General features: G+C 44.4%; 6 protein-coding genes, 3 non-coding genes and 1 pseudogene across 31 annotated transcripts; 6 read left to right on the forward strand and 4 right to left on the reverse strand.

The window, feature by feature from the left end:
* The first annotated feature begins 1,877 nt into the window (after nt 1-1,877).
* Nucleotides 1,878-28,395, forward strand: Dynlrb1 (dynein light chain roadblock-type 1). 3 transcript variants are annotated; one of them, XM_039104174.2, is made up of 4 exons: nt 3,157-6,627; nt 7,209-7,285; nt 23,836-24,003; nt 28,037-28,395. In XM_039104174.2, the coding sequence occupies exons 1-4, from the start codon at nt 6,614-6,616 to the stop codon at nt 28,078-28,080; spliced, it is 303 nt and encodes a 100-aa protein (XP_038960102.1). In that variant the 5' UTR covers nt 3,157-6,613; the 3' UTR covers nt 28,081-28,395. The 3 variants fall into 3 exon arrangements, with proteins under 3 accessions (XP_063139100.1, XP_038960102.1, NP_571985.1); NM_131910.5 differs by lacking the exon at nt 3,157-6,627 and adding an exon at nt 17,199-17,274 and having other exon boundaries at nt 7,225-7,285; XM_063283030.1 differs by having other exon boundaries at nt 1,878-7,285.
* Nucleotides 28,396-46,139: 17,744 nt separating this feature from the next.
* Nucleotides 46,140-46,316, forward strand: LOC120102109 (U2 spliceosomal RNA; annotated as a pseudogene).
* An 873-nt stretch (nt 46,317-47,189) lies between these two features.
* On the forward strand, nt 47,190-48,836 carry Map1lc3a (microtubule-associated protein 1 light chain 3 alpha). Its single transcript, NM_199500.2, has 4 exons — nt 47,190-47,404; nt 47,714-47,769; nt 47,853-47,959; nt 48,246-48,836. The coding sequence occupies exons 1-4, from the start codon at nt 47,365-47,367 to the stop codon at nt 48,406-48,408; spliced, it is 366 nt and encodes a 121-aa protein (NP_955794.1). The 5' UTR covers nt 47,190-47,364; the 3' UTR covers nt 48,409-48,836.
* Nucleotides 48,837-48,996: 160 nt separating this feature from the next.
* On the reverse strand, nt 48,997-145,430 carry Pigu (phosphatidylinositol glycan anchor biosynthesis, class U). Of its 5 annotated transcripts, XM_039105330.2 has the most exons (13): nt 121,250-121,389; nt 117,289-117,410; nt 111,197-111,261; nt 101,067-101,126; nt 99,643-99,705; nt 95,928-96,037; nt 92,821-92,921; nt 78,944-79,041; nt 68,793-68,947; nt 66,532-66,675; nt 64,549-64,673; nt 60,509-60,651; nt 48,999-49,404 (listed from the first exon to the last, which is right to left on the reverse strand). In XM_039105330.2, exons 4-13 carry the CDS (start codon nt 101,067-101,069, stop codon nt 49,291-49,293), a joined length of 1,056 nt encoding a protein of 351 aa, XP_038961258.1. In that variant the 5' UTR covers nt 101,070-101,126; nt 111,197-111,261; nt 117,289-117,410; nt 121,250-121,389; the 3' UTR covers nt 48,999-49,290. The 5 variants fall into 5 exon arrangements, with proteins under 5 accessions (NP_853668.1, XP_038961258.1, XP_038961257.1 ...); NM_181637.2 differs by lacking the exon at nt 117,289-117,410 and having other exon boundaries at nt 48,997-49,404; nt 121,250-121,379; XM_039105329.2 differs by lacking the exons at nt 117,289-117,410; nt 121,250-121,389 and adding an exon at nt 144,912-145,430.
* Nucleotides 73,995-74,098, forward strand: Rnu6-524 (RNA, U6 small nuclear 524). The gene has a single exon (XR_005503018.1). It is a non-coding gene; the product is annotated as a U6 spliceosomal RNA (small nuclear RNA).
* LOC120101922 (40S ribosomal protein S12-like) lies at nt 82,158-82,840 on the forward strand. The gene has a single exon (XM_063285102.1). It carries the CDS (start codon nt 82,296-82,298, stop codon nt 82,695-82,697), a length of 402 nt encoding a protein of 133 aa, XP_063141172.1. The 5' UTR covers nt 82,158-82,295; the 3' UTR covers nt 82,698-82,840.
* A 173-nt stretch (nt 145,431-145,603) lies between the features above and the next one.
* On the forward strand, nt 145,604-154,256 carry Tp53inp2 (tumor protein p53 inducible nuclear protein 2). Of its 7 annotated transcripts, none has more exons than XM_063284177.1 (5): nt 146,364-146,660; nt 147,191-147,428; nt 149,578-149,752; nt 150,183-150,471; nt 150,883-154,256. In XM_063284177.1, the coding sequence occupies exons 3-5, from the start codon at nt 149,629-149,631 to the stop codon at nt 151,133-151,135; spliced, it is 666 nt and encodes a 221-aa protein (XP_063140247.1). In that variant the 5' UTR covers nt 146,364-146,660; nt 147,191-147,428; nt 149,578-149,628; the 3' UTR covers nt 151,136-154,256. The 7 variants fall into 7 exon arrangements, with proteins under 7 accessions (XP_038961418.1, NP_001257876.1, XP_063140247.1 ...); XM_063284178.1 differs by having other exon boundaries at nt 147,191-147,234; XM_039105490.2 differs by lacking the exons at nt 146,364-146,660; nt 147,191-147,428 and adding an exon at nt 145,604-146,319 and having other exon boundaries at nt 150,303-150,471.
* Nucleotides 147,311-147,409, reverse strand: Mir6334 (microRNA 6334). The gene has a single exon (NR_106708.1). It is a non-coding gene; the product is annotated as a microRNA 6334 (primary transcript).
* Nucleotides 154,257-155,047: 791 nt separating the features above from the next.
* Nucleotides 155,048-226,065, reverse strand: Ncoa6 (nuclear receptor coactivator 6). 11 transcript variants are annotated; one of them, XM_008762295.4, is made up of 16 exons: nt 225,926-226,062; nt 206,620-206,688; nt 198,373-198,474; nt 195,527-195,806; nt 191,814-191,969; nt 187,784-187,906; nt 186,062-186,190; nt 184,263-185,135; nt 182,224-182,370; nt 177,437-178,553; nt 174,863-174,984; nt 168,904-171,879; nt 166,065-166,133; nt 162,997-163,033; nt 159,330-159,478; nt 155,048-155,608 (listed from the first exon to the last, which is right to left on the reverse strand). In XM_008762295.4, the coding sequence occupies exons 4-16, from the start codon at nt 195,759-195,761 to the stop codon at nt 155,565-155,567; spliced, it is 6,177 nt and encodes a 2,058-aa protein (XP_008760517.1). In that variant the 5' UTR covers nt 195,762-195,806; nt 198,373-198,474; nt 206,620-206,688; nt 225,926-226,062; the 3' UTR covers nt 155,048-155,564. The 11 variants fall into 11 exon arrangements, 10 of the variants coding, with proteins under 10 accessions (XP_008760517.1, XP_038960033.1, XP_038960032.1 ...); XM_039104105.2 differs by lacking the exon at nt 206,620-206,688 and having other exon boundaries at nt 182,224-182,334; nt 225,926-226,065; XM_039104104.2 differs by lacking the exon at nt 206,620-206,688 and having other exon boundaries at nt 182,224-182,337; nt 225,926-226,065.
* A 749-nt stretch (nt 226,066-226,814) lies between these two features.
* Nucleotides 226,815-226,979, reverse strand: LOC120102001 (U1 spliceosomal RNA). Its single transcript, XR_005503046.1, has one exon. It is a non-coding gene; the product is annotated as a U1 spliceosomal RNA (small nuclear RNA).
* Between the last annotated feature and the right edge of the window lie 10,399 nt (nt 226,980-237,378).

Raw genomic sequence — 237,378 nt, forward strand, 5'->3', positions numbered from 1 at the left:
TGCACCTTGTAATATCAAAGCAGTGACCCTCATTCCTGTAGCTCCTGTGATACTGATGCCTAGGAGGGTTGGCAAACGATAGCTGTAAGGGGCTCCCTCTTAAACCTGCTCTGAGGACTCGGACTGAGGTGGCTGAGAACTACGTCTCAGGAGTAGTAAGTTACCTATGGACCAGCTGGACCAGGACACAAGTCAGAGGCATTAAGAGCCTCCGTGTGAGTGCATGGGGTTAGACCAGCTGAACAGGCCCACCCACCAGGCATCTGGCAGGGCTAAAACAGTAACCATTGCAGTCGTCCCAAGAACAGTTTGGACACAAAGGCCAGAGTACCATTTGGGTACTCGGTGACCTATGCATAGCCCTTGTCCCTTAATTGATTGTAAAATAATGCAACCAGGCCCGATCTGTAGCTCAGGACATCCATCTACAGTTACTGACTTCAGCGGATTTGGTAACTGAGGCATTATAAGCAATTCTATCATGGAGGTGGGGGGGGGAGTACTTAGCACTTAGGCATAGCCAGCAATCAGAAGTTAGTTCGCTATGGGTAATGTTTAAAAACTCATAAATAGCTTCCAGCAAATTGAAGAGGTTTGGATCCTCATTGGTCTGATTACCTGATGTTTGGGTATTGGGACTGGGACCTGGTGTAAGATAATGTGCAGGTTTTGGTGGAGCCAATAGCGGACTGGGTCCCAGACCAAATGAAGTGGACTGGAACACTTATTTATTTAATTTTAAAGTAAAAAGAACACCCACATCACCCAGGAACATGCGAACCTTGGTGTAAGTCCTTAGTCCCCAAGTATTCCATGCCTCCCAGTCTACACCCTTTCTCCTTTCTTCCATAAAGTGGACAAGTATCGGGTACATACAGGATCTGTACCACACTCCATTATGAAAATGTATTTTATCACAAGGAAGTCCCCCAGGTTTTCAACCTACCATTATGAAGGCCATCTTGAATTGGGGCCATCCACCAAAGGTGTCCTGTGCTTACACAGCCCCAAGACTTGCAAAAATATCCCTCAGCACCCCCATACTTGTCTAAGTTTTTATCTTGTTCTTACGGCCTGGACAAACATAAAAATGGAGTTTGTGGATAAAGCTGTCTACCCTGCCATTCTTTTCTTTCTTTCTTTCTTTCTTTCTTTCTTTCTTTCTTGCTTGCTTGCTTGCTTGCTTGCTTGCTTGCTTGCTTGCTTTTCTTTCCTTCCTTCCTTCCTTCCTTCCTTCCTTCCTTCCTTCCTTCCTTTCTTCCTTCCTTCCTTCCTTTCGGAGCTGAGGACCGAGCCCAGGGCCTTGCGCTTTCTAGGCAAGCGCTCTACCACTGAGCTAAATCCCCAACCCCTACCCTGCCATTCTTAATTGATGATTTGACATCAAAGGTAAGGTGGGAGAACCAAGTCCCAAGGGGAGCTATCCTACTTGACTGGGTGAGGATGTCCCAGGGGATGCATGACTTAGGACTCAAGTCAAATTCCAAGGCCGATGTGAGTTGGTATCTGGAAGAATCTAGAACAAGAAATAAACCTAGGAAACCAAAGCCTGAGTTTTAGAAGGCTGTTCTTGTCCTTGTACACTTGCCACTTGGGTGTGACACACACACACACCCAGATCTGGGTGAGGGTTGGCCAGTGTAGGTGTGATGAATCCAAATAGCAATCCTGTCAACTTTGAGAGCAGTGGGAGTCATGAGCACAACTATATAGCCCTTTCCAACGGAATGATGTTCCAGGGATTGTCTCTGATGTCACTTGGTGAACACCCAACCGCCAGTCTGGTAGTGTGCAGGGTACGTGGGGGAGCAGCCTCCTCATAGATTGCCTTTAGCCGGGGCCACAGCTCCTTCTGCATGTAAGAGTCTCAAGGAAAGCAAGAATATGTTTATTAGCAAACTCAGTTAATACTTCTGATTTCAGATTAGGATATATGGGAGGGAGCCTCCCATACATGATCTCTAAGGGGGTCAGGTCCAAGTTGTAAGGAAAGGGAGAAGAGCTATCCAGTCCCCACCAGTCTCCATGGTCAATTGGTAAGGGTCTCTTTTAGAGTTCTATCCAACCTGTCCTGAGCTTCGGGGCCTAGAAACACAATGTAATTCCCAACCCACCATGATGGCCTTCACCATTCCCTGGACCTGAGCAGTGAAGGTAGGTCCATTATCAGAGTTCAGCATGACAGGAGTTACATCCCTGGGAAGGCTTGATCAATGAGCAGTTTCATGTTGAGTAGGGAAGCCTCAGTCCATCCTGAAAAAGTATCTTCAAGTTCTAATAAACATCTGTATCCATATTTGCCCGGTTTTACCTTAGCGAAGTCCATTTCCCTATAGGTATCCGGTTTGGCGCCTCTCTGTTGGGAGCCCTTTGGGCTGTTTGTCCATGTTGGTAAGTTTGCAGGTAAGGCACTTGGAGGTAATTTGTTCTACCAAAGATTGTAGGTGAATAATTTTTAAGTTCGCCTGAGTTCTGTTTTCCTTGTACCCAGGGGATGAACATGCTGGAGCAGGTCCCCAGCAAGGTGTCAGGCAGGGTCATCCACCAGTCTGGGCCTGTGAGGCACAGGTAACTTACTTCCGATATACGCACTGTCCTCCTTACAGTATACACTTTACCTTGCAGAGTAGGCAGCCCAGGATCTGGCAAACAAAAGGCCAGAGTTGGCAAAGGATTACGGATGGCAGCCTTTGCTGCTGCATCTGCCCTCTCATTGCCTTTTGATGGCCGGGCAGTGTACAGGTGCCAACTTCCTGGGTAGCCAGAAGGCTTGCACTAAGCCTGTGAGAACCGAATGTTGGGTTCCTGTATATACTAAGAATTTGATGGGTTTTCCCCCCACTTTAATGGTTACTCTAGGTTCAGGGAGAGGGACTGAACCCTATCTCCCCTAGTCACTTAGTTCCTCTATTTCCATCACTTTTGCTTGACCCTCCTCTGTTTTTGGAGGGGAGAGGGATGTGTCCTGGTCCTTGATCTAATGTCCCATCTCTTTACAGTATGCACAATAATTCTTTTGGAGCCGGGGCTTGTCCCCAGGGGTAAGGGCAAGCTTCTTTCTTTCATCTCTTGCCAGAGTTGAAGTTGTTGCTGTTTCTCCCCTTAGGACTTGGCCTTTGCTGCAAGTAGAATTTTAGCCAAATCTTGAGTCTGCTGGGCCCTTTGTAACTTATGATTTGTGTCTGGCACGACTTGGTTGATGAAAGCCATCATCACTGTGGCCAACCTATTCTCTGATGTTTCTGGTTTTAGGCCAACCCATTCTCTGGTGCTTCCAGATTTAACAGGGTATAAGTCCAGAATGCTGTCATGCTCTTTCTCGAAAGGCTGCAGGGGACTCCCTGTCTTCCTGTCTAATATCTCTTATTTTAGTCAAAATTGGTTGGGCTGTGAGAAGCTGCCAGAACAGCCTTTAGAGTCTGGCAGTAGACAGAGACGCTCCTTCCCTTCAGCCCTCCCTCTCTTCTGTGGTAAAGAAAACCTGCAGTAGTTGTTGGCAGTCATCCCAAGTTTGCTGATGGGTGAAAATCGATCAATCTAGAAGGTTCGTGAGAGCCTCTTGCCTTTCTGAAAAAGAGGGGTTTGCATCTTCCAGTTGTATAAGTCACTAGTGGAAAAAGGCTGGTATTGCATAGGATGGTTCCCCTGGTCATCTGGAGGCACCATGGTCCTAAGGGAGAGGGTCACAGTGGTATCTGCTGTCTCCCATTTGGTCTGCTCCCTGGCTGCTCTTCCCCTAGTGCGTGGTAGTCTAACTAAGGGAGCCTCTCCTTAGGTCAGTCTGCTTGCAAGATTGGCCACTCTGACCTGCAGGAGGTCATTAGTCTGTCCTTTCTAACTTCTGTCCCTAAATCTCTAGCCCTACTTTTAAAGTCTCTAAATTTGTCTAGGAAAACATTCAGGAGGGTCATCCGAGACTGTCCCAGTGTTCTAAGTTCAAACACAAGAAGATGGTAAGCCAGACATGACATAAACGACAGCCAAAAATATACAGTAACACTAATGCTGACGGTACAAACCTGGGTCCGATGGGGGGGGGGGGCACGACCCACAGTGTCTCCAGAGGAACTAGGCGCATCCAATCCCCTACTGATGGGTCAGGAAAGAAGACAAGGATTGGATGGTTGTGGTTTCCTTTAAAACTGACCCAGCATAAGGAAACTTCAGGAAGTGAGTTTTTAATATGCTGGCCTGACAGCAACTGGTAGGCAGAAACTGCAGGCCCCTCCTAGGTCTCAGTCCCATTAGTCCTGTTCAGCAAAGAGTGGCTTTAGGCAGGAGGGCTTCCTTAGAACTTCAGGGAAATACCTAGACTATTTGCAGTCATATCTGTAGGTCACTTAGCAACCATGCTTTTATTCTTCCTCATTAAGTCAGACCTGTTCTATCTGTCTTCCCTCGCACAGCACAGCACATCCACAGTCATGGTATCCCAGGGCTAGCAATAGCTGTGTCAGACACTGGTGACTACCCTATATTCTCTTTCTGGCTATTTCCAGAGAGGCATGGTTACCTAAAGAAAAATAGCTCAAAATATGTTAATGCCATCTATAGAATTAAAGAGTCCAAATTAGAATTCAGTATTGTTTTTTACTCCCAAACCCTTTTACACTACATTGCTTTTTTTTTTAAATATTTATTTTCTTTACATATATGAGTACACTGTAGCTGTCTTCAGACGCATCAGAAGAGGATTCCATTACAGATGGTTGTGAGCCACCATGTGGTTGCTGGGAATTGAACTCAGGACCTCTGGAAGAGCAGTTGGTGCTCTTAACCGCTGAGCCATCTCTCCAGCCCCTACATTGCTTTTATAAACTGAAGCCGTTCCCCTAGGCAACTCAGTCTTACTTTCTAATCAGACTTCAAGTCCTATCGAATAATTCTCCATAACTGGTAACTGAATCCTCGCCAGAGCTGCTCCATCCTGCATCCTTGTCTGACTCGTATGAAGGATGGGGGTGAAGGTCCTTGCTCTAATTCATTGGACGTTTAGGACTCCATTCTCACTACCACTCCTACCCTTACCTGGAATGAAGACCTGGAGGTGAGGGACACTATACGTTATTCCCAGCGTTCAGTAACCATTTCTTCATTTACTACATGTATATATTTTGAAGTGGTTTTCCTGAGTAGCCCTGGCTGTCCTGGAACTTGCTCTGTAGATGAAGCTGGCCTCCACATCAGAGATCCGCTCGCTTCTGCCTCCGTAAAGTTGTGCATTGTGCACCATTACACCCAACCTCCAGTCTTTGTGAACATCACACTCAACATACAACCTTTTTTTTAATGAGTGGTTTGCCTCTGTGTGTGTGTGTACACCGCGTGTGCCTGGTGCTGAGATCATCACTGGGAAAGTGATAGACGACTGTGAACTGCCATGTGTGTGCTGGAAACTGAACCCAGTTGTCCTCAGCAAGAAGACCGAGTGCTCTTAACCAGTGAGTCCCCTCCCTGCCTGAGACAGTCTTTGTAATCCAGGCTGTCCTGGAACTATGGAAATTAGACTGCCATCAAACTTCGAGAAATCCTGAGTGCTGGTGTTAAAGGCATGTACTAATGGCCCTTTTAAAAAGCTATCTTGAGGAAATTTCAGGGTTGTTTGCACTTTTTAAATCTAGCTTTGTCCAGTGTTACCCCGGCTGACCTGGTACAGTTATTGAAACTAACAAATTAATATGATAGCACCTTACCTACATTCCCTACTCAAAGTCCACCTATCTCTACCAATATTCTAATTTGTGACAGTTCCTTATCTTTCAGGACCTGGAGATTTTTGTTTTGTTGGGGGTTGGTTATGTTTTTGCTTTGGAGACATGCATCCATCTTGAAGCCCAGGCTGCCCTAGAACCTGTTGTTATCCTGCTTCAGCCACCCAAGCGCTGAGATGACAGCTGTATGCCAACCAGACCTGATTGACTCTGAGATCCCCCTCAAAGAGATGCCCTTTTGGAGAGAAAGCTGTTTGATCCAAAAAGCAGTGGATTTTGTCCCCTTTGGGGTCACATATCAGATATCCTGAATATCAGATGTTTACATTACAACTCATAAGTAACAAAATTAGCTATGAATTAGCTATGAAATAATTGTATGTTTGGGGGTAACAACTTGAGGAACTGAGTTAAAAAGTCAGAGTATTAGGAAAGTTGAAGACTGTCCTCAGAGAATATCCCTCAATATGGGTTTCATTTTCTTAAGATTGGATTTTTGTGGCAAATACCCGGGAGGTCATACTCCCTTAGTCTATCATACTAGGTGCACAGGACATCAATGCAGATACCATTATCCTTGATCTGATTGAGTGATGCCTGCTGCATTCTTTTTTTATTTTATTTTTATTTTTTTTATTTTTTTATTTTTTGGTTCTTTTTTTTTTTCGGAGCTGGGGACCGAACCCAGGGCCTTGCGCTTCCTAGGCAAGCGCTCTACCACTGAGCTAAATCCCCAACCCCGCCTGCTGCATTCTTGATGCAAACCCTACGCGCTGAACTCTTCCCCCACTGAAGAAAAGGCACCTGTCATGAAATTCTGGAGGTAGATCATCAGGCTTGGTTTCAGCAAGTCCCATTGCAGGAAGAAACGTTCGTGAAGAAAGTGGTGATGCCAATCGCATATGAGGCTATTGAGGTATAAGCTATAGACTTTCATGTGACAAAAGGATCCTTGCATGCCAGTGTTTTAAGCTAGGTGTTCTGCTAGAAACCCGGATTGTTTTTCATAACCTGCAAGAGTAAAAAATAAGCAGAGGACAAAGACAGGTCTCTGGAAAATGGGTCCTCCAAAGAGGTGAGAAAATGGAAGGGCAGAAAAGTAAATAAGTGTCTCCCAAGAAACACAGGCGTGCAGAGGAGTTCGCGATCCCAGATCTTACACACCGAGGGCAGTCTTGACTAATTCATCCCAGAGCTTGCTCCAGAGATGCCCAACCTCGGGGCTGCCCATGTCCTCTGATCATTGAAGTTAATTGTTTCTGCCTCAATCTGGGCCAAAGGGAGTCCAGCAACAGCTGGCCTCAGCCCAGGGACCTCGATTGAATACTGAAAACGCCAAGACTTGACACCTCGAACTCACAGCCGGAGAGGAAATTCTCCATTAGAAGAGCTTCAGTCTTTCCCAGTGGGGAGAGTCCATGCGTCGATGACTCACGTCAGCCAGCCCCATCACTACTGTCTACTGATTGGTTGTTCTATCTGTCTGTCTTCACGAAGGACTGTGCGCAGGCTCAGAAGGGCGGGGAACTCGGCTGAGTGTTGGCGATTCGGAGCTGCTGTGTCTGTCCGAGATGGTGAGTGTCCACCCAAGGCGGCGGCAGTGGGCTCCGGCTGCCCGGCATGGCCATCCCCCGGCAGGGGTTTTAGTCGTTGGGTGTCGCACCGCGGGACCCGGGGATGCGGGCCTTTAATCCCAGCCGAGGCAGAGCTACCGGAAGCTGGTGTGTGAGGGGCCGCCCCGGAGGCCCGCCCTCCGGCTCGATTACAGTTTAGCACTTTGGTCAGTGTTGAGAGACCCCAGCCAGGCTGCAACGTTTCCTGAAGTCTGGCAAATATCAGGCACCGTAGGCGTAGGCGCTTTACGTGCGTTGCCTTTCCTCCTCCGCTCTGTGAAGTAGATACGGCCATTAGCGCCGTCTTCACTCTTGGAATCCAAAGACTGTCGTCCCTGGGATTCGAACTCTGCGGGCTTGACTGCCGCCCGTGGGCTGCTCGGTTTGGCGTTGGGGTCAGGAACCGGCGGGGTCCACCCTAGGGATCCCCAAATCTCTGCCTACCTTAATAGGGTGGTGCTTTCAACCCTCACAAGTGTACAGAATTTAAAAGGCCTTTTCCGTCGTTAAGGCAAACCTCAGAATCTTATTTACAACGGGTGCACTCTTGAAAAACCCAGCACTGGGAAGGCTAGAGCAAAAGGATTTGCAGTTGGAGGGCAGCTTGGGATATAAAACGCACGAGCCTTTTTTGTTTTGTTTGTTTTGTTTTGGTCAGTGTCGCAAAAACAAAAACTTAAGAGAAATTTTAGTTGCTAAATATTTTGTGTATATAAGTAGTGTTTTGCTTGTTTGTATTGTAAGTGTTTCTGCTGCAATAGAAGGGTATCCTGGGCATTCCTCAGAATCCCAGGAAGTACACAGCTCTGAGGGGAGAAGGTATCCCAATGGAAGGGCATCCTGAGACACAGGGTTAGGAAGCACACAGCTCTGAGAGGATGTCTCCTCAGCAGAGGTGCTGCAGTTCTTGGGAGGGTATTCCCAGCTGAGCTGAGGACTCAGGAGCCTCATTGCAGGGACAAATCCAGGGTGTGGAGGGACGAATCCTGGGGTGGCCGTCTCCGCTCTGGGGAGCCGGCAGCAGGAAACTGAACAAAGAACAGGGCTTATATAGGATTTCTTTTCTCCTCCTCCTCCTCCTCCTCCTCCTCCTCCTCCTCCTCCTCCTCCTCCTCCTCCTCCTCCTCCTCCTCCTCCTCCTCCTTCCTCCTCCTCCTTCCTTCCTTCCTTCCTTCTTCCTTCTTCCTTCTTCCTTCTTCCTTTTTTTTTTTTTTTTTTTCAGAGCTGGGGACCGAACCCAGGGCCTTGCGCTTGCTAGGCAAGCGCTCTACCACTGAGCTAAATCCCCAACCCCTTATATAGGATTTCTTAGGGGACAGAGCTCCTCAGGGCAGAGATTTCCGGAGTGAGAATTGGTTGGGATTTTTAAGCCCTGAGCTTGGGGAGCTTTGGGATTGGTCCCCCCCCCCGCACCCCCCCCCCCGCCCGTTTCCCTTCGATAGGACCGTGAGCTAGGATGGGAAGTGCTCCCTAACTGCAGGCAGCGTTGGCTGAGGTGGCATCACTGCTGAGCTGTTTGGGGAGGCCAGAGAGGAGGTGCCAACACTATGGACAACTCCTTCAGTGGTAGGTACCTCATGATAGCTGAGGTGAGAAAGGAGTTTCTACCACCGAGGACAGCTCCTGTGAGGACTACAGGCTGAGGCAGAAAAGGAGGTGTAGCCATTCTGACAGCTTCAGTTTGCTGCTCAGGGACTACATGTATATGTATAACGTGCCTGATGAGGGATCAGATTAGAACTGGATTTACTGATGGCTGAAAACTATAAATAAAAAAGCAACTGAGAAGGAAACAGAATGGCACCAGCTAGATAGACAATGGTTATCGACCTGTGGGGTCTCAGCCCTCACAAGGATCACGTATCAGATATTTACAGTTATGAAGTGACAATGAAGTAGTTTTGTGGCTATTAGGGTCGCAGCATCAGGAAGGTTAGAACCACCGAGCTAGAGACAGCTATGTAGGTACATTGCAGATGGTGTTCTTATTCTGTTTTTGTTGTGGCCAGCATCGACTGTTCAATTGGGGCTCTGTGTTTTTCACGATGTCACAAAGAATGTCTCTACATCATCAGATCAGTATTGCCTCAGATCTATGCAGTGCTATTTTTCACAACACTAACCTGTAAAAACATGTTAATAGGAAACTGGAGAGATGGTCTCAGCCATTGAGAGTATTTGTTGCACTTACAAAAGCCTCAGGTTCAAGTCCCAACACCTACATACAACTGGTTGTAACTTCACTTCTAGATCTGATACCTTCTTCTGATTTCTGCAGGCTCCTGCATACACACGTGCATATATAAAGTAAATACATCAATATATTTTTAAAATTTCTAACAGCTTATTCAGAGTTTTAAGAAATACAAAAGGATCTAAGTGAAAAATATCTCTCCCATCTATCCCCAATCCCAGCTTCAGTCTCCTTCAGGAACAACCAGGTGTGTGTGTGTGTGTGTGTGTGTGTGTCTATTTGTCTGTCTATGTGTGTGTGTCTATGTGTGAAACTCCCTCTGTAGACCAGGGAATTTTTTCTATACCGGAATGTGCATATATATCTGAAAGTTCTTCTGTAGGCCACGCTGGCCTAGAACTCACAAAGATCTGCCTGCCTCTGCCTCCCAAGTGCTGGGATTAAAAGTGTGTGCCACCAGCACGTCCCAGAGTAATTTACATAAGTGTGAATGTGCTCTGATTTTTCATACATGGTAGATTTCTATAATCAGTACTATAGTGTTTGCATCCGTAAAATTGCTACATATTTAGATTCCAAATAAACTCATGAAGCACTGTAGTATAGTCTGTAGGAAGTGCGTGTGGTCATTTCTTACCCTACCCCCAAGCTAACCACTGCTGACAGCGGGGTATGCTTCCTTTTTGATATGTTTGGTGCACAGGACTATTTTTTCTTTGTGCTTTATGTAACGCACAACTTGCCATTTAGCCAAGGGTGACCTTGAACTTCCAGTCCTCCTGCCTCTACCGTCTAAGTGCTGGGATTTGGGCAATGTGCCACCATGCTCATTGATACTAGTGTAATTTTGGCATAAGGTTTACTTTATGATACATGATACTATAAAGATGTTTACTCTCATCTGGAGCAAGGGCTTAGTGGCTAAGAGCACACCCTACCATTGCAGAGGAGCAGGGTTAGGTTCTCAGTGCCCATATTAGACAGGCCACAGCTGCCCGTAACTCCAGCCCCAGGGACCTGGCCCCCTGGGTCACTACACTCATGTGCACAAACCTACAGACATGATTATAAAGTAATTTTATATACGACACACATAATATATGTGTGTGTGAATGTGTATGTATATTCATTGATTCATTCCTCCATTCACTTAAAAATATCTACTGTTGGGCTGGAGAGATGGCTCAGCGGTTAAGAGCACTGACTGCTCTTCCAGAGGTCCTGAGTTCAAATCCCAGCAACCACATGGTGGCTCACAACCATCTGTAATGAGATCTGATGTCCTCTTCTGGAGTGTCTGAAGACAGCTACAGTGTATTTATATATAATAAATAAACAAACAAACAGTATCCTATGCCCATACATTTAGTTTAGTTTCCTCTACAGACAGTGCTGGTAGTAATTGCCCTTATCTTTGACACTCCTGCCATATAGAACTATTCTATAGTTCATGTTGGTGGAAACTGCTCATTACAACTATTAAATAAAACATCCACACATTTTATCCAGTTTTACTCCATCACGTAGCTGGTTTCCTCTTTTCCTGTCTTTCCTTAACATGTATATCTTCAAGATGTCCATGTTTGGTATTTGCTGTCTAAAAGCATTTAACCAAACCATGCTGTGACATCACTATATGAATTTTGGGTTTCCTTGTGTAGCCTTTGCTGTCCTGGACCTGACTCTGTAAACCAGGCTGGCCTCACGCACAGAGATCCGTCCCCTCTCCCCCCAAGTGCTAGGATTAAAGGTGTGCACCATCACCCAGCTATGATAGGTCGTTTCTGTTTACTATGTAATAGTTGACAAAGTGTGTGTGTGTGTGTGTGTGTGTGTGTGTGTGTGTGTGTAGTATGTATGTATGTATGTATGTATGTACGTACGTATGTATGTGTGTGTGTGTGTTTGTATGTATGTATGTGTATATATATAGAGTGCTAGCTATCCAGGAACTTGCTATAGAGGCCAGACGAGCCTCGAACTCAGAAATCTACTGGCTCTGCTTCCAGAGTGCTGGGATTACATGTGTGTACCACCACACCTAGCCATGATTCCAGCAGAATTTGGCAAACCATTTCCCTGGTGTACAATCTAAATTGTTTGCAGTTCTTAACTCAGTCGTAATGCTGTGGTCTGTAATTTTTGGTTGTTTCTTTTAAATGAAATAGATTATTTATGATGGGTTTCAAGCAAAGCATTTCTGAGGCCAAAGGAACAGCACTTGTGCTTTGTACGCTGTGTTGTGTGGTTTTCCCCGGTGGGGCGGGGAGGGGGTGTTAGGTATCAATCTTGCGAGCTGTGCCTTAATGAAGCCAGCATTAAAATGGTCCTGCATTGTTGTTTTCATTCCTTGTAAAGGAATGAAAATCTTCAGGTGTTTGTAATTTATCTTAGATGTGTTTTCTGTTTTCTGTCTCCTGTTGGACACATGCTATGTTTCTTAATCATTTTGCTTGGTTTGTTTTGTTTTGTTTTTGAGTCAGAGTTTCTCTGTGTAGCTCTGGTTGTTCTGGGACTTAGTATGTATACCAGGCTGGTGTTGAACTCAAAGATCCACCTGCTTCTGCCTCCCATGTGCCAGGATTAAAGGTGTGAGCCACCTTGCCCAGCTTTTATGTAATGTTTCTAAAGGCTTTTTTTTTTTTCTGTTAGATTTCGCTATATTAGGGATAGAACTCAAGGTCTCATGCCTACTGGACTACAACTGCACTACATCATCTACCATTGTTGTTGGTTTGTTTGGTTTTGGGTTTTGGTTATTCTTTTGTTTTGTTTTGTTTTCGAGACACATGCACCCTATATAGCTCAGGCTAGCCTGGAATCTTTCTAAATGCTGTGAGGTACTGGTTGTGGTGGCACCAGACCCCACAGTCCTGGAGCTTTACTGATGCAAACACACATCTAGTTAGAGAATGCAGGGACACTGTCTTCTCTCCTCTATTGCCTGCAGTACATTGCTTTCATATGATTTAGCTTAATCGGGGGTGATGGAGAGATGGCCCAGTGGTTAAAGGTACTTGCTGCCCAATCATGGGGATTAAGCTTTGGATATCAGCACCTGTGTGGGGCGGTTTTCAAATGTCTTTAACTCCAGATAGCTTTGAGAGGCCTGATGGCATTTTGGGCATCTGCAGGCACCTGTGGACACATATGCACTATATTGAGACACTAGTAACAAGGCTACAGAATTAGGCCGTTTCCACAAACCAAATAACAAATTTAGGCAGAAAGAATGCCACAAGTTGGAGGCCTGCCTGGGCTATAAAGTGAAAATCTTGTCTCAAAAACCAAATAGACTGTCTTAGTTATTGTCTTAGTTGGGGTTTTACTGCTGTGAACGGACACCATGACCAAGGCAAGTCTTACAGAAGACAACATTTAATTGAGGCTGGCTTACAGATTCAGAAGTTCAGTCCATTATCATCAAGGCAGAAACATGGCAGCATCCAGGCAGGCATGGTGCAGGAGGAGCTGAGAGTTCTACATCTCCATCTGAAGGCTGCTAGTGGAAGACTGATTTCCAGGCAGTGAGGGTGAGGGTCTTATAGCTCACACCCACAGTGACACACCCACTCCAGCAGGGCCACACCTCCAAATGTGCCACTCCCTTGGCCGAGCATATACATCACATTCCACTCTGGAGTCAGGGACCACACCATATGCCAGTAAGAGGACCCTTCCATTTCACCGGGGCATAAATATGCCAAGTTGTAGGGTGCTAGACACTCATCAGCGAAGAGTCCCATGGCATCCAAGATCAAAACATACAACAACTCCTTTTTAAATTTTTTAACTGTTTTTTTTTTTTAGAGCTCCTTGAAATTGTTCTATAATTTCCTGTCCTTGAGGACATGTGAAATTATGTGTATTATATAAATTATAACTTATATAGATTTAACTCATTTAATTCATATTTTAACATATTATTTATAGTTAATATATATAATTTAAAAGTACATAATTTTTAATGCATATGATTTATGGTTACTGTATGTAATATATTAACACATAGAAGTCATATAAACTATATAATTTATATTTAACTCGTAACTTATATTTAATGCATAATTTATCTATATGGGTAATTTATATATATATTTGCATATGTGAACATGCTAATGTATATAATTTCTACCTTGTATGATATGTTAGTTTATATAATTTATATTTAACTCATATAACTTATATTTGATGCATAATTTATGTGGGTAATTTATATATATTTGCATATGTGAACATGCATGTGGTTATTATATACATGTTTTAATATATATAATTTCTGCCTTGTATAATATACGTTAGTTTATATAATTTATAGTTAGGGTCACCTGCTGGGTTGGATCAAAACAATCCAACAGGTACTTATCTGGGGTGCATTTTATTTGTCACAGGCGAGTCCAAGTCTTAGGGCTCTTGATTCCCCAAAGTTTATGTGAACTTTAGTTTACAAAAGGATATGCCAATGTATTGAAATCCATATTTTAGAAAAATAGTTAAGAGGTGCCCGTTAGACAACTGTAGACTCGTGCTTTGAGACCTAGTAAAAGTTAGAGGCTTAGAGCTTTAGATGTGCAGATAGAACAGATGTTTTTAGCATGATAAGAAGCACCTTTAAGTTTATATTCAGAGGACAACCAAAGGGAAATTAAAATCTAGAGCTTATGGCAGAATTGTTAACTGCCAGTGTTCCATGAGCTTATCAGAGCTCCATTGATCAATGTTAAAATTCTGAATGTTGAAATAACAGTAGCATGCAGGGGGGAATATAAAACATTTGCCTTTTTTATACCTTAAATCATTTCTTATCTCTATAATTTACATTCATATACATTAGAACATCTTCTTAGACCCAGACATTTTTCATCTGAAGTATTTTTTATTTCAATTATTTCAGTTATTGTTTATTTCTAAAATTATAATTATCCAAGTTATTTTTGCACCCTCTAACATTCATCACTTGCATTTATCAATCTCAAACATTTTCCATAAACAGTTTTTCTTAGACCTTAACCTGCTGGGTTGGATCAGAACTCACCCATGCCTCGTGCTCTGAGTTGCTGTCTCCCTATGCACTACTTCCCCCTGACCCTCTGGGAGGTCAGTGGGTGCTCCAGTGTCTTCTAGAGGGTGGGGAGTGGGGCTGGAGTGGGACTGCTTCTCCAGCTGTCACCATGGTGACCTGCTCTTGGGCTGCTAGCATCCTGGACGCTGCTTCTCTTTCATGTCTAGAATCTAATCTATCCTTAATTAGGTCAAATACTAAAGGTATCCACAGGCACTTTACCTGGTCCATGCACATCATAATAATCTTGAAGTCTTTCTCTTCTAGGTTGCTAAATTTATTGTACCTTCCTCAAGAAACCAAGGACAAACTTAATCTACAAAACCTAAAAAATTGCATAATTGCTGTTGCCCTACTTTAGCAAAGCATATTCTTAAGCATTTGTACAAAAAGCATACAATTGTTTCCATTTTGCATCTTTTTTCCTTTTTTCTCTATGTCTTTTATTTTTTCCGAGCCCCTTATCTGTGTTTTCCTGTGTCTGTTACAAGAAATTCTCACCCACTGAGCTCCTTTTCCTCTTTCGAGCACTCACTTTTTCCCACATTTCCTTCACTTGATCCCTAACTCTCAGAGCCCCACTAACCCTCGCACTGTATGAGTCAGACAGCCCCTGCGGGGGCGGGGGGGGGGTGAGGATGAAGATGAGGATAGGAAAGGCAGGAAAAAGATGCAAGACACAGATACGGGAGGGCTGCAGGTCAACACCCCGTCAGCCTTTTCTTTTCCTTAGCCCTTTTGTGTCTCACAGTGTGATGGGAAGCAAAGCTACAAGCTGACAGAAACAACTGCTGAAATATACACATTACACATAAGACATCAGTGTTTAATCCCAAAGCCTCCCTGTTCCTCCCGCCAGGTCAATAGAATCTTCAGCCCCTCACCTTGAGCCTCAAGTGCACCTCCTCTTTTTGTTCCATGACTCAGCAGGCCAGGAACTGCCAACAGACCCTGACCTGCCTTGACTCTTCCTGGCAGGCAGACTTTTCTTTATATTACCCCCCCACGCCCCCCACCCCCGCCTCTCTCTCTCTCTTCTTCACAGAAGCAGGCAAGTGGCTCCTGACACAACCCTGCCCTTTTACCCAGGTTCTAGATTTTAGAGGCATCAAGTTGCTCGCCCCTTTGTAGGAAAAGCCCTCCACCTATCCCTGTAGCATCTGGTACAGTTCTTACAGGAAGTAGGTTGTTAGTGCCCAGATTGTTGGCCGGAGCCTTTCATAAAAGTAATCCATTGTGCTATCTTCAGTTTGGACCCGGGGGATGGAGAACCGTTCTTTCTGTGAATAGTACCCCTGTTTACAAAGACCCTTTTCCCTCCCCCTCTTTGGAGATATAGTCTCTACAAAACCATGGCTGACCAGACTGGCCTTGAACTAACAGAGAACTGAATGCCATCCTGACTCTGCCTTTGAGGGGCTTATGACTAGATAAGCCCCTGGAGCGGGCACCCTGAGACTAAACACACTTCAAAACCAGGCTCCAGCCCTAGTGAAAGGAAGGTCAGCTAGGCTTCTCTTTATGGGCACCTGCTCTGCTGACCTCTCTAAGAGACTGAATAGCTAGACACAGTATCTGACATTTGTCTCACAGAGTCACAGACTAGGTCTAGAAGAGATGATCTAGATGTCTCAGATGATCTAGAAAACTGTTGGTTTCAGAAAGGAAGCTTTGTAAGTTTGTTTTTTAAGGGGGGAAGGACCAGGTGTGATAATGCACATCTTTAATCCAAGTGCTAAGGCAGAGGCAGGCTCTCTTAGTTTGAATCCAGCCTGGGCTACAGAATGAGTTCAGGAAAGCCAGGGCTATATAGAAGCATTCATGCATGGGAGCTGGAGAGATGGCTCAGTGGTTAAGGGCACTGACTGCTCTTCCAGAGGTCCTGAGTTCAAATCCCAGCAACCACGTGGTGGCTCACAACCATCTGTAATGGGATCTGATGCCCTCTTCTGGTGTGCATGAAGACAGCTACAGTGTACTTATATAAAATAAATAAATCTTACACAAAAAAGCATGTATGTCAGAGGCAGGCTCCATCATCTCCTTACCTGCTCAGTTGACAGGGCTCTGTGCTAGGACATCCCACCTTGAGCAGTTTCTGCATAATCAGAACTCTTCCTGAGACATATTTCCTGTTCTATATGCCAAGTGTCACTCTACATAGAGTGACAGCTTTTTAAGTCACTCAATTTATCCTTATGGGGTCATTTTGCTCCCTTTGAAATATTTTCATTTTTGATATTTAACCCACAAAGAATAAAGTGCCTCCTTCCTGTTAAAAACTACTTAGGTTTTTGTTTTGTTTTTTTCTAGTTCATCAGAATACTGTGCCCTGTGTGTGAGTCATGGGTCATGGGTGTGTCTGTACTCCTGTGAATGGTGTTTATATTCTGCTCTCAAACAGTTGATGGGGAGAGAGGGATGGCTGCCCCATGTGAGGGGCCAGAAGCAGTGCTCCTCATGCCGTGCTAAACCTCAGGGTGCCAGTGGTGGCCCAAGGAGCCCTGCCAAATGCCTGGTGTTCCGTGCCTTTAGATGACCATCATCGTGGGCTGGGATCTGAAGAAGTTAATCCAGCCTGCCTGTTGACTCCTAATCTTGGTCTCCTTTTCTGACAGGCAGAGGTGGAGGAAACACTCAAGAGGCTTCAGAGCCAGAAAGGAGTGCAGGGCATCATCGTGGTGAACACAGAAGGTAGGCCCTTAGTCCATCCTGCACCCAGGCAGGTCTCCAGAACACAGACCAACCACATGCATTGTCCCTCCTCAATCCCAGTGAGCCCAGATTCATTCTAAGTTGCTTTCTTTAAAACATTTCCCAAGTGCTGATACTATTCTTGGTTTTTTGTTTGTTTGTTTGGTTGGTTGGTTGGTTTTTTGGTTTTTTGGTTTTGGTTTTTGGTTTTTTTTTTTGTTTTTTGTTTTTTTTTTTGAGATGAGGACGGAACCCAGGGCCTTCTGCCCAACCGCTCTCCCACTGAGCTAAACCCCCAACCCTGATGCTATTCTTAAGATTCTTTTTTTCTTCCCTCTTTGAGGCAGGGTCTTGCTGTGTGGCCTGAGCTATCCTGGAAATTACAGTCCTCCTGCTTTCCCCTCCATGTGCTGGAGCTAAAGGCTTACACCACCTTAGAAATCTTAATAAATATGAATGTTTTTTCTCAGTTCCACTACCCTGACAGATCACAGCTGTCAGTAATCTCTGTTTTTCAGTCCTTGTGATCATCCAACTTCTTTCTCATGTGATAATCAGAGTTGTTAAGATTTATATTTTTGAGTTAAAGTCTCATTATGTAGATCAGGCTGTCCTCAAACTCAAGAGATCTTTGCCTTCTGGGTGGTGGGATTAAAGTATGCACCATCAAATCCTTTAAAGCCAGCCTGAATGCCTTTAATGCCAGCACTTGAGAGGCACAGGCAGGTGGATTTCTTTTGAGTTTGCGGCCAGTCTGGTCTGTATACTCCCGGTACAAGCAGGGATCTGTAGAAAGGCCCTGCTTCAGAAAAAACAAGAACAGGAAAATGGTGTTTTCAATCACACCTGACTATTGTTATTCACTTTTAAATGTCTTCCTTGCAGGTTTTGTTTTGTAGATTTTACATAAGCAAAACCTTTTTTAAGTGCTGAGAATTGAACGCAGGCCTCACGTGCACAAAGCATTTTTTCAGTGAACTGTTTCCTTCAGCCCTTTTAAAGTAAAAATTTAAAGTGTCAGTACAATTATTTTTTAAGTATTTTTGAGGGCTGGAGAGATGGCTCAGTGGTTAAGAGCCCTGACTGCTCTTCCAGAGGTCCTGAGTTCAAATCCCAGCAACCACATGGTGGCTCACGACCATCTGTAATGAGATCCGATGCCCTCTTCTGGTGTGTCTGAAGATAGCTACAGTATACTCATATATAATAAATAAAGAAATCTTTAGAAAAAAAAAAGTTTTGAGACTGTGTCTCACTATTTAGCCCATGTTAGACTGGGACTCAGCGTATAGCCCAGGTGACCTAGCATTCACGGCATTCCTTCTACCTGCCTTGGCTAGGTTACGAACTTGAGTCACTGTGCCCAGCCAAGCACAATGCTGATTGATCTATTTATGTTGCTCCTGCTCTGTGCTCCCCAGGTGGATGCTGTGCATCCACTTGTGGTGGTTCTGCTATTGACTGATTGATTGATTGATTGTGGCTAATTCTCCAGGTGATTTCTGTGTGCCCAGAGCTCGTTTCTGTCTTCTGGGGTATGAGCTTACGTGAGTGACCAGTAAGAGGCAGATGTTGGCGTTCCTACACCGGAGGTGCAGAGAAGGGAACTAGCCCGGTACATCCCCTGGTGCTCATTCTGAGCACGGGCGCTTTACTCCTTCAGACAGCCCTGGTACCTGCATTTATTGAGAAAACGTGAGTTTAGAGATGTAACTGATAGGCCAGGCAGTGGGGCTGCACACCTACAATCCCAGGCTCAGGCAGATGCAGGCAGATCTCTGAGTTTGAGGCCAGCCATGTCTACAGAGGGAGTTCCAGGACAGCCAGGACTTCACAGAGACAGGAAGAAATCTAATTGATGGTTGCCTCTCATTACAAAGCCGAAGCCAAAAGCTTTTCTAAGATTTACTTTTGTTTTTATTTTCTGCATGTGGTGTTTTTGCCTGCGTATTAAGTGTCCACCATATGCATGTGCATGAGGAGCCAGAACAGACTGTCAGTCCCCAGAACTGGAGTCACAGGAGGTTACAAGCTGCCATGTGGGTGCTGGGATTTGAACTCAGGACCTCTGGAAGAGCAGTCAGTGCTTTTAAGCCCCGAGCCATCTCTCCAGCCCAGTTTTTATTTTTTTTATTTTTATTTTTTAACCACAATCCATTTTACCACAAGGAAATTGAAATTCAGAGAAACAGGTAGGTACCTTGCATGGTGGCACTAGCCTGTAATCCAGCACTTGAGAGATAGAGGCCCAAGAACTGAGCTTAAAAACCCGTCCTGAGCCACACAGTAAGTCTAAGGAGAACATGCATGAGGTCTGGGCTCCGAAAGCCAAGGGGTGGGGGGCAGCATCTTTGTCAACAAGGAACCTGGCTCTCCTTTGCTTCCAGCCCGCTGGGGTCAGTGTAGGGTGTGTGCTTGGTAGCAGTACTGGGACATTTCCCTTTTCAGTGCTGGGCAAACGCTCTACCCAGGAGGCCCGTTGAAGGGCTTGGGTAGATTTCTTGTTCTGAGAGCACTTGACTGCACCATGCCTCAAAATTGTGCTACCCTGGTAACTACTTAATTCTACAAGCTACACAGTATCTGTGAAGAAAAGGGCTTGAACTAGGTTAGGCTGCCCAATAATAGCAGGCCTCTGTGAGGCCCCACCCCTGTCATCCTTCTTTATTTCGTCCTTGTTTGAAGTTCTTCCAAGGTTTTGGTTCCTGTTCCTTTACCTCCTCTTTTTTAGAGTGAGCCGCTGCATGGTTAAAATTGCTGGCGCCTTAACATTTGCCTACTTGATATATAACCAAGCTCGTTCTGCTGTCTGAAGGTAGACTCCAGTAATAACTCAAATACCAGAATCAGTAGGTGCTTCCCACGTAACTGGAGATGCTACTGAGCAAATGAGATTAGGTCCTGCCCCTAGGGAACTTACAGTCCAGTGGGAGATGAGTGTCTACTTTCCTAATAGAGTGTGCTCGGCTCTTACTCTAAAGAAAAACTGCACGGTGCTGGGATGTCAGACTCGAGGGTCCTTCCTTAAGGACCATCCCATTGTGGATAGATTATAACAGGCACCAGTCACACTGCCACCCTTAGAAAAGTACAGCTGTAGAGAGGCCTCACGGGGCTCAGGGCTGCATGTTTTTGCCAGCTAGGACCCAATAGCAGTGTTGAGGCCCTAGCATCAGTCCCTTAAAGACAAATGACCACTGCAGTTCATTCCCGTGCCTTCACCCTCCTGCTCAGCTGCCTCACGTGTTCCTGGTGCCTAATAAAATATGGTTGGGAGGCTGCCTTTGGCTAATCTCCAAGCTGTTTGTTCACTGTTGGCCAGATTCACAGGGCCCGTGTCTAGGCACTTAGATGTGAAGCGTCACCTGTAACACATTCTTCACGGGGCTGGAGCGATGGCTCAGCGGTTAAGAGCACTGACTGCTCTTACAGAGGTCCTGAGTTCAATTCCCAGCAACCACATGGTGGCTCACAACCATCTGTAATGGGATCTGATGCCCTCTTCTGGTGTGTCTGAAGACAGTACAGTGTACTCATATGCATAAAATAAATAAATGATTCTTTTAAAAAAAAGAAACCCACATTCTTCACAAGTGTTCTGACTTCTCTTGGATGGAGCATTCTGACAGGTCATAGCCAATTCTCAGGCACCTGATAACAGAATGTGGCTGAAGCCTCGTCCCTCACCATCATGACCGCAGGCACCAGTGATAACAATAGGACACCCAGTATTCATTTCATTGTTCAATTTTCAAAAGGAGAGACTTAATACACAATGATAGTCATTGGCTGTTAATTATACCAGGAAAAGCCTAGCCTAAGAATCCAGCAACAGGGATGCTGGGTGTATGGACTCCTACTTCATGGGCTCTTTTTGTGATTTGTTGGTGTCTAGTGAGGGTTTTACTGCTGTGAACAGCCACCATGACCAAAGCAACTCATAGACAACATTTAAGTGGGGCTGGCTTACAGGTTCAGAGGTTCAGTCCATTATCATCAAGGCAGGAGCCTGGTAGCATCCAAGCAGGCATGGTGCAGGAGGAGCTGAGAGTTCTACATCTTCATCTGAAGGCTGCTATGAAAAGACTGGCTCCCAGGCAGTGAGCTTCTTAAAGCCCACACCCACAGTGACACACCTACTCCAACAAGGCCACACTACCTCATGTTGCCAAACATCTACCAACCATCACATTCCACTCCCTCGTGTTCAAACAAGTCTATGGGGGCCATACCTAAACATAGCATAATGCAAAATACATCTGATCCAACTCCAGAAGTCCAAATAGCAGTCTCAACAATATTAAAATCCAAAGTTCAAAGCCTCTTCTGAGATTCAAGCAATTTCTTAACTGTAATCCTGTATAAAGTCAAAATTACTGGACCAAAGCAAGGCAGAAAATCAGCTGTTCAAATTCCAGACTCTGTGTCTTCCTGTCAGATGTCAAGGCAGTCTTCAGATCTGACTCCTTTCATCCTTGCTGACTGCTGTTGGCAGCTCTGGCATTCAGCAGGAACAAGCTTCATTCTCTGGGCTGCTTCCACTCTGTTAGCAGCTGTCCTCGGCAGGTATCTCATGGCCCTGGTATTATAACGTCTTGGGGTATCCAAGGCAACTTCAACTTTACAGCCTATTCCAGTGTCTGGGGTCTACACATGATCACCCGGGCTCCTCCAAAGGGCTTGTGTCACTTCTCCAGCTCTGCCTTTGGTGGCACTCTGAGATCAGGTTGACGCCACTCCACTGCTGCTGCTGTTCTTGATAATCATCCAGCTTTCTGTTTTCGATGAATTACTCTCTGCCTAAGCTTGGTTATCCTGGAATTTTCTCTGTAAACTGACTTTGAACTCAGAGATCTGCATGCCTGTCTCCTAAATGCTGAGATTAAAGGTGTGGTCCACCATGCCTAGATTTAATCTTTTTTCTATTTGGAACCTTCTCTGTACCTGGCTGGCCTTAAAACTGGAGCTCTGTTTGCCTTTGTCTCCTGCAATTAAATGTGTGCACCATCATGCCTGGACTTAGGCTGGGGGATCTTGCTCCAAAGCCCTCTCTCTTAAGCTGCTCTCTCCTAGAACACAGGATTGAGCTCCATTCTACTTCCTGGTGCCCCTTAAATATGTGAAACATTTAATTGTACTTTTCCTTTTTTAGCTTGCTCCTTTTCATTAAAATGTTCTTCATAAGACTAAACCATAAGGGCTGGAGAGGTAGCTCAATAGTTAAGAGCACTGACTGCTCTTCAAGAGGTCCTGAGTTCAATTCCCAGCAACCACAACTATCTGTAATGAGATCCAATGCCCTCTTCTGGTATGTCTGAAGACAGCGACAGTAAATAATAAAATAAATAAAATAAATCTTTAAAAAAAAAAAAAAAGACTAAACCAGAGAACAAAGTCTCTGTTAAGATTTTTTGAGACTTCCTTTGTCAATGCAATTGGTATAAATATTTTACCTTAGGCAGTCTCTTCAGACAAGGACAAAGCAGCCACATTCTTCACCAAAATACCACAAAAACAGTCTCTAGGCCACATACTGAAATTCTTCACTGAAACCCTTGGGCCAGGTCTGCACAGTTCAAATCACTCTCAGCAACACAGTCTTCCATATTCCTACTAAGATGGCCCATTAAGCCCCACTTGAAGCATTCCACTGCTTTGCAAATCCAGAGTCCCAAAATCCAACAAACAAAGCACAGTCAGGCCTATCACAGCAATACCCCACTCCTGGTACAACTTCTGTCCTAGTTAGGGTTTTACTGCTATGAGCAGACACCATGACCAAGACTACTCCTATAAGGACAACATTTAACTGGGTCTGGCTCACAGGTTCAGTCCATTATTATGAAGGCAGGAACATGACTGCACCTAGGCAGGCATGATGCAGGCAGAGTGGAAAGATCTACATCTTCATCTGAAGGCTGCTATGAAAAGACTGGCTTCCAGGCAGCAAAGGTCTTAAAGCCATGCCCACAGTGACACACCTATTCCAACAAGGCCACACCTCCTAGTAGTGGTCTTAAAGCCATGCCCACAGTGACACACCTATTCCAACAAGGCCACACCTCCTAGTAGTGCCACGCCCTGGTCCAAGCTTATACAAACCATCACAGTTGTGTTGTGCTAGGTACTGGGTCCAAGTCTTAGAAAGGTCTTAGACAGGCTACACAAACTCCCTTTACCACTAAAGCTATACCTCCAGCCTCTTACTGGGCTCTTTTAAAGACAGCAATGCACTTACATAGAGACACACTGAGGTAAGAAAGCATCTTCATACGTGTACATACTTAGAGTTCAGCCAGCCTTACCTAGAACAGTAATGGGTTACGTCTGGTATGTCTCAGCAGAAGCTGACCTCTATTTTTATAAACGGATGTTTTCCTATACACCAGCATGACAGAGAGTACCCTCAGATCCCTTTATAGATGGCTGTGAGCTACCTTGTAGTTGCAGGGAATTGAACTCATGACCTCAGGAACAACAACAAATGCTCTTAACCCAATCGAGCCATCTCTCCAGTGTCCAACCTCTTTTCTGCCTGTTTTTCATTTGTCCTCCCTACAGGCATTCCCATCAAGAGCACAATGGACAATCCCACCACGACACAGTACGCCAACCTCATGCACAACTTCATCTTAAAGGCTCGGAGCACTGTGCGTGAGATTGACCCCCAGAATGACCTAACCTTCCTTCGAATTCGCTCCAAGAAAAATGAAATTATGGTGGCACCAGGTAAGAGTTCTTGCAGCGGGGTTGGGGATTTAGCTCAGTGGTAGAGCCCTGGGTTCGGTCCCCAGCTCTGAAAAAAAAAAGAAAAAAAAAAAAAAGAGTTCTTGCACCTTCACATTTAGTTCCTGAACCTGTAACAGGTTCTCTGTGGCTTAGCAGGAAAGTGTGGCACATTAGTGTCTCCCCAGATTCAAGGTAGGCCTCGTGGGAATTAAAGAGTCGACTTGCTTTACTGCCTAGTCACTCTCGGTGGCATCCACCAGCAATCTTTAGCAAGCCTCATAGAGGAATTGTGGTTTCATGAGGGAGAAAGACACAAATATTAATGATGGTCATTCTCAACTTGGTAAGAATCCCATAAGAATTTGGGACATGGATGGGTTGATCAGTTCTGCCTGGGCAATCAACAAAGATTTCTCAGAAAAAGGGGCTGAATCTTAAGAGCCAGGAAACTATGAGTCAGAAGGGTGGAAAAGCTATTTCCATATGAAAAAGAATTTATAGTCCTGTCTCCAACCCATAGAGCCAGCTCCCCACCACCACTGGATTGGAGCAGATTGCTATTTTGAGTCATCAGGGAAAGCTTGGCTGGGTAGTCTAAGCCTGCCATGAGAGGCTCACAGTGGGAGGAGCCCACAGGATGGAACTCAGGGAGGCATGGGGCTGCCTCCTGCTCTGCCTCCTCTAACTCACACTCAGACTAGAGTGGCAGACAGATTCTACAGGACTTCTGCACAACACAACTGTGATGGTTTGTATAAGCTTGGACCAGGGCGTGGCACCGTTAGGAGGTGTGGCCTTGTTGGAATAGGTGTGTCACTGTGGGCGTGGCTTTAAGACCCTTGCTGCCTGGAAGCCAGCATTCTGCTAGCAGCCTTCAGATGAGGATGTAGAACTCTCAGCTCTGCTCGCACCATGCCTGCCTAGATGTTGCCATGCTTCTGCCTTGATGGTAATGGACTGAACCTGTGAGCCAGCCCCAATTAAATGTCCTTCTGCCAAGCCATGGCTGGACGTGTGTGAGTTCGTACATAATCGTGCCTCAGTTTGCAGAACATGTTAATTAATTAAGGAGGGGATAAGAAGTGGATCCAGACTCAGTGTATGGATTTGATCCTGTAAGCTAAGGTGCTGGGCATGGCGGCACGTGCTTTTAACCCCAGGACCCAGGAGGCAGAGGCAGGTAGATCTCTTGAGTTTGAGGCTAGCCTGGTGTAGAGTGATTTCCAGGACAACTAGGGCTACACAAACCCTGTTTGGAGGGTGGGGTCAAGTGCCAGTCCTAGCAGCAGACCAGTGTGGCTTCTGTTCCCAGGCCTCTTCTTGCTCCAGCCCAGTCTGCCTGGCTAGAAAGATGACAGAGAAAACCTGAGTCGCTCACAGAAGAGCTGTCAGTGCCTTTACTCTAAAGTGCTGTGGAACAGTTCTTGCCACCTGATGCTCCCACAACCACGTCTCTAAAACATGAGGTGGAGGTCTGTGCTGTGTGGTCCTCTGGGATATACACCACTGGGGGAATGTGTTACGATCACAGAGCTAGGTACACCCCTAGCCCAACCCCAACGTCCTGCTTGGGACTGTAAAGGACAGATCTCTGTTTCCATAAAACTGGGATTGGGATCATCTTTCCACTTAGTGGTGATATCTGTGCAGACTTGAGGTGCTCAGTGGCAGACTGAGAAACTCAGCATGAAGGACAGGTGACATGACAGGTACCACAGAGACAAACAATTAGTCATGTCTCTCCACCTAAACTCCAGCTCAGCGCAAGAGCACCTCCAGTTGGTCCTTGAAGACCACGGGCATTCAGTCTCTGAGGATTGTTGGTGCTTGAGTTCTCATTGGGGTTCACAGGCTAAGCGGCTCCAGTCTCAGTGGAGTTGAGTGGCCAGACCCTCACATGGACAGTACATGGAAAGGTCTGCAGGGAGTGTACGTGCTGGCGGGCGGTGTCTCTCATTCATACTCTAGATATTTCTAGATATACTCTGGATGTGTTAAGGTGGCCATAAACAGTGCTGTTTCTTGGGCCCACCACACTGCTACTCCCCCTCCTGTGCCTTCTCACATACCACCACCACCACCACCACCACCACCACCACCACCATCATCACCATCACCACCCCAACATGCCTCTGATCCTCGTGGCCTTGTCCAGGTACCTAGTATTTAACAAATGCATTCAACAGATGGCTTTTGTTGTTTTGAGATGAGGTTCTCTACATAGCCTCAGGTGTTCTGGAATTTACTATGTAGACCAAGTCGGCCTTGAACTCAGATACTACCTCTCAGGTACTGGGATCAAAGGTCCATGCCACCATGTCTAGTCCCCACATGGCTTTAATTTGCTCCTTTTGGAGAGACTTCCCCTATTGTGGATTAGGGTGGGTTCAGTAGAGGGTTAGGGTTAAGGATGTCTGCCTGGGAATGAGTTTGTCCATTGAGTATCAGTGGAGGTCAGAAGAGGACCCAGATCCCCCGGAAGCTGGAGTAAGGGAACATTGTGGGCTGCCACCTGAGTGCTGGGAACTAACCGCAGGGTCTGCAGGAGCAGCCACTGCCCAGCTGTCTCTCCAGCCCCCGGGGCATTTCTGGGGTGTTTCAGATGAAAATCGTAGTACATCCTTTTATATACCCAGTTTTATGTGGTCAATACAGAATTTCTGAGTTTGAGACCAGAACTTCTTTGAGTCTGGCTAGACTGCCTGAGGGTTACCGCAGGGCAGCCCCAGCATGGTCCCACCCTGCAGGGTGGGCAGACTGGAGTGGCCCTACCTGGAAGGAAGAGGTTCAGTCTCTTCTCACAGAAATGGACTGTGTGGCTTCTCAGGAGCTTAGCACTTCATATTTTAACAGACTAAGGTGTGTAAGATAGTTTGGTGCCTGCCTGCTTCAGCCCATGAGCACGGAAAGAGCACACTTTTAAATGTGATTATAAAACACTGCCTCCTACAGGCCCGTGTTGTGTACTGAAGGACTTATAACTTGTTGGTTGTGTTTATTCTTGCTTGTGACTTACGTGTACATTGCTTAGCTGTGAGACTGTGGTCACGTGTAGTAGTCGTTATGCTTTATTAGTAAAACAGTAGCCCACCAGCACCCGTCTACAGTGATCTGGGGGTTCGTTGGAATGCCACTTGAGAAACCTGAAAGGTGCCATGACAAAGCTAGTCCTGCCATAGATGCAGTCGATGCCCAGAATTGAAGGGCAGTTTCTGTAAACCTGCAGACCGCATCCTTCTCATCAAGGTGAGAGCACTGGTGCACAAGCCCCCATGTCTGAACTGTGCTGCAAGGCTTCAGTTGACATCTCGGTGACCAGAGCACCTGCACCTAAAGCCCATACATGAATGTGGGATTGAGGGTCTACCTCAGTGTACATTTACAAGTACACTGAGGGCATTTACAAGCCCCAGTGCCACAATAAAATGACCCAAATCGGTGAGGTTTGCCCCGACAGAGAGCACTTTGCCCTGTTTTCTTGATAAATGAGGCCTGTCCACCTCTGTGGAGAGCCTGATTCGTGAGACTAATTCGCTTGGAAGCAGCAGTTAACTTCCTTCGACCTTTCAATGGTTGGGTGGGGGTGCCGATTGAGGAAGGTGGAGATTAGAGCAGGCCAGGTCCATCAGCAGGCTTCATAGGACGGACTGAGGTGTCTGTCTCACATTAGTGTGTGTCTGCGCCTGCACACATGCACACTCAACAGCAGAGGTTAGAATACAGCCCTTAGGAACTGGCTGTTTCCCTCCACCATGTGAGCCCTGGGGGTTGAACTCAGATTATCTTAGCAGCCTCCAAATCTTATCTTGTTTAATAATAAACAGGGGAGTGTGGCAGAGGCCGCTCACTTCCTATCAGCCACTTGGCAGGCCACGGTAAGGAACCTGTAGCTTATTTCCTGTCCCCAGCTGGGGAGAGTCTGCGGGGATGCTCTTCTGAAAGCTCTCCCTCCTGCATTGTATGGTTACTGGTTACTGTTAGCGTCTCTTGGTTTACATTTAGTAACTTGTTTTTACGTTTTTCTCTTTTTCAGATAAAGACTATTTCCTGATTGTGATTCAGAATCCAACTGAATAAGGCACTGTCTTGGCTTCCTGTGTCATTCCTTAATTTAATGTCCCCCGAGAATAATAGCGTTAATCATGTCAGTGGGCACATGTGGCTGCCTGGAGCCATGCAGACCTTGGCATTGGTGAAGGGTAGCTCTGCCCACCCCACCAAGGAGTGCCTCTGATGATCCGGTCAGTCCCCAGAAGAGCTCAGTTCTCTCTCCAGGCTTTGGAATGAGAGCTCTTGATAAGCCCACAGCCAGCTTCCTTCTAACCTTCATTTCACTTTGTCCCCCTTGGAAGCTGTTTTTGTTTTTTTAAACTAAAAATAACTTCAACCCCCTGCTGGCTGTTGTGTCTTCACTAAATTGGAAAGGCCTGTTCCTATGTTAGCACGTGGTCAACTGAACATACCCTCAACTTCTAGCCACAGGCAGGTTTTCATGGTCCCCGGCCTGCTCCTTCTAGCACCTGTGGCACACTTCCTGAACAAGGCTTGTGCCCTGGTTCCTGGGCCTTTTATTTTAGACACCTCTTTCTATTGCATTGCCCTAAGCAAAGGAAGAGAGTGGCGTCTACTGAGTACCCACAATGCACCTGGTATACCTCAGGAGCTCACATCATTGGGTTAAAACTACTTGAGAGCTGGGGACTTGGGAGAAACACGGGTGGGAAGGAACATGTAGTTCCCAGAGTCTCATGGCTGGGAACATGGGTCCGTGGGTGGCCAGCTCTTTCCACTGTGACTCAGTAACTCTGACCCCTGCCTTTCCCAGTGAGCTCATTCCTGGTGGCCGTCCTTCTGCATTGTTGTGTGCAAGGGGGTCCTTACCAGAGCTTTCCCAAGGCCCTAGGCACCCGCTCTGCTGCTCCTCACCAGCCTCCAAGCCGCCTGTACTTGCCATTACATTTCTGTCTTTTGTTCCGTGTTGTGCAGAAAGAGACTGGTGTGCTTTCTAATTCTGGTTGATCAGACACTGAATTAGAATACTCCGTTTAAGAGAAAAGGGTGTTCAGGAGTTGGAGTGGTTGCTTTGCAGCTAAGAGTATATATTATTCCTGCAAAGGACCCGATTTAAGTTGCCAGCATGTATGTCGGGCAGCTGACGACCACCCGTAAGGGGATCCCATACCCTCTTCTGGCCTCCAGGGACGTCACCTAGCTTAGGATCTTAAGAGAGCACACAGCCTGGCATGTGCAAGGCCCTGGGATCAAGCCCCAGAGTCCCATAAACTGGGCATGTATCTAGTTAGGGGCCAGCATGAGATACATGAAACTGTGCCTTAAAAAAAAAACAGATTCAAAATTAATGAAAAGAGATTGAATTAGAAACAGCATGGAGTGTTGTTAGGAGGAGGAAAGGGAAGGGGGAAGCAGTGTATATTATAACCTCCAATACATTTAAAACACCATCGAGATGGCGCAGCAGTTCAGAGCCCAGAGCACCCAAGTTCAGTTTCCAGCACCCAACGGGTGTGTGTGTGTGTGTGTGTGTGTGTGTGTGTGTAACAAATGTCTGTGGCACGTGTACATGAACACACACACACACACACACACACACACACACACACGCTTAGGCTGGAATGGTGGCTTTAATTAGTAATACCAGTGCTCAGGAGGTAAAGGCAAAAAGTTCGAAAGTCTAGAGCCTAGCCCAGGAGGGCTGGGGGCGGAGCAAGTAGCTGAGTTGATAAAAGCATTTGTCACCGAGCCTGACGGCCTGAGTTCAATTTCTAGAATCTGTATTTGAAGAGAAACCAACTCTTAACTGACCTCATAGCTGCTATGGCACTGCCGCCCCCCATCCCCAAAAAAAACCAAATAGTTTTATTTTTCTGTGTACATTATGTAGGTCAGCGAACAGCTTATGGTAGTCAGTTTTCTCCCTCTGCTGTGTGAGTCTCTAGTATTGAACTTTTTAAAGTTCAGGCCAGGGCTTCAGCATCTCCTCTTTGTGGACAGGCCACACTCTTGGGTAGCACTCATCCCGTTTGGCTCTGCCTGCCTACCTGGCTGAAGTCTGCTAACTGAAGGAACAAACTTAACACAGCCCTGACCCCCTCAGTTGGTGCCATGCTGAGGGATCTGGATGTTGCACAGGTCCATCTTATAACTGACAAATTCTGAATATCCTTTAAGATAAAGTTTGCCTTGCCCCTGATTTTTTTTTAAAGAAAAAGATTTATTATATATAAGTACACTGTAGCTGTCTTTAGACACACCAGAAGATCCCATTACATCAGATCCCATTACAGATGGTTGTGAGCCACCATGTGGTTGCTGGGAATTGAACTCAAGACCAGAAGAGAAGTCTGTGCTCTGAACTGCTGAGCCATCTCCCCAGCCCCCGCCCCTGATCTTTCAATTAAGAGTAGTGGCAGTTTGCCAGCATCTTGAGATGGAAAGGATAGTTACGGATCTAAATTCCTTAAAATCTGCCAGAGATCTGATTCATGATTGGCTCATTATAAGACTACACCCAGCTAGAGGCTGGGTTCTCCACAGCCTCTTCTATAGTGCCACAAATCTGTCCTGTGTACTCAAGCAGTAAAGTTACTACGTGAAAAAAGAAAATAGGGCCAATAGCAGGAAGACTTACTTGCAGGACAAACCTGGTGAGAACGAGCTCCACAAACTTGTCCTTAGACACTATAGCATGCCCACCCCCGTGTGTGTGTCTGTCTGTCTGTCTGTCTCTCTCTCTCTATCTATCTCTCTCTCTCTCTTACAGACACACACACACACACACACACACACACACACACACACACACACACACACACACACACAGAGAGAGAGAGTTTATTCCTACATGGGCAATTCTTTCAAACTGCTAGTTCTGTTTTGACTAAGCAAGCCCAGGTACATCAAAACAGCTTGATTTTGTTCCCCACTGTCTGTCCCACCAGTGTTCTTCCCATGCACACAGGGCAAACATTACCTGTGACCTGCTCATGGAGATAAGCACTGTGACCCTAGCCTCCACTGAGACAGCCAGTGTCTGGCCTTAGCCTTCCTGCCCGACTCAAGGCCATCACTTCCCCAGTGTTGCTAAGAGGCTGTTGAGCTGGGAGAGGAGAGCTCAACGTGCACTGACTGACTTCTGGCTGGCCTAACCATATATCTGTACCCCCTTTTCTGCTCCCCCAAACTGAAGCCAGATCGCCCCCACCTGCTGACTATGGGCTCCCAGCATGAAGCCTTCTAGAACCCTCTTGTTTTCCACCTCTCTCCTCCCACAGCCACAGCCTGGGCAAGAGTAAGAAACAACACGGGCCCCTTGGCTGTGGTTCTGTCCCCAGCCTGCTCCCCTTGCATGTGGCCAATGAACGAGGTGTGTGGTTCTGGGCAGAAAACAAGGTGACACTAAGTTTAACTTAACATTCAAATGCACAGCAAATGGCAAGATAAATTAGGGGATTGATAGTGTTTTGAAGTTTCTGGGGTTCTAAATACCTTTTGATATGCATTTGATTTTAATATCCTATTAGGAAAGCAAAATAGTATGTGTGCCTCCTTTTTTATCATCCTTTGTGAGACATGCTCCATTTGATTATTCCGCTATTACTCGGTAACTGCCTCCTGTGTGCCAGACCCAGACGCAGAAGACACGGCGCTGAGAGTCATCCACGGTACGAGGGAGACAGCCCACTAAAGACAACCCCAACTGTGCTCCGGCTTTACCCAGATCCTCCTCAGGGAGCCCGCAGACGCTGTGACAAATAAATAGATGAGTACATTTTAATAAAAACTATTTGGCATCCCTACAGCATTATCAGAAACTGGAAGAATTTTTGTCTCCAAAGTTCTGAGAAAAAAACTAGTGGGGGTTGAGATCAGCCCGGATAGGGAGACATTAGTAAAAGAAAAAGAAAATTACTGGCCCTGTGCCAAAACCAAAAATAGGAAGGTGGGTGTGACGGTGCCTTTAATACCAGCCCTCGGGAGGCAGAAGCAGGTAGATCTCTGCAAATTCAAAGCCACTCAGGGGTATACAATAAGACCCTATCTCAAAATAAATACAAACAATCATTCAGTCAAAAACTATCAAATAAAAAATGTAAGGACACATATGCCGGAATATGGGATACTATAAAACAGATTTTAAAATATTATGACTCCTACGCCTGCTCTAGAGAGACCACTGAGGTCTTAAAAGCAGACTAAACACACCCAAGAAGGCTCAAGGAGCAAATAAACAGGAAAACAAAATCAGAAGAAGTCTAACAAGGCAATAAATAAATGGGCTTAGTATACACTGTTCGATAATGATAACACAGTCTCCACTTCTCAGTGGAGAGACATAGACTAACAGTAGGGTTTCCACCGCTGTGATAAAACAGCTTAAAGCAGCTCAGGGAGGAGAGGGTTATTTCCTCTTACAGCTTCTGGTCCATCATCCAGGGAAGTCAGGACAAGAAATCAAGGCAGGAACCTGGAGGCAGGACCTGAAGCAGAAGCCGTGGAGGAGCACTGTTCAGTAGCTTGATCCTTACAGCATGTTCAACCCGTCTGTTTGTTTGTTTTTGTTCTATGTGCATTGGTCTTTTGCCTGCATGTATGTTTGTGTGAGGGTGTCAGATTTTGGAGTTACAGACAGCTGTGAGCTAGCATGTGGGTGCTGGGAATTGAACCTGGGTCCTCTGGAAGAGCAGTCAAATGTTCTTAACCACCGAGCTACCTCTCCAGCCCTCCCTCCACCTGGTTTCTTATAGCACACAGGGGTGGCATCACCAACAGCAAACTGGGCCCTCTGACATCAATAAATAAATCAAGGAAATGCCCAATAGGAGCTGGAGAGCGGGTGCAGTAACTGGGAACACCAGCTGCTCTTCCACAGGACCTAGGGTGGATCTCCAGCACCCACATGGCAGCTCACAACCATCTTAGGATCCAATGCCCCCTTCTGGCCACCATGAGCACCAGGCACACATGTGACACAGACATACACATAAAGTAAATAAATACTTTTTTAAAATATACTGTACCAATCTAAAAAAGAATCTTGATATGTGTGTGTGTGCGTACACACACACACACACACACACACACACACACACACACAAATCTAAGTTAAGATGAAGAAAATATGTTAGGTGGATCTGTAACACCAACTGGGACAGAAACAGTAATTAAAAATCTCCCATGTTGTCTGGTTTTCACACAGCCAGTCATTTTGGAAGAGGGAACTCAGCTGAGAAAATGCCCCCAACAACAAATTGGCCTGTGGATAAGTCTGGGGTGCATTTTCTTGATTGATGATTAATGTGGGAGGTCCCTCCCAACACGCTATAGGCAGTAGCACCCATGGGCTGGTGGTCTTGGGTGCTATAAGAAAGCAGGCTGGGCAAACCATTGGGAGCAAGCCAGTACACAGCACTCTTCCATGGTCTCTGTCAGTTCCTGCGCTGGCTTCCTTTGGTGTAGAAGTTTAAGCAAAATAAACTTGTCCCTTGAGTTGCTTGTGTCCATGGTGTTAACCATAGCCATAGAAACACTCAATAGGACATCTCCCAACCAAAACAGCTCAGAGCCAGATGGATTAAGTGCAGACCTGCAGAGAAGGACTAAAAAGACACTCTTCGTCACCTGGAGCGATGGCTCAGCGGTTAAGAGCACCAACTGCTCTTCCAGAGGTCCTGAGTTCAATTCCCAGCAACCACATGATGGCTCACAACCATCTGTAATGGGATCTGATGCCCTCTTCTGGTGTGTCTGAAGACAGTTACAGTGTACTCATATACATAAAAGAAATAAAATCTAAAATCTAAAAACGGGGGGGGGGGGGGGGGTTGAGGTAAAAGGTGTGCGACCATGCCTGGAAATTCTGCTGTTTTAAAAAAAACAAACAACACTCTTCAAACCATTCTGCAAAATTCCCTCTACAAACCCAGTATTGCCATGATACTAAAACCAACCAAAAAAAGAAAAGAAAAAAATTACAGGCCACTATCTCTGATTAATAGATACAAAATTTCTCAACAAGATACTTACAAACTGAATTCAGGAACATGTCAAAAAGATTATCTACCATGATCAAGTTGGCTGGTTCAACATCTAATCCCAACTCACCACATAATGGACATCTCACTAGCAGCAGAAGAGGCCTTTGACAAAACCCAACGTCCATTCACTAAGACAGCAGGGTGCAGGGGACATGTCTCAACACAACGAGGCAATGCACAGCCTACATCATCTTAAATTCAAAAAGCATTTCCACTAGGATCAGGAACAAGACAAGAATTCCAGGGTTCCCACCCCAATTCCCAGTTCAGCACAGTACTTGAAGCAATAACACAAAGCAAGGAGACAAAGGAAATACAGATAGAAAAGGAAGAAGTCAACTCCATTTGTAGATCATAAATTCTGTAATTAAAGACCCTAGAGAGTCCGCTAAAAACAAACAAACAAACAAACAAACAAAAACAAAAAACAAAAAAAAACAAAAAACAACTCCTACATTCAATAAATGCATTCAACAAAGTAGCAAGGCCTTAGCACACGCACACTCAGTCGTGTTCACATACAGACAAATGACAAGGAAACAGGACTATTCACAACTGCCTCAAAAGTAGCTTGAAACAAATCTAACCAATGGGGAAAACCTGTACAATGAAAACTTTGACACACACACACACACACACACACACACACACACACACACACACACACACACACACAAATAAATATTAAAAGGAAAATTGAAGAAGATACCAGAAGGAGAAAAAGCCTCCTGTGCTCATAGATTGGCAGGATTACTATTGTGAAAACGGCCATCCTGTTTCCTTCAGAAATTGAAAAACATCTGAAATTTCCTATGGAAATACATAAAAACAAAACAAAAACAGGATTGCCAAAACAATTCCAAACAACAAAAAATCTGCTGGAGGAATCTCTTTTTTCTGTTGCTGTGATAAAACCATGAACAAAGTGTTTGATCTGACTTACCGTTCCAGAGTCAGAGCCGTGATGGCAAAATGAAGGAACCGCTGAGAGCTCACATTTTGACCCACAACTGCTAGGCAGAGCACACTGGGAATCATGGCAGTATTTTGAAACATTTAAGCCTGCCCACAGTGATACACATCCTCCAACAAGGCCACACCTCCTCCATCTTCCCAAACAGTTCCAGGAACTAGGGACCAATATGAACCTAGTGGGGCTTCTTTAAAACAGCAAAGGAGACAGCACCTTCCTGGATTTCAAGTCATACTACACAGCTACAGGAGTGGAAACAGAACAGCATGGCACTGGCAGAACATTCACTCATCAATGGATGACAACGGAACTCAGTCTTGGAGTCATCTGAGTTTTAATAAAGAAGTTGACAATAAACAGTGAAGAGACAGCATTTTTTTAAACAATTTACTTATTTATTATATGTAAGTACACTGTAGCTGTCTTCAGACACACCAAAGGAAGGCATCAGATCCCATTACAGATGGTTGTGAGCCACCATGTGGTTGCCGGGAACTGAACTCAGGACCTCTGGAAGAGCAGTCAGTGCTCTTAACCGCTGAGCCACCTCTCCAGCCCGAGACAGCATCTTTAAAACTGGATTTTAGGGGTTGGGGATTTAGCTCAGTGGTAGAGTGCTTGCCTAGGAAGCGCAAGGCCCTGGGTTCGGTCCCCAGCTCCGAAAAAAAGAACCAAAAAAAAAAAAAAAACAAAAAAAAAACTGGATTTTAGAAACCGGAGGCTGGGACAGCGTCTCTCTATGTGGTCTTGGAACTACACAGACCAGGCTGGCCTTAAACTCAGAGATCCTCCTCCCTCTGCCTTCAAAGCACCCGAGCGTGAGTGCTGAGATTACAGACATGTGCCACCGTGCATCTTTGATGAATGGTGCTGGTCAAACTGGATAAAGATGAAATTCATCTGTATCTCTCACTCTGCACAAACCAACTCCAAATAGATGAAAGACCTCAACGTCTGACCTGATACCCCGATTCTGATGGAGGAAAAGGGAGAGGAAATGCTTGAACTAACTGGCACAGGAAAGGCATGTTTGTTTGTTTGTTTGTTTGTTTGTTTGTTTGTTTGTTGAGACAGGGTTTCTCTGTGTAGCCCTGGCTGTCCTGGAACTCGATCTGTAGACCAGGCCGGCCTTGAACTCACAGAGATCTGCCTGCCTCTGCCTCCCAAGTGCTGGGATTAAAGGCTTGCACCACCACTGCCCAGCTGAGAAACACTTTTTTAGAATGTTCAACATCCTTAGCCATTAAGGGCTAAGACTTGTCTGAGATTTCACCTTACTCCAAAGAGAATGGCTAACATAAAACAAACATAAACTAGCCCGACCTGGTGGCTCTAGGCAGGGTGGCCCTGGCCTCTGAGCCCAACACTCCAAAAGGAGCAGGTAGATCATTCTGAGTTCAAGGACAGCTTGATCTGCAGTTTCAGGGCAGCCAGGGCCACACAGTGAGACCCTCCTGTCGAGACAACTAAACACAAATGACAAACAAACGCTGCTGTGCATGTGTGGAGACGGAACACTTAGTCCCTGCTGGTCAGCGTGGAGGGTCCTCAGAAATCCAGAAAGAGACCTAAGCCAGCTCTACCACGCTGGTTATACACTCAAAGGATCGCGCTGCCCTACCCTACTGTAGAGTACCTGCTCACTGATGTTTACTGCTGCTCTAGTCACGATGGCCAAGAAACGGAACTAAATAGATGTCCACCAACTGAGGAATGGATGCAAATATGGCAGATTCACACAACAGATTATTACTTCTCTATCAAGAAAATGGAATTATAAAATCCACAGGTAAATGGGCAGAGCTGGAAATGATCCTTCTGAGTAAGGTAACTCAGAACCAGGAAGTCAGATGCCCCGTTTTCTCTCATCTGTGGATGTTAGCCTTAAGTCTTCAGATGCATGCGTTTCATTTGCGATACTCATGAAGGTTAGGCGAGTAGGAAGGGGCCATGTTCAAGGGAAAGGAGAAGATCTGCACTGCTATGAAGAGATCATGGAATAGAAAGGGTTAAACTAGGGCAGGGGAAGTGGAGGGTAAGGTAGGGGACATAATAGAGCAAGGGATAAATAACATTGATGACCTTTTGAAAAAAGACTTCTAGAAAGTGACTACTGCAGAGACTCCCCTAAATCTATCTCTCCCCCACAGACACACAACCTTATATGCACACAAGTTAAAATCGAGTCACCATGTTAACAGGACAATAATACCCTTCCTAGACATCAGAGGTTGACAAAAAATCCAGTGCCACGAATGAGCTGCTCCTATTGACGTGGCTGGCCACTGAGGTCCCAAATGTTATGGCGACTCTTGGTTATCCTCCAGATGGTATCGCTGAAGAGTATATGTTTCAAGGTGCTTATGCCTGAATCACAGAACACGGCAAAAAATCAAGCTGGTACAAACCCGGAAGCTTTATCCCTAGTGATTAGTTAGCATGCATAGTCCAGAAAGGTGCTGTGCAAGTTACTGGAGGAGAAAAGTTGTCAGTCATATGAGCTATGAGCCCTTCAAGCTACAAAAATGACTAGCCTGGACATGCAGGCTCACTGGATTAATAGCGGCACAACCATCACGAGAAGAAACAATTACCTTTTGATTCCATCTAAATCGCTCTCTATAGGACAGAACACATACCTGGCAACATTACTTGGCTAAGAGCCTATGGCTTAAATAGGTCACAAGCCCTAGGGGAGAATCTATACTTTTACGCTGCCCGATGGACATAGTGCTGAACTGACTCTCACTGACTTGCGTTCTATCCATCCATCAATGCCCTTCATTGTCTGAGAAACTTCTAATTGCAGAGACTCACAACTGGCCAAACTGCAGAAAACAGGAGACTACAGATGCTCAGACCTACTAAGCACATTTATAAGGAAACATATATAATGCACCCCCATCTCCCCAGGCTAAGGGGCCATTGCAGAAGAGGTGGAAGAAAGTGTGTAAGAGCGTGCGACAGTGGGCAACTACAAGAAAGCATGCCTTGGACACAGCAGGGCAGCTGCCCACGTGAACTCCTAAGAGTAGCAACAGCATGTACAAAAGCCGCTCAATGCCGAGGCACACCGAATCCTAGCAAGGAGGGAGAAATACAGAATCCCATCCCAGGCCATGAACCTGCTATCGATTGTTAGCCGCTGGGAGAGGAAGAGGTGATTTTCTCTAAGAGTGCACCCCCGATAATGGTTCCCCCTTGACCATGCTCCAGTACAAGGCCACACATCCAAGAATATTAGATACCATAAAATTGGCCTTGGAGGATTTTAAAAAAATGCCACAAACCTGGGTGGGCAGAGAAGGGGAGGTAAATTAGGAATGAACAGGAAAAAAAATCTATGAAATGCTCAGGGAGGCTGAAGAAATGGCGTAACTGCTGTTAGGATTACTTGCTTTCACAGAGGACCCAAACTCGAATCGGCACTAACATCAGATGGTTCCCAACTGCTTCTAACCCTAGTTCCAAGGACACAGTACTGTCTTCCGGGCTCTGTGGCCACTAGGCATACACATGGTATACACATGGTATACACATGGACATATATACATTAAATAAACTCTCAAAGAGCAAAAGTTACTTAATAGTGTGTGTGTGTGCACATGTGTGTGGTAGGGGTATTGATGGAGCACACATGTGGAGGTTGGGGGACAATCTGTGAGCGTTGGTTCCTTTACTACGTAGGGCCTGGTGCTCAGATCATTAGCCTTGGCAGCAAGTGCCTTTACCGACTATGGGTGCTGGTAACTTCTAAATTATTTCCTGTCATTTACCCTAGCCCATTGATCCCATCTACTTAGGAGGCTGAGGCCAGAGGATCTTGCCCAGGCTTCAGAGAAAATTCAAAGGTCAGCTTGACTAATTCAATAAGGTACTGTCACACAAGGAAAAAAAAAAACGTCAGGAGGCAGAGGCAGGAGGATCTCTGTGAGTTCAAGGTTAGCCTGGTGTACAGAGCGAATTCCAGGACAGCCAGGGATTCATAAAGAAAACCCTGTCTTGGGGGGAAGGCTGGGAATGTAGCTTAGTAAGATTGAGGCTCGGATGGGCAACATGAGACCCGGTCTCAAAATTAATAAATAAAGAAAGAAGGGAGGGAGGGACGGAGGGAGGGAGGGAGGAAGGAAGGAAGGAAGGAAGGAAGGAAGGAAGGAAGGAAGGAAGGGAGGAAGGAAGGAAGGAAAAAGAAAAGAGCTAGGCCTAGGGCTGAGATCAACAGTGTCAGCTGCTAAGGAAAACTCAGGTTCTAGCACCCAAGGGCAAAGAGCTCCAAGCTTAGCTTTGTGGTGTACACCCTCAGTCCCAGCACTCAGGAGGCAGAGGCAGGCAGATCTCTGAGTTCAAGGCCAGCCTGGTCTAGAGTGAGTTCTAGGAGAGCCAGGGCTACACAGAAAATCCCTGTGTCAGAAACAAAGAGCTTCAGAGAAACTCACCAGAGCGAGAGGAGGTAGAGAATGTGAGAGAAAGGAGAGGCCCCACCTGTTCTGGGGAGCAAAGGACAGAGGTCGAGGGGTCACCCGAACCGTTTGAATTAGGACAGGGTTCAGCTGCAGAAGAGCAAAATAGTGGCTTACACATGGCAAAACCCTGGTGCTAGCAAGATGAGTCAGCAGGTCAAGGTGCTTGCCACAGAGTGTGATGACCAGAGCTCAGTCCTCAGGACCCACACGACGGAGAGACCTCCTGCAAGTTATTACTAAACATACACACAGATGTAATTCAAAACTTATTTTTAGTTGATCTGGTTAGCGTCCAGAACTCAGGTTCCTTCTTTCTTTCAATTCCACTGTCTGCAGGGGTAGTAATTCTTGACTTCACTCACCTGAGACAGACAGGGCTGAAGTGTTACTCTGTTGGTGGCTTTCGTGAAACCCAGGGTTCAAGCTCCAGCGCTGAAAGTCTGGATGTGAGGGCACACGCCGTAATCCCAGCACATGGGAAGTAGAGACAAAGGCCAGTCTGAGCTCAGGGAACCCCATCTAAACTTTAAAAGATGGTTGTGGGATCCTTCAAACATGGAACTCATAGTCCACGCCGCTGGGGAAGAACGGGTACAAAAGGCTCACCAAGGTCTCCGAGACTCCATACAGCACTTTCTACCAATGGCCTGGTCACTCAAATCCAATCACCTTGCTCTCCTGAGCCGCAGCGCCGGGAAGCAGTCCTCAGCTATGAGCATGGCTTCTAGGGTAAACTGAGGGTTCTGCTGGACCGCTGGCTGTGCAGAGGCAGAGATGCAGGTAGCTGCAGGGATCTCGCTTGGGTGATTGTAAAAGTAACTTATTTTCCTGTTGGTTGCCTCCAAGGCTTCCTGCTTCCATCTCCTAAGGTGGGCCTAGCCCTGGAAGCTTCTAGCCTCTTTTCCATCTGGTCTAGGCCTAGAATGTTTCCAGCCTGAGACCTACCGCTGAGTAAGCTCACTCTTTCTAGTCCTTTCTGAGCTCTGGCTGGCTGGTTCAACTCAGCCGTTCTGACAGACTCCTCCCCACGCTGGCTCAATCTGCCCCCTCTCTCTCTTGACCGCTCCTGATTTGTTCAGGTTGGCTGAACTAACTGTCTGTCTGTCTGTCTGTTCTAATCTCCTGGCTCCTCATTCTTTGGCTCAGTCTGTCTTCACCCATGTCTAGCTTGTTCTCTCTGCATCCTGTCTTTGTACAACTGTCCCAGTAAAGCAGCCTCCTTCTTCTCTACCCTTCTCTCTGTTCTTTAAGTAGCTTCCCTTTCCTCTCTTGAGATCTGGGCATGTCCTATTCTGCCAAATCTTTCTCTGATTGGTCACTTTGTCTGCCACTCAATTAGCCATCACTTTTTTTTAAAGATTTATTTATTTACTACATATAAGTACACTGTAGCTGTCTTCAGACACACCAGAAGAGGGCACCAGATCCCATAACAGATGGCTGCGAACTACCATGTGGTTGCTGGGACCTGAACTCAGGACCTCCAGAACACCCAAGTCAGTGTTCTTAACCACTGAGCCATCTCTCCAGTCTTAAAAGTCACTTTCAAACATGGGTACCTCATTCTACAAATGAACTTTACTCTTTGGGTCTGAGACTGAAGGTGCATACTAAGGGTGTGTCTGTCTGTATGCCAGAGGCGGAGGGAGGAGGGAAGGAGGGAGAGGGAGGCAGACAGACAGACAGGCAGACGGACAGACAGACGGACAGAGAGTCAGAGAGACAGAGAGAGGGAGAGGTCTAAGGTCTGAACCATACCACAACTAGAAACAGGTTTTTCCAGTAAACAACACAGTCTCAGGATTCAGTGTGATCAAACATCCTGCGACAGGTAATTCTTTAAGGCACCCACCAGAAAGCCCTGGATGTGGCGTTAAAAGATGGCACAGTGGTGGAATATAGCCTACAAAGAGGAAAAGGGGTTCCCTAGAGCCCACTGCCTTGTCTCATCCTACAAGAATAATGGTGGACAGGTGAAAGGCTTAAAGGCAACCTAGGTTAGAAGACTCAAGAGTCTGGGGCAGGGCACAATCCCACTGAGATTAGGGTCAGGCTGAGGTACAAGAGAGAAGACAGGTTTAATTAAAGGAGTTAAGAACTCCCCTGACTTGTCGATTTTGAGGCGCCACAGGCTCGGGGGACCTTGTTCATGAGACAGGGCCCGAATCTGTGAAACAGGGAAAGGCTAGAGTCAGAGATGCTGGGTGGGACCAAAGGGCCCAGGAGGTCTCCAGGAGCTAAGAACACTGTGCACCGTGCAGGGTGGAGAAGCCCAGGAAGAGAGCCTGGAAGGCCAGTGTCGGTGACGGCGTGAACATGAGGACAGCACACTGTCCCTGCGGGTCACAGACCTGCTGAGTGCCCCCCGGCTGGAGGGAAGAAGGAATTTGGAACAAATCCAGCTGAAGAAGCGAAAGATCAGGACTAACGCCTTTTGTAGACAGGGAGGTTGGCAGTCATGGTCTCTATTTCCTTAGTGATGCTGGAGGGCTTGGGGGTGTGTGTGAGGCAGTCTGTGTCTGAGGTTTGGGGACTCCGACTCCTGAATTGGTCTCCGTTTCCTCAAATCTTGGGAGAAAACTATATGGAGTTTATAAGCAGGAAGTAACTTCCTCAGAAGTAGTGACCCTGATCCAGGCCCTGTCGTCCTGGGCCTGCAGGTCGGAAAGCCAGTCTAATGGTACATTGAATGAGACTCCAGTGTCACTGTGTTAAAACTGGACCAGATAATTCCAGCCCTCTCACCACTGTGCTGTCTTCCTGGGCGGCACTCTCAGAAGTAGGTTTTCATACTCTACTTGGCACAGTGGTTCTCAACCTTCTTAACGCTGTAACCCTTTAATGCAGTTCTCCATCTTGTGATGAACCCTAGTCATAAAATTATTTCGATGCTCCTTCGTAACTGTTATGAGCCAGACCGTAATAATCTAATATTTGGGATATGTGACATGCGACCCCCCAAAGGGGTGTCTAGGTCGAGAAGCGCTGACAGCAGATGACGAAATTGAGACAGTGTGCTTAAGTCATTCAGTGAGCTACAAAACTCCTCTGGATCCAGCTCTGTCTATGGCCGGCCTGCGGTGAAGCTCTCAGACAGAAATGGAACCCACCCAAGACGGCGTAAGACCAGTGCCCCGGGACAGGGCTGTTGCACCTTCGCTTGGCAGGGCCCAGAAAAGCCGCACTGCTCTCCTTCTCAGGCTCACAGATCTAGGTCAGGAGCTCTGGACTGGTAGGAAGGAATGGTAGGTAAGAGGACACGAGGACCATGGTGAGACTCCACCCCAGCTTCTGACTTCTCCCAGCAACTGTGCTCGCTGCAAACTCGGTTCTCACACAAAATCTAGGGGCTGGAAGGAGACAGATAGTCACGACAAGGAGAGATGACACGGTAGACACCAAGGAGGAGGTCACCCATTCAAAGTCTATTTATTTAGCACCAACCTATGTGCTGGAATAGAGCAGGAACCAAACAGGAGAAAACCCTTGGGAACGGAGTCTGTAGCAAAAGGAAGACTCTGGGTTCAATCCTGAGCAACGCAGTGACAGGGAGAATAAACGACCTTGCCACGACAGGGTTTGCATTTTAGTTGAAAAGAATGGAAAAATAAAAATTAAAACACAATAGCACACTAAATTAAGTCTTTGGAGGTTTTTTTTTTTTTTTTAGTTAGCTCAGGCTAACATCAAATTTGTTACATATAAAATAATAACTTTGAACTCCTGACCCTCCTTCCCTAGATCTCTCAATAGGGAGAAAGACACGCACACGAGCCACTAGCATGCACACCTAAAATCCTGGTGATGTCTTATCGAAGCGATGCACTCCCTGCCCCACATCCAGCATCCATCCAGCATCCACTCAGTACCTGCCTGTACCCCTCAGGAGATGGCAATAAAGTCACGAGCCGTCAGCACATGAATAAATTAAAAATATAGACAGTATCTGAGCCTGCTGTGGCAGCTCAACGGGCAGACGAACCACAAAACTTCTTGAGTTTAAGAAGCAGAGCACAGGCTGGCACGGTAACACACGCCTTGAAAGCTGGGAGGCAGAGGTGGGCCTCTCTGAGAGGTGGTGTCTCTAGCTCAGGAGGTGGAGATGAAGTCACCTCTGTCACATTACAGAAACATCTCCAGAGTCTGAGCAGCAGGTCTGAGGCTGTGCCACAGGGGCAGACTGACCGAGGTTTGGAGTACATTTTGGGATATACTGAGTTTGTTCTGGGCAAGTCAAATTTAAGGCATCCATAAGACGTTTCACTTGGAAAACTTGAGGAGGCCGAGCTATTGAATTCTGGGTAGACTGGGTGGCCCAGGGACCAAGGGTTTAAAGGGAGGCAGCGCACTGATGTCAGGTAGATGAGTGTGGCGTGTGACCGCTTCCCCCAAGGCCACCGCCGACCCAGTTCTTCCAGCTCCCTTACTGACACGGGAACACTCAATCTCTGTGACACTGAGGTTTGCACACTCGGAGACACGGCTCTGTACCAAGGTAAACTGGGGCCCTCAGGTCAAGTACGTCAACAATCAAGCAACGCTGTGGTGTGTTGCGCCATTCAGGCTGACGCTGCCCTCACAGTGCTGCACAACCGGGTAGCAGCGCCCAGGCCACACCGGTGACTACGCCTTTAGTCCTTGTCACTTTCATGAAGTTTGCTGATGTCTGCTCCCTGCTGGCTGCAAGAGTCTCATAAGTGAATCCTATGTATTTGGTTTGTAGCCCGGTTTAGCCTTGAAGTCACCTGATCCTCTGATTTTAGCCTCCAAAATTCCGGGATTACAGGCGTCTCACCAGGCCCAGCCCAGCAAAGGCATTTTTCTTCTGAGATAAGGTCTCACATCAACCAGACTGACCTTGAACTGGGACCCTCCTCTTGCCTCCACCTCCCAAATGCTAGAACTCCAGTCACCACAACAGCCGGTTCAGTCTTTCATAAACTCAGAATGGAGCTCAAAATTATCTCCTCCTAGAGAATAACTCCATCGTTTAGAAGGGACTCTTTCAGTCCTTTAATACTGAGTGACCTTTGCCTTACAGTGTGTGAATTTTCTATCATTTCTTCCTTTGGTTTTCTCTGTACATACCTGGCATTTGTTTTGTTTTGTTTTGCGCTGAGGACTGAACCCAGGGCCCTGAGCTAAATCCCCAACCCCTTGTTTGGTCAGAGGTCAATTTGCAGAAACTGGCTCCGTTCACCACAAGGGTTTGGGGGACTGAACTCACATGACTGGATTTGGCAGGAAGCACCTTCACCCAGAGTCATCTCACTGGCTCCAACTTTAAGTTTTTATTATGAACTTTTTACTTACCACACAATGATATTTCACACATACATGGCACATTGCTCCTCTGCAGTCCTCTTGTAAACACTATGGCCTTCCTTCTTTTCTTGGCCAATCCTAAAATTGGGGATGACAGGCACATGCCACCATATCCAATCTAAGTGACGCTGGAATCAAACCTAGGTTGTCCTGCCCAGGGGCCATGCACTCTAACCACTGACCTGCACCGCCAGCCCTTGGTGTTGTTTCAGGTTAGCATAAGATTCCTCCAGCTCTGCGTCCATGCTCTTTACATCCTGTCTACGTTCCTGTATCATCTGCTTCTGGCTCCCAGGGTTCAGTATTTAAAACTATATTTTATATTTCTATTCTCTTAATACCACCTCCTGTTGTGTCTGACTTTTTATTTTCCATTTATCTACTTGCTGTATGTGTGCGGAAGTTGGCATTTGTCTTGCCATCACGGACAGAACATATTTTAATATTTAAAATATTAAAAATTCTTTCTGGGTTCAGTAGAGAGATGTCTGGAGACAGATTTAGGAACCCTGTCACTTGCCACAAGGGAAGTTGAACACCGCAGAGGTCTAGCAGGAACCCTCAGAACCTTTGCACTAACAGACTTTCTCCGAGGGGAAGGGGTCTAAGATTAGTGGAGGCACTAAATAGGATTTAAGGTCATAATTTAGGAAACCAATCCTACTGTCCCACCCTAATTTGGGGCTGTCACCTACTAGGAGTTTAGCTGCTTGGAGAATTACTAGATGGGGTACAAGGCCTGGATGAATGCCTTTGTAGGGGCAGCCTCTAGGATCTAACATACCCCAAGATTGAACTAATGTCCCCATGCTGGCAGGCAAGCTCCACACCAGACCAAGCAGACAATAATCAGGATCTTCCCAATCAGAACCAGCTCCCTAGGGCATTTAAAAGGCAAAACCAAAACCCAAAACCCAACACCCAAGGTCTCACTATCTAGACCTGGCTGGCCTTGGAACTCCAGAGATCATCCTGTCTCTGCCTAAGGAGTGCTGGGATTAAGGAGTGCGCCACCACCCAGCCTCTTTAAGGCAATTTTAGCTGAATTCTTTTTTTTTAAAAGATTTATTTATTTATTATATATGAGTACACTGTAGCTGTCTGCAGACACACCAGAGGAGGGCATCAGATCCCATTACAGATGGTTGTGAGCCACCATGTGGTTGCTGGGATTTGAACTCAGGACCTCTGGAAGAGCAGTCAGTGCTCTTAACCGCTGAGCCACCTCTCCAGCCCTTAGCTGAATTCTTGTGACCTGAGCAACTCGTCTTTGTACCCCACAATCACTACTATTTATGTCCACATTAAGTAGTGGTTGGGATCGCTTCTCGGCCTTTTGGCTAAGATCAAGTGTAGTATCTGTTCTTATCAGTAGTGGTTGGGAAACATTTACACATGCATCTGTTAATTTGGTTACCAGTTTCCATCAAATTTCTTCCCTGTGAGTTGTATGTTGTTTCTGAAGTACAAACTAACTTTTTTCAAGCAATGGCCCTTTGTAAATTCATTTGTTTTATCTTTTTCCTTCCTTCCTTCAATTCTAGCCCATCCTCCTGCCTCAAACTCGTAGTATAGAGCTAGGATTACAAGTAAAAGCCAGCTACATCTGGCATTAATCCTGGCCTTGAATCAATCTACCCTGACCCTGAGTAACATTCCCAGACCATAGTTTTCTATTCTACCCAGGGGCTCTACCTGTAAATTCGGACTTAGTGTGTTGTCAATTCCGAATGTTCTCCATCTCATACTAAAACGCTTCTGATATAGCCTCCCATTCAGTGACTCTCTCCTGCTTTGTCTAAACCGCTTATTAACCTCACTCTGGAAGTCTATGCTTTCCATAGCTGTTTCAGAATTCTTTGAAAGCCTGGGTGGGGGTACGGAGAGATGGCTCGGCAATTATTGCTCGCCAAGTTTTGCTATATTACAGAGGACCTTAGCTTGATTCCCAGCACCGCTAGTAATTCCAGCCTAAGGCAATCCGATGCTGTGTTCTGCCTCCGCGGGCATACACTTAGAAACACATAAAACTTTAAAAAGTTTATGGATCCTGGGTGTTCCATTCCCTCCCCGCCCCACCTCGTTACCACCTTCGTTCTCTAATGCTAAGCTTGGTGAAGGCGCTGTGAATTACTCGGCAGCGTAGAGACTAGAAGAAGGCGACAACCGCCTGGCTTCACAGTCCTGAGGAGCCAAAGACAAGCTTGCCGATCGTGACGTCACAAAACTGTGACGCGCCCTGTAGCTCCGCCCCCTTACGACCTGCGCCGGGAATCCGGGCTGTCTGCGCCGTGGCGTCACAGGTTCAGGCAGGCGGGTTTTCCGTCGGCCCAATGGGAGCGGCGCGCCGGCCTCCCCTTTAAGGAATGTTGTGACCTGACGTCACCCAGGCGAGTTACCTCCCGCAGCCGCCACCGCCGGGCTCAGCGCGAGCCCCGCAGCCCTTGAGCTCGAGCCCCGGAGCCCCCGGCGCGCCGAACCGCAGCCGCATCCCTGAGCCGCGCGCCCCGGAGCCCCCGGCTGCGCGCCCCGCCGGGCCCGCGCGATGCCCTCCGACCGGCCTTTCAAGCAGCGGCGCAGCTTCGGTGAGGCCCTGGGGGTGAACTGCCATCCGGGACCGAGGGATGGGGATGCCAGTCGACCCCGATTGCCGCAGGTGACGTCAGCCCCATGACGTCAGGGACCGGGTGGCCGGACCCCGGGTGGAGAGGCCGCAAGGCCTGGCAGGGTCGCCGGCCTCCCTACCGCGTCCCCGGGTGGAGGGCTGCGGGGCCGACGGCCCCGGGGGCGGGCGCTGGGGCGGGGCGGGCCGGGAGCCGCCCCTCGGGGATCGGCGAGGCGGAGTCGCGGGAGGCCTCAGCACCGCTGGGCCTCACACAGAGCTCTGTCCGCAGCCGACCGCTGTAAGGAGGTGCAGCAGATCCGTGACCAGCACCCCAGCAAGATCCCGGTGAGTCTCTAGCCCCCCGGCCACGCCCTGTCCCACCAGGTCCCGCCCCTGGCTTACGAGTCCCCCGCCCACTCCACTCCTAGGTGATCATCGAGCGCTACAAGGGTGAGAAGCAGCTGCCTGTCCTGGATAAGACCAAGTTTCTGGTCCCAGACCATGTTAACATGAGCGAGTTGGTCAAGATCATCCGGTGCGTGGGCAGCCTCCTACAGGCCTTGGGTGGGGCGGGGCCGGGCCAGGTTCTACTAGAAGGGATGGAGTGGGGCAAGGGGGCATCATTTGGGACACCAGGCAGGACCCTGTTCTAGGAGGCTGGAGAAGGTCAAGGACGGGTTGGGGTGAGCTTCAGTAAAGAGGTGAGAGCCTCTGGCTCTGGCTGTGATGGATGGAAAGTGAAGATTCAAAATAATTCTGGGAGGGTCGCCCAGGCCTCCAGCAGGCGGCCTCTCACCTACCATGCCCTCCTGCCTCCACAGGCGCCGCCTGCAACTCAACCCCACGCAGGCCTTCTTCCTGCTGGTGAACCAGCACAGCATGGTGAGTGTATCCACACCCATCGCTGACATCTATGAACAGGAGAAGGATGAAGACGGATTCCTCTACATGGTCTATGCCTCCCAAGAAACCTTCGGCTTCTGAGTCAAGAGGAGGGGTGGGGGGTGGCTGGGAGTTCTGGTCAGGTTCTCCCCAGGGAGGTCCTGCCTCCTAAACTAAGCTATTTCGGCCCCGGGTGGATTAGGCAGAGATGTGACACCCCCTCCCCCCAGGTAGGGGCCACCAGCCAGCATACCAAGTCCTGGGTAGGTCCTGGGCCAGTCTTGTTAGGCTTGCTCTTTTGGGTGCTGGCTGGGTTGGGAGTGGGTGGGGAGCAGCATCCCTGCCCCGTGGGGTTTGTCTTTTTTTTAGGCCCTTGCCTGTCTACCCATCTTGCCCCTCATCCACCTGAGGCTTTGCCCCCTGACAGGACCTGCCCCACCCCTGAAAGGCTGGCTCCCCTTGTCCTGACATGGTATGTGGATCTGTGGTCATTTCCTCTGCAGAATAAAGATTGCTCAGGCCTGCCTGGCCCTTTGCCTCCGGCTGCTTGTTTGGGAGTAGGGAGGGCTGCTAGGTGACTGTCCACATAGTCAGGGACACACAGACTTGTGTTCTGTGGACTCTTAGTATAGACCATGTAGTACTGGGGGCCAAGCTCACTCCCCTCCAGGAATATGATCAGGACAACAATGAAAAAGAAGACCCACACATTTATTAAGTAGTCACAACCTATAAAGCCCTGCTCACTGGCTGCTCCCCTTCCTTTCTATGCACAGTCACAAAGTGGGGGTCCAAGTGGGGTGCTCCTAGCTTCTCCCCATGGGCCTTGTTGCCAGCTACGAGTCCCCTTTGGTGCCAGAGGTTTGGAGCCCTGGACTTGAACGTCTTCTGCCTGAGGACTCGCCTGCTGGCAACTCCGGATGAGGGACCTGGCCCAGCTCTGGCCCTTCCCCCTCTTGTCCATGCAGCTCTGTGCCAGCAGGGCTACTTGAGCACAAGCATGGCCTCAGTGCCGTCCTTGGCAGTCAAGTAGAGACCATGCGTGAGGTAATACTCCCGTCGCAGGAAGGCGTAGAAGTAGTCAGAGATGAGCAGGATCTGGCAAGGAAAGAGAGAGTGAAAAGCCACGGGCACCTTACTGAATACTACCCTTTGCCGGGTTAGATAGACAGGCAGGTTAGTGCCTGCCTGGCATCTCCCCAATCTAGAAGCCTGCCCTCCGTCCCTCTTGGCGCGTACTTGACCATTCCCAGCCCTGAAATACCTTACCAGTCATGGGCAGCTGTATGTATTCTACCTTCCGCCCCCTTCTCCTGGTTCACACCACCGTCCCATGTTCTCACAGTGGGGCTTTGCTGACAGGTACTCCCCACCCAGCCTAGTCAAACCCTTCCAGGAACTTAGGACACAGAACTGCCTACTATTTCCCTATACCATGCAGCCCAGGAATTCTACCTTGAAAACACGATTTGACAGTCGGTGGTGGTAGTACATACCTTTAATCCCAGCACTTGGAAGGCAGGAGCAGGCAGATCTCAGTCTCAGATCTGACTGCCTTTGTCTCCTGAGCGCTGGGATTGGAGGCATGCACCACCACTATCAAGCTGTTTCCAGATGTGACTGGTATGATTTCCTTCCCTTTGACCTAGCCAGCTCACCGAGGTGATGAGTTTGTATGCTTCTTCACCTGCCCTGACACAGGGTCTGGGTGAGAACCTCAGGGCTGAAGGTCAATGTCTACTGCCTCAACCATGCTGACCAGCAGCTGCCTGGTTGCTTGCTGATATGATCTGTCCTTTTGTGGATGGACTTTTGCCTCATCACACATTTAAGGGTCCAAGTCTCCAGGTATGGCTTTGCCTCCAGCCTCAATTTCCCCGTTTGTAAAGTAGACCATTAGCCCTCCAATGAGAATGGCAGGAGTGTGTCCAGAGGTCTTCTTAGCTGCTCTTCTATCAGAAAAGTATATAGCTGCCCACAACAGGGCTCGGAAGACCTAGCTCCTTGGTTTAGGTCAACCTCTGTCTGATCTGTCTCCCTCTCGCTAAGTACCTGCCATGTTCTGGCCTTCGTTTACCTGTGTGAACTAAGAGGTGGTTAGTGCTAATACTCTTGGGGCCTCTAAACTTTTGAGAACTATGGTATCTCCAGTACTGTGCCTGCCCTCCTTTGCTGAGGCAGGACACTTCCCTGCCAGCTCCAGTTACACAAGTCTTAGGCATGTTGGGGTAGACTTTGGGGTCATGTGTGCAAATGAGACAAATCCTATCCCTCTCTGGGCCTCTACTTAGGGGGACAGCGAACTAAGATTGTTGGCTCCTTTTGATTTTCTAGTCAGACTGAGTTGGGGCAGGGAAATGCCACAGAAGCACTCAGGATCCATCCTGAGCAGAAACGACCTTCCCACAAAGCGCCATGCAGTTGAATGTGAAGCTGCAATTACAATGAATTTGTGTCAGCAGAGAGGTCAAGGGGTCAGGACCTAATCTGGGGAAGGTGAGCCTACTACAGTTGGAGAGACAGGTATTGGCTGGATGAAAATGTTTCATCCTGTGGTGAGAGAGGCAGTCCAGGGAAATGACGAAATGGATGGCAGAACCAGGTGCAGGGTCATGGAGCTCATAAGGGTGAAGCACGAGAAGCTTTTGGGAGAACTCAGGCCAAGTAGTAACATGATCAGATTTGTGGTTTGAAAAGCTCCCTCTGGCTGCCTGGCACAGGAGAGGGTTTGAAAGCAGGGGACCCTGGGAAATGTCTGAAGTGGTAGTTACAGGGATGGGTAACACTTGGAATAGCACAAGTATTCTGGACTGCTAAGCCATTTCTCTAGAACCCCGGGGATTCTTGAAAAACAAAAAGCACAAGTGTCAATCTTAGGACAAATACCAGACTAAACTTACTGAGTGAGGGGACCTGCCTAGTGCTCCACACGCCTGCCAAAGTTATGGGGAATAAAGACGACACAGCAGAGGACGCTAGGAGACAACCAAGTATAACGTGGTCCCCTAGGTTAGTCCTGGAAGGGACCATGACTGGAAAAGTCATGTCCCAGTGAAGCCTCCCATTCAGTTCACGGTAATTTCCCAGGTGGGTTCTGTGCAACTTAAGATGTTGACCAGGAAAGAAAACAAGAGTGGACTGCACGGCACGCCTCTACCCTCTGCAGCCTTCTGTGACACGAAGACAAGGTGCAAGGGCTATCCAGAGAACAAAACTGACCAACAACACAACTGTGATCTCACTGTTCATGGGTTGTTTGTCTGTGTTTGGGTTTTGTTTGTTTTGAGACAGAATCTCTTGAAACCCATGATGGCCTTTAACTTTGTATTAGAGAATCTCCTCAAACTTCTGAACCCCCTTCTACTTCCCAAATACTGGGGTTGCGAGTATGTACCACAAATCTGTTTTTATGTGGCACTGGAGACCGAATCCACGGCTTTCTGCATGCCAAGGAGGCACTCTCACAGTGTTTAAGAGAATATTCTCAGTCTGGTTGGTTGTTCCGTGAGACTGTCTCAATATCTAGTCCAAGGTCCCTGTGTAGCCAGGGAGAAGGTGGAGACTGGTGGATCACTCAATTCATGGTCATTCTTGGTTACAAAGTGCACTGAGACCAATCTGGTCCACATGAAATAATGTATGTGAGAACACAAGGAACTCAAAAGCATTCTGGTAGGTAAGACATGGTGAAGAATGCCTTTAATTCCAGCATTAAGGAAGCAGAGGAGAAAGGATCCTTGTAAGCTCGAGGCCAGTCTAGTCTACAAAAAAAAAAAAAAAAAGTAAAATGTGGCTGTGGCTTCGGCAATACATGCATAAGACCTGCATTTGCAACTCTAGTTCTGTGTAAATGAAGTGTAAGTAAATATTTAGCTCTACTTACTCAATGATGTAAAATCTGACATTTAGCAGGAAAAGTAATGTCTACATTTCAATTAGAAATAGTTTAAAAAAAATAATCCAGGATGAGGTGGAGAGAAGGCTCAGAGGGTTAAGGTACCTGCAGCCGAGCCTGACGACCTGGGTTTACCCCAGAAGCCATGCGGTGGGAGGAGAGAACTGATCCCTAGAAGCGGTACTCCATCTACACGCGTGCTGCAACATGTGCATGCCCCACTGCACACAAGAAAGGATGAGCACCTGGGAGGAACCTTGTCTGCACGAAACTCAAAAAAACCAATAGTAAGGTAAAAACCCAGAGTAACAGTAAAATAAAGATGTCTTAAGGGATAGCTTTTGTAACCAAGAAAGTCCTGCACTGTTCTGCCAGGCTGTCTGTAGTGGGCACATGGGTGTTCAGTGTTTCAGGATTTGTGAGGACAGAGTGTAGAAAAGGGCCTTACGCATGTGGACTTACAGTCTTGAGCGTTGTAGTTCTAGGTGGGTGCTGTGACCACAGGGAGAGGACAGAAGGCTAGGCTGGCACTTGGCTCCTCAGAGGAAAGCCTGGGTCTGGGACTTTCCATTAAGACAGCAAAGAGAGCCAGGCCTTAGCAGCGCACACCTTCGATCTCAGCACTCAGGAGGCAGAGGCAAGCGGATCTCTGTGAGTTCAGGGCCAGTCTGGACTACAGAATGAGTAGACAGGACAGCCAGGGCTACACAGAGAAATCCTGTATCGAAAAACAAACAAGACTGCAAGGAGGAAGGCCTTCTTCTCAGAGATGCCAGGATTCACCTTGCTCTCCAGCTGCAAACCCACAGCCCTTTGCCTGCTCTGAGCAGGAGCGAGTTGGGGAGGGAATAGCAAAGCCTGCGTAATTAGTAGGTAGTAACTGATGTCCTCTTCCTTAAGTTTAACTTTCTCTGTGTATGAAGTGGAAGCATAAACGCTCTAGCTCATTACCCACCACAGTGTTCTTCCCTACCTGACCTAGGGTTTAGGGGAAAAGAATATGTTCGTCCCTCTGCCTTCCGAGACCTGAGCCTGTTTTTGGAGGTGGCCCTGCTTGTTGTGGCCGATCACCCAGCCTCTCCCTTATGTTCTGTCTCCATATGCCCAGACTTTCTATAGGGCTCATCTTAACTGTAACATAACACCTCTCTCTCTCTCTCTCTCTCTCTCTCTCTCTCTCTCTCTCTCTCTCTCTCTCTCTCTCTCTCCTCTCTCTCTCGGACAGGATCTCACTCTATAGCCTTGCCTTAAAACTTGCTAGGTCATTTCCCCTGACCTCAGAGATCCACCTGTCTTCGTCTCCTGTGTGCTAGGATCAAAGGAGTCCACCACCACATCTGGTACCAACACAGGAACCTATTGGCAGGGATGCAGGATGGAGGGTCTCCCTGATTTAACTTCTTGGGCCTGAAGGACCTTTTTATAGTGTTTGTTTTATTGCTTTTAAGACAAAGTCTCATTCTGTGGCCCAGGCTGGCTTGAACTCACTGCGAGCTACCTGTTTCAGCCCCTGGGATGCTCAGATAGAGGCATAACACTGTTCCCAAGGTGTCTTCTGGGCTACGCATGCCTGCATACACTGACAGGAGTCCCTGCAGCTTCGCTCTGCCCCCACAACATCCCATGCTCGGCTACATGGCCACAGTGGGTAGCATCACTCTAGCTCTGAAGCCGGAAGCCTGGCACAGGGCTCGCACTCGGGGTGCGGGCACTGGTTCTTAGGCTTTTGGCATCACCCTTCAGGCATGGCTTGGTGAGACTTCACTCATCTCCTTGGCAATCAGAAAGGCCCAGGGCTGTTCTCTGGCCTATGGCAGAGACTTTATGAGATAGCCAGGGCCATGGTGGATCTAATCAAAACTTAAAAGAGACTCAGAACATGCTGCAGCACAGATGTGACAGAAGAGAGCCAGAAATAAACATTTTCTAAGTATCTGTCCCTGGCAGGTCCTGTGGCTGGGGCCCATTTATAACCCAGGGTCACAAAGTATGAGTGAAAAGTCAGGCTATGTCATCAGTCCTGCCTGTCTAAGCCCAACAGGCTGAGTTCTTTCCCTCATCTTACATCTCCTAGGCTTGCTTAGCACCAGCCAAGGCTGGCGACACTCCGTGCCCTAACAAACACTCTGTGGGGCTGTCCCCAGGCTTATAGCTCTGCTGCTCTACTGGGTTCTTTGTGAAGAAAGAAAATAAGCTTGAGGCTTCAGAACCGGTTGGTTTATCCACCTTGACCACGGGCATCTGGAAACGTGATCACCTCGGTACGTCTTGACTCCCTAGGCCTCTTCTGTTGGAGACACAGACACTCTTGGGGACTTCGACTGGTTGCCATAGTTGGCAAACAGCTGCTTGCTTGGCCACCTGCCTGGAGTCCTCAAGCAGAAGCCAGAGGAGGGTGGCGGCTGATATGCAGCCTAAGCTTTGGGCTACCCACTCTCACACCGACTGCTAAGGATGGGGCAGTAAACAGAGCTTCGCCTTCCGACTCTGATGATGCAAAACAACAGGGGACAGGGTGTGGCCTCACAGGCCCTCACCTGAGGTGGAGGAGGAGGATCAGAAAGTCAAGGTCATTCTCAGCCACTTAGTATGTTTGAGGCCAGCTGGGCTATGAGAGAGTGAATCTGTCTCAAAAACAAAACACCAGGGAAATCACTGAGCCTCAAGTCAATGTTGCAAGGTAGGACAGCAGTCTCAAAAACACTCTTGTCCAACACCATACAGTCTTTACAGCCACCTTCCAAGTGAAGAAACCACAGTGTAGACTCTCGACAGACTGCAGCAGCTTCCTCCACACCAGGATTCCAGGCTGAAGCCTCTTCCTCCCGGCAGGATACAGTTTGGAGAGTCTGGATCCAGTCATTTATCCGTGGTTGAAAACTAAGGGCTCAGCCTGAACCTCAGCAGAAAGAGGTCCCCAGGGGCCGAGTGGCTCTGACCACTGCAACCCTGGAATGTTTCCAATCTGTCAGAAAGCGCAGCCAGTGCTACACAACCTCCAGCAGCACAAAGCATTACTCTCTTCCTCTGGTTTCCCCTTCTCTTTCTCCCCCTTCCTCCTAGAGCCCCCCTGGAGTCTACATGCTCCCCACAACTGTATTTAGGAAGCACTTCCTTCCCTGAGACGCACTCCCAGCTTGGCTCCAGGCTTCCAGCCCCACGCTGACCCCATCACACTACTTTGCCCTGCTTGTTTATTTTCCTTCTCTCCACTGAACACTTCCATACAAGGAGGGCTGTGAGTCCCTCACCTACAGGGCTGTAGAGAGCAGGGGTTCTGTGTATGAAGCACGATGAACTCTCTCCTGCAGGTCTTAAACAAATAGGGGGCTCTCTCATATACAGCAGAGGAAGCTTACCAAAGGGGTTCTCTTAAGAGAAACTAGAAGATACTTTCATCATAATGAACACACACATACACATACGTAAACTTTCCATGAGTACATGACACTTGTAAACACATGGAGGACGACTCAGAAGGGCAAGCAAATGCATGGTCCAGATTAAAGAGACCACACGGGGCCAGCTTGCTGTAAACCCTCTTTAAGCATGAGCCAGTATCAATTATAATTTTAAAGTCATGAGTTCTCTGTTCTTAAATTTATTTAGGGTGATTGGGACATTAGCTTTTTGTTTTAGAAAAGCCCAAGGTCTTTGTGTGCCTGTGTGTGTGGGTGTACATAAATCACTGATCAATTTGTTATACACATAATCCCAGCATTTGGGAGGCAGAGGAAGATGAGGAGTTTAAGGCCAGCTCCAGCAAGCCAGAGGTAAGGCTGGGTACAGGAGGCCCTGTCCAAACACTTTAATAGGAAAGAAAACAGAGACTGTGTGGCCTGAGTACTGACTGCCCCAGGAGTCTGCTGCATGTACCTGAAGAGCCCACTCTTCATGCTTCACATGCCAGCAGGTGATTGACAGCAACAATAGGACTCACAGGTTATAGCAAACCCACACAACACTATATGATGTGGAGATTGTCACCCTGGAATCTGAGAAGTTAAGTCACCTGCTGAGAGTCACCAGTGAGGGAACTGTATGAGTCCTCAAGCATTCTTCTTCTCTCTCACACTCAAGCACACACACAAGCACACAGCCTCATTAGATGGTTTGCTATGGTCATTTCCTGTTACTGACTCTGAGGCAGTGGTAATTACCAGACGATGTGTACCCCATGATGAACAATCCTTAATGGGCCCGAGAGAGAAGAGAGCCTTAGTCACTGGAATACTAATACTCAACACACATCCATGCTGCAACAGGACATGACATTTTTCAAAACGAACAGAACAAGACTTTAACAAAACTCAACGAGTTCTGCACATTCTATAGAAATCAAGCTGATCTGCCACTGATGGTCTGGGCTCTGAGCACCTACTGGAGTCTGCAGCCTTCTGTCACACTGACCAGCTCTTATCTTCCCGTACCAGGGAGGAAGAAGGAGGCCAGATGAACGTGGCTTTCCTGGCTACGAAGGTACTCGCAAGAACAGGCTGTTGTATGTGCGAATGCCCCGAATGCCTGACAGCTCTGTAGAGCTGCCAACACAGAAGCAGGACTGGGCCTGGGTGGAGGCCATGGAGAGGCCAGGTTTGGAGAGGTGAGAGGGTGGAGATGGCTGCAAACTAACTCTGGCTCCTCCACCTTCCCTCTTGACCCTCTCGCCCCTTCTTCCCCCATCACTTTTCCCCTCCCTGAGGCTATGTCTTGGTATGCACAGCCTCGCTTGGCTTCCCCCATGAAGCTTGAGCTACTTTGAAGCTGAGGACCGTCCAGTCTCTGCCTCCCAAGTGCTGGGACTGTAAGTATCAGCCGCCACACCCAGCCTCCCTTCTCAGTCGCTACTCTTAGTCCCTCTGGCCTCTCAACAGAAAAGCCACTTGTTCCTACCAGATTCTTCAGCCAACTATGCACATCTTTGACCTCCACACGCCCGTCATGGCACATGCGTCACACATGCCACACACATGCAGTAATACATAAATGACGGTAAATAGACAACAAGGCAGGGGAACTTAATGAGAGACCTAAAGTGGTACCAAACTAATAAGAAAAGTCTAAATGTCCCTTATCTCCTCCCAGTGGATCCACAGGACCAAGGACAGGGCAGTACCCTCTTCCTGGAGAGGCTCTCTTTTCTTTAGTCAACACTCCAGATTAAAACAGTAATCTTTCTTTTATTTTACTTTAGTTTTTCCACATTGACTAGGCTGGGCTTGAACTAAGTAATTCTCATACCTCAGCCTCCAAAATATCAGAATACAGCTTTGTGCCACCGAACCCAGCTCAGGACAATAAACGATGTTTAGAGTGACAACCTAGTAAACCACTGCTGCTTCCTGACAGCCTTTTACTGCTCTGGTAGTGGTGGCAGCGGCGGTGGCAGCAGCAGCAACAGCAGTGGCGAAACTCAAGGTAAACAGCCTCCAAAAACATTTCCCCCAAGGAGCTCGGTATGGTCAGAGCTCAGACCTACCAAGGCCAATGACAGGTATGCAGGTTGCCCAACAGTCCACCAGCCTAAGGGGTTATCTGGACCTCTGCTGGCAGGCACAATCTGAATAGCAACTTGCTAAGATCTTCCAAAAATAGAACATTCACATGCCTTCTGATTCTGCAAATGCTACCACTTAAAATCTACCCTGAAAGCATTGCTATACACATATGAGCTATGTGGGAGAATACAGAAGCCTCTTCCATTTCAAGAAGCAAAATAACCAGAAGCAACATCGAATCCTAACAGCAAAGGGTCACCTGATCAAGTAAATCACAGTGTCACTTATCCAAAGAACATGGTAGGGTCACTACAAACACTCATCTCAAAAGGCTGATGATTCGGCAGTTGGTAGTGCTTGTTTAGCATGCATCAGACCTGTGTTCAGTCCTCAGTGTGACATAAGACTAGGCATGGCAGCACACGCCTGTATTCTCAGTCTTCAGGAGGCATAGTAAGAAGGGTCAAGTTCAAGGTCGTCTTCAGCTACACAGCAGGTGTGAGGCCAGTCTTGGCTATTTCATTTTTTTAAGTATGATTATTTTATGTACACAAGTATTTCGCCTACATGTATATCTATGCACCGTGTGTATGCTAGTGTCTGCATAAGCCAGAGAAGGACATCAGATCCCCCAGAGTAGTGAGTCACCATGTGGGTGATGAGAGTTGAACCCCAGTCTCATCTCTCTCGTTCTTTTGTTTGTTTGTTTGTTTGTTCTTTTGTTTGTTTTGAGACAAGGTCTTACTTTGTAGCTCTGGCTGGCCTGGAACTCTCAATTAGACCAGGCTGGTTTCAAACTCACAGACATCTATCTGTGTGTGCTTCCCAAATGTTAGGATTAAAGGTGTGTGCTACCGTACCCAGCAAGACTCAGTTTGAAAAATTTTTTTTAATTTTGTTTTTCAAATCTCAAGATGAGTGATTTATGTGAAAACACTAAATCTAGGAGGAGTTTGCAATTAGATGTTTTTGACTCACACAAACCAAAGGCCCTTCTTGTATACAAATGTTCTCACAGCTGTCTGTAAATGTATAAAGCCTAAAAGACACAAACCACACTGAATGCATGATCAAATGACCACTTTCTATTCTGGGGGGAAAGGATGAGACAGGTCTGTCTTCTTTTCTTTGCTTTTCTACCTTTCTTTCCTACCTCCTGCACCTTGGTCGTGCTAGATCTCAGACTCAGGGTCTTTTTTTTTTTTTTTTGGTTCTTTTTTTTTCGGAGCTGGGGATCGAACCCAGGGCCTTGCGCTTCCTAGGTAAGCGCTCTACCACTGAGCTAAATCCCCAGCCCCCAGACTCAGGGTCTTAAGAATGCTAAATAAAAATAAGTGTGGGGCTGGGGAGATGGCTCAGCAGTTAAGAACTGTCTACTCTTCTGGTCTTGAGTTCAATTCCCAGAAACCACATGGTGGCTCACAGCCATCTGTAATGCAATCTGATATCCTCTTCTGGTGTGTCTGAAGATAGTTACAGTGTACTCATATAAACAAACAAACAAATAAATAGAATACAAATAGGTGTGGTGGCATACACCTATAATTCCAGCACTTGGGAGGCTAAGGCAGGAGGATCTCCAAGAGACAGAGGCTAGCACAGGCTATACAGTAGTGCAGGCCAGCCTGAGAAGGAAACAGTGTCTCCAAAAAGGGGAACAGGGAGGCTGGGAGCTAGCTCGCTTGATAAAGCACAAGCATGAGTTCACTCCCCAGTAACTAGGTTAGTACTGTAACATGGGTAGGTTAGTGGGTTACACATGTAGTAATATACACTAATCATAGTAATCATAGTACTGGGGAAGCTCGCTGGCTAGCCCATCTAGCTGACTTGGCAAGCACCAGGTTCAGGGAGAAATGCTGTCTCACAAAACAAGGTGAAGGGTGACTAAAGAAGACGTCTACCCAGCGTCAACCTGTGGTCTCCCCACCCACAAACACACATGTGCTTGTGCACACTTCCCCAGCACAGAGATTGCTAGGCAAATACTGTATATTGAGTACATTCCCAAATCCCAGCAAAGACTGTCTGTCTGTCTGTTTGTTTGTTTTGAGACAGTGTTACTAGTAGTCCATGGAAGCCTCGAACTTCTTTCACGGGAAAGGGTGGCACTGGATCCCTGATCTAAGCCGAGGTCCACCCTGTCAGATCTGCACACTGGGGGTCTAACCTTGGGCTTTGAGCATGCTACTTAATAAGCATGTCGCCGCTCAGACCTGGCCTTGGGACTTAGTTCCATTTCACATTTTTTGTTTGACTTCTTTCCCGTAACAACAATAAATGTATTACTTATGTGATTAAAAATGCATTCAAAATGTTTTTAAAAGGTAAGAAATGGGGGCTGGAAAGAGAGCTCTTTGGTTAAAAGCACTGGCTGCTCTTCCAGAGGACTCAGGTTCAACCCAGCACCCCTGTGGCGGCTCGCGTCTCCAACTCCAGTTACAGGGAAGCCTGTGCCCTCTCTGGCCTCCAGGGGCACCAGGCACACATACACACAGAAAGGCAAAGCACTCACACACATGAAATGAAAACAAACACACGAGCAAATAAAAGCAAAACAATGGTGCTCAAACAGCACTTCACGTGCACGCAGGGAAGCGTGGGCACAGCACAGTACCTAACACATGTACGACCGACTCAACTTCATGCTGTTCACTTCTCTGTCCCTTCTACCCAAGAGAGCTCGATGACAGAGGAACTGCACCCACACCCCTGCATGTTCAAAGCTACAGGATGGGAACCCAGGGCCTCAGCCGAGAGCCTGAGACTCAAAAAGACACCCTGACCCCGTGCTCCCCTCAACTCTTACCTGCCCAACATTGAAGGTCAGTGTGATGGCATAAAAGAAGTTAGAGTTGGCACTTCCTGCGTAAATCCATAGGTGCCACAGGACAGGGAAGAGAAGAGAGCAGACAATGATGATGCAGGTGAGGACGAAGATGTTCCGTAGGACTGCAAAGACAGGTGGTCAGTTAGCCCGGCACTGGGTCTCTGACCCTGTTTGCTGTGATAGTCACAGGACAGGGAGCTCAGACAGCTCAAAGGCAGATCACTCCAAGAGACACTGTGTGCTAGGAGCAAACCTCAGACCCAGGTTAATGGCTCCCATGCCCGTAACTGCTGGGAATCTGTATTTGAAGACTTTCCTCCCAACTCAGGCTTATCTGCCTGAAAACCAACCATAATCAGCAATTCTGTGAATGCTTCTAAGAATAACAGTGAGGCCATTTCATGAAGACACCTGTCTTCTACTCTTCAACCTTCCCTCTTGGGTACAACATGGCCGGAGACAAAGACTTCAGATGGGTGACAGGAAAAGGACCTAAGTACAGAAATGAACGAGGTCATGAGTGCAGCCTCTGGGCGGCAAAGAGACATTTCAATGTGCTTGGAAGACCTTCGCTGGCACCCAGCTGGATTTAGGCCAATGGTGACCTTTGCAGGAACAGGGAGCTGCTACTCACTCTCGCTGGCTGGAAGGCTGAAAGATTAGAGCTTTATGCCAGAGCAGATGGAACTGGGGACCTGCGGCACAGGACAGCTTGTTCTAGGCACCAGGAGGCGTCAGAGATGACCAGGGCCTACACCCTTCATCCGACCTGCTAGGTCAGATAGAGTCAAGTTCCCCAGACACTCACTGGGTGGCTTATCCAATCTGCCACACCACCCTGAAGAACAGGGTTTTTTGACAAGGTCCTTTCCCTCTTGAGCCTCAAGCATTCAGAAGTGAAATGTCATCTAAAGTATCTGGTCTCATCAGAAGGGTCATAGAATAGAGGGAATTAGGGGGCTTCAAAGGTCAAAGAGATGTTTCTTTTCTTAAATTACATGCTAGATACATAGAAACTTCCAGCATAATCATTATAATGTATTTGTATTTTAATCAACATTCTTTTACTCTTACACAATAGTTAATTTAAAAAATACAACACATGCTCAACTCCAGCTCTGGACACTGCAGGCTGGAGCCGCCCTGCCAGCAGGCTGTCCTCTAACACCACAAGTATGCATTTGTCTTGTCTCGCTCATCTTGACTCAGGCTGCAGAAGCTGATGACTGCAACATATTTCTTTATTTGTTTTTGTTTTCAAAGACAGGCTTCTCTGTGTAGCCCTGGCTCTCCTGGGACTCACTCAGTAAACCAGGCTGGCCTTGAACGCAGAGATCCACCTGCCTCAGCCTCCCCAGTGCTGGGATTAAAGGCGTGTCTAGGGCGGGGTCTATTCTTCCTTTCTCCCCCACTGGCCACGACAAGAAAACAGGTGAGGTGGGAGCAGGGAGATCAATGCTGTCAGCTAGTATTTCAATGGAACATCCTACAGTGTTAACTATATTCAACTAGAACAGAAGACTTCACAAAATGTCTACTCAGGGGTCCCAAGGCCAGAGCTAAAGTCACTTAGTGAGCATAACAAGTCATATATGACAAGTCCCAAACAGGTGCTCCAAACAGTAGTCCCTGCACAGTTCATACAGTACAAAGCATGCTGCCTACTAATCTCTGCGGGAACTTAAGATATGCTGTGTCTACAAATTTCTCACCCGACCAGTTGATAACTATCTCTACTTCATAGAGCCTATAAAATCATCCAGGTTTCTGGAAATTTCCTCCTCCTCTGCCCTATCATCTCTGTGGACATAAAATAATTTATTTCAAGTTTAAAAAAATATGTTTCAATGTCTCTGGCTGCTAGGCCAGCAGCTCTGATGGGGGAAATAAATATGCAGGGATGCCCATGTTCATTATTACTGGTGATAACTGGGGTGCTAGTAACATATTTTCTTTTTCAAACTTAAAAAAAAAAATCCATGAAAAATGCTTTTTTTTTTTTTTTTTTTGAGACAGGTCTCCTCCTGTGGCCTGGAATTCCCTTGTGTAGCCCTGGCTAACCTCAGACTTGCTCTCCTCCTGTTTACAGATCCATACCAGGAGCCTCGGCTGACTCCTATCTCATGGGTGGAAAAGGGAAATTCAGAGGCTCAGAAAGGCTAAAACGGCTGCCTGGGAAAGGCAGGATGTAGACTCAAGCTGTAGTCAGTCTGTCTACAAACTGAATTCAGCAGCCTGAGATTGCTACATACCAACCGCCTCTGAGAAAGGGCAATGCCCTCTTTAGGACAGACAGCTAAAGAAAACACCGTGGTTTGGACAGGGAAAGACCAGTGCCTGAAGCTCTACCCTCCCACAGACCAAGGCAGGTCTATGTATTCTGATTGCCTTGTGATTCACCATCGGGTGATTCCTCTCTGTGAATGAGGATGTCATAAGCAGAAGATGATGCTAACTCCTCTCAGTCAGCTCAGATCGGTCACGGTCCCAACCAGGCCCAAGAGACACACCTGGCCTGGGCCTGCCTGCCCGCTTCACTGTTTACCTTCCCACCAGGGCCTGCACTTAGGAAGGTTTCCTGCTTGCAGCCAGTCAGTTTCACTTCCTGGTTGACACCCAGACGAACTCAAAACAACAAGAACTAACTTCTTGGGAAGATTGCTCTAGGAGTTCACTTCCGACGTTTGGCTGAGTATTACGGCTCCCAAATAAAGAACCAGGAGGGTAACTGGGCTCTGCTTCCTTCACGGGGAGGCTTCGATAGCCTCCTACATACATTTGCAGATTCTTTTTTTTAATTCCTTTTTTGATTGTTGTTGTCTTTCAGACAGGGTTTCTCTGTGTAGTCTTGGCTGTCCTCAAATTCAAGAGATCCACCTGCCTCTGCCTCCCAAATCCTGGGATTAAAGTCATGTGCCACCACTGCCCAGTTGTTTGCTGATTCGTTTGTGTTAGGAACCATGTTGGGTGTTGGTAACAGAGGCAAAGGACATCTACCCCACGGCAGCCTCAAGAGACATGGGCAGAATGAGAAGGGTCTTTATAGGAAGCAGGGAATCTGATGTTCATAGCCAAAGGCTACAGTTCCACTTGTTCAGTAGGAAGCTTGGCCACTGTCCAACAAGAAGCTTGGTCACATGTGGCTTCCTATATTTGACTTTAAATGAGAATTTCAGTTTCTACTGACACCATAGCTCGTCTTTGGAATCTCAGTATTTAGGAAGTTAAGATAGGATAACGTCTAATTTTAGGACAGCCTAAGTTACATAGTGAGTTTCAGGATAGCCTTGGCTACAATCTAGGCTCTGTCTCAAACAAACAAACAAACAAACCAATGAAAAGAATCTGTGCATGACAGTACACACCAGTAACTGGATCTGAGAGATGAGGGCAGAAGGATCAGTTCAGGGGATGTTCAGCTAGACAGTGGACTTAGGCCAGTGGACAATAGACAGTGGACTTAGGCCAGAGGACAATATGAAACTCTATTTCAAAAAGCTGGGAGTAGGGGAGAAAAGAAGGAAAAAACTTAGTCTCTGTATAATATTAGTAGCCAGTCTACTGGAATATAGGATAGACATGGTCCGGTCATCGTTACAAACACCGAAGCTGGACTGCACTGGGCAAGGCCCACAGGGCTGGGATCCAATCCTAGTCTTTCTATGCAGCAGTCACATAACCTTGACCAAGAGGCTCTATCTTTCCGTACCTCAGTCTCTCATCTGTATGAAGGAGACACTTACTCCGAAGCGGATGCAAAGACAAAATGAGCAGCAGCTGTTAGGACACAGTCACACACTCTAAGTGACACTCTAAGTGACAGTCCTGTGACTTTCCACCGCTGGTCACAGCACTAGGGGCACAGTGGCACACGCATGCCTCGGATTGCCTCCTCTTTCTAGGGACTGCTAACCCAACAGGTGCCCAGGAAATACGTATCACTTCCCTTCTCCCAGAGTGTGACCCAGCAGTGAGCTGAGCTTGAACCTGTCCGCTGTGAGGAAAGGCAGGATACTCACATCTGTAGAGATGGCTCCACACAGGGAAGAAAGCCATGTAGAGGGCCACATCGCCCACGGTTGGATAGGACTTGAAGATAGAGATGATGGCAATCTGAATGAACATGAAGAAGATGGGGTGCTCCCTGGAGCAGGGTAGGAAAGACAAACAGGCAGAGGGATTAGCCAGGGACTAGGCCCACTCTAGAGTCCCCTGATCCTACCACACGAACCAAAAGTACTCCCTAGGGATACTTCAGGCAGAGGCTGCCTTACTACTCACAAGGCATGGATGGGCCAGGCCCCAATAGCAGGGCAGAAAACTGCAGATATCAAATGCCCAGAGGTGGCAAAGAAGACCAGACAAACACCAGTAAAACAGTTTACAGGGACACTGCCCATCAGTAGCTTCCTCCTATCTGTACTAGCTTTGGGCTGCCCCCCCCCCCCCCAAACAAAGCAAGAAAGCATATTAAGTTAGAATTCCTTATCTAGGTGGTGGTGGTACACACCTTTAATCCCAGGACTTAGGAGGCAGAGGCAGGCAGAGTGAGTTCCAGGGCAGTCAAGGGTACACAGAGAAACCATGTCTTGGGAAAAAAAAACAATTAGCATTCCTTATTAGTAGCCTAAATGACTGCTTGTCAAGAGAAATCAGCAAAGGTCATTGTCAACAGGTCCCAAGACAGGAAAAGCCTGTTGGCTCATGGCTTGCTTACTGGCAATACAGTCAGAGAAATAAGAACACTGAGAGTTACACTCAGTGCTTTTAGCTCTTCAGGGGCCAGAATTTCTTTTTTTGATATGGGGTCTCATGTAGCACCGGCTGGCCTCCAACTTACTACCATAGATGAGTCTAGCCTTGAACTCATGGTCCTCTTGCCTCTACTTCGTAGGTTCTGGGATTATAGACAGCTACCGTGTCTGTCTCCAAAATGGAATTTTGCAGACCTTCAACTAGTAACAGCTAAAACTGGCTTAAACTAATAAATTGCCTGGCTCCTCTCTCCTGAGCCCTTGGTCTATGCTGAGTTCTGAGCAAAGTTTCTCCTGTGTCATCTCACAGGATCTTCACAGCACCATGGCCAGCCCTCTAGACAGACATTCTTGTCCCCTGTCCTTCCCAGAGAAGTGAAGTCAGCGCCGGAGCTGTCTGTCTACAGAGCTCCTAATCCTCTATGCCCCTCTCCTGTCATGTCTCCCGCAAAGGTGAGGAGAGCATGGGGGGCACAGTTCATCCCACAGTGGCCCTCTGAGAGCAGACCAAGAGCTACATGGAAGTGAGTAGGACAGAGGGCTGACTTCTGCACAAGAGCTAGATGCCTGCTTATGAAGGTCTTTGTCAGCTGCTCTGAAGCCAGAGTAATGGAACCACTTCTGGAACCACTGCAGTGTTCTCCTTAGGAGCTTGGCATGGCCCGGAAGGATGAATACAGATTCCGGAGTCAGACAAACTATGCCTGAATTCCAGCTCCACTGCTCGCAAACTGTGTAACTCTCAGAGCAAGTCCTGGACTATAAAATGGAATGATGGCCTCCAAGGTCCTGAGTTTGTTGTCAACCTATTTCACAGAGCTACAAAGGTATATGACAGCTGGCTTGTAGAAATGAACTACACAGTCAGCCCCATTTCAAGAAAATTGACCAGAAGATTAAAAAAGGGTTGTGCATGCCCAGCCTTCCAAATAACCTAACTAGATAGAGTCCCTTGGGATAAATCACAACTGTTGATCAAGAACATACAACCAGACCCACTTTAAAGCCATCCTCAGGGTAACCTCTGCTCTTGCCCGAAATGGTGACGGAAATGAGTAGTAATGTGGCCTCAGGCAAATTCAGGGGAGCCCAGTGCCCCAGAGCATTCTCCTTGCAGCTTGCACTTGGGTGTGACCTGATCAGCGAAGACAGAAGCCTGATGGCGCGCGCTTCTGCCTCAGGTACCCCCAAGGTGCCACCGGCCACGGTGGGGACAGTGAACAAATAGGCAACAGGCTTCACACTTACTTTAACTTGATGGCTAAGGGAACTGTGTAGAAGAAGACGTTGATCTGAAACACGCAGACAAAAAAGAGGCTGAAGTGCTCAAACATCTCTGCAAAGAAGTACCAGAAAAGACCGATGTTTGGAGTGAGATCTGGAACAGAAAGTCTGAAATTAAGAAAACACAGGGAGAGAAAAGAGCAGAGTTACAAATGGTTGGCTTTGCCCTGCTTTTTCCTAAAGGCTTAGGGCCAGTACTAGGTGACCAAGGATGGCACCATCCCTTTAAGTCATAAAGAGATCTCTAGATAACCCCAGATGGATAATTTACAAAATGTAGGACTGAAGATCCAGAGAGTAGAAGCTATGATATATACCAGCTAAGGACTGGGATACAGCTCAGTTGTTGAGTGCTTGCCTAGAATGTACAATTCCCTGGGTTCGCATTCCAGAACTACATTAAGCCCAAATGTAAAAGCAGGAGGATCAAAAGCTTAAAGTCACCCTTGGTATATACTGAATGCAAGGTTAGAATGGGCCACATAAGGGAAAACCAAGCAAACAAAACCCAGCTAAAAGAATCTGAAATGAGAAAGGGATCCAGCCTAGCAACAAAGAGAACAGCCCCTCTTTCCCACACTAGGCAGTTTACAATCAGGAGCTACCCAGTATTGCAAGAGGAAGGAGACTTAAATAAACAAAGTCTATTTTGGGCATCTGAAAGACCTGCCCAGAGTAGCGAGCTCTGTAAGCTTGCTCCTCCCAATTCCGTTCCACATCCCCAGAATAAGAGTCAGAAAACTGCGTGCCTGAGCCTGCGGCCGAGTTCTCCGAGGGCTTCAGGAGCTGTCAGCAGGTTGTGCAAAATCCCCAAGGCCACAAAACTCATTTGAAAATTTTAAGTTTATCTGGAAGACTTTTATCTGTTTAAATCATAAAAGAATTGGCTACAATTCTCTGGCTCTTCCAAAAGTCTATGCTACTTAAATGTGTACACACATACACACACACACACACACACACACACACACACACACACACACGCAAACATTTGTGGGTCTCTTTTTTCCAATGCTGGGGATGGAATTCAGGACTTCTAGGATACTAAAGGCATTCTACCACTGGGCTACATCCTGAACTCTCTAAGCATGCAAGTGTGTGTGTGTGTGTGTGTGTGTGTGTGTGTGTGTGTGTGTGTTTCAAAGAAAGAAGGCAGCAAGGGGCACTAGGCTGGGCAGTGACAAGAGTACTGTCTGCTGCCTCTACCATATTTTATACACACACACATACACACACACACACACACACACACACACACACACACACACACACACACAGATCCCTGTTTATAGTTTTATTATTTTTATTTTATTGGGTTTGTTTGTTAGTTTCATTTTTGTTTCTTTGGTTGTGTGTATGTGTGTGTGTGTGTGTGTGTGTGTGTGTGTGTGTGTGTGTGTGTGTGTGTGTGTTTGAGACAGGTTTTGAGTGACCTGAAACTCACTATGTAGACCAGGTTGGACTTGAACTCATAGATGCTGCCTTCACTTCCAAAGCGCTGGGATTGGAGGCATACACTACCATGCTCAGCTTTAATTCATACTTTTAAAAAGGCAATGAATGAGGAAAAGGACAAGAGAGACACAGTGTTCCCTAACCCAGATAGGCAGACAGGTAATAGGTAGGGATGTGTGTGAAAAGTGGGTGGGGAGGAGCATTGAAACAAGGTCCACGCAATACTGCCCAGGCTGCAAATGAATTTAATATATAGCCAACAATGTTTTTGACCCCGATCCTCCTGCCTTCAGCTCCCACCTGCTAGGATTACAGGTACATGCCACCATGCTTGCCTAGTTTAAGTCTATGTCTTATAACAATGACATTCCTTTTCTGAGTAACAAGAAAAAGAATAGAATTTTTGGCTCAGTAGAAAGCCAGAAAAAACTATTACAGATAGTTATTACAGATGACTATCCAAGGCAAAACACAAAAAACACAGTTATTACGCTTTGAATCTACACAGGGAAACAGCCCAGAGTCCTAGACAAGAGTTCTCCCACCCGAGAGTCCATCCCCACTGTGATATGTATATGTTACCTACTGCGCTCTCACACCTACTTAATCAGAACCCCGGGACAGGCCAGCAGTCTGGATGCTAGAAGCTCTCTTTAAAGCATGAGAACCCTTGTTGTAAACACTGCCTGCAGAGTTCTCTCCTCTGATTCCACCATGAGCTATGAAAATAAAACCAGCTTCCAACAATTTCTGCAGCGGGCTGTACTCACATGAAACCGTAGACTGCAGGGATGAAATCCCAGGAGCTGAGAAGGAAGAAGGAGAGGCAAACTATTACCACTAGGCTTCCTGTGTACATCATGGCATACTCCCAAGAGAAGATCCAGAAGGCTTTGCTCTTCACTTTAACAGGGATGTACTGCCGCTAGGAGAGAGGCCAGAGCAGGACATTTAGGGACACCAAGGACAAAACAACAGCTTTCAGCTTATAAATGAAGATCCCTCCGATAAATCAAAGCCTTGACACATAGCTTTCTAATTTTTCTGTTTCCTTTCTGTTTTGTTTTTGCGAAACAGGGTTTCCTGTGTAACTCTAGCAATCTTGGAACTCTCTTTGTAGGACAGGCTGGCCTTGAACTCAGAGACCTTCCTGCCTCAGCCTCCTGAGTCCTTGGATTAAAGGTTTCACCACTGCGGCCTAGCAATGATTCTTTTCTTAAACCAGAAAAAAAAATACATAAGTGTTTTGAAAAAGGTATTAAGAATACATCCTGGGGGCTGGAGAGATGGCTCAGCAGTTAAGTGCACTGACTCCTCTCCCAGAGGTCCTGAGTTCAAATCCCAGCAACCACATGGTGGCTCACAACCATCTATAATGAGATCTGATGCCCTCTTCTAGTGTGTCTGAAGACAGCTACAGTGTCATATAATAAATGAATCTTTTTAGACTTTGTCAAAAAAAAATGAATCTTTAAGAAAAGAAAGAAAGGGGGTTGAGGATTTAGCTCATTGGTAGAGTGCTTGCCTAGCAAGCGCAAGGCCCTGAGTTCGGTCCTCAGCTCCAGGGGAAAAAAAAAAAAAAAAAAAAAGAAAGAAAGAACGAACACATCCTGGGCTGGGCAGTTGTGGTGTATACACTTTTAATCCCAGCATTCAGGAAGCAGAGCCAAGTGGATTTCTGTGTTTGAGGCCAGCCTGGTCTACTAGTTCTAGGACAACCAGGAACTCAACAAACAAACAAACAAACAAACAAACAAATGCATCCTCTGCCTCAGACGCATCCTGGACACGTGCACAGAACACCACTGAGAAGATGCTGCTCCAGGAGGGAAGCTCTGAGCAATGGGACAGTCGCACACCAGTGATGACACGCAAACCACACGTACATGTGTCAACATAGCTAAATCTCAAACATGTAAGGGTAGAGCAGGAAACTACCAAACGGTCAATAGAATGAAAATACTTACGCTTCTTTGAGATTACATGCAACAATATTATGTGTTACTTATATATGTGGAAATTTAAGTTTAAAAGTTTTATGAAACGTATTAGGATCTACACAGCCCAGCAAGATGACTTGATGGCTAAAGCACTTACCACCAAGCCTGGCTCAAGCCTAGTCCCTGAGAGCCACATGGTGGAACAAAGAACTTGGTCCTGCAAGTTTCCCACTGACCTCCTCACATGCACTGTGGCATCTGTGTGCCATCACCACAAAAAACAAATTTTCAAATGAAATTTTTAAAAAAATGAAAGAAAGTGAGCCGCTGTGCACACCTTCATCCCAGCACTCAGGAGGCAGAGGCAGGAGGGTCTCTGTGAGTCCAAGGCCAGGCTGATCTACAGAGTGAGTTCCAGAGAAACCCCATCTCAAAAACAGGATGGATAGATAAGTAAAAAGAAAAAAACAGGACTTTATAAATTACATCCTGTTTATTTTGTATGTGCGGCTGTTTATTTTGTATGTGCGGCGGTGGACTGGACACATGCCAGGGTGCGCGTGCCTGTGGAAGTCAGAGGACAACTAGAGTTAGTTCTGGCTTGTCACTATGTGGGCCCAGAGAGCAAAAATGGGTTCCTGGAATGATGTCACACGACCTTAATCCCAATACTCAGGAGGCAGAGGCAGGCAGAGTCTGTGAGTTTAAGGCCAGCCTTATCTACATATTAAGTTCCAGACCAGCCAGAGTTACATGAGACTTATCTCCATCTGAGCTTATCTGAGCTTACCTCTGACCAGCTCTACTCTGCCCACACGTATCTTTCTTCCCTACAATGTGCTGTCACTAAGCCTCCTGTCACTATCTGAATTAATGAAAAATACAAATAAAAACTCAATTCCTTAGTTCCAGTTCTGGCTGTCCTAGAACTCTGTAGACCAGGCTGGCCTCAAACTCACTGCCTGCTTCTGCTCCCAAATGCTGCCATTAGAGATGTCCAGCACCACTGCCTGGCCTCACTAGCATTTTGCAAGTGTTCAATAGCCAGATGTGGCTTATGACTATTGTACTTTGGGACTGTTGCATTTTGTGATTACCGTGTACTGTGTGGCTACTGTATCTGTGTGCATGTGACTATTTACTGTACTGACCAGGTAAGTACAGAACATTTTCCATCATCACAAGAAGATCCGTCAGGAGCTAAGGAGATGGTTCAGGGGATAAGAGCATTGGCTGTTCTTCCAAGGGATCTGGGTTTGATTTCCAGAACCTGCATGGTGACTGCTGTTTAGAACTCTAGTTCCAGAGGGTCTGATACCCTTTTATGGCCTCCATGAGTAAGTTTCTGTTTGGACCTTGTTCTTGGTGACTTATTTTCCGCCTCCACCTTCCAAGAGGGAGGGTTATGGTCAGTTGCTCCTGTGTCTACTTTAAGAAACTCCATCCTTTTCAAAAAATATTATTTAAGATTCTTGTTAAGATTTATTCTTATTTTACATGCATGGTGGCTTGCCTCCATGTGTATCCCGGCACCACATGCCTGCAGTGCTCATGACGTAGTGCTGGGTACTTCCTTGCTTGTGTATGTGTAAGACACAGGTGGACATTAGAGGACAACTATCAGGAGTTGGTTCTCTCCGCCCACCTGGGGGGCACCCAAGTACCAATTTAGGCATCGGGCTTCTCCTTTACCTGCTGAGCCATCTTCATGGCCCTTGTATTGTTTGTTTTCTGAGACAAGGTCTCATGTAACCCAGGTTGGCCTCAAACTCACTGTGCAGCCAAGAATGACCAGGAGCTTCAGCTCCTCTTGCCCCACCTCCCTAGTCATGCGACTCCATCAGACCAGATTGCACTGTGGGGCATTGGGAATGAAACCCAGGCCAAGTACTCTACCAACTGTGCTCCGCTCTCAGTCCCATAGCCCCAGTCATTTTATACTATGGAGTCCATCTTCGGTCAGTGGGAGACTCTGTCAGATTGGATCTTGAGTCCTTTTGGGATGACTTCAGTAGTGCCTGGTGGCTTGTTATCTGGTTATCTTGTTCTTCTATGACCACCCTGTACTGGAATCACCATTTCTCTAAGAAACATTTCTTTTAGTGGGTACATAGTATCTCTAGATCACGGCATCAGCACTCAGGATGTTCACTGGATCAGGCATTGATTCTATACCTTTTAGTGAGCACTTGATACATAGACACAAACAAAAACAAGTATCAAATACCTGCAGGCAGCACAGGTAACAAGCATGACAGAGATGAGGCATGGGGACTAGGGTAAGGGAAGAGGGGACGCTCTATGTGAAGAAGACGGAGCTTGGAATTCTTCAAAAGAAGCCAGGAAGTCTGGTGGGATAGTTTATATCAGTAAAAGGATTGCTGTGCAAAAACAAGGACCTGAGTTTAATTCCTAAAGCTTATGCCAATCACTACTGGCTGTGGTGGTGCGTGCTTGTAAGTCCAGCACTGGGGAGGTGGACACGGGGATTTCATGGGTTCACTGGCTAAACAGGCTAGCCTATTTTCTGAGTTCTAAGCCAGTGACAGACCCTGTCTCAAAACAAAAACAAACAAAATAAATGGGACCCTATTTGAAGGTTCATGGATACGTATACCCAATATCCCAGGAGGCATACTGTTACTAAACTATGTAAACATTTAGGGACAATGATTCTCAAATTATTTGTTGAGGGCTTCTTGTGATAGAATCCAAACCTTGTTACAGAAGAGAGAGGTTTTTTTGGGGGGCTAGACACTGACCCTAGAGCCTTGTATATGCTAGGCTAGTGTCCCATCACTTATTTAACTAAAGTCCCCCTTCTCAATGCTCTAAAGCATTTCCATAGAAACCATTTTCTTTCAAGATATGAAAAGGGGGAAAAGCCAGTTATTAGACTCAAGCTGCCAAATTGGGCAATTATGGGTTCAAGTGAGATACCCTGCACCAATATATATGGTGGAGAATGAACAATGAAATCAGCCAACATCATCCCCTGGCGTCTACAGGCAGATACATACATGTTCATGTGCATCTGCACACACACTTGCCTCACACACATGTAAACATGAACATATCTTCATGAAGGTTGTGTTTTTAAAAATTCATCTGAAATTCACACTTTCCGTTACTTGAGTGTATATATGTGTGCCTTTGTGACTGTACACATATATGTGCACACAGGTGTTGTTGCCCCTTAGGTACTGCTCACCCTTCCTTCTTTTGTAGAGACAGGGTCTCTCCCTAGCCTGGAATATAACAAAGGGCTAGAGTAGCTAACTAGTGAGGCAGAGAGACGAGAAGTTCATGGTTTCCTCAGAACTGTGAATTATAAACACATGATCAAGATTTGCCCTGTATTCTGCCTGTTTATAACAAGGATAAAGCTAAGCTAACACATCTGCCACCTCAGCCCTGGAGCCACCCTGGAAGCAAAACTAACAGAAAATGTTGGGGAAATGGAGCAGGACATAGAAATTCTGAATAAGGGCTGCTCCTGAAGAAGGCCAGGGAAAGACGCAATGCAAATTGTCAAGGAAAACATGATAGAACTGACTCCCTTGTGAGGTGTTATGAATGACCTCAGACACAGAAAAGTACGGAAATCATAGGTTATAAGTTCTTCTATTCAAAGACAAGAGGTCAGGTTGTATTAACAAAAAGAATTAAAAGAGTGCCTACAAAAGAGCTGGTGTCTGTTGTTGTCACTGACAGAGAACTGGGCCTCAAAGCACTCATGGGGGTCAAGGCTTTAAGAATTCCAAGTGGAGCTGGAGAAATGGCTCACTGACTGCTCTTCCAGAGGTCCTGAGTTCAAGTCCCAGCAACCACATGGTGGCTCACAAGCCACCTGTAATGGGATCTGATGCCCTCTTCTGGTGTGTCTACACCAGTGTACACACCAGAGCTACAGTGTACTCATATATATATATATATATATATATATATATATATATATATATATATATATATATATATATATATATTGAATAAATCATTTTTAAAAAATATCAGAAAGAATTCCGAGCAAAATGCTCACTTGGGCAGCACATATATTAAACTGGAAGGATATAGACAAGGTGAGTGTGGCCCCTACACAGGATGACATACAAATTCATGAAGTGTTTCATATTTTTTAAGTCTCTGAAGTCCAAAAGGGCATGTGGGAAGTCTTTTTCTAATGACTTGTTTATTTTTATTTCCTGTGCTCTGGTGTTTGGCTGGCATGTATGTCTGTGTGAGGGTGTTGGATCAGACAGTTGCAAGCTGCCATGTGGGTGTTGGGAAGGGAGCATGGGTCCTCTGAAAGAATAGCCAGGGCTCCTAACCATTGAGCCATCTCTCCAGCCCCTAGGAGATTTCAACAGGGGGTGGGGGTGGGGGGGGCAGACAATGAACACTCCAAGCAAAATGGAGGAGGGAAGAAAAACCTTCCTGGACTGTTCCAGGAGCTCCTTTAGCCTGACTCCTAGTCTCCCTCATCAACCTCACAGCCTCAGGCCTTTTCTCCCCTCCCCCACTTCTTTATATTTGTTTTGTTTTGATTGCTATGTTCCCCATGCTAGCCTGGACCCCTTTATGTAATTAGGCTGGTCCCAAACTTATGCCAATCCCCCTGCTTCAGTCACCTGAGTGTTGGAGTTACAAACATGTATCACTATGAGGAGCTCCACTCAGCTTTTCAGTCTTGTGCACTAAGCTTGTTTTTCACTGTGGATTCCAGTGCCGGGCATATCAGGACTCTCTGTTTTATTCTGCGTGCTATCAGATCATACACTGTAAGCGTCTCTCTAATTTGGAAACTAGGCTCCAAGCCAAGGTCAAAGGAAGAGCAGAGTTGGGGGAGGGGACCAGATGGGCTCAAACTATCATTTTCATGAGTGACTCACCAGGGAGCCAGATGCAGCATCCCTGCTTCTGACCCTGTGTCTCCTGAGAGAACAGAAAAACAGGCTCTGCCTCTGGCTCTGATGAGACACTAGCTTAGCCACTATCTACATTTTGCAGTCTCTAGAAACTACCAGCAAAATGAAGGCAGATTTATGTTGTCAAAAGAGGAAGTACACTCACTTTAGAGTTCCTTTGATTCTAGAAGAGAAGTCCTTTTCTTCACCTCCCCTCCTCCATTGCTCCTCATATTTAGAAGCTGCTAACTGTGTCTTTCCATGACCACATTGTTGCCAGGTGCATACCAAGTAACTGCACTGCCAAGTTCCCACCACACTGCATTCAAGTGCACAGCATGCATCAACTGCTTCAATAGGTGCTCTTATCACATTTTACATTTTAATTTATTATTACTGTTTCTACTGTGTGTGTATTTGTATATGTGTCTGTTTATGTGCGTGACACATAATCATGAAGCTCGTGCCGTGGTGTGAGTGTGGGAGTCAGAGGACTTTGGCAAGTGAGGTATCTTCTTCCATTGTGGGGTCAGAGGGTCTGACTCAGGTTGTCAGACTTGTGCAGCAACTGCTTTATGCGTTGACCCATCTTACTGGCCCATTATCCTAGTTTATGATTGAGGAAACTAAAGACAAAAGCTAAACCAAGGGTGTCCAAACCAAGATGCCAGAAACTGTCTCCTAGTCCCTCTTGTCTTGTTCTGAGAAATTTCAAGTATGGAAAAAAAGGTTGAGATGATAGAATCATCAAACACTCATCACCTATTATCTATATAGTATCTATTATCTATCATCTATTTAATTTTATTTTTATTCTATACCTAATTTAAAATGTAAGCCCCGCTGTATTCAGGCTCCATTACATGTGTTTATAATATCTGTATGTATGTATTTGTACATACATGTGCTGCACCTGTAGAAGTCAGAGGACAACTGTAGGAATGGTTCTCTTTCTCCATTAGGACTCTGGGGTATAACTCTGGTCATTAGACTTGGAGGTAGCACCTTTACCAGATGAGCCATCTTGCTAGTCTCAGGTCAGATTTCCTAAAGGATATGCATATAATGATGAGGGAAAATCCAGCTGTGGTGGCACACATGTGTAGTCCCAGCATGTGGGAGGCTGAAGCAAAAGGGGGAAGGAAAGGAGGAAGAAAGGAAGGAAGAAGGGAAGAGGGAAATAGACTGGCTAGGGAGTTAGCTTAGTGAGTAAAGTGCTTGTTGTTTTAGGATCCCCCAGCATCCCTAAAATGTCTAGCATGGATATTTGTAATCACAGCTCTGAGGAGGGAGAGATGGGTGGCTCTTGGGGGCTTGCTAGCCAGCCAGTCTAGCTCAATCAGTGAGCGTCACTGAAGTTCAGTGAAAGAGTGAAAGGCACTCTAAAAAATTAAGTGGAGACGTACCATATGGTGGTATACACCTTTAATCCTAGCACTAGAGAGGCAAAGGCAAACAAATTTCTTGAATTTGAGGCCAGCCTGGTCTACATAGTGACCCAGAATACCACACAGTAGGACTCTGTCTCAAAAAAAAAAAAATGTGGAGAGCACTAGAGAATACCTCATTTGGACTTCTGGCCGACACACACCACACACAGACACACACACACACAGACACACACACACACACACACACACATACACACACACGACAAATACCTATTGTTATATGAAAAGTGCTTGGATTCAACAAAAACAAAACAAACAAAATAATTTCACCACATAATGATCCATCTATTAAACTGGCAACTATAAATCTAACTTGAAAAGCCAGTGCTGGTAGCCAGGGAAGCAGTTCACTCTCTGTGGGCACTGCTGGTGACACCAGAGTCTGGCTCAAGCTTTCTGTTCTGATGAACAATCTGGATTTGCATATAATAACTATAAAACTTTTCACAGACTTAGATCCAATTAGAAAATAAGGAAACGCTTTTCATTGGCTAGGAAGAAAGCTCAGAAAGCAGAGAGCACTTATATCTCTGTGAAAGCACGAGGGCTCAAGTTCAAATCCCACACTCACACAAAAGCCAGGCATGGCTGCAAACACCAGGCAACCCTCGTATACTGGGGGCTTTGTGTCTACCAGCCTAACTCCAACTTCAGTGGAGGGGAACAAGGGCGAGAACACTAGAACAGGATAGATATCTCCTTTGGCCTCTGGACGTTCACATGGATGCACACAAACTAACCATGACACATGTATGTGCATGTATATACAAAAAAGATTCGTAAAGGGACAGAAGGAAGGTACACAGGAAAAAAGGGGAGGAAGGAAGCAAGCAAAAGGGAGGAAAGAAGGGGGGAGGGAGGGAGGTGGGGGAAGCCAAGGAAGGGAGGAAGGAAGGAGGGAGGGAAGGAGGAAAGGAAGAAAGGAAGGGGAAAAAAAGCAAAGGACTTGATGATACCCGGTGCTCTTCTTCCCGACTCTACCATGGGGGAAAAAAAAAAGCAAAAAGAAAGGAAGGAAGGAAGAGAGGGAAGGAGGATTGATTTACTTCAAGCTCAGACTGGTAATACAAGCTTGCAATCCCAGTTACTGAGAATGCCTGCCTTACAACTGAGTACAAAGACAGTTTGGGCTTTAGTAGACTTATTAGACAGTATTTGTTTAGTAGATAGTATTTTAATTTAAAAAAAAAAAAGGGCTGAGGCTTAGTGACTAGCATGAGTGTGGCCCTACAGTCAATTCTCAGTACAAAAAGAAGAAAAGGAAAACAAATTTCTACTACATATATATCACTAATAAAGAAGAACAAATTAATCGTTTACCACTGTGTACATCAATATGATTCTGTATCACCAATAAGTTATAATGGTAAGACAAGGCCTGTTTTAATGAGTGAGCTGTACAGTCTAACTTGGCCTGTAAACCACTCTCCTGGACTTGAATCCCGATGCTGGGACTACTCACTTTCAGCAAACATCTCTCTTGTAAGGACGGGCTGGGATCCATTTGGATCCGGCATGGAGCTCCCAGCTCTTGCCTTGTGCTCTTGTGTATGGGTAGGGAAGCAGTTAGGTAGCAAACCCAGGGCCTCATGAAAGCTGACCACTGTGCTCTACTGCCAGGCTACACCCCAGGGGTGTACATTCCTCATGAGCTGGGAAGAGAGATGGTTGAAAGCACACTCCTGAGTCGGGCTGCCTGAGCACAGAGCTCAGTGTTGTCATTCGATGGCCTAGGTGAGTGACTGAACCGCCCAAAATCCCTGTGTTAATTCACGTGTCTAAGTGAAATCTATTTCCTCACCACATGGCTAAAAATATAACCTACCCCATGACGTGTTTAAGATTAAGGTGAGATGATGTCTGAAAGGGCTTAGCATAAGTGCTTCACATGCGGGGTATTCTCCTCAAGCGTCAGCCCTCGGTATCCTTTGATTACCGTGCTCTGTAGTGGCCACTTACTGTGTTCTTGTCATTGCAAAGAGGCCTGGGTTCCACAGTAGTGCAGAGGTCAGCCAGGGGTAAGGGTGTAAGGCCGGTTAGTGTGTTGCATTTTTAAAAAAGGATAATACCCACCATTGCTTTCATTAGTGTGGTGTTAACTGCTTGTTGAAGCAGACACAGTTTAAAATCCCCCATTTTGTTTAATCGCTGTAAGTCCCTCACAAGGCAAGTGCTCTTGGTAAGAATAAAAACTTTAAATGAACTCAAAGAGGTCTATGGATATTAGGTGAAACACAATACAGTGTTTAGTGGATCCCCACCACAAACATCTCAGTGAACTGTCCCTGCACACTTGCAATGACAGACACAGTTAGACTTGGTGGCTCTGAAGTCGCCTTTGCTTCATATTAGTCTTTGTCTTTTCAGGTAGAAGTAGGATGCCTTCAGTTCAAGGCCCAATTCCAGAAACATTTTAAACAATGTTTTGTTTTGTTTCTGTGATATTAGGGGTTGGACCAGAGCCTCGTGTGCTGTGCAAGCACCCAAGCACTGAGGTTCATCCCTTGCTCCGATGCTGTCATTGGCCTAAGTCCTTCCTGCCACTGCTCACCCCCACCCCAACCCCCAGGAAGGGACCAGGCCATATAGTGAGTATCACTGGGCAGTGGCACCAGCAAGTGCTTACCTGGAGGAGATAGAGAAGTCCTGGGGCAAACAAGGTGATTGGGTACAGAGACTGGTATGTTGCTAAGGCAAGAAAAATAGCACTGAGGAAAACGCTGCCTGTGAAAAGAAACAAAGGTGTGGAATAACCCAGCCTCATCAATCAGGACTTCAGTCACCACGTCCACATCACCACGAAACTCCTAAATGCTCAGTCACCCGCCAAGTGCTTCCCGTCATGCAGGATGCTCTGCAAACTCAGGCAGAAGGGAACTACGTGGCTCAGTTCCCACGAAAGGAAACCATGGAAGTCAAAACCACTGCCTTCACCAGCCTGTGATGCCACGGACATGCTTCTTAAGAATTTTTCAGAGCCGAAAAGTTTTAATAAAACCTCGGTCCAAAGATTTACAAACAGATAACATCTATCAAGCTCCGTGTCTGATGCACCAAGTTACTGGACCTGTGATTACTGCTCACGATGTTCGGGGGTAGAAACCAAGCCCTCTGTGTCTCACCATAGCTCACACTCTGTAACACAGCTACCTTGAAGCTGCGTGCTTCTTTTTTTTTTTCTAAATGAAGACACATTATTGGTTTATTTTTTGGTTTCGCTCTGTAGCCTAAGCTGGCGCCAAACTTGCAGCAGTTCTTCTGTGTAAGTTCTCCATCACATCGAGCTAAGAGTAAAATTTTTATTAATAATGAGTCTATTCTCTACACAACATGCACTGCTATGTAATCACTATGCATGTACTAAAAGAACCTACGATGATGTGAAAAGATACTGAGAAACCGTGTTAGATGAAATCTGAAGAGATAACGCTTACACCGTCAGGATCCGCTTGCTGGTTTTCTTTTTAAAACTTTCAAAAAATGTACCTTTAAACTAAGACTAGGGGTTTCAATACAGGCTTTGAAGTGACCTAGAAATCGGTCGAATAGAATGGTTCAAAGTGCACGTCCCTTGATGGTTACAGTGGATAAAACAGCACTCATTGTTCCTCTGTTGGGTATGGGATCAACTCTTTACTAAAAATAACAGAAATTTTCACAGTGGTGTTTCACAAGAAGAGACCCCTCCCTCACTCTACTCAATCCAAGGAACTTTACACCTTTCCCAGGGACACGGACAGAGATGATCAGTGAGCTCTTTCACCACTAAACTATGTCTACTGACTTGAGCAAGTGCTTTCCTGTGTCACCCTCAAGCAGTCTACAGACCTTAAACATGTCAGAGTCACCACCGGAGGGGAAAACGCTGGAGCGCGTGCGATGGAGTCAGAGGAGGATTATGACAGGAAGAGAAAAGAGCTTAAGGAGGGTGGGAAACGCGGTAATGGAGTGCATGTGGTTTTAAAATGACACTAACTGGGGGAGACAGAGGATGTGGGGATAGGATATGGGGAAATGGAATGAAAGAGAGTAAAGTATAATGTCACGTATGTATGAAAGGCCATGAGGAAACCATCATTTTGTATGTTAATCTTAAAAACAGAAATGAGAAAAAGATGAGGAAGTGGAATGAACATTTATTCTTCAAAGCAGGAAAGTACAAACTAAGGATAATTGTGGTGGACAAAATAGCCAGTAGCACGGTGGCAGGGACAGGAGGAAGTGGCTGTTCCACTGTACTGATGAGCAGCAGACAGACGCTCAGACGTCTGTCTTGTTAAAACAGCTGAGCAGACTCTAAACAGGCCGAGCCAGGTCCTGACACCAAGGGAGGCCTCCCCCTACCTACTGAGTTATGGACTCTGGAACCAGAACCAAGTCACCCTGAGACAGGGAGGTGGCACCCATGAGAAAGGCAAAAGTAGGCTCAGGAGTCCACGACCTTGCCAAAAGTTTGAATAACAAGTTGTGGGAAATTGGCTAACAGTGGGGAAATGCTAGAGAGTTTAAAAAAACCAACCAAAACTTGACACAGCATGTGGGCTGAACATTCCAGGCTTTCGGTTTTTTGTTTTGTTTTTTGTTTGTTTGTTTATTTGTTTAAGATTTATTTATATGGGGTTGGGGATTTAGCTCAGTGGTAGGGCGCTTGCCTAGCAAGCACAAGGCCCTGGGTTCGGTCCCCAGCTCCGAAAAAAAGAAAAGAAAAAAAAAAGATTTATGTATATGAGTACATAGCTGTCTTCAGACACACCAGAAGAGGGCATCAGATCCCATTACAGATGGTTGTGAGCCACCATGTGGTTGCTGGGAATTGAACTCAGGACCTCTGGAAGAGCAGTCAGTGCTCTTAGCCACTGAGCCATCCCTCCAGCCCTAGAGAGAGTTTTTTATTTCACGTTTTGTACGCATTTGGTAGACCCATACATGTATGTGCTGTCAGAGTTGGGAGGCTATTGTTCCAGTTCATTCATTCTTATAAATAATGTTAAAATGCACGACCATCACCTCAACTTGTGCTCCAGGAGGCACCAGAGACTGAGATAAACACAGTTACCTCCTGCCCTAATTGCCTAAAATCAGTAATTGCCTGTCTGGAACAGCTGTCTGTAAGGCCCAAGGGAGAAAAAAGGGTAAGAAAGGAACAGGGTGAACTTAGAAATGTCTTAGAAAATGTGCTCTGGAGTTCAGGAAAACGCAATCTGTCTTATTTGTTTGTTTATGCACGAGGTCTCTCTATGTGGCCCTGGCTGTCCTGGAACTCACTATGTAGACCAAATTAGCCTGGATGTCACAGTAATCTGCCTTCCTCTGACTCCTGAGTTCTAGGATTCAAGGTATCTGCTACCACACCCAGCCCTAGGATGATTATCTTAAATAACAATTTTATAATAATAATTAAATAATTTAATAATTAGATAACAACAATTAAATCATTTTAGTTGTTTTATTAGTATTAGGGAGTGCAATCCATGACTTTGCTGGGCAAGTGCTCTACCACTGAGCTACATTCGAAATGCCTGAATGGAAATCTTGGCCAGAAGACTCTTCTGCCTGCTTCCTGTGAATAAGTGGCATCGCAGCCCAGCGGGATACCTCAGCTCGACATTCCTTCCTACACCAGTCCCCAGACCCAAGGTGCACTTCTGAAGTCAGTGCTTGCTCTCACCTGCCACCAGTGTTCAGCCATCTCTTTCTAGCTGGTCCCTTCCCTCATCGAAACATCAAATGACTCTTCTAAAACAGGCAGTGACTAATCTACACTGACTAAGTCGGGCACCGCAGTGCACACCTGTAATGTCAGCACTCCCAAAGGCAGGCAGGAGCACCAGGAACTCAACACCACCTTCGGCCTAGCTGAAACAATCCTGGGCTACCTGAGACCCGGTCTCAAAAACCAAAATACAGTTTGTTCCTGTCACTGCCACGTCACGTGTCAGCAGAGGTTCAAGGTCAGACTTCACCTATAAGTCACTGCCATGGGCAAGCAAGGCATGGCTGCTGGAATTGCTCATCCTGCTTTACAACAACAAATCTTGGAAAACACTCTCATCTACTACGGCCTACCATGTGGCTCTGCCAAAGCTGCCAAAGACTCAGACAAGGGCCAGGCCCATCATTGTGTGCTTGCGTCCAGCTGTGAAAAGCCAGTGTATGTCAAGCGGGGGGAGGCCCTTTGTGCTCAGCACCGAATCACACTAATTAAACTTGATGACAGCAAGAGACTAGGGGAATGGGTGTGCCTCTGTAGAATTGATCAAGGGGGGACATACTGTAATGTGGTTGACTGTAGCTGTATAGTAGTTAAGGACTATGGCAAAGCATCTCAAGCCAAGAATATCATTGAAGAGTTCCCAGAACTCAGAACCCAGCGGTGGTGACGCATACCTTTAATCCCAGCACCTGGGAGGCAGAGGCAAATGGATCTTTGTGAGTTCGAGGTCAGCCTGATCTACAAAGCTAGTTCCAGGGCTATATAAGAAACCCTGTATTAGAAAACAAAAAGCAAAATAACACAAAAACAAAGCTGGGCAGTGGTGGTGCTAGTGATGCTGGTGGCACACGCCTTTAGTTCCAGCATTTGGGACGCAGAAGCAGGCAAATCTCTGTGAGTTCAAGGCCTGCCTATAAAAATACATAGATATCTAGATAAATAGATAGATATCTAGATAGATATCTAGATAGATAGGTATCTAGATAGATAGATAGATAGATAGATAGATAGATAGATAGATAGACAGATAAGACAGACAGACAGACAGACTCCACCAGACAGACTTCTGAAGTCCCATCTCATCGATTGGATTAAGTTCAAACTCCAAGAGCAAGCACGACCTCATATCTGTGCTCTGTCTGCCCCACCTCTCAGCAGTTGCCCACACACCTGCCCTCCGCTCACACCACCACTGAAGAGGTGCTGAAACAGCACGCCCATCTAGCCATGTATCTGCGCTCAGGCTCTTCTGACTGACTGAGCCCTTCCTGTCATCCCTCAGTGGCCCCAGAACCCATGCAGAGTTAACAAAAGTAGTTCCAGCTAACGTTTGCTGCTCCCTTTCTAGGTGGCATGCATTGTGTAATGTCTACCTCAGGAAGGTGCCAGACTCAAGGAGGCCTTCAGGGAAACATCACAACAGCTCGCGAAAGAACTTTCAGCTCACTTTCTTGAGACACATTTTTTGTGATAAAAGCACATATTCTACTAATTTCGCACAGGTAGAAACCAAGGCATAGAAGTAAGGTTAAATACAGAACCTAGAGCTGCCCACCACCCCAGTCCATCCTTTCAACTCTTGTTAAGGAGGCTCTAGGAATGCCAGTTTGCCCTTTCTTCCCTGTCTGTCTTGGGAACTTCTCAAGGGCAGTACGTCTTTCTTAATTCTGAGTCTCTTCCTTTTGCAGCACAATGAATGTGTAACTGACTGGATGAATGAACACCAATCAGTAACAGATAGGAGAGCCTTTTAAAAAGCAAGCACACAGCTGAAGGTGCTGGCTCGGGCTTTAATCCCAGCACTCGGGAGGCAGAGGCAGGTGGACCTCTGAGTTCAAGGCCAGACAGCATGGTCTATAGATTGAATTCCAGGACAGCCAGGACTACACAGAGAAACCCTATGTCAAGAGAGAGAGAGAGAGAGAGAGAGAGAGAGAGAGAGAGAGAGAACGCAAACCAATCTCCTTGTCCTTGAGGAAGAAGCCACAAGCATTAACAGAGGGTAGTGCATCCTGAGAAGTGTAACACAAATCTACTTTAGAATGGATCAGATCCCACAGATGAGCAATTAAGGACTCAGAATGCAGGGGCCTAGCATGGGGATGCTTTCTAGAACAGCGACTGGAGGGCTGAGCATGGGGATGCTTTCTAGAACAGCGACTGGAGGGCCTAGCATGGGGATGCTTTCTAGAACAGTGACTGGAGGGCCTAGCATGGGGATGCTTTCTAGAACAGCGACTGGAGGGCTGAGACCTGAATTCTGGGGTAGAAGCATGGTGTTCCTACACCAATGGCCTGGTGTCTGGGTATGAGACAGTAAGGCAGGCATGGAGGTTCACAAAGACTTGGAAAGGGCTGGTAGGTTTTGAGGAAATCTAAAAAGGGTAGGAAGAATGAAGAAGCCATCAAGTTAAGATGATATGTGGTTGGCAAAGGGACAAGGAAGATGAGAAGTAGTAAAAGTGACCAAATATTTCAGACAAACTGTGATAAGCAAACACCAGAGTCTGTTCTGTGTCAAACACAGGCTGGATGTCAGGGAGTCAGGTGACTCAGGTATGTCCTCATGGAGCTCCCAGTAAACAATACAAAATACAGGAACATAGTACGTCTGAGGAGGCCACGCCCACAGGGGATGCTGACACCTGAGCTTTGAACAGTGAGTAATGGAGACCCAGCATCTGAGGAAACAGCACAAGCGGATGGGAGGATTCCAGGCAACAGTGCTAATAGGTGGGATGCTAATTAACAGATGGTGGGGCAGGGACTCTGGACAAGGACCACACGGAAAGCCTGCTGTACTACCAGGAAAGGAGTTCAAAGTCACTCTCTGCTATATAGTGAGTTCAAGGTCAGTCTAGAATAGTTGAGATCCTGTCTCAAGACAAAACAAACAAAAACAAAAAAGAAAGACATAGGAACTATTAGCATAAACTACTATGAAATACTGAGTCTTGGTACCCAGAATAAGAGGCAGGATACTACCAGCATCCACAAGAGAAAACACACACACACACACACACACACACTTTCTTTTTTTTTTTTTTTTGAGGCATGGTCTTCTATCACTCAGACTGGACTTGCAACGTAGTTGAGAGACCTTGAACTTCCGGTCTTCCTGTCTCTGCTTTCCAAATGCTGGGTCCTCAGGCAGAGACACCACCTCTAGTCTATCAAGTGCTAGTTATCATCACAACAGGCACTCTGCCAACTGTGCTACATCCCCAGCCCAGTTTTATATTTTGTGTTACACCTGATATACTTAAATGTTGCAATCTACCATATAAAGTCACAACGGGCAGGGAGAAATCAGAGCATGAAGGGCTTAGTTCCAAAAATAATCCGAAACAAATATATACACATCTACAAGTGAAATAATGTCTAACCAGGAAGACCTGTGACAAGAGGGATATGAGTTTTACCCCTACTGATACAAATTACTAGTATTTGCAAGTACAGCCCATATAAGCTCTAGGTTTCATGAGCAAAATGTCACCTTTGGCCTGATCACAGGCAAAAAAACATTAGGATAAGTCAGCTAAGTAGATGCAGGGCCAGCTGCTGTATCGGGGAATGGCATTTCCCAATCTAACTCTGAATAAGTTTTCCAGCTCTGTATCAGGGTGGGGGCCACAACAAGCCTCGGCAAGAAGGTGCCTCTAGGGACAGCACCTTCCTGAGGGCCTGAGTAAGTGACACAACAGCAGGCCAGAGCAGGAGACAGACAGAAGTTGGAATGAGACAAGAAGCCAGTGGCCTGGCTCAGGATATAGATGTAGGAAGGGATATGTAGTCAGAGACTGGGTTGTAGACAGTGACCTATCCCAGGGCGGGCAGGCAGTGGGGCAGACCAGAATACTGGCCAAAAGGGCTGAGGTCCCAGAGGACTATCAGAAAAGGAAATTGCACCAGCATGTGAGGCAACAGGAGGCAGAGGAACGGCTCGGGGCAGGCCCAGCGCACTCACATCTCTTGCCAACTGGGCTCTTTTAACAGGAAAGGCTGTCTCAAAGCAGTCTAAGCAGACTAGTGGGGAAACTTCAAGCACTACTTTGTTCCAAACAGAACTGTGAGCAGGCCACATGTCATAAACTGCAGGTTTTCTTTTCTCTTTTTTTAAAGATTTACTTATTCATTTATTAAATGTAAGTACACTGTAGCTATCTTCAGACACAGCAGAAGAGGGCATCGGATCCCATTACAGATGGTTGTGAGCCACGATGTGGTTGCTGTGAATTGAACTCAGGACCTCTGAAGAGCAGTCAGTGCTCTTAACTGCTGAGCCATCTCTCCAGCCCCCAACTGCAGGCTTTTCAATCACTATTACATCCCCATCTTACAGATCAGGAAGTGGAGATACAAGAGGACAGAAGCCTAAACAATCCCCTTCCAGACTCCCCTGTCTCTCTGCACCACCATGCTGAGTTCAGCTATGATAAACAGTGTGAGACTTGTCTCAGAAAGCCAATAAAGTCAGTGAAAGTAAATTATATTAGCTTTAATTTTTACTGTTTATATAATGCGACAGAAACAGGGCTTAAGTATGTACAACTAATCCAGTTTTACTGAATAAATTATTACTAGGCATTACTTGAAGAATCAAAGTGGTTCAGAGAGAATTCGGCTAAGAGAGAATTCTTCGAATACTTTAATAGATTAGGAACACTGTGATAGTCTCTATTTATAGCAGACAACAGGGGAAACAAATGTCCAGCAACATGGAAGAGCCCGGCTTCAAAACAAATGTCCATGAGACATGGAGATAAGGTAGGGTGGAGAAAGACTTGCTTTTTGTTTGGTATAAATTTATTTTATTCTTACCAAGTGCTTGAACTATTTCTAATCTTTAAAATTAAAATGAAATTTACAAAGAAAATGACAAGTGTGTGCTTTATGTCTGTATTACTTTAGAAAGAACCCCAGCACACAAAATTTATGCAGTGCTGGGAATTGAACTTATGGCTTCGTGCATGACAGGCAAGTGCTCTGCTGAGTGAGAGCTACACACCCAACCCTTTGTATTGCTCTAGGACTGGCTCTCAAAAGAACAAATAACCAGGCATGGTGGCCCATGCCTTTAATCACAGCACTCAGGAAGCAGAGGCAGGCAGATCCCCGCGATACACAGTGAGTTCCAGATGGCCAGAGCTACACAAAGAGGCGCTGTCTCAAAAACAAAAGGCAGAATAAATTTAAAAATACAAACATTTTAAGATTACTGATAAATAGCCTCCCAGGAGGGTCACACAAATTTGTTAAGCCAACTTGCAATGTTCATAAAATATTAAACAAAATTGTGTGTATAACACTTTAAAATGACTGTGAATTTATTCAACAGAAATCAAGGCATACAGTAAAAACCCTCTCTGTGGTACCAAACTATAGCTCTGAGATTTTCTTAGAGCCATTTTCCCCACGAGTTTAAAGAACAATTATCTGTGTCTGTCCACAGGAGTGTGAGAGCCATTGGAGAACTTGTGAGAGTTGTATCTGTCTCTCCTTCCATCGTGCAGCTCCTGGGAATCAAATTCAGACGGTCACACTTGGTGGCAGGCTCCTTCGCCTGCTAAGCCGACATGTCAGCTCTTCCTAAGCAGGAACAGGTTCCTCGCAGCCCAGGCCGGCTTCAGACTCCTCACTGTATTGCTGAGGATGACCTTGAAATCCTGACTCTCACACATCTACCTCCCCAAACCTGAGATTACCGCATGTGCTACTACGACTGGCATTTCTTTTAAAATTTTGAATTAGGGTCTAAGTTGGTTGGCTGCCTCTCTGGTGCACTATGTAAGCAAAGGCGGGTCTTGAACTTAGGACCCTACTGCCTTCAACTTCTAAGTAGCTCTTTAAAGGGACATATCAATACTAATAACAAGAATAACAGTCATAATAATAATAATAAACAAAAGTGACATTTTTAGTACTGGTCAAGGTGACACACATCTGTATTCCAGCTACGTAGGGGGCTGAGCAAGAAGGATCCCTAGAACCCAAAGCTTAAAGCTAACCTAGGCAACCCCACAAGAGCTCTAACGAGGTTAAAACAAAACAAAACGATTAGAAAGGTGACATTTCCCAAGGCAAGTTCTTCTGGTTGATGTAACATATATCCTTTATTTTGGTGGACACTAGGTATCTTTATAAGGGACAGCCTACCTGAGCTTAACATCTAGAGACAGATACAGAGGCAGGGAATACAGACAGAAAAACTCTTTATTGTTAAGATCTGTCTCTTGCAAAATGACCACAACCTTCATAATAACATCAGAATTTCTTCACTGGAGATTGAAGCTAGGGGCTTTACGCATGCTATACAAGTACTCTACCACTGAGCCATATCCCAGACTGTAATTATTATACATAACCCAATAAATAAAACTGAAAGCCCTAAAGAAAGAACATCAGAAGCAGCCCAGAAGAAACAATGTCTTAGGAAGAGCTAAGCCATTTTTATGAGCTACCCTGCAAAGGTTAGTACACTGTACATAAACGGTTCCATGGCATCTGATGTTACATGCTGAGTATTTATAGACCTTACAAATGATTTAGCAACAGTATTTGAAAATAAGAATTCCTATGATATTCAAAATATATATATTTTTTTGGAGCTGAGGACCGAACCCAGGGCCTTGCGCTTGCTAAGCAAGTGCTCTACCACTGAGCTAAACCTCCAACTCCCATGAATATATGATAAGAATACAAATTTAAAAACAAATTTAAAATATCATGAGTTGGTAGGTTCTATTTCTAGAGCTGATTATTAAGAAAATACCTGGTTGTGAATGCAAAAAATTAACACACATGACAAAGCTAATTGTAGTGTTATTTAAGTAGCTAAATATCAGAAAACCACCCAAATACTGAACAGTAGAAATTGATTAAAGAATTTCTAAGCTGAGCATGGACGCTGAAACACACCTGTAACACTGCACTCAGGAAGCTGAGGCATTCGGATCAAGCTTGGGCTACAGCGTGAATTTAAAGTCTATCTGGGTTAAATATGAAAACCTCTTCTCAAAAACAAACAAACAGATAAACAAACAAATAAACAAATAGGTGTTAAAGGGAGTGGGGGGTCCTGAAGAAATGGCTCAGTGATTAGGAGACCAAAGTTCAATTCCCAGCACTCACAGCCATTGTTAACTCCAGCTCCAAGGATCCGCCACTCTCTTCTGAGTGCACAGCCCTCACACACACGTGCACATGATTAAAACTTAAACTTAAGAAGCTCCACATATTCGTTCACACACTGGACTAGCACTCAGTAATAACAGACTCAGCGGTGAAAGAGGCACATGTCCTTAATCCTAGCACTAGAGAGGCCACCCTGGTCTACACGGCAGGTTTGAGGTCAGGGCTATACAGCGAGACTCTGCCTTAAAGAAAAAATAAATTCAGACAGGGTTCTTGAGGCAGCTCAACAGGTTTAGCACACTAGCCTGACTGCATGAGTTCAATGCTCAGAGTCCACAGGGAAGGTGAAAACCAAATCCCAAAAGTTGTTTTCTTACCTCAAGCGTGCTGTGGCATGCACACGTGCTCACACATACAATACAATTTATAAAAAAAAAAACTATGGATATGATCACTGTGAATCCCAGCACTCAGAAGACTAGAGAGAAGACCGTAGGAGGTTCAAGGCCAGCCTGGATACAGTTTGGGAAGGATTACGAGGTGTGGCTTTGTTAGGGTGGGTGTGTCTCTAGGGTCTTTGAGGTTTCTAAAGACTCATGCCATTCCCAGAGTGCTCTCTGCTTCTGTCTGTGGGTCTGGATGTGAGCTCTCAGCAGCCGGTCCATGCCTGTTATCTGCTGCCATGTTCCTGCCATGTTCCTGCCATGACGGTGAAGGGCTCATAACTCTAGAACTGCAGGCTCAAATAAACATTCACTTCCATAAGTTGCCTTGGTTATGGTATTTTGTCACAGCAATAGAAAAGTGACGAATACAAAACAAACCAACAGACAAAATGCTCGCTGGTATCTATATTGGACCATTTTTCTAGCTTCAGTTCTCCCTCCCTCCCTCCCTATGCACAGACTTTCTGTCAACTTTACAATGCCTTCCCATGGCAGACAAAGAAGACACTTCCTATGTTTTTGTTGTTGTTTTGTTTTTCTGTTTGTTTTGTTTTGTTTTTTAGTTAGGGTCTCACTGAACCTCAAACTGGCCTAGGACTCACTATTAACAGACAAGACTATCCTTTAATTTCTATCAATATTCCTGCCTCTGACTTCTGGGAACTAAAATTACAGACACATGTCACCATAACTGGCCCACGTGTTATATTTTGATTAATGGGATATTAATATATATATGATGCTACCAAAAACTTTAAAAAGTCATGCCTGATTGGACTTGATGTCTACTATGCGTCTCCCATTCCTAGAAGAACAAGAGGCTTAAGTTAGTCCCCTCATGCAAAAGGATGACAGACATAGAGTGGGGCCCTACCTACATTAGCAAACTCCAGCCAGCTGCTGATGTACAAATGACCCACGGTGAGACTGATGGCAAGTCACATCCATATACGCCAGCTGATCTACACGTCAGCTGTGACAAACCACGAACAAGGCAACTGAAAGCACAGGCTAAGGTTTTGTGGCTGCTTCAGTTGAGTTTGGAGTGGTCTGTTAAATAACCTTTTATTTGGGGCTGGCGGGCAGAACGGCAGGAAGGATCTCACTATAGAGCTCTGGCTATCCTGAACTGAGTATGTATATCAGCCTGGCCTTGAACTCACAAAACTCCACCTGCCTCTACTTCTCAAGTATGGGGATTAAAGACATGTGCCACCACACTTGGCAAAATAATATTTTCTGTGGCACTATTTTTGCCATAGAAATACCTAAAAGTCTGAAAGAAAAGTGGGAGAAAACTAGAACTATATAACTCCTATGTAGATGGAAAAGACTTTCAGTTAAAATGGCAGACCAATCATATGTATTATACTTTATCTCATTAAAATGACAGTATATAAGTATTAGTAAAACTAGCATTAAACCACCAAGAATAGATTCTAAAAAATAGTCTTTATAAGGTGTTAACCTTTATTTTTATGTTATATGTATGGGTCCTCTGCCTGTGCCTGTATATGTCTGTATACCACGTGTATACAGTGCCCGTAAGGCTCAGGAGAGAACACTGGATCCATTAGGGCTGGAGTTACAGATGGTTGTGAAGACACCATGTAGGTGCTGGGAATCCAGCTCAGGTTCTCTGAAAGAGCAGCCAATGCTCTTAATTGCTGAGCCATCTTTCCAGGCTCCGTGCCCCAATTTTTAAAAACTGGGTATAGTGACAAACAGCTATAACTCCAGCACTGGGTAGATAAAAAGGCACTGTAAGGGCAGTATGGGCTACAAATTGAGTTCCAGACCAACCTAGGCTGCAAAGTGAGACCCTGTCTCAAAGAAACAAAAATGTACATTTAGGGGCTAGAGAGATGGCTCAACAATCAATGGTGACACATACCTACAATCCCAGCACTTGAGAGGTAGAGGCAGGCGGATCTCTGAGAGTTCAAGGCCAGCCTAGTCTACATACTGAGTTCTGGGCCAGCCAGGCCTGCATCGTGAGACACTGTCTCAAAACAACAAGCAAGCAAGCAAGACGCCTCAATGGGGAAAGGCGTCTGTGAAAAACTGATGACCTAAATTCCACCCCAGAATCCACAAAAAAGTAGAAGGAGAGAACTAACCAAAGTTAGAGTCCTCTACCATACACACATGAGCCATGGCATGTGTGTCCCTACAAACATATCATACATACACATAGTATAACAGATAAGAGTAAAAGCAAAACAAGAACTATTCCAGGAAAAATAAGACACGGCATAAGACTAGAGCAATCACATAGAAAAAAGCAAAAGTAGTAATAGAAAATAAAAGTGATAATGGTTGCTACCTTGCCCAGCAGTGAGTAACATACAGTGCCGTGAAATGTGAGTTCTGACCACAGATTTGTTTACTTATTGGTGCTAGAGTGTAAAGCAAGAGCTTATCCACACATGCTAAATGCATACTAACACCAAGTCACACTCTCAGCCCGACTACTGATTTCATCAAGACTGAGATAGAAGAAAATCAAACAAAGAGGAGGCAGAAATATTGCTACAAAAGTCCTACGAGAAATCTCCACTTCTCATCATGGAGCGTGATTAACAATGCCTGAAACGTTATCATTCATCGTAAGGTAACTACATGGTTCAGAAACACAGAAGTAAGAATAGTAAAGTATTCCTCCAAAGGACTAGGCGGAGGCGAGGGCTCAAGCCTGTGACACCGGTACTTGGGAGGTGGAGGCAGGAGGATCAGTAGTTCAAAGTCATCCTCCCTTAGCCTGACTCACAACAGCAAAGACCGGCCTTCACATCTTACAGTCAGGATTGATTTTTCCTTCTTCCTGACCCGCATGTACAGAATGAGAGTCAACAGAAACGAAGCTGGACTGCAGTTACAGAAGACTGACATTCTCGTAGAACTTGTTTGGAACTCTTGAAAAATTATGTCAACAGTGATTCTCTGAGTGGTAGATTTTTAGAACTTTACCTTTTTTCTCTTTGTTTATCTAAATTTTCTATAATAATCTTATGTTATTTGTACATAATTTTTAAATGTATTTTTTTTCTTTTTGAGACAAGTTTTTGCTATATAGTAAAGGCTGGCCTTGAATTCCAGATCCTTCTGTCTCAGCCTCCCAGATGTGATAATAAGTATGTGCTATCGTGTCAGCTTGTGCATGCGTGTAATAAAACCCTGCATCTCTTATATTCTTCTGAAATGCCTTACCTTTTATTGTGGTCAAAATGAAGAAAGCAATGAGGGTGTTGTTGATGGCGCAGGTAGACTTGGCAACACAAGACAAGATCGTGTAGGGATTCAGGAGATAGCTAGGGAAAACACATAGATCTGTCATTAGCAAATCTCATCAGTGGGCCAGGGCCCTGGCTACCACAACCTTGAAGTTCAACTCACTTCTTTTTTTTTTTTTTTTTTTTGGTTCTTTTTTTCGGAGCTGGGGACCGAACCCAGGGCCTTGCGCTTCCTAGGTAAGCGCTCTACCACTGAGCTAAATCCCCAGACCCTCAACTCACTTCTTAGCCAAGCATCCCAAACAGAAGAGGATAAATAAAGAGGATAAATAAAGGCACTTAGCAAAATCATATATAATATATGCAAAGCTGTCATGTTTCTATTAAAGATCCTATAAACAGCAAAAATTTTCTAGCTTTTATTCTGTTTTTAGTGTTTTCTTTTACACCGTTGTGTGGTTTTTTGGTCTCATGTGGCACAAGCCAGCCTTGAACTAGTGATGACCCTGCATTCCCACCTTCTGGCTTCCACCTTGTCAGTGCTGGGATCTCAAGTGTGTACCACCCGGCCAGCAACATTATCCTGCTTTTGTAGATGAGGAAACTGAGACTCACTGATTAAATAACTAGTCCAAGCTTTTAAAGCTATTAAATATACTCAAAAAATCAAGTCTTCCTGGTTCTAAAGCCAGCATTCTTTTAATAAGCCCTCCTGATAGTCAAGCAGTACTGACTCCTGAGCCAGACCCACAAACAAAGTATCCTCCTAATTCTACAAGTTAGTTGGCACAGAACTTCACAGGACATCTTGACCTCCCATTATGAAAGAGTTAAACTGGAGTCTTTCCCTGCTAAGGTGGGAAGGAATGGAATCAGAAAATAAATCTAAAGTGTTGGAAAGTCTTACACAGTCAAAATGGATTCTCTTTATTTCTGTCCTGCTTCTACAAAAAAATCTGCACCACCTAAAATGAAAATAAATAACAAAAATAATAGTAAAGTAAAACCAGCCGTAATCAAGACCAGGGGAAATATATAAGAAGAAAATAGAACACAAAGCTAAGAAAACCAAAGAGCTACAGCTGGACAATAACAGCCTCAGACAAGTCTACAGCTGTACAGTAACCAACCTCAGACAGGCCTACAGTTGTACAGTAACAACCTCAGACAGGCCTACAGCTGGACAGTAATAACCTTGGACAGGCCTACAGCTGGACAGTAACCAACCTCAGACAGGCCTACAGCTGGACAATAACAACCTCAGACAGGTCTACAGCTGGACAATAACAACTCAGACAGGCCTACAGCTGGACAGTAACAACCTCAGACAGGCCTACAGCTGGACAGTAACAACCTCAGACAGGTCTACAGCTGGACAGTAACAACTTCAGACAGGTCTACAGCTGGACAGTAACAACCTCAGACAGGTCTACAGCTGGACAATAACAACCTCAGACAGGTCTACAGCTGGACAATAACAACCTCAGACAGGTCTACAGCTGGACAATAACAGCCTCAGACAGGCCTACAGCTAGACAATAACAGCTTCAGACAGGTCTACAGCTGGACAATAACAGCCTCAGACAGGTCTACAGCTGGACAATAACAGCTTCAGATAGGCCTACAGCTGGACAGTAACAACCTCAGACCTGACTGAGTTTCCCACCAGACAAAGGAAGAAAGGCTAGTTACATAATTCTGATTATCTTAGAAAAAGATTATAATAATTATTCCCAAGTAAAGACCTTAAGTCTAATACTACTTCCTATGAATGTAAGATTAGTAGTTCTAAAACCAAACGCCTAAAAACTCTTGGGGGTTTGGTGGGTTTTTGTTTTTTGTTTTTCCAAGCAATCAGACTTGTTACACAACCTTTAAAGAAATGGCTGCTGCTATTATGAAACTACCCTCAGGGGATACAAGAGTCTATAAGGATTCATTATGTTGCTAAACTTTTGGTCCTATTAAAGTATTTCCCATCAAATTTCTGAAATATGGAGTTGGGAACAGATATGCCAAAATTATCTCATAGGAGAAAAAACACAAAACCTTTTCTAAGTAGGGGGTGACACTAAAGAAGCAGCTGTCTAGACATCTACCTGGAATACTGAATAGGAAATTCATACACAGAGCAAAGGCTCCTAAGATGTACCCCACACCATCCCGCAGAATACCTAAGTGGTCACCAAGGCTGACCTTGAACCTCTGATCTTCCTGCCCTTTTCCCAAGTGGTAGGGTTACAGACAAGCACCACCATGCCCAGTTTATTTGGTGCGGAGGATCAAACCTTGTAAGCTATGCAAGCATGCCTCTAACCAGGCTCCCTCCACAGAATACTGCTACATAGCACAGATTAGCCTCAAACTCTGTCTTCCCTCCATTAGGTCCTGTGGCTGAGATCACAAGCATGTGACACCGTATCCAGCTTCTAATTCTAAAAAATTCTAAGGGCATGTTTTACCATGAGGAAATGTATGTTTTGTTTAGTATGTGTTCCTAGAAACTAGCATGTTATTATATCTGGTGACTACTGGCTGATTAAATAGTTCATCTTGCCTATCTCAGAAACACAGATGAGAATGATCTGAAAGGATCATACTCACTGGGCATTAATTACTCCCAGAGAATTCGTTCTTAAAGTGTCAGCCACTGCCACTCTTCCAAGCTGGTCACCTAGCCCGGTGTTCTAAATTATAAACAGGGAACTTAATTATACATAAAATACAGAAACTATGTGAGACAGCAGCACACAAAGACCAAAATCTTTTTCAAGACACCACTAATAAAGGACTACCATGTTTTAGAAGCACTAGTTCTAATCAGGCTGGAGTCCAGGCCAGCACTGAGTCAGAAGGCCTTTGTGAAGGGTTTGGCTGTGCGTGCCCCTGTGTGAGTCTTTGTCTCAACAGAGACAGAATGGCTCTGTCGCTCTTGCTGGCCAAAACCCCAGTTGTGCAAGAGAAGTACAGCAAACACTGGATGACTAAGACTGCAAATCTCTACAACTACAACATGGGCAGAGGCTCATCAGGATTTCCCTTCGTTTCTTGGCACTGAGTCCTGATTTGTGGGGGAGTACTCACAACAGGGCCACTTTCAGAGGGATGTAGCGCATTTCCATAGGTGTCCGGATGAGTTCGGCCACATCTGGGGCATACTGGTCCAGCTCTAGGAGAAGTTTCTGCTTTTTAAACTAGAGGTGGGAGAGGACGCACAAGACACACAAAACAGATGATTTGCCACTGCTTTCAGGATGAAGACAAAAATCTTTGCCCTGGTCCACACCACAGTCCGTCCTGCTCTGCTTCTTCAGGCTCCTCACTCTCAGTCCCCCACCTAACCCCAAGTCCCAGTGCATGAACAGGCAATGCTCCTCGTGACCCCAGAGCTCTTCCCCAGCTGACTCCCACACAGCCGTGAGACTTCAGCTCCGCCTTCCCTTCCCAGGAAGGGGTGCACTCCTTTAGTGTGGATACACATTTTACCACAAACACTCTCAGCACTTCTGACCGCTGCCTGGGTCCTCCCTAGAGTGTAAGTTCCACAAGGGTTCGGGTTATTTAACTTGCTCTCTGTGTATGCCTAACACTTAGCACAGGGGGCAAATGAATGGACTAACGTATGGCAAAAGCCACTTAGTCACTCTGGGAGGTACCATCAGTGGTGGCAGGGCTTAAAAGCTCCATCAGCAAAACATGTCTAAGCAGTTTCAGGGATCCGGACGCAGTGTCTCAGGTTCCCTTCCTCATTCCTCTGTCAAAGGTTTGTTTGTTTGATCTTTTATACTGGCAAGGAGGAGTGTAAAGGAATTATGATGAAGGCAGGGACTGGAATGGCTGGGGAGCTAGAGAGCTAGGATGCAGTCACACAGGGGTGGAAAGCTCTTTGTTCCCCCTTGTATCCCAACAGAGTCTCGGATGTGGGCTCCGAAAAAGAAACATCATTGCAGAAAAGGACAGATTAGACTAATGTTACTTTTGCCAAAATCAACTGGCTACTGTCGGTCAGCATTCATGTCCCTCAGGCTGATGGGAAAGGAGGGCTGGTTGTGGAGTCCCCTCAGAACCAGTGTTCCAGGATGCTATGCAAGACTACAGGGACAAAAATCTCAAATCCTACCAAGACAAATGTTCTCAGACTATAAAGATCCTTTTAACAAAGAGAGACTTTTTAAATGTAATCTTTATTTATCCTTTGATATGTCAGACATGTACACAGTATTTTAACCACAGCCAGCCCCCAGGGCTCTCTTAACGACCGCTCACTCCTGCTGTACTCTCCAACCCAACATGTCCCTCTCTACTTTATTTTATGTATATGGGTGTCTTGCTGGCACATGTCTGTGAACATGCATGCCTGAAGCCCCTAAAGATCAAAAGAGGGCTTTGGATCCCCTGAACTGGAATTCTGAACAGTTGTGAGCTGCCATGTAGATGCTGGGAATTGAACCTGAGTTCTCTAGAAGAGCAATTAGTGCTCTTAATCACTGATTTCTAGAACCTCTCTCTCTCTCTCTCTCTCTCTCTCTCTCTCTGTGTGTGTGTGTGTGTGTGTGTGTGTGAGAGAGAGAGAGAGAGAGAGAGAGAGAGAGAGAGCGCAGTTGAATTTAATTAGCGTGATTTGCATGAGACCAGTGGGAGGCACTACTTACTAGAGCATAAACAACTTACCAGTGGTGATAATACTGAAGGAACGACTCCTCCTCCTTTACAAAGTGGGGCCTTTCGGGAATACATGCATTAACATTCTACCTAAACCTGTAATAGTGCACACACCTGTCCTCCCAGCACTCAGGAGATAGCCCTATTAGGGCTATGCCACTAGTTCAAGGCCAGTATAAACTACATACAGAGGCTCTGTTTAAAAAAACAAACAGGGCCAGCAAAGAGCTGGGAAAGTGAAGGAACTTGCCATCAAGTCCAACAGTAGCTTGAGCTCAGCCCCTGAGACCAACATGGTGGAGGAAGAGAGCCAATCCCTGCAAGTGGTACTTTGCACGTGTGCCGTCACAAGTGCACACATGAAATAAAGCAGGCACAGAGTACCGCTCAGTAGAAGACTGCCTCACATACACAGGACCCTGGGTCTTACGTACTCACTGAAAAGAGAGAAACAGAGCAGTGTATGTACAATCGTCCTGTGGACTGCTACTTTCAGCGTTCATATGAAGGTGATCACAAATTCTAGGTCCACTTGAGCTCTGTACCAAGACCCTGCCTCAAAACATAGCAACAGAAAGGCTGGGGAGATGGCTCACTGGCCGTGGGGTTGATCCCCAGCACTACACAAACAAAACAAAAGAGCTGGCATTCAAAATGAGGTCATTTGTGACAGAATGTAGATCAACCTCACTCTAACCAAGAGATCCAATGTTATAATAATCTGAACTCTGGAAATAGGGAAACAAAAACACTTCGAATTTTAATTCAGTTGTGGGGCCACATGGTGACACTCAATTGTCTGTATCTCCAGGTCCAGGGTATCCAACACCCTCTCCAGACCTCTGCAGGTACAAGGCACACATGTGTCCTCTCAGAAGCCTGGACAAGGAGAATGGTCCCAAGATGTAAGTCTCCTTGGCTATTACATAATTAGGGGTAAACTTTATATCAATACTTTTTTCCCCTATTTATTTGTACACAGGAGCTCACACGTAGCACAGCGTGCTTATGGAGCTCATAAGTCACTTGCTGGAGTCAGTTCTCTTCTTCTGTCGTGTGGGTTCCAGGGACTGAGCTCAGGCTGCCAAGACTGGCAGCAGGCATGTTTACTGACTAGGCAATCTTGCCAGCCCAATCTGCCAAATTCTCTAATTGAGATTATTCTGTTAGGGCTGGGGAGTGCGGCTCGGTGGGATGGATGGTGCTTACCTAGCATTTTCCAGGGCCCTGCTTTCAATCTCCAACCCCCAAATTACCGTCTGAAGGAAAACAGATTTATCAACAATGGGAATCCAATTTTACTTCAAGAGGCCTAATACAGTGAGTTAAAGGCTACATTCATTTTTTTCCTTTGAAAAAGGAAAGACTTTTCCATGTTTATTTTAGGGGCTGGAGAGACAGTGCAGTGATTAAGAGCACTTGTTCATGCACAAGACCCGGGTTTAATTCCCAGCACCCATATGGTGCCTCACAACCTTCTATCCCTTCAGTTCCAGGGGATCCAACATCTTCTGGTCTCCAGGACACTGCACGTGTGGTACACAACCATACTTGCTCACAAAATACCCCCACAAAAATAATAAAATTAAAATAAAAATAAATAAAATAAAATTTAATTTAGATAGTATGTCATTAAGCCCAGGCTAGCCACAAACTGGTATAGAGCAGAGAATGACCCTACTCTTCTCATACAGCCTTTGCCTCCCAAGTGCCAGGACTGCAGGTGTGAGCTAATACAAACACGCCACTTCTCTCTCTCTCTCTCTCTCTCTCTCTCTCTCTCTCCTTCTTTCCTTTCTTCTTTCTTTCCTTCCTCCTTTCCTCTCTCCTTCCCTCCCTCCCTTCCTTCCTTCCTTCCTTTCTTGAAGTGTGTGTGCCTACATGTGTCTGTGTGTGTAGTAGTGTACGTGTCACTGCACATAAGTAGAGATCAGAGGATGACTTCCAGTAATCATTTCTCTCCTTCCCTGGAGACAGAACTTACCTGAGGCTTGCTAGCAAAGGCCTTAATCCAATGAGCCATCTTAATTTCTTAACATTTTTACATAGTTGGATCTTAAAGTACATGTCTTTTGATTCTTTGCCATAAGTGAGTTACCAAATACCACCAGCTTTGTCCTACCCGCTAATGACTTACCACAACTTTATTGAAGTCCTGAATTGCAAAATACAGGGCAATAGCAGTGAGGGCATCTGTTATCTGTCAAGAGAAAGAGGAGTAATAGGAAACAGAACCAGGATACTGAAGAACTCCGGGATGGTACTGCACTGACTACCCAGTACCTAACTCAGTGAGGCCAGGCTTACTTAGGGAGATAGGACAACAGATGCCCTGGACTACTATCCAGTCAGTCTGGTGGCCCACATCTCTAGAAAAGCAAATTAAATGCAAACAAGCCAGGCACTGCAGTTAATCCATCTGATCCCGGAAGGCTGGGGCTCTCATGAGGTCAAGATCAGCCTAGGTGACCCAGTGATACTCTGTCTCAGACAAAGCAAAGCAAAGCAAAGACGATGTGTTTGCTGTATGAAGGGAAGCGGGAGTAATGCCCACTGATCTGTAAGCTGCAGGCACCTCACACATCCCACGTCCCAATACACAGCAGCCATTAAAAATAAGGAAGACTTCGGGGTTTCTTTTTTCTTTTCTTTCTTTTGAGGGGCGGGGGGGTTGTGTTTAAGACAAGGCTTCTCTGTATAGCCCTGGCTATTCTGAAACTCTCTCTGTAGACTAGGCTGGCCCCAAACCTAGAGAGTCACATGCCTCTGCCTGAGTGCTGGAATTAAAGGTGTGCGCCACCACCGCCCGCTGACATCAGTGTCCCTTGTATCCTGACCCAGATTTTCAACTCCAGACTAATGTTTCAAGCTGCTCTGCTCTCAAAACTCACCCTGTGGGGCTGGGGATTTAGCTCAGTGGTAGAGTGCTTACCTAGGAAGCACAAGGCCCTGGGTTCGGTCCCCAGCTCCGAAAAAAAAAGAACCAAAAAAAAAAAAAAAAAAAAAAAACTCACCCTGTCATCTCAGTCTTCAATTCTTGTCCTTGAAAGCCTCTTCAGCCCCCTCAGAATATCTTGGCAGAATACTTAGGAAACTCAAGATGCCCTCCAACTTGGCACAGTTAAAGCCAACCATAGAATTTGGGGGCTACAAATTTGAAGACTACGTGACCCAGAAACCAAAGAGCACGGAAGTAGAACTGAAGTAGGACTGGTCAGAGTCCCCACCTATTCCTCATACTCCATACCACCACCCCAAAGCCAGGGTACACACTAAAGATATTAAGGCATGGCTCTTGCTTTCTGAGAAACTCCACTTCCTATTTTACCTTTCAATTTTTTTTTTCTTTATAGACCAATGTCTCATGGTACAACCCTGGCTGGTCTGGAATCTGCTATGACTAGGCTGGTCTCAAATTCACAAAGATTCAAATGCCTCTGCCTCCCAAGTGCTACAATCGAAGGCCTGTGCCAGCACACCCAGCTCTTCATTTTCTTAAAAACAAACTGTAAATACAAATCTGTATATATAGATATTGATTTTCTCTGGGAAGATACTTACCATAAATACCAATTCTGCATAGTCAATTAGGAAATGAAAGAGGTATATTATTAATGGAGTCTGTAGGAGAAAAACAAAGATGAAAAAAGTTAAGTTAAACCTTAATGTAATTTATCCATTTCCAAACTGGGGATGGGGAAAAATTTATTCAGCTAAAAAATCTGGTTCTTCCTGCAACAGTATCCTGTACTAACTGAAAAACTTAGCATCACACGGTATCACTGAAACTGTCAATAGAACAGAGTAGAGGAGATAACAAAACTTGATGTTAGTTAGAAATTTGCCTGCCATGCTTGGCTTGGTGGTTCACTCCTGCAGTAGATACTCGGGTAGTTGAGGTGAGAAGACAGATTGAACCTAGGAGAAGTTCAAGGCCAGCCTGAGCACTTCAGTTTACCCTATCTGACAAAGTAAATAGGGGCTAGGGATGTAACTCAGTCTGTAAGATGTTTGCTTAGGATACATGAAGCCCCAGGGCTGGTCTCCAGCACTGCAAAAACCCAGTACACTGGTGAGTGCTTAAAATCCCAGGACTCAGGTGCAGGGGCCAGGAGGGCAGGGGAATCAGAAGCTCCAGTCGCCTTGGCTATATTGCAAGTTCTATGCTAATCTGGGCTACACGAGGTCCTGTAGGATGTCATACAGGGGAAGGCAGGTACAAGATAGAATGAGGCCTGTCATTGGACAGACATTCGCCTGTCATTGCAGGACAACCAGGGCTACATAGAGAAATCCTGTATCAAAACCAAACAACAACGAATGTTACTTCTTCCTGGGAGACTTAGGGAGAAACCCACATGTGAAGCTTGCTGTAATCCCAGCACTTAGGTTGAAGTAGGGTGAAAAATTCAAGACCAACCTGGGCTACACTACAGAATTCTGTCTCAAGAGGAAAAGGTCTTGAGAAAAAGTCACTCACTAATCTTGGCCCACTGCTTTTCCTTTATTTTTAGATGGTTTTTAAGACAAGATCTCATGTAGGCCAAGCTGGCCTTGAACATACTATGTGTCCAATGATGCTCTGAGCTCTTTCCCAATGCTCTTGCTTTGGCCTGCCAAGGACGGGGGTTACGTGTACCCCCAGGACTGGCTTCACAAGGTTCTGTTCTGTTTTGTTTTGTTTGAGAGACTTAAATTGTGGATTCAATTTCTCTCATATAGTAAACATTCTGACCTGCTTTATTAATCTAGGTAAGTAATATTTTCTAGACATTTATGTACCTTTTCATCTAAATTTCCATCTCATTAAGTTTTGTGGGGTTTTTTTTTGGGGGGGGTTGGGGATTTAGCTCAGTGGCAGGGCACTTGCCAAGCAAGCTCAAGGCCCTGGGTTCAGTCCTCAGCTCCAAAAAAAAAAAAGTTGTTTTTTTTTAATAATACTTTCTTTTTTGTTTGAGGCAATGCATTTTCCTCTCAATACAGCTTTAGCAGTAACACAAAAGTTTTGGTATATTGCTTTTTTCCCACTATCGTTCAATTAAAAATATATTTTAGGGGCTGGAGAGAAGGGTAAGAGCGGTTAGGAGTGCTTGCTATTCCTGCAGAGACCTGGAGTTTGGTCCCAGCACCCACACTAGGCGGCTCACAACTGCCTGTAGTTACAGTTCCGGAGGACCTGATGCTTCAGCCTCCTGCACTCATAACTCTCACATATACACACAACTAAAATTAAATCTTTTTAGAAGAAAATATACCCTAATTTCCAGGACATTTCTTCTCTGGCCCAGGGGTGCTGAGTTCATTATGTGAGTCCTAGGCTCAATCCTTAGTACAAATAAAAAAAACTTGGCTTAATTCCAAATATTTGTTGGTTGTTTGTTTTTTGGGACAAGGGTTCTCTGTGTAGCCTTGGCTATCCTGGAACTCAGAGCTCTGCCTGCCTCTGCTTCCTGAGTGCTGGGATTAAAGGCATGGGGCCACCACCACCCAGCTTGTCATTTATTTTTAAAATACTAGAAATGAAACCATGGGCTTTACATATGCTAAACATTCTATCACTGACCCGGGCTCTTCTTTTTATATTACTATAACTTATTTGTACCTCAACTCTAATATCATCATTAAAAGTGCCATAAATGATTTTGTTCTGACTTACTTTATGGTTTATCATTTGGTCAGTTTTGGCAAATGATCCACATACATTTGAAAAAACGTAATTTATGGGCACAGTATTCTATACTTTAGGTAGAATATTTATATATAATATATAGAATGTATATATTTATATAGTATATAAATAAATTCTATATAAAATTTGAATTACATTTGTATGGCATATAATTTGCATGGTATAATTTGTATCATATACATACTATAATTTGTATGGTAATGATTTTTAAAATTTCTATATCCTTATTGATTTTTTAATCTCTTTGTTCTATCACTGATGGAAAAAGATAGGTTAAAAACATCCCACTATTGTGACTGGAGAGGTGGCTCAGCAGTTAAGAGCATTTGTTGCTCTTGCAAAGGACCTGGGTCTGGCTCTCAGCACTCATAGGCTGGGTCACAACCATCTTTAATTCCAATCCCGTGGAGCCCGATATCCTTTTCTGGCTTCCTCTAATACCAAGCATATATGTGGTACACATATGTGCAGTTAGGCAGAACATTCACACCCATGAAAAAAATGAATACATTTTAAGTGTATGTCCCAAACCACCAGGCAAGGTAGTGCATACCTTTAATCTTAGCACTAAGGAGGCAGAGGCAGCAGAGAGATGTGAGTTTCAGGCCAGCCAGGGCTACATGGTAAGACCCTGTCATATACAGAAAGTTCCGACTAAAGGCATATTGATTTCTCCTTTTGCTTTGTGTTTTTGTTTGTCTGTAAGATAGGGTCTTATATAGCCCAGGTTAGCCTCGAACTCATTATGTGCTGAAGATGAGCCTGAACTTCTGACATTCCTCCAAAATGCTAGGATTGCAAGTGGGTGCCACCACTCCCAGTTTTATTCAACGCTATGCACTGAACCCAAGGATTCATGCATGCTAGACAAGCACTCTACCACGTGAGCTACATTCCCACCACTGCTTTGCATAGTCTGAAGCTGTGACTCTGATGCAGTTCTGTGTAGAATAACTATACCCTGGGTAGAGCAACTTTTATATTATTATAAGATAATCCTCTTCATGTCTAGTAAAGTGGTTTTTTGTTTGTTTGTTATATTTTTAGATTTAAAAATCATCTGAGGGCTGGAGAGATGGCTCAGTGGTTAAGAGCTCTGTCTGCTCTTCCAGAAGTCCTGAGTACAATTCCCAGCACCCACATGGTGGCTCACAGCCATCTGTAACGGGATCTGATGCCCTCTTCTGGTGTGTCTGAAGACAGAGTATTCATATACATAAAGTAAATTTAAAAAAATCATCTGACGGGCTGGAGAGATGGCTCAGTGGTTAAGAGCTCTGTCTGCTCTTCCAGAAGTCCTGAGTACAATTCCCAGCACCCACATGGTGGCTCACAGCCATCTGTAACGGGATCTGATGCCCTCTTCTGGTGTGTCTGAAGACAGCTACAGTGTACTTATATACAATAAGTGAATAAATCTTTAGAAAAAAAAAATCATCTGACAGTAATAAACTACAATAACTCGTCAAGCTATTGCTTGCATGACACAGTCCCTCCTTCCTTTTGCTTTTTGAGTTTAAGAGACAGGCTCTCATATAGTACAAACTACCCTCAAACTTACACTAGGTAGCCGAAGACCATGTCCGGCTCCTGATCCTCCTTCCTATGCTGGGATTGTAGATGTGTGCCCTCAGGCCTGGATTTGTGAGTGCCAGGGATTAAACCTAGGGATGTGGGCTTTGTACCCACAGGAATGTATTCTACTGACTGAGCTACGGCCCATGACCAAGCTTTTTCAATCTCTTTACTTTTCTGTGTCCTTTTATTTGAGATGCGCCTTCTTTTATGGTGATTTTGGTGATCGGTAGATAAGTGACTGTTTTGGTTTTTCGTGGTGCTAAGGAGGAAACGTGGTAGGAACGCACTCTACCACTAAGACGCATCCTAGATTCCCCTAGCTCTGAGGTGCATTTCTTTTTTTTTTTTTTTTTTTTTTTTGATTCTTTTTTTCGGAGCTGGGGACCAAACCCAGGGCCTTGCGCTTCCTAGGCAAGCGCTCTACCACTGAGCTAAATCCCCAACCCCTGAGGTGCATTTCTTTAAAAAGAACGTAAAAATTATTTTTCTGTGGGTTGCTTGTGGCTTGGCTCTGAACCTTCGTGATAGAGTCTAATACAGCAAAGGCTGGCCTCAGCTCCACTACTGAATTTCTGACCACGATGCCACCATCTTCCTAATGTTATGATTACAGGCTCTGGTCCTACGTTTCTGCTTTGCCACACTGACAGCCAAGGATGACCTCTGATCTCTGGTGATCTCACCACCACCTCCTGAGTTATATACAGGCAGTACCACACCAGGTGTATGAGATTTTTGGGACTGAGGCCAGAGTTTCACGTATCCTAGGCAAGTACTCTACCAACTACATCACCAGCTCTAGTCACACTATTTTTTTATTTAATGTTATTATGTATGTGTAGTGTGTGCACGTACACGTGTGTACTGTACATGTCTTTGTCTGTGTGTCTATACTTGCATGCTGGTGCCAGAGAAGGCCAGATGAGGGTGTCATGTCCCCTGTAGCTGAGTTTACAAGCAGTTGTGAGCTCCTTCACGGGAGTGCTAACATTCCAATTAGGTAAGAACACCAACGCTCTAAACCACTAAGCCATCCTTCCACCCTTGAGCCTCACTGTGTGAACTCTGCTCAGTTTGGATGACCTTGGTGTTTCCAGGCCTTTACACAAACAGTCTGGCATTTCTTCTTCTTTCTTATCCTTGCCAGCTAAGCTGGCCCGCTACTATAAGCTAGCTCACCAGACCATCAGAACCAGAAAGGAAATGCACAGTTGGGTTTTAGTGTGGTGACTCAGAAGCATCTATTCCTGCCACCTCCTGACTGCACGGAAAAATGTGCTTCATAACAGTGCAGAGCGGGTTAAGGATGTAGAAAGGTAGAAAAAAGCTACAGATATATCTGAGTCAGGAATAGTGACTCACATCTATAACACCGATAGCATTTGAGAAGCTGAGACCAGCCCAGGCTACAGGGGGAGGTCGAGCACAGCCTGAGCTATGAACAAGGCCCTATCTCACGGGAAGGGGAGGGCACAACACTGTGGTGATCACTGATGGACATTTCAGTAAATGAGAACAAGGTGAAAGAAGGGAGCTTTAGAGTTGGATCTGGATTTAAACCCATAGCTTTTGTAACAAGTTGGACCTGTGTGGTTCGCCAATTGTTTTCCTTTGATACAAACTGGGGAAATGATCTATTTCAGAAGATGGAGAGATGGCTCAGCAGTTAAGAATACTGGCTGGGGCTGGAGAGATGGCTCAGTGGTTAAGAGCACTGACTGCTCTTCCAGAGGTCCTGAGTTCAATTCCCAGCAACCACATGGTGGCTCACAACCATCTGTAAAGAGATCCGATGTCCTCTTCTGGTGTGTCTGAAAACAGCTATAGTGTACTTATATATAATAAATAAATAAATCTTAAAAAAAAAAAAAAAAAAAAAAAGAATACTGGCTGCTCTTCCAGAGGACAGAGATTCAGCTTCCAGGACTCATAGAGCTGCTAAAAATTATCTGTAATTCAGCAGGTACTTAAAGGAAATTTTATGGTCACTCAAATTGATATAGAACATAAAGACAGATTGCATTCAATATGTGCTTTTTTATTCTGGTTTGGCGTGTAATTAAACTGACACACACGTGCTAGCTAACTGTGGAAGCCGGCCATTCTGCTGACAGGCTTTTTGAGAACATCAAACTGGAATAAAGAAGCACATATTGAATGTGATCTGATTTTATATTGTATATCAATTTGAGTGACCATAGATTTTTCCCCTAAGTCCTACTTTGTGACATTCTACATATATCACAACTAAGGTTTTCTCTTTCATTAACTTCAAAGATACGAATTTCCCTTCTGATTTCTTCTTTTTTTTTTTTTCTTTTTTCCCTTTTCTTTTTTTCGGAGCTGGGGACCGAACCCAGGGCCTTGCGCTTGCTAGGCAAGTGCTCTACCGCTGAGCTAAATCCCCAACCCCCCTGATTTCTTCTTTGATTCATGAGTTATTTAGTGTCCAAAGATTTGGGGGATTTTCCACATATCTTCCTAATGTTAATTCTTTAATTCTTCTGCAGTCAGCAAAAGTGAATCTCTAAGTGACAAATACACTGAACGTTCTTTTATGGACAGAACATAGTCTCTGGGGCAAATGTTCTCCATACACTTAAGATGCACTGAGATGTTACTAAATGGCGTTCTAGTTCAACCTGCTGACACCATTATTCAGAATTTCTATATTCTTGAGGCCAGAGACATGGCTCAGTGGTTTTGAGCACCAGCTTCGGCAGGGAACCTAGGTTCAACTCAAAGCACCTATACGGTGGTTCCTAACAATCCACAAATCCAATCCACAAATCCAAGGGGTCCAATGTCATCTTCTGACCTCTGAGGAGACCAGGTACACACATGATACACATACATACATGCAGGCCAAACACTCATGCACAGAAATTAAGAACAGACACATCTTTAAAAACCAACCACCTTTCCAATATTCTTGCTAGTTTTCCACCTGTTCTCTCAGCTGTAACAGGAGTACTGAAATCTCCAACTCTAATTAGGGACTTATTTATTTATATGAGTCTTTTTTCTTTTGAGTGTGGGGGTGGGGAGGTGCACACCATAGCACACAATGGGAGATCACAGGAAAACATTTGGGAATCAGCTGTCCTCTCCCACCTTATTGAGGCGGGGGTCCCTTTTTGTTTATACTGCTATGTCACGTACTCCACGTCAGCTGACCCATTAGGTTCCAGGTGAGTCTCCTGTCTCTGTGCCTTTTTTTTTTTTAAAGATTTATTTATTTTATTTATAGATGGTTGCAAGCCACCATGTGGTTGCTGGGATTTGAACTCAGGACCTTTGGAAGAGCAGTCAGTGCTCTTAACCACTGAGCCATCTCTCCAGCCCCTGTCTCTGTGCCTTATCTAGCTGTGGAAGTGCTGGGATTAAAGATACGTGTATCCCATCTGGCTTTTTATGTGGTTTCCAGAGCTCAGAGTCAAATCCTAAGGCTTGCAGTGCTAGCATCTGTACTAACCAAACTGTCTCCCCTGCCTGGTCTATCAGTCTTCACCTACTATGGTTTAAAGCTGTAATTAGTACATAGAGAGCTGCAACTACTCTTCCTGAAAAACCCATCCTGCCACTCTGAAATCTCAGAATGAACTCTGTCATTTCTGATAATATTCTTTTCTCTGAGTCTGTTGTTTATTTAAGAACTATAGGCAATAAGCACGTGGACTGCAGAGATGACTGAGTCGTTACAGACATTGACTTCCAAAGGGTTCAATTTCCATCACCTACACTATAGCTAACAACTGTCTCTAAATCCTGTTCCAGAGGATCCAATGCCCTCTTCTGGCCTCTGTGGAAGCTGTACATAGGTGGTACATAAGACACACATGCAGACAAGACACCCATAAACCTAAAATAAGTACATCTCAAAAAGTCAAGTGCCTATAAACCCAGCAGCGGGGAGGCAGCAGTGAGATGACCAGGAATTCAAAAGCACCTCCACCTATAGAGGCCGACCTGAGCTTTGTGAGATCCTGTCTCGAAAGAAAAGGGGTGTAAAGGGGACAGGGAGAAAGGGAAAGCAGACAGACAGAGTAACTGACAGGCAAGTATTATAAAGCAGTGTCTGTCTGTGTCTTACTTTGCATCCTTGAAACCTAGGAAAAACTGGCCTTTGGTAAGTACAAGCGTCTCTAAAGGCAGAAGAGAAGAAGCAGGGACAGGCGTGAGAATGCAGACACTGAGGGAGGCGCCAGGAGTCAGTGATGAACAGGTGTACCAGTTTTGAGGAGACAAAAATAAGTATAAAGGTAATTTTGGCTTCTTTTTTAGACAAGGTTTCAATATGTAGCCCTGGATGACCTACAGCTCCCTACGTAGAACAGAGATCTACTTGCTTCTGCCTCCCGAGTGCTTGGAGGAAAGGCATGTGCCACCACACCTGGCATATTAGAGGTGACTTTAAGAATGGGATATGGGCTAGCAGTGGTGGGTGACGTACACCTTTAATCTCAGCACTCAGGAGGCAAAGCAAGGTGGACCTCTTGAGTTCTAGGTCAGCCTGGTCAACCGAATGAGTTCCAGGACATCCAAGGCTACACAGAAAAACCCTGCCTTCAAAATAAGAGTGGGCTATGCGCCATGGAAGGGACAAGCTTCCTTGGGTGATAAAGTAGGAGCATTTAACTGAGTCTAAAGTGAGGCTGGATGCTTTTCTGGAGGAGGTAGAATCTAAGTTTGTGTCACATAAATAGGCCAAGCACACACAGGAAAGGGGAAAGAATGGCTCTCCAGGAGACAGTGGACGAGCACGGAGGATCAGACAAGAGGACTTCAGTACAGTAGCACTGAAAGCTTGTCATGCCTTAAACACGCCTGAAGCCCACAGCACACTGGTCCTTGCGGCTAGCGGGCTACTATGTGGATGTCAAGCATATACACCCAATAACTGACTGCCTGCTTAAGAGAAGGAAGGGAGGAAAGAAGAAAGGAAAGAAAAAAGGGATGAGGAAGGAACTCGGTGAGAGCTTTCAATGCTCCTCTAAGTATCTGGATTTTAAGCTGGAGATTAGTGGCAAGTACAGGTGCCAAGCCTAACAGTGACAAATTCAGATTCATGTTTTAGAAAAATGTGCCCAACTGCAGAGTAAGGAGTAAATGAGCAAGACTGAAGCAGGAAAAACTGAACAAGAAAGGTGTGTCTGGCAGAAATCCAAGAGACAGGGATGATTACTCAACAAAGAGCAGTTTTATAGTTTTGCTCTTTTGCCATTTTGAGATAAGAGTCTCATATAGCCCAGGCCTGGGAAGGCCCCAAATTCACGCCAGTCCCCCTGCCGTGGCCCCTGGAAAGCTGGGATTACAGTGGGAGCCTCTGAGCCTAGCTTGTTTTTATTAGTTAGTTTTATGAGGTGGGCAGTGGTGGTTCACACCTTTAATCCTAGAAATTGGGAGGCAGAAGCAGGCAGATCTCTTGAGTTTGAGGTCAGCTTAGTTTACAGAAGGGAATTCCAGGACAGCCAGGGCTACACAGAAAAATCCTGTTTCAAAATACAAAAACAAACAACAACAACAACAACAACAACAAAAGTAACTAATTTTATGGCTTGAACAACCTTTAGTGGGCTTTTTAAGAAACCAAAGTCACAGCTTTCATGGGCAAGAATTTCAAAAAACCAATCACATGTCAATTCACGGACTGAGAGCTACTTAAAATTTGCAATTAAAAGAAATAATTTCTATAGACGTCTCCATTTGGTCTCCAGAACCTACAGAAAGCTGGTTGCATCTGGGATCTCAGCACTTCTGACAGGACCCTTACTCAGAAGCTTCACTGTCAGCTAGACTGGCATGTGGATGGAGACCATACCTCAAAAACTTGAGACCACTGACTCCTACAAGCTATACACACACAAGCATGCACGCACGCACACATACACATGCACGCACACACATAGTCTCCTTGTCTCTGTCTCTCTCTGTCTCTCTCTCAAGTTTTTAAAATCCTAACCTGGATCATTTTCCCTGTAATTCTTTTACAAAAGGCTATTCCTCTCCAAAAGATCTTTTTAAATATCTCTATCAAACAGAGTTCAGGCTTTGGTATCTGTGGTGGTGTGCATATGCCTGGCCCAGGAAGTAGCACTGTTAGAAGGCGTGGCCTTGGTGGAGGAGGTGTGTCACTGTGGAGACCCTCCTCCTAGCTGCCTGAGGATGCTCAGTCTGTTCCTGGCTTCCTTCAGATGAACATGTGGAACTCAGCTCCTCCTGCACCGTGCCTGTCTGGATGCTGCCATGCTCCTGCCTTGATGAGAATGAACTGAACCTCTGAACCTGTAAGTCAGCCCCAATTAAATGTTGTCCTTTATAGAACTTGTACTGATCATGGTGTCAGTTCACAGCAATAAAATCCTACGACAGTATCCATGACTATGAACGACTCTCAGTGCCAGGAAAGAAAGCACATACTTACTTCATGAAATACTGCTCCAGAATACGGAGATACTCCCAGATCCAACAGTGCAAGGCCTTCAACCACTGAAAGGGAAGAAAGACAAGTTCACCCCGACTTTAAAGACATCAGCAAATGGTCATAAAGTGTTAGATATTCCTAGGACCAAGAAATGCCTGAATTTTTCTAATCCCTTTAATCCCTCGGGTCAAGTGAATGGCTGAGGGTCTTGATTTGAGAAAATTTTCAAGACTGTACACATATATGAAATTCTCAAAGAATATCACTCACTGTACACATATATAAAATTCTCAAAGAATATCTCACACACACACACACACACACACACACACACACACACACACACTTACTTTTCAACAATGAACAATTCTTCCATACAAAGCAGTCCTTTCCACCATGGGCAATTCTCGTTATGAGAAAGTTTTATACAGAACTGTAAACCTCTGAGTTTGGAGGAATAACTTGAAAATTAAGAGTGCATACTACTCTTGCTCCTCAGTTCAATTTCCAGCACCCACGCTGGGCAGCTCACAACTAAAGGCCCACTCTGGTCTCTGCATTTGACATGCACACATTCGCATACAGAAATACATACATACATATAAAATATTAAGTTAAATAAATTCTCTTAAAAAAAATACACTTCTGGGCCGGAGAGATGGCTCAGCGGCTAAGAGCACTGACTGCTCTTCCAGAGGTCCTGAGTTCAATTCCCGGCAACCACATAGTGGCTCACAACCATCTATGATGAGGTCTGATGCCCTCTTCTGGTGTGTCTGAAGACAGCTACAGTGTACTTATATATAATAAATAAATAAATCTTTAAAAAAAAATACACTTCTACCTTCTTATAATCTCCATCGACTCTAAAGCATATTGTTTACGTATATTCTGCCCTATTATAAAATCAGCAGTTGGCTTTAAAAAGCATGTTGTCCAGGCTAGTGAAGTAGGCAGTCACTCTCTCGTGCCACCTGCAAATAATGTTGCAAATAAATAAATAGGTGGAAGAAAAAGAAATGTTCTCTGTGACAGTTTGTCTATGCTCAGCCCAGGGAGTGGTACCATTAGGAGGTGTGGCCTTGTTGAAGTAGGTGTGTCACTGTGGGTGTGGGCTTTAATACCCTCATCCTAGCTGCCTTGAGGCCAGCCTTCTGCTAGGTGCCTTTGGAGCAAGAGGTGGAACTGCCCAGCCCACATCTGACTGGACGCTACCAAGCTCCAGCCTTGATTATGGACCGACCCTCTGAACCTGGAAGCCAGCCCCAATTAAATGTCTTTATGAGAGTTGCCTTGGTCATGGTGTCTGTCACAGCAGTAAAACCCTGACTAAGACACTGTCCTCTACGGACTGCTCAGAGGCAAGTGTAGGAAGGCCACGTGTGGTGCAGCAGCAGGGCAACGAGCAAAGCGAGTGAGGGATCTGAGCTCAACATGGGACAAAAAGGGTAAAGCATGAAGAATGGGGCAGGAAGCCATCACTTGGCTGACCCATAGAACGGTTTACAAAGGAAACCATGTGGTTGCTCAAGTCAGTGGGCAAAAGTATAAAAAACAAAGTATTTGCAAGGGAAAAGTAATAATTTCATCTAGACCTTACAGTACCTGCTTAATCAGGTGATCCATAAAAGAACATCAATATGCTAGCTGTATTAATTATCAAGTGGCTCATGATTCACTGATGTGGTGACAAGAACATTTCTGTAGTTCTCATGCAGTACAATGAGGAAAACAAGCAAAACCATACCCTCCGCCTAACCATCGGAAACATCAGACAACCCAGACTGAAGGCAAAACAACTGCCCAGGAAATCTTTAAAGATTAAAGGACATGTCCCAAATCGGTAGTCACTAAGGAGACATAACAGCAAATGCAAAACGAGGTCATGGACTGAACTTAAGGCCAGAAACTGGACAACAACAAGGAAGCAGTACAATTCCTTTACTTGTTTTGTTTTCTGTTTTTCAAGGTTTCTCTGTGTAGCCCTGACTGGAACTCACGCTAGACCAGGCTTGCCTCAACCTTAGAGATCCACCCACTTCTGCCTCCTGAATGCTGGGACTAAAGGCATGCACCACCACTGCCACCACTGCGCTACGACCAGCTCCCCCCACCGCCCAACATATACTAAAAAGGCTTTATTTGCAGGGGGTGGGGGGGGGCAGGAATTTAATCAAACAAGCCAAATCCCATGTTGTCATCCAACACCTCAGATTCCTCCTTCTTCTCCTCTGTTGCAGTGGGGGCAGAAGCAGCAGCAGGAGCTGCAGAGCCAAGGGCAGCAGAAACAGACACAGCCCCATCAGCAGGCACACTGGCCAGCTTGCCAACACCCTGAGCGATGGCATCCTCGATGTTTTTCCACTCGGCTCACTGACGACCTTGTTAAGCTGGTCACCGCCCACCTTGATGCCCATGCTGTCTAGTATTTTCTTGATGTCTTTGGCACTAGGAGAGGAGTTGCCCCTGAGGGCTGCCAGCAGATAAGAGGCAGCTAACGTAGGGCATGTCAGCTGCAGTGGACAGACCTCATGAGAGTGACCTTGGTGACGTCAGGCAGTGAAAACTGGCTCAACTTTTATAAGATATACCCACTAACAATACTGACTGATGGAACCCACTACATTACAGTAATACTGGGTAAAGTATAAACAGAAACTTTACCTATTTTTGCAACTCTGTGTGTGTGTGTGTGTGTGTGTGTGTGTGTGTGTGTGTGTGTGTGTAAATATCTGTGGAAGTCAGAAGAGGTTGTCAGATCTCTCCAAGCTAGAGTTACTGGTGTTTGTGAACAACCTAATATAGGTGCTGGGATCCAAATCCCAGTACTCAGACAGACCAATAAAGACCCTGAACTGATGAGCCATCTCTCCAGCACCTTTGTACCTCTTTTAAGGGTTGGCAAAATGGCTCTAGTGATTAGGTGATTGCTGCCAAAATTAATGACCTGGGTTCAATCATTATCAGATCCTAAAGTAGAGAGATCCCATGGAACAGGAATTACAGACAGTTGTGAGCTGTCATGTGGATGCCGGGAATTGAACTTGGGTCTACTGGAAGAGCAGCCAGAGCTCTCAACCTACGAGCCATCTATCCTGCCCGTGCAAGACAATTTTAACCAGGGCTAGCTAGACACCTCATCAGGTAAAGGCTCTTGTTGCTACGCCAGATGACCTGGATTTAATTCTAGGAATCCACATGGTGGAAGAAGAGGGCCAACTCCCACCCAGTTATCTTTACAAGTGCATGTATGTGCACATGCACATCCACACACAGACACAGTGAATTAATATATAAATGTTTACAGAGACAATTGTAACTGGTCCTTTATTCTAGTACCGGAAAGAAAACTCCTTTAAGGAGCGATGTAGGGGCTGCTCTGTAAGACAGCTATTAAACTCTCACTAGCAGCTTTACTGGAGACCCAAGGAGAGGCCACTTCACAAGACTTCCTCAGCCTAAGCCAAAGGCATTTCACCACAGCAAGTAAAACCAATCCTTTGGTGATTTTTGCTTTGCTTGATGCTGTGCATCAGGAAACTTGTGTGAGTATTGTGGTGGTCTGAATGAGCTTGGCCCCACAGGAGCTGGCACTATTAGGGGGTGTGACCTTGTTAGAGAAAGTGTGTCACTGTGGGGGTGGGCTTTGAGGTCTCTATGCTCAAGCTCTGCCTAGTGTGGAAAGAGACCTTCCGCCTGGCTGCCTTCAGATGAAGATGTAGAACTCTTGACTTTTCCACCACCATGTTTGCCTGCACATTGCCATGCTTCCTGCCATGATGATAATAGACTAAACCTCTGAAACTGTAGGCCATCTCAAATTAAAGGATATCCTTTAGAAGAGTTGGTAACATGCATGAAAACTTCCTCAGGGTCTACAGTGTGTATTTCCCATCCCAGGTAGAAGACTGTCAGAATTCACTTCAGACTCTATTAATGATTCATTCGATGTTTAAAAGAATAATCAGGCTGAGCGTGGTGGCTCGCACCTGTAATCCTAGCACACGGGAGGCAGAGGCAAGATTATTAAAGGTTCTAGGCTGCCTGGTCTGTTTATGGAATTCCAGGCCAGGTTGGGGTATAGTGAGACCTGGATCCAAAACTAAATTAAACTAAACTAAACTAAACTAAACTAAACTAAACTAAACTAAACTAAAACCAAAAAATGATTGGTGCACTTGTGAAGCAGAGGCAGGTGGATCTCTATGAGTCTAAGGTCATCCTGGTCTACACAATGAGTTCCAGAACACCCAGAGTTACATAGTGAGACCCTATATATAGTTATATAGTGAGTCTCAAAAACAAGCAAACAAACAAACAACAACAACAACAACAAAAATCAGAGGCATAGCCAGACGACCTGTAACCCTAACACTTAGGAGGCAGAGGCATTGGGATCTCTGAGTTCAAGGTTAGCAGGAGGAAGAAATACTCTTATGAACACTCAGTTTCCACTTTTTCTTTTTAAAATGTTCTTTTATTATATTTACTTACTCTGTATGTCTTTCTCCCTGCCCACCGACCTCCACCTCTCCCCCTTGCCCCCATGTCTGTGCATATGTATGTATGTGTGTGTGTGTGTCTGTCTGTCTGTCTGTCTGTCTGTGCATCTAAGTCTGTCAGTTCTTTCCTTCCATCTTTACCCACTGAGACATTCTGAGGCCCCCACTGATTCTTTCAAAGGAACTTTCCTTTCCATTACTGCCACCTTGCCGAGGAAGAGCCTGAAACTTCATAGCCACGTGAGCCACAGCCATGGATGGCCACATCCAGCCACAGAGCATCAGCAAGTACAGAAGGATGCAGGGTCAACCTCGACAAACATCAACCAGATGAACTGGCAGAGCTAGTGTGAGGCACTGCCACTTAGAGAAGAGCCAGGGCTTCTGTCCAACTGCCCACCTCATTAAGCTCTGAGCAGCCGTGAGTGCTGCCATCGGTGACACTGCACGGCTGGGCTTCTGCAAAGTTCTAAGGTCAGGAAGGGAAGCTTGCAGTCCTGTAGGCCAGATGCTCCAGAGGAGCTGAAAAGAATTAAGGCTTTTCCTTGGACGAGCCTGTGCCCTGGTGGCTTGAAGTCACACAGGAACTTCTTTAGGTACTAACAATTTTTAAAAGTAGAAGGTGGTAAAACAAGAATATAAAATGAAGCAAGGATTTGTAAAGAAGGACATTATGAGACTCAAAAATATCAAATTTTTATATTTTATATTTATAATGGACAACTGTCCTTGTTTGAAGCAACAACCAAAGAATTGATCAAGCTGCCAGATTCTAACAATAGATAACAATGCACCAATACTAAAAGGCTAGAACATTTTTAGTTTTTTTTTATTCTTTTGGAGGTGGTGGTGCTGAGACAGTGTCTCAGGTAGCCTCAGCTGGGTAAAACCAGTTTAACAAAAGACTGAGAGAAAAAAGCAAAACCTCAGAATTAGAGATATAGTTCAGTGGTACAGCCTTTTTTTTTTTTTTTTTTTTGGTTCTTTTTTTCGGAGCTGGGGACCGAACCCAGGGCCTTGCGCTTCCTAGGTAAGCGCTCTACCACTGAGCTAAATCCCCAGCCCCGGTGGTAGAGCCTTTGATTAAGATGGGCAATTACCTAGGTTTGACCTCCAGCAACACACACACACACACACACACACACACACACACACACACACACACACACACACACGTGTACATCCTGGCTGTGAGTAACATATTCTTGTAATCCTAGAGGCAAGAAAGTCAGGAGTTCAAGGTTATTTTGGCCTGATAACGAGTTGGAGGCCAGCTTAGGCTACAAAGACTTAGTTTTAGTCAACAACAACAATTAAATATTTTAAAAGACAAAAGTAAATAAAAAAAAAAACCCAAAGAACTCATAAGTTTTAAGCTTTTCTTTTTCATGTATTTTTTTAAAAAATAAAATTCATAAAGTACACCAGAGGAGTGGTACTGAATACACTTCTCTTTCTTTCTTTTCTTAGATCTTGTTTCAGAGACCAGGAAAATCTTAAACTTGCAACTCTTTGTCTAGGCCTCCACAAGTGGAAATCACAGATATGTACTAACTGTAATATTCCTTCCTTCCCCCAGGAGATTATTACCTAATTAATATTTTGGAATAGGGTGGAGTTTGGTTGGTGGCTGGTTTTTTGCTGTGTTGGCGTAGAACTCAGGACTTCATAATCATAGTGCCTTTAATCTACCACCGACAATATATCCAGATCTAGAAGAAGAGAGAATCTCAGTTGAAAAACTGCCTCCACCAGACTGATTTGTGGGTATTCTGTGGGGGTATTTTCCTAATTGCTAATTGACGGTGGATGACCTAGACTACTGCAGGCCTGAGCTGGACAGGAAAGGAAAGCCAGGAGAGGCAGGTTAGTAAGCAGCTTTCTTCCAAGGTCTCATGTGAGTTTCTGCTTCAAGTTCCTACCTCAGCTTTCCCTGATGATGTAACCTGCAAACCAAGAAACTCTTTCCTCCTCATGCTAGTTTTGGTCGGTATTTTATCACACCACCAAAAAGCATCCTTTCTCACACATTGTGTGCACACACAGAACACACACAATGTCTAAATAAGTAAATAAGCCCATACCACAGCCAATCAAAGACTATGAGGATACAAGGCCTTTATCCAAAGAGCTGGGGACTCAAAAATCTCAAAATGTCATGTACCTACTTGAGTGTTTTTCAATGTCAAGCATTAAGTTTTTAATGCAACCACCTGCCTGTTGGTTCAGTTTTGAGACAAGGTCTTACTCTGTAACCTATCTTGGTCTGAATTCACTATGTAGCCTATCTTTTCTCTATCACTTAATGCATCTCCTTCCTCAGCCTCTAAATGCTATAATTACAACTTTGAGACACAGCAGGCAATGGTGGTGCACACCTTTAATCCTAGCACATGGGAAGCAGAGGCTGGTGGATCTTTTAGTTCCAAGCCAGCATGGTCTACTGAGTGAGTTCCATTACAGCCAAGACTACACAGAGAATCCCTGTCTTGAACGAACACACACACACACACACACACACACACACACACACACACACACACACACACACACACACACAGAGAGAGAGAAAGAAAGGAAAAAACAACTACAAGACACCATGTCTAGCACAATTGCCTGCTATCTCAGTTAAAGAATTGTAAATGCAAGTGGCAGATATCATATCCTCTCTTTAAAATGAAACTAGTAACTACACTTTGTAAACAAGTTCCACATGCTTTATGACTACCAGTTCTCTGCAGGCTTGATGATGACCCTAAGTACAGCAATCCAAACACTTACTGCCCTGTCCTCTCTGGATCACCTAGTCAGCTCAGCCACCATCACACTGTTCTAGTTCTCAAACTCAGGGCTTTGGAACTGGTATTTTGGTTTATTGTGGTTTGACAGGGACTTTCTCAGGCAGTGTCCTGTCTGGCAGATGAGAAGTCACAGAGAATGTAAACAGCAGAGCCAGCGAAGGCTCAGATCCTTCCTACTACTCGAGAAATCACACACAGCATTGCCTCATCTTTAAGTTCCTCTCCCAATCCACTCTGTAAATAGCAGTTTATCCTTTCCATATTCCCTCCATGTTGTTCAACAGTAACTAAGTACACACCAAGGAATTTAGGAATAAATGACATGGTCCTTCAAGAAACTTGTAATACTAAAGACCAGAGATAAACAAATTTTTATATAAGGTGAGAAATAACTAGGTTTTGTTGTGTTGTTTGTTTGTTTGTTTAAGATATATTTAGTTTTATTTTGTGGGCATCTGTGTTTTACCTGCATGTACATCTGTGTGAGGATATCAGATCCCCTAGAGCTGGCATTACAGACAGCTCTGAGCTGCCATGTGGTTGCTGGGAATTGAACCTGGATCCTTTGGAAAAGCAGTCAGTGCTCTTAACTGCTAAGCCATCTCTCCAGTTCCCTTGGTTTTTGTTTTTAAGAGAGTCTCACTCTGCTGGCCTTGAATTCTATAGGAAGCTTAGGTTGGTTTTAAACTCATGGTCTTACCACCTCAGTCTCCCAGATGCTGAGACTACAGACCCATGCCACCATGCTCGGTTCTGAGAAAGTCTTACTACAGGTATGTCTGAGGTTCTAAGAGTATAGAGGAAGAAGGACCTGGTGGTGCCTTGAGTGTTCTGGTATCCAGAAAAGAGAAGGTAAGTAAGTAGCTTTAGTTCATTTCAATGACAAATTCTATACAAAGACACCAAGTCCAAGTTCTACCACATGAGAATCACCACTACTACTCACCAACACTGAACTTGGACAATTCTTCTCATAGCCCCATTTTTATTGCCTGTAAAATGGGGGGCACACTACCACCTACCACAAAGAATCATCGTGAGGGTTAGGTGAGGGGAAACACATTTTAAAAGCTTACTATACTCCTGGTCATACACTAAGAAACTTAAGAAACTTTACTTGAGTGAAGCCACAGCGTAAGACAACCAACTCCCACAGGTGCTCTCCCGCCTCCACACAAGCACATGTGTCTGCACATGCATACGCTCACAAAAATAAATGTTAAAAGATTAGTTGATGACAGCAAGTGATATCAAAACATAGGCATTCAAGTTTGAGGATAAAGTTAGATGTGGGGGCTCACACCTACAATCCCAACACTTGAAAGGCTGATCACCATGGATCTGATTACATGCTGGGCTAAAGAAGAGATCCTGTTTCAAAATCAAATAATAAGCAAAGTGTAAGGCTACATAAAGCAGACTTCTAGGCTGTTGATGTTTTTGAGCTAGGTGTTGGCTGCCCATGTGTATATACACGATTCATAAAAATTCACCAAGCCCTCTGTCTACGCTTACATGTGCCTCATATGTAGAATGTACTTTAGGTTCTTGTTTTATTTAATGCTTAAACTTGATCTGGACAGGTGGTTCAGTGGGTAAGAGCACTCATAATGCAAACAGGAAGATCTGAATCCAAATGCCCAGCACCCGTCAAAAAGCAAAACCACAACAGTCATAGCCAGAGATGCCTGTGACTCTAGATTTGGAGGACTGAAGGGGTAGAGACCGACAGAAACCCTGGGGCTCTCGGCCAAACAGCCCAATTAAAATAGCTTCAAGTTCAAGCAGATCCTGTCTCAGGGAATAAACGGTAGAGTAATACAGAAGGGCACCAGACATCCTCCTTTGGCTTCTGAACACACATAAGCACATACACAAGCACAAACACACAGACACACAGACACACACACAGACACACACACAGACACACACACACACACACGCAAATAATAATGACTAAAAAAAATTAAACAAACTGTAGCTCCAACCTAACCCACACCTTTTTCTGTTCTGGATAGTTCACAACCTCAGGTATTTCTTGAGCCTTTGCAACCTGAAACTCCTCTTTTTTCTAATCTTTTCCCAACCCTAGTCCTCATTCGTTCATTCTAGAAAAGGGAAGGCAGTTTACTCAGAGTCAGACACCAAGGAAAATGACTACAGAAACCTGTTCGTCTCCTCTACTGACCTGTGGCTCCTTTAGCCCAATCTCTGTGTCTTGGTGAGGTGAAAGTACGCAATAGGGTTCCATGAAGATCATATACACGCATACATATACATACATATATTTAAAAGGCAAACTAAGAAAAACTTCACAACGAGTCCTAGATTGAGCAGAGGTGACTTTAAGTACACAGCTACCTTTCTCACAAAGGCACTGGTTCCCTCGGTCGCTCCTCTATCTGCTACTCTGTGGAACACTCCCTGTAATATTACTGCCAAAAGCTAATACTTCACAAAGCCCAATGCACACAGCACCCTCCGAAATCCATCGTTCCGCGGATCCCGCCGTCCGACTCTGGACACTGGGACACGCCCCCTCGGATACCCATCCCTAGGGTAATGGGGCTCACACACTCCACATCTCCTCCACACCCCATCCACCATACCAAAGCTCCGCCTTCAGCTCGTGAAGAACCCCAGACGCGGGTCAGTCTCTACAGAATCGCGCGCTTGTGTCCACCTCCTCCACCTCCAATTCACTGAGGCAGGCAGAGCGCGGACCGCCCTACTGTAGTCAATGGCCTCACCTCTCTTCCAAGAGCTCAATGGAGACACCACCTCCACCCTCTCGGAAATGAACTCGGCCAAACTGGAACGAAACAAGGCCGCCCTCACAGTCACGGCCACCACAAGCACCAGGGCCAAGGGAGCCGCCATGATAACTGAGGCGGGCGCGCAGGCAATGCGGAAGAGCCTCAAGACTTGCGTGCCACACTGTAGTACCTCTGACGAGCGAGCACCGTAGCTGCTGCTGGAGCCCGCAGACCTTGAGACTACTACTCCCAGAAAGCTCTGCGGCGGGACGACGGAAAGCGAGATGTATCAAACTTCTAACAACGATTTGGGCTACGCCTCTGATCAAGCAAAAAAAGTAAAGAAATATTGTACTTAATTCTACTGAGATCGTGAGCAAACTTTAAAGAAATAATTTCACTCGTGCGAATATTTTTTATGTTAAAATGTTTACCTTTATATTTTTAAAGAGTGCGGTGTGGGTATTTATTGAACGCCAACCATCCTCAAGGCACTATATTGTGTGCTGAGGAAACACTTCGGAGTGGTTAATTATTAGCTTTGCGACCTTCAGCAAGTTATTTAACCGAGGAAAGTCAGAGCAGGAATTCAAGGCAGAAGCTTGAAGCTAAAACCACGGAAGAACCCTGCTTTTACAGACTTTCTCTTCTGCTAATGCTCAACCAGCTTTCTTGCACAACACCAGCACATGTGCCCAGGGACGATGCCTTCTACAGTGAACTGGGCCCTCTCACGTCAATCAATTTCAAATCAAGACCATTTCTCACAGATCAGTCTGTTTGAGGCAACTCTTCAACTGAGGTTTCCTCTTCCCAAATGACCCTAGGTTGTGTGAAGATGACGATAATAACCAGGACAAGTACTATGGCAAACACTGCGTAAGGATGCGTTTCTGCTTTTCTCCTTTTTTCTTTTTTTTCGGAGCTGGCGACCGACTGCTTTTCTCAATAAATGTTGATAGCTTGTTATCCCTCCAGGTGGGAGTGTGTACAGCTTAGAAATAAGCAAACACAACAAGTCAGGGGTTTGGAAAGCCCATTGATAAAAATTAACAACATACCACACTTCGGTCATTTATGTAGGAAAAGTGCTAAGTGAGTGTTTAAAAATCAGTTATGGAGGGGCTGGGGTAATAGCTCAGTGGTAGAGCGCTTGCCTAGGAAGCGCAAGGCCCTGGGTTCGGTCCCCAGCTCCGAAAAAAAGAACCAAAAAAAAAAAAAAAAATCAGTTATGGAGATGATGGCTCAGCGGTTAAGAACACTGGCTGTTCTTCCAGAGGACCTGAGTTCAATTCCCAGCAACCACATGGTGGCTCACAACCATCTGTAATGAGATCTGATACTGAAGACATCAGCAGTGTACAAAAATACATAAAATAAATAAATCTTTTTTAAAAAATCAGCTATGGGGTTAGGGATTTAGCTCAGTGGTAGAGCGCTTGCCTAGCAAGCGCAAGGCCCTGGGTTCAGTCCCCAGCTCCGAAAAAAAAAGAAAGAAAGAAAGAAAAAAAATCAGCTATAATAATTAACTATACAAGGAATTTCTATACCCATGAAGAAAATGGAACATTTTAACCATGGTTAACAAAAAGTATTGGATACTTCAAAACAGGCAATAGAGGCTTTTGACTTTTCCTAGCACAGGTAATGTCTGAAGTCCTATGTCAGTTAGCTGTGATTACTATATTTGTATACCGTGTTGGGTTATCATACTGTACCCCATAAATAGGTAAGCTGTTTCAGTTAAAGGGGAAACACTGTATTTTTAAAAAAGCAAATGCGTGATTGCGAATACCCATGGGGGAAGGAAGGGACACTGGTGACGTGACAAGCTGTCATCTTAGATGAGAACCGAGGATGGGTTCTCATGGCTTCCAAGCAGAGGTGACAGACTGGGAGCCAGGAAACAATAAATATAAATGATCAGAAAAGACGGCTGGAGAGAGGGCTCAGCACTCAAAGGCTGGGCTCACAACCAAAAGGACAAGAGGATCAGCAGAGAAACACGTAAGAGGTGAGCAGGGGCAAGCAGCTGTAGTTAACAATTTGGGGATTATTCAAAGTACAAACTATGTCGCTGAAAAGTTTCATTTGTATTTTGAGTTATTTTGGTTTTCAGATACTGGGGCTTTATATACCCTGGCCAAGCCTTGAATTCACTGTGTATCTGAAGTTGTCCTTGAAAGCCTGATCCTCCCATCTCTGCCTTCTCAATACCAAGGTTGCAGGCTTGTGCCACCACACCTGGCCTTTTCTGTTCATATTTTTATGTTTTGAGATGGGGGTCTTGCCATGTACCCCTGGCTGACCTAGCAATCTTTATGTGATTTACAGTACCTTCAAATAGGTGGCAATCTTTAAAGATTTACTTTTTTATTTTATGTACATGAGTGCTCTGTCTTCGTTTACACTGAAAGAGGGTATCAGATCCCGTTACAGATGGTTGTGAGCCACCATGTGGTTGCTGGGACTTGATCTCAGGACCTCTGGAAAAGCAGCCAGTGCTCTTAACCACTGAGCCATCTCTCCAGCCCTAGTGCTCCATTTTCATACACACCAGAAGAGGGCATCAGATTCTATTACAGATGTCTGTGAGCCCCATGTGGTTGCTGGTACTTGAACCCAGGACCTCAGGAAGAGCAACCACAGCCCCAGCAGTCTTTTTTTTTTTTTTTTTTTTTTTAAGATATTTTTATTTTTGGCGGTAGAGGGAGGATATGGAGGACTGAGGAAGTCCTTTAAGTTCTGGGACCAGAAGCATGCCCCACTACACCCAGCTTCCATTAGAGAGTTTTAAACAGTGGTATCAGATGTTTTCACTTTGTGGAGATTTTAAGATAGAGGTATTTCATTTGATGCTAGGGACGAAACTCAAGGCCCTGGTGCACACACTAAACACATGCACGGCATTACCTAACTCATTATTCAGGTGCACATTTCTAAGGGATCACTATGTTCCCAAGCTCATTTGGGTGTTAGAGAACAAGTCATAAGCAATGACAGCAGGGGGATCAAGATGTTCAGAGAATGTAAAACTGGGCTCCAGGGGCCATATCTAAGAAGCATCGGGTAACGAGATCATAGAAGAATAGAAAAGGACACACACCTTTGGATCCAAGCATCGTGACATACTCATAACATGAGCTTCTTTGATCTGTACATTTTTCTTCCTAAAACTATAAGGAACATGCATATTGCCTTTATGAAAAGTGGAAGTTTAAGTAGCATCCACTCTGTATAAAGTCTGAAAAGACTGGACAGAGGGAAATGCTTACCACATATCCAGTGCCTGACACACATCAGACACCTCTTGTGTTAGTTACACCCTCTTTGTAAAAAAAAAAAATTTTTTTTCTTAATGTCATTATTTTACACATATGGGTGTTCTGCCTGCATGTGTGTATGTGCGCCACACGCATGAAATGCCCACAGAGACCAGACCATGATCTTTGATCCCCTGGAAATGGAGTTCCACACCATTGTGAGTCACCATGGGGATGCTGGGAATCAAACCTGGAAGAGCAGCCAGTGTTCTTTTTTTCTTTTTTCTTTTTTCTTTTTTTTTCTTCTTTTTGGAGCTGGGGACTGAACCCAGGGCCTTGTGCTTGCTAGGCAAGCGCTCTACCATTGAGCTAAATCCCCAACCCCCGCAGCCAGTGTTCTTAACTGCCAAGGCAGCTCTATGGGTCCTTCCTGCATCATGTTAATAGATAACTTAAAAGTTCTTATAATGAGGACTGTCTCCAGGGAAAAATACGACCAGCCATTTTGAATGGAAGTGAGATCAAAACTAACAGTTCCAAATCGTGTATCTCTCACTATCCTTTTTAAAAGGCTCATGAGAACTAAAAATCAGAAGCAAGCAAGAGTAAAATCTTCTTGATGAATGGTAAAACATCTGTTTCTTTTCTATAGCATCAAAGACCCGGGCAACAAAAGGAGAAATAAGTCGGACTCCTGCATTAACTTTCCCTGGGAAGATAAGAACAGATGTCTGTTTACCCATGAGACAGCACCTATAACAAAGCAAAGAAACAGTTCTACCCAAGTCTAGCTTGATGAACCAATGGATTTATAGGGCTTACTTAGAGGCGCATGCCTGATCCCAAACAACTACGTCACCATAAAGCTCCACCCAGTCTGGGTAGCAACCTCCAAAAGTTGCAGAGATGGAATGCCCCCTTTGGTTCATCTCCCACCCTCTGTATAGGTTAGCACCTCTTGAAATGAATGTGCACGCAACTGGGAGGGTGGAGGAGGGACCGGAATCTCAGGTGAGAGTCCTTTTATGAGGGACTGCCTAGAAGCCCGACCTTGAGGGCCTGAATGACGCAGCTGCTCAGATTAATAGCTGTTTTATGCCCTGTGGCTAGCTAGTGTTCCACTGCAAACTTCCTCAAAATTGAAAACTTTCGTGCCCTAGTAGATACCACCAAAAAACAAAGACAGTCCACAGGAAAAAAAAAAAAACATGTACCAGAATTTATCCAAAATACGTTAAAAAATTGTTTTTATACCTAATTTATGTGCATCTGTGTAAATGTAGCGACAGTGAGTGCAGAAAGAAGGTGGCTGGGTCCCCTAGAACTAGAGCTACAAGCAGTCCTGAGCTGTATGACATGGGTACTAGAAACCAAACTTAGGTCCTTTGGAAGAGCAGCGAGAGTTCTAAAATGCTGAACCATCTCTCCAATCCCATAATTAATTTTTTTTACGTTTATTTAATTTGGGGGAAAGGGTCAGTCATATACCATGGCATTCATGGTGTGTTCAAAGGACTTGTGGGAGTCAGTGTTTCTCTTCTATCATGTGAATTCCAGGATTGAATTCAGGAGCTTTCCAGTGTAGCAGCAGATGGCTTTACCTGCTGCTCCATCTCACCAGCCTGAGGGGGAAAAATATATATATACATATATATATATTATTCCTACAACCCAATTATGAAAAGACATAAGAAAAGGCAAATTCTTAAATGAGCCAAGGATTTCAACATAGCTGCAAAGAAGATACATAGATTGCCAATGAGTCAAGTCCCTGATAAAATACTCGTCCTCACTGGTTACTGGGAGAAGGCAAATCAAAGTCACCAATGACCTATCAGCTTCACTCTCACTGGGATGGCTGAAGAAAAGACAAACGAAATAATACGTTCTGCCAAAACAAATGCCTGAGTGCATTGCAACTGGAAACATAAAATGTAGCCACTTTGGAAAACAGTTCAGCGGTTCCACAAAATGTTAAACTTGAGATGGGCGTGTAGCTCTGTGGCGGTGCTCTGGCTATGTATCTGAGAGAAGTGGCAACTTGTGGCGACAACTTAGTCATAAAGCCAAAGCAGATACACTCATAACCTGGTAAACAAAAGAGAGCCGTGTATCTATGCAATGCAACATAACTAGGCAATAGGATATAATGAAGTGCTGATATATATACCACAACACTCAAGAGCCATGAAAATGTTTGCTAAATGAAAGAAACCAAACCACAAACCCACTTATTATATAGTTCCATTTATATGACATATTCAGAATAGGCAAGTGTACAGAAAAAAGGTTAGGGCCTGGGGTGGCTAAAAGGATAGGAAAGAGTACAATTTCTTCTGCTTCTCTTCCTTCTTGTGGTACTGAGATTAAAACCTATAGCCTTGGGGTTGGGGATTTAGTTCAGTGGTAGAGCGCTTGCCTAGCGAGCTCAAGGCCCTGGGTTCGGTCCCCAGCTCCGAAAAAAAGAAAAAAAGAAAGAAAAAAAAAAGCCCTATAGCCTTTCTCATGCTGAGCAAGCACTCTACCACTGAGCTTATGCCAGCATTGTTTTTTTTTTTTTTTTTTTTGGTTCTTTTTTTCAGAGCTGGGGACCGAACCCAGGGCCTTGCGCTTCCTAGGTAAGCGCTCTACCACTGAGCTAAATCTCCAGCCCCGCCAGCATTGTTTTTCTTCCTTCTTCCCTCTTCTTCCTCTTCCTCCAGTTCTTCCCCTTCCTCCTCTTCTCCCTCCTTCTTGTCCTCCTCCCTCTCTTCCCCTACCCCTTCTCTTCCTCCTTCTCCCTCTCCTTTTAGGCCTCAGAGAGTAGTCAGCCAAAAGTGGCTTGAACTCTCAATCCTTCTGCCTAGGTCACCTAAGTGTTGGAAGGTAAAGGTGTGAGCTACCACACCCAATTTACAGTGTGCTGAGGTCAAAGCCAGGCCTTCCTGCATGCTAAGTACCGTCTATCAACTGATCCATATTTATAATCCCCTTGACTTCCTTTACAGTGTGTGTCAGTGTGTGTCTGTGTGTGTCTGTGTGTTTCTGTGTGTGTCTGTGTGTGTGTCTCTGTGTTTGCGTCTGTGTATGTGTGTCTGTGTATGTGTCTGTCTGTGTGTCTGTGTGTGCGTATCTCTGTGTGTCTCTGTGTGTCTGTGTGTGTGTCTCTGTGTTTGTGTTTGTATATATGTGTCTGTGTATGTATTTCTGTGTGTGCCTGTCTGTGTGTGCCTGTCTGTGTGTGTCTGTGTGTCCCTGTGTGTGTGTGTGTATCTCTGTGTGTGTGTCTGTGTAAGTGTCTGTGTGTCTGTGTGTCTGTGTGTGTTTTAGAAGGAGCATCTTGCTATGCACCCCTGATGACTGGATACTCACGATGTAACCCGGACTAGCCTAGAACTTGCAGCAATCTTCCTGCTTCAGCCTTCCAAGAGTGAGATTCCAGCCATGTGCCACCATGGCAGCTACCTTTTTATTTTGAGACAAGTCTCCCAGGCAGGCCTTAACCTCTCAGTCCTCCTGTCCTTGTCTTCCCAGAAGCTGGGATTATGGACCTGTGCCATCAGGTAAGGTAATACGACTTCTTTGTGAAGTAATCAAAATGTTCTAAAACTAGATTTTAGTGGTGGTTACACTGGTCTGTGGAGATATTGAAAACCACTGAACTGAATCAGCTCATTCCTCTGTTGTGTGGATTCTGGGGATTGAACTCAGAGAGTCAAGCTCGGCATCAGGCCTATATCTGCTGAGCCATCCCACTGGCTCAAGAATGTACTTTTTAATTTAGGGTAAACTCCTCCAGTCTGCCCTAAAAACTGAGAACAGTAAGCTGCATTCCTTCTTTCTCCAGGAAATTCTGACATTTCAGACTGGGAACCCATACCTCGAAAGGCATCCACCTGCAGTAGTCTATGTAACAAAAGGATGGGAAGAGGAGTAAGTTAATAAATAGTGCTTATTACGTATGAGCCATGTTCTCTAGGGATACACACTCCTACAGACACTTTTGGGTCCCCGCCACCATTAAGTAAACCGAGGCACAAAGAGACTTGGTGATTTGCCCAAAGTCACATGGCAGGTGGCACAACCAGGATGCTTATGTAAGCTCTAAATATTGTGGCCAGCTGCTGTGCCTGAGAAAATGAGAACAATTTGGGTTGGGTTGGGTTGAGGTGGGCTGGGTTATTTTGTAGTCATAGCCGAGAAGGAAGGGTATTTAGTAGAAAGGAAGTCATAAGCAAGGTGATTCCTCTATTGAGAAACCAAACATCCCAGTTGATAGGTGACTTACCTGGAGAGCAAGAGACTGAGGCTCTGAAATGCCCAGTAAATAGCATTCAGTCACATGCCTGGGTTGATTTTTAGTTACCATTTACTGAGCGCCTGTCACCCACTAGACGCTGTGCCAAGCACGACGGAGATGGGATCCACCCAATACAGTTTGTGGATTCTGAATAGCAAACCCATTCTGTTCCTCTTCCACATAAAAGAAATAATTAGAGCGCTGTTTGGGAGCACGCGGTGTTAAAGAGTGGACTGGGGAGCGCAGGCGCAGAAAAGGCAGGATTCAGGTAGTCCACATTGCTGGCCCTGGTTAGCAGAACTATCTGGATGGTCAACCTTTCCATCACTAGAATAAGGAAGTTTGAATCAGAGTTAATGACCTCGTACCCATCGCTCGGGAAGCATTGTGCTCAGAAAGAGGATGATGATGGCATTGACTATGATTAGGTTCCATTCCTGCCTCCTGGGTGTGTACATAGCAGCAAGAGAAAGGAATCTGTGAGGACTTTACCATCTCTGTCCTAGACTATTGCACTCTGAAAGCATTTGGGCGGAGTCAGTTCATCGATGCTTTATGCTCCACTGGGGTCGGGCAAACACTAATGATGGTGGTGTGAGAGACTCAATCCTCCCTATATTGGAGTCTTCCAGGGAATCATACTAAATTAATGTAAGCAGACAAAATGATTAGGGTTAGGGATTAGACTTTGCTGGTCAGAGACAGGGACAGGGATAATGAAGGAGCCGTTGTATAGACAGACTGGCTGGGCAAGGCAGAGATGACTCGTCTGAGGGCTACAGGGTGAGGAGTCACTGGTGTGAAGAGTTTGCCGTGGTGTCCACAGGCAAGAGAGGACTGAAGTCACTGAATTTGCAACCAGAGAAGCCAAAGTGGTTGGGGTGATGGGAGCCAGAAGAGAAACGGGAGAAGCGGTAAGGGTCAGATGTCCTTTGAAGACCAAGATTCTAAGTTGAATTCTTATCCCACAAAGAACAGGAAATTCACAAACATCTTCAAATACATTTAGAGCACCATCACAAATTAGATTTTCTTTTCCAGACGAGGTCTGATGGAGTCTTAGCTGCTCCACACTCAGATACCGTGGAACTGCAGCTACAGAGGTTTGCGAGCTGCTATGTGGACGGTAGGGATGGAAGCTGGGGCCGCTGGAGTAACAGCCGTGGCTCTTGACTGTCTCCAGCCACTATATAAAAACATTTAAACACAACTAGAAGTATCTTTCCAACTGCCTGACAGGCAGCCACCATTGTGAACCATGAACCAGGAGGGGGTGGGTGTTCATGACATTCTTACCACTGACGACTTTACTAGGAAAATAAGACCAAGACACAAATGAGATCTAAAACCCACATTTAACAGCCACACATGTACCCTACCCTTCAGAAGCAGTAAGGCCTCGCCAGAAGTTTCAGAAGCTAAATCAAAATTTACAAGAACACATCAGATTTGAAGACTACTCTGCTAACAAAAGAAGCTTTGATAAATTAACAACTAATCCCTGCCAGCATGGTGGCTCACGTCTGTGATCCCATCCTTTGGGATGTGAAGGCAGGAGCGTCACGATTTTAAAGCCATCCCTGACTACTCATATAGACCCTGTCTCAAAACAAAAAATTTACAACTCCTTGAATAATGCAGAGAAATCAACCCAAACATAGGCTTTCCAGATACACCAAGTGGGATGGAAAGAGCTTGAGAAATTGTCAAAAGAAACGTTAATAACAAGCCCTTGTCCCAGGTGCTCTGGAGGCCGAGGCAGGAGAATTGCTACATAAGGTTGGGTAACATAGGGTCAAGCATATCCTGGCAGAAGTAAGGGTGCTGTGAAGGAAATCTTAGTTTGATCGATAGTGAGCATGATTTTTCCACCGGGAATCAATGAACTTTAAATAGTACAAACAGCCACTGTGGGGGAGGGGAGGGGACAGTAGCACCACAAAGGGATCCTGGAGATTGAAGAAAGATGAAGGACCTGACCTAGCCTTGTGTATGGACTGGGAAACTGGAGGCCAGAGAGGGGCAATGCCAGGTTCAGGAACCAACAGCAGATCAGTGGTGGCATTTGGCCTAGACACTGGGGTTCCCTCATAAGTCTCTTATAGAAGCAGCCTGTTTTCTGATCCAGGGTCTCTGATGAGGCCCACTAGAAAGTTCACAACTAGTTCCTTCCTCAACCCCTCACCCAATTATTGTAAGCCCCCATCCTCCCATGCCCCCAAAAGAAAAAGAAATGAAGATCTGGACTTACAGGCTTATGCAATTCCTTATGACAGATTTCAGAAACCGGTGTGTCCACCGCTCTACAAATTCCTTCCTACTCTGAACCCACACATGCCGGCAATTACCAAAGTCATCCTGTTACTTAGTATTGAAAACAGTACTAAGATATCACTATGCCTAAAGCCCAAAGCTGGAGCTCCTCTTCCTCAAGCCTCCTCTGTTGAATCCTCTTTCCCTTCCCAGGAGCCACACCCTTCGTGGCTAAGAACCCAGGCTCTGTGTGTCCTTGTTCCAAATATGCAAGAAAGAGGAGGTACGTATTCACAGACTTGGTTGTTGTTCCCTAGTATCCGTCCCCCCTTATCCACCCCATCCCCTGCTTTTTCTTCCTAGCAAAACCTTAAATTCCTCAGCCCTCATTCCAGGAATAGGACCTAAATGATTTAAACTAACAAATACACACTAAGACCCCACAATTGTGACTGGTTGGGGATGCGCACGTGACCCACAGGACATCCAAATCTCAATTCCAAGGTTTTGGATGAGCCGTTTGGGGAAATGAATTTCACCTTTTCCTTTGGGTTTTGAGTTTAGAAGGCGTCCAACCCCAAGAGCAGCTGGTAACCTCCTGTCAGGCTGATGCCTGAATGTAAGGCAAGGCCAAAGTCTGAATGGCAAGCCACCTGTAGCTTTAAACAGTGTGATGTGCACGGACAGCAAGAACAAGGTGGCTCCTTATACTCTGTCCTACACACCCAAAGGATGACGCTGAGGCATGAAGAGTTAAACAGTTCCACCGAGTTACTGTGGTGCCCTGTTACCTAGGAACCAACTCTTAAGAGGCAACAGAGTTACATATTCTCAACTACATCCTAGTAGGATGGGCAGAAAACCCTGTGCCTGGGACTGGAGAGATGACTCCGCTGTTAAGAGCAGTTCCCACTCTTCCAGAGGACCACCAGACTCTGGTTCCCAGTACCTGTCAGGAAGCTCACAATTGCCTGTAACTCCAGCCGCACACACATACACACACACACACACACACACTCAAACACACACACACACACTCAAACACATACACACATATACACACATATACACATACACACTCAAACACATACACACTCACATACACACACACTCAAACACATACACACATATACACACATATACACATACACACTCAAACACATACACACTCACATACACACACACTCAAACACATACACACATATACACACATATACACATACACACTCAAACACATACACACTCACATACACACACACAGACACAGAGACATACACACATACACACACACTCAAACACACACACACACTCAAACACATACACACATACACACATATACACACATACACACATACACACTCAAACACATACACACACATTCACATACACACACACACTCAAACACATACACACATATACACACATATACATATACACACTCAAACACACACACACACTCACATACACACACACACAGACACAGAGAGAGACATACACACATACACACACATACACACATATACACATACACACACATACACACACTCATACACATATACAAACATACACACATACTTAAAAATAAAATCTAAAATAAAAAACAAAATATTACACCTCATTAGATCCTGAGAAACCACAGAATCATCTCTTGCCAGCCTCCCAGGGGACATGGGAGGCCCTGGGGAGAAGGCTTTCCTGTCTGACAAGCCACCTTGTGTTTTGATGCAGCTACAGGGCATTCTGCCAAGAGCCAGATGAACTGGTCAAGTTCATCTTGGGCCTTCAAAATTCCCAGATGTATCTGGGGCTTTAGTTCCGACTCCTAACAGTTCTTAAGTCCAAATGTCTGTTAAAAGCCCGAGTTGTTAGTCAAGGGGTCAGTTGTGTGTTCCACAGAATGCTTTGTTTTTCTTTCTGCATTTCCGTGTGCTACGTAGCAAGGCGTTCCAGATATTGTCAGAAAAGGAAGTCCAGCTCAGTGCTGAGTGAACTGTCTATCGTTAACTGTCTGTTTACTTTTTCTCTGGGAGTATCAAGCTCTGGGAGGGCAGGGACTCAGCTGACTCATCTCTGGGGACACCAGCCCAGGACCTGGGACAGTAAATATTGATTCTGAGCTTCCACTTGGCTAGCTCTAGTGATGGGAGCTTATGGTCAATGAGGGCCTGCCTAACCCTCATTCATGTACATCTTTGCCTACTCAGGTCTCCATTCAGATTCTACAGAAGGGAAATCATCAAGGAACGGCTGAGCTTTGACTCAGAAGGAAGCACACCGGCCAGGTCTGGGTGTAAACCTAACATACTGAATGCATCACTGACAGAAGTTTAAACTGGCACAGTTACATTCAAAATGGATGTGCCAATCAATTTCATATGTCTGAAGAGACACCTCTCATTCTATGTTTGTTTGAGACAGCTTTTCTTGTAGCTCATCCTGAGTTCGAACTAGTTATGCAGCTAAAGGTGACTTTGAACTTCTGATTCTTCTGCCTCCAGATCCCGAGAGCTGGGATCACAGGAATTTGTCACCAAGTCTAATTTTGCCTTTTTTTTTCTTTCCTGGAGCTGAGGACTGAACCCAAGGCCCTGCGCTTGCCAGGCAAGTGCTCTACCACTGAGGTAAATCCCCAACCCCCACCATATCCATTTTTACGAAGTGCTGGAGGTTGAACCCAGGGTTTAGTTAGTGCATGGGAGTACTCTGCCTTCTTCAGCCTGTTCTCTGACTCTATTCTAAACAGAGACAGTCCCTGTAGCATTGTTTGTGGAAACAGGGAAAACCCAAATGTTCAACAAGTGACTAAGGGAACGGTTTTCCATTATGAAACAGAGTTCATTTTTACCTTTTTTTTTTTTTCTTTTCTTTTTTTCGGAGCTGGGGACCAAACCCAGGGCCTTGCGCTTGCTAGGCAAATGCTCTACCACTGAGCTAAATCCCCAACCCCCATTTTTACCTTTTTTTGAGGGGGGAGGTCTTCTTTAATGAGGTAGAGTTTGCGTATCAACATGGTAACTTCACCTTCCTCCAGGCAGTCTAAGCAATATTAATCAGTACATCATGGAAGCTGTGTAGTTATATCTTTAATATTTTCATTTTAATGTTTATCTCTTTAGTGTACATTTATTGTGTGTATCTAGTAGTATGAACGCCACTCAGATACCTCTAGTGATGGGAGCTCAGGCGGAAGTCAGAGGACAGCTTGGAGTGCTAGTGATCTCTCTCTCCTTCCACCAGGGAATCCTCAGTCTCCCAATCCTTCCTGAGGACTGAATTCAGGTTGTCAGGTACAGCAGCAGCTACTTTTCACCTGCTGGGCCATCTCACTGGCCCTAATTTTGATTCGAGGCAAGGTCTTCATGTAGCCTAGCTTCAAACCTTGAATACTTACTGGTTGTCCTGCTGCCACTTCTCACGTGCAATGACTGCAAGCCTGAGCCACCACACCTGGATAGCCTCCATTTTTAAATGCCAATAACATTTTAAAATTGCTTCCGGGTTGGGGATTTAGCTCAGTGGTAGAGCGCTTGCCTAGCAAACGCAAGGCCCTGGGTTCGGTCCCCAGCTCCGGAAAAAAAAGAAAAAAGAAAAAAAAATTGCTCCCACTGCTTAGACATGATCGAAGATACTTACCTTAAAATAAGTATGCACGGTTGGAATGGCAACACACGGCTTTAATCTCAGCTCTTGGGAAGCAGAGGCAGGTGGATCTCTGTGAGTTTGAGGCCAGCCTCGTCTTTATCAGGAGACATTTTCTTAAAGTCAAACTATGTGGATAAATATGAATTTATGTTTAAACGGTTGGAAGTAACCTTTCTTTCCATTGGCTATCACCCTTATATGAAATAAAGCCATGCTGCTTTGCATGTTGATAATGAACAGGCTTCAAGATATAGTGTAAAATAAACTATTTAGAGAAATGTTTCTATTTGTACAAAAAAAAAAATGCCTGGGGGCCAGGCAGTGGTGATGCATGCCTCTAATCCCAGCACTTTCTAGGCAGAGGTGGGTCTACAGAACAGGACGGCCAGGTCTCCACAGGGGGAATAAAAACTGCCCTGAAAACGCAAGCCAAAGCAAAACAAAACAGCAAACAAACAAACAACACAAGTGGGGACCTGGAGATATGGCTCAGTTGGTAAAGTGCTTGCCTAGAATGCACAGAACCTCGGGTTGGATCCTCGGTACTGAAAAAAAAAAAGTGTGTGAGGTCACAGGCATCTGACCCCAGCACTCAAGAAGGGGAAACAAGATGAGAAGTTTTCTTGTTTTTTTTTTTTTTTTTAAGATTTATTTTATTTATTCCATGTATGTAAGTACACTGTTGCTGTCTTCAGACACACCTGAAGGGGACATCGGATCCCATTATGGATGGTTGTGAGCCACCATGTGGTTGCTGGAATTTGAACTCAGGACCTCTGGAAGAGCAGTCAGTGCTCTTAACCGCTGAGCCATCTCTCCAGCCCAAGATCAGAAGTTTAAGTTGTCTGTGGCTGCGTGGCTCAAGATCGGGGGCTGGAAAGATGATGCAGTAATTAAGAGTATTTATTGCCCTTGAGGAGGACCCATGTCTGGTTCTCAGCACCTACATCTGACAGCCCACAACTACCCCTAACTTCAGCTACAAGAGAATCCAATGTCCCCTGCTCACCTTGTGTGCACAGATACACACATACACAAATAAAAATCTTTAAAAAGAAAAAGAGTGACCTTGACTCTATCTTGGTTGGAATTTTCGCTTATGCTTTTTAAATTATACAATATTTTACACGATGCACGAGTGAGCTGTTGCACCATTTAAAATCTATCTTAATCAATAATATAGGATTCAGGTGGCAATGAAATGAAGCCAACTCTCCTTTAGGAAAGATTCACGCTGTCTTTGTTCCACCGGCCTTCCCAGGGGCACGGGGCTTACAGACAGGCACCTGGGTTATAATGGACATCACTCCAAGCAGTGTCTCCTATCACCTCTCACCCACTTGGCTTCCTGTTACCAGTGTTCTGGGCTGAGGACCAGAGCCAACTGATTATAGGGGTCGTATTTCCAAAGGTCCAGGAGGCTGGGGAGAGCCAGGCCAGGAAAAAAATGGGACATTTGGTCTGGCTCCTTTGTTTTCTGGTCACTTTGCCCCCTGCCCCACCTCCAGGGTATTTATCACTCTTGAGGAGGCTCTGTCTGAGGTCGTGCAGTGGAGTCACCTGAAAACCCCACTGAACTAGATGTAAAGGGAGGCAGCATGCCAGTCCTGTAACTAGTATTGTAGGAGGCTTCTACCTGGGGTGATGGTTTACTAAGGAAGATGCAACACTGGACTTTCTGCTACCAGAGAAGGAGGTATGTAGAAGCCAACAAGATTTTACTATTATTAAGTCAGACTGATAGGCAACAAGACATAGCACCTAAGATGGTGAACCCTGGAGCTAGATGGGTACAGTCACAGCCCAGGCTTGCCACTCAGCAGCTGCCAAACCTTAGATAAACCTCCTGCCTCAGTTTCCCAATCTGCTTCTACAAAGGGTTATTGCGGTGCTATGATGGGATAATTACAAGTGTTTGGGTATGTGTGGGTGTAGGTATATGAATGGCTCTGTGTGTGTGTGTGTGTGTGTGTGTGTGTGTGTGTGTGTGTGTACACATGCACACATGTGGACCTATGTATACAGGCATCGCTATGAGTGGTCCTCACTCCCTATGTAGTCACCCTTATGCTGACCTTTGGACAATATGGATCTGCTGTCTGTCCATGTATATAACTTGTCTGCTCTAGAATTTCATATAAATGCAGTTGTACAATATGTCATTTTTGTGTCTGGCTTCTACTCAGCATGTTTTGGTTTTTTTTTACTTTTTTTTTTTTTTTTTTTTTTTTTTTTGGTTTTTTTTTTCGGAGCTGGGGACCGAACCCAGGGCCTTGCGATTCCTAGGTAAGCGCTCTACCACTGAGCTAAATCCCCAGCCCCTGGTTTTTTTTTTAAACGCATCCAGATTTGTGGCGAACGTTAGAAGGGCCTTCCTTTTCCTTGCTGGGTAGGGGTCTGTTGTGCAGATACACTTCCGTTCTTTAAGCTTTATGGGCTGGATATTGAGGGCATAAAGGTTGACTGAGTTTGAACTCTGGGAGGAGATGGTTGGAAGGCACAAATTGAAGGTTGAAACCCTGTTTCCCCTCGTCCACACTTCACACTCTTCACCTGCAAACATAGGGAATCAGAGGATTTCTAAATAACTTCCTCGTGCACGTTCAGGCTTTCAGGCTTTTTTTTTTCCAAATAAAGGTTCACAGGATGGAGCCAGAGAGATGGCTCAACAATTAAGAGGGCTTTTTGCTCTTACAGAGAACCCCAGGTCCTGTCACCAATATCAGCATGGAGTTCACAACATTTATGTAAATCTTGTGAATTCCACAGGCACCAGGAGCACACACGATGCACAGATATTCAAGCAAAAACACTCACGGGCTTAAGGAAAAATTAATAAAGTCTCACAGGATAAAGGCAGCCTCTATGAATTTAAAATAGACTTAGTTCCTCTAGTGGGAAGGGGTGACACAATTCAGAGAACCAGACAAGCTGGCAGACAATAAGCAAGGTCCAGGATCGACCAGTCAATATTTGCACAGTATTCAGAACCTGCCTCCCTGGCTTTTCTCCCCGAGGCTCCCGTTGGTAGCCTCTTAGATGGAATCAAGAGAATCAGACCAGGAGGGTTCTATGGGGTAGGAGGGGTTCTGAGAGCCTCAGAAAGCAGACTGTGGGAAAAGGCTCAAGTTGGGCTCAGTAGAAACTGACGCCAAACAAGGGGAGGGGATATGGTGAGACGGACCTAGAAAACAGAATCAAGCCTCTCAAAGATAACGCTGAACACTCCCTCAACGCAAACGTTATGACTCATACCTGTAATGCCAGCACTCAGAATGCTTAGGCAGGAGGATTGCCATGAGTTCAAGGCCAGCCTCAAATGAGAACAAGCTAACAGGGACAGAGGTGATGCACACCTTTAATGCCTGCAGAGGCTAAGGCAGAGGTAGGTGGATCTCTGTGAGTTCAAGGCCAGCCTGGTCTACTTAGCAAGTTCCAGTACAACCAAGGGCTACATAGTAGAGCCTATCTTAGAAAGAAGGCCAAATAAGTAAGTATCCCAGGGTTCCACACACATCAGGCCCAGTACCTTCGATGCCACATTCAAGACTAGCTGTTTGCAGAGCAAAGTACTGAGAACAAACTAAATGTTTACCTGCAGGGGCAGAGGGAAAGGCATTAATTTACCAACACTATGCCACAGTGAAATACCACGAAGCTGTTAAAGAAGGAGGTGTTCTTTATGTAGCCCTCTATTTATAATTAGGGACTGATCTCCAAGTTACATTATTAAACTTATTTACTTTTATTATGTGCGTATGGGTGTTTTACCTGCACACTTGTCTGTGTACCACATGTGTACCTGGTGCCCACAAAGGCCAGAAGAGGGAGTTGGGTTTCCTGAAACTGGAGTTACAGCCACTATGTAGGTGTTAGGAATTGAACCCAAGTCCTCAAGAAAAGGATCCAGTGCTCTTAACCTCTTCAGCCCCAGTATTACTGAGTTTAAAGAAAAGGAAAAAGAAAAAGAAGACAAGCGAAGAAGAGAAAAGAAGGAAAGAAAAAAAAAGAAAGAAAATTCAAGGCAGACTTGGTGTGATGACACTGGATTGTAAGCCTAGCTACTTTGGAAACTGAAGAGTCTTGAAAGTCCAAGAGCAGCCAAGACGACTTACAAATCTTGTCTTTAAAAACAAAACAAAACAGAACAACAACCAAAAACTTCATGGGGCTGGAGAGATGGTTCAGTGGCCAAGAGCCCATTCTGTTCTTCCAGAGGTCCTGAGTTCAGTTCTCACCATCCACAACAGGTGGTTTACAACGGCCTATAGTCTAGCTCCAAGGGATCCAACAGGCCTCCGTGGACACTAGGCATGCATGTGGCATAAATAGACAGACACACTTACAAATACAAATAAACCTTAAACAGAAGCATCAAAATGTATGGGCAGTACATTAACACGTGTTTCTTTTTTGTTTTTGTTTGTTTGTTTTGGGTTTTTTGTTTGTTTGTTTTTTGAGAAAGGGTTTCTTTATGTAGTTCTGGCTGTCCTGGAACTCCCTCTGTAGACCAGGCTAGCCTCAAACTCAAGAGATCCACCAGCCTATGCCTTCAAGTGCTGGGATTAAAGGTGTGCATGTTTGCTGATGCAGAGGACAGTCTGCCAGGTCACACAAAAGGCTGGCAAAGGCAGTCTCCTCAGACAAGGGGGGGTACACTGTAAAGTTCTGGTGGCAGGGGTGAGAAAGAATCCTGCCCCTTTTGTTCTTTGAGAGTTTGAATCACGGGGTAGCCTATTTATTTATTTAGAGGCAGGCGTCTCATAAAGCAAAGTCTGTGCTCAAATACACCATGTGGGTGGCCGAGGATGACCTTAAATTACTGGTCCTTCTGCCAGATCCCTCTCCCAAATGCTGGAAATACAGGTGTGCGTGCCACCACAGGGGCCTCAAAACCCTTTCCTGTTCAACTTAGATATGTCTAAATGTAAAGATCACACACACACGCACACACACACACACACACACACACACACACACACACACACACACCACACACACACACCTTGTTGCCTGACACTCAATTTTTCCTGCCTTCTAAGTATTGGCTTTTAGGGGTTGGGAGACAGGTTCTTGTGTAACCCAGAATGCAAACATTCTACTACTGTGCTACATTCCAAACCCAGTGTGGCAATGGAGAAGCCAGCCTAGGCTAGAGAGAGAGAGAGAGAGACCCTGTCCTAAAGGAAAAAACGAGGGTGCCTGGTGGTAGGGGTGGCAGAGGCCTTTAATCTCAGTTCTTGGGAGGCTGAGGCAGGCAAATCTCTTGAGTTGGAGGACAGTCTGGTCTACAGAGTGAGTTTGAGGATGGCCAGGGCCACACAGGAAAACCTTATTCCTAAAAACCAAGAAATGAAAAAGGGGGAGGGGCTATAAAGATGGCTCAGTGGGTGTGGTGGTTTGACTGAGCATAGGCCCTGTAGGCTCATATATTTGAATACTTGGTCCCCAGTCGGTAGAACTGTTTGGGAGGGATTAGGGGGTGTGGCCTTGTCAGAGTACTGGGAATGGGCTTTAACGCCAGTGCTACTGCTCTCACTTAGCTCTTTCTGCTTGGTGCTGAGGTGTGAGCTCTCAGCTTCGGCTCCAGCACCATGCCTGCCTTCCTGCTGCCATGCTCCCGCCATGGTGGTCAAGGACCCCAATTCTCTGAAAGCCTTCCATCTGTAAGTTGTCTTGGTCATGGTGCTTTATCACAGCAATAGACAAAAAGGTGGTTTTCATACTCAGATCTGGCAACCCTGAGTTCAATCCCTGAAACCCATTTAAAAGTGGAAGGACATGGGACTGGACGGATGGCTCAGTGGTTAAGAGCACCAACTGCTCTTCCAGAGGTCCTGAGTTCAAATCCCAGCAACCACATGATGGCTCACAACCATCTGTAATGAAATCTGATGCCCTTTTCTGGTGTGTCTGAAGACAGTGTACTTATATAATAAATAAATAACTCTTAAACAAAAAAGTGGAAGGAGAGAACACCACAACCCTGTCTCTGAGCCTCCATTATTGTGGCACAGATGCCCCTCATAAATAAATATAAACACATTAATGTTCTAGGTCTCTTCCTAAAGGAGAAGCAGTTACTGCTCAGAGCTGACACGAATAAGGGCCTGAGTGACTGTGTTTAGAAATATATTTTCTCCCTTTCAGTCTTAGTTTCTTCAACAGTAAAATAGAATATATTTGCCAGGTTCATGGAGTAGGCCTGTAATCTCAGCAGCCTGATAAGTTGAGGCAGGAGGATTGTACCCTGAGGGCATGCCTAGGCTAGAGAGTGAGTCCGAGGCCCACCTGGGCAACTGTGGAAGACACTGAAAAAGATAAAAGGAGGGGTTGGGGATTTAGCTCAGCGGTAGAGCGCTTGCCTAACGAGCGCAAGGCCCTGGGTTCAGTCCCCAGCTCCGAAAAAAAAGAAAAAAGAAAAAAAAAAGATAAAAGGAAAAGAGAGGACATGGCTCACTGATAAAGTGTCTGCCTAGCATGCAGGAGGCCCTGGGTTCAATTCCCCATTTTGCCAAAAAGTAAATTAAAAAGAATCTACATGTGAGTGTTTCTTTGTTTTGTCTCAGTGACTATCTTAAAGCAAGGATTAGGGGTAAAGAGAGGTAGGGAGTGTCCACCATGCTCTCATCACAGACGGGCTCAGACCTGCTGTGCACATCTAAGGTCCCATGAGGGGCACACCCAGGTTGACCCTTTAGAGGCCCCAATCCAGTTCAGAGTCCTCAGGGCATGGTAAGTGCAAACTTAAGGCCTATACACGAACAAGGGTGGCCTCTTGACCTCCAATCCTAGTGCCCATAAAGTTGGGCCGGTGCTCCTACTCAGGAATGAGTACGGATGAGTTAGACGGGCATGGGCAGCTGCTAGTCAAGGGTGTGTACTCATCTACACATTCGCGTATATGTGTTCACAGATATCTTCACATACATCCATGTATGTTCAAGTACATCTATGTATTGACTGATTGGATATGAAATTTCCTGGAAGGATCCTAGCATGATGAAAATTTCTTTTGAGATCTATTTTACAAGTACAGGTGTTTTGTCTGCACATATGCCTGCATGCATGTCTGATGCCAATGGAGGTCAGGACGGGACATCGTATACCCCGAAGCTGGAGTTACAAATGTTTGAGTCATTGAGTGGGTGATGAGAGTCCTTGAAAGAGGACTTGGGTCATCTGAAAGAGGAACAAGTGCTTTCAACCAATGAGCCATCTCTTTAGATTTTTTTTTTAAAAGATTTATTATAAGTGCACCATAGTTGTCTCCAGACACACTGGAAGAGGGCATCAGATCCCATTACAGATGGTTGTGAGTCACCATATGGTTGCTGGGATTTGAACTCAGGACCTCTGGAAGAGCAGTCAGTGCTCTTAACAGCTGAGCCATCTCTCCACCCCCCATTTTTTTTTCTTTTTTTCGGAGCTGGGGACCGAACCCAGGGCCTTGTGCTTGCTAGGCAAGCGCTCTACCACTGAGCTAAATCCCCAGCCCCCAGCCCCCATTTTTTGGTTGTGAGCCTAGCCTTTAACGGCTGAGCCATCTCTCCAGCCCCCAGCCCCCATTTTTTAAAGAACTATTTATTTTATATATGTGAGAACACTGTCGCTATCTTCAGACACACCAGAAGAGGGCATTGGATCCCATTGAAGATGTTGTGAGCTACATGGGTGGTTGGGAATTGAACTCAGGACCTCTGGAAAAGCAGTCAGTGTACTCTTAACCACTGAGCCATTTCTCCACTCCCATTTTCAGCTCCCTTTGATTTGCATGTTTATTTTGGCAGTACTGGGGGTTAAAGCTAGGGCATCATGCATTGTGGCTTCCGTTCTACCATTAAAGCCCGAGCCCCAGCCCCCTTTCGATAGTTGCCAGACCCAGGCTAGAGTCCCAAGTAGACTGGAATTTGGCTTAACAATTTGAACACTGGGTACAGCCAATATTGGGAACAGAATCCAGATCAATTAGGGTACCAGAGGGTATGCCAAGAGCCCATTTCTCTAGATTTTGGGAACCAGAACTTTGTGCTCCTACCAAGATAGAGGGTCCATGGGGAGACTCCTATGCCAGATACTTTCTGTGGGCTTCAGACTACAATAACTAAGCCTTTGATTAAAATCCCCTATATCAAATATGACATACAGCATGATTGGCGTATCAGTCATTCACTTGCTCAGACACACATGCACATGGGAACCAATACTTGTTATCTTTAAAAATATTTTAAGATTTTTATGTAGATGTATGTTTTATCTGCATGTATGCTGTATGTTTTACCTGCATGCATGTTGTATGTTTTACCTGCATGCATATTGTATGCTTATCTCATTGACAATGCTCAAGGAGGCCCAAAAGGGCGTTAAATCCCCTAGACCTTGAGTTATATACTTGTTAGCTGCTATGTAGGTGCTGGGAATCAAGCCCTGGTCCTCTGGAAGAGCATCCAATGCTCTTAGCTACCGAGTCATCTCTCTAGCCCTATTTCCTATTAATAGGGCTGGCTGGAGAGGTTGCTCAGTGGTTAAGAGTGCTTTCAGATTTTTTCAAAAAATGTTTTAAATGAGGTGTATAAAGTATTTTTAGTTATTTTTATGTGTATTGATGTTTTGCTTGCATGTATGCATGGATGTGCACTACATGCCTGCCTGGTATCCAGAGAGGTCAGAAAAAAAGTCATCAGATCTTGGAACTCGAGTTAAATGGTTGTAGGCTGCCACATGGACGCTGGGAGACGAACCTGGGTCACCTGGAAGACTAGTCGGTGCGCTTAACTGCTGAGCCAGCTCTCCGATTTTTAAAAATTTATTGAATGTGTCTGGGTGATTTGTCTGCATGTCTGTCTGCATACTAGTTGAGGGCATTGGATCCCATTTTAGACAGTTATGAGGCACCATGTGGTTGCTGGGAATTGAACTCAGGGCCCCTGGAAGAACAGTCGGTGCTCTTAGCCACTGAGCTCTTTCTCCAGTCCATCCAGTCAGACTTTTTTTTCCTTTTTTCTTTTTTTTTTCTTTTTTTCGGAGCTGGGGACCGAACCCAGGGCCTTGCGCTTGCTAGGCAAGCGCTCTACCACTGAGCTAAATCCCCAACCCCCCAGTCAGACTTTTTTAACTGGGTCTGAGTGTGCTAGCACGCCTTTAATCCCAATGCCTGGGAGGCAGAGGCAAGTGATTATCTGTGAGACCAGGTTAGTCTGATGTACATAGCAAGTTCCAGGCTAGGCAGAGTTATGTAGTGAAACTCTGACTCAATGTCAATGTGTGTCTGACACACACACACACACACACACACACACACACACTCTCTCTCTCTCTCTCTCTCATAGACCATGTGTGCTCTAACTCGAAATGTAGCCCAGGCTATCCCAGACACTGGGTAGATAGGACTACGAGTGTAAGCAACACACTCAGACACTTCCATTTGTTGAAAAAACAATTGAGACCGTCCATCAAAGTCATCACTGTCTAGTCGAATTTTGAAGACAGGGAGGAATGTTAGGAAGGCTCAGAGAAGGCAATCTAGACAGAGGAGAGAGTTTTGAAAAGACAAAGATTTACTAGCACAGGGTACACAGAGAAGAAAGGAGGAGCTGCTGTTGAGAACCGGGTCTGGGTTGTGAAGAACCATCGGTGTTGTTGGGGTTGTGGGGCTTTGTGAGAATGTAAGGTTTTAGAGGAAACAGGCGGTATGACAGGAGGGACACATTAGTGATTAGTTTGTCAGCAAGGAGGTCAAGGGAGGGTATGAGATTAGCAGGAAGTGGCTGTGCTAGGCAGAGGCTCGGGCTTGCACAAATGAGGACACACTGGAAACCCTAGTGTGAGGAACACAGTGCTAATCGTCTCCCCCCAAGCCTCTGGGTATTATTTCCTGGCTGTCTCCTCTGCCTGGCAGGCTTCAGTCCTCCCTTATAGCTTTCTGACCAGGCTGGGGCAGGGTTCTTGAAATCACCAGAGCATGGAGCTCTGAACTAGCTCCTGTTGGCCAGATGGGCAACTCTCAGAGCTTCATCTCCCAACTCTGTTCTAAAGACCCAGATGCTCTAGCAGTGGAAATCCCCTAAGGATTTCACGGGCCATTGCAAGAGCTCAAGCCTGGAGCATGAACTTGGCAGAGTCTTGAGGATGAAGGGTCTGGAAAACCCTGTCAGCTCTAAGTTTGGACACCTATGGCAGCATGTCAGGTAAACTAAGGCCCAGAATAGTAAGGACTTACTTGAAATCACATCGTTGAGACACAGGACTGGAAGCCAGGTTTCCCTGCAGACATTAGAATCCTGGAATTCAGTCCCTCTGGTGCAGGTAGTGATCAGTCAAGGCTAGTTGGTGCCTGTAAGTTAACTCCTGTTAAAACTCCTGGCTCTGCTGTTGACTATTGCTTAATTACCTCGGGAAGTTACTTAGAACCTCCTAGTCTGTTTCTTTAACTATAAAAGGAGGATAATGCCCACCTTTTGGGTTTATTGTGAAGATTAAAAAGCAGCACAGTGCTTGGCATATGTTAAGTATTCAAAGTCAGCTGGCAGTCTGGAAGAAGCAATAGTAATTGCCCCTTCTTTCCCTCCCCTCTCTTGGGGTTCCCTGTTGCTCAAGCTGCCTTTCAACTCTTGAACCTATTTCTACCTACCAAGTGCTGAAATTAAAGGCAGGTACATGTAATCTCAGTTTTTCCACATGTAAATCAGGACTTAACAATCCCTGTCCTGTCTGTCACTCCTCCCTCTGTCCTGTTCCGGTAGCAAATAAGGACTAAATAAGGTATGTAAACGTTCTAGGCTGAGCTGTCTCCAGGTCAATGTTTATTCAGCTTAGAGCAATTTCTTTCCAAGTCCCACGCTGGCCAGATTTCCCGTCAGCCCTACCAGTTCCCTAACTCGCAGGTGCTTCTTTGTAACCGCGGAACCGGCAAGGTCTGCTCAAACCCACCGGGGGAAAAAAAAAAAAAAAAAAAGGAGAGCGTGGGGGAAAACAAAACGTGTAGGGGTAAGACAGAGGAGGGAGAGCAGACAAGGACGACAGTGTGGAGAAGTGGGGTAAAGAACAAGGGGGACGGGGGCGGGGGGGAAGGGACTTACAGATGGAGCGCGGCGGGGGTGAGTGGGGTGGGTGTCCTGTACCTAAGATGAAGGCTAAGGATGTGCGGAGCGCTGGGACAAGTGAGGGAGCAGGGATATGTGCGGAAAAAGCGGCGAGGTGGGATTCTTGAGGAAGAATTGGGGGGTCGCTTTCAGTGTGAGGTCTGTGAGTGACTGGGGGCAGGGAATTCGGGCCGTCACCTCCACTCAGACAGAGGCTGGGAGCGCAGCTCCCGGGATGCAGCCACCCGCTGGCAAGCCGCGGAGGGGCGGGGAAAGAGCATTCGACGCCTGCGATTGGCCGCCGCTCCGACGGCCGCTGACGCGAGCGGGCGGGCCCCTTTGTGACGTCACAATCAGCTGTTGAAGCGTTCGGATTTGTGCCCTGAGCCCCGGCTGCAGCGGCCGCAGCAGCTCCGGGCGTCCGTTCGCGAGCCCCGCCGTCTCTCGGCCTGTCCCCGGTATGCAGCTCCGGTTGTGAGCACCGGCGACCCGGGGACGCCCGGCCGCACAACTACCTCAGCGCAGCGGTTGCTGCAGCGGCCCCAGGTGAGTCCCGACCTCGGGGTTGGGGGCTCCGGGCACCCCCAGGACACGCCCTGCGCCCCCCTCTCCCGTTCTTTGTCTGTCTCCGCCGGCGGCAGCCGGAGCTGCGTTCTTGGCTCCCTATTGGTTGCCCTAAGCCGGTAGGCCATGACGTCGCGTTATTTGCATATGACATTGAGACGTCACCAAGGCCAGCCCCGCCTTCCAGGCTTGCTTGGGTGCTTGTCCTCTGGTGACCCGGTGGGCGCTATGTTGTGCCCGGCCGGTCGAGGGTTGAGAGACGCTGAAAGGCAAGCGAGACCCGAGGGCACTCGGCGGTTCCCCGAGCTAATCTAGGGACTGAGGTCAGGCATCTCATCTGCTTTTTCCTTGCGACCTGAAGAAGGGTCAGATGGCAAAACTCGATTTAAGTCGAGAGGGTGGAAGGTAGATGAAGGAAGCTTCAGACTCCAGGTCCTGGAGACAGCACCAGATGGTAGCGGATCCCCTCAGTCTTCAGGCTCCGCCCCCTAACATAATAACATTCTTCTAATCCCTGGCATGTGTGCAGAGACTTAGTTGATGTCATTTTCAGCCTACAAATATTGAGGGTCTTAACGCCCACTTCACGGAGGGGGAAACAGACTCAGAGAGACGTAGTTTATTAGAGATCTCAGCCAATTACAATCACACCCAATAAGCGACAGATCCCTTAGCTGAAGTACAAGGTACAAGCTATATATCCATCTACTGAGGACCCTATCTTGGGTTCAGCACCAACCCAATTTGATGGGTGTTTCAGTCTTCTTCCTGATCGTGGTCATTTTCCCAGGGGGTCTCTGAAAATTGGGTCCCTTACAAGGCCCCGACCTCCTCTGCCTTCTTTCTACCTCAGAACCCAGTTAATTGCTGTCTCCCAGCTGTTTTGACCACAGAAAGGTGAGTCACTAGTTGCCTGCCTCCAGGTGTCTCCAGGGCAGATGTTGTTGAGAGCGAGTTGGGAGTTCCCTCTATTGGCTTCCCATCAGATCCCAAGCCGGCAGCTGGGAGAGCCTGGCACTAGTGATTACAGTGCTTAGGCTGTTTCCCGAGTCTGCTTCCAGGGTGACAGAAGGATGTTTCTTACTTTCCAAGTAAGTAGATCTGGAGTCCTTCCCAGGTTGGGGGTCGCTCAAGAATGGCCTGGGCTGGGATTGGCTTTGGCCTCAAGTGCTATTCTGGGCACAGCTGCTGTAGGATTAAGGGAATGGTTCTTCCTGGAGCAGAGCCAGGAATCTGAGAACCAGGAAGCCAGGAGGCTCTCCTAGTGGTCAGAGGAGGAGGGGGCAGTTGTAGCTGGCTGACTGGCTGTCACTAACTTTTGTATGATCTCCACCAGGCAGCTTCTCACTCAACATTTTCAACAGTTGAAAAGGCTCCTGTCAGGGTCTGGCACGCAGTGTGAACCATGGGAAATGCGTGCTAAAGTTTGATGCCAGGATTTCTACGTTGTTCAGTGGATAGGCACAAGGGTGCTGGCTGGACCAGGGCATGTGTCTGCTCTCCCTGTTTGCATCATTCTTGGATATTATCTGTTGAGGTTTTTCTGATTATATGCATTCTGCATTGTCACACCACCATTAAGCTATAGCTTTATTGGGTAGATGAATGTTCCTAGAACAGGAAATTTCTTGTCTTAGTCCAGGGAAGGATTGGGTCTTGGTCCAACACTTGAGTTTATCCTCAAGGGCTCCTCGCATCTGACAGCTTCCTTCTTCCACTATCTCTCTCTGGCATGTTGTCTCACTAGCCAATATTCTGTCTCTTGGCCAGGGATGCTGACTTTGAACAAGAATCTAGGAAAAGGGGGGTGGGGTTAGAGTTGTGGGGAGGACCTGTGGGCATAGGTCCCCCTCATCTGAGGGTTGCCCAATCTCATTGGGAGATTGTAGCAAGAACTGTGAGGTTTCTGTTAGGGAGCACCTTTCAAACCCCACTAATTATTCTTGGTCTATGAAAGGCTGCTGCTTAGAAAACCTTGCTGAAGTCCAAGATTTTTTTTTCCTAGAAAAATTACACGTAGCCACAGGCCTATTTATTAAGTTAAAAAAGCCTATTCTAGGGGTTGGGGATTTAGCTCAGTGGTAGAGCGCTTGCCTAGCAAGCGCAAGGCCCTGGGTTTGGTCTCCAGCTCAAAAAAAAAAAAAAAAAAAAAAAAAAAAAAAGAAAAGAAAAAAGAAAAAAAGAAAAAAAAGGCCTAATCTAGACAGTAGTGGACTGTAGTGAGTATGGGTGCCACTAACTATGTAGATTGAAATACTACCTGTGCACTTTACTAGCTGTGAGACTAGGTAGTGAACTTAACCTCTCTGGGCCTTGTTTTATTTTTCTCTTTACCAGAAAAAATATTCTCTCTCCCTCCCGCTCCTTTTCAGTCCCTTTGACGGATCTCATGTAGCCAGAGGCTGTTTAGTGTTTTAGGTAGGGTCCCATGTAGTTCAGACTGGCCTTAAAGTCACTAGGTAGCCTAACCAGGACTTGGACTCCTGATCCCCCTGCCTCCACCTTCTAAGGGCTAGGATGACAGACGTGGGGTCATCATGTCTTTGAACTCTTGTCCTCTTGCCTCTACCTCCCAAGTACTGAGATTCCAGGTTTGTCCCTTCATCCACTGTGAGGACAAATAGATGAAGTTAGTGTAGTGTATGTTACTGACACAGGAATGTTAGTAAGGATGATGATGATAGTAAGGATATGTTTTTCCCTTAGTGGAAAATTCCTATTTACTCTTCAAAGCCCAGGTTGGCTGTGTCTTCCTCTAGAGACCTACCCTGGCAAAGCCTGGTCATATATATCACTTCTTCCATATCCCCAAAGCACCCTGCCATAACACCAAGTTTATTAGCTTATTGAATGTTTACTGTGTGCTCAAGGCACTGCTCTAAACATGTCATTAAGTGTTTGGCTCATTTAACTCTTTTTTTTTTTTGGTTCTTTTTTTCGGAGCTGGGGACCGAACCCAGGGCCTTGCGCTTCCTAGGTAAGCGCTCTACCACTGAGCTAAATCCCCAGCCCCCATTTAACTCTTATTAGGGTATTACTGTTGTCATTTGACAGATGAGAAGGAAAGACCCAACACTTTCCTAAATGCAAACAGGAACACCTACTGGGTGCAGAAAAGCACACACCATAAGCTTCTCTATTGTCACTGCTGTGGTAGCTAGGGGCTTAGCCCTGTCTTCAGCTACCAAGTGAAGGGCTGACTTTAGTTTGTGGTCCTTAACGTCTTTCTATGCTTCCTAGGTCTTTGAACTGCCATAGGGCGCCCCCTTGAGGTTGCTTCACCCGCTGACCATGTTCCAGCGCTTCACCAGCCTTTTCTTTAGCACCCCCGCACCTCCTGAAGACTCCAACTGTCCGGGGGCCTTTGTCTCTGAGGAGGATGAAGTGGACGGCTGGCTCATCATTGACCTACAGGGTGAGGCTCGAGTCAGGAGCCAGCATTCTGATTTCCTAGTCCATGAAACATAATGAGGACAGGAGGCTTTGCAATATGGAAGGGGAAGGGGACTATTTGGAAGTTGGACTCCCCCTAGGCCTGCTGGGCAAAGTAAAGTTGAAGCACTGAGCCCAGAGGTGAGGTAACGTAGACCCTTCTCTTGAAAGCCCTGTCCCCTGGCATTTGTTGGGTCATACACACCTGGGATCCCTAGGGCAGCGGGCTAAGGATCCTGGCCCTTCAGGTGCTCTCGGGGCACGATGGATAGAGCTGCAGGTCTGACTAACGATGCCCTTTCTCTCCCCATCCCCTGTGTCCGGTGTGTGTGTGTGTGTGTGTGTCCACCCCCCGCCCCCGCCCCCTGCTGCTCCTTGCCCTTCGCATGGCTTCCCATTCCCAAACCCTATAGACAGCTATACAGCTCCACCCGACCCCAGGGCCTCTCCTGCTCCTGCAGGCCGCCCCCCACCCGCGCCCTCCTTGATGGACGAGAGCTGGTTTGTTACCCCTCCCGCCTGTTTTACTGCAGAGGGGCCCGGCCTTGGGCCTGCCCGCCTCCAGAGCAATCCCCTGGAGGACCTCCTCATTGAGCATCCCAGCATGTCCGTTTATGTCACCGGCAGCACCATAGTGCTGGAGTCTGGGCCACCTTCCCCTCACCCTGAAGCTGCCTTGCCTGATCAGGACCTCAGCGATGGGTGAGTGGGTTGAGGATGGAGACTAGAGGCTAGGAGTCTTGCCTCCAGGGGGCGTGTCCTTGGGATGAAGGGCGTGTCAGGTGGGTTGCTACCAAGGCTCACAGATGAAATGAGGCGTGGTCTTGTGGCTAAAGGTGGGGATTGGGAGAGTCCTGGCTCAGAGGATTGGGAGGGACCAGCCTGAATTGCCAACCGAATCAGAGTAGGGCTTGTGTTGATTGGGGCTCAGAGCCTTTTCCCTATTCTGTCTAATTGCCTACTCCAGGTACTTAATCAAGCCTCTAACCGTGATTAAGGGAAGAGTTTGTACCCCTCAGTTAGGACATCATGTGACCTGACCCGCAGAGACTGTGTGGGATGGCCAACCCCTACCTCTCCCCCCTCTGATAGAGTTGTACTCTGTCCCCGCAGAGAGCTGGCGCCTGCCCGCCGGGAGCCTAGGGCCCTGCACCACGCAGCTGCCCCTATGCCGGCTCGAGCTGTGCTGCTGGAGAAGGCTGGCCAGGTGCGGAGGCTGCAGAGAGCCCGACAGCGCGCCGAGCGCCACACACTGAGTGCTAAAGTGTTGCAACGGCAGAATCGCGCCCGGGAGAGCCGTTCGCGCCGGCCCAAGCACCAGGGCAGCTTCATTTACCAGCCGTGCCAGCGCCAGTTCAACTACTGAGCGCCCCCGCTGCACCGCGAATCCCTCGTCGTCTCTTGGTCCCTTCTGCCTCCTCTGTAGCAGCCAGTGTGCTGCTCAAGGGGTATTCAGGGTCCGCCCGCCTCCATCCGGATACCACAACCTCCCTCCTTCCTAAGTTTTGAGGTGGGATGATGGCCCTCTACTTCCCTGTTTCTGATCTAACTCACCTATTAACCTCTCTCATCCTCGTCCTCCCTCCCCAAGTGTCTGACTCACACTCCCCACGCCTCGTCTCCCATGCTTCCTTTTCAGACCCCTATTTCTGTCTCTCGCTCCTTCACTTTTTCCCTCTTAGCCCACCGGATTTCTAAGAGCCTCTCACACCCTGACCTGGCGCATTCTCCACTTTCAGCTCCTACTTTCCAAGACTTACTCTTCTCTGTTTGGGATCGCTCCCACTCCTGTTCCTTTTTTTTTTTTCATTCCTGGCAATTCCCTCCCAATCCTGCAGGTACAGCCTGCCAGGCCTGGGCCATTGTCCTTACCCTGCAGTCAGGGATCAGGCACGGTTTTGATTTCAGCTTTCCCCTTTTCTCTGCCCTGGGGGCTGGGCTCCTTCTTGCTGCTTAGGCCTAGAAAGTTTAAGTATGTGGAAGAGGACGGTGAGTTGTAAGTTAGATAAGGTGAAGGGAATGGAGGGAAAAAAGCAGCCTATTGGGAGACTCAGGCAGGGGCAGATGGGTTGAGAAGCAGAAGGGAGCAGGGCATCTTGAGAGCTGGCATTGTGCTTGGTCAGAGGAGCTAAGCCCTGGTCTTAGGCCTGAGCCTGGAGTCTGCCCCCATTTCCTTTTCCTATAATCCTGCCTTCCAGGTTTTTTTCCTGAAGTCTGTCCCTCTTCAGGAGTAACCCCTACCCATCCCCACCCCTGTGAGTCTGGAGTCCGAAGGGCTTGTACCTTGTCACCTTACCTTGACATGCCACCCCAGGAGTAGAAGCTGGGTAAGGCCCCAATATCCTGGCCATCTCTGTTCATATGCCCAAGGTGCTAGAATTAGCTTAGGAGAGATGCAGGCCAGAGGGTTTGCAGGCAGGGAGAAGGACACCTTACCCCAAGGCAAGAATGCAGAGAGGCATGATGCTAAGGAGGAATTAATGATGCTAAGGAGGGATTATGGGGTAAAGCCGTCCCCAGACTGACAGTCCCCTGCCTTCATCTTGCCTCTGGCCTTATATTTCATACTCTGTTCAATATGGCTGGGGAATAAACACTCCTGGGTAGAGGAGGTCAGGAGCCTCAGTGTCCAGATTCCCAAATTTTTCTTACAGAGATTCAGGGCCTTCAAGAGTCTTCTTAATGTTCTCCCACAGGGCTCTTTCTTTGAGTGCCCTATGATCCCTCTTCCCTTTCTAGTTAAATATCAGGAGTAAGGAATTTCTTGGTTAGGACACAGGGATGGGGTAGCCAGCTTCTCCCTTCTTGTGGTGGGGCTCAGACACCAGCAACAGCCTCTTGGGATGCCCCAAGTTGTCTCCAGTTCTTTCTAGCTGTCCTTTTTTAAGTGTGTGCTCTTCCTTCCTTAAAACCCCTAGATTTCCTGTTACATACTAACACAGGTCTTCCCTTTCACTCCAACCCCAGGTTTCAGGCCTCAGAGCCATGCTGGGGTTGGAGAAAACTGCATTCCTATGAGGGTAAAAAGTAGCTGCCCTCTCTGACCCTTTCTTGCTAGGCTTCATGCGGGATGGGAGAGGGTATCCCCAGGATGGGGACAGAGGAAGCCTGGCTAGGGCCTTCTAGCCCAATAAGCCAAACAGGAACTATAAGCAGATCAAAATCCTACACTAGCTTATTAGGGCCCTGTTAGTTGAAAACCTTGTTGCTGTCCCAAGTTCTTCAGTTACAACCGAGTACACTTACTCTTCCAACTGTCCTAAGGGTCACTACCCAGCCAGCTTTGGATCTTCAGCACTTTTAAAAGCTGAAACTCCCTCTTGCCCTTCTTGTCTATTCCTCACTGCCAGTTGGGGCCTAGGCTCAGTCCTGGGCAAATGCCCATGATCCTGCTGCTGTGGGAAGTTTGATAGGGCATTTGGCTCAAATTTCAAAAGGCCTCGCTCCTGACCTGATTTCTCGAAGCTCCAGTAGTTCTAGACCCCTCCAATCTCTCATCTGACTGGTTGCAAGGCTTATTTTTCTTTTGTACTTTCCTATAGAGCATTTCTGTAGCATTTGAGTGTGGCGATATTTTTGTTGTGTGTAGATTTCTAAGAACCAACACTACTCAGTCTCCTGCTAGTCTGACTCCTGAAGCATCAGACCTCGTCATACGGTATTGACTGTGTATGTGCCTTTCACCTTGAGCATGCTTCAGGATTTTTTTTCTTAAACCACAGAACTTGAATACACAAGGGAACCAGAATTCACAAAGTCCTATGCAACCCTAGACAGGAGGAGGTTAGAGAGTCTGTCTTGATTGGTGATTTCAGAGACCCTAGAGAAATTTGTACCAGTTTGTATTAATGTCAGTACTACCAGCACTTTGCCAAAACTAAGGATGTCAGAGGGACCTGTTTCTAGAGTGAGTCCCAATTACATCAAAGGGCAACTTACAGCTTTCTCCAGTAAGTCTGAGTGGTTCTCTTGAGCTGGTGTCACTTTCTAACCTTTGCCAGTCTAGCCCAGCAGGGCCCTGTGTGTGTGAGTGCAGTTTGGTGCTGTTTTGGAGTATGCCTGCTCCCCAGCCTGGAACCCTCTCAGCAACTTGCTGGGACCTATAATGTCTTAGGTGCAACAAGGACCCTACCAGAGCTCCTGGGTGGCTTTCAAGATCCACGTAGCTTTGTGTGAGGGGACTGAATGCAGACAAACCACAGCCTGCTTCAAATACCTTCTTTCCCTACCACCTAGTTCCAAATGGAACCAACAAGTTGAGTGCATCTCTGTTGGGTGTTTTGTGTTGAGACTGGCTGAAGTGAAAACTCTTTGACTGACCATGTTGTGATGTGTCGACAGACTCAAGGACACAACCACCTCGACCTGGTCATGTGGCATGCCTGTGTATGTGTGTAACAGGATTCTGAATGTTAGGTTGTAATGCTATTCCTGTATGGGAGAAAAAAATAATATAAACAAATAAAAATCTATTTAAAGCACATTAAGCTTTCTGCCTCGCCTGAGCTGAAGTTTGAGAAACACTACAGTTTCAAGTACAGTCAGGGTGGAGGGCATTATCAGTAGGCTAGGCTTTGCTCTCATTTGTCATACAAGAAAGGAAGAGAACAAAGAGTTTGCTAGAAGAGGACAGTATATGGTCTGACTCATAAAATATTTCTAGGAGATCCTTGTAAGACACATAGATGAAGACACCTGGGTACAGAAATGAGAATGAGCACAGCAGACACTGGTCTACTCTTTTGGTCCCAAGCACTGGGTTATGCCAAGGTCAAAGAGCTATCTAGTCAACTGTGTGGAACTGTGCTAAGGCAATCTTGCTCATCAGTGCATCTCCCAACGGAGCAGCACAGGCATCAGGTGGGGGAAGTTGCTGACAGCCTCTTATCTCTAAAAACCCTGGGTGCTTTTGTTGGAAGGCTGGTTCTACTTTCTGAGACAAGCAAGCTCTCTATGTAGCTGTGGATGACCTTGAACTGGTAATTCTTATGCCTCTACATCCCAAGCACTATGGTTACAAGTGTATACCACCATACTTGGTGACTATTTTCAGACAAATGACATTATTAGTGCGCACACCCCACTCCAGTATGTTGCTAAACAGAAATGGTTTGTTCAAAGCCAAGAATGAGTTGAATGAGCAAGTAGGTGCATTTTCCTCAGCTTGCTGGGTGGGCATTTCAGGTGGGATGTGTCTGAGTTACAGCGAAAGCTCTGTTTACTCATCTGTGACCCACAAGAGAAGCTTGATCATCCTTTCCAATAACATACTTTTAAGTTCTATGACAAAGACATTTATTTAACACGTTCAGTATTTCACATTGTACAAACCCTTAGATTCTCTTTATTCACTGGTCCATTTCTACAACAAATACATCCAAAACACTATATAATAAAATTATTTACATTTCCAAATGACAAGATTGCTTTTTGCCCCACTACTGCTATTCACACACAGTACTTCCACAGCACAATACATCATTACAAGATCTACAAATGTTCACCCTGTACTCTAGGCTGCTCAAGAAATGTGAAACTAATAACATTTACAATGGCATTAGCTCCTTTCAATACATGGCAACATTTTAGAAGCCTTGAACTTCATTTTGCAACACCAAAAGGGCTGCTCCCCATTACACTTTATGAGACAGGTTTTAGGGATTAGGAAAAGGACCGCGTCATTACGTTATTAAAATGACTGACTGTACAGAAATAGATTTAAAAAGTCACAGCTGAAAATTGCTCTTTGTAAAATTCACAAACATTTACAAGTATCAAGTCATCTTCCTGCTTGCTTACTTGGATTTTCTTCGCTTAGATTGCACTGCACCAGTTATATCTGTCGGAGAAATGGAAGCACACATTCAATGAAGGCAGCAGTGCCCCGTAGGCATGCACAATGACTAGAATTGACATAGTAAAGCCCTATTTGAAAACAGTCACAGGCTTTGCCTGTGGTGAGAAAGAATAACCCCTGTCTGTAGATTAGAGCCTGTCAAGTGGGGAAATGTGATAAAGACCATAGAGATAGATGGCTCAGTGGTAGGAAAGACACTTGAGAACCAACTGGCTGGCATGCACACATACATGCATAAAATATGACAAGATGAAATGCACCTGGCCAGAAAAATTAATACTTGGGGTAGAAAAGAAGCTTTATTATGAGTGTGCACCTGAGCATTCAGCAGGATATCTACCTAGCATGCATGAGGCCCTGAGCTCCATCTTTAGTCCCACAACCCCCAAACATCATGCATACACACATGGAGTGTTCAAAACAGGAAACACCTTCCCTGATCCTAAGGGCTGCATAGGTGGGAACGACCTATACACAACAGTGACATAATAGGGAAAGACTGCTTTAATTCCTTTAATTTCCCTTGTACATATCAATGTCTCAAGTTACTCATCTCAGATTTAAATGTTTATTCAAAACTTTTCCAGTCATCTATGTCAGAGAACAGTAGTGCCCTCAAGTTCTGCAAATGTAAACATTTCTTTAATAACTGTACTGACTTACTTTTCATGCTGCTACATGGTAGGTATTTTAGATTTAATAGTACAAAAGAATATTTTATCCTGGTAGTGTGACACATGCCTTGCCATCACACCTGTTATCCAGCACTTAGAAGGTACAGGCACCACACACATGGTCTTGAGAACAGTCTTGGGGCTACATGAGATGTTATGAATAACAAAAGCAAACTTCCAAACCCAAACAATGTTTTATATACTTTACCTCTTTGGAGGTAAAAAAAAAAAGTTTCTCACATTAATTCAAAAGATGAATCAGATTAAATTATTTGCGGATGGAATGAACTCTCTGATGCTACATTACCAGGTTCAGTGTTCTAAGAGAAACTGTCTTCTTTTATCATAACATTTTGAAGAAGGCAGGCCACCACAAACAACAGATGAAAAGAGCAAACATATTACTGCTGTTAACTCTGGTCTATATGATTTTCTAAGATGGACCAATGCAGATCGAGGCTGCTGTTAAAAACTCCAGTATGTTTTCTTTTTTTAAAGATTTATTTCATGGATGAGTACATTGTAGCTATCTTTAGACATATCAGACGAGGGCATTTGATCTGATTACAGATGGCTGTGAACCACCATGTGACTGCTGGGAATTGAACTCAGGACCTCTGGAAGAGCAGTCAGTGCTCTTAACATCTGAGCCGTCTCTCCAGCCCCTCAATATGTTTTCTTATTGGGTGGTCATATTGCTTGTGCCATGTGGGAGAGTATCTCCAAATATTTACAGACTAGGAAGGACGTTAATAACGGTTTTCTTTATGGCACACATAATTCCCCACAATCAACTATGTATTAATTTATACAAGATCTCTCTCTGTAGTTCAGGCTACCTGAAGTAACTACTAGTCCAGGCTGGCCTCGGACTTGTGGTCCATCCTCCTACATCCACCCCTCAAGTGCTGGGATTACAGGCATGGGTCACTATCCTGTCCCTATCATCAACTCTTAACTTTTCACTGCAAGCAAACCTGTTATTTGGAGTGAAATAGGTAACTGTACAGAAATAGATTTCTATATATTAAGTGGGGTTTTATCTTTATCCTTTAAACAACATTTGGGCTGAGGAGATGGCTGGGTTGGTGAAGTACTGGCCGGAAAGCCTGAGAAGCTGAGTTTGGATCCTCAGCACCCACATGAAAAGCAAGGGCCGGAGCTGGGCGCGCCTGTAGTCTCAGTGCTTGGGAGGAAGCACAGGCAGTTCCCTGGAGCTCGCTGGCATCATCAGCAAGTTCCAGGTCTAATGACAGAATACTGGCTCAACAAAAACAAGGTAGAGAGCGGCTGATACCCAGCACTGACATCTGGTCTCCACATGCATGCACACTCATGTGCACAATACCTGAGAGAACTCATGCATACATATAGAAGTATCAACTAAGTCAACTTTACAAACAGCAGCTGGTGGTGCATATCTTTAATCTTAGCACCCAAGAAGCAAAGACAGGAGGATTTCTCTGAGTTTGAGGCCAGTTTGGTCTAAGTACTGAGTTCCAGAACAGCCAGTGACACACAGAAAGACCCTGTCTTAAAAAAAAAAAAGAAAGAAAATCAAATGGTGGATCCGAGACACAGACAGATAAGGCTAAGAACTGAGGGTGAGCACTGTCAGGTTTGACCCCCTTTTGTTCCAAGTCACTTCAAGGGACCCAGTGAATTTTAATACAAAAAAAAAAAATCAATGTATGAGGCCCCCAGTAAAGGTGGTGATATATTTTTATGAAAAATGTCTTTTAGCTCCCAAAAGACTAAACTTTTGGCAGCAAAATCAATAATACCCCTTAAGGTCAGTTAAGACAATTTACTTGCTATTCTCCTGTGAACTCAGCATATTTAAATTTAACCTGTCCTTCAGAAAACAATGTAACCAACCCTACCATGCCTTGAATCTCCCATGCAGCTTTTACAACCTAAGATAAATGCAAAGTTTTCATCTTAAGTTACATAATTTTGTATGCCCTTGGCCCAGAATATATGTGTATGTGCATGGTATGGCAATCATTTGCTGAAAACAGCCAACAGGTTGAAAGAAACCTTAAAACAAGTTATCTACCATAAATGCTGCAAACAGCATGTGGCTATAGAATGATCATTCCTGTCTGCTGTGTTGAGGGCTACGTAGAGTCACATGCAGACAGTAAAACGCCTCCTTCCATTCTAAAACTCTGTGAAAGATTTCTGTAAAGAAATCCTTGTTTCTTTCCCATGCCATATTCTCATGCTGTTTAATAAATATAGAACAAAGTCCTTTGTTACGGGTAAGGACAATTAGTGGGTCACAGAGTCAGAGTCACACAACAGACTGCGGACATGCCAAAGACTAGACAGAAACACAGGGAGAGAAGTAATGGTGGCTTTGCTTTCCCTCTTCCACATCATTAACACAGCTCAGTGCTGAGGGTATCTTTAATGCATTAACCAGTGCAAGTAAACAAGTGACTAAGGCTAAAAATTAAAACAACAACAACAACAACAAAAAAAAAAAACCAACCAAAAAACCAAGAACAACTTTTGAAGACTGGTGGGAATGGTTAACAGTGTACCTTTATGCTATCATGAGATAATAAATGTTTGTTTTTGGAACAAGGTCTCTGGATGTAGTCCAGGCTGACCTAGAACTTGGCCCAGAACTGAGTCAGGCTTTGAATATATGATCTTTCTGCCTCAGCCTCCTAAGTGTTGGGATTACAAGCATGTACATTAAAAGTGCATGGCTAAAATTTTGTTTTTCTTTCCCGGTGTTGTGACATAGGCCTTTAATCCTAGCACTGGGGGTAGAAGCAGGTGGATCTCTGTAAGTTCAAAGCCTCACTTAGGTGCAAATATTTATTTAAAACGAGATTACCCTAGTATTCTAAGTTCTTTATTCTCCCAGCAGTGTTACTGCTGTGCATACACGCAAACCATATGTTAACCAAGGACAGCTAGGAGGGAAGCGAATGGACGGACGGGAGCTGCTGTGATGAGGACCCTTGCACATCTTAATCTCCCCACGCCCACAAGCATCGGGCCCCACTGCTGACCTTTAGTAGAGCTGGAGGCTGAAGCAGGTCGAGAAGATCTTTTTCGATGTCCATTTTCCACATTCTCAGAAGCCATAGTTGGCTCCTCAGTTCGAGAGTTTCTTCGGCTGGGGGTTTTGGACTTCTCAACTGTCTCTTTTGGCTCACTGCTAACAGACAGAAGTACCACATTTCCAAGAAAGTTAAGGGCATTACGACACACAAAAAGGGACTCTTTAAAGTTTCATTCAGAAAGTAGATTACTAGCAGCTACCCAGGGCCAGGGATACAGCTCAGTCTAGCTGGTATGTACAAGGCCTGAGTTTGATTCCCAGCATTGAAAACAAAAACAAAAAAACAAAACAAGCCACAGTCAATCTAGATAGAAACAGAAAAATGCTACTGAGAATTTAAAAGTGAGTCTAGCTTGTTACAGTAGAAAAATAAAATAAGAAAGCACAATGCTGGTGGACTGTGGGAAGGCAGGTGAGAGGCATAAAGGACTGCAGCAGGTCCTCTGAAGACCCTCACTGCTTCCCTAAGGTGGTAATACACCCCTTCACACATCACTTGGTGAAAGTCTAGGTGCATAGTGTATTTAATAGATGTCCACAAGTTTCTGCTAGCCCGAAATAATACCTAAAATCTGTATGTAGTGGTGCATACCTTTAATTCCAACATTTTAAGGGCAGAGGCAGGCTGATGCCTCTGAGATTGAGGCCAGTCTGGTCTACATAGTAAGTTATAGTCCATCATAGGTTACAAAGAGAGACCCTGTCTCAAAAGAAATTATTTGAGGGTGGCTAGGAAAATTTGAGCAGATATTGGAATTAGATAAAAATATAGTAATAAGTAATAGGACTATATTCACAATCTACTGCAGATAAACTGAATGCCCTAACTCCAACCCTGGAATTTTAGTAGAAAAAGATATTTATTTATTTAATTTATTGACAGAGTTCTTGCATGTAGCCTAGGCTGCCCTGGAACTCACAGAGATTTACTTGCCTCTGTCACCAGAATGCTGGGATTAGAGACATATGTCGCCACTACCACCATCCAGCCAGTAGTTAAAGGTTTAAAATTGGTAATACTATTGTTATTAAAGACACAGGGACAAGTTTATGACAGACATAAAAATCATCATCATCATAATAATAATAAAAGATACTTAGTTATGGCATATCTAAGTGCAGTCTTAAAATTATTTTGTGGAAGATTATGCCACACTATCCATGATAAACGAGTGCATGTGTATTTCAAGTAGCCAAACCAGTAGAGAAGTTGGCCAAGTGCCCACATGTGGAATAGCGTGTCTCTGTATATGCTGTAAAGAAGACTACCGGAGGAGTCACGCTGCAACTTTCTGATGTTCCTTTTCTCTCCACCCCCCCCCCCTTTTTTTTGAGATAAGGTCTCATGTAGTCTGGCTTCATATTTACTATATAGCTAAGGATAACCTTGAACTTTTAGTTCTCTAGCCTGTACCTCCCAAGTGCTAGGATTATAGGCATGTGCTACAATTACCAGGCTTAATCCTGATATGAATCTGAAAATTTCTTAATAAACTTTTTACTATATCCATGGTTCAGAATGCTTATTAAGATAATTTTTAAAAATCACATTAAATTTATTTGCAAGGCACAGAGCGGAAATGTTATACAATAAAACAAGATAAAGCCCATTTCTTCTGGGAAGTTTTCCCTGCCTCTCGCACCCTGTAGACTTCTCTTCTCCTCTTGGGTTCACAGTCTAAATATATGACCTTCTAAAGCATCCACGGGGTGCTCTATTTTATATGGGGGTTTTAAAGATTTACCTATTTTATGTGTGTGGGTGTTTTGCCTGTATGTATGTCTGTGCACATACGCATGCAGTGCCCTTAGAGGCCGGAAAAGGATGTTGGATCCTCTAGAACTGGAGTTACAGAGAGTTGAATCACTGTGTGGGTGCTGGGAGTCCCCGAGTCCTCTGGAAGAAAGGTCAGTGCCCTTGACTACTGAATTGTTTCTGCTCTCAGCTCCAGATGGTCCATTTTAATGTCCTGTGCCTTTCATGAGCCTGTGAGCTCCTTAAAAGTACAAATCACAGCTTGATTATCAGCTACCACTGCATCACCGCTCACTCTTGCTGGGAGAACTTTTGCCAGTAGCACTGTGGTTGGGAACTGGGCCATACCTGTTCATTTATTACTTATCTACCTCACATCAAACCACAAACCAAGAAAAGCAGAGAAGCCAGATGAGCTAGGGTGGAATTACAAGTAAAGAGGTTTACATCACTTTTTAGAGATTCTAAGGATAGCTTTCTGTTTGAACTTAGAAAATAGTTAACTTTTCTGATAGCAGACCCTTTTTCTTATGACTCAATCAATCAATCAATCAATCAATCAATTAATCAATCAACAAACAAAGCAAGCCACAGTAATACAACAACTCTCATGTGTTTGGGTGGTCAGTGTTCAGGCAGCTCTGTGAACAGATACCTATGGGGTAAATACCATCTTGATAGAGAATTAGATAATATGGGTCAAGTTGGAGAACCTGTGCATTTATCAGCTACAATGCTTAACTCCTTGCTCTCTAGAGTGTAGAGTCTTATCAAACAAACAAACAAACAAACAAAACCCTCAACTTGTCTACTGTAATACATAGGTCAAATGTGAGAGAATTCTGGGGTCAGAAAGAGATGGGTTGGAAACTCAATTTCACCATTTGCTCTATCTGTGAATCTGGGCAATTTAGTTAAAGCTCTCTGACATTTAGATTTCTCATCTATATAATATGTTTTATGATTATAATGGAAAATGTGAAAATAAAGTAATACATCTAGAGAGCTTATAGCCCAGGGTACAGCAAGGAATATATTAGCTGATATAAAGAGCTGATATGAGGGCTGGAGAGGTGGCTCAGCAGTTAGAGCACTCACTGCTCTTCCAGAGGTCCTGAGTTCAATTCCCAGCAACCACATGGTGGCTCACAACCATCTGTAATGGAATCTGATGCCCTCTTCTGGTGTGTCAGCAACAGTGTACGCACATACATAAATAATTTTTTTTTAAAAAAAGAGCTGATAGGAAGATCCAATGAGAAATAATTATGAAGATACTTTACAACTAAATTTCTATATAAATATGAGACATTCATTAAAATGTTACTGTATTCCTTCACTAAAAAAAGGGTGATTCTTGGGAGATTAAACTCCTTTCTAGGGCTGAGGTTAAACCACAGATGTGCCTTATCTGTTTGGTTATATAGGGCAGCACAGCTAACTCAACAGGTAGGGCCTGGGGTTATACCCTACCTACCCTACCTGGCTTTTTCCTCTCTCACCTTTGAGGATCAAATAACTATGCTCAGAAGACATATTTGAGGACCACCAGTAAAGAAGGTAACATTTATAAACAGAACACTCATTTCCTCGCTATGTTGAGTGCTGAATACATCATCAGTTTTCAAAACAATCATAAAAGGTAGAAACATAGTCATCAAGTTTTATTAGGCGAAATGTTTCCCCAGAGGAATGAGGGCTCATAGCAGCTCTCTCTCTCTGTGAGCAGTAACAATAAACTGGTGCCAGAGTACAGGAGAAGGACAAGGTGAGGAGAGGTTTAAAGACTGAGAAAGCTGATATCCTTCAAAGAAGTTATGTCAGGGTCATGCTAGGTCTGCAGAAATGGTCATCTTACCTTTGTCCAGAGGCTATGGCAGCATTTGCCTCAAGTTCTGTAAAAAAAAATACAAGGAGAGAATGAGATGTGGACGCTGTTATGTGTGTCCACAGGGAGAAGACAGGAATTACAGAATTCAGAATGCCATATTTACACTAACAGTTTTCCATGTCCTGTAGGAGTCTCACCCTGTGGAACATGGAGACAAAGTCTGCACTGACCCGACTTGGTTGTTGAGGGCACTTACTTGGTTTATTTTTATTTATAGTTCACTGTGAAATAATCCTGTTTGGATCAACAGAACTAAATTCACATTGCCTAGCTCAGATTTCATCCAGTTAAAACTAGGTTAGTAAAAGAAGCTTCTTCCTATCATGTAGACAAGATAGTTTTCATTTTTAAAATATCGCCACTCTCCTGCATTTTCTTTTTAAAGGCAATTACCTTTAAATATAATAGAATGTCTATTAAAGATTCTTTCCAGGGGCTGGGGATTTAGCTCAGTGGTAGAGCGCTTACCTAGGAAGCGCAAGGCCCTGGGTTCGATCCCCAGCTCCGAAAAAAAGAACCAAAAAAAAAAAAAAAAAAAAAAAAAAAAAGATTCTTCCCCCGTCCCTAACAAGTTTCACTGAATTTTAGAGGGCCCTACTTTGAGATACTGCCCACAGACTAAATTATATTTAATTTCTCAATATTTCATAGACGTCATCAACTACCAAGCAATGACCTAGAGACAGCTGAAACAGTTTGTCTGGCAGGACTCATCAGTGAGCATTCTCTGGGTTTATCGGAGACTTCTTTTCAGCACCAGCCATAAAATGAAGTGAAATGAAATAAAAACAACAAAAAACCTTCTAGCGCTATCTTCTACAAAGGTGGAAGGCCTTTCTCTAACGTTCTAGACAGTCATGTTTCCTGCCTGTGCCCTCCCTGGCCCTGTGCCTGTTTCTGTCCTTAAAGAGTCCAGTGCCTCACGCTCAGTACTGACCCAACAAAGCGCATGGTCATTTCTTTGAAGGCAGAATTACTCGGCTTAATTTTTTCTAATCCCAACTTTTTTTTTTCCTTCCTTCCTTCCTTCCTTCCTCCCTTCCTTCCTTCGTTCCTTCCCTCCCTCCCTCCCTCCCTTCCATGTATGGGGCTCATTCTATAGCCTATGATGTTCTGGAACTCACTATGCAACCCAGGCTGAGCCCCACACTCATGGCAATCTTCCTGCCTCGGCCTAAGTGCTGAGGTTACAGGGAATGAGCTACCATACCTACTGTGTGTAATTTCTTATTATCCATGTGTTCATATGACAATTATTTTCCTTCTCAGGACTCAGTGCCTCATATGAAAAGTGTAGGTGACTACGTTGTCCGCTTTAGCATAAAGATTAAATTGAAATAAAACATGAGTTTTAGTATAGGGCTTGGTATGTAATTGTGACTCAGCGTCAACCATTACCATCTGCTGTGTTGATGGTCACTTCACACTCCTGTGAGGAGGCCGGACCTTCACTGCAGAATGCTCACAGAAGGGAGTCCTTGCCTTCTGTCTTCTGCTTAGTTCCCAGAATCTTTTCCAAAAAACTGATGTAATGCTGTAAGAAACAGACACTACTAACTCCTTCTTAGGTCTCTGCTTCCTTGCTGGGTCAGCTAGAGCATACAAATTCATCTAATATATACTTAATAATAAAAACATGGATGAGCAATCTCAAGTGCTAGATCAATAATAAAAAATAGCTCAAGTAAAAAGAGGTACTGTCCTTGAAGAGCTTCACCCCCAAACATCTCATTCTGTATGACAAGCTCCCTGAACTCCCTATGTAGCCTACTCTGGCCTCATAGTAGTAATCCTCCTGCCTCAGCCTCCTGAGTGCTAGGATTATTTGCATATGCTACATCAGGCTAGTCTGCTCTTTTAGTATTAATTTGTAATTAATAAATTCTGTCTGTTTTTTGAGACAGTCTTTCTATGTAGCCATGGCTATTTTGGACCTTACTATTTGAGGAGGCTGGCCTCAAACTCTCAGAGATCTGCCTGCTTCTGCCCAAGTGCTGGGATAAAGGCGTGCGCCACTAGATCCAACTTGTATGCTCTTTTGAAAGACAAAGAAGTAAAGAAGTTGATTTTAAGAACGTTTACACTAATTTATGTAAGAGGAAGGTTCTAAGGATGTGTTTACACATGTGCACATGTGAGATGTGCCATGCGCAAGAGTGTTCATAAACCACCACAGAACTGTGAGATCCTCTAGAGTTGGAGTTACAGGCACCCATGAGCCATCAGATGTGGGTGCTGGGAACTGATCTGGTCTTTGGGAAGAGCAGCAAGTGCTCTTACCTACTGAGCCGTCAGCCCAAGCGTACAGCATCAATGAGTTTTTTTCTAACTTCCTTTGGGAACTAGTCATACTTTCTCTTTTGTACCTTCAACAACCTTCTATGACAATGAACCAAGTAAAACTATGAAAGTGTCTATGATACTCGTTGGTTCTGGTACCTACTTTGCAAAGGCAGAAGTGCTGTTACTGCCATCAAGGTGCTTGTGTGTTCAGAACTGACCCAGCATCTCACAGCAGCTGTTACAACTGAATTCTCCTTCTGGGAGCACCACCCCTAGTTCTGTTTACTTGGGCTGTTTATGATATCTTGGTCATGGGGAGAAACTTAGTCACAGGGAGATGGCTAGGATGATTCATGGAAGCGGAGGGGCTGGAATATGCTCCTACACCCAGCATGGTACTCCAGCTACATTTTGGTACATCCATGCTTGTCACCCCAGTAAGCAAGCACATGCTAACTACTCAGAAGCCAGCTGTGGATAGCAGGGTCATAGAACAAGGGAAACAACTCAGGGTAGGGGACAGACAACGAGCACAGAGTGCCCTTCTGGAGCTCTCTGGGAACACTACAAACATGAAAATGAACAAGCTGCCTGGGAAAAGTAACCAGAGTACCACTCAAGTTCTGCCACTCCATTTAAGCTGGCTTGGAAAACAAGTAGGTAAGACAATTCAAGATACTTACTGGTGTGAGAACTGACTCCTTCACTCTATCCCATCCCACTCCAACAAGATATTCTACACGGTGCCTTACCTGGTCTGCCAACAGAGCCCTGCAGTGCTGTGGCTGGAGATTCCTTTGGGACTAAAGTCTGTGAAGGGGCTAAGGCAAGAAACAAACAAACAGGTCTTTTACTTTCTTTTCTTTTTAACCAACTAAACCAGAAAGCATTAACCAAGCAGCTAAGTAACTGCGGAAACACCATATTCCTAGAAGGCCACGCTTGCACGCTTGAAGCTGATTGTCAGCATGTACTTAACAAACCAACCATTCTAACTGTCAGCAGCAAGGATCTGCTCCAGGATCTATCTGCTCCTCCCTTTACACTGGAAAGAACCAGGAAGGAGATGGCTACCAGAACAACTGCAGCCACAACTGTAGGGCCAGCTTCAGGTTCTGACTTGTTTCTTTCCGTGTGGTTTTCAGACAGGGTCTTTCTCAGTCTCCTCAGCCTGGTCTGAGACTCTTGATCCTCCCACCCCAGTGCTGGATTACAAGTATGTGCTACCACACTAGGCCTAATGGCCATTAAAAAAATAACAAAACGGAAAACTATATCTTAGTAAGTAAGCTAGCTACTTTTAGAATGACCATATCACTCACCTCAACATTAAAAAAAAATTATGTAACCCCGGTAGAGACTACACACATTCCTTGATTACCAAAACACACAATTCTGTCCTTTTCTATAGCATCTAGCAAGAGTGATGGGCATAAGACAGACAATAAGTATATACTTAATCAATCAATCAATTTAGTATCAATTACTTCTCTAACAAATAGCTAAAGGACTTCTCTGGGCAGCTCAGCCTACTATGGAAGGTAAGATAAATGCACACATACACGTCACTATGATATCATATGGAAAGAGACATAAAATATAAAGTGCCATGGGAGTCCAAAGGGAAAGGATATTCTAGGCTGGAAATGTAGAGAAATACTCCAGGTAGAAAGGTCAGAATGAGTCTTTGAAAGACAGAGCAGTCTCAGACCCTCGAACTAGAACACACGAGACACTCTAGAGCAGAACTTCATTGTACAGTGAAGACTTAGGCTTAAGTATGCCAGGGCTATCAAGGGTATGCCCTCCCGTCTTAACACCTCAGCTTAAAATTCTTGATAAACTACAACAGTAAATTTTACCCTCTGATGGAAACTGAATTTTGTAGATTTCTCTCTCTGCTTAGTAACTTGCTAGCTCATCTCCCTAAAACTTATGTTTCTCTACTATCAACTGTGAGCCAAATAAAAATATTTTCTAATTCTTTCATCATTATTCTCTTAGCATTAGAGGGAAAAGTTCACAAAAGGAAACAGAAATGGAAACACCAAGCAGCAGAGGATATATTTAGGCCACACCAGTTTCTTCTGGTTTACAAAGGTTTCATGGAGCTTGGTTTGGCCTCAAACTCAGTCTGCAGCTGAGGATGGCCCTGCGCTCCATCTTCTCACCTCCTCTCCCACAGGCTGCATGTGTGCAGCACCATGCCCAGCTTCTAAAAATCCTTATAATCACCTACATCCACAAAACTCAAACCTGAGACACAGAGCCGTCCCCAGCAGTCTCTCTCTCCTATAAGGACAATGAACTCTTTGCAGGCCTTCACCCCTTCCTGTATCTCTAACACTAAGGTAAGCAGGAGAAAGAGTTCCCTTTCTAGAGCTATGTCTGAAGCAGTATGCTGGCACTTGATATTCAAGTCCTCTCACTGAATCCTACGTATCTGGGTGGTAGAATTATAATCTCCACTTTACAGGTGAAGTACAAGGAACTCACCAGACTGTAACTGGCAACCAGTGGAGCTAAAATTTGAACTCTGATCATAACCTGAAGCTGGTATTCTTTCTGCTCCTCCTCCTAATTGGTAGGCACTCAAAGTATTTTAGCTGCATAAATAAAAGAGGCATTATTAGCTGGCTTAGATACTGCAGAGGCCTCCCAGCTATGACTACCTTGTCTCTAGAAACACACGGTGTCAGCACCATTTGAGGCATACAGGAGAAAGGAGGTATAAAGACACCTGTGCTTCCAGTATTAACCACCGATCTATACACCCGAGATAACTTGGACTAGTATCCAGTAATGCAATTCATTAAGAGGCCATGTCCAAAGGAAATGGGCAATAGCACTTAAACCATATCACCGTGTTTTAGGTCCTGTGCTAAGCACGTCATATGCATTACCTCACTGAAATCTTGTGACCATTACTGTCTCTACATTACAAAGGAGGAAGTGAAACTTGCCCCAGCCCACTGAGATGGTAAATGCTGGTAGTTACCAACTCAAGCCTATCTGACTCTTCCCCCTTCAGATTTTCCTTTGCTTATCACAAAACCTGGTTTTCTGGTAAGCTTTTCTGGAGCAATTCAAACAGAAAGGCCCCTGAGTTAGCATACAATGAGAACAAGACAAGAAGAACATGTAAGTCTTCATCATGGGAGGGGCATAGAGAGGTCGATGTTTACACTTAAGGGACTGTGCCAGGCCAGAGACTTAAGAGTATAGGCTCAACAAATATTAGACATTTCTGAGCTTCACTCTTTTCACCCACAGCAAGGAATAATGCTATATCACATGGTTGGTATACAGATGATGTGAGATAGTGTGTATGAAAAAGCTTTTCAAAACTGAGAAACATATACACATAAAAATGAAACATGAATTGATTCAGAAGCCAGGAAAGAACCATGTTAATGAATATAAACTGAACATGGGATTTAAAAGCCTATTTTTCAATGTACTTTCAGTAAGTAAGTCTACAACTACTGCCATTTTTCTTCCTTTAAGTAGAAAAGGGCTTGTCTTTCTCTCTTGTAGGGCAGGTCAGCAAAACACTGACACGAGGAGCTGATGCCAAGCTCAAGTACATACCTATGCTGGGTAGAAGCTCTGGATGGGATCCCACCTTCTCCTCCACTAGGCCACCTGCAAGTGGCTCAGATGTTATCCCACCATGATTGCCTTTTGTGGTTGGCGCTGTGGAGATGAGCTCAGAGGGTACCAATGTGGTTACTACAGAGCGTACACTGGTGGGAAGAGCACCGCCAGGTAAGATGGGTCCTGTTGAGGTGGAGCTTGGGCCCATGGGGCTAGAGGTCATTTTTAGGAGAGTGGGTGCTGAGGGTGTTGGGGTTTTACTGTCCAGCTCTGTGGAGCACTGCTCTGTTCCCATTAGCCCAGGAGTTGTGGTCTCTAGCCCTGGGCCTTCAGTTTCTCCATCTGCACCATACTGTTCTTCCCCTTTCTCCAGAGAGCCTGTAACTTTCTTACAAGCTTTGGTCAGCAAAATCTGGCCAATTTTGTCCACTTTTCCTTTGCCCTTACTGGATGAGACTGGGCTTCGCCGATTGGCAGAGGAGCCTGGACTATTGGCCAAAAGGGGAGAAACTACTGTGGTTGGTTGTGAAGAAGGCAGAGTGCTCTGGTCTGCTGAGGTGTTCGTCTGAGGACTAGCCTCATCTGGATTTAATTCTTTTACTTGCTGGACAGAAGGATTAGGAGCGACGACTGGAGAGGATGTACAAGGAGGGGAAGGCAGCGGAACAGGAGTGGCTCGTGAGCTAAGGACCAATGGCCGACCTGTCTGTATATTTGGAGCAGGACTACTGGAGGGGACATTAGGTGTTACAGGAGCTGAAGAAAATTTTATGTTCTGAGGTATGTGTAAAGGTCCAACAACTGCGACAGAGGGAGGCATCAGGCCACTGTTGGTTGTCAATGGGGTTGCAGGGATTGTGCTTGGCTGTGATCCTTTCATAACCTGAATTATTGAAGATGAATTGATAAAGACAGGTGTAATGAACTGAGGCCGGGCATTAGATTGAGCAGCTGACTGTCCCTCAGAAACCATAACTTTGTTACCCACGTTGGGCATCGTGACGACTGTCGACATCAATGCAGACTGCAAGTGAGTTGGCAGGGCTGCTGATGTGTTAGATGAAGTGGTTATGGGGTTGGAAGTAACAAATACAGTTATTTGGTTTGGGGGTAAGGGAGTAGAAATGGAGGAAGAGCTGACAGGTCTTGACATTACTGGAGGGATGCTTGGTGCAATGTTTGAGCTGACCTCACTCAATTCTGGATGCGCAAGGGTTGAACACGGCTCGTTACTGTGAGGTAAGTTTAAAGAATTAGAGGGTTCTTTAGAAGACGGATCCTGCAGTGTGGGAATGACAGATGCTTTTTTGAGGTCCTCTCCTGAAACTGCTGGAGGTGTTACTTCCAGATCTGTAAGCCCAGGGGGTTTAATGGTCACATTAGGAGCTCCAGAGTTGTCGAGAAGTTGGCTTAGTGATGTTGGTGCTTCTCTCATGGCAGGAGACATCAAAGTTTTGTTCTCTTCTACACTGGGGAGTTTGTTAGGATCCAAAGGTTGCCCATCCTTTTTGGACTGATCTTCGGGGACAACCATTTTAGCTTCTTGGATAGGGACTGCTTTCAGCTCAGTGTTTACCTGTTCCTTCCTCCCCTGGGAATTCTGGCAATCACTGTCCTGAGGAACATTCAAGCTCTCTTTGTTATCCTCAACAACAGTCCCCACTGCAGGCGCAGGCACGGTGGGATTCTGGGAATTAAGCCCATTATTGTTAGGAAAGCTTCCAGATAAAGGGGGATTGGCAAGTGGAGTGGGACCAACCAACACATTTCTAGGCAGCTCCATGTTCTGCAACAGGGTTGTGCTTGTTTGAGAAGCCAGAGTAAGTTTAGGGGCTTTTGAATTTTGCCTTCCAGGACTTGGGGTAGTCTTTCTACTGGACCCCGGACTAGACCTGCGACTGTTGCTTGGACTTGCCCGTTTTGTTGTTCCAGGATTAGACTGTTTTCCAGAACTCACCACCACAGAATCTAATTTATGAGCTTGTGGGGCAGCAAAGTTAGGAGGATTACTTACAGTGAGATTTGAAGGTGCTTGCCCAATGGCCTTCAGAGTTGTTGGATTTAAGCCCTGTTGATCAAAGCCCCTATTTAAGTTTGGCCTGGGAGGTAAAGGAATATTAATCTGTGGAGGGAAGAGTCCTGCTATGGAAGCATTGAGTCTTTCTGGAGAGAGACTGATTTCTGAAGGTTCTGTGCTAGGAGGGCGGTTGTTGGGCGTCTGAGGATAATAGGGTCTGGGGCTGGCTCTGTTTGGTGTTTTAGGCCTAGATGTTTGGGTTGGTGCAGCCACATTTGGAAAGTGGTGGCCATGGGAACTAGGCAAGGAGTTTACAGGAGGCTGCTGGGGAGTTGCACCTTGAGTTGCTGAAAGGGGAGATGGTCCAGGTTTGGGTCCTGTCATCATTAATTGATTCTGAGAAACTACTAAATGCGAGGGCATGTTACTTGGGCCTCCTGAAACAGATGGTACTTCACTGCCACCAGCTTCAGGAAGTGAGGGCATCTCTCCTAGTGGTGAGCTGGAATTCTGTGGGCTCTCCTGGTATACCATCTTTCTTGAATTACTTCCCAGCGGAGTATTCACAGGCATTGGCATCCTTTGTTTATCAGGTGACGGTGGCACAGAGGCAGGTCCTTGCAAACTAACCATGACAGGCACATTGCCACTCTGTTGCATGGGCACTCTTTGGGAGTCTGGGTTCAGAGGACCCCGTGGAGGATGGACATTTTGGGAGACCGGAAGCCTAATGGATTTGGGATCTTGCTGCATCATGAGCATCATCATCATCTGCTGCTGCTGCTGCTGCGACTGTGGCTGACTAGGTGGTGGTGGCTGCGGCTGTGGCTGCTGTTGAGGCAGTTGTGGTTGTGGCTGCTGCTGTGGTGGCTGTGGTGGGGGTGCCACATGCTGCATGAGTTGAGGAGGCATCTGCTGCAGTGGCCTCTGTTCAACTGGTTGTGTAGGATAACCTAAAACAAGCCCCCAAAATCAGGGAAGTTAGACTTTTCAGTGAGAAAACTTTGCTACCTTTCGAGTATAGCTAAGCAGTACTCATAGGTAGCAGACCGTGCACAAAGAGCTCAGGCATGCTGCTCCCAGGACAGCCCCTCATTATTCGACCCAAGCAAGGGAGGGGGCACACTGCTTAAGGAGGCAAAAGCAAAGCATTAAGACCATGAAGCCCCTTGGTGTTTAGGCTGCAAATGAAGCGTTACTGTATTAAGATTGTGCTATGCACTATAAGTGGTTGGATCTACCAGCTGAACATGAAGAGAGAGAAGCTATCAACAGTAAGTGGATGGCTGCCCAGCATTTAGGTCTCATGTAGAAATAATCAGGAATTCACTGTGCATATGAAAAAAAAAAAACACATTTAGAAATTGCCTTTTCTTGGAGCAGAGGACTTGTTTTTCTCAAGATTTGGTTTTGATGCAAACAGCCTTTTTATTCCTTCAGTAAAATTAAATATATAATTCTATGATTGAGTTCTTCTAAACAGGATTTCAATTAGTCTGGTCCATGGTCTCCATATATTATGCTGTATTCTTTGGGCTTGATCCTCTGGAGAAAACTGAATGCACTACACTGCTCGCTCCTAGACACTGCTCCTAGGTGTGCATCAGCTTAATAAACAGAGGAGCAATGGGCTGATTATTATGGTGAAATTTAAATAAAGTATTCATGTTTTTATGCATATTCATTTCCATGTACCTTCACATACAGAAGTCTTTATTTGGAAAGGTATTTTCTATGAATCCACAACTGAAGAATAAATAAGCCAGAAGCAGACCTCAGGGATAAAAATAATTTTGGGACAAGAACTCTGAGGACAGTGCCTTCTAAATTTGAAGAAGGCATCATCATACATGATTCCCTCTTTTGTGATGATTTATTTGAATTTCTGAACAAAAACTTTATACAATCAGCAAGGTGTTTTGTGGGGGAAAGTAGAATTACGTCAGGGATGTGATTCCATAATTATATTTATTCAACTGTTGCATGAAAAATAACTTGGAAGTTTTACAGCAAGTGTAAGAACACAGATAACTAGCCCTGGCAGCTAGGAGAGATTCTGGATCAGGAATTTTCAGAGCAGCTACCGAATGCTTTGGGCAGACTCTGTGCTTAACAGAGTTACTGTCTTCTAGTCAAAGATTTCCATGGTACCAACGAGCAGAATCCAGTTCTGAAGTTGTTTTCGATTTGTTTATCTTTGCTTTTTGGTCTTAAACTCATTAAGTAGCTGAGGGTGAACTTGAACTGCCAATCTGCCTGCAAATGCTGGGAATACAGTTTTGAAGATTTTCTGAAAATCCTTGTTTTGTTTTGTTTTAGGCCCAAGTAACTTCTTGATACTTATAAATCTGGCATCCCAACAGGTCAAACACAACAGGTTCTTATATACTTTGGGGTTCCGATATTTAGAAAAGTGTAATTTTTGAAAAAGTTCCTTTGTGTCAGGGCTCTAACACAGATGCCTTTCGGATCTTTAAATGAGTTTATCAGACAGCACAGTAAATACAAAGACAGAAATGACATGGCAGCCTCTCAAAGCAAGAGCTAAAGGCTCAGCTGCTGTAAAGGGTCCCGAAGCTGGAGGAATCAGTCTAAAGGGGCTTAGCGATAGGAAGATAGATTGGCATAGATGGTTGAGAGGGGAAGTCAGGTACACACAGTAACTACATATATTAGCCACGGATACAAAGCCTTGAGGCCTTTAGGGCCAGGCAGGCGGTGAAGAGAGAAGTAGACTGCGTAAGACAGCAGGGTCCTGTGGATACTGCCCCGCTGCAGAGCAATCATCTATTTCTAAAGTTAATTAAACTCGGGATTTATTTACACACCACTAGCAATTCAAATCTGTTACAGGCCAAATTGAGCTTCAGGTTCCCAGTTTGCAGAAAGGAGGCAATAAATGTTTGAAGGAACTCTGGAATCCACGAAACAGTCAGATATGCCTGAGATAAGAGGATACCTCGATTCCTGCTCACAATGTCTTCTCAACATACTCACCAAGGACTAGAAATTACCTGGCCTCAACAGTGTTACTGTGGCTCACAGAGATGACTGTAGCATGCTAATTTGTGATAAGTAACATCAAGTCTTGACATCATGATGGATTACTTTTGAAACATTTATAAATTAAAGGCAGATTAAAGGTTAGTTCTAAAAAATAATATCACTCATAATATGCCAAAAAATAGGTGAGATTACTTAGAGGACCAAACAAAGCATTAATTCTTTTATATCCATAGGAGAGGGCTTGTGAAACTTTGACTCTCATTCTAGAATAAAATTGTAAGTCATTGTTTAGACCAAGAAAAACCAGGTGCAGGGAAATTGTGGTATCTGGTCTTAACTCCATAATGCCTGGGATGGAAAGAGGTTTTTATAAACCCATGTTCTTTCACATCTAACAGATAACAGTTTATAATCAGAGAAGGTCTTTGATGCCATTAGCGCTATTCATTTTAAGCTGTAAGCTGACCGCAGTCACATGAGCATTGCTTATGCTTTAAAGACTCACAATTTTTTTTTTATTTTTATTAAAAAGGTCAACTTGTTTTAAGTCCTAGCAGTGGTTCTCTGCTTTGATAAAGTCTCAGGAAGTAAGACTTGCAGACAAGCAGGTTAAGTGAGTAGCTCTCTATATCATCATATTTATTCTGATGGCAACAAAACTACAATGCTGACCAAAACAGGCACTTTCCATTCAGTCTGATTTGAGAACTTAGGATGAAGACAGTTTAAGCATGTTTGCACGCGTGTGCATTTACATGTACCTATGCACGTTATATCTGAAGTATGTACTTAACCAATGCAGAGCTTGCACAGTATATTTCTGCAGCAGTCTGATTAGTAGACAGAGAACATTGTCTCACTGATGAGAGAGAAGCTTGTAAAGGTGTCTATGCAATGCAAAGGATATTGTTTTAGCTAGTATCTTATTACCTGGTGGCCGGTTTGAAAAGTCTGGCAGTTTAGGGCCTGTGTTGTCCAAATTGATTCCTTGTTCTCCAGGTAATGACTGTTGATCAACTTCCTCTAGACCAGCTGGACGACTATCTGGGGTGCTAAAACATAAGCAGCACAGACTGAGTAAGCTGTATAAAGAGCCCAGGGGCCCAGTGCAACCTCTCCCTACTTTAATCCTCGCCAGACAGTTTTACATGCTGCTCTTACCATTGTTTGTGTCTTTCTAGTCTGGATTCTCATGCTGACATAAGAGTAGCCTGGCCATTCATTACTCACTCAGTGCTACCCGCTCACTCCTGTTACTGTGCTTCATACAATGACCTTTGATGTTTAGCCTGATCAGGATCCTGAGCTACCAGTACTCTGCAGTGCTACTCCTGTGAAACCAGTATTTCAGTGTGGCTATTAAATTCAAACAGATGGCAGTGACTCAACAGCTGCAAGGTAACCGATGAAGATGGTACTCAAAGAATAAAGGTGGAAAATACAACAAAGCTATTTAGCTTTGCTACAGGACGAAGACTTATAGAAAAAACCATTGGATTCTTTTTGTAACTTAAAATTCTAGTGGGAAAGAAAAAAAATGAAAACTTTTTTTTCCCTACTAATGTCCACATTTCTGAGAAGCCAGCATACTTATATTTCTCATTTGTTTCTTATTCCCATTTGCATCTTTCTTTCCTATACTAATTCCCCTTTGATCTGATTATGGTCATCCCCTTGTAGATAGTATTTTGTCCCATTACACACTATACAGTTTTATAAACCATATAAATTCCTTTAAAAAACACAGCAGCAGCGTAGGGCTGGAGAAATGGCTTAGAGGTTATGAGCTATGATTGCTCTTTTAGAGGATCCATGTTCAAGTCCCAGCACCACCATGGGAGCTCACAACCACTTGTCACTGTAGATCCAGGAGACTTGACACTCTTTTCTAGCCTCTGGTAGCACCAGATACAGAAGCATATGGTACACAGACACATGCAGTCAAAATACTCATATACATAAAAATAAAATAAGAGAAAAAAAAAAACAACTCCAGCATTTAACAGGTCCGAAGCACAACCAAATCACTATGCCAATTTGTTTCTTATGTAACTTTCCAACTATTTCAAATCATAAATGGAGTTCTGTAGTATACTTCACTTAAAAAATATTTGTGGCTAAATTCCATCAAAATTTAATTATCTGCTTGAGTCCCACTCTTGTTGTGGATAAGAAAACAAAGGCTCTAATAGCCTAAGACAGGCTTCATGGTAAGGTAATGGCAGAACTGGAGGTAGGTTTACCTTCCTCCTAAGCCTACTGCCTCTCTTTCCTAGGAGCCTTGATGCTGTTTAAGGGCCTTTTAAAAGTGTGTTGAAGGGCTGGAGAGATGGCTCAGTGGTTAAGAGCACTGACTGCTCTTCCAGAGGTCCTGAGTTCAAATCCCAGCAACCACATGGTGGCTCACAACCACCTGTAATAGGATCTGAAGCCCTCTTCTGATGTGTCTGAAGACAGCAACAGTGTACTCATATACATAACAAAACAAACAAACAAAAAAGGACTAGTCGGTAACAGCAGGACTAGGTATAAGGAAAATAAGTCCAAATTCAGGAAAATATATGTTGCTAATATATAGAGATTGATTTTTAATATTTAAGATTTAAGAAGTAGCAAGTTACTACAATAGGCTAAAACCAAAGAATGTTGTAGAAAAGCTTGGATAAAGGTAGCTGGTTTTAGTTTGATCATTTAAGCTCATTTAGACCAAGCTCCCTTGTTCGAGTTTTCTTTCCATCTCTGGTTCCTTCCATCCCGTCTTTCCCCCTTCTCTCCTAGGTCTCCCTAGGTATCTCAAGCTAGGCTCCTGCCTCAGCTTCCTGAGTGTTGAGATAACAAGTGTGAGCCACCATACTTGGCCTAGCAATTTATCTCAGACTCTTATATTCGTCAGTCACTGCTCCCTGTTGATAATGTCTCTGAACTCACTTTAGGATTAAAGGCTGAAAATCTACCGCAAACACTCAGGAAACATTTAGCCAAAAATCAGAAGTATAACTTAATATGTAGTTTTGTGATATGAAACATAATTGTTAATTATCCTTCCTGTTGTGTCTTATGAAAGAAGTCCTTTGGGGAACTTTTATATAAGGGAAATGGATTGAAGCTTTTAAGGATGGTAAGAGACTAAAAAGAGAAAAAGCACACATGCAACCGTTTTCCCCCTATTTGCTAGGTGCACGGTGTCTCCACAGGCAGTTTTGCTTCACCAAACACGTTCTCCGAGTTTCCCAACAGTCAGCATAACATTCAAACCTGTGCTCTATAGGATGGCAGTGGGTATCACTGGTCACTTTTCAGGCTGAGGGAGTGGTGCACACTTTTACTCCTAGCACTCAAGAGACAGAGGCAGGCATGGCGCCTATGAGTTTGAGGCCAGTCTGGTCTATAGTGAATTCCAGGACAGCCAAGGCTGTGCAGTAAAACCCTCCCCCCCAAATCTATCAACAAATGTCCACACAGGAACAAATGAGTCAGAGTTGAAGTGAACGGATCATAACCTACTTTAGATCCTGGTGACAATTTTTCTTCTTCCGCGGTGGTTTCTTCTTCTTCTGTTTATTCGCGTTGGTATTATTTTGTTTATTGTTTACGCCAAAATGACCTGCTGAAATGTCACTTTGCAGTAAGTTGACCAACAATGGGCTTGTTAACGTTACATCCTTATTTACTGGAAAGCCTGGATTTTGACCACAAGACATCTGAGTTCCATTGGGTGCACCACCGAATGGTGCATTGAAAGACACTCCATGGCCTGAGAAGTGGCTTCCCGAAGCACTGTTTCCCTGCATGCTCTGCACATGTGGAGGGACCATGCTGGTTTGTTGCATGCTAACATCAGGCATCATCTGAGACAAGTTGACATCATTATTTGCTGTAGTAGCAGGATCAGTATGTTGCTGGGCCATGTGTGGGCTGGGTCCTGGTGGCCGCAGAACCTGCCCCTGAATCCCCATAACCTGAGATGGACTGTTGCTCACAGGCCCTTGCTGAGGCAGCATCTGTCCTGACATCTGTCCTGTGAATTGCACCATGTTTCCTTGCATGTTAGGAGTTGGTCCCCTCATTATCTGTGCTGGTCCCGGCATGACGTTGGATTGGTTCTGAGAATTAAATTGCGCCTTATTCCCCTGCATCTGATTGGTCATTATTTGCTCTATCATTGGATTCTGCTGGAGCAACACTTGCCCCTGAGGCCCCATCATCTGGTTATGTGGCGCCATCATTTGTGGGCCCTGCTGGGGAAGCATCTGCTTGGGTGGGGTCATCCTTTGGGGTGAAGGTCCAAGATTTTGGTTCTGAGCGTTCACCATCATCTGGCCCTGTGGCATAAGCTGGGCCCTTGAAAGGATCATAGGGTTTTGAGGGTTCAAAGTTCCTTGCTGCTGGGCCATTTGGCCCTGTGAGGGCACAATCTGTTGGTGCATGCCCATTAGCTGAGATGGTGGGCCCTGCTGGGGCTGGCCTTGCATGCTGCCCAGGGTCACCTGAGGAACCCCAGAGCTACCAGCCTGCTGGTTGTTTATGTTGCCATGAATTCCCATGAGGCTGGGTTGCATCATATTTGGTGGCCCGTGAGACACCTGCATCTGGTTTTGAGGAGGACCAGCTCCTTGACCACCTTAAGAAATAAAAACAAAGAATAAAAAATTATCATCATATTAAGATACTCAAATTACATTTAGACAGGCACCCATCATCCATGTATGTAATAACCAACATAAATGTACATGTTTAACACACTTTCTGTGAGTAGTTTAGACTCTGGAGGTACAGAATGGAGGTACCTGCTTACATCTCCCATGAGCACACACACTAGGGAGAACGTCTTCATCCTTATACAGTCACGCAGAGATAACATTAGAAAGGGCACTTCTACTAAGTGACCTAGAAATGGGAGGATGCTAAAAGTTTAGTGATCCTACTCTGTGACAGTCCCTACTGAACCACATGGGACTTGTTTTCAGTTCTCTTTCAACCAAAGGTACTGTCGGTGCCTGGCCAGCTCTATTGCTTTATCTCCAAATCTTACTGTGGTACTGGACATTGAACCCACAGCCTTCCATATTCTTAGCATCAAGTCTATCAGAGTTACACTCACAAACCTCCCCCCACTTCAAGTGAGAAACCATCTGGCTTATTTGACATGTTCTGTTGTGATTGGACCTCACTATATAGCAGGCTGCTCTGAAACAATGTGCCCCACTGCTTTTAACTGCACCACTATGTTTGGCTTTAAACTTTTCTCAGCTGGGCATAGTGGCTGATGCCTGTAATCTTAGCACCTAGGAAGCTGAGGCAAGAGAACTGTTATAAATTCAAGGGCAGCCTGAACTACATAGTAAGATCTTATCTCAAAACACCAAGAATAAAAACAATAAACTTAAGGCCTCTTGTATGCTAGGAAGGCACCCTACTACTGAGCTATACATACATACACATGTGGTTCATTTTACCCCTGTCATTTTTGATGTATGTACGTACATGTGCATGGTGTGTTCGTGTGTATGCACATTCAAATGTGTGGTCTGTGCAGGTCTCTACTTCCCACTCCCTGGGATTATAGGTAGCTGCCACACTCACTCAGCTTATGTGGGTTCTTGCAATCCAAACTGTGGTTTTCATGCTTCCACAGCCAAGCTCTTTACCAATCAAACCATGTCCTATCTCTTTTTAAAAACCCAAAACCAAAATGAAGAACTTTAAAGAAGAGCTATAAAGTGTCAACCTAATGAAGTTACAAACCTGCCCATGCTCTAGCTTGAGAGAGAAGCATACTTCTTCCTGAGTTTCAGGAAGGTTTTCTAAACCAACCTCATAAAGTCAAACTTGGACTCCAGAAACACTGCATATATAAGTAAGTATACAGTCATCCAAGCAACAATTATTTGAGTATCCAATAACAATTAGGGTTATCCAGTTATTGATACTAAATTTGTGCTGATGTAGTATCAATAAAAAGTTCCTTTTAGAGGCAAGAGACAAGAACATAAAAAAAAAAACAATTTTCTTCAGGAAGTAATAAAAGTTAGCAGAGCACTAAGACAGGAAAAATAGAAAATGACAGACAAGAGGAGAGCTGCTTTAACAGGCCAAATGGAGAGATGAAAACACAGGCGCACATGGAAGTCTTCCTTTAAAAATAAATGTTGTGCCAGGGTGGAAGGATTATACATTTTTTTTTTTTTTCCCGGAGCTGGGGACCAAACCCAGGGCCTTGGGCTTGCTAGGCAAGCGCTCTACCACTGAGCTAAATCCCCAACCCCGAGATAGGATTTTTTTTTTTTTTTTTTTTTTGTTCTTTTTTTCGGAGCTGGGGACCGAACCCAGGGCCTTGCGCTTGCTAGGTAAGTGCTCTACCACTGAGCTAAATCCCCAGCCCCCAGGATTATACATTTTTAAAAAACTATTTTATTTTATGTGTACCGGTGTTTTGCCTGTATATGTTTATATACTACATACATGCTTGGTGCCTGTGGAATCCCCTGAAATTGGAGTAAGCCTCCATGTGGGTACTAGGAAGTAAGCCTGGGTCCTCTGGAAGAGCAACCAGTGCTAAAATTACTGAGTCATCTCTCCAGCCCCAAGGATTATGAATTTTATGATTTTAAACTTCCTATAAAACACTAATTCTCACCAGGAATGTAATTTAATGTTAGAAGATAGGAAAAATAAAATAGTCCTATTCTTTGCTCATCCTTCAAGAGACAATATGAGCTTTTTTTATTAAGTCAAAAATCCACCCACCTCATCCTCCCGGAGACAGGGTCTCTCTCTATGTAGCCCTGGTACTCACTATGCTGGCCAGGCTGTTTTCGAACTCAGAGAAATCCTCCAACCTTCACCTCCTAAAGTGCTGAGATTACAGGCATGTGCCACTGTGCCCAGCCTTGTTCTTTTCCTTTTTAATTTTTTATTTTTATTTATGTGTATGTATCTGCGTGAATGAATGGCACATGTATGTGCGTGCCCATGGATGCAGAAGAGGGTGTCGATATTCAGAAGCCATAATTACAGGTAGTTATGAGCCACTGATATGGATGGTGAGAACTGAACACAGGTTCTCTGGAAGAGCAAAAAGCCTTTTAAAACTCTGAACCATCTCTAGTCCCTCATTTTTATTTCTTAAAAAAATAATTTTTTACTTATTTATTATCATTGAATGCATATGTGATGTGATATGATGTGGTGGTGGTGGTGGTGTGTGTGTGTGTGCGAGTGTGTGCGAGTGTGTGCGTGCGTGTGTGTGTGTGTGTGTGTGTGTGTGTGTGTGTGTGTAGGATGCCTGTGTAGACAAATGCTTCTGCTGGCAAGGCCAGAGCAGCACTTTAACCTGCTGTGGGCTCTAGATTCTTTTGCCCTATTCTTTAAGCAATTTACAATGAACATTGGGAGTTCAGGATTTAAGCTAACCGAGTACAAACTTCAATGAGAAAAGGCAAGATTAGTCACTTAGTTCCTAAGCAACCAAAAGAAACCAAGCAACATCAAATTTGGGCTTTAAAAACTGCTTCAAAGAGTACTTATTAGCCAAAATATTATATGTTATTTCCTCTTCACCCTTTCTTTCTTTTTTTTTTTTTTTTTTTGGTTCTTTTTTTCGGAGCTGGGGACCGAACCCAGGGCCTTGTGCTTCCTAGGTAAGCACTCTACCACTGAGCTAAATCCCCAGCCCCCACCCTTTCTTATATATACACTATACTATTGGTACTGATTAAATTGGAAAAATACCACATTGCATACTTGAATTTATGTACTATATAGAGATTTTAAGTGTTGAAGATGTTCAAATATGCCATATACCTACTACATAACTATGAGTTTATGGTTTCCTTTCCTAGAAATGTCTTTTGCCTGAGCGAGTTCTAATGTAAGGATCAGCAAGTCAGACATAGCTAGTTTGGGAACAGCTAAGAATTGGGAGGACGATTCCCTCGCTAAGCAGACTGAATAGTTGCAATACACATCAAGTGATCTACGCTACTTACTATTTGGCCCTTTATAGAAAGAAAAGGAAGTGCTTGTGCGCATGTGTGCATGCATGCGCTCGTGTATTTGTGACTTCTGTTCTAAATGAAGTTTCAATTCCTTTCCAAAGGTGTTTCCTGATTCTTGAGAAATAACTTATTTTCCATATTTCAAATTTCATTTTCATATCATCACCCCTATGTGTATGAAATTAAAGAGAAAGACCATGACTTGTTCATTTTTATACCTCTATTGCCGTTCAAGGTATTTACCACCTAATCAATGCTCACTCAACACAGGTGGCTAAATAAAAGTGAACAAACCTGCATGCTGGACACTTTGATTTGCTTGCAGCTGAAGGGCTCCTGAATTCCCAGGGGTGGCTGCTGTGGTGGAAGGCACCTGACCTTGCATAAAGTTGGGATTGGCCTGTCCTGCTGAGAAGCCAGGTGGGAGGCGTTTAGGCATTCCTTAATAGAAAACAATGAGTAAGGCAGTTACCTAGCAAATTTATACTCTTGCTGAGATATGGAATGAATAAGGAAGGATGAGCTGCATGGAGTTTCCACTGGCTTAGCTCTCTCTGTCACACTGGTAGGATCTTTAATAATAAGGTTGGGAAAGATGGTTAAAAAAAACAACACAATCCCTTACATGAACACTGTCAAAATGAAAAGGAAATACTAAAAAATTTACACTTAGAACATGCCAAGGAAAAAATGGCAATCTGCTCCCTACATAAGATCTGAGGCCATATCATAGAAAGGTTTGAGGGCTCACTTTTCTCTTAGTACAATGGACCCCTGATATTTACATACACAGGCACCAAAGGAGTATGCTAAATTCTCTCATACTCAAACAAATTGATATGAAATGCTATAAAAGAAAGAGTAGGGTCCCAATTAAAGATAGATGGGTAATAATTTTTTTCCTTTGAGAGAAATGAGTAGCAATCTTTGCAGAAAAGCCTCCCTCCCTGCAGTGTCGTGCTTGTCTCTTTGGAAGAGACAAGAGTTAACAGGAGCTTCAAAGTGAGGCTGTTACCAACGTATGCCTTTCTCTCCTAAGATCTGCTGTGACTGATAGCTATGCACCAGAAACCCTGCTCTCAGCTAATCTTACTCAAGTCTACATCCTTTTAGGAAGGCCTATTTTCAGAAAGCAAGTTTGCAATAAAGAGAATCTCAGATCCACTCGTGTGTGTAGCACAGGTCTTGATGTGGCCAGACCACTTTCGTGAGGTATCAACTGCTCTATGAAAATAATACCTAAAGCTCACTTCAAATTTATTAGGGCCACATTTTTAGTGCCCTGTAGACGCTCTGTAGACAAATATGCATTTGTCCTTCCATCAGCAGCAAGTCCCCATTTACATGCTCCCTCTTAACTCAATCAGTAATCGCATCTGCAGCAGCAATGCTCTTACATTTTCTAAAAACATCTTAGAAGTAATATTAGAGCCCATATTTGAGCAAACTCAACTATAAGAGAGTGAAAGAACTGATGAGCAACTTAATTTCACCAGGAACCATGGGAGCATGCCTACTGTGTGCCACTGAAGATGTGAGGGTTTTTCTGGGTAGGCCATGGGTGTCTTGGTGGATATGCTTATCGGATGGCAGCTTTACTGAACTCTCTATACCTCACTGAAAAGCTCCAAGCACAGTCATGTGCACGAGGTCATGGTTAATAAGAATAAATAATAAACATGGAGATGGATAAGTTTTACTGGAATCGTTTTACCTCTCACACATTAAGCTCCATTGCTTTTTCTTCATACAAGAGGCACCTTACAAAATAAATAAATAAATCTCCTTTAGGTATAACTAGTGGAATTCCCTCTCTAAGGAGCAGGCATTGGCATTATAAAACTACAAAAGTAATGATTTTTGAACTTAGTCCCCTTTAATACTTTAATAAAACTTAAAAACACCATGCTTACTATCTCACTAAGTAGGATCATCAAGATTGCTAAGTAGGAGGGCACCGTCCCCAATAAAACCTGCACTTATCCTCTCATTTCTGCTCACTGTATAGTCTTAATCCTTCAACACACGAGAAGTTTACATTACTAAGACAATACATGTTTGGTCTGGACATTTCAATTTACTAGTACAAAAGTAAGTAAAAATAGTTTGAAACAAAATGAACATCTCTATTTTCAATTTAACCAGTAAGATGTTACGTAGTATATCAAGGTAAAGCACATTAAGTAACTATATTATATCAAGTGTCATCACCATTACCTCAAACCAAAATGTTTATATCCTTGGTTCACTCCCTCCATTAATACTAAAAACTGACATTCTACTCAAGCCTATCTCCAGGAAATTTACCAACACAGACAGCTTGTGTTCCTCACCTCCTAGGCCTGGGTGTAAACTCGGTGGCCCCTGGCTTGGTGGCTGCTGCTGCATCACCATGAAGTTAGGTGGCACATTTCCCTGTTGAACCATAGGATTCCGACCCGGAGAGCTGACAGGCTGCTGAAATCCCTGGGAAAGTGGGTTATTTTGAGGTGGCCTTGGTCCCATCTGCTGCTGAGTTTGGTTAACCGTTGGGGAGGATGCAGGGGATCCCTGCTGGAAGGAGGAGGGTGAGGAGGCAGGAGACTTGTTGGTGAGGTGGGGCTGTTGCAGGGGGGTTGGGACCCTGGAGGGTCCTCCCTGCAAGCTCTTCATCTGAGGAGCTGTGAACTGGCCTGGGTTGCTCATTTGAGGAAAGTTTGTATGGGCTTGTGAGGCTTGTTGGCTGCCAAAAGGATAAGGAGGGGGAGGGTGAGAAGGTGTCTGTACCGTGGCTAAGGAAGGTCTTGCCTGAAGTTGCGCTTGCATTGGGCTAGGCAAGGGAGCCTTCTTCCACCCTTGATTTGTAGTCATTGGGCCCAGAGATCCCTGGGCTGGTGGAGGCTGTAAGGCTCCAGAAGGCAGCTGGTTCCAGCCTGGAGGAACAGGCACCTGAGTTGGAGCAGTAAACTGTGGTCGAATCCCCTGTGGCTGTTGCTGCTGATGTTGTTGTAAAGGTCTAGTCTGCAACTGTTGCTGCTGCTGCTGTTGCTGCTGCTGCTGCTGCTGCTGCTGTTGCTGCTGCTGTTGCTGCAGCTGGGGAAAATTAGCTGGGTTCATTTGTCTGTTCACAGGAACAGGTTGCATTGGGTGATGCGCTGGAGGTAAAGATCCTGAGGGATGACTCTGTTGCTGTATATGGAGTCCAGAGAGAAGTGGATCCATCGCATCTGTTTGGGGATAGTAACAATTAACCTACTGCAACCCAGATCTTAGCATGCTGGCTTGGATCTGCTGATCCCACTGATATTACCCACCCATGAGTATATTCTAAGAAACAACAGTTACAAAGAGGAATCCTGCCTTAAACACAGCTTATGGCTCATTAGTAAATCAAACATAAAATATAGATAACATTTTCAAAATTTTATTCTGAGCAATTATTGTTATAGGAAAACAAGATAAAACAGTCAACTAGGTTTGGGAAATGCTAGACAGACTTCAGACAAATTTCTTCTTTACTGTAGGAAGCTTAGTGATATAACATGTTAACTTAAAAAGCATGTAACAAATTCATATGACTTCAAAATTCTGTCATGGTGTATCTTACAGAACTAAGCATCCCAAGGTATATATGGTAGTTTGAATGGGGAGTCTGAACAGCTTCATAGGGAGTGGCACATAATTAGGAGGCATGACCTTGTTGAAAAAAGGGGGTGTCATGAAGGGTGGGCTTTGAGGTTTCAAGTACTGAAGCCAGGCCCAGTGTCAGTCTCTCTTCCTGTTGTCTGCTGATCCAGATCTAGAACTCTCAACTACTTCTCCAGTACCATGTTTGCCTGCATACCACCATGCTCTAAACCTCTGAACCTGTAAGCTAGCCCCAATTAAATGTTTTCCTTTATAAGAATTGCTGTAGTCATGGTGTCTGTTCATAACAATAGAAACTCTTAACTAGGACAGCATTGGGAACATTGGAAAATAGATGATAAAATAACAAGAAATTTGGAGAAGAAACATTGACATTTAGTTGTGAGACTTGATGGTAATTCTGGAACTGAGCAGTTAGTTAGGAATCCAGCCTCAGTGGCTGAATCTCAATGATATCTGTTAAGTAACGCCGGCTTCTTTAATTCCCAATGACGGAAGACACTACCTGACTGAGAAGCAGGGCGAGGAGTCCTGGGTTGCAGTTCTGGATTGGGGCCTGGTGCCATCATGGAAGATGATGCGTTCCCGCCCTGGGGCATCATAACAGTGGCAGGGCTTGTCATTCTTATTAGTCCTAGAAGAGAGAACACCTGAGATCATATTCTGGAGTTGGCACACGTATGTGTGTGATGACCAGACTGTCTGAAAGTCACAGTAATTGCTTAAGGAAGGGCTGAGACTACATGTGCCAGCTACCACACTCAGTTTATAATTTTTATTTTAGTGACATACCTTAGAAACATTAAAAAATATATAAATTTTTCTTTTAAGAACTATTTTTAGATTTAAAAGTTTTTCTGTTTATATATGTTTTGCCTGCACGTATATGTGTGTACACCACTTACATATCTGGTATTTGTGAAGACCAGAAGAGGTATTGGATCTCCTAGAACTAGTTACAGATGGTTATGAGCCACTATGTGGGTGCTGGACACTGAATCCTGATTTTCCAAAAAAGCAGGCAATTCTCAACTGCTGAGCCATCTCTCCAACCCCTCTGCCTGTATTTTGAGACAGAGTTACATAGCCCAGGCTGGCCTGAAACTCATGGAAAAACTCCTGCCTCATCCTCTCAAATGCTGGGATTACAGGTGTGCAATCTAACTCCAGTTTTTTTTTTAATATTAAGAATTAATTTACATAGTGTAATATTTATCCTTTAAGAATATGTTTCTTTAAACTCTTCCCATATTAAAAATCACTTTTAGTTGTCCCTTTCTCAACAGAATTATTCACTTCTTTGAGTCAGGGTCTTGTGTAGCTTGGGCTGGCATCAAACTTACTATATAGTAGAAAACGACCTTGAACTCGGGATCCTCCTGCCTCCACTCCTCAACTGCTCAGATTATAAACATGGATCAATAGGCGGGGTTTTATGCAGTGTTTGAGACTGAACCCAGGCTTTGTACCTGCTGGGTAAACTTTGCCTCAGTGGAGCTCCTCCACCCCAGCTTAGTCGCTCTTTATAAAGAAACAGATGGTGCTGTTCTTTATAGTTTTTAATTCACTCACTTCTGTCCTCAATTTTTTTCTTTCGTTTGAGGTAAGATCTCATATGTAGCCTTGGCTGGCCTAGAACTTGCTATACAGACCTTACTGGCTTCAAGCTCATATCCACCTGCCTCTGCTTGAAGATGGAAAATGTTTTACTCATTTCTTTTTTTTTTTTAAACTATTTATTTATTTTTTTTAAGATTTATTTATTTATTATATTTAAGTACACTGTAGCTGTCTTCAGACACACCAGAAGAGGGCATCAGATCTCATTACAGATGGTTGTGAGCCACCATGTGGTTGCTGGGATTTGAACTCAGGACCTTTGGAAGAGCAGTCAGTGCTCTTAACCACTGAGCCATCTCTCCAGCCCATGTTTTACTCATTTCTATTTCCAATGTTTAGCATAGGTCTTATCATATACTCGGTACTTAATAAATGTTTACTCCATGACTCAGTGTTCACCAGACTTTCAGGCCAAAGACAATAAATCCATCACCTCAGGCTCTGTCACTGCTACCTCTCTGAGTAGTTCATTGTCATTGTCATTGTTCTAAGAAATAGAAGTGAGCACGCTCTATATCTCATCTACATGGCAAGACTCAGTACTGTAAGAAATCAAGCTCCCAAAAGGAAACTGGTAAAATTTACACAAAATGAGTAGGAGTCTCACCTGGACCACTTGCCATGGGAAATCCTGCCTCCATCCTAACGGAATTTCCAGATACCACGGGTCCATTCATTCTCACGTCTTGGCTTCGGTTCTGACCCAAAGCCAGGTTGATAGCACCTTCCCCTGAAAATGACAGTAAAATTACAAAATGAAAATAGTCAGAGTAAAATGCAGATTTAGTTTAAAGACAGTTACATAAAAATTACTTTTTTCTGATTTTGAAGAATTATGTTTACTACTATAAAAAAGGCTAGCTCAGTATTATAACCTAACCTAAGCCTTACTATATACAGTTCAGTCTAGCTCTGAACTCATGACTTTGAGCCTCGCCCTCCAGAACGCGGGAATTACAGGAAACTGAAGTCCTAGTCTATGCGGCATGTTCCAGCTTAACAAGCACAAGGCGACCGCAATCACTAACGAAGTTGCTTAGTGTCAGAGGGCTTCAAAGTCTCAACACTTATTTTCAAAACTGGCCCACAAACTGTGGGTAGGAGCAGGGGCAGGATGGGAACAAGTGGAGAATAGGAAGAGACTCGGAAACTCAAAATTCCCCACTCCCTTCTGGGAGTTTATAATTAGGAGATAAGAGGTATGTGGAAAGAAGTATGCAGGATAGTATGGACACTGTAATACTTAGGTGGAGAGACCCTGGAGGACTTGTGAGGAAATTACCATTTTCTTGCAATAACTACACTATAAAAAAGTTTTCAGGTATTGTGACTATAAGTCTGTGGCACAGTCCTTGCTTAGCATGCACAAAACACTAGGTTTGTCCCCAGTACTGCACAAACCTAGTGTGTTAGAACATGTTTGTGATCAAAGCGCCTCAGAGGTGGAGGAAAGATCAGAAGTTCAAGATTGTGCTCGGCCACACAGAACAAAAAGGTCCCTACAGCCTTGTAGTAGAGATGTCATGTAATGGCAAACAGAGAAGTCTCTCCTAATTACCTCTGTGACAAAAGGTAAGAACATTTCAGTGTTTCTAACGGGCCGTGCTGGGGACTGAATCCTTGTACATGGCAAGCACGTGCCATGCCAATGCACTGACTGCATCTCCTGTATTTGTTTTTAGGACTTATTTTAAGTGAGACTTTTGCCTCCAAGTATGTATATGTATCACATGCATATAATACACGAAGAAGTCAGAGAGAAAGTGTTGGAATTATGATGGTTGTGAGTGGGTGCCGGAAACCAAACCCAGGTCTGCAAGAGTAACAAGTATTCTTAAATCTGAGCCATCTCAAGATGGCTCATTTGAGCTTCAAATGTAGGTAGGATACTAGAATTGTTTCATTAAACAGTTTCTAAGGAAACTTAAAAGATTTATTTACTTTATGTATGTGAGTACACTGTAGCTGTCTTCAGACACACCAGAAGAGGGCATCAGATCTTATTACAGATGGTTGTGAGCCACCATGTGGTTGCTGGGATTTGAACTCAGGACCTCAGGAAGAGCAGTCAGTGCTCTTAACTGCTGAGCTGTCTCTCTAGTTATGAAAATTTAAATCTTACTTGGCCTAATGGAAAACAGTTGCTGAGCCAGGCAAGATAGCTCAGACCTTTAATCCCTGCACTCGGGAGGCAGAGCTGGTGGATCTCTGTGAGTTCAAGGCCATTCTGACCTATAGAGCAAATTCCAGGACAGCTGAGACTGTGGCACAGAGAAACCCTATCCCAAAAAACAGAACAAAACAAAACAAAAAAAAACAAAAAAACAAAAAAGAAAGGAATAAAAAAAAGAAGAAGAAGAAAAACAGCTGCCAAAATAAGTGCTTCTTGCCCTTAGTCCACAATTTTGACTGCTATAGTACCTTCCACAGAAGACACTTAACACCTTGGGGAGAGCTAAGATAGCTGTCCCATCACTTGGGAGTTGGAAGGATTATATGCCCCAACTCCGTTCATATCTTAGCATCTTGGTTTCCAGTTTGAAGGTAAAGCAGGAAGCTATAAAGGAGGTAGGTACCTTGCTCTGTCCTGTCATGGAGCTTCCTGTGTAAAGTTTACCCAGGGGATGGGCTGGCTGGTCATAGGGAACAACGTCCTACCAATAAAGGAGGATCATCAGAGCCTGTCAAATACTCTGACTCGCTTTTTAGGAACCAAGCGTGAAAGTCCAATAAAGTATGGGTTTTGGAGATTTTACCATTGGTAAAGAACTAGCAATTTGGGGTTGGGGATTTAGCTCAGTGGTAGAGCGCTTGCCTAGCAAGCACAAGGCCCTGGGTTCGGTCCCCAGCTCCGAAAAAAAGAAAAAAAAAAAGAAAAAAAAAAAAAAAGAACTAGCAATTTATTAAGCTTGTTAAGAAATTTTGAGCAGAAGGTTTTTTCCCCCTTTTTTGAGTAGAAGGTGTCTTTATTTACTTATTTAAACAACAGGACTTACTCTGTAGTCTAGGCTGGCTTTAACTTTGTAGCGGTCCTCCTACTTCAGCCTCTGTAGTGCTGGCATTATAAGTATAAGCTACTTTACCCTGCTTCCCAAGCGCAAGAGTTTTGCAATGGCATCAAGTAATATCACTCCTTGTTTAGAAGTTCTCTATTCCAGGAGGCTAGGGAGACAGCTCAGTTGGTAAAGTGATTGCTCAGGAACTGAATTTGACTCCTAGTACCCATTTTAAAGAGCCTGGCACGGTGCAGTGGAGCATACCTGTACCCCACATAAGGCAGAGGAAGGAGGACCACTGAAGTCTAATGACTAGCAACCTGGCCTAATTGGCAGGTCCTAGATATGAGTGAAAGACTGTCTCAAAGCACAAGGTAGGGCCAGCGAGATAGCTCAGAGAGTAAAGGCATTTGCTTCCAAGCCTAATGACTGGAATTGATCCCCAGGACCCACATGGTGGACGAAGGTAATTGGCTCCCATGGGTTATCTTCTGACCTCCCACCCCACCACACACAAATAAAATATATAAAAATTATTTTTAAAAAGAAATTCTTGTATTTGCCCATAGTTGATGTACTATAAATTTGATTCATATCAATCATAGAGTTGTTCCTCTTATTAAATAATATCATGGGCTCACTTGAGTTTATAACAGCAAGGGGCATATTTTATTTATAATTATATACCAGGTGCTAAAGCAAAGTAATGCTATTATATGTCCTGGCTTTCCTGTGACAAGCTTACTAAAGAGACTATGTGGCTCAGGCAATTCAGACACACAGCAGAACAAACCCGGACATGACTCCTTTCCTATTAGGGCTTACAGTACATGGGGAAATGAACAGAACCAAATGATGGACCTCAGTAAAGGGTGAGATAAATGATCTGAGAGAAAGGGGTTTTTGTTAGAGCACAGCAACAGACTCAGCCAGAGACTTAAGGCTGAAAAGATCAACCTGGAGACTGGAAAGATAAGAGCAGTGTACCATCCCCAGGCAGTGACTGCAAATGCTCTACAAAAGGGAGGACTGTGTGATCAAAGGACCGAGGGAAAATGGAAGAGATGGAGAACAGCGAGCTGGGAGGGAAATGACTAGCATAAGGCTATATGACGAAGGGAGACTTCAGACTACGCAAGCCCTGAGAGCACAGTAGAGAATTTGGCCTATATTCTGTAAACAAGCAGTAAGCAACAGAAAGGCTCTAATCTGGATGTTATAAATATTAGAATAAGCATATTCTTACATTCAGAGGGTCAGTCCAGTGATAAACAGTTACAAAAGAACTGTTTAGGACTCCCTAATCCACTAAATGAACAAAGGAAAAATTAAAATTATTCACTAAAGGAAAGCAATTAAAATTAAACATTCTTCAAAGACAAATCAGTTCAGTGCAGGGTACAAGTAAGATCAAAGTCTAAGACTGAAGGCAGAAGAGCCAAAGGCCTGAGCGTTCAGGCTCCGGCAACACCCTCAACCCGTTTTCATTCTAAGGTACTGAAACATGAAACACAGGATGTACAGGTGCTTGAGAGTCTCAAACGTGAGCGCAGAGAGACAGACAGGGCAGCATCGGGAACTCTGCAGGGTTCTACTGTTATTGTACTTTGATTCAGATGGGCACATGGCAAAGCAAAGGACCTTCAATCTGAACGGAGAGAATCCCCAGATCCCGAAGCTGCTGGTTGTTGCTCTGAGCCAGGATCCGTAACCGCTCTGCTGCTTCCCGGGGGATGTTGAATGTGACTCGCACGCTGTTCCAGGGCTCCACTTTCTGTACCTTCAGCTTGCTGGATTCTTGGTCATGAAGGAAAGAGAATAACATGATCAGTTGTGAAAGCATTTGAGAATGAGCAACCAAAGATAAAACAAAAATCCATATCTTAAATAAGAGCAGAGTCCACTGAAGTAAGCAAACACAGGAAGGAAACATACATTCTGACAAGTCAGCTTCCTCTAGGACAGAAAAACATTTGGCATCTGCAATTCTAAAACCTATACAAACCTCTAGACATATTCTTAAGAATGCACAAAAGCTAACTTACTCTGGGCACAGTGTGTGTCCACATGCAATATCCTAATACCATGTACAAAAATTAATTAAAAATGGAACAAACACTTAAACATAGACCTAAAACACTTAGAAGAAAATATCTGACAAGCCTTGGACTTGTCAGTGATTTCTTGGATGTGGCAACAAAGGGACAGGCACATAAGAAAAAAAGTAGAGACATTAAACTTTTTTTTCCTGAGATGGTGTTTCTCTGTGTAACTCTGGCTTTCCTGGAATTCACTCTATAGATGAGGCTGGCCTCGAACTCACAGAGATCAACCTGATTCAGCCTCCTAAGTGCTGGGATTAAAGGTGTGCATCACTGCTGCCTGGCCTGAAACACTGGACTTCTTAATGATTTTGTGCATTTAAAAAAAAAAAAAACAAAAAGCAAAAACAAAAACCAGTATCAAATGGCTATATACTATATCACTAGGGTGATTATTATAAAAATAGAATATAGCAAATGTTGACAATGATATGAGGAAATTGGGGACCCTGTGCACTAATGATGAGAATATACAAATGGTACAACTACTATATGGTGAGGAGTTAAAAAAGAGTTATACATGGGCTGGAGAGATGGCTCAGTAGTTAGGGGCACTGACTGCTCTTCCAGAGGTCCTCAGTTCAAATCCCAGCAACCACATGGTGGCTCACAACCATCTGTAATGAAACCTGATACCCCCTTCTGGTGTGTCTGAAGACAGCTACAGTGTACTTATATAATAAATAATTTAAAAAAAAAGAGTTATACAATGACAGAAGCCATCTAGGAAAGTCTATGGCAATCAAGTGAGCTTCCTGGAGATGGCCACCATTTTGCATGGCTGTGATGGGTTACTCTAGGAGGCACAGCCCCAGAGACTTTGTCCCAGGCTTGGTTCTCACTGCTGATGTGCCTTTCCTGCCATTATTACATAGCTAATGACTCTTGGGCATCAGCCCACCCTATTGGGCAAATTTCCTGCAGATCAACATGAAGATGGAACTTTTATGAATTAATGACTTTATAAAATTCAAATAGTTTTAGAAAGAATGTTTAAGGAGATAGTTTTAGTGTTAGAATCAAAAATAGAATGTGCCCCCCTTCATAGAATTGTAAGTAAAGGCTGCAGAATAAGGAATACCATAAGCTTTCATAAATTACACTGAGAAGAGAAATCGGCTTAGGACAGATTTGTGATCAAGGAAAACCATTCATTGTAGGTCAGGTCCAAGGATGAAGACAGTGTGCTCTATGGTAAAGCGAGGCCATGGGAAACTGTTGCTTTGAACTTATAATGAGCTTACAGAATGAAACACTGCTCTGAACTTACTATAGACATCCTTCTGTAACTCCCTTTTGTGTAACATTTTTTCTGTGAGGTAATTTTATAAAGAACTTTCGTCTAAGAAGGCATAAAAAGGTGGAAAGAAAAAATAAAGTATGGCTTTTTGCGGTTTTGCCCCATTCACCAAATGTATATACATGTATATATGTATGTATACTTGTACATACGTATGTAGTATATGTGTATGCATGTAAGTATGCACGTGCACTTGTGAAATTGATGAGACAGATGTTTAGGCCCAGCCAAACTGTGTGCGTGTATACGTGTGCATGCCTGACTTTCTTTCTTTCTTCTTCCTTCCCTATGAAATTGCCCAAAGTAATCAGCTTTTGGCTCCCAAAACAGTAAGAGAGAGTTAGAAGGCCAGAGGTCATCAGCCTTTGGCTTTTGGCCGATGCTGTTCAGAACCTGAATGTCAGGGCTGGCCCCAGCAATATAGTATAGCACTTTTATTTCTAAGTATACAGACCAAAGAATTGAAAGCAGGATCTGGAAGAGTATATCCACATTTACAGTAGCATTAGTCATAGTAGCTAAAGCACAGACGTAATCCAACTGCCCAGCAACAGATAACAGTAAGTGAAATGCAGAATATACATACATACATTCTGTGGGATATTTGGCCTGAAACAGGAAGGAAACCCTATCATGTGCTACAGCATGGGCAAACACTGAGAACATTATGTTAAATGAAATAAAGCAGTCATAAAGATACACAATTCTGCTTATATGAGGTAAATAATAGTACTCAAAATAAAGAAAGGGGGCTGGAGAGTTAGAGAAATGGCTGCTCTTCCAGAGGTCTGAGGTTCAATTCTAAGCATACACATGGCAATTCACAAATGGCTGTAGCTCTAGTTCCAGCAGATACGATGCCCTCTTCTGGCCTCTATGGGCACTGCATGCATGTAGTGCATTTACATGCATGTAGGCAAAATACCATATACATAAATAAATCTAATACTTTAAATTAAAAAACAATCATAAAAAGTACAATGGTGCTTATTAAGGGCTTGAGTAGGTAGGGAATGGGAAGTTTATAAGAGTTATAAAAATGCTACTAGTAATTGTTGCATATTTTAATTGTATTTCAGTGTCATTGAGCCATATATAAAAATTGTGAATATGGCAAACTATTATATGTATTTTACAATTAAAGATTTACAAAGTAAACTGAGGTAGTACTGTTTATAAATACATTTTACAGACAAGAAAGGAAATAAAAGATATCCGGCAACTCCAGACAAAGGCTGGCCTGTGTTTCCCAAATACTGGGATTAAAGGCGCATGCCACTGCTCAAATTACATCTTTCAATATTAATAAATTGGCTTTATGGAAAATGCTTTCTCAAAATCCAGTTATCTATAGACAGTGTTTCTATATGCCACTTAAGCCCATTCCAGCTCTTACACGATTAGATACTAAATATGAACAAAGAATTTACTTGTTCTAATGTAAAACAACAAAACAGAGCACTTGCTAAGGCAGTGGGATTAATATACTCACAAACTCTAAAAGTGCTTAGGCTATGTTTAGTTAAAGTGCTCTTAAAGAAGGAAACTGTGGCCCAGAGAAAGGCTAAATGAGCTGTGTGGGAAGCTATAGGTACCTAGCGAAATCAGAGAAGGTAAAAACAAGCTCCAAGAGTTAGGCCTACTGCTGTTCCATGACATTTGGACACGCCGAAAAACTTTGGCTCTTGGTTCCACAGGGCAGAGACACCAAAGTTTCTTCCAATCTGATCATTACTGAAAGCTATCTGTGCTCTGCACACATCAGGTGTCTTCATACTAGTTTAAATGTTAATATAGTTAAAAACTGTTTAATTACAATACAGTTACACTTTACTAGAAACTTTTCAAACCAGGCATGGTGGCCTAACCCTGTAATCCCAGCATCATGGCTGTAGGCAGGAAACTGTCAAAGCACACAGCAACAAGAAGGAGGCAAAAGCTAACGCAATTACCCATGTGTAACAAGCCGGGCACACTCTGTAAGATTGTATCCAGTTTCCATTTGAAGTCTTTATCATCTATATTTCCTTTGAAGGCTACAAAAATTGTAGAATCCTCCAAAATACTATCACTTTTTGTGTCATCATCTTCTAGTCCAGAGTCAAACTCCACCTCTGAGTCTCCCATTGTTGATGAACACAAGGAAGTATAGATGTCTTCAAAGTTTGGAAGGTCATCCAAAACCATGGTGTATTAGTCCAGAAGTATATGCAAAGTGAACAGTAAGAAAACCTTCAAAAAAAAAAAAAAGAGGAGAGGATGCAGAGTATTATAACATCATTACATATTCAACATATCATTTTAGTAAATATCTAAACATCTATACTTCTACAAAAGATGCAATTTATTTACTAAATAAAATTTTCTTTCGTAATGCCATTTGCTACATTTTTGGTAAGACTAGAATATTGGGAGGAATATACAAAGTGTCACAGGAGAATGAACGGACCTGAGTGTTCGCAGCACACACCTAAAGTCTCAGCAGGGACATCACAAGTTGAGCACACCTGGGCTGCAGAGTTCAGTTCTGGTCTCAAACAACAGCACCCAGAAAATCCTTTATAAAATAATTATACTTCCTCTCCAGCTGCATTTTAAAAATTCTAATAACATTAAAAGTAAACAAATAATATAAAGATTTTTTTAAGGCTAAAAAAGCTGCTGCTTAGCGGGAGAAAGACCAAGTCTTGAGAAGGCCTACAAACTGTGGGTATTTAGCAACCAATTCAAAGTAGGAACAGAAAGAAAAATAACCTAATGATATATGCCAGGGTCTTGGTAAAACAAGAATAAGCCAAACCAAACTCAGTAGCTGGAAAGCCATAACAGACTGATGAGATGGTTAAGCAGTGAATGCAATTTCTAAGCCTGGGCACCTGAGACTGTCTCAAAAAACATAGGAGGACTGGTGAGATGGCTTAGCAGGCAACTGCGACTGCTACCAAGCTTGATGCTAAGTTTGCTCTCTGAGATCCATATTGTGGAAGGAGAGAATTAAACTGCAAGTTGTTGTCTAACTTAAAACACACACTAAGCCCATTCACACAAACAATAAGTAAATACATGTTTAGACATTTTTTTTAAAAAAAGGAAAGACAAAATAAATGTTAGGTGTTAATAAAATAGATTAAAACAAAAATATAAAAGATTAATGAAACGAAGAGTCCTTTGATAACCAAATTAACCAAAATAAATAGACACAAATTAAGAAAATTAGGTGGCTAAAGGTACAGCTCAGTTGATATAGAGCTTGCCTAACATGCACAGAGCCCGGAGTTGATCCCCAGCACTGCATAAAGCAGGCACAGTGATACAAACCTGTAATTCCAGCACACGGAAGATGGAAGGAAGCAGGAGGATCTCAGAAATACAAGATCATATCTGGCTAAAAGGGAGTTTAAGGACAGTTTGGGATACAAGAGGCTTGGCCTCAAAAAAGAGAAGTATCTATACAGAACATACATTATATATACATAATGCTTACATAGACTAAATTCAAAGAGGATCATTAAGGAATTTTTGAAAACTTCCAATAAGTTGTTAAAACAGAAAGAAATGGGTATTTTTATCAATATATGAATTACCAAAATTGAACCAAAGGGATATAACCTTAAAAAAAAAAAGGCTAACATACAATGAGGGCTGGTGAGATGGGTTGGTGTGTAAAGACACTTGTAGCCAAGCCTGATGATTCAAGTTTAATGTCCAGAAGGTATGTGGAGGAAACAGAGAAGCAGCCACCTCTTGTACGTTGTTTGGTGGCCTCTGTACCTCTTGGTGGCACATGCACATGCAACAGAAATAAGATATGGAGGCTGGAGAGACGGCTCAGTGGTTTGAGACAGGGTCTCTACATAGCTCTGCTGTTCTGGAACCTATTATGTAGACTTTGCTGACCTTGAAATCATAGAGATCCACCTGCCTCTGCCTCTGCAGTGCTGGAATTAAAGGTGTGTGCAAACTATAAAATAAAAGTATGTGTGATCATGTCACTCCTCGCTAGTGCTTGTAGTAAGTAAAAAGCATAGAAACAGGCAAGGCAGAAGTCAAATCACTCCTACTTACAGATATGACCATATATTTATAAGATACTAAGAACTTCACAAGATCACTCTTTTTTTTTTTTTTGGTTCTTTTTTTTCGGAGCTGGGGACCGAACCCAGGGCCTTGCGCTTCCTAGGCAAGCGCTCTACCACTGAGCTAAATCCCCAACCCCAAGATCACTCTTAAGAGTTAGGTAGTAAATACTTTCTTTCGAGAAAATATCAGGGATACAAAACTGACATAGAAAAGCCAGTAGCAGGGCTAGTGAGACGGCTCAGCAGTTCAGTGCTCTTCTGGAGATCTTAAGTCTGTTCCCATGTCTGGCGGCTCACAACCTTGCCCAGAACTCCAGCTATAGGGATCTGATATCCTTTTCACGTGGCACCCACGTGACTCCACGGGCACCCACAAATACACACGCAAATAAAAATAAATTGCTAGGTTCTCTATCTACTAATAATACGCTGGGAAAGAAATCAGGAGAATTAGGAGAGATGGCTCTGGCTTGAACCCAGGTTCAATTCCTAGAATCTACATGAAGGTTATCAACTGTCTGTAACCTTAGTTCCAGGGCATCTGTCACTCTTTTCTGGTCCCCTTGGGAACTTTATGAATAAGATGATATACAGATATACAAGAATGCAAAATATACAGTACATATAAAACAATTAAATTTAAAATAAAAGAAAACCCAAAAAGTTAGACTAAAAAAAAAAAACCCAAAAAGGGTTCTCTTACATAAAGTCTCACTTACCAAAATGCCTTAACTTTTCTCACTTATCCAGATCATCCTCTAAGTCCAAGCACGGTGGCATCTTCAGGGCTTATATGTCAAAGTAGCAGCCAAATCAGAGTTCTTTTAGAAAGGGATAAAGACAGAGAGAGAGAGAGAGAGAGAGAGAGAGAGAGAGAGAGAGAGAGAGAGAGAGAGAGAGAATGATAAAAATGTAAGATTAAAAATATGAACAACAAAGTCAATATGTAAACTCTAGAGATTGTCAAATCAGTTTTCACTAGAAATCTTAAAACATGCCTCATCCCATATGTAAAATGTAGAAGCAAAAGTCAGGAACCCAAACCAGTTTCATGTACGAACCACAGAACTGGAAATTCTAGCACTTTCCGGAGTTTTATTCCTAACCCTGCCAAAGGAAACTGCCTACAGATATTTGGAGACAAATATTTTTCTTTTTACAAATTTTAAAAGATTTGTTTATGTGTATGGGTGTGTTCCTTGTATGTATATATTTTTATCACATGTGTGTTTGGTGTCTATGGAGACCAGAAGAGGATGTCGAATCCTTTGGAATTGGAGTTACAGATGGTTGTGAGCCACCATTATCAGTGCTGAGAGCCAACCCAGGTCCTCTGGAAGAGAAGCCAGAGCTCTTAACATCTGAGCATCTGTCCAGTCCCACAGAATATTTTCTATTCACATTAAATACGAAACTCACAACTCACATCTTCTAACATAATTTCAAATTTATTTTTAAAATTCATAAAGTATAAGTTTTTCCCTATTTTATTCATAATATCTTGTTTTAATTTTAGTTTACATTCTAAAGCATTGTTTATGGCAAACATACAAATTATACATGGAAAATTTATTATTTTGTCATGCTTCAGAAAAAAATGATCTATCTTAATAAGATAGTATCAGACTATAACATCTTTAACTCGGGTGTCATAGTTCTGTTACTGCCACATATCCAATTAAAATCTTTGAAACATTTATTTAATGTGTGCACACATGCATACATATGTCACCATGTGCAGAGGTGAGAAGATGACTTTGAGAATCAGCTTTTCACTTCTACTATCCTGGGGATTGACCTTAGGTCTTCAGGCTTGATGACCAAGTGTTCCTACCCTCAGGAACTATCTTATGAGCTCAATATTGATTTTTATAATTTTGAAACTTTAGATGAATATGTACTAGTAGCCAATAAATAAAAAACTATTCTTTAACTGCTTTTTTAATTAAAGAAAAAGGTACTTTATAAAGTTAGGCAATAAGGAAAAAAATCTCAATACATCTTCAACAATAGAATACTCAAATACTTTAGAACAACACACTAAAATGATTAACTCAAAACCAACAAACAGAATTCTATTTTACAGCAACAGCAAAACCTATGGATTCAGGTTAAGAAAAAAATACCAAGCAGAAATGCAAAATTTCTAGAAAACTATAAATTAACACAACTATAGGAACTCAAGAATACAGGCGAATTAATGAGGAAGAAAATTAATAGCCATAAAATATCTACATGAGGTATGGGGGAAGTAAATAACTTAAATAGCTGACTCAAAGTTAGAAAAAAGTCGTTAGAATGAGTTAATAATGAGCTAAAGGAAGCAAAATGAATACATGAGTAAACTAAAACTCAATGAGAAAAGAGAAAAAGAGCAGACACTGACAGGGTATGCCTGCAATCAGCCCTCAGGAAGCACAGGCAAGAAGGGCACAAATGAAAGGACATTCTGGGCTATGATTCAAGACCCTTACTCGAAAAACTATGAAAGGGTCAGACCCAGTGGCTCAGGCTGGTATCTCAGCACTTGGAAGGGAGGGAGCACTCAGGGAAGGAGGATCAGTAGTTCAAGGCCTCTCAGGAACAAAGAGAGTCTGATGGTTGCATTAGATGAGACACTGTTTCAAGTTAATAAAATAAAACAATACAAAAATTACAAGAAAATAAAAGTAAACAGGTAAATTATTAAAAAAAAATATGAGGCAGGTTGTGACTCTGTATCCAAGTTTGCCAATGAATTCTCTGCAATCCTCCTATCTCAACTTCTCATGTGCTGTTATTACAGACATGTGCTACCATACCCAGCTCCAATACTTTTATATTGGAAAAGTATTTTAAAGTTATGTAACTAGTTAACTTAAGAAAGAAGGAAGATGACGAGCCAGGCAGTGGAGGTACATGCCTTTAGAGGCCAGCATGGTCTACAGATTGAGTTCTAGGAAAGCCAGGACTACATACAAAAACCATATCAAAAAGCCAACCCTTTATTCCCCCCTCCCTAGGAAAACAACAAACAACAGGCCATAGAAGCACAAATCAGAAACAAAAAAGGATTGCTAACTGAGATTATTTTGGCCAAGATTTTGTTCATCATAGTATAAATTTCTGTTTTGTTTTGTTTTGTTTTTGAGACAGGGTTTCTCTGTGTAGCTCTGGCTGCACTGGAATTCACTCTGTAGACCAGTCTGGCCTTGAACTCAGAGATCCACTTGCCTTGGCCTACTGCAATTAAAGGCACGTGCTACTGCCAAGCTACAGTATAAATGTTTTGATATTCTTATGTTGAGAGCACAGCAGGAAGGTCCTTGAGCCCACAGAACTCCAGGGAGAGCAGGAATGTTAAGCACACATGATTGTCTTTCCAATGGAAAAACCCAAAACCTGTTTTCCATCCAGAAAGCTTGGAACTAGAAGTGATTAAGCGGCTGATCAGTGTTATCTTTTGGGCCAGACCATCACCAGCTCCAACATAAACTCAGGAACAAAGGTAGTTAGTAATCTAAATGATCCTTACAGCTAGGGGGATCCCCAAGCTCCCACAACCAGGACAGAGATACTCAGAAGTCTGAATGACCCTTACATTATCCACATAGCCAGAGGCTCCTCAAGCTCCCACAACTAGGATCAGAGGTGGCTTATAGCACAAATGACCTCTATGCAGTCTGTATGACAGAGACCAGGCTAGACTCTTCTTTAGGTCTTTAAGCTAGTACAGGGAGCCTATCTCTAGAACCCATCTTCTCAGAAAGATGATATGAACCCTGAATTGAGTTTCAATATAATTGTCCCTTGTGCACCAAGGATTTTTTTATTACAACAGGAAAGCCACTCCAAATTATACTCTTTAAATTTGTTGGAAATATACCACACAGCATCAGATTCCCGGAAGTCTTGATCCAGGTTAATGAAGTAAATCCGAATCAATTTTTCATTCTCACCTCTTCACAGTTCATTTCCCTGCCATGACCACCTGCAGGATCCCCTTCACCCCTAAACACCATATACAAACTTAATGAAAAAAACAAAACACTTCTTTAAAGAGGACAGAAGTCTAATGGCCTGAAGTTGTTTCAGAGTATACATGTATACATAAAAACCTCTCACTGCTTTTTAGAATTCCATTTACGATTTTGTTTACATGTGGGCATACTCCTGCCATAGCACTCACTATGGACATCAGAGGACAACTTCAGAGTCACTTCTCTCCTTCCACTCTTACGTGGGTTCCAGTAACTAAATGCAGGTAATGAGACTTGGTAGCAGCCCCTTTATTTAATGAGCAATCTTGCTAGCCCCTCAATTCATTTAATGAAGTAAATATAAATATGCAAAGCCAACACAAGCTGTAGGCAGAAAGCCTCCATTTTTTATATTGTGTGCTCATATACCAATGTGTCAGATTCTAAAGCAAATTTTAAATAGACCTTGGCAGTACTTTAAAGAAATTTGTTATTGGAATTCAAAGCAAACTCCATATTGGAAAACTGAGGGAGGATGCATGTGATTATTTCCGTTAATGTAACATACTTGTTTCCAATAATTGGGTAATGAATCTAGAGTTTGATATATGCATTTTATTTGGGAGTGAGGAGACACTATTAGGGTGGCAGTTTAAGAGTGAGACTTGGTCTCACTCATGTACACCACAGCCTCTCCTCAAATGAACAGATCCACCTGTCTCTGCCTCCTCAGTACTGATTAAAGGTATGTGCCACCATGTCATCTTGGGCTGGGCTAGCAATGTGTAACTCAGGCTAGCCTTCAATCTTGATCCTGTTGCCTTAGCCTCCAGCATAGCTGGATTATATGCCTGACTTAATCATTCATTCCTGATAATTTTCTAAACTTGAAAAAATAAAGTTTTCTTTTTTTCAGTTATTTAATTCCACTCGTTTGTTTATATCACCTATATGAGTTGTTTTGCGTGCATGTGAATCTGTGTTTATATCACGTATGAGTGCTTTGCCTGCATGTGTGTCTGTGTAGGGTGTGTATGCTGTACCTGTATAATCCAGAATAAGGTATCAAATCCTCTAAAACTAGAGTCACAGACAGTTGTGTAATGCCTGTAGACAGGTGTGAGCTGCCATGTGGATCTAGAATTGAACCAGGGTCCTGTGAAAGAGTGACCAGTGCTCTAACCACCGAGTCATCTCTCCAGCCCATATAATGCTTTCGTAACATGACAGAAGGGCAAGCATATAACTTAGTGGCAAAGTACGTGCATGGATGAAGCACATCACACTCACAGAAACCAACAAATACAAATCAGCAGTCTGCTTCATGGGAGAATAGGGGTCTATCAGGAACACAGAAGTATTAAAAAAAAATCAGTAAAATGAGAGAAATAAAGGTTAAAACAACAGAAAGAATATAAAACTAAAGAAAAGTGACAGGGGGTTGGGGATTTAGCTCAGTGGTAGAGTGCTTGCCTAGCAAGCGCAAGGCCCTGGGTTCGGTTCCCAGCTGGAGGGGGGGGGGGATGACAGAATTGTATTATACTTGCTGGTACTCTAATGCTAACTACGTTTCCCCCAAAAAACTGCATGGGAATGCTTGCATGTAGCTTCTGGGAACCTGCCTCCAGTTGATTCTGATTGGTAAATAAAGATGCCAACAGCCAACAGCAGAAGAGGAGAGAGAGGTGGGATTTTAGAATTCCCACGGGGAGTAGGAAAAGGAGTGAAGGAGAGGAGACGCCAGGCTTGAGAAGAGTGCAGGACAGAGAGGCAAAGCCGCCATGTGAAGGAGCAGGGAGAGCTTGGCCCAGAGGGCTGCCCAGCTGGGTCCAGGGCAGCCAAGAGAGAACATAAAATTTAGTAGGAAGTAACTCGAAATTATCAGCAGGAGGTAGATTTTATCGGCGTGGAAGTTGGGCAGTGGTCTAGTGACTGTGCTGTTTAAGGTATATTAAAATATAAAGGCTGTGTGTGTGTCTTTCATTCAGGAATATGAACCATTTGACGGTAGTGAACCTGCTGCTGAGATAAATTTAAAAAATTATTACTACACTGTATTCTTGAAAGTCAAACAAAAGACAGATGAGAAAATTCAGTAAAGCAGCACAATGCACAATTGATATATAGAAAAAACAGCATTTGTCACCCATACAATCACCAACAGGTGGGGAAAGAGCTCACTTTTTAATAGTGACATAAAGTTAAAATCTTTAAGAATTGACAAAAAAGGGGTTGGGGATTTAGCTCAGTGGTAGAGTGCTTGCCTAGCAAGCGCAAGGCCCTGGGTTCGGTCCTCAGCTCCGGGGGGGGGGGGGAGGGGGGGGAGGAATTGACAAAAAAGAAAGGTCAAGATATAAAAAGAAAACTTTAAGATACTTATGAAGGGAGTTGGAGAAAGAGCTCCTTGGTGAAAGCACTTGTTCCTGTAGGGAGCACAGGTTCAATTCCAAGCACTCACAGGATGGTTTGCAGCCATCCATAAGTCTAGTTCCAGGAGATCTGAGGTCTTCTGACTTCTTAGGGCACTGGGAACATATATGGTGCACATACATACATGAAGGCAAAATATTTGTATACATAAAAATTTTAAAGACATGGATAAGGGGCTGGAGTGATGGCTCAGTGGTTAAGAGCACTGACTGCTCTTCCTGAGGTCCTGAGTTCAATTCCCAGAAACCACATGGTGGCTCACAACCATCTATAATGGGATCTGATGCCCTCTTCTGGTGTGTCTGAAGGCAGCTGCAGTGTACTCATATACATTAAATAAATAAAATCTTTAAAAAAAAAAAGACATGGATAAAATGACACCCTCATAGGTAAAGATTCCTATGTGTAAAATTTAATGATGACAACCTAACTCTAAAGTTTGTAGGAAACTCTGAAGAATCAGGTTATGGAAAGGGACCAAGCCCTATCAGATTAAAACATGCTATCAAGGGTGAGAGTGGCTGCTATGCGGGTCTGGGATTTGGAATTCAGATCCCTAGTCCCATACAGAAAGCTGGGCACAGCCAAGTGTGCACCTCTAAGTCTAGCATTGTAGAGTAGACACGTGAGGCTCAACAGGGCTTGCTGGCTGCTAGACTAACTCCAGGTTCTAAGAGACCTTTCCTCAAGTGAATAATGTGGAGAGTGGCAGAGTAGGACAGCCAAAGCCCTCTCTGTCATCTAAGAGAACATGGTTCCATGTTTGGCCTTCCACACACACATGTACAACACACACATGTAATACATATAAGTTAACAAACATTGACCCACACTATATTCTCAGTAGTTAAAACTACTATAAAAACTTTTGTAAGTGGATGGGAGATTAATAGAATTTTGAAATTTTAGTATCTCATAAAGGTGAAAAAAATGATTTACTTTCCTTATATGATATTAGAACAGGTAACTATCTAGAAGATAATAAAATTGATTCATTTGTCTCACTATACAACAAGGTAACTCCAAACAGACCAAAAACTTCACATATGTATAATAAGTGAAACTCAACATTTTAATATTATATTATAGAAGCACAGAAAAAATATTTTTTTCTAATGACTCAAAATCTAAAGCCCTGTAAGACTGATCAAATACAAAAAGCTGGGCACAGTGGCTCACATCTAAACACTCAGGAGGCAAAGGTCACCGTGAACTCAAGGCCAGCATGGTCTACTTAGGATGTTCAAGGCCAGCAAGGCATTTGGACTGTCTCCAATAATGATGATCTCATACACACACACACACACACACACACACACACACACACACACACACACACACACACACACACACAAGGACAATATAACAAAGGGGAAAAACAAACACCTGCAATCACTATCACCAACAAAAAAAGCAAATCTCAGGGCTGATGCTATTCTTTTAGCCTGTGCAGGCCTTGTATTCAAACTCCAACAGTACAACAAAAGAAAAAGCAAATGAAGGGGTGGGGAGGTATATACAGGCATGTAAATTATATGTACATGTTTTTATACATAAAATAGACAGATCAACAATTTGAACAATTCCTGTGTCTAAAGATGGGTACAGGTTATAATCAAGAATTCAAGATCACCAGGTGATTTCAATGTAAAGTCAGCTGAGGAGTTCACTGAGCTAGGGTCTGTACTCTGTCTACATAATGATGAACTTACTGTTGATGCCACAGCGTAGGTAACAAAACTACAGCTACAGACACTAGACCTTCTCAGATCTATAAGGCAGCTTGCTGTTGGGAATTCTAAAGGGTCAAATAAATAATGTAATTTAGAGATTTTACCTGTTTCTATTCCTTTCCACAACCATAGACAACTGAGAAATTCACCTCTTTGTCTAGTTTTGGTTCCTCCGTTGGAACGAATAAAAAATTTATCCATATTACATATATTCAACACAAATGACAAATGCTTTGTTGGTAATGACTTTTTGAGACAGGATCTTCCTGTGTAATACAGACTGGCCCTGGACTCAGTATGTGCAAGGTTCATGATCCTGCTGCCTCAGTCAAATGGTGGAATTACAGGCTGACCCTAAAATGGCCAAATGCTCTTCCATCAAACAGATCATCAGTAAACCTACATGCTAACTGCAGCTTGCCAAAGTGAAATCTTTTGTTGTATACTGAGCTCAAAATAATTTCTTTTTAAAAGTAAGGTTTGGTCAGGGAGATGACACAGTGGGTAAAAGCTCTTGCTGCCAAAACCTGCTAAGTGAGTTCAACCTCCCTGAATCTCAGGTGGGAGGAAAAGCACCAACTCCCTCTCTAACCTCTATATGCATACCACGCACGGCACTCACACATCCACATACATACACAGATATCATAAATGTTTAAAAAATTTAAGGGAGTTTATGGACTTAGGTATGGTTCCTAGTTTAGTGTTTGCCTAACTTATATGAGGCACTGGGTTCAATTCCCAGTACAGATAAAAAAGTTTATTTCTAATTTATTTCTTTTAGTTGAAACTAAGTCTTTCAAAAAAATCAAACTTTTATTTTCATTCTACATAATTGACAGACCTGTTAAGAATTCTCTGACCACTCTCAGAGAAGGTAGTCAATAGGACCCCTCTCCATTCCTCCCAGGACCTAGACAAAAGGGGAAAAGAAAAAGAGGAAGGAGAGAAACATCAGATGAAAAGACTAAATAAACCCAGCAAATAGAGTCTAAGTAAATATTGATGAATGGCCAAATTCCATTTATCGTTATTTTTGTTAATTTATTTTAGAAAGAGATGTAAAAGAAAAGGCATAGTCTCTTAGTACAATGGTTTCTAGCAAATAAACTTTATTATTAGCAAGAATGCTCAAGATATTTTCAAAACAGCTGTATAATACTTATACATATAAATTCATTTTATATGTCATGATCTCCATGCTCTGAATACTTTTCTTAATGAATACCACCCAAACCTGGAAATGAAATAAAGCCCAGGGCCCATGCAAATGTTTCCTAACCTCAGTGCACATTTTTCAAATGGTAAGATCAGCTGGTGTACATATTCAGAAAATACAGCTTTATTTACTGTGTTTATTTAGAGAGAATCTAGCTGTGTAGCCCAGGCTCGTCTAAAACTCTTAAATCTTCCTGCCTTGGCCTTCTAAGTGCTAGAGCTGCAAGTGTGCCCCCCTCATCTACTTTGGCAAGCACCAGTTACACTAGCACACACTAGGGAATAGAGAGAGAGCTAAGTAGGCATGCAGGGGTGTGGGGTGTGTGTGGGGTATGGGGTATGTGTGGGGTGTGGGGTGTGGGGGGGGGTGCTCAGGCACGAGCGCCTTGACTTCTCACTGTGGCCTCTTCTCATCACATTGCATGAGTTGGAGCAGAACACAATTCATATAAACCAAAGCCTCCTTCCAGTTATAAAATGAGAGGGCAGAGCTACAGCTAAACAGATTCTCAGATTCCTTTTAGGTTTTAAAACATTCAAGGACTATAAACAAAACATTTATTCTTTTCCAGTATAAATGGATAGGGAACTGTGATAACCAACCTTTATCAAAAAATTATACCACAGTTCAAAATAAGACTGTACAAATATACATTTCGGGATTTACAGAAAGAAAAACTCAACTTTTAAAAACATACATAAACACCAGGGCAGTGGTGGGACATGCCTTTAGTCCCAGCACTCAGGAGGCAGAGGTAAGTGGATCTCTGAGTTTGAGGACAGTTGAAGCTATACAGGGAAATACATAAATGATATGTAAGATTGTTTATAACGGGAAAGAATCAGAAAAAAATCCATTGAGTACCACATAAATAGAATATGCCATTAATAAAATTTAATTAGATATTATACTAAGATTTAGAAAGAAATGTATGATATCCTAAAAGGGGAAAAAATTCATAGCTAGGTGTGGTGGTGCCAATATGTAACCCATACCTCAGAAGGAGAGGAGAGAAGGAGGCTTGCAAGACTTCCTCTTAAAAATAAAAAAGTTATAGAACAACGCATAAAATAACTTCCTAAGAGAAAATATGTCAGTATATATACTGAATTTTCAGAGTACAGAGGAAAAAAAAGGATAATCACATTATGCTACTCAACTCATATAATACATTTGGAGCTGGGAACTGGAGAAAAGGAGATGGAGATGCTGGCTTTCATGGCCTATACAACAGATGCTCAGTTTGCTGCAATAAACTGCAGCTATGGGAGTTCAAAAGAAAAATCCTGATAAAGTATTGTTACATAAAAGGCAGTTGTGATGGTTTGTATAAGCTCGGCCCAGGGACTGGCAGGATTAAGTATGGCCCTGTTGGAGTAGGTGTGTCACTGTGGGTGTGGGTTATAAGTTTCTCATTGTAGCTGCCTGGGAGTCAGTACTCTGCTAGCAGCCTTCAGATGAAGATGTAGAACTCTCAGCTCCTCCTGCACCATGCCTGCCTGGATGCTGTCATGCTCTTCTTACCTTGATGATAATAGACAGAACCTCTAAGCCAGTCCCAATAAAATGCTGTCCTTTATAAGACTTGCATTAGTCATAGTGTCTGTTCATGGCAGTAAAACCCTAAGTTGGTATCAGGGACTTGGGTGTTGCTGTGATAGGCTTGACCATGCTTTTGTTTGGAAGAATATAGATTTTGTTTGGATTTGGAAAGTGGTGGAATGTTTTAAGTAGGGGTTTAATGGGCCATCCTAGTAGGAATAAGGAAGACTTTGTTTCTGAGAGTGATTTGAGCTATGGAAGCCTGGCTTTAGAGGTTTCAGAGGAAAAGAATTTTAGTCTGTGGCTGAGACACTGTTCTTGTGAGATTTTGGTGAAGAATGTAGCTGCTTTTTGTCCTTGTCTGAAGAGTCTGCTTAAGGATAAGGTGAAAAGACTCAAGAGTAATTGCATTGATAAAGGAAGTCTTAGAAGTTCCCATCATAGACTTTCTTCTTTGGTTAAGTTTCATGAAGAACATTTTAAACAAGCATAGAAAGCTGAGAAAGGAAAAACAAAATATATGGTTCATGTATTAAAGGGGCACCAGGAAGTGAAATGGAGTTGAATCCTGTGTTCAAGGATATTAAATTGAATTAAGGGAGTAATGACTTTGTGGAAAGATAAATTTAGATCCAGGCATGGTAGTGCAGGCCTTTAATCCCAGGAGGCAAAGAAAAGGCAGATCTCTGAGTTCAAGGCCAGTCTAGAACAGAGCAAGTTCTAGGTGAAGAAAAACTTAAATCCAGGTTTGGAGGCTTACACCTTTGATCTCTGAGCTCAAAGTCAGTCTATAGAGCAAGTTTCAGGACAGCCAAGCTTAGGCAGTGAAGGAGTTGGAAAACAGAAAGCTGGTGATAATGTAATAGGACAAGGGGGCCATGTTGCAGCCCCAGCAAACAGCAGAACTCAGCAGCTTTGGCCACATGGCTCTGGCTTTATAGTCAAGAGAAGGAAATTACTGGGATAATTGATGCTGGAGCTAAGAAATTAGGGATGATTAAGAAAAGACCAGCATCACTCAGGTGACATCTTCTGGGAAGTGCTTTCTGAGAGCACAAAGAAGCTGTACTTCAGAGATAGCCAAGGTTGTACCTCGTGCTGCAGCTGAACTTGGTAATGTGTAAGAATCACCCAGGTGGTACTGGTTTTGAAGGCATGAAGGTGTCATGAAGAGCAGCTGAGGCTGGGCACTGTGAGACGCCATGGGAGGCCACTGGTGAAGGTGCAGTCTCAGTTGTAGTGGATGGCCCAGGACTAAAGGGGTCATGCAAAGGAGTTGAGGCTTGGCACCATGAGGAGAGTGTATGAGAGGCTATTGGTAAAGTCTAGTTGCAGTGGAAGACCCCAGTGTATGGGCAATGCCAGTAACATAGGATGATCACCAAGAACTGCAGCAGCAGTGGAGTGGATCAACCTGAGCTTAGAGGGCTACAGAAGGCAGAGCTGGAGAAGTGATGCCAGCTCTTACAAAGAGCCCAGAAGATCATGTGTGGATCCCAGACATTGAAACAAGAAGCTGTAACATTGAAGTCGCCTTGGAGACCCCAAGATGTTCTAGATGCCAGAGCCGTGGGCTATCTGCTGAGGAAAGTTGCTAGCAGGAAGTGGAACCAGCTTAGGAGAAAGAAGTTTGTTGCAGTCAACAAAGATGAAAAAGGAGCTGGAGATCTGAAGGCTGCTTTGACGTCAGCCATGGAGATGCCGAGTCTGGAGTTTGCCCAGCTGCTTTCCTGTCTTGCTTTGGGAATTACAGTTAAGTGAAGTTGGACTAAATGTATTTTACAGTATGCTATGTTTAGGTATGGTTCCCATAGACTCATAAGTTTGAACAAGCCTATGGGGGCCAGGGAGTGGAATGTGATAGTTTTATAATCCTGCCAGGGACTGGCAGGATTAAGTATGGCCCTGTTGGAGTAGGTGTGTCACTGTGGGTGTGGGTTATAAGTTTCTCATTGTAGCTGCCTAGGAACCAGTATTCTGCCAGCAGCCTTCAGATGAAGATGTAGAACTCTCAGCTCCTCCTGCACCATGCCTGCCTGGATGCTGCCATGTTTCTGCCTTGATGATAGTGGACTGAACCTCTGAACCTGTAAGCCAGCCCCAATTAAATGTTGTTCTTTATAAATAAGAGTTACCTTGGTCATGGTGTCTGTTTTCACAGCAGTAAAACCCTAACTAAGGTAGCAACCAAATAAAACTCTTCAGAGACTAAAGAATAAAAACAAATTCTAGGGAGGGGTTGGGGATTTAGCTCAGTGGTAGAGCGTTTGCCTAGGAAGCGCAAGGCCCTGGGTTCAGTCCCCAGCTCCGAAAAAAAAGAACCAAAAAAAAAAAAAAAAAATTCTAGGGGGTTTTAGGTAGGTACATAAAGACATTTTATGAATTAAAGATTTACTTTAGGGGCTATAACATCTTAAAGGTATTACAGCTCAGTTGGCAGAGCACCTTCCTCACATGCATGAGGTTCTGAGTTGACCCTCAGCACCACATGGACCATATGTACTGAGTGGCTCATGACTATAACCCAGCACTTGGGAAGATCCAATGTCTGAGGTCATTCCAGCTATACAGTGAGTCTGAGGCAAGCCTGGGTTGCATGAGACCGTGCCTCAAAAATGTTTTTTTTTTTTTGGCCTCTACTTCACAAATGAAAATTTTTAACTTTCAATATGTACATGTGTGCATGTGTGCATGTGTGTGTACTTTAAAGCAGACAGAGGTCTGGGGAAATGGCTCAGTTGTTGGTACTTGCTATTTTTCCAGCACACTGAAGTCCAGTTCCCAATACCCACGTCAGGCAACTGGGTGCCTCCTATAATTCCGGCTCCAGGGACCTAGTGCCCTCTTCTGATTCTGCAGACAGACAGATACACACATGCACACTTTTTAAAAAAGGCAGACATAAACTATCACAAAATCCTTCAAAAGAAATATCTCCAATTATATTATCATGTGCTTGTGCGTAACCTCTTCACCCCAGCTTTGCTTTTAGTTATCTTCTGACACTGAAGTTTTTCCTTAATAACCTAGTTTTGGTTATCCTGAATACAACTTTATGTACATCATATAAATATAAATGGACAGTATCAAATCATACTGAACAAATGGCCAGCTAAGATGAAAAGCAAATGAGGCAGATAAGCTAATTAGCACCATAGCTTCTTTCAGACACACATTTCTAAGAAACCACAAAAGAAAAAAAATGCAGCTTAACAATAGAAAGACCTGTCAATCATCACCTTAGCCCTTTGATCATTCAAATAATAACAATGTGACAAACAGAAGGTATCAGAAACAGAAGCACTGCAGGACCAAGTATTAAGTAGTATGACATTTCCTTAGAACTATGCATTAGGAGCTGGAGAGATGGCTCAACAATTAAGAGCACTGCTCTTAATAGGACTTGTGTTTAGTTCCCAGCACCTACATGGTGGCTCACAACCATCTCTAACTCCAGTTCCAGAGAATTCCATAACCTCTTTTGGCCTCCATGAGTAGATAGGACACATACACATATGTAGGCAAACACTCATACTCATAAAATGAAAATAAATAATGTTTTAAAATATGAAGAACTTGAAAGACATAAGCAATGAGGACATTATGAGAGAACAGAGAAAAATATTTTTTGAGACAAGGTCTCTCTATGTAGCCCTGGATACTCACTTGTAGATCAGGCTAGTCTTGAACTCAAAGATCCACCTGCCTCTGCCTCATTCCAAATGCCAGGACTAAAAGAGCATGCCACTATGTCTGGCTGGGAAATTCTTAGAAGGTGAATTAAGTCATTTAATTTTACAACAGAAGACAGTCTCTTCAAGGCAAGTAGAAAACTTTGAATGATATGCTACCATTTTATTGTAGTAAATAAATCTAATAAATTGTTCTTGAACAACAGAGGACCAAAATTTAAGCCTAGTAGCCTGACGTGTAATTAAGGTTGTTGGAATGTCATAGAAGAACATGTTGATCAAAGCAACTGAAAAAACTGTAACAGAGCTGAAAAACTAACTGAACTCTCTGGAAGATTCAAAATACCTTTAAAGAAAGCTAGAAATATGACCTGCCATGGAGAATCTTTTCTCTATAATCCCTTAAGCATAGCTATGCAACCCCCAAAACATATTCCTAAACAAACAAGTGGAGACATTCTACTCACCTTACTTGTGATCCCCTAACATTACACTGTAGCCAGGACTCTGAAGACACTAAACGTAGTGTCTGTCACTGCACTATCTGCTGAGACGCAGGTTTGCACCGTACATGTTAGTTCGTAGGACTGACCACACACTGCATTGGTTTAGGTAAAACCTATTTATACAATGTCAACACATTATAATTGCCCTTCTTCTTTTCAAGGTCCAAATGCTCATTATTAGTATAGGATTTCCTCAGCACATTGCTTCTTTGACTGAGCAGTAAAGCGTTTTTCTGCCTGACACTGGATAACGAACGTTACTGATCCGGGCTCATTAGGAGGCTATGTCCTTCCACAGAGTTAAATGCCACGAGCCTTCTGTTCAATCTACATGGGAAGCTCTACTTTGGGGTTACACCTCATTTGATACAGCTGTTGATACTATTTCCTTTGGATACTTCTCAAGAAACCTCCCTCTGAATATAAAGGAGAATGATTTTGCTGATTGTCAGGGAACTGAAAGTCCAACAACATGTTCATGTTTCTAAGATCTTCCAAAATCTTTTTGGTGTGGACTCTGATGTTTTGATCATTATTCTTTCCAGTGTTGCTCTGGCTTTATTAGTAAGAGCTCGATTTATTTAGGCATTGGATTTTAGCATATAATATATAATGTATGCATTAAAAGAAAGATTCAAACTGGGCATAGTGGTCTATGCCTTTAATCCCAACACTCAGGAGTCAGAAACAGGCAGATCTCTCTGAATTGTAGACCAGCCTGGTCTACAAATTGAGTCCAGGACAGCCAGCGCTGTTACACAAAAAAATCCTGTCTCAAAACAAAACAAAACAAAACATCAACAATGAAAACAAAAATGAACAAACAAAAAATAAAAGCCACCACCATCAACAACAAAACCCAAAAAAACTATAATTGTGGGCACACACACACACACACACACACAGAGGGCAGAGAATAAAACTATAAGAACTATAATGTGGGCGCACACACACACACAGAGAGGGCAGAGAATAAAACTATAACTATAATGTGGGCACATACGCACACATACAGAGGACAGAGAATAACTTTTGATAGTAGGTTCTCTCCTTCCACCATGTGGGTGCTGGGGTGCAAACTCAGGACCTAGGTTTGGTGGCAAGCACCTTCCCTGCTGAGCCATCTTGTCAGGCCCAAAATGATTTTTTTAAAGATGTATTTTATTTATATGAGTACACTGCCACTGTCTTCAGACACACCAGTAGAGGGCATAGGATCCCCAATTACAAATGGTTGTGAGTCACCATGTGGTTGCTGGGATTTGAACTCAGGACCTCTGGCAGAGCAGTCAGTTCTTAACCGCTGAGCCATCTCTCCAGCCCCTAAAATAATTCTAATTTCTAATAATTCTAAAATAATCTAATTTTTCTAATTAAAACCATACAACTATTTAGGAGAAAAAAGATGTCTGTACTTGTAAGAGATGCATACTGAAGACTTTGAAACATGGTATAAAATGTCTTTATTTTTGGTTGTGAGCCTAGCCTTTAACAGTTGAGCCATCTATCTGTCCGGCCCAAGATTTTATTTTTGTATAATTTAACATATTTAAGAATATAGCAATGGGCTAGAGAGATGGCTTGGAGGTTACAAGCACTGACTTTCTCCTCCAGAGGATTCAGGTTCAATTCCCAGCCACCACATGGAAGCTCACGGCTGTCTGGAACACTAGTGCCGGGCAGCCGACTCCCTTTCACCAAAGCCCAATGCACATAAAAGGTAAAATTAAAAGAAGAAAAGGAATATAGCAACATGTTGAACAGAGATGATAGGCACTATTTAGATTTGTATGTATGAAAATTTGTATGAAAGTATTTAAAGTATCATCCCGTCCCCTGCAACTGTGATATACTGTAATTGTGCTACAAGTAAAAAAAAAAAAAATTACAAAATCCAATATTAACTAGTAGCTAGTAGCAATAGAAACTGGTAATCATTCTAAGGAATAATATGACAATGTGGCCAAAAAGTAATATTCTTAGTCCTAACTCACTTAGTTTTAACTCACTTTAGGAAATGTGGTCTAGCAGAAAAATGGGAAGGGCTTATAAACACATGTTACAGAAATAAAATTGAGAACAGAAATAAAAACAAGCGGAAAAACACTTAAACTTCAAGTCTATCAAGATGCTAAAATTCATTATTTTATACCTGCTAAAAATGAGATCTAGACATGATTAAAACTGCATCAATATTGTTACTGAATAATTAAAAACACAATAACTTGGGAGGCAGAGGCAGGGAGATCTCTTGAGTTTGAGACCAGTTTGGGCTACAGAACTAGTTCTAGGACAGCTAGACTACACAGAGAAACCCCGACTCAAAAAAAAAAAAAAAAAAAAACAAGCAAAACAAAAATCTGCAGTGACATCCTGCTCACAAACACTGTACAGCCACCAAAGCCACCAACATGCAAACGTCCCAGACCCTGTACTCATGCCACCAACAAACTGCTCTGTTTCATCCCTACAACCCAACACACCAGCAAGTAGACACCTCACCACTCCATTACCTAAATAAACGTTTTTACATCCAGCGCTCCCTTGATTCATCTCTTCATTTGTTGCAATCTTACTCTCGTTCATTTAGTCAATTTTTCGATTGTGTGTTCATGATGTGTGTGGGACATGTATGCCATGGTGCAAATGCAGAGGTCATAAGACAAGTCTGTGAAAAGTGGCAAGCACCTTTATCTACTAAGCTATCTCGCTGGTTTATTTAAAAAATTTTTTAATTTAATAGCTCTGTGTCATCTCAAATGCTACCTATTAAGAGATAAATTGTGACTAGGCAGTGTTGGCACACGCCTTTAGTCCCGGCACTCAGAAGCAGAAACAGGTGACTCTCTGAATTTGAAGCCTTCCTGGTCCACAGACTGAGTTCCAGGACAGCCAGAGCTACACAGAGAAAACCTGTCTGGAAAAACAAAACAAAACAAACAAATAGAGGAATTATATCCTCAGATCTATTTAAGCCTTTATTCTCAGAAAAGTGATTAATTTGAAATAGGAAACTAGTTAGGATGAGGAGGCTCTAATCCAATGATTGTTATTTTTTTAAGGACACTTGGACATAGACACACTGCGGTAGCTCCACATGACAACAGAGAAAGAAACTAGAATGACATGGCAAACAAGGAGTAAGGTGGGAAGGGCAGCACAAGCCTCTAACCCTGGCATTCTGAGACTAAAGTAAGGCAGAAAGGTTGTACCCAAACTCTGAGGAACCATGCCTTGTTGGCATCCTAAGTTCAGCGTCTAGCCTAGGTTTCAGCTCCAGAACTATAATAAATTTTAGGTATTTTAAGTCACTACGTTTTCTTCTTCTGCTTTAGTCTACCAAGTGCTATGATGCTCTTTCTCCTCCTTTTATGTTCACAGGACCTTGCTAGATGAACCTTTTCTGGAAGGCAGCATTAAAATGGTAGAGGGCTAGAAAGAGGGCTCAGCAGTTAAGAGCACTGGCTACTCTTCCAGAGAACCTGGGGTTCAATTCCCAGATCCCACAGGGCAGCTCACACCTGTGTAACTCCAGTTCTAAGACTTCTGTCACTCTCATACATGCAGGCAAAACTCCAATGAACATAAAATAAATTATTCAAAAAAGTAGGCAAAAATGCATTTGTATTCATTCTTTCTTTTTATTACTCTCTAAACAATACAGAATAACTAATCACATAGTATTCATATTGTATTATATATTATAAGTAATCTAGAGATAATTCCAAGAATACAGAGGCTACATAGAGGTTAAATGTAAATAAGACAGGATTTTAAATAAGGAACTTAAGCATCTGTGAGTTTTGGTATCCAAGAGGGTCTGAAATAAATCCCCCATGATACTGAAGCCTAGACACTCATTAACTGTGCATGTCTCTCAGTACCTGGTGCGGATTCCTTATACACTGACCACCAGTCACATCTCTGCCCAAACACTTATTTTCAACTCAATGATTCTGAATGTATCATCCCCACAGATGCTGACAAGTTACTATACCACAAAATTTTTCTACTGAAAGTTCTTGTTTTGTTTTCTTGGTGCTAGGGACCCAAGCCAGGCCTTGAGCATTTGAAACAACTACTCTATCAGTGAGACATATCCAGTCTCAAAGATGCCATTTCTTAGGAAGCTTAGGAAGCATTCATAGCTACTTATGTCAATTCATATAATACTGATATGCACACATATTGTTCTTAGCCAAGATCCACAATGGGAAGGGATGTTTAAAAATACATTCTGTGGGAAGTACTTGATTTGCCTTACTTTCTTCTCACTATCTAGGCCAGGTTGGGTAGGAAATGGAAGTCCCTCTGCCTCCAGTTCCTGAATATTGGGATTATAGGCATGTGCGATGCCCCTGCTTAGCCTTGATTTTCTTAGTCTTGTAAAATGTACTTTACCTAAAATCTCCCCAACTTTGCTGGCATTTGGTAGGAAACAATGGTGTTTTTTAATTTCTCCAACTGTTTAAAATTCTTCAAGTCTGGGGCTGGGGAGATGGCTCAGTGGTTAAGAGCATTGGCTGCTATTCCAGAGGTTCTAAGTTCAACTCCCAGCAGCCACATGGTGCCTCATAACCATCTGTAATGGGATCTGATGCCCTCTTCTGCTGTGTCTGAAGACAGCTACAGTGTACTCATATACATAAAATAAATAAGTCAATCTTAAAAAATTCTTTAAGTCTATATTTTATAGAAAGGCCACAGAGCTACTTTCACAAAACATTAAATAAATATGACAAAGGAGCTTGTGAGATACCACAGGTGAATGTACCCAGGCTGCCAAGCCCGATGACTTAAGTTCAATCCCTGGGACCCATGTGGTAAAAGGAGAAAATAGACTCACACAAGTTGTCCTCTGACCTTCACATACACACGAACACAACAAAATTAGTAGCCAAATATAATTTTAAAAATTAATAAGGGTTGGGGATTTAGCTCAGCGGTAGAGAGCTTGCCTAGCGAGCGCAAGGCCCTGGGTTCGGTCCCCAGCTCCGGAAAAAAAAAAAAAAAGAAAAGAAAAAAAATTAATAATATAGGAAGAGACTTAACCCAATGAACAATTTCCCAAACAGGAATCTGATATACAAATTCATCATTTCTTCCCATGTTTGATCTTTAAAAAAAAAATGTAAATAAATGGGCACAATGGACTATACATTCGACAGGTTGGTATTAATCAATGAGCTGGCTAATGAGAACTTGTTTCCTCCATGTACATAATGGGACTGCTGGAGTTAGACATTGATATCCACAGAACATAAATACTGATTTATAGCTTAAGTGCTCTTTAAATTTGGTGATCATTAGTATTATTAACTGACCCAAGTTAATATTATTAGCTGATTACTACTATTCTAAATGATACAGAATAGAAAATCTCTCCCAAGTTAATTATGTGTTCTGGTTTGTATATAAAATTTAGCTTATCAAATTGTATGGCTGTCATTACTTCATCCAGGGGTTTTATTCCCTTTCTGTATTCATCCAGATAAACCTCCAGACATTTATTAATTTAAGAGTATTTGACTAGTTACTATCTGCTTAGGTACGCATGTTTAAGGAGCTCAGCGGGCTGTCAGAGCTCCTGGAAATGGAGCTACAGGCAGTGGTAAACTGCTTAATGTGGCTGCTAGAAATCAAATCCAAGGACAAGATGCACTCTTATTGTTGAGCCATTGTTCCAGATCTAGAGATTAATTAATTCAGCAAAAATCTGTTGAGCTCCTAGACACCACCATACATATTTTTAGAATAAAGTAGAAAAAGAAAAAATTTAAAGTAAATAAATATGCTAGAGTACACAGTAGGTAGACAGTGGAGACAAAGGCAGAATGCAGCAGCAGCACTTGGCCCAGCCCTCAAGAAGCCCCAGCTAAAGAGCAGGGAGGGACAACCCAGCCCCATCACTTCCCTTTCTCCCTGCATTCACCCAGGACTTCACAAAGGGCTTCTCTTCCCACAGTTCTCCTTACAACACTAAAACCTCTGATGGCTTCCCACTGTTCAGTCAATCAAGTCAAACTCTCCAGCCTGAAACAAGAAGATAGAGAACAAAGTCTTCCATGAACCAGGTGTGTGGCATAAACCTGTAAGCCCAGAACTCTGGAGGAAGTCAATCAAGAGTGTCTCAAATTCAACACTAAACTGACCTAGAGAGAAGATGTCTCAAAACAAAACAACAAGCACAACTGGACAGTCTTCCATGGTTCGCTAGCATACAATGCACAAATTAGGAAGATAGGTTTTGCAAGTAGACTGCCGGAATGCAAATTCATTATCAATTGTTAACTATATTTCTTGCTTAGTCTATAAAAGGGGATTCTAAAAACCAGAAGTTTCTTCTATTATTATGAAAAAAAGAAAATGAGCAGACGACACGTGAAGTGCTCAGTACCTGTGCAGCAAACAGTAAGCACGCAAACCCCGAGCGCCAGCGCTGCTTTGAGAAGTTTAGTTATAACTGGTGCTGCCATTCACTCATTTTGAGCCTTATCTCCAAAAACACTGTGTAACAATCTGTTTTCCAAGCAAACTGAACTCTTGTTTTTATTTGTTGAGGTACATGTGTCAAAGGAAAACTTTATTAAGTCAGTTCTCTCCTACTTTAATGCTGGTTCTGGCCATTAACTACTAAGCTGTGTCACAAGCGTCAAACTAGACTCTATTTCCTAAACACAGGCCCCTATGCTCACGACGCATCAGTCTGTAAAGCAGTATCATCTTCAAGAATTCGGACCCTCGCCTTCTTGATATTCTACTTCAACTCCTCAACACACTGCAGACACTTAACACACAGATTCTGTTCTACTCCTCTTGGTATCCTACAAACTCTACAGTGTAGAGTTCTAGCCAGTTTGTGGCATGCATGGCAGGTAGTAAAATGTTCAAATGAGCTCCTGCTCTCTCCCTCATGTGGAACTACTAAGATGCCAACTCCCCTGTCACAAGTACAAAGACCTCTTCTTTGCAGTATTTTCTAAAGCTGGCTATCAAGTTCTCTATTACCAGTGTGGTGATTTCTAATACAGCACAGCACCCAAAAATAGTAGATGCCTAAATATCCACAGAATTGAACTAAATTTTATCTCCTCTTATAAATTAAATTCTCATTTTATTCACTGTATTCAAGTGAAGCTCAGTCTCCTGAAAATATTTTAGTATTTAGCCTGTCTACAAACCCATGTGTACTTTCAGTTATTCTGACCTTATCCCATTTGGTGTATCTTAGTTTAGGAGACAATATTCAAAATTACAAAAAAGAAAGAACCAGAAAATCAAATGTCTATAGAAGCATAAAACTAAATACTGCAAACCAAAGAACTAGAAAATACATCCGCCTACAAGTATTGCTGAGTTTTTCTATGAAAGAATATGAACTTAGTATTGACAGATCTTCCAGGTTTTCAAGACAAGTCAGAAATTCAGGGGTTTGTGAAAAATTTTAAAGACATTAAAAATATTGCATGAGCCAAACAAAATATGTGGGCAGGTCAAAGTCAAGCGCACGTTGCAAGTTTGTATCCTCTGCTACAAAATTATTTGCAAAAGCGAGGAATGTTCAAGTTAAGGCAGCCCTAAATCAAGCAATTCCTTCCAACCATCTCAGCCTAGGTTTCAATCACTCTGACTTAACCTGAGAGCCAAACGTATGTGACACTTTAGTGAACTATAGTGAATCCCTTCTTTGTGCCAAGTGCTGGGGAGTGAGACATGCACAGTGGCTATAAATAGCAGGTAACATTTATTGAATATTTTGTAAGTGTCAGGCACTATTCTACATGTTACATGAGTTAATTTAATCCTTTTAGCAACTCTACTAAGTACTATTATCTTTATTTTAAAGATAAAGCTGAGGCACAAAATTACATAAATCTCTCCCAGGTCAATTAGTAATCAGGAAAGCTGAAATTAGGACTTCAGATTCCACTAAGAAGCTTACAATTTGAAAGCAGGTGTTAGTCAGTATCTGGTATTGAGATAAGTGATTACACAGAAATGAAATAATAAAATTGCATCTAACCTCATTCCACACACAAAGTGAACCAGAGATCTAAACATTAAAGGCAAACAGTTGAGATTCTAGAAGATCATTTACATGGTGACTTACATGTTGGGGAAGAAAAAGATTGATGATATTGACATTAAAATTTCAACTTTTAGCAACCTTCTACAGATTTAATTAATTTATTTAAATACTCTTATGTGTAGAAGTGTTTTGCCTACATATATGTATGTATACCATATGCATGCAGTGCCCACAGAGACCAGAAAAGGCATTAGATCCCGATATTGGACATTTGACAAGTGGGTGCTAGAAACTGAACATAGGTCATACACAAAAGCATTGAATGCTCTTAACTACTGATCCATCTCTCCAGCACCCCTCCCCGCTTTTTTTCAAGTCCAAGGCACTGAGCAAACTATATATTCTCAACTCTCAAGAGTTTTAAAATATGTAACAAACTGTGAAATGACATCTGTGATACATATATTCAAGAGTTAACAATTAGAATGTATAAAGAAACAGTTTAAAAAAAAACCCAACAGAAAAATAAATAATCTAACAGAACAAGCCCAGCCAGATGTAAATTGTATAAACCTGAGACTACCTCAGTTAACCCAGTCAGCAGATTCCAAAACAGTCAGTTTGCTATCACTGAACAATAAAAAGTAGTCAGGGGGTCTGTATCACATTGCAGGTACACAGAGTCGAAGGGAATCCATCCAGAAGAGCAAAGGTAAGACGGCAATTCTTCACGGTATAGAAATTGGACAGGAAAGTAATGGTTGAACAATAAGGCATCAAGGTAGATCAGCTGTTAACAAACATTTGCAAAAGACTATTTTCAACTTTGTGAGCTGATATAAATTCCCTGTAACAACTGCTCACTTCTGCAAATGGAAGGACTTACACCCATGGACGAAATGTCAATCAGCGTGGTTGCACATCAACGAAATATTATTCACAAAAAACAAGTTGGTCGACAAGATTTAGCCTATGAGCTAGTTTGGTGTTCCCTAATGTAGGAAGCTGTGACTCCTAAACTCTAGGAATATTCTCTGCATTATGCAACTACATTTTTATGTCAGCTGACACCTCTAATTTCTAACTAAAATCTATACTACAATTACATTTAACAGCTTTGGAATGGTAAAAAACGAAAACAAAACAAAACAAAACAAAACAAAAACAAAAACCCTCCAACAATAACAAAACAAAAACCCTCTAACTTATTATCTGTGACAATTTTCTATTCATCTTTATTTCACTGAGGAAAAAATGTTTTTGACAGTCATCATCCAAACTAGAGTTTAAAATGCTCCCTCATCACTCACAGTACCAGTTATCAACACCTGGGATAGCTAATTCTGCTCAGGGTCCACTCTTTTTTCTTTCTTTTTTTATTCATTTATTATATATGAGTACACTGTAGCTGTCTTCAGACACACATCAGATCTCTTTACAGATGGTTGTGAGCCACCATGTGGTTGCTGGGAATTGAACTCATGACCTCTGGAAGAGCAGTCGGGTGCTCTTAACCGCTGAGCCATCTCTCCAGCCCTCCACTCTTAACCTTAATTGTGACCCTTATTGTTTCTTTCCTTTCTCTTCAGCCTATCCTCCATATTTGAAAAGAACATGTATTTGTGCTGGGAAGATAGCTCCGTTTGTAAAGTGCTTGTCTTCCAGGCATGAGGACCTTTGTTCCATCCCAGGAACCAATTAAAACAAAATAAAACAAACAAACACAAAAGAACGGGTATATTGGTGCTCAGTTGTAATCTCAGTGCTGAAGAGGCAGAGACAAGCAGGAAGCCTGTACTTACTGGCCAGCTAACCTACCCTACTTGACAAATCCCAGGCCATCAAGAGACCCTGCTGATACATGATAGAGTGATAGATAGACCAACTGATAGACAAACAAATGGATGCACGCCAAGCTGAACAGTGCCTAAAAATAATGACAGAGATCGAACTCTGGGTTCTACACATATGAGCACACAAGCGCTCGCTCGCGCTCTCTCGCTCTCTCTCACACACACACACACTCTCTCTCTCTCTCTCTCTCTCTCTCTCTCTCTCACACACACACACACACACACACAGAGGGGGGAGGGAGGGAGGAGGAAGAAGAGGAGGAGAGAGAGAACACATCCATTCATCTCCTTAAAATTAAACCTCATTATATACTCCCCCTCTCAAAAATCTTGACTGCCCCAACCTCAGGTGAGGAGTCAGGCTAAATTCCTCAGTCAAGACTTTCCTTGTCTTGTCTCTAGTCAGACCTGCATATATACTGTTCTCAACCTTATTCAAGGTACATGTCTTTGAAATTACTTCTTAATGTGCTGGTAACAGACTATATCTAGGACTTGGAAGATGGCTCAGGTGGTAAAATGCTTGCCCCATAAGGGCATAAAGACCTGAGTTTGGAACCCCAGTTCTAACAAAGGCAGGGTGCACATCTGTAACCCTGCTGGAGGGTAGAGGCTGGCAGATCCCGAAAGCTCCTGGCTAGTGAGCCTACCTCGAGCAATAAGCTGGAGGGTTAGTGAGAGACCGCCTCAAAAGATAATGTGGTTAGGACTGTAACATGGCTCAGTGGGCAAAGGCGCTAGCTGTCAGGCCTAGTGACCTGAGTTCGGTCTGGCAGACCCACAGAGGTGGAAAGAGAGAAATGATTCCCACAAGCTGTCCCCATACTTCCACATGCATGCCCCACATCCACAAGTAACTAAACAACAGAGAATAAAAACAAAAGTAATAAAGCAGAGAAGCAATCAAGTAAGACACCAAAGTCAACCTCTGGTCTCCACATGCATACACACATACTTAAAGTCTACACACACCCGGAGAGTCAAGGGGTATCTTCAGCATGACAGAGCTGCCCCGGCTGAGCTAGGCTCTGAGTTTGATTCCTACCACCACATTCACAAAAAGGTGTGCGTGCAGACACATCAGCAGAGGTAATTTTTATACTTGGTAACTATTATAATGCAATTGCTTTTCTTTGTAATCCAATGTACTTTATTTTATGCAATTAAAAATATTACTTTGAGAGCGGTCCGTGTGTTTCACTAGATGCTACAGGGGCCATGGCACACATAAGACCAGACCTCTCTGCATTAGGAAGGCTCAGAAAAATTGTTATTGAATATACCTATTTAAAATCCTTTCAAGTTCTTTTGGCTAAAAGTCCTTTTTGTGCTTGGGATAAAACTAATACTGTACCATTACTACATCACTAACCTCTGAAACTCTTTTTCCCCCTCCAGAGATACAGCCTTGAAAGCAGCAGTCTCCTGCCTCAGCCTCCTGTGCCGAGATTATAGATGTGAGCCGCTGCACCTGGCCTCTAAAGCTTTTTGATTATGTGGGGCTCTAGACTGTTATTCCCTGCTATATCCATTTACCATGGGTTCCAGAACCTCCTAAGATATCAAAATCATTATATGAAGTGGTATAGTATCTGTATACCCCTATACCTGTAACAATATAAATGTCATGTAAACAGTTGTTATGCTATCCAGTTTAGGGAAGAATGACAAGCAAAAAAAAAAGGTATATTTACACAGATGTAATTTTTTTAAAATGAATGCTTTCAATTCGTGGTTCATTGAAGCTGTAGATGCAAAACTCAGGGATATTAAAAGTCAACTATGTATCATATCCTGGTCTATTTAAACTTTGAATTCCCTGTAATAACAGTACTTAAAGAGAACATGATGGAGAGCTTAGGGCTCTAACATTCTTTTTTTTTTTTTTTCCTTGTAGGCTTTTTATGGGTTTTTTTGCTGTGCAATAAACATTTAAAAGAGGAAGGGCATCTTTAACTCTACAAAGAGGTTCTTTGTTGATGCTTTTTTTTGTACCAATGGAGATCTAATAAATATCCAATAATTGATTATCTATAGTTTTTGTATCCCGCTCAGCCTTTGTACTGACATCTTGTTCAAACAAAACTTAACGGCTCTCTAGTATATGGTACCCCTTAGTAAAATCCTTTGAGGAAACGTGTTGAATGAGGAAGCAGTAGGCCCTTCTAGGAGCCCCAGTCACCAATATGTACTGTCTTGGGAGAGCAACTACCTTTCTATGTCTCAGGCTAAAATCACTACTTGATCTGAAATCATCCAAAGCCACTGTAGTTTTTCCATACTCATTCTTCACCATTCTAACTGGCTTCAACAAAACCTTTCAGATGACCTCTTCAGGTGACCCTGCTCTTTAAGCAGTGGCTGTCCCCTTCCAGGAAAGACACTTTGGGTCACCGCCCCCTAACAGTCGGATCCCTCCTTTTAAAGACAACTCCTTAAGTTGCTGGAGGTTCTCTCCTTTCCTAACCAGTTCCACTCTGTACCTTTTGCTGTCTGTCCAGCTCCTACATCCAACCCCCGCCACCCTTTCTTTCCTCATCAAGTTCTTCCCTTTTCCTGTTGCTGCCTCCAAACGGACTAGAGGCTCCTCAAAGGCTCCTCGGGGCTCAAAGGTCCTGAGACCCTTGGGAGTCATAAAGGCTGGCCATTCAGCGCCAGGACCTTTCCAGACTGATTCCCGCGTCAGTACCCCACTCCGATGTCCGTGTTCGCAACCCCCATTTCTAAGCAATCACCTCCTGTGCAGGCAAAGAACTATTCGAGCCCTGACAGCCAGGACTTAGCTCCCAAGCCGCCTCCCCTACCCCTGGGTATGACTCTGGGGTTCGGAGCACTGCGCACGGCCTAACCCAACTCCACCGCCCACCACCCCCTCAGCCCACCAACCCCAACGCGGGTCCCGTTCCCTCCCGGGGTCTTTTCTCCGCGCTCCAAGCCCCGACCTCACACCCCGATGTTGCCCGCAGCTGGGCTAGAGCGTCACCCAGCTCAGTCCCCCAGCCGCCCTGCACTCCCGCAGCGCCCCGACCCCGCGCCCCGCACCCTCCCCACCGCCACCCCGCCGCTCCCGCCCGCGCCCCGCCCGCAGGCCCGGAGCCCGCTCCCCAACATGGCGACGGGGACACGAGCGCGGCGGCGGGTGGGGCGGCTGCGGGCCCGGGCCGCACTCCGGCCGAGCTTGCACGGCCGCCCGGCGCCATCTTCGCGCGCCGGGCCCGGGCGGCGCCTCCTCCCCACGAAGCCAACCGGGCCCGGCCCGGGACGCCCGGCAGGCCCACCCCTTACGGGCCAGCGTCGCCGTCGCCTCACCTGAGCGCGGCCCCGGCCCTCCCGGGCGGGCCTCGCAGCGCCGGCCCGGGCCGTGCGTGCCCAGCGCCCTCGGCGCGTCCGTCCGCCCTTCCTCGTTGTGTGCCCGTCTGTCCGGCCGTCGGCGCCCGGCCGCCCGCAGCCCGACCCGGCAGGGCCTCAGGGAGCCGGTGGGGAGGGGGGGGGATGGGCCGGACCGGGCCGGGGAGGGAGGGGGAGGGAAGGAGAGAGGGAGGGAGCGCGGCGGGGGCGGGGCGGGCCCGAGGGGCGGGGCCCTGCCCACGTGATCGGGCGTCCCCTGGCGCGCAAGGTGGAGCGCGCGAGCCGGAGAGCGAGCGAGCGTGCGAGCGAGCGTGCGAGCTCCGGTCCTGGGTCCGATCTTGGTTTGGTTAGACGTTCAGCGCAGTCCCAGCGGATGGTTGTGTATGCTGCGTACGTTAGTGCTCCGTGCCTCAGTTTGCTCATCTCAACTATGGGGATATCAGTGTTTCCAGGCGCAGAAGAAATGGGGAAAAGACTTGGAAAGCGTTTGACACATCGGGGCTATAAATAATAGCCATTATTAGCATAGAGTCTAAGAACAGTGGCCATAAAGGTAACCTTTATTATTCTCCTAGAAATATTTCCCTACTCTGCCCCACCACTACCCTAGCAAACTCAGTAGGTGCTCACAAAATATAACTGTTGAGTGAACAAGTGTGGGCGGGTCACTGGCCTTTTCTTTTTTCCTCTCTTCCCCTCTTCCCCAAGTAGGGCCGGGCCTGGATTCACTTAAATCAGTTCTCATCACTTAGCTTCATGATTTTCTTTGCCCCTCTGAATCTCAGCCTCTTCCACTGTAAGGGAAGCCAGTGTTAGGACAGGTGGATTTTTTTTCTTTTTTCTTTTTTGCCAGAGGAGAGCGCGGATCGCAGTCCCCCACTACCACAAATTATGCAGTCGCTTTTCCTGCATTTGGGGAAATCGCAGGGGTCAACACATCCGGAGTGCAATGGATAAGCCTCGCCCTGGGAAAACCACCTTCGTGATCATGCTACCTCCCCTTCCAGGTAAGTGTGGGCAGGTGGATTCTTAATTCAGTTGTATCGTCTGTACTCTCATCTAAGAGAGGGCCTGTAATTCTTTCATTCCACAGATACTTTTTTTTTTGGTTCTTTTTTTCGGAGCTGGGGGCCGAACCCAGGGCCTTGCGCTCCACAGATACTTCTTGAACACACACTGTGCACTTAGACTAGTACAGGAAGCTACGCTAACCCCCAAGCTCCCAGTGTGCTCCAGCAATATTCCGCAGTCAGAAATCACTCTTTTACTAAAAATGACTCCACAAAATTTAGACTTGGGGGGGGGAGGGAGAGAGAGAGAACTTTTTGAGAGGAGAAAGAGGACTGGGCCGGGAGAGGGGGCAAGTAAGGAAATGTGGAGCGAATATAAACATGATATACAAGTATGAAAATCATAATGAAGCCTATTAGTTACTTTCTAAGATGTATGTTTATGTATATGAGTGTTTTGACTGCATGTATGTATGCACACCACACATGTGCGTGCCAGCGCCTGTGGAGGTGTGAGATCTGCAGCCTGGAGTTACAGATGAGTTGAGAGCTGCCATGTGGGTGCTGGGAATGGAACCCTGGGTCCTCTAGTAGAGTGGTAGGCTACTGAGCCATCTCTCAAAATCTTTTTTTTTTAAATTAAAAACTCAGGCAGGCAAGATGGATTAATGGGTAAATGTACTTACCTACCATGCCTGACAACCTGAGTTTCGTCCCTGGAGCCCCACATGATGGAAGGAGAGAATGGACTCCCACACATTGTCTTCTGACCCCCGAGTGTGCGCATGCGTAAACACACTCAATTTTTTAAAAAATATTTTAATGCATATGGATTTTTTGCCTGTGTATATGTCTGTGCACCATGTGCATGCCTGGTCTCTGCCTGAGGAGGCCAGAAGAGGGTGTTGGATCCCTTGGAACTGCCATTACAGACAGTTATAAGCCACCATGTGGGTGCTGGGAACTAAACCATTGAACTATGCCATACAGCCAATTTTTTAATGTAGTAAAAATCTCGAAACCCATTCTAAATTCGCTGCTCTCAAGCTGAAAGACAAACAAATCTCCCTGATGCAGACACTGTGCCAGGCTTATTTCAAGTCCTCTTTCCTTCTCCCTGGCTCCCCTTGTACGTGCTGATCCCACTACCTGACATTCCCTCCTGTATAGAGACCTTTCCCTTCCCAGTGCTAACATGGCTACCTCATGGACATGGCCCTGATCTCTCCCTACACAGGCTACTCTTAGCAGTATGTACTTACCAACTGAGTATACAGTTGATCAATAAAATAAAAATCAAAATAGTTTATTTTCTTTGCCACCAGACTGGCCTTATTACGTTGGCTTTTGTTTCCCTGGTAAATAAATAGCACACTGTCGATAGTGAATATTTACGTGGATTCTACATGCTGTTCTGTATTCGAGGCTCACGACCTTAAAAAGATGGAGAACCGGGGCTGGGGATTTAGCTCAGTGGTAGAGCGCTTACCTAGGAAGCGCAAGGCCCTGGGTTCGGTCCCCAGCTCCGAAAAAAAGAACCAAAAAAAAAAAAAAAAAAAAGATGGAGAACCACAGGCAAGCCACTATGTAGCCGTGGGTGGCCCAGAACTCAGAGATCCACCTGCCTCTGCCTCCTGAGTGCTGGGATTAAAAGCATGGACCACCCCTCCACAAGCCTTTCCTTTTTTATTCTGGTATGTTAACCTTATGACATAAGGGGATGAGATTTTCATACCCAAGTCTATTGAACTTTGCCCTTTTTACTCTATGTTATACTGTCCTGTACACCACCTTCCTTTCCCTGGCCCTTTCCTCTTCCCTGCTCTTTATTTCTTAATTTGTGTTAACTTTAACATGCATGTGTCTAGGGAGAGGGTGTATGTGCCTCTGCGTGTGTGTGTGTGTGTGTGTGTGTGTGTGTGTGTGTGTGTGTGTGTGTCTGTGTGTGTCTGTGTGTGTGTTGGCAGGGGTGAAGGGAAGTGCCTGCAGAATCTAGAAGAGGGCTTCAAATCCCCTAGAGCAGTTGAACTTAGGTCTCCTGCTTTTAACAGGTGTGCACCATCCCCATCCCCTATTTTTATTTTTTGAACTAGAATATTTACATATTCCCGGCTAGCCTGGAACATGCTGGTCCCAAACTCACAGAGATCTGGCTGCCTCTGCCTCTCAAGTATTGGAATTAAAAGTGTACTTCTATGTCCAGTTGATTTCATTCTTTTGTTTGTTTTGAGACAAACGTTCTCTGTGTAGCTCTGACTGTCCTGGAACCCACCTTATAGACCATTCTGGCCCCTGGCCTTGAACTCAGAGATCCACCTGCTCCTGCTTCCCAAGTGCTGGGAGTAAAGGTGTGGGCCACCACTACCCAGATGATGTCATCCTTTTTTGGCTAACTAATATTTACGTATGCATGTACATCAGCTTCTCCATCCATTGATGGGTGTATAGGCTGATTGCATAAGTTGGCTGTTGTGAATAATACCACAGTAAGCTTGAGTGTGTGGGCATTTCTGATGTATATTAACTTAGATCCTTTTCGGTGTGTTCCATGAGAACGGTATATCTGGATCATATGGTAGCCCTGTTTTTAATTGAGGAATATTCATATTAATTTCCGTGATGACTAGATTACTTTGTTTTCATTTTATAAAAAGTTATAATTTCTACCCAATAAAATACAAAAATCTTACACATGCACATGGTGGGGGTGGGGGTGCTGGAAGCTTGAACTCGGGGCCTTGCACATACTAGACAAAGACTTTCCTGCTAGGTAATATCCCTGGTCCACCTAGTAAGTCTTTAACTTATGTTCCTGTGGCACCACCACTCACTCAGATCAAGTTGCAGATTAGTTAACCCAGAAAGTCCCCTTCTGTTCCCTTCCAGTGAATGCCTGTCTCGTCAGAGGTAAGAATCATCCTGATTTCTAGCATTAAACTTATTTTGTCAGTTCTTGAATGACTGGTAAACAGAGTATATGACAGGTATCCTTTTGCGTTAGCCTGAAACTGGGACACACCAAAAGGATCACTTGTGTTTATGATGTGGTGAGTAAACTGCATGGCTAATCGATCTGAATTTGCAGAGATGGGGTCCTGACACGGACGGGGTCGCCAACAGTTAGGAATGACATCATCTACACACCTCCCAGCTCCACAAAAACTCTCAGAGACGTGAGAACTCTGAAAGGTTCCAGAAACTCAGTAACAGGAATCCCATTTTTCTAAACAACTTGAAAACTGGGTGAAAGACTTGACTATGGACCTCCTGCCTCTGAAGAAAACAATTCAAATGGCGAATAAGAGCATGGAAACCTTTCACTCGAGTAACAATCAGGGAAGGCAAATCAAAATCACAAGGGAGGGTCTGGGTCAACATTCATGGAAAACTCGAGCATAGGGGCTCAAGTTAACTTTGCAGTACCTGTAATCCTAGTGTTGGAGCGCAGAAAGGCAGTTCCCAGGAGGTGGTGTTGCTTGCCTTTAACTCTGAGTTCCAGGACAGCTTGGTCTACAGAGTGAGTTCCAGGACAGCCAGAGCTAGAGAAACCCATTCTCAAAAAAATAAACAAACAAACAAAAATCTAGTTTTGAGTTTTGCAGAGTGCGTTCCAGGTTCAGAGAGAAACTGTCTTTAAAAAAAAAAAAGATAGCGATAAAGAAAGAAACCTAACCCAACTTCTACCCTACACACACACACACACACACACACACACACACACACACACACTCATGTGCATGCATAGTGCACATGCACACAAATGCCCATTACACAAGTGTATGTGTGCAGACAGTCACAATGAGAAGCTGAGGCTGGGAATACAGCTTGCTTGGTGGAGCTCTTGCCTGACATGCATAAAGGAGGCTCTGGGGTTGATCCCCAGGGCCACAGGAATACTCGTAATCCCAGTACTCAGGAAGTGGAGGCAGAAGAACCAGAAATTCAAGGTCAGCCTCAGCTATACAGTGAGTTAGCCTGGGCTACATGAGATCCTGACTCAAAAGGGCAGAGGGAGGCAGAAAAGAACTATTGGCAAGAGCATGGAGGAATTGGAAGCCTTGTGTATTACTAGTGGGACTGTGACTGTGGAAAGTAGCCTACAGTTCCTGAAAAAAGTTAAACATGAGATCGCCACATAAGCCAGTGCTTCCATCCAACTTAAGGTATTTAAATTGAAAATATTTCTGTATAGCCATGTTCACAGTTGTTCATGACAACCAAAAAAGTGATCACAGGTGTGCCCTCCATTTCCAGAGTGAAGTTCATTCCAGAGGTAGCCAGGTTAACAACCAAGAACAGCCATCACAAGTGGTATATTTTATATACACACCACACACACAGAACCCAAGCCATCATTCATGCCTACTTTTAAGATGGTAGCAATGTGTAGCACTGGCTGGCCTGGAACCCAAAGAGCTCTGCTTGTCTCCGCCCCCGAGTGCTGGAATAAAGGTGTTGACCGCCACTCCTGGCACCAACTCACTTTTAAATATTGTATTATTATTTCAATTATGTGTATATTTGTGTGTGTGTGTCTGTCTGTTTGTCTGTCTGTCTGTGTGTGTGTGTGTGTGTGTGTATGTGTGTGTGTGTGTGTGTGTGTGTGAGCGAGTGAGTGAAAAAGAGAGTGCAGTGCTCACAGAGGCCTAAAGAGGGCATCACAATTGCTGTCACAGGATGAGGGTGCTGGGTTCTAACTCTGGTTCTCTGAAGAATAATTCACATTCCTCACTGCCCGGCCATCTTTTCAGCCCCCATCCTTCCATTTAAAAATGAAAAATGAAATGTTTCAAAATTGCACTTTAAAATTTTATTTTGCATAAGTATGTCAGTATGTTTGTGGGTATGCTTATACAGAAGTATGTGTGTAGAGGTCAGAGGACAACTTTGTGGAATTGGTTCTCTCGTCCCACCACGTGGGTTCCAGAGAGCAGATTCAGGTTGTCAAGCTTGGTGGGGGGGCACCTTTACCCACGGAGCCATTTCATCAGCCCCTAGTTTTATGTTTTTGTACTGAGAATCTCATGGAGTTCACACTAAGCCAGGTAACTGAGGACGACCTTGAACTTCTGATCCTCCTGCATCCACTTGAGCACTGGGATTACAGGCCTGAGCCACCTTGCCTGGTTTTGATCATCTCATTTTTACGTTGCTGTCCATCTCCTTAACCTAGAGCTCGTGGGTTTCCAAGGATGTTCAAGTATGCAGGGAGTGGAGGAGACAGGGAGCCACTGGGCATCTGGAAAGGTAGCAGGATTGTAGGCCATAGACGTACCCCTTCCTTGAGGGGAGGCAACACAGGAACAGAAGCAGGCCAGGATAATCTACGAGGATGGTTTCAAGTTTGGAACTGAAGCCAAAGCACTGAGTCTAAGTCTAGCTCTGCTGCTTATTGGCTGTGTGATCTTGGGCAGACCCAAGCTCCTTGTACAGACGAGGAAACCAGAACCAAAGGAGAGAAATACTTTGTCTCTGAGGGCCCAGAGGATTTCTCTCTATCTCGTTTGTGTATGTGTGTGTGTGAACGTGTGTGCAAGTGTGTTCAGGCTAGAGGCTGATGACAGTATCCTCTTGGTCGCTGTCTACCTTCATTTTTGAAAAAAAATAATGTATTTATTTATATTTTATGTGCACTTGTGTTTTGCTTGCATGTATATCTCTATGGGGGATTCAGATCTTGGAGTTACAGACAGCTAGCTGTGAGCTGCCATGTGGATGCTGGGAATTGAATCTTGGTTCTCTGGAAGAGCAGGCAGTGCTCTTAACCACTGAGTCACCTCTCTAGGTTCTGTGCACACATAATATATTTATGTGTATTTGTGTTACATGTGAGAATGTGGATGCATGCATGTCACGGTGCACATGTAGAAGCCAGCAGACAACTTTCTGAAGTCATCTTAGATCCCCTTACATTTTGGGTTCCAGGGATCTAACTCAGGCTGACCTTATTCATGGGAGGCCTCTCATTGAACCTGGAACTCACTGGCCTAGCTGGGTTGATTGGCCTCCCTGGTGCCAGAATTACATGGGTGCAGCTTCTTAAGTAAGGGGATCCAGGTTATTTCTCCATGTTTACATAGCAAGCACCTCCCCAGCCCTTTGTTTTTAAATCCGTACATGACTTTTGTTTTGCATCTCTAACAGACTGTAAGCTTCTGACTCAGGGCAAAGGAAGCAAAAATCTAAGGACTAGAGATATGGGTCAATGGTTAAGAGCATGACAGTTCTTGCACAGGGCCCATGTTCGTTTCCTAGTACCCATGTGGGTGGCTCACAGCTGCCCGAATGTGTACACACATAATTAACATATAATTGTTATGTATATGCACATGATTAAAATAATAAAGAAAGAGCAAATCAATTGTTCGTTGATATAAATGGTTTGATGTCATATGAGTATACAAATGGACTTCAGATTTGTAGTAGTGAGATGGTTAGTGGATGTTAAATGTGGTTTTGTTTTCTGCCTTTTCCCTTGGGGTGGCCAGACACTGCTATACACCAGGTCAGGAAGGATGGAGTGAAGTCTGGAACGGGTGGGTTAGCAGGATCCTAGTCAGGCAGTGAATGCGGGGTGGGGTTGGGGGGCTGAGGGGCTATGCTTCTCCACAGATTTTAGTGTTAACAGCTCTCTTAGATAGTATTCCATGAAAAGCTTTTGTGCATTCACTTTATTTGAGGGTGAATCAAGGGCTATACATATGACTCTTGGAGAGTGGGAAGGGGTTCTTCTTAGGGTGAAGTTTCATTGGCTGGGGCTCAAGGTTTGGGGATACCTCATTTTCATGGTGAGGCGTTCCAAGACATTGAACCTGTAATTTTGCCAAGGACTAGGTGACATCGTTAGGTAGAAGACTGGAGGTCAGGCTCACCAGATCAGGCAGAGAAGGGGAAGCTCCTACTAAGATAAGGGGATCCTCCATTTTGCGAGGAGCTCAGTCAGGAAAGCTGTCTACACATGGTAGACTACAGCCTTAGTAGTGAGGTGCAACAATCAAACAGAGAAGTTGAGCTGGTACCCAGCTAGAGGCTTCACCACTACTGACCTGCCCCTATGGTGCTGGAGGTTAACCTTGCAGGCTACAGTGGGAAAAGGTAATCACTAACCCAGCTATAAACCAACAGTGGGACCTGCCTGCAAGGCACGCTGGCACAATAACGGCACACATATCGTGGGAGTAACCAACCACTCTCTGATTGGATTTAAGGCCCACCCCATTAGATGGAAACCAGGCCTGACACGCCTTGGATGGCCAAGAACTGAGACTGGACAGGCCACGGACCTATGCCTCACTCAGCCTCCATCAGAGCAGCTCACAGTAGATGGGAACTTACACAGAGACCTACAGCTTGACAATGTACAGTGAGTGAGAGATATTGGAACACTCAGTACTAAATGGCATATCAGGGACCTATGCAGAAGAGGAGGTGGGAATATTTTAGAGGCAGAGGTGACAGATGACTCCAAGGAAACAGTTACCTCTGGATACAATAGGACCAATGCACAGCTAAACTCACAGAGACTATGGCAGCACACACAGGGCCTGTACAGGATTCAAGCTAGACAGAGTTCCAGAATGACAGGGGGAAGTGGACACTGGCTCCTACCCCTAACCAAGAAGCTATCTGCAATTGGTACCTGCTTGCAAAGGAAAAAACAGTCTTCTAAAATGGAGCCCAGCCAGTTGTGGTGGCACACGCCGTTAGGAATTGCTGAAGGAGGCAGAGGCAGGAGTTCGAGGCCAGCCTGAGCTACACATTGGGGTTGGGGATTTAGCTCAGCGGTAGAGCGCTTGCCTAGCAAGCGCAAGGCCCTGGGTTCGGTCCCCAGCTCCGAAAAAAAGAAAAAGAAAAAAGAAAAAAGGAGCCCATTAACCACAACTCAGAGGAGGTTCCATTCCAGGAGTAGATGTCCAACACAAATAAATTGAACAGTATCTTTGTAGACTTTTTTTAGATTTATTTATTTTATTTATAGATGAGCCATCATGTGGTTGCTGGGAATTGAACTCAGGACCTCTGAAAGAGTAGTCAGTGCTCTTAACCACTGAGCCATCTCTCCAGCCTCTTTGTAGACTTTTTGTTTCACATAACTTTGACTTTTTTTGTCTTATTGCCCTTTTGCCTGTATATTTTGGCTTCTTGTGTGTGTGTGTGTGTGTCTTTGATTTTGATTTCCAGAGTGGGGGGAGGGAGGGAGGGAGGGAGGGAGGGAGGGAGAGAGAGAGAGAGAGAGAGAGAGCGCAAATGGGTGGGTAAGGAAGTGAGGAGGATCTGGAAGGAGTTGGGAGAGGAGAAAGGCATCATCAGAATATATTGTATGAACTTTTTTAATCAGAAAACTGACAAACAAATGAGGTAAAACAAACCCAGTACTGTAGCATCAGATTAAAAGTAATGGTGCACACTTCTGATCTCAGCACTTGGGAGGCAGAAGCAGGAGAATTGCTCAGTGTGGTTGAGAGGGGAGGGGGAAGATAGGGAGAAGGAGAGGGAGACCAGGACAAAAACAAGTTTGGCTGAGCATAGTGGCACAAGCTCAAAAAGAGTTGGAACTTGGGATTTAATTGGGAACATACAAGAAGAACTGGTAATGGCCACCAACAATAGATCTAACCAACAAAGGGGATCGGATTATCAACACCCCACTGTTTTCAGGGTTCATCACAAAATGGCCAATGACTAGGCTGACACGTTTAGTTGGGTAAGCAGTCCCACAGGGGCACATCACATCTCAGTGGGCGCCATTCACTGGGCAAACATTGTACTGTGCAAATTCATTGATTGTTGACCAGTAGGTGGCAGGAAAGTGCCTTGATACACAGACAAATGGAGGGGCTCCTCCTTAAGAGAAGCAATATTTAGTATAAAGTTTATTCTATAAATGCTTACCATGGGCAAGCTGGCTTGTTCTTCAGAAAGACTTAAAGTGGAAGAACTAGACTCATAAATACACACCTGGGGAAAACTGAACAGCATCAAGAAGTGATCTCCCTAATTCAGATCTCAGATCTTAGTAGTCAAAGCGCTGTTTTCAAAACATTCTGAAATTTTAAAACTAAAAAAAAAAAAAGTTTTTTCATTTCACATATATGAGGGTTTTCCCTGCATGTATGTACTTGAACCTCATACATGTAGTGTCCATGGAGGCCAGATGAGGGCATCAAATTCATTGGAATTGGAAGTACAGATAGGAGACTGTGTGGGTGCTGGGAACCAAATCCAGGTCCTCAGCAAGAACAGCCAGTCCTCTGTCCCCGTGAGCCATCTCTCCAGTTCCCTGAAAATTTAAAACTTCAGACAGCAATAACACACACACACACATACACACACACACACACACACACACACACACACACACGGAGAAAGAGAGAGAGACAGACAGAGAGACAGAGAGAGAGACAGAGAGAGACAGAGAGAGAGACAGACAGAGAGACAGAGAGAGAGACAGAGAGACAGAGAGAAAGAGAGAGAGTGATTGCTGAGCTTCCCTTTCAGGTGAATGGTGTTCTCACTCCACAGACTAAGCCTGACCAGAGTGAAGCTTTACACACTGTCAATGGAGCCACACAGAATGCAGATTTTGAATCTGGCTTCTATAGCTGTTTTTACATTTTTGAGATTCATCTACATTATTGCACATATTTGTAGTTTATTCCATCTGGTTGCTGGGTAGCGTTTCCTCTGTGACTATTTTATGGTTTATCTGCTCTGCTGCTGCTAACTGCATTTATGGTTTTACTGTAAGGGTAGTTTTGGATCGTGTTGTCTCTTGTTCTTAAGACAGGGTCTCACTATGTATCTGTGACTGTCCCAGAACTTACTATGTAGTCCAGACTGGCCTCAAACTTACAAAGACACACCAGCCTCTGCTTCTTAGGAGCTGGGAGGAATGTCTGTCCCACTGTTTTTTGGTTTTTTTTGGGGGGGGGGGTAAGAATGTCCTAAGCAGTATCTGTCAGTCTTGTTTGTTTCTCTTAGAAACACAGCCTCTCTGTGTAGCTCTGGCTATCCTGGAACTTTCTATGAAGACCAGACTGGCCTCAAATTCACAGAAATCCACTTGCCTCTGCCTCCTAAGTGCTGGCTGTTTGTTGTTTTTTTAAGAGTCTGTCTTTATCTTGTGTGTATCAGTGTTTTGCTTATGTGTAGTGTACACTGTGTATGCAGTACCTGTGGAGGCCCAAAGAGAGCATCTTATTCCCCAAAGCTGGGGACAAAGAAAAGCTAGGAACCAAACTCAGGTCCTTCGCTAGAGCAGCAAATGCTCATAATGACCCCCTTCAGCCCCAGCGTTGTTAAAGCTTGTTGAGTGGCTGTTCTATCATCTATTGACAATGGAGAGCTGAAGGATTTGCTACCATTAAATTGTCCATTCCTCCCTTCATTTCTGTACGTTCCCGA

The sequence above is a fragment of the Rattus norvegicus genome, chromosome 3 (assembly GCF_036323735.1).
Source record: "Rattus norvegicus strain BN/NHsdMcwi chromosome 3, GRCr8, whole genome shotgun sequence".
NCBI lineage: Eukaryota > Metazoa > Chordata > Mammalia > Rodentia > Muridae > Rattus > Rattus norvegicus.

What these genes read in the sequence shown, in the direction of transcription:
- Dynlrb1 (XM_063283030.1), top strand. Translation starts at nt 7,138, where the DNA reads ATGACTCACGTCAGCCAGCCCCATCACTACTGTCTACTGATTGGTTGT. An exon ending in TGCTGTGTCTGTCCGAGATG is followed by an intron (nt 7,286 to 23,835) that starts GTGAGTGTCCAC and finishes TCCTCCCTACAG; the next exon opens with GCATTCCCATCAAGAGCACA. An exon ending in TGAAATTATGGTGGCACCAG is followed by an intron (nt 24,004 to 28,036) that starts GTAAGAGTTCTT and finishes TCTCTTTTTCAG; the next exon opens with ATAAAGACTATTTCCTGATT.
- Map1lc3a (NM_199500.2), top strand. Translation starts at nt 47,365, where the DNA reads ATGCCCTCCGACCGGCCTTTCAAGCAGCGGCGCAGCTTCG. An exon ending in AGCACCCCAGCAAGATCCCG is followed by an intron (nt 47,770 to 47,852) that starts GTGAGTCTCTAG and finishes CTCCACTCCTAG; the next exon opens with GTGATCATCGAGCGCTACAA. An exon ending in GAGTTGGTCAAGATCATCCG is followed by an intron (nt 47,960 to 48,245) that starts GTGCGTGGGCAG and finishes CTGCCTCCACAG; the next exon opens with GCGCCGCCTGCAACTCAACC.
- LOC120101922 (XM_063285102.1), top strand. Translation starts at nt 82,296, where the DNA reads ATGGGCAAGCAAGGCATGGCTGCTGGAATTGCTCATCCTGCTTTACAA.
- Pigu (NM_181637.2), bottom strand. Translation starts at nt 121,379, where the DNA reads ATGGCGGCTCCCTTGGCCCTGGTGCTTGTGGTGGCCGTGACTGTGAGG. An exon ending in ATTGAGCTCTTGGAAGAGAG is followed by an intron (nt 111,262 to 121,249) that starts GTGAGGCCATTG and finishes CTTCCCTTTCAG; the next exon opens with TGGTTGAAGGCCTTGCACTG. An exon ending in CCTCTGAAAGTGGCCCTGTT is followed by an intron (nt 92,922 to 95,927) that starts GTGAGTACTCCC and finishes TGTTTTCCCTAG; the next exon opens with CTATCTCCTGAATCCCTACA.
- Tp53inp2 (NM_001270947.1), top strand. Translation starts at nt 149,629, where the DNA reads ATGTTCCAGCGCTTCACCAGCCTTTTCTTTAGCACCCCCGCACCTCCT. An exon ending in GCTCATCATTGACCTACAGG is followed by an intron (nt 149,753 to 150,182) that starts GTGAGGCTCGAG and finishes CAAACCCTATAG; the next exon opens with ACAGCTATACAGCTCCACCC. An exon ending in GATCAGGACCTCAGCGATGG is followed by an intron (nt 150,472 to 150,882) that starts GTGAGTGGGTTG and finishes CTGTCCCCGCAG; the next exon opens with AGAGCTGGCGCCTGCCCGCC.
- Ncoa6 (XM_006235296.5), bottom strand. Translation starts at nt 195,761, where the DNA reads ATGGTTTTGGATGACCTTCCAAACTTTGAAGACATCTATACTTCCTTG. An exon ending in TTTACACCCAGGCCTAGGAG is followed by an intron (nt 182,371 to 184,262) that starts GTGAGGAACACA and finishes TTTTCTATTAAG; the next exon opens with GAATGCCTAAACGCCTCCCA. An exon ending in GGGCTCTGTTGGCAGACCAG is followed by an intron (nt 163,034 to 166,064) that starts GTAAGGCACCGT and finishes TTTTTTTTACAG; the next exon opens with AACTTGAGGCAAATGCTGCC.